This window comes from Heterocephalus glaber, unplaced genomic scaffold (assembly GCF_053883595.1).
Source record: "Heterocephalus glaber isolate CG9 unplaced genomic scaffold, H.glaber_assembly_v1.0 deba00001504, whole genome shotgun sequence".
Classification (NCBI taxonomy): Eukaryota; Metazoa; Chordata; class Mammalia; order Rodentia; family Bathyergidae; genus Heterocephalus; species Heterocephalus glaber.
Genome location: NW_028258324.1, coordinates 43,831,699 through 44,120,056, shown reverse-complemented (window position 1 = coordinate 44,120,056; position 288,358 = coordinate 43,831,699). Strand labels below are relative to the sequence as shown.

Sequence of the window (288,358 nt, the reverse complement as noted above, 5' to 3'; positions counted from 1 at the left end):
TTGCTGACTGTGTTAAAAATGCAAACATGGGAGGTGAAACTCATTGGTCTATTAACATCAGTATTAGGTAAAGGCTAAGCCAAGTTTTCAAAGACATGTCCCAGGCACAATGACTTTATAAGATTTGTAATTTCCTAGAAAATGTCTTCACCTTTGTTATTAAAACTGAGCAAAGGAAAAGAACAAATGCTGTTGGCTAGCAATTTTCTTTTAAAACCAATGAGGTATAAATTGTACTAATCAGTTCAACTCATGTTCCTGTAGTGATAACAAGTCATATCCCAGAGACAATGGCAAAGTAATGTAGACAATGTAGTCTCTTGCTGGATGGCTACATGCCCAGAAAACTTTATTATTATGGAAGAATAGGAATATGGATTTTGATAGCCAACTAGCAATCTCTATGATAGAATCATTTACAAATTCATGATTTTTACACAGTCCATCAGACAAAGTAGCTATTATTACAGTAAAATCTTGAAATTATGGACATAAAACAAGAATATTTTTAATGTGGCAAGGGTAGATAGGCACTCTACAGTATAGTTGTGCTTAATTGTGAGTTGCATGTGGAGATGAGACTACAATTTCCTACTCTGAGCTTGGAAGAGACTCTGTTAGTCAGCCAAAGGTAGATTTGAAGGTAGTGTGGAAGATCATCTAAGAGCACCAAGATCTTCTACTGCTCTGGTCATATAACAAAGGCTAGGTCATCTCAGAGCTTTCTATGAGCACATAAGTCATTATAATGCTCATGTATTCAGTTTTCACAAACAATAATATACCTATCCTTGGATCTCTAACTGGAAAAGTCATACAGTTATAGACATTGGTTTTGGGCATTTCCTCGTATGAAATATTTTAGCATTAGTAAAAGATAAAGTCTTTTTAAATCAATGTATTTATATTTGAAATACTACATAGATATTTTTACTTACTGGCATCTTTATTTGGATCTTGTTAGAGAAATTTAAAATATGGTGAGAATCATAAGCATGTTTATAGTTACTTGGTTGGCTTTTTAGAAATGCTTGATGCTTCTGGGATGCTACAGTATGTGATGATCTGGCGCCACCCAGCAGAGCAAGTGAATATCGGCTTTGTGGGCAGAAACAGCACAGGCTTTGCAGTGTTCAAAGTGGTTGCAAACAACAGTTTGTCCTGATTCTTGTGCTCGTAGGCAGTCAAGGCATTCAGAACTACTAGGAGAAAATTGACATTCTGAGTTAAATTGTTATTTTTCAAATCCATAACCTAACACATGAAACTTGAAAAATTTCCACCTTGCATTTCTTCCCTTGTTCACAGGAGCAGAGTTAGGATTAGGCTTTTTGCCTCTCCTCAGGGTCCTTCCCATGCGCTTCACTTTCATTTCTTGAGGTCACAATAGAGAACTGAGAGGGCTTGAAAATTTGCAGTGGAGTTTGAATTGTGAAAACACTCCCCTAGTTCATAGTGATCAAGTCAAGGACTACCATAAGGAGAAACATTTTACTTACAGGACTATGGTTTAGAATTCCCTACCATTTACATCTGTTGCAAACACCCTTGAATTTCATGAATTCCCTGGAAAAATGTCTCTAGTGGTCTAAATTGTGAAAAAAAAAAGTGGGTAAAACCTTCCTACTCTTTGTTGTGAAAAATATATGTGTGTTTTTGTCTAAATTGCTTTTTTGCACATTCTTCTTTTGAGATATGTGCCTCTACTAGACCATTTATACAGCCAATGATGCATAAAAATATATCATTCATTAAGGGCTAATTATCTCTGAAGATGTCATTTAATTTTAAAATGTACAAGACTACCAAAAAAAGGTATGATAATATCTGGAGTTGAAAAGAATTTATTGGTTCTTAAGGTTGAGGAAATATCCACCACATCTTTCTCAAAACTCAGATAGTAATAGACATAGCTGATAGGTGACACCAACTCATCAGAAATAATTTTAAATATTTTTAATTTTCAGCTCAGGAGTTCCTATCTAGCTTAAAAATAAAGGCCACTGTAAAAATAATCAATATCAATTTTTCCTTCACTTTCACCTATCATTAACTTTTCAGTACAGTGCTCTGATTTCTTCTGTCTTACAGCCTACATTTTGAAAATTCTGTTTTGAGTGGGGAGCAAACTTTCATTCACCAAATGCATTGGATGTCTTTCAGTCTTTGATTTCTCTGCAGTACTTAGCTTGCTTGAATATTACCTTCTTGAATTCCTATTTCTCTTTGGACACACTTTTTCTGCTTACCATTTCATTTTCTTAACCATCCTTTGTCTCCGTTACAATTCCTTCTTCTGTATTTGCTTTCTTTATGTCAGCATTCAAGGGTACTATGTTTTGACCTTTTTTGTTGTTCTTATTGGAGTATTTCATCCATTCCAATGACTTCACCCACTTGACCTCTTCTATCATGATCTCTTTCCTAACTCCATACAACATATATTCAGCTGCTCACTGGACATTTCCAACAATGTCTCACAGATAGCTCTTTCACATCGTTTTGATAAAAGGCATCCAGGGCCCAGGGATCTAGCTCAGTGGAGCCTCCGTCTGCCTCAAAAGTGCAAGGTCTGATCCCCAGTACCAAAAAAAAAAAAAAAAAAAAAAAAAATGGCTTCCAGCCAGTGTCCTAGCAAGAATCTCGAAGATTTTAGACGTTTTACTATTGATATCTCTCACCTGTATCAACTGTCCAAGAAGTGACCAGTTTCCACAAGTGTTAGATACAAAATATAACTTCAGTTCATTAACTTTAATCTATCCCCAGTTTCTGCATCAAGATCATCATATTCTCTTCCAGTAATAATTGGAAATAGTTTCTTTCTTTGCTTCACTCCCTTCTTTCCTCTCCAGATTGCCTTGACAATGCTACTACAGAGAAAAAAGTAAATCTGACCATATTAATTTTCATGTTAAAAGATTGTCCAAATAAATATTGACAGAAAGATGTTGAAATTTCAGTTACAACTACAAATATGTTGATTTCCTCTTGGAAGAATGTTAAAGTGTTTTTGAGGATTTGACTATATTTTGTTTTTATGAAGTTTTACTTTATTTACTTTTTTTACTTAAATTCTTTTATTGGTACATTTTAGGTATACAATACATTTACATTTATCTTTGGGTGCTTGTACCTGTACATGATGTATCTTGGTTCTTATGTTTTTCCCATTACCTGTGCGCCCTTCACCCCTAAATCCTTCCCTATTTAAATACTTTGTTTCCATTTTTTTTCTTTTCTCATAATTTTTCCTTTCCATTCTTTCCTTTCCCCTTCCCCTCCCACCACCCCTACACCTTTGGACCTTTTCCAATTTCAAAGTATCATTTACTAGTTATTAATCCTTTTAGTCCTTATTTACACTCTCAGTTTCTCACACTAGAGAAACTATTTGGTATTTACACATGTGTGTCCTATTTATTTTACTTAAGAGTATGGCCTCAATATGCATCCATTTAGCTATAAATGACTCTAGTTTCTCATTCTTTATGGCTGAGTAGTACTCCATTTTATAAAAAAATCCCCACATCTTCTTTATCCGGTTTCCAGTTGATGGGCACTTGGGCTGTTTCCAAGCTTTAGCTATTACAAATGGTGCCGCAATAAACATGGGTACACATATATCACTGTGGTATGATTCTTTTAATTCTTTTGGGAAAATACCCAGCAGGGAAATAGCTGGGTCAAATGGGACCTCCAGCCCAGTTCTCTGAGGTATTTCCACACTGATTTCCATACTGTTTGCACCAGTCTGCACTCCCACCAACAATGGAGAAGGGTTCCTTTCTCTCCACACCCCTGCCAGCATTTGTTATTGGTTGATTTCTTGATAGCAGCCATTCATTGTGGGGTGAGGTGGAATCTCAGTGTTGTTTTCATCTGCATCTCTTGAATGACCAGTGATGTCTAACATTTTTTCATATTTTTTTTGCTACTTTTACTTCTTTGCCTGAGTAACGCCTGTTCATTTCAGATGCCCATTTTTGAATTGGGTCTTTGAATTTGGGGGTCTGATTTTTTCCAGTTCTTTATATATTCTAGATAGTAGCCCTTTGTCTGAGTTACAGCTGCTAAAAATTTTTTCCCACATTGTAGGTTGTCTGTTAGCTCTGTTGGTGGTTTCTCTTGCAGTGCAGAGGCTTTTCAATAAGATGAAATCCCAGTTGTTGATTCTTTCTGCTAGTTCCCGTGCTACTGAGGTTTTGCATATAAAGTCTTTTCCTATGCCAATATCTTCAAGAGTTCTACCTAACTTATCTTCCAGCAAGTTTAGTGTTTCTGTCTTAATATTTAGATCTTTAATCCACTTAGATCTTAGTTTAGCACATTGTGATAGAAATGGGTCTAGTTTTAATCGCTGACAGGTTGAAATCCAGTTTTTCCAACACCATTTATTAAATAGGCTATCTTTTCTCCAATGGGGGTGGTTGGCTCCTTTGTCAAAGATGAGGTGGCTGAGTATGTCTGAAGTTGTTTCTGCATCTTCTAATCTATTCCACTGATCCTCAGGTCTGTTGCTTTGCCAGTACCATGCTGTTTTATCACAGTAGCTTTGTAGTATAGCTTCAAGTCGGGTATTGTGATATCCCCAGCCATGTCTCTGTTGTGCAGAAGTGCTTTTGCTATTCTAGGTCTCTTCTGGTTCCAAATGAATTTTTGGATTGTTTTTTCTACCTCTGTGAAGTAGTATATTTTTGGAATTTCAACCAGCATTGCATTAAATTTATATAGCAGTTTTGGAAGTATGGCCATTTTCACTATATTGATTCTTCCTACCCAGGAACAAGAGATGTCTTTCCATTTTCTTATACCCTCCTCGATCTCCTTTTTCAAGGTGATGTAATTTTCAGTGTAGAGGTCTTTTGCTTCCTTTGTTAGATTGATTCCTAGATATTTCATTTTTCTGGATGCTGTTGTAAAAGGAATTGTTTCCCTAATTTCTCTCTCAATGAGTCTGCTATTTGTGTATAAGAAGGCTATTGTTTTGTGAGCGTTGACCTTACATCCATCTACTCTACTGAATCTGTCAATTAAGTCTACAAGTCTTTTGGTAGAGTTTTCTGGGTCTTCTATGTAAAGTATCATATCATCAGCAAATAATGAGAGATTAACTTCTTCCTTTCCTATCTTTATCCCTTTTATTTCTTTCTCTTGTCTAATTGCTGTAGCTAATGTTTCCAGAACTATATTGAACAGGAGTGGTGATAGTGGGCATCCTTGTCTTGTTCCTGATTTTAGCGTGAAAGTTTTCAGGTTTTGACCATTTGGTATGATGTTGGCTGTTGGTTTTTCCTAGATAGCCTTAATCGGGTTGAGATAAAGACCTTCTATTCCAATTTTCTGTAGGGTTTTTATCATGAATGGGTGTTGGATTTTGTCAAATGTCTTTTCTGCATCTATTGAGATGATCATATGGTTTTTGTCCTTGACTCTGTTAATATAGTGTATTACATTTATTGATTTATGAATGTTGAACCATCCTTGCATCCCTGGGATAAATCTGTCTTGGTCAGGGTGTATGATCTTCTTGATGACCCTCTGTATTCTGTTTGCCAGTATCTTGTTGACGATTTTTGCATCTATGTTCATTAGGGAGATTGGTCTGTGGTTCTCTTTTTGGTTTGGGCCTTTCCCTGGTTTTGAAATCAAAGTCACACTTGCTTCCAGGAATGAGTTTGGAAAGCTTGCTTCCCTTTCAATTTCCCTGATGAGTTTAAAGAGTAATGGCATTAGTTCTTCTTTAAATGTCTTGTAGAATTCAGCAGTGAAGCCATCAGGATCTGGGCTTTTCTTTGTTGGTAAATTTTTTATTACATTTTCAATTTCATTCACTGTCATTGGGGTATTTAGAATTTCTATATCTTCTTCATTTAACTTTGGCAATTCATATGTATCTAGGAATCTGTCCATTTCTTCTGTGTTTTCCATTTTATTAGAGTACAGGTTTTCCAAGTAGGTATTCATGATCCTCTGGATTTCTGCTTGTTCTGTTGTGACTTCCCCTTTTATGTTCTTAATTGCATGGATTTGAGTCTTTTCTTTCCTTTTTAAGATAAAGTTGGCTAAAGTTTTATAGATTTTATTTATTCTTTCAAAAACTCTTTGATTCATTAACTTTTTGTATCATTCTCTTAGTCTCAGTTGCATTGATTTGTATTCTGATCTTTATAATTTCTTCTCTTGTGCTGGCTTTGGGTTTGTTAGTCTCATATTTTTCCAGGAGTTTGAAGTTCTGCATTAGGTTATTCATCTGAATTCTGTCTGTTTTCCTAATATGGGCATTCAGTGCTATGAATTTTCCACGTAGAACTGCTATCATTGTGTCCCATAGATTCCTAAATATTGTACTGGACTCATCATTTACTTGTTGAAACTGTTTAATTTCTCCTTCAATTTCCTCTGTGACCCTTTGGTTGTTCAGGAGGATGTTATTCAATTTCCAGGTGTTTGTAGGAGTTTTGCAGTTTCTCATGTTATTGATCTCCAATTTTATTGCACTGTGGTCTGATAATATACAGGGGGTAATTTCAATTCTTTTACCCTGACTTAGACAGGTCCTGTGAGCTAGCATATGGTCTATTTTGGAGAATGACCTGTGTGCAGCTGAAAAAAATGTGTATTCTGATTTTGTGGGGTGGAACACTCTGTAAATATCTATTAAGTCCATTTGTTCAATAGCTTGGTTTAGTTCTAGAACTTCATTGTTAATTTTTTGTCTAGATGATCTGTCTATTTGTGATAGTGGGGTAGTGGGGTATTGAGGTCCCCCACCACAACTGTATTAGTGCTTATTTGGTTTTCCATGTCCATTAATATTTGTTTTGTATAGTTGTGGGCATTCGTATTTGGTGCATATATATTTAGGATTGTCATGTCTTCCTCTTGGATTGTTCCCTTCACAAGGATGGAATGACCATCTTTGTCTCTCTTAATTAGTTTTGGTTTGAAATCTACTTTGTCTGCAAATAAGATTGCTACCCCTGCATTTTTCTGGGTTCCTGTCACATGGAGAGCCGTTTTCCATCCTTTTACTTTCAGTCTATGAATTTGTTTTTGAGTTAGGTGTGTTTCTTGTATGCAGCATGTTGCTGGATTTTGCTTCTTAATCCATTCTGTCAGTCTACTTCTTTTGATTGGTGAATTGAGGCCATTAACATTGATAGCTATAATTGAGAGATATTGACTCATCCTTGTCATGATGTTTTAATGTTGTTGGATCTTATTTCTTTTTCCCCCCTTCCCTTTAGTTTCTTACCTTGTCTGGTGGCTTCCCTCTGTTGAGCCTCATGGAGTTGTGACCTTTGTTGCCTTTTTCTAGGATATTGCTTAGGACTGTTTGGAGTGCTGGTTTGGTGTTCATGAAATTTCTCAGGTGTTCTTTGTCACGGAAGTATCTAATTTCCCCATCAATTTTGAAAGATAATTTTGCAGGATACAATAGTCTAGATTGGAAGTTATTTTCTTTTAGGGCTTGAAATACTTCACTCCAGGCTCTCCTTGATTTGAGGGTTTATGTTGAGAAGTCTGCCATGATTCTGATGGGGTTTCCTTTATATGTGATTTGTTTCTTTTCTCTAACTTCCTGTAGGATTTTGTTCTTCTGTTGGGTTTCTGGGATCTTGACAATTATATGCCTAGGTGTAGATTTTTTTTTTATCATGGCTGGGTGGAGTTCTCTATGCCTTGCCTATCTGTATGTCCAATTCCCCACCTCTGTCTGGGAAGTTTTCTACTATTATTTCTGTGAACAGATTTTTATGTCAATTGTACTTTCTCCTGTTTTTTCGTGGACTCCTATCAGTCTTATGTTATTCATCTTTGCATCATCTAGCAGCTGTTGAATTGATTTTTCACAATCCCTTACTATTTTGAATAAATCTCTGTTTTCATGATACTTCACTGCAATTCTGTCTTCTATAACTGATATTCTATCTTTATATTCTCTTAATCTGCTTTGCATGCTTTCAATGGAGTTTTTAATGTCCTGAATATCTGTTTGAATGTGTTTCATGGATTCCATTTCTTTCTTATGTTGGGTGATCATGATTTCCATTTATTTCTTATGCTGTGGATTCCTAGCTTCCAGCATGTTTCTGAGCTCATCTATTTCATTTTTTTTATCAGTTTCTGTTCTAGAGCCTCTAAACATGTCTTTCCCTCTGTTCAACATCTCCATAGTTATCTGTGAGATTATTTCTGCTTTGAATTTTTCTAGAACCTCATTTATCTGTTTTTTTACTTCTGTGCTATCAGTTCAGGGTTTCCAGGTGGTTGATTATCAGACTTTTGCTCCTCATTTCCCCCAGAAATTACCTTTTGTGGGGTGGAAGTCTGGGTTTGTGACTTGCTTAAATGCCTTCTCATTTTCTTTTTTCTGTCAAATTCTTTTATTGGTACATTTCAGGTGTACAAAACAATTACATTTCTCATTAGGAATTGTACCTTTACATAATGCATCTTGGTTCTTATTTTCCCCCATTCCTAGCCCTCCCTTCACCCCCTCTACCCTTCCCTATTTACAAAGACTTTATTTCCATTTTTTCCATTTCTCATCATTTTTACTTTCCCTTCTTTCCTTTCCCCTGCTCTTCCCCTACCCCTACTCCTTTAGACCTTTTCTTGCTATTTTGCTTTATCAATTATTCTTTCTAATCATTGGTACATTTTAGGTATACAATATAATGACATTCATCATTGGAAATTTGCACTTTACATAATCTCTCTTGGTTCTCATTTTTCACTCTTGCCCGGCCCTCCCTTCAACTCCTCCATTTCTCCCTATTTACAAAGATTTTGTTCCTATTTTTCCATTTTCTCATATTAATCCCATTCCCATATATTCTTTCCCCTATCCCTCCCACTTCCTTTGCATTTGACCCTTTTCTTCCTTTTTCACATTACCTATTATACATTTTATTCCTGGGCTGGGGCTTTAGCTCAGTGGTTTCACTGCCTGCTGCGCAAGCACAAGGACCCAAGTTTGATCCCCAGTACCAAAATAAATAAATAAAATTTAGGGCTGGGGATTTAGCTCACTGGATCCGGCACCTGCCTTGCAAGCGCAAGGTCATAAGTTCGATCCCTGGAACCAAAAATAAAAAAATACATTTTAGTCCTTAATTATACTTTCAGTTTCTCACACCAGAGAAAGTATTTGGTATTTATACATGTGTGTCCTATTTATTTCACTTAAGAGTATTGCCTCAATGTGCATCTACTTAGCTATAAATGTCTCTAATTTCTCATTTATTATGGCTGAATAGTGCTCCATTTTATAAAAAAACCCCACATTTTCTTTATCCAGTCTCCAGTTGATGGGCATTTGGGCTGTTTCCAAGTTTTAGCTATTACAAACTGTGCTGCTATGAACATGGGCACACATATATCACTGTGGTATGATTCTTTTAATTCTTTGGGGAAGATCCCCAGCAGTGGAATAGTGGGGTCAAATGGGACTTTCAGTCCTAGTTCTTTGAGGTATCTCCATACTGATTTCCACAGTGCTTGCACCAGTCTACACTCCCACCAGCAGTGGAGCAGGGTTTCTCTTTCCCCACAGCCCCACCAGCATTTGTTATTGGTTGATTTCATGAGAGCAGCCATTCTTTCTGGGGTGAGGTGGAATCTCAGTGTTGTTTTCATTTGCATCTCTCGAATGACCAGTGATGTTGAACATTTTTTCATGTATTTATTTGCTATTTCTACTTCTTTGTCTGAGAAATGTCTGTTCATTTCAGCTGCCCATTTTTCGATTGGGTCTTTAAATTTGAGAGGTCTGATATTTTTAAGTTCTTTATAGATTTGAGATAGTAGACCTTTGTCGGAGGAAATGCAGGTGAATATTTTTTCCCACATTGTGGATTGTCTCTTCACACTGCTGGTGGTTTCTCTTGCTGTGCAAAAGCATTTTAATAAGAAGAGATCCCACTTGTTGATTGTTTGTGCTAGTTCATGGGCAACTGAGGTTGTGTTCATAAAATCTTTTCCTACACCAATGTCTTCAAGGGTTCTACCTAACCTCTGTTCCAACTGGTTCAGAGTTTCTATTTTAATATTTAGATATTTAATCCATTTCTATTTTAGTTTAGTCCATGGAGAGAGATATAGGTCTAGTTTTAATCTTTGGCAAGTTGAAGCCCAATTTTTCCAGCACCATTTATTAAAGAGGCTATTTTTACTCCAGTGAGGGTGTTTGGCTCTTTTATCGAAGATGACATGGCTGAGTGTGTCTGGCATTGTTTCTGCATCTTCTAATCTGTTCCACTGGTCCTCAAGTCTGTTTCTTTGTCAGTACCATGCTGTTTTTATCACAGTAGGTTTGTAGTAGAGTTGCAGGTTGGAGATTGTGATACCCCCTGCCATGTCTCTGTTACCTAGAATTGCTTTTGCTATTCTGGGTCTCTCCTTGTTCCAAATGAATTTTTGGATTGTGTTCTCAAGGTCCATGAAGTATGCTGCTGGGATCTCAATTGGAATTGCATTGAATCTATGTAGCAGCTTTGGAAGTATGGCCATTTTCACTATATTAATCCTTCCTACCCAGGAGCAGGGGATGTCTGTCCATTTTCTGATATCATCTTCAATCTCTCTTTTCAGAGTGCCATAGTTTTCAGAGAAGAGGTCTTTGATTTCTTTCATTAGGTTGATTCCTAAGTATTTCAGTTTTTTGGATGTCATTGTGAAAGGAATTTTTTGTCCTATTTCTCTCTCAGTGAGTCTGTCATTGGTGTAGAGGAAAGCTATTGATATTTGTGTGTTGACCTTGTAACCAGCTACTTGACTGAATTTGGTTATTAAGTCTAGAAGACTTTTGGTGGAGTTCTTGGGGTCTTCTATGTAAAGTATCATGTCATCTGCAAATAATGACAATTTGACTCCTTCATTTCCTATCTTTATTCCTTTTATTTCTTTCTCTTGTCTAATTGCTGTGGCTAATGTCTCTAGAACTATATTGAACAAGAGTATTGAGAGTGGACATCCTTGTCTTATTCCTGATTTTAGTGTGAAGGATTTCAGTTTTTGACCATTTAGTATGATATTGGCTGTTGGGTTTTCATAGATGGCTTTTATCAGTTTGAGGTAGAGACCATCTATTCCAAATTTTTGTAAGGTTTTTATCATAAATGCATGTTGAATGTTGTCAAATTCTTTTTCTGCTGCTGTGGGGATAATCATATGGTTTTTGTCCTTGGCTCTATTGATATAGTGTATTACATTGATTGATTTGTGTATATTGAACCATCCCTGCATCCCTGGCATGAATCCCACTTGACCAGGGTGTATGATCTTCTTGATGATCTTCTGCATTCTGTTTGCCAGTATCTTATTAAAGATTTTTGCATCTATGTTCATTAGTGAGATTGGCCTATTCTTCTCCTTTTCAACTGGGTCTTTCTCTCCTTTGGGGATCAAGGCAATGCTTGCTTCCAGGAATGAATTTGGGAGTGTTGCTTTCCCTTCAATTTCATTGAAGAGTTTAAAGAGTAGTGGCAGCAGTTCCTCTCTAAATGTCTTGTAGAATCCAGCAGTGAAGCCATCAAGGACTGTGCTTTTCTTAGTTGATAAGTTTTTAATTACATTTTCAATTTCATTGGTTGATATTGGGTTGTTTAGAATTTTTAGGTCTTCTTTGTTCTACTTTGGTAATTCATATGTATCTAGGAATTTGTCCATTTCTTCTGTGTTTTTCATCTTCTTGGCATATAGGTTCTGGAAGTAGGTACTGATGATCCTCTGAATTTCTGCTGGGTCTGTTGTAATTTCACCCTTTTCATTCCTAATTGCATGGATTTGGGCATTTTCTTTCCTTTTTCTGATAAGGTTGGCTAAAGGTTTGTCAATTTTGTTGTTTCTTTAGAAGAACCAACTCTTGGCTTCCTTGATTTTTTCTATCATTCTCTTAGTCTCCATTGCATTGATTTCTCATCTGCTCTTTATAATTTCCTCCTTTGTATGAGGTTTGGGTTTGTCCTGTTCTTCTTTTTCTAGAAACTTGAGGTGCAGCATCAGGTTGTTTAATTGGGCTCCTTCAGTTTTCCTAATATGCATATTCACTGCTATGAATTTCCCTCATAAGACAGCTTTCATTGTGTCCCATAGATTCCGATATGTTGTATTGTCATTGTCATTTAATTGAAGGAACTGTCTGATTTCTTCTTTAATTTCCTCTGTGACCCATTGGTTATTCAGAAGTGTGTTGTTCAATTTCCATGTGTTTATGAAATTTTTTGAGTTTCTTTTGCTATGGATCTCCAATTTCATCGCACCATGGTCTGATAATATACCGGGGATACTTCAAGTCCTTTGATGGCCCAGAAGCTCCTTCCTCTGGGCCAGGAGCAGTGCAATAGTGGTGCAAAACCCCCTACCTCTGGGCTGGGAGCTTCACAATAGATGGCAGCCCAGAAGCCCCCTCCTCTGGGCCAGGAGTGGCAGGAGGGTTGTTGACCAGGAAGCCCCTTCCTCTGGACAAGGAGCAGTCTCATTTTTGTTTTTGGTACTGTACCTGGTTTAGTTTCTGTGTTGATATTATGAAGTCGATTATTGTAAATATCTTTGTTGATCTATTTAAAACCCTCATAGAATGATTGCTTCTCAGAGGTGTCTTCCAGATATAGGTGGTCTTTAGGTTTTGAGTCTCTAATGACTCTGAAGCTATCTCATTTTCATTATACCAGGAAGGAAAACTGTTTAGATCAATCACGACACCTTAGCCTAAATTATGCAATCAGCAACACCATAGCATCAAGTACCTCTTAAAGAATGACAATTTATGGTAGTTATTAATCTATCACCTTTACAAAATAAAGGACCTCCTTCAAGGTGTGTCTCTGCTGTCACAATAGACAATGTGGGCAGCAGTGTGCAGTTATTAGTCAATGAGTCTCAGTAAGCTAGTCCCAGACCCGTGAGATTCAGGCAGATTTCTGGTTGCAAATCCCAAGTTGAGCTCCTTGTCCTCCTGCAGGGTTGCACTCTGCAAGTTTCTACTGCAGGTTTCAGCTGCTTTTCCCCTAAAGAAAATCCAGTTTCTGATGGTAGCTGATGATCCCTCCAACTTACCAATCACGGTGGTCTGGTGTGCTTTATTGCAGAAATTCCCTTTACTTTTCCAGTGGGCTTGTTTTCATCAGGGAGCCTGAGACAGGCACTTTCTCTGTTCTTCACTTCTGGAGCTCAGGACAATAGCTTTTGTCCCCCTGTGCCTCTGCAGTGTGTAACCAAGTAGCTGCATAGCCAAAAGGCCAGAGGCCAGGGGGGTGGTTATTGTTGGAGGAACCCAGGAGGCCAAGCCATCAGCTGGTGGGCCTGCCTGGGGGGGTCCTCCTCACCCTGTCCTGGTGGCTGGTGGTAACCTGGTGGAGCCAGCTGGAGCAAGCAGCTCCCGGTCAGCCTGCAACTGCTTGGCCCCATTCGGCCCTGGCCCCGCCGGCTCTGTTCAGCCCAGCCATCAGCTGGTGGGCCTTGCTTTATCTACTTTTAAGAGGTTATATTAGGAGCATGCATGTATCCTTGATGAAGCAACCTATTTATGTTTCTCTCTAGTAATATTTTTCTTTTGATGTCTATTTTGTTAATATTAATATGGTCATATTGGTATCCTGTGAAAAAATATGTATAAGTCATATATATTGGTTTAGATGGAGAATGGTTCCCAAAGGTCTCATTGCTCAAAGGTGGGGCTTTTGAACAGTGATTGGGAGAACAGATCTTGGGGGCTCTATAGTTGAGTGTGATGTTCAAAGTTGAGGCCTGGTCAGAAGAGGTGGGCATATGACCTGTAAGGGCATATCTCCCTCCCTGCCCCACCCCCCACCTCTGTCTGTTTCATGGCTTCTTTTTTTCTTTCTCCCTTCCTTTTTTGGGGGGAGAGTTTTTTTGAGAATTTGAAACAACTCATAGATAAAATTTGTAACACCAGGCCTCTGTGGAATGGTGAAAGAGTGAAGGCTCTAGAGGACACCTCTTCAAAGGTTCCCAAACTTACTGATTTTTAGTGAGGGACTTGTGCCTCAAGTGAGGTCATAAACACACTGCATAGATGAGAAGGAGGAGACACAGACGTGGGACTTTCTGGCTAGGCCTCTCTGGCTCCGGTGGCTGCTCTGGAAGCTAATGCCACAAATATAAATTGAAAATCTTGGAGATCTATCAGGGCCAATTAGAGGCAGAGGTGCTCGAGGGAAGCTCAAAGGAGGTATTCAGGAAGCATATTATATGTATGGGGGTGTCTACGTATGTGAAAAGAAGGAAAAGAATCAACCAATGCTTTAACCTGAACGGTATCTTTCTCAGGCAAGTCAAGGTAACCCTTACCAAAATTGTATATAGAGGAGTCAAACACAGACTTGCCTTCAACATATTAACTTTCCCAATCTCACTCAGCCTCCAAGTACCCTTTCCTCTCTTTGTATCCCATCTCCCAATCACTCCCTTTCATTAATATGCTTTCTATTCTAATTTCCTATCCATTACCCTCTACTCCAGTTACAAAAATAATATCAACAAAGTTTGATCTTTTTCTCTTTCATTACCTCTTTTCCTCTTTCTCTTTTTTCTTATCTACTGCCTTCTGTGTCCTCTGTCTTCTTCCTTCCTGAAACCTCCACATCCTAGTCTACCTGTAAGTAGTAATATATCACAGTCTTTCTGGCCCATTGAAAAAGAGTGACATTGTTAAAACAAGCTTTAATATATATATAATTTATACCTGATTGGCTCAGTAGATGCTGATATAATTGGTAGGGGTTCTTTCCTTGAAACACAGTAGCCAGGTCTGATCTTATCATGCTGAGTACATCCAAGTAGTGTATGAATATCAAAACACAAAAAAGCCAAGATCACATCATTGGGAAGCTGACACTCACTAAAGAGTTCTCCATATTAGCAACAGAGTCTCTCTACTCTAATATATTCTCATACCTTGCATATTACAAAACAAGGCAAAAAGATGACTCCAAAAATCCTTAACTTGCTAAAAGCTAGCCCATAAGTACTGATGGGAAAGAAGTGAAATAACAAATAGTGAAAATTTATGAAGGGATAAAGGAAGAAAGCAGAAAAAAACTCAAGATTAATAAATGTTCAGTCAGCTCAAAGATAATGTAACTAAACAGACTAGGGACTTAATTGATAAAATGGTCAGTGAGCTTAAAGAAGACATGAACAAGAAGTTATGTGGAATAATCAAGATGATACAAGACATAAATGATCATTTTAGTGAAGAATGAAAGACCATGAAAATATATCAAACAGAAACCCAGGATAAAAAAGATCTTACTGAAAATATGGGCAGTGGAAATGACCAGTGTGAAGAGAGTGTCAGAATTAGGAGATAAGGTTAATGCAGGAGACCATATAATCAGATTCCTTGTAAACAATAACATTACTAGATGACTCAAAGAAAATTTACCTATGACAGTCACCTATAAGAGTTAAAGAAAGAAGCCAGCACAAAATGCTTACCAAACTCATAGTAAACAAAATTTCAAATTTAGAAAACAATTTAACTTTCAGGTAAAGGAAGCACATTGAATTCGAATATCTAACATCAGGAAATAACTTCTCCATTGCACCTTACAGTTAAAACTCCAGGAGGCCAACACAAATTTTGAAGCCTGTTAGACAAAAAGAACAAATAACATATAAGGGCAAACTTACCACAATATTAACAAATTTCCCAGAACATGGAGTGAAATTTTTCTTTTTCTTTTTCTTTTTTTTTTTGGTACCAGGACTGAACTTGGATCCTTGCACTTGTGAGGCAGGCGGTGGAACCACTGAGTTAAATCCCCGGCCCTTGGAGTGAAATTTTACAAGCCATAAGAAAACAATTTTCAATTCAGAATAATATAGGCTGAACATATAGAAAATAAATTTCAAAATTGATGGAGTAATAAGGACTTTCAATGACAAAGAGTACTATAAGACATTCATGAGAGTTGCATGGAACATGCTGAATCAGCCCGCTGCAGACAGGCAGGCAACTGGTTCTGCACTACAAAGACACAGAAGATACCAGACCACCAGACCACGGTACTGAGTGGCCCAGCTCCAAGCCCAGAGGTAGGGGCTTCTGAGCTGCTGTGCCACTGCTCCTGGTCCAGAGGAAGGGGCTTCCCAGCCACCATCCCTCCTGCTGCTCCCAGCCCACAGGAAAGGGCTTTTGGGCCGCCATCCCTACTGCTGCTCCCAGCCCCTGTCCGACCTCTCCCACCTCAGAGGAGGTAATCCCTGAAGGTGCCAACAGCCCCCACCCCCAATCCAAATGAGAAAACACATAAATAAGTCTCAAAACCACACTTCCAGATCACCTACAACCACCCCAAAGGAAAATGAGATGGAACACTCTGATACTCAACCACCTGGACCCACTGAACTGGAAACAAAAGGGGATATGGAAAAAATGAAATCAGAAATAATTTCTCAGATAACAGGAGAAATTGTGCTCCTAGTGCAAGACATGATTAATAAATCTAGAGAGGAGCTGGGGAACATGATGGAATCCCAACATAAGAAACAAATGGAATCCATAAAACAGATGCAAATAGATTTCCAGGATATGAAAAATTCCACTGAAAATCTACACAACAGAATGAGCCAATGTGAGGACAGAATTTCAGATATAGAAGATAAGATTGCAATTAATGACCAGGAAAAGAAAAATTGCTTCAAAATTATAAGGGAACATGAGAAATCAATCCAGCAGCTGCTAGATGATGCAAAGAAGAATAACATAAGACTGATTGGAGTCAATGAAGAAACAGGAGAGATTGCAGATGACATAAAAAATCTCTTCACAGAAATAATGGCAGAAAACTTCCCAAGCAGGGGAAAAGAGCTTGACATACAGATAAGTGAGGCATATAGGACTCCAAATAGCCTTGATCAAAAAAAAATCTACACATAGGCATATAATTGTTAATATTCCAGAAACTCAACAGAAGAACAAAGTTCTACAAGCAGTTAGAGAAAAGAAACAAATCACATACAAGGGAAAGTCCATCAGAATCACAGCAGACTTCTCAACACAAACCATCAAGGCAAGAAGAGCTTGGAGTGACATATTCCAAGCCCGCAAAGAAAATAGCCTCCAATCCAGATTTATGTACCCTGAAAAACTATCTTTCAAAATGGATGGAGAAATAAGATACTTTCATGACAAAGAGCGCCTTAGGAATTTTGTGAATACCAAACCAGAACTCCAAAGAATTTTACACAATACCTTAGGAACAGACATTGAGGATCACAACCCCAGGAAGCAAAGCAGAATGAACCCATCTGGCATGACAAGAAATTACATGAAAAGGAGGAGAACCCAACAAAAAGAAAAAGTCATGGAAATGACAAGTCAATACGTTTCAGTTATAACCATCAAAGTTAATGGTCTCAATTCACCAATCAAAAAAAATAGACTGGCGGAATGGATCAAGAAGCAAAATCCAACAATACGCTGCATACAAGAAACATACTTAATTCAAAAGGAAACTCATAGACTGAAAGTTAAAGGGTGGAAAACAATACTCCATGCTACGGGAACCCCCCCCAAAAAGGAGTAGCTATCCTCTTTGCAGATCAAGTAGATTTCAAACTAACACTGATTAAGAGAGATGAAGAAGGACACTACATTCTTGTAAAGGGAACAATCCAAGAGGAAGAGATGACAATCATAAATATCTATGCACCAAACACTAGTGTGCCCAATTATATAAAACAAATACTAATAGACATAAAAAGTCATGTATGCAATAATGCAATTGTAGTGGGGGACCTCAACATCCCACTGTCACAAATAGATAGATCAACTAGACAAAAAATAAGTAATGAAATACTAGAACTCAATCGAACTCTTGAACAAATGAACTTAACAGATGTTTACAGAGTCTTCCACCCCACAAAGTCAGAATACATATTCTTCTCAACTGCACATGGGTCATTCTCAAAAATAGACCACATACTTACACATAGAACATGTTTAAATAAGTGCAAAGGAACTGAAGTTATCCTCTGTATATTATCAGACCATAATGTGACGAAATAGATTCATAGCAAAAGAAACTCAAAAAATTTCATAAACATGTGGAAATTGAACAACACACTTCTGAATAACCAATGGGTCACAGAGGAAATTAAAGAAGAAATCAGACAGTTCCTTCAATTAAATGACAATGACAATACAACATATTGGAATCTATGGGACACAATGAAAGCTGTCTTATGACGGAAATTCATAGTAGTGAATACACATATTAGGAAAACAGAACGAACCCAATTAAACAACCTGATGCTGAACCTCAAGCTTCTAGAAAAAGAAGAACAGGACAACCCCAGAGCTCATACAAGGGAGGAAATTATAAAGAGCAGAGGAGAAATCAATGCAATGGAGACTAAGAAAATGATACAAAATATCAAGGAAGCCAAGAGTTGGTTCTTTGAAAGAATCAACAAAATCGACAAACCCTTAGCCAACCTTGTCAGAAAAAGGAAAGAAAAGGCCCAAATCCATGCAATTAGGAATGAAGAGGGTGAAATTACAACAGACCCAGCATAAATTCAGAGGATCATCAGTACCTACTTCCAGAACCTATATGCCAAGAAGATGGACAACACAGAAGAAATGGACAGATTCCTAGATACATATGAATAACCAAAGTTGAATGATGAAGACCTAAAAATTCTGAACAACCCAATATCAATGAATGAAATTGAAAATGTAATTAAAAACTTATCAACTAAGAAAAGCCTGGGCCCTGATGACTTCACTGCTGAATTCTACAAGACATTTAGAGAGGAACTGCTGCCACTACTGTTTAAACTCTTCAGTGAAATTGAAAGGGAAGCAGTACTCCCAAATTCATTCCTGGAAGCAAGCATCACCTTGATCCCCAAAGCAGAGAAAGACCGAGTCGAAAAGGAGAAGTATAGGCCAATCTCACTAATGAACATAGATGCAAAAATCTTTAATAAGATACTGGCAAACAGAATGCAGAAGATCATCAAGAAGATCATACACCCTGATCAAGTGGGATTCATCCCAGGGATGCAGGGATGGTTCAATATACACAAATCTTTCAATGTAATACACTATATCAATAGAGCCAAGGACAAAAACCATATGATTATCTCCATAGATGCAGAAAAAGCATTTGACAAAATCCAACATGCATTTATGATAAAAACCCTACAAAAATTGGAATAGATGGTCTCTACCTCAAACTGATAAAAGCCATCTATGAAAACCCAACAGCCAATATCATACTAAATGGTCAAAAACTGAAATCCTTCACACTAAAATCAGGAACAAGACAAGGATGTCCACTATCACCACTCTTGTTCAATATAGTTCTGGAAACATTAGCCATGGCAATTAGACAAGAGAAACAAATAAAATGAATAAAGATAGGAAATGAAGAAGTCAAGTTGTTGTTATTTGCAGATGACATGATACTCTATATAGAAGACCCCAAGAACTCCACCAAAAGTCTTCTAGACTTAATAACCAAATTCAGTCAAGTAGCTGGTTACAAGGTCAACACACAAAAATCAATAGCTTTCCTCTACACAAATGACAGACTGACTGAGAAAGAAATAGGGCAAATAATTCCTTTCACAATAGCATTCAAAAAACTGAAATACTTAGGAATCAACCTAACAAAAGAAATCAAAGACCTCTTCTCTAAGAACTGTGGCACTTTGAAAAGAGAGATTGAAGATGATATCAGAAAATGGACAGACATCCCCTGCTCCTGGGTAGGAAGGATTAATATAGTGAAAATGGCCATACTTCCAAAGCTGCTATATGGATTCAATGCAATTCCAATTAAGATCCCAGTGGCATACTTCATGGACCTTGAGAACACAATCCAAAAATTCATTTGGAACAAGGAGAGACCCAGAATAGCAAAAGCAATTCTAGGTAACAGAGACATGGCAGGGGGTATCACAATCCCCAACCTGCAACTCTACTACAAACCTACTGTGATAAAAACAGCATGGTACTGACAAAGAAACAGACCTGAGGACCAGTGGAACAGCTTAGAAGATGCAGAAACAATGCCAGCCACACTCAGCCTCTCATCTTTGATAAAGGAGCCAAACACCCTCACTGGAGGAAAGATAGCCTCTTTAATAAATGGTGCTGGAAAAATTGGGCTTCAACTTGCCAAAGATTAAAACTAGACCTGTATCTCTCACCATGCACTAAACTAAAATAGAAATGGATTAAATATCTAAATATTAAAATAGAAACTCTGAACCAGTTGGAACAGAGGTTAGGTAAAACCCTTGAAGACATTAGTGTAGGAAAAGATTTTATGAACAAAACCTCAGTTGTCCGTGAACTAGCACAAACAATCAAAAAGTGGGATCTCTTCTTATTAAAAGGCTTTTGCACAGCAAGAGAAACCACCAGCAGTGTGAAGAGACAATCAACAATGTGGGAAAAAATCTTCACCTGCATTTCCTCAAAGGTCTACTATCTCAAATCTATAAAGAACCTAAAAAGATCAGACCTCCCAAATTTAAAGACCCAATCCTAAAATGGGCATCTGAAATGAACAGATATTTCTCAGACAAAGAAGTAGAAATAGCAAATAAATACATGAAAAAATGTTCAACATCACTGGTCATTTGGGAGATGCAAATGAAAACAAGGCTGAGATTCCACCTCACCCCAGAAAGAATGGCTGCTATCATGAAATCAACCAATAACAAATGCTGGTGGGGCTGTGAGGAAAGAGGAACCCTGCTCCACTGCTGGTGGGAGTGTAGACTGGTGCAAGCACTGTGGAAATCAGTATGGAGATACCTCAGAGAACTAGGACTGGAAGTCCCATTTGACCCCACTATTCCACTGCTGGGGATCTTCCCCAAAGAATTAAAAGAATCATACCACAGTGATATATGTGCACCCACGTTCATAGCAGCACAGTTTGTGATAGCTACAACTTGGAAACAGCCCAAATGCCCATCAACTGGAGACTGGATAAAGAAAATGTGTGTGTGTGTGTGTTTTATAAAATGGAGTACTACTCAGCCATAAAAAATGAGAAATTAGAGACATTTATAGCTAAGTGGATGCACATTGAAGTGATACTCTTAAGTGAAATAAATAGGACACACATGTATAAATACCGAATAGTTTCTCTGGTGTTAGAAATTGAAAGTGTAAATAAGGACTAAATGTATAATAGACAATGTGAAATAGGAAGAAAAGGGTCAAAGGGGAAGGAAGTGGGAGGGCTAGGTGAAAGGATAGAAGGGAATGGGATTAATATAAGAAAATAGAAAAATGGGAACAAAATCTTTGTAAATAGGGAGGAATGGTGGGGTTGAAAGGAGGGCTGGGCAAGAGTGAAAAATCAGAACCAAGAGAGACTATGTAAAGGTGCAAATTTCCAATGATGAATGTCATTATATTGTATACTTAAAATGTACCAATGATTAGAATGAATAATCGCTACTGCAAAATAGGAAGAAAATGTCCAACAGGGTAGGGGTAGTGGGAGAGGCAGGGGAAAGGAAAGAAGGAAAAGGAAAAATGATGAGAAATGGAAAAAATGGAAATAAAGTCTTTGTAAATAGGGAAGGGTGGAGGGCATGAAGGGAGGGCTAGGAATGGGGAAAAAATAAGAACCAAGATGTATTATGTAAAGGTACAATTCCCAATGAGAAATGTAATTGTGTTGTATACCTACAATGTACCAATAAATGAATTTAATAAAGTGCAAAAAAAAAAAAAAAAGACATTCATGAGCCTGCTGGCCCACAGGAGGTGAGGTGTTCCCAGTACCCAAGAGGAGGCTTCTGGGCTGCCGCACCACCCTCACCAGCACACAGGAGGTGAGCCAAGCAGTCATCAGCAGCATCCCCCGCCCCTTGTCAAAATGAAAAGACACATAAACAAGTCTCAAAAACAGACTTCCAGATCACCTACAGCAACCCCAAAGGAAATGAGATAGAACACTCTGATACTCAACCACCTGGACTCCCTGAACTGGCAACAAAAGAGGATCTGGAAAAAATGAAATCAGAAATAATTTCTCACATAACAGTAGATATTGTGCTCATAGTGCAAGACATGATTAATAAATCTAGAGAGGACCTGAGGAACATGATGGAATCCCAACATGGGAAACAAATGGAATCCATAAAATAGATGCAAACAGGTTTCCAGGTGACTAAAAACCCCATTGAAAGTCTATGCAGCAGAATGAGCCAATGTGAGGACAGAATTTCAGATATAGAAGACAAGATTGCAATTACTGACCAGGAAAAGAAAAATTGCTTCAAAATAGTAAGGAACCATGAGAAATCAATCCAGCAGCTGATAGATGATGCAAAGAAGAATAACATAAGGCTGACTGGAGTCAAAGAAGAAAGAGGAGATTGTGGAGATGACATGAAAAAACTGTTCACAGAAGTGACGGCAGAAAACTTCCCAAGCAGGGGAAAAGAACTTGACATAAAGATAAGTGAGGCATGTAGAACTCCAACTAGCCTTGATTAAAAAAAAAATCTATACATAGGCATGTAAGTGTTAAGACTTCAGAAACCCAAAAGAAGAACAATGTCCTACAAGCAGTTAGAGAAAATAAACAATTCACATACAAAGGAAAGGCTCATCAGAATCACAGAAGACTTCTCAATGCAAACCCTCAAGGCAAGAAGAGCTTGGAGTGATGTACTTCAAGCTCTAAAAAAACCCAGCCTCCAACCCAGATTGATGTACCCTGCAAAACTATCTTTCAAAATTGATGGAGAAATAAGATACTTTCATGACAAGGAGCACCTTAGCAACTTTATGAATTCCAAACCAGCACTCCAAAAAATTTTAGACAATAACATAGGAAAAGACAATGAGGATCACAACCCCAGGAAGCCCAGCAGAATGAATCTGTTGGGTGCGACAAGAAATTAAATGCAAAGGGGGAGAATCCAACACAAAGAAAAAGTCATGACAATGAAAAGTCAATATGTAAGATTTATAACCCCAATGTTAATGGAGTCAATTCACCAATCAAAAGAAATAGACTAACAGAATGGGTCAAGAAGCAAGATCCAACAATATGCTACAGGCAAGAAACACATTTAATTTAAAAAGAAACACATATACTGAAAGTTAAATGGTGGAAAACAATACTCCATGTGACAGGAACCTTAAAAAAAGAGTAGGAGTAGCTATCCTCTTTGCAGATCAAGTGGATTTCAAATGAAAATCTGAAACACTCTGGTCCCAAGAATTTCAGATAAGGGATACTCAACTTGTATGTACAAATCTATTGTGAATGTGTGTTTTCATTCCTCTCAAGTAAAAACTTAAGAACAAGACAGTTGCTTCTTAACAGTAAAAAAAAGAAAAAAAAAAAAAGAAATTCATGACTACCAAACAGCACTACCAAAATTACTCAAAGAAATCCTATACAAGACAATGACATTAACAACATCAAAACAGTCTCTCTCTCTCTCTCTCTCTCTCTCTCTCTATATATATATATATATAAATATGTGTGTGTGCATATATATATACACACACACATATATATATATGTATGTATACCAAACAAGATGACCAGTTAAGAAAAACAAAAAAATAAATGAATCAGGAGAACATTGCAATCAATTAATAGCTAAGGTTGTTTGTGTTATAGTTAGAAGCAGAGCATGCCTAGTAAATTTTAAACATTTTTTGAGATGCAGTTGAAATGTTGCTGGACAGAATTCCTCATTGAACTTTGCATTTAAAAATAACTCTTTTGTTGTGGCTGCTGTATACAATTTTATAATATGAGCTACAATTCTTTAGAGTCCCAAGTTGTGTACAGAATTTATTCTGTAAGATCCCACAATTTATTTATCTATTTAGGTCCAATGATTAGTAGAGATTTTGTCCAACGGTAGATACATAATAAATCTGATCATTTCATTTTTCCATGATGTACTAGAATTTTCCTACCATTCCAAGACAGATTATTCCCCTCTTTTTTCCTGGGAAAGTCCAGCTTGTACTTCAGCATTTAGCTCAGTAAATCTTTTTCAGCTAGACTTTCTTGATACTCTTTCAGAGAATGTACCAAATTTTATTTAAATTTTAATTATGTCCCCACATTCAGCTCCAGAATTCAAGCTTTGGAAGACTGGAGAAAGGAAGCATCTTAATAGTTGTCAAAAGAGCACATGTTTAGTTTTAAATGGATTGATCCTGCAGTTAGTAGTTTAAAAATCTTTAGCAAGTTTCTTAATTTTTTGCATCTGCATAGATACAATCATTAAGACTTAGTTGGCACTCTATAACTGGCAGTTAATATTATTGTGTAGTAGTAAAAAAATAATTATTGTTATATATAACACCAAATGTCAGGGAATAAGTGTATGAGCAAGTAAATGAAAGGTAGTAATGATTTGGTCAAACTCTCCTCATCTTTAACTTTCATTTGGATCACTTCTGTAATATCCTCAAATTTTGCTAAAAGATTGCAGATATGGGGTAGCTAAGACTTTGCTTCATGTTCTGTCATAATTCTTTAAACAAAATAAATAGCAATAAAAATAAATGCTCATTAAATCTTTATGTATTAGATTTATGCATATTACATGGTAAAATTCACTATAAAGAGAAAATATTTTCTCAGTAATCGAACATACATTTTACAATTTATGGTCTGTAATTCTAAAGTTCATAAAAATACAAACCAAATATTTTTGTGAAGGATTGGGGATTTTTTATTTCCAACAGTAAAACCATATTATTGACTATGTTATATGACCATTTAGAAAATCTTACTGCTTTTTGTGTTTCTTGTAGGCAGACAATAATATATCTTACACTAAAGATAAAATAAATTTGAATTTCAGTTATAGTTATCATCTCTTTTTCCTATGATAAAATATTCAAAAGAAAAAAAAAACACTGAAGACAGCCTGACACATCTAAGCATTTCTGGAACATAAACAAAATGAAGAACTTGAGAGTCCACAAATCAATTTTCATTGTAGAGATTCATTATCTGTTATCTTGCTTGACTGAATAGTTCTCTGAATGAACAAGAATTAGAGCTCATTCATTTTTTTTTTCTTCTAGCACATTCATAAGACAAAGTGCCAGGGCAAAATAGGCACAGGACCAGCTACATGCATTTTTCTCTTGGATGTCAGGATGCTATCAGGCCAAATGTGCTTTGTTGCTGCTCTCATCTTCTCTGCTTGATTTCCCTCATTTGCAGTTTGCAATTTGCTGAGTTTAAACTCATTTTATAAACAAATACATGTAATCTATTTTTTTTGCCAGTGAGTTTGTTTAGTATTTTAAAAAATCACATAAGATTTTTTCCCCCTCCAAACACTGCTGATTCAGTAGGACATTTTTCCTTTTGAAAGCCAAAACTATTTCAAGTGAAAGTTCTCCTAAAGATGATTTGTTTTCTTCTTAGTCTTAAAACTTTTGTCGTCGTCTGCATTTCTCTCAGCATAAAAGGCTCCCTCCTGCCTTTTCATTTTATTTATTGGCTACTGTACTAACAATAGTTTTCTTGGAAGCAGAGATATTTCTCACCCTCTGACTTCTTGCTGGTCAACTCCACTCTCTACTTTGACATGTTACATTTGGAAATGAAATATGAATATATGAGACTAGGAATGTTTCCCAAAAGATGAAGTAAGGAAATAATACATATCTGATCTGATTTTGCAATGATATATGTTTAAGTATTGTAAAAATAGAGACAAATGGCAACTCCTCTTACTTTCTTTTGTAAAAGCACAAATGATCTCTGTTTTTTAGAGGATTTACATTAAATAAGATTTTAATTTTGCCAAATCTTAATCTTCATCACCCATTAGTCTTTTGCTCTTTGAAAGAAAAGCACAGGAAAACAAATCAATGGATTTTTTTCACTTAAAATTGTTCATTGGCAAAACCTGTCTTGACTGTGTCATCATTTTCATATTTGAAAAGACTTTGCTAATTCTATTAATCATAAACTATAGGCATGTATAACATACCAAAACATTCATACTTCATTTCAACAAAGCAAGGCAAAGCAAAATGAAGAGTTGTTTCTTAAAAATAGGTCAGCTCTGAGTAAAAAATGGATGCACATAGAGATCATAAGGTTAAGTGAAATAAATCATACACAGAGGCTTAAATACTACATGATTTATCTTATATGAGATGCCTAAAATATAAAGAACAAGATAAAAGATAGATAACAAGAAATGGATAGGTAGATCTTTCTCAAAAGCAAAAGGCATCAAGAGATAAAGGGAGGGGAAAGGAAGGAAGGAAAAGTGATGGAAAAGGAATGAAGATGTGTCATGTACATGTACCAACTCCACACAAGGAATGCAAACATTATGTATTGTAAACATGTACTAATAAAAACAAATAAATAAAATAACAAAAAACCTAGGCTTTTGAACCTCGATTTTACCCACTTCTTTAAATTATATATGTGTCAATTTGAATATTAATTTATAAATATTATAATATTTATTTACTATACAAATAAGATGTGTTTCAAATGTGGCTGAATTATGATTTTCATGAAACTTAATGGCATATATCTTCAAACTTTGGTTTATGGACCATCTGCTTCAGAATTATCTAGATTGTGGCCTCTAAAACTTTGTGTGATATGAGTTTTTTGTTTTTCATGTGTGGAGGACTAACTCTGTTCATTAGATGTTGCAACAATATCAGATTGCTGAGAAAATTTCTCATTCTTTTCTCTTTATCTGTACTTCCCTCCAGGCTTGACCATGGTAGTTTGCAAGCTCGATTCATCATCAAAGCACACTTTGAGTGGCAGTGAATTAGCAGTCTTGAGTCTTTGATTAGAATTTGAAAAAATGGCTGGCTGTAGGAATGGTGTTTTTAGTTTCTTCAGGTGATTTTTATGGTCTCTAGTTTAAGAACCATTCCCTTTTGATAAATATAAATGTTGCTATTTTTATCTTGCACAAATCTGTGGAACTTAACATCGAGTATAATACTTTGTTGAGCAAAAAGATTTATAGAAGAGAATGTGGGGCTGGGGATTTAGCTCAGTGGTGCCTCTGCCTGCCTCGCAAGCACAAGGTCCTGAGTTCAATCTGATCCCCGGTACCAAAACCCCCCAAAAACTATAAAAGAGAATGTGCTCCAGAGCCAAGCACACGATTATTTTCCCATTGCCATTCTACTTAATAGTCGCTATTGAGTTCAGAGGACCATAATATTGATTATGTCCAAGGCAGGCTATAAAGAGTTAACTCCACAATTGGCTTGTTTATAGAATTGAGTCGGGCTGAATGGAACCTACGTGCCAAGGTCAGGGTAACTCGCATCCAAATTCCATTCTGTCTCTTAGTATATTTTTTATCAGGACTGTATTGTATACTGGGTAGGTGAGGACTAGAGACTTACTGCAGGAGTCTCTGGAAATTGAGACATTGGTTTCATCCTGAATCAGCTGAAGCCTCCTGCTCCCTACATGTATTAGATACGTTTGGTCATTTTTTTTTCTTCCTTGATTCTTAAAGCATTTTTTCAGGTGATTCATCTGCTTTTCTGTCCCCCTCACCCCACTAATCTGGCATCAGCTTCACTCTACATATATACTTATCTACTCTATTCGTACTTCTTCTCTCAGTGATTTTATATATTGTGATGACTTTCCTCAATCATCTTTACAGTGACAATTCGAGCTTTTCCAATTTAATCTCATGCTTTTTCCATTGCTCTACTTGGCCTTTCTTCCTCCATTTCTATCCAGGCCAATGCTAATAGCTCCCTGCCTCATGCAATGAAAGTGGCTACACAGGCTACATTCTATACAGTTCTGATGCACTATTCATTGTACTTCAAAGTGAATGTAGGTCCCCAGAGCTGTGAGCCACAGAAATCCTGATTCTCTCAACCACCCAGGCTTACACCATGCAGACTTCATTTCCATTGCTATTCATTTACATATTCAACAACAGAATCCATGTGGGAGCTGCTGACATAAACCCAAGAAAATGCATCCAATAGCAGTCAGCTCCATGGCCAGACATTAGAGTGGGTGAAAAATAAGGATAAATCTGATGGTAACCAAACCCATGACAACCATCACTTAAATATACCTTGGAACTATAGTTTTTCATGGATTAGATTTGGCCCTATTATGGAGAGACTGTGCCAGGAGAAGGATGAATTCTGAAATTATGCCTTGACAACTATATTCTTCCTCAAATGATACCTGAATAAGAGACAAAAGAGGCAAAACAAAACAAAGTAATATGTTACATTAACTGAGATTTGGGCCTGATCTTAAAATAGAACCTCACAGAACTAATGTGAATCACACAGAAGTTTTCTAATATATCTGCTAAACCAAACCTTTAGACAAGATATGCCAGATGACTTTCTCTCCTAATTCTATAATTTTACATTAGCTCCTCCGAGTTTGTAACTCATAATGATTTTTGACAAAATACAAAAGGGACTAAAATCAAAGTACAAGGTAAAATGGAGGGGGGGGAGAGAGAAAGAGAGGAAGAGAGAGAGAGAGAGAGAGAGGAAGAGAGAGAGAGGGAGAGAGAGAGAGAGGGAGAGCACTGCCTTAAGCTGCCTAGTCAGTAAGCCCCAGGCCATGCCGGCATATCTAGACTTTGTGCTTATGTGAGAAGGGAAAGATGAAAAGAATGGTAGAGGCATTTTAAAGGCATGCATGCTGGCACTCTCCTTTGTACAGCCTGTACTGAGTGGAAGAGGAAGAAGAAAGTGGAACCACATAGAGCAAAATGTTGATTTTTTAGCCCTTTCAAAACATGACAAAGGCAGTCTTTTATAATCAAGAAGTAGGGGAAAGTGGTACAGAGAATGTCTTTATGCCAAAGCAAGTGGAATACAAAGAAAAACACACTATGGTGGCTGCATTGAGGATGCTCCAGGACACACGTAGATGGAGGAAACTGTCTTGCAATTGTTTCTGCTCTTTTATATGAGTGCAGTTTCAATATGGACACGGCATGCAATTTAAACAATGCTTTGTGTAGGTCAAATGTTTTCATAAATAAAAGTACAAAAATAAAAGATTTACTATTTGTTGATTTTTTAAATCATGGAAGCATATTAAAAATGTCACATGATCCAGTCTAAATAGTAACCAGGAATTTGATACTTATTTATATATTTCTGTAAACATTACTTTTAACAAAGGTGTCAAGCATATATCATCAGGGTATATTATTTAAAAATCACCAATTATAGTCCTTGATGCAATTTTATGTACTTAATCTTTTCATCTTCTTTATTGACTAACCTACCAAAAATAGAATATATTGACCTTTGGAAAAATGAGCTTCACTAATGTTAAAAGGTTTGTTTGAGCAATATTTAAATTTTTTAGGAATTTAGAATAAAGGAGCTAAAAAACTGTTTCTAAGTTTTTTGCTGATCATAACAATGACCTGGGCATCTGTTATAAAATACCAATTTTCAGAGATTCAGATCCAGTAAATATAACGTGGGGCTAGAAAATCAGAGTTTTTTAACAAATACTGGAAGGGAATCTTTCAACTTCACATTCTAAAATTCTACTGTCATCATTGTAATCATGTGGACCTCAAGGAGAGTCTTTAATGGCTGTTCAGGAAGTGGTATTGCACAGATAACCAAGAAGTTGTTCTACATTGATTTAACTGGTATGTGGTGAGGGTTTGGACCAACCCTCAAACTTCAACTTGCATGAACAGTTTTCAATGGGTGGGATTTTAATAGTGACTTGAGAAGTGAGAGTTTATAATCAGAAATGAGGTTATTTTCAATTTTGAAATGTCACACTTTACAAAGTATTTTTCTTAATATATTCTTTAGTGAACTTCAATCACAACCTGAAAAAGCTACAAATCACTTTTATTATTTATTAACTATGATAATTATTTATGTTATGAACCTGACTCTTGTTATGCTACTATATATGGTGTTAATATCCAAATTCAGATCTCGGAATTCTCTGATATTTCCATTGTATCAGGCTGCTTTTGTTGTTATCTGCCTGTTTTAATTACACATCCAGAAGAAGAAAATTCACTATCTCTTTCTTGCATTAGAAGACCAGTATTACAGGTGAATCCAGTGAGAATTGAAACTATTAATGTTATTTACAATACTTGAGTCTAAAACATAGGATACTCAAGAGAATCATTTTCTTCTAAGAAAGTTTCAACAATGCTTAAAGAGCCAAAGAAAAGACCAATTTAGTACAAATTATAAATCCCCATAGCTCATTTTTTCATGAACATCTTGGCCTTCATTCTTTCATATGGCATAAGTAACTGGTCCAATATTAAAATGGTTGGAGGATGAGCCCTAGGGAGTAAGGAAGAAAGTTTTAGATTTCTCCCAGAGGATGAATGAATTAGAAATTGAGGAATAATTTGACTATGTCTCTATTTCCTCCCATGTTTTGAGACTGACAGTTAACTAATGGCTGTAGGGGACCGGCCTATTTACTATGCCCAAAGCAGGCTGTAAGCAGTGTAGGCTATAAAGAGTTAACCCCTTGATTGGCTCATTTTAAGAAGCGAGTCTGACTGAAGCTTACATGACTCAGAAGCATCTCATAAGCACTAGCATAGCGCACAGCTTAACATGGCCTTCCTGCACAGCAGAGAGAAGTGGCCTGTGAAGCTGTGGGGCCCAGTATGAGATAACACAGTAGCTGAAGTCAGAGTAACTTGCAAGCAAATTCCATTCCTACAGCTAAAACCTTCTTAAGTAGAGGCAGAAGGTTCTAATTACAACCCTATGTTTTGTCTGTTCTGTTTCTAATTCGAGAATAATTTGTCTTTTCCTTTACAAGCCTTGCCTGAATTAGTATCCATAGCAACTGCACGACTGAATATTTTCACACATGGTTCCCCTTTAACTCAATTTGATTACCAATAAAAATCAGTGGCTTAGACTGACCAGGGCCTTTGCTGGTTGCTCAGCACTGGGTCTCCTGGTTCCCTACTTTTTTCTTTAATTTTGTCTTTGAGTATTTCTTAAACCCTACATTGTACACTGGGCAGGAGACCGGAACCTACTGCAGAGGTTACCAGTGATGATAAGATCTCCATCTTTGGCCTCTCATCAGGGTGGGTTTCCACAGGTTCCTTGGACCATTACAGATGCCTGTAAAATGTACTGCAACTTTAGGTACACTGCTGATTGACTAAGTCAGAATTTCCAAGATTGGGTCCTAGATATTTACACAGGCTTAACTCTGAAATGCCAAAATGGATTAATGTATTTCTGCATGTAGAAAAGAAAATTCCTCATGAGGAGATAATTCCCCATATATATGCCAGGCTTTTAGCAGCCTTCTATAGCAGAATGCCCCAACTTGTGGGCCATGGAAGGATAGTGGTCTATGGCCTGTTAGTAACTGGGCCACACAGTAGGAGATGAGCATGGGTGAGCAAGTGAAGCTTTATCTGTATTTTTAAACTGCTCTCCACCTCTCACATTACCGCATGAGTTCAGGCTCCTTTCAGGTCAGCACTGGCATTAGTTTCTTATAGGGTCGTGAATCCTACCATAAAAAGCACATGCAAGGAATCTAGGTCTTGCTCTCATTATGAGAATCTGGTGCCTGATGATCTGAGCTGGAGCTGAGGTGGTGATTCTGCAAACAGATGAACCTTAGCAGAGAAATTTAAATGCACGGAAACCATCGTAAACCAATTGTTTGCAGACTTGTATCAAAGCCCTATCAGTGAATAAGTGATAATTAAGCTGCAACTGGTGGCAGGCTTTAAGTTAGAATCTGACCTTTATTTTTGTCTATGTGTGGCCACCCATTATTTTATTTACCATGTCTGTCTACATCTCTTTCCCCACACTATATACCTGTCTCAGTCTTTTGGTAAGCCCACAGGCTAACTTTAGCCAAAATGAGTAAAAACAAATGTCACTGGAAAGGTTCCTTGAAAAAGGCAAAAGACTTAAATGAGGGGCTGGGGGTTTAGCTCAGTGGTTTTGCTGCCTGCTGTGCAAGTGCAAGGACCCAAGTTCAATGCCCGGTACCAAAAAAAAAAAAAAGAGAGACCTAAATGATGAGACAGGAGAAAACACTAAGACTGGCAAAAAAAGAAAACTGTGTTTAAAAGAAAATACTGTACCAAGAATATTACTTAAACTATGACTTCATTGCAACAGGTGATTCACATTTTGTGCTGTTATATGCACAAATAGAAGGGCTACCATGGCTAGAAAGCTTTCTGGTTTTACTACTTGGGTCAAAGAGATCACTTTTGAATGTGAGTCTACATGCTGTCACTTCCATAGAGAAATGCTGGCTACCTGAAAAATGTCACCTGGACTTAACAATAGTTTGCAGGATGTGATTAAAATTATCAATCACATTAAAGTATATTCCTTTAAATCTGATCTTTGCATACAGCTCTGAGAGGAGGTGAACACTGAGGGCATAGGCCTTCTTTTATACACAGAAGTGAGATGATGTTCTTAAGATAGATCACTGGCCAGAGCTTTTGAGTTACACAAGTTACTCCAGAGATTTCTTCCAGAAAAGCAGTCATCACTAGATGCACATTTCAATGACACAGAATGGGTTACAAAACTTGCTTACTCATGATACATATACTTGCCTAATGAACTCAGTGTGTCACTTTGAGGAAGGACAACTGTGTTCAAGCTGGCAGATAAAGTGGATGCATTCAAATCCAAATCATCTGTTTGCAGAATCACCACCTCAGCTCCAGCTCAGATCATCAGGCACCAGATTCTCATAATGAGGTCAACGAATGAACACTGGGACTTTTGAGATGTTTTAAACCTTAGCAGTGATTTTGAAAGAAACTGAGCATGACTTTCTCTCAGCTGGTACATGATCATCTATGTCAGCCTTTGAAAGAGCTTAGCAACCAAAAAAGACCCCCAAACTGGGGAGGAATGGATCCATGATGCATTTATGAATTAATCAGGTGAATTAACTTTGCCAGTGATAGAAGAGGTTCAAATGCTTGATATCAGAAGTGACAGTGGCCTTAAAAGTATGTTGGAGACAACTTCAAATCTCCATACATTCTAGATTAAAGTCAAGGTGGAATATTCTGACATTGACACCAAAGCACTGAAAAGCATGGTTGCATTTCCAAAATCCTATTTTTTGAAGCAGTATTTTCCGCAGTGAAAGCAACCAAAGTGAAATTATGTAGTAGATTGGATGTAAGTAACCCACATTGGATATCACTGTCTCCCATTACCCACAGATGGGACTTTCTGGTTGAAAGACAACAAGCTCAGGGCTCACATGGATTCTGCATTATGGCGAGTTGTATAATTATTTTATTGTATGTTATAATGTAATAATAATAGAAATAAAGTGATCATAAATGTAATATGTTTGAATCATCCACAAACACCCTCTCCCCCCAGTTTGTGGAAAAATTGTCCTCTATGAAACTAGTCTCTGATGTCATAAAGTTTGGGGACTGCAGTTCTATAGCACCTATCAAATAGATCAACTTTAATGACAACTGCTTCAGGTACATAGCATCTTGTTCTGGAGAAGCTGGAATATTGTCAAATGCTCACCTCACCTCTTGGTTGGAGAAAAATGAAAAAAACCAACGAACAAGAAATATGGGAGGAAAGGGCTTTGGGGCTGCCATCCATCCCACCATTCCTGGCCCAGAGGAAGGGGCTTCTGGGCCACCAACCATCCCACAGCTCCCAGCCCAGAGGTAGGGGCTTCTGAGCCTCCGACCCACTGCTCCTGGTCCAGAGGAAGGGGCTTCCCGGCCACCATCCCTCCCCACACTCTCAGCCCAGAGGAAAGGGCTTTTGGGCTGGCTTCTGTCCTGCAGCTCCAGGCCCAGAGGAAGGGGCTTCCAGGCCACCATCCCTACTGCTGCTCCCAGCCCCTGTTCCACCTCTCCCAGCTCAGAGGAGGTGAGCCACACAGGCACTAACAGTACCCCTCCTGCCCCCCAGTTAAAATGAGAAAACACATAAATAAGTCTCAAAACCACACTTCCAGATCACCTACAACAACCCCAAAGGAAAATGAGATGGAACACTGATACTCAACCACCTGGACCCACTGAACTGGAAACAAAAGGGGATCTGTAAAAAATGAAATCAGAAATAATTTCTCACATAACAGGAGAAATTGTGCTCCTAATGGAAGACATGATTAATAAATCTAGAGAGGAGCTCAGGAATATGATGGAATCCCAACATAAGAAACAAATGGAATTCATAAAACAGATGCAAACAGATTTCCAGGACATGAAAAACTCAATTGAAAGTCTACACAGCAGAATGAGCCAATGTGAGGACAGAATTTCAGATATAGAAGATAAGATTGCAATTAATGACCAGGAAAAGAAAAATTGCTTCAAAATTATAAGGGAACATGAGAAATCAATCCAGCAGCTGCTAGATGATGCAAAGAAGAATAGCATAAGACTGACTGGAGTCAATGAAGAAACAGGAGAGAGTGCAGATGACATAAAAAAACTGTTCACAGAAGGGATGGCAGAAAACTTCCTAAGCAGGGGAAAAGAACTTGACATACAGATAAGTGAGGCCTATAGGACTCCAAATAGCCTTGATCAAAAAAAATCTACACATAGGCATATAATTGTTAAGATTCCAGAACCTTAACAGAAGAACAAAGTTCTACAAGCAGTTAGAGAAGAGAAACAAATCACTTACAAAGGAAAGCCCATCAGAATCACAGCAGACTTCTCAACACAAACCATCAAGGCAAGAAGAGCTTGGAGTGACATATTCCAAGCCCTCAAAGAAAACAGCCTCCAACCCAGATTGATGTATCCTGCAAAACTATTTTTCAAAATGGATGGAGAAATAAGATACTTCCATGGCAAAGAGCACCTTAGGAACTTTGTGAATACCAAACCAGCACTCCAAAAAATTTTACACAATATCCTAGGAACAGACATGGAGGGTCACAATCCCAGGAAGCAAAGCAGAATGAACCCTTCCAGCATGACAAGAAATTAAATGTAAAGGGGGAGAACCCAACAAAAAGAAACAGTCATGGCAATAAGTCAATACGTTTCAGTTATAACCATCAATGTTAATGGTCTCAATTCACCAGTCAAAAGAAATAGACTGGCAGAATGGGTCAAGAAGCAAAATCCAACAATATGCTGCATACAAGAAGCACACTTAATTCAAAAGGAAACTCATAGACTGAAAGTTAAAGGGTGGAAAACAATACTCCATGTGACTGGAACCTGAAAAAAAGCAGGAGTAGCTATCCTCTTTGCAGATTAAGTAGATTTCAAATCAAACCTGATTAAGAGAGATGAAGAAGGACACTACATCCTTGTAAAGGGAACAATCCAGCAGGAAGAGATGATAATTATAAATATCTATGCACCAAACACTAGTGTGCCCAATTATATAAAACAAATACTAATAGACATAAAAAGTCATATATGTACTAATACAATTGCAGTGGGGGACCTCAACACCCCACTGTCACAAATAGATAGATCAACTAGACAAAAAATAAGTAATGAAATACTAGAACTAAATTGAACTCTTGAACAAATGAACTTAACCGATGTTTACATAGTCTTCCACCCCACAAAGTGAGAATACACATTCTTCTCAGGTGCACATGGGTCATTCTCCAAAATAGACCACCTACTCACACATAGAACATGTTTAAGTAAGTGCAAAGGAATTGAAGTTATCCTCTGTTTATTACCAGACCATAGTGCAATGAAATTGGAGATCCATAGCAAAAGAAACTGGAAAAATTTCATAAACACATGGAAATTGAACAACACACTTCTGAACAACCAATGGGTCACAGAGGAAATTAAAGAAGAAATCAGACAGTTCCTTCAATTAAATGACAATGAGAATACAACATATTGGAATCTATGGGACACAATGAAAACAGTCTTATGACGGAAATTCATAGCACTGAATACATATATTAGGAAAACAGAAAGAGTTCAATTAAACAACCTGATACTGAACCCCAAGCTTCTGGCAAAAGAAGAACAAGACAACCCCAAAGCTCATACAAGGGAGGAAATTATAAAGAGCAGAGGAGAAATCAATGCAATGGAGACTAAGAAAACGATACAAAAAATCAATGAAGCCAAGAGGTGGTTCTTCAAAAGAATCAACAAAATTGACAAACCCTTAGCCAACCTTATCAGAAAAAGGAAAGAAAAGGCTCCAATCCATGCAATTAGGAATGAAGAGGGTGAAATTACAACAGACCCAGCAGAAATCCAGAGGATCATCAATACCTACTTCCAGAAACTATATGCCAATAAGATGGAAAACACAGAAGAAATGGATAGATTCCTAGCTACGTATGAATTACCAAAGTTGAACAAAGAAGACCTAAAAATTCTAAACAACCCAATATCAACCAATGAAATTGAAAATGTAATTAAAAACTTATCAACTAAGAAAAGCCCAGGCCCTGATGGCTTCACTGCTGAATTCTACAAGACATTTAGAGAGAAACTACTGCCACTACTCTTTAAACTCTTCAATGAAATCGAAAGGAAAGCAATACTCCCAAATTCATTCCTGGAAGCAAGCATCACCTTGATCCCCAAAGCAGAGAAAGACCCAGTCGAAAAGGAGAAGTATAGGCCAATCTCACTAATGAACATAGATGCAAAAATCTTTAATAAGATACTCGCAAATAGAATGCAGAAGATCATCAAGAAGATGATACACCCTGGTCAAATGGGATTCATCCCAGGGATGGAGGGATGGTTCAACATATGCAAATCAATCAATGTAATACACAGTATCAATTGAGCCAAGGACAAAAACCATATGATTATCTCCATAAATGCAGAAAAAGCATTTGACAAAATCCAACATGCATTTATGATAAAAACCCTAGAAAAAATTGGAAGACATGGTCTCTACCTCAAACTGATAGAAGCCATCTATGAAAAACCAACAGCCAATATCATACTAAATGGTCAAAAACTGAAATCCTTCACAGTAAAATCAGGAACAAGACAAGGATGTCCACTATCACCACTCTTGTTCAATATAGTTCTGGAAACATTAGCCATGGCAATTAGACAAGAGAAACAAATAAAAGGAATAAAGATAGGAAATGAAGAAGTCAAGTTGTTGTTATTTGCAGATGACATGATACTCTATATAGAAGACCCCAAGAACTCCACCAAAAGTCTTCTAGACTTAATAACCAAATTCAGTCAAGCAGCTGGTTACAAGGTCAACACACAAAAATCAATGGCTTTCCTCTACACGAATGACAGACTCACTGAGAGAGAAATAGGGCAAATAATTCCTTTCACAATGGCATCCAAAAACTGAAATACCTAGGAATCAACCTAATGAAAGAAATCAAAGGCCTCTTCTCTGAAAACTATAGCACTCTGAAGAGAGAGATTGAATATGATATAAGAAAATGGACAGACATCCCCTGCTCCTGGGTAGGAAGGATTAATATAGTGAAAATGGCCAAACTTCCAAAACTGCTATATAGATTCAATGCAATTCCAATTGAGATCCCAGCAGCATAATTCATGGACCTTGAGAAAACAATCCAAAAATTCATTTGGAACAAGAAGAGCCCCATAAGAGCAAAAGCAATTCTAGGTAACAGAGACATGGCAGGGGGTATCACAATCCCCAACCTGCTGCTCTACTAAAAACCTACTGTGATAAAAACAGCATGATACAGGCAAAGAAACAGACCTGAGGACCAATGGAACAGATTAGAAGATGCAGAAACAATGCCAGACACACTCAGCCATCTCATCTTTGATAAAGGAGCCAAACACCCTCACTGGAGGAAAGATTGCCTCTTTAATAAATGGTGCTGGAAAAACTGGGCTTCAACTTGCCAAAGATTAAAACTAGACCTATATCTCTTGCCATGCACTAAACTAAAATCCAAATGGATGAAAGATCTAAATATTGAAATAGAAATTCAGAATCAGTTGGAACAGAGGTTAGGTAGAACCCTTGAAGACATCGGTGTAGGAAAAGATTTTATGAACAAAACCTCAGTTGCCTGTGGACTAGCACAAACAATCAACAAGTGGGATCTCTTCTTATTAAAAGGCTTCTGCACAGCAAGAGAAACCACCAGCAGTGTGAAGAGACAACCCATAATGTGGGAAAAATTCTTCACCTGCTTTTCCTCAGACAAAGGTCTACTATCTCAAATCTATAAAGAACTTAAAATGATCAGACCTCCCAAATTTAAAGACCCAATCCGAAAATGGGCATCTGAAATGAACAGATATTTCTCAGACAAAGAAGTAGAAATAGCAAATAAATACATGAAAAAATGTTCAACATCACTGTTCATTTGGGAGATGCAAATGAAAACAAGGCTGAGATTCCACCTCACTCCAGAAAGAATGGCTGCTATCATGAAATCAACCAATAACAAATGCTGGCAGGGCTGTGCGGAAAGAGGAACCCTGCTCCACTGCTGGTGGGAGTGTAGACTGGTGCAAGCACTGTGGAAATCAGTATGGAGATACCTCAAAGAACTAGGACTGGAAGCCCCATTTGACCCCGCTATTTCACTGCTGGGGATCTTCCCCAAAGAATTAAAAGAATCGTACCACAATGATACATGTGCACCCATGATCATAACAGCACAGTTTGTGATAGCTACAACCTGGAAACAGCCCAAATGCCCATCAACTGGAGACTGGATAAAGTACACGTGGTTTTTTTATAAAATGGAGTACTACTCAGCCATAAAAAATGAGAAATTAGAGACATTTATAGCTAAGTGCATGCACATTGAGACGATATTCTTAAGTGAAATAAATAGGACACACATGTATAAATACTGAATACTTTCTCTGGTGTGAGAAACTGAAAGTGCCAATAAGGACTAAAATGTATAATAGGTATTGTGAAATAGGAAGAAAAGGGGCAAAAGGGAAGGAAGTGAGAGGGGTAGGGGAAAGGAAAGAAGGGAATGGAATTAATATGAGAAAATGGAAAAAAAGGAACAAAATCTTTTAAATAGGGAGGACTGGAGGGGTTGAAGGGAGGGCTGGGCAAGGGTGAAAAATAAGAACCAAGAGAGACTATGTAAAGGTGCAAATTTCCAATGATGAATGTCATTATATTGTATACCTAAAATGTACCAATGAGTAGAATGAATAATCGCTAATGCAAAAGAGGACGAAAATTTCCAAAGGGGTAGGGGTAGTGGGAGGGGCAGGGGAAAAGAAAGAAGGGAAAGTAAAAATGAGAAATGGAAAAAATGGAAATAAAGTCTTTGTAAATAGGCAAAGGTGGAGGAGGTGAAGGAATGGCTAGGAATGAGGAAAAAATAAGAACCAAGTTGCATCATGTAAAGGTACAAGTTCCCAATGAGAAATGTAATTGTGTTGTATACCTAAAATGTACCAATAAAGAATTTAACAAAAAAAGAGAGAAAGAAATATGAGTTTGAAATGCGCGAGATCAGAATGTCATTATTTTTACCAAGTCAAATACTATTTTGTATCTCTTTAGCTTCCATACTTTGGGAAAATAAATAAAATATTGTTTGAGAGGATTATCAAATCCTAAACTATATGTGCACGAGACTCCTACTTGATGAAATCAGAAAGAAACTAACACCTAAGCCAATAAGTTCTAAACCATGTCAAGTGGGAATAAAATATTTTTAAAGTTTTCATGTAGAAATGGTACTTATCCACTAGCTGTGTAAAAATTGAGGGAAAATTAAGAATGGAAATATGAGAAACATTTTCAAATGTTAAATTATGGGACAACTCCCCTGAATGGATTTCTGTTGAATTTCACTTGCATTGGGAAGCCCTATTCTGTATAAATAAATGGCATCTGACCTTACACTTAACTAGTCATAATTATGTGAAAAGTAAACCCTTAGTGATATGGACAAAGAAAAATCTGGAAGAAAATACATTTGGATAGGAGTTGATTTTGATATGTGTGGAACGCTGACATAAATATAACTTTTCTTTTGAACATATCCTCCACGGTTTTTAATCTATGTCTATATTTATATATATAAACTTGATTAAAAAAGGCTCAATAAACATGATTTTATAAAAAACATTTGCAAAGTGCCAAAGGACAAGTTTTTTTCGGGGGGGGGGGGAGGGGCGGCGCTATGCCCACGATGATAAAATGTTATGCTGCTTTAGCTCTTGTATTGTGTTAATAATTGGTGGTGACTTGTAATCCAATAGTTCAATAAAACAAAAAGTGAGATAATTGCATTTTACTTCCACCTTTTCCATTATCTGGGTTTGTTATTATAGGCTAATAATTTAATATATCTACTTCAGTTTCCTCTTTAGTGAAATGCAGATAGCTCTATTACCTTTTTTCAACTCTAGTATCAAGAATTGGTTGAAGCAATGACTGGAAAGAATTGCAAATACATGAATAAAGCACTCATTAATATTCTAGAAGATGCATCATTATGTTATTTCTTGAAACAATTTAGAAATTCTAGCAACCTAACACTTTTTGAAAAAACAAATCCAAATAGTGCAATAAATAAACAAAACTGTAATAAAATAAAGTGAATAATATAAGTGGTAGTGGAGATTTGTTTAGTTGAACATAAGACATAATTGGATGTGCTTCATGAATCAGTTAAGGTAAGCCTTAGGTTGTGGTACAAAATAATTCCAAATATACTTTCTTAAATAAGGTAGAAGTTAAATTTTTCCTTTTAGTATAAGAATGTGTCTGTTGCGGGCATCTAAACAGGCAGGGGAACTGTGTCACATTCCAGTGTGAAAGACTTCTTCATAATAGCTATGCTTTGCTACGAGGTAGAAGGAGAAATGTAACATTTATTCACAGTAAGTAAAAACTGGACATAATTGCATATTAAAAAGTGATTACATAGCTAGGCATGGTGGTACATGCCTGTAATTCCAACCACTTTGGAGGCTGATGTAGGATTGAGAGTTCCCTGCCAGCCTAGACAACTCAATGAGACCCTGACTCAAAATAAGGTGAGAGAGAGACAGAGCAAGTGGAGGTAAGCTCAGTGGTAGAATCTTTGTCTAGAATGTATAAGGGCCCTGGATTCAACTCCAAGTACTTAAAAAAAGTAAGTACATAATAAAATTCAGTGTATCTACCCAATGAAATAGTCTTGTAACAAAGGAGAACAAAATACTAGTACACATATAATAGGTGACTCTCACGACCACTATGCTAAATGAAAGAAGAGTTATGCAGAAGAGTACAAACTCTAATATTTGATTTATAGTGAATTATACAACAGAAAAAAATATTCAATTGGAGTTTCTCATGTAAAGATATTTTTTGCAAAGGGTAGAGCAGAGATTTTTTGGAGGGTGTTATACATATATATCTCCTATATTGATATTAGCAGTGGTTATATTTATATATATACATATATATATATACACATTTGTAAAAATGTATTGAACTGTAAACTTAATATATGTAATTTATTATATGTAAATTATATACAACTTACTAAATTCAATTAAAAGAAAACATGGGCTTGCAGTAGAGACCAAACAGTAACAATGAAAAAGAATAAATCAGTTTGAAAATAGGTAATTCTCAAAACTAGAAATACAAATAATCATTATATCAATTATTTAAAAACCAAGGGCGTACCTTCACTTTTGTTTCTCTTGTTTCTTCAAATCACTTGGGTTTGAATTCTAGCAGGATGATAAGAGATGAATGAATCTTCTTAGACCAGTAAATACAAGTCAAGTATTGAGGAGGTCAGAGCAACACAATTGATGAAAATTAGGATCCTTCCATTCTGGAGAAAATTTCACTCTGGATTCCTTACAATTAAAAGAGAAGTCAGTGTTTATTTTGTCTAGTCTACTGTAATGTTGAGTTTTATTATAGTATCCATTCTGTATTAATGTAATGATTAAGTAATTAATGCATTCAATTTGTGATTATCTTGCCTGACTTTTACATTAGCCTTCTCTCTGGGCTTTCTTTTGGTTGGTGGTGCTCTATATCGAATATCCTACAGGTATCAATATGCTCTTATAAAAATATAAATCTTTTACTGCTACTCTGTTTAAAAATTGTTCATGACTTCTATGATTAGAATAAGATCCAAACCCTTCATTTTAGTTTCATCTCCTACATTATTCCTACTTCTCCAAAAGAATAGAATCTCTTAACTCTTTTTTTTTAATTTACCACATTTAAAACACATTATTATCCTTCCCACCCTAAGACACTGATGTGCCTCTTCCATGAACACCCTAGATTTTCCCACAGCAGCTCCAAATCATTCATGGACTCACTATAAATGGCACTTCCTCAGAGAGGTTTTTCTCTGACTGTACTACTTAAGACAACACCCAAGGGCAGGAAAGCATCTTTACGGTGGAACTGGTGGTTTACCCTCTTCATGGAATAAACCCAAATTAGTGTCTGAGTAAATCCTATTTTTCTTTTCAAAAAAATATAAACTCAATGAAGAAAAAGTTTGTCAACTTTCTTCAATGGAGCACTGCTTATAACAAGACCCGGTGGTATATACTAGGTAGGTACTAAATAATATATTTTAAATGAATCAAAGTTCTCAAATTCAGTGTAGTTTATACCATTTTAATCCTATTATCAGTTTAAAAAATACTGGGTCATCCTTGATTCCTTGTCCTTTCATCTAATTAACTAGAAACCCACTGGCCCTTTTTGCTTTCCTTCAGCCTTCCTCTCTAGCTTGGCCTACATAGCCCACTGGTATCTTCTACGCTATTACAATGACCTCCACTCTCTTCTTTTGATTTCCATCCATCTCTTCTCTTCCCTTCCTCTCCGCATTTCCTAACTATCTTCCATGATTTATTTGTGCTAGAAATTTTTAAAATCTCCAAAACTTACCGTATTTGTTGTTAAGTTGCTGGGGATCACACCAACACCTTGTACATATTAAATATATATTTACTACCAAGCTGCACCCCAATCAAAATTTATCATTTTCTAATTCACTTCAGGGAAGTTTGCATATGCTTTTTCTTTGCCTGTCTCATTCCCTACTTTCACCCTTACCACAATTGGTCTGATACTTTTCTTCAATGATGTGGCCCAAAATCACACAGGACATCATTTATGTCAAGAGGCCTTTCTTGAGCCTCAGGTCTTGAGTCATGCCCTCCCTCTGATTATGTCCTCACAGCTTTAGCAGTGAGTATTCTGAGTTGTTGCCTGAATCCTGTATCTTGACCATATTTCTCCTCAAGTACATGATATAAATCTCTCTTGCCCATCATTATTGGCATTACCTGTCAGAATACTTGGAACACAGTAAGGATTTGGTAAATGTTTGAATGAGCATCACCACTGTCACCAAAGTAAATATTATTAGATGCATTATAGTTTCTTGAATTAATAGGCAGATGGATACATGGATAATACTAGCTTATGGTGGTCATATGAATGGTAACTCAAGAGTGTTCTATAGTAGAAAGATGTGTGACAGCTTCTTTGAAAATTTTATGAGTAACTTCTGCAAAAGTAAGGCTGTTATTGTAAAATGTTGCACAAAATCTAATGAAAAATCTGCCCTTGGGGATCAGAACTGTAGGTGAATAAAGTTGATGAAAGAAAATTGCTGTTAGACATCTTATGTCAAACAAATCTTGTAACTCTTGTTTTGTGCCTCCCAGCTTGAGTGCATAAGAGAAAAAAATGCAAATTTTCCAAATGAAGTACAGCTAACAGTGCATAAATCTCAGGAAGACAGTAGGATACACTTATTAAAACTTGAGAAGGATCAGAAATGAGTAACTTTTCCTCTGAAATGCCAATTTTTTTTTCTTTTTAAGATTAGCTCTTCCTCAAAGCCACATCAATTATAAATAATTATCTACTAGCATAACCAGCACTGCTGCTAACCTTAAAGGAAATAAACTAAGAAATTAAACTGATTAAAAATAAACCAGAGATTTTAGCCCTTTTAAAGGAGATGACTTTAGAAAGATTCCAAAAGTCTTTCCTGTCTATGTCTAGGAATATTAATCTAAAAATTTGAGAGTCATACATTAATGCTCTTCTGTTGTTAAGAGAATTTTCTGGGAATCTGTACTTACAGTTGGTTTATAAAGAAAGTTACTTATTTTTTACTTTATGATTCTTATAATCATTTTTCTGAGGGTTCTTTGTTTTGCATAGCCAAAACTAACCCATGCTAGTTTCAGTAACAAAGGGGAGTTTATTTTAAGGATACAGGAATATATTAGATAAGATGTAGCTAGCACTCAGGAAATGAAAAATTTCCAGAAAATCAAGCTCTTCTCCTTGTTTTACTTCCTTCTTTATTTTTCTTAACTTTCTTTTATCCTTCTATTTCTTTTCTCTTTGTTGTCTACATGGAAGAATATTGCTATCCCAATAATTTTTCTCTCAGTCTCAGAAGAAAGAATCTGACTAGTACAGTTAGAGCTTGGGCCCAACCAGTCTTGGGCTGGATTATGCAACAGAACATAGCTTCTGAGATAGCACAGGTTGTTGCCAGCCAACAGAAGGCTATACAATTACTAGTGTTTATGATACGTATCTAGCAACACTTGGAACTAAGAATTCTAACCTTATATTAAATTAGAGGCTATAATGGAAAAGAAAAGAATTCTATTTATGTCCTTTTTTTTATTAAATTCTTTCATTGGTACATTGTAGGTATACAACACAATTACATATCTCACTGGGAATTGTACCTTTACATAATGCATCTTGGTTCTTATTTTTTCCCCATTCCTAGCTCTCCCTTCACCCACTCCACTCTTCCCTATTTACAAAGACTTTATTTCCATTTTTTCCATTTCTCATCATTTTTCCTTTCCCTTCTTTCCTTTCCCCTGCCCCTCCCACTACCCCTACCCCGTTGGACATTTTCTTCCTATTTTGCAGTAGCGATTATTCATTCTAATCATTGGTACATTTTAGGTATACAATATAATGACATTCATCATTGGAAATTTGCACCTTTACATAGTCTCTCTTGGTTCTTATTTTTCACCCTTGCCCAGCCCTCCCTTCAACCCCTCCAGTCCTCCCTATTTACAAAGATTTTGTTCCTATTTTTCCATTTTCTCCTATTAATCCCATTCCCTTCTATCCTTTCCCCTACCCCTCCCACTTCCTTCCCCTTTGCCCCTGTTCTTCCTATTTCACATTGCCTATTATACATTTAGTCCTTATTTACACTTTCAGTTTCTCACACCAGAGAAAGTATTCGGTATTTGTACATGTGGGTCCTATTTATTTCACTTAAGAGTATTCTCTCAATGTGCATGCACTTAGCTAAAAATGTCTCTAATTTCTCATTTTTTATGGCTCAGAAGTACTCCATTTTATTAAAAAACCACATTTTCTTTATCTAGTCACCAGTTGATGGGCATTTGGGCTGTTTCCAAGTTTTAGCTATTACAAACTGTGCTGCTATGAACATAGGTGCACATATATCACTGTGGTATGATTCTTTTAATTCTTTGGGGAAGATCCCCAGCAGTGGAATAGTGGGGTCAAATGGGACTTCCAGTCCTAGTTCTTTGAGGTATCTCCATACTGATTTCCACAGTGCTTGCACCAGTCTACACTCCCACCAGCAGTGGAGCAGGCTTCCTCTTTCCCCACAGCCCCGCCAGCATTTGTTATTGGTTGATTTCATGATAGCAGCCATTCTTTCTGGAGTGAGGTGGAATCTCAGCCTTGTTTTCATTTGCACCTCTCGAATGACTAGTGATGTTGAACATTTTTTCATGTATTTATTTGCTATTTGCACTTCTTTGTCTGAGAAATGTCTGTTCCTTTCAGATGCCCATTTTCGGATTGGGTCTTTAAATTTGAGAGGTCTGATCATTTTAAGTTCTTTATAGATTTGAGATAGTAGACCTTTGAGGAAATGCAAGTGAAGAATTTTTCCCACATTGTGGGTTGTCTCTTCACACTGCTGGTGGTTTCTCTTGCTGTGCAGAAGCCTTTTAATAAGAAGAGATCCCACTTGTTGATTGTTTGTGCTAGTTCATGGGCAACTGAGGTTTTGTTCATAAAATCTTTTCCTACACCAATGTCTTCAAGGGTTCTACCTAACCTCTGTTCCAGCTGGTTCAGAGTTTCTATTTTAATATTTAGATCTTTCATCCATTTTGATTTTAGTTTAGTGCATGGCAAGAGATTTAGGTCTAGTTTTAATCTTTGGCAAGTTGAAGCCCAGTTTTTCCAGCACCATTTATTAAAGAGGCAGTCTTTCCTCCAGTGAGGGTGTTTGGCTCCTTTATCGAAGATGAGATGGCTGAGTGTGTCTGGCATTGTTTCTGCATCTTCTAATCTGTTCCACTGGTCCTCAGGTCTGTTTCTTTGCCAGTACCATGCTGTTTTTTATCACAGTAGCTTTGTAGTATAGTTGCAGGTTGAGGGTTGTGATACCCTCTGCCATGTCTCTGTTACCTAGAATTGCTTTTGCTCTTCTGGGTCTGTTCTTGTTCCAAATGAATTTTTGGATTGTTTTCTCAAGGTCCATGAATTATGCTGCTGGGATCTCAATTGGAATTGCATTGAATCTATATAGCAGTTTTGGAAGTATGGCCATTTTCACTATATTAATCCTTCTTACCCAGGAGCAGGGGATGTCTGTCCATTTTCTGATATCATCTTCAATCTCTCTTTTCATAGTGCCATGGTTTTCAGAGAAGAGGTCTTTGATTTCTTTCATTAGGTTGATTCCTAGGTATTTCAGTTTTTTGGATGCTATTGTGAAAGGAATTACTTGCTCTATTTCTCTCTCAGTGAGTCTGTCATTTTTGTAGAGGAAAGCCATTGATTTTTGTGTGTTGACCTTGTAACCAGCTACTTGACTGAATTTGGTTATTAAGTCTAGAAGACTTTTGGTTGAGTTCTTGGGGTCTTCTATATAGAGTGTCATGTCATCTGCAAATAATGACAATTTGACTTCTTCATTTCCTATCTTTATTCATTTTATTTCTTTCTCTTGTCTAATTGCCATGGCTAATGTTTCCAGAACTATATTGAACAAGAGTGGTGATAGTGGACATCCTTGTCTTGTTCCTGATTTTAGTGTGAAGGACTTCAGTTTTTGACCATTTAGTATGATATTGGCTGTTGGTTTTTCATAGATGGCTTCTATCCATTTGAGGTAGAGACCATGTCTTCCAATTTTTTGTAGGGTTTTTATCATAAATGCATGTTGGATTTTGTCAAATGCTTTTTCTGCATTTATGGAGATAATCATATGGTTTTTGTCCTTGGCTCTATTGATATAGTGTATTACATTGATTGATTTGTGCATATTGAACCATCCCTGCATCCCTGGGATGAATCCCTCTTGATCAGGGTGTATGATCTTCTTGATGATCTTCTGCATTCTATTTGCCAGTATCTTATTAAAGATTTTTGCATCTATGTTCATTAGTGAGATTGGCCTATACTTCTCCTTTTCGACTCGGTCTTTCTCTCCTTTGGGGATCAAGGTTATGCTTGCTTTCAGGAATGAATTTGGGAGTATTGCTTCCCTTTCAATTTCACTGAAGTGTTTAAACACTAGTGGCAGCAGTTTCTCTCTAAATGTCTTGTAGAATTCAGCAGTGAAGCCATCAGGGCCTGGGCTTTTCTTAGTTGATAAGTTTTTAATTACATTTTCAATTTCATTAGTTGATATTGGGTTGTTTAGAATTTTTAGGTCTTCTTTCTTCAACTTTGGTAATTCATATGTATCTAGGAATCTGTCCATTTCTTCTGTGTTGTCCATCTTATTGGCGTATAGGTTCTGGAAGTAGGTACTGATGATCCTCTGGATTTCTGCTGGGTCTGTTGTGATTTCACCCTCTTCATTCCTAATTGCATGGATTTGGGCCTTTTCTTTCCTTTTTCTGACAAGGTTGGCTAAGGGTTTGTCAATTTTGTTGGTTCTTTTGAAGAACCACCTCTTGGCTTCATTGATTTTTTGTATCGTTTTCTTAGTCTCCATTGCATTGATTTCTCCTCTGCTCTTTATAATTTCCTCCCTTGTATGAGCTTTGGGTTTGTCCTGCTCTTCTTTTACTAGAAGCTTGAGGTTCAGCATCAGGTTGTTTAATTGGGCTCCTTCAGTTTTCCTAATATGCATATTCACTGCTATGAATTTCCCTCCTAAGCCTGCTTTCATTGTGTCCCATAGATTCTGATATGTTGTACTGTCATTCTCTTTTAATTGAAGGAACTGTCTGATTTCTTCTTTAATTTCCTCTGTGACCCATTGGTTATTCAGAAGTGTGTTGTTCAATTTCCGCGTGTTTATGAAATTTTTCCAGTTTCTTTTGCTATGGATCTCCAATTTCATCGCACTATGATCTGATAGTATATGGGGGATAACTTTAATTCCTTTACACTTACTTAAACATGTTCTATGTGTGAGTAGGTGGTCTATTTTGGAGAATGACCCATGTGCACCTGAGAAGAATGTGTATTCTCACTTTGTGGGGTGGAAGACTATGTAAACATCGGTTAAGTTCATTTGTTCAAGATTTCAATTGAGTTCTAGTATTTCATTACTTACTTTTTGTCTAGTTGATTTATCTATTTTTGACAGTGGGGTGTTGAGGTCCCCCAATACAAGTGTATTAGTGGATATATGACTTTTCATGTCCATTAGTATTTGTTTTATATAGTTGGACACACTAGTGTTTGGTGCATAGATATTTGTGATTATCATCTCTTCCTGTTGGATTGTTCCCTTTACAAGGAGGTAGTGTCCTTCTTTGTCTTTCTTAATCAGTGTTGGTTTGAAATCTACTTGATCTGCAAAAAGGATAGCTATTCCTGCTTTTTTTCAGGTTCCCGTCGCATGGAATATTGTTTTCCACCCTTTAACTTTCAGTCTATGAGTTTCCTTTTGAATTAAGTGTGCTTCTTGTATGCAGCATATTGTTGGATTTTGCTTCTTGACCCATTCTGCCAGTCTATTTCTTTTGATTGGTGAATTGAGACCATTAACATTGATGGTTATAACTGAAACGTATTGACTTATTGCCATGACTGTTTCTTTTTGTTGGGTTCTCCCCCTTTACATTTAATTTCTTGTCATGCTGGAAGGGTTCATTCTGCTTTGCTTCCTGGGGTTGTGATCCTCAATGTCTGTTCCTAGGATATTGTGTAAAATTCTTTGGAGTGCTGGTTTGGTATTCACGAAGTTCCCAAGGTGCTCTTTGTCATGAAAATTTCTTATTTCTCCATCAATTTTGAAAGATAGTTTTGCAGGGTACATCAATCTGGGTTGGAGGCTGTTTTCTTTGAGGGCTTGGAATATGTCACTCCAAGCTCTTCTTGCCTTGATGGTTTGTGTTGAGAAGTCTGCTGTGATTCTGATGGGCTTTCCTTTGTAAGTGATTTGTTTCTTTTCTCTAACTGCTTGCAGAACTTTGTTCTTCTGTTGAGTTTCTGGAATCTTAACAATTATATGCCTATGTGTAGTTTTTTTTTTTGATCAAGGCTATTTGGAGTCCTATATGCCTCACTTATCTGTATGTCAAGCTCTTTTCCCCTGCTTGGGAAGTTTTCTGCCATTATTTCTGTGAAGAGATTTTTTATGTCATCTACACTCTCTCCTGTTTCTTCATTGACTCCAATCAGTCTTATGCTATTCTTCTTTGCATCATCTAGCAGCTGCTGGATTGATTTCTCATGTTCCCTTATAATTTTGAAGCAATTTTTCTTTTCCTGGTCATTAATTGCAATCTTATCTTCTATATCTGAAATTCTGTCCTCACATTGACTCATTCTGCTGTGTAAACTTTCAATGGAGTTTTTCATGTCCTGGAAATCTATTTGCATCTGTTTTATGGATTCCATTTGTTTCTCATGTTGGGATTCCATCATGTTCCTGAGCTCCTCTCTGGATTTATTAATCATGTTTTGCACAAGAGCACAATTTCTCCTGTTATGTGAGAAATTATTTCTGATTTCATTTTTTCCAGATCCCCTTTTGTTGCCAGTTCAGTGGGTCCAGGTGGTTGAGTATCAGAGTGTTCCATCTTATTTCCCTTTGAGGTTTTTTTAGGTGATCTGGAAGTGTGGTCTTGAGACTTATTTACATGTTTTCTCATTTCGACTGGGGCAGGGGGCTGTTAGTGCCTGCACAGATTACCTCCTCTGAGCTGGGAGATGTGGGACAGAGGCTGGGATCAGCGGTAGGTATGGTGTCCCAAAGGCCCTTTCCTGTGGGCTGGGAGCATTGGGAATGATGATGGCTGGAAAGCCTTTTCCTCTGGACCAGGAGCAGTGGGATGGCAGGTCAGAAGCCCCTACCTCTGGGCTGGGAGCAATGGGACTTAGTACCTTGGGCTGGTGGTCTGGTGCCCTCTGCGTCTTTGTAGTGTGGAACCAGGTGGCTGCACAGAGGAGCAGGGAGGGGGGTGGCATCCAGTGGATTGTTGCCAGGATGTGGGCTTATTCATCATGTTCTGTGCTACTCGGGACCTCTCTAGGGCGTGGGCAGACCTGCCTGTCTGCAGTGGGCTGATTCGGTGTCTCCAGTGTGACTTGAGACCTCGGTAGGGCGTGCACAGACCTGCCTGTTTGCAGCAGGCTCTATTTATGTCCTTTTATTGCGATAGATTTCCTAAAGACCTTGTCATGTGAATTCTGTCTTCACTTCTTTCTTTGAACTCACATACATGAAAAATTTAAAGTAGCTTTGTTTATAGGAGGAATCATATTGGAACCACCAATAGTGCTAACCTCCATTCTGCCCTTCCTTCCTTCCTTCCTTCCTTCCTTCCTTCCTTCCATCCTTTCTTCTTTCCTTCTTTCCCCCTTCCTTCCTTCTTTTCTTTCTACCTTTCAGCTCTCTTCTTTTCCCACCACTCAGCGTAGTATGTACTTCTCTGTAGTAAAGAGTGAATGACACTGAGAAGAGCTGCAGATTACAGTAATAAATTCATTCAGTTGTTTATTCCTCTGTCAGGACCCGGATCGATAAACACTGATAGATAAAGAAGGCCAAGTATATTTTCATATGTGACTTGGAGTTCTGGATGAATGTGGTTCCCCCAAAACATCTCCATAGTTTATAGGCTTTTATGACAATTTCAAATCTTCATTAGGTTTGGTTTTTATCTATATGGTGATGATATCCTAACATATATGGACAGTTCCTATTATTCTCTTAATAACTCGAGCTATATTTTTTATCACTCCCCACAGTTATTACAAAACTAAAAACTTCAAAACACAACTCATTCTGCTCCACCTCCTCATTCCCATTTGCTACAAGTTTATCCTGTATTCCCTGGGTTGATTATAAGTACCATCTCCTCAGTTAGCAAATCTATCAAATTCAGAGATCAGTAACTTACTCCATGTTCCTGGTCAACCCTTACATTTCTCTTATTTCCAAGTCCTGCTGGAATTTTACGAAACTCCCTTAAATCTATTTTACATGACCTCATTGAGTATTCTGAACTCATCATTTCTGTCTTGGACTAATATAACCATCTGTTAAAAAGGTTCATTTTTTATATCTCCTTCTTTTGTCTCCATCTATCTTTGCATTGTCAACAGAATTGTATTAGAAATATGCTTCTATAAGCATATTGAGATGATTACTTATGTTTTAAAAAAATCATATAGGGGTCTCCATTGTAAACAGGGTGACATCTGAGATCCTTTTTGACACATATAGCTTTTTATTCATATATCTCTGCCAGGTATATTAACTTTAAATCACTCAGAAAATGTGTCCATGCCACAAATATGCAATGGTCTTATATTTTAAACAGTACTTGATATACTATGTACTCAGTGCTTATAACATCTCATTTAAGTTTCTCAAGGGCAGAGATGGCATCCTTGTTTACCTTTGTGTCCATTTAGGGCAGTTCCTGAAATAGAAAAAGTGTTGACTAAATGCTGATTAAATGAAGCTATGCCAATTCAATGTGCCTATACATTTATTTTTCAACTTGGAAGACATTGTTCATCACAGAATTGAGAATTATCACATGCCCTATGATTCTCCTTCACTTTGAAATATCAGTAATAATTGCCTTGTGGTATGGAAATTTACTTACCAAAGAATTTTGACAGGCAGAAACTATAATGCTGAGAAAAATTATAACAGAGTAAATCGCCTCCTAACATTTTTTCCTTATTAATTTTTTTCTTTTTCCTTCTTAAATTCAGATATTCAGTGAATTTAAATATAATTCTACAATACTAGGCTTTTGAGGCATTTTATTTATTATTTTATGTTTCCTCAAAGCTCAGTTACCCTTGACAAGTTTAAAACCTCCATACATATGTAATAGGATGTTATATTTAAAATCTTCCAAGAAATAAAGAAAGTGCTTGCTTCATGTCCAAGTAAGACCATATTGCAGGACTTATAAAAAAGGAGAGGGTAAAAGACTGATTTTGGAATCCTAAGCTGATCATCAGTGTATGTCTTATAAGAGCCTGACAGTCCAGGGAGTGGATGGAAATAGAGAACTTTTGGAAAGCTGTGGGTATTCTATGTGACTCACGTCTCTCCAAAAGGGGAAAGGCTTAGTGTTACCAAAATATAATTTCAATCGTTAAAACATGATGTTCTGTAACAAAGAGCATACGTGTGCCACACTTTAGTCATTCATTAAGGAATGAATAGCTGACTGATAAAACTGATTCAAAACAATTTTGATAGGCTGAAAATATATGGGGATTGAGAAAAAATATTCACATAAGAGTTTTAGGTTAGATTCAAAATTGATTAATATTTAACAGGTAAAGAAACCATTTTAAAAATTATTTTAAAGACAGATATTAGCATATCTAGATATAAAAGGTATGAAATATGTAGGTGAAAAAACTACAAATAAACATTATAGAATCAGAATCCTTATCAAGAGCAAATTATATCAAGTATCTTTTCTAAGAGAATAAGGTAACTTTTGGGTTATCATAGACAGTGTTCTAATATGACAATGTAAAGGCTTGTACTTCTCCCTTAACCTTACTGCCAAGCTTTGAATAATGTTTGTTGAGGGCCAGGGATTTAGCTCAGTGGTTCTGCCGCTTGCCTGGAAAACACAAGGTCCCGAGTTCAATCCCTGGCACACACACACACAATGTTTGTTGACAGTCACTGGTCCTTATTTCAAATTAGCAATCTGTGCATGCATCAATGAGTTCCTGCAGTGGGGTACACAAGGGTCTGTTTTGTTTTACTTCCATCAGAGTGATTGGAAATAAAGTGTTAGTTTGGTTGCCTGCTAGTATGTGAGTCAAAGAGAGGTAACTATCTTGGCTGTCCTAACTTCCACAACATGGAAAGGCAATGTATGCAAGATGATTTTTTTTGTAGGTCAGATATGGAACATGCAGGAATATGAGAGAAAGTGGGTCATTGTAAATTCTGCCTAGAACCACTGAGATCCTATGTGGAGAAGTGAGAACAGTCATTTGATGCTAAAGGCTCTGGAAGCAAAGGTCAAAGGAAAAGGCATCATTCTCATCTGGTAGAATGGAGACGAGAGTCCTGGTGGTTGGGCAAAAGCTTTAAACACCAGCCAGCTTCTATGCCAGCCTAACAAGGGCTTTTCAACTTATCCATCATTCCATTCTGTGATTGCAATGTAGACCGTTAATAAAAGAATGAAGCAAGAAGAGATGATGGAGAATAGAAACATAACTCTTTCTCAATAGTTCCCTGATTTGAGGCTTCTGAATTCTTTACTCCCCACCACAGCAAAAGAGAAAAGCCTTAATACTAAATCACGCGAAGTTTTGACAATTATGTTGGAAGACATTTTTATTATACATTTAAGAACTTTTATTACTTGTGACTGACCAGAAAGGTCCTAGGGCATGCTATAATTTTCTTCTAAGCTGTACTCTACCAAGTACTAGATAAAATTACTTAATGAGTTGGACTTGTTCCATGGAAGTGGGTGTATGTGTGTGTGTGTGTGTGTGTGTGTGCACACGCGTGCATGCCTGTGTGTGTTTGAGAGAGAGAGAGAAAGCAAACTTGTCTAAGCATGACCTTGTAGCTATCTTTTCACTTCAGTAAGTTTGTGCTCCTAATTTCTGCATTGGGGGTAATTTTTACATCTTTAAATTGAATAGCCCTGGTTCAGAAAACTGTGCTCAAATCTTGTCTTCACAGTGGCACAAGGCAGCATGATTTTGTAAAATCCTTAGAAATACTGTGCTCCTCGTACGAGACATGGTGAACTAGTTGCAGAATTCCTGGTGTGTCAGTTAAATGCACTCTGCTCCAGTAAAGAGAATACTGTCTCTCTATAGAAGAGTTATTGTTTCTATATATTTCATTTCATGTTGTCACTAAATGCAGTATTGAAAGACAAGCACTTTATACTTTTATTTTACTGTGTGGCTTGGCATGAGCTTACATTTCAGACTTGTTTTTGTTTTTCATACTTACACATAAACTATTTTTCTAAACACAAGTTAGATAATGTTCTTTTTTTTTTGGTAGTGGGGATCGTACTCTGGACTTTGCTTGCGAGGCAGGCGGTGGAACCACTGAGCTAAATCCCCGGCCCAGGATAATGTTCTTTTAATGTTTTTAGAAAGTGTCAGAATATTACTTTTAAGAAGCTAATTTTATTATTGTGCCAGTAAATGCATTGTAAGATTTTTTGAAGTAATAACATTCCTTTACTGATGTGATGAGAGGATTTATGCAAAATATTGATCTTTATGGAATAGAATCAAAGTTTGTTTATTCCCTTTCTCTGCAATGCTCTTTGCCATGATGCCCCATGACTTCCTTTTTCCCTACATTAAGACTTTCCTATCTTTGAATGTAAAATAGGACTGACTCTTTTTCAATTTCTTTATTTTGCTTTATTTTCCTTCTTTATTCCTGCTATATATTTACATTTATTAATTGCTTTTTTGACTTCATTAAATATATTTGACAATAAGAGGAGGTTGATTTTGTTCACAGTAATCATTTTGAGGTTTAGAACAATAGATTTTCACAATTATTGGTTGAATGGATGAATGAATGAATGAATGGATGAGAGAGTAAATAGATGGATGGGTTGATGGTTGGATGTATAAACAATGAAAATGTTTCTGTAATTTATTTTCTCTGCCCAGAAACAGTTGCTACAAGAAAACCAGTAATAGTGAAAGTTAATTTTGTAAAAACCTAAGTTCTTTGTCTCATTAAATTGAAGAGTAAAATCATGGACAAAAGGAGGAATTTAGGAGAGGGCATATTAGAATTAATAAGAAAAAAAAGGTCTTTTTGGATACTCACCAAGAGGGGATAGAATTCTACTTTGTTTTCTTTGTTTTGGCCTTATTAGGCAGAGCTTAGGGGATTTATTTTAAACAGATGGCTTTGTGGGTGTAGGGTTTAAAGGAAATCAGTTATTTAACTGGTTCATAGCAAACTGGTTACTTTGCATTTCTAAGCTTGGTAAGGACGAACTGCCTCCTTCTTTAGAGGAAGGTTCTCATTTCTCTAGTCCTGTCCTAACTTTTTATCTTTTGTTCTTGTGTTTTCCTTTACATTTCTAAACTTTGTTTAGCTGCTTGAATTAGCTCTTAACCTAGGTGGACTATTTTGTTCTATTCAATCCTGTCCTTAGGCTGCTCTTGATATAGGAAAATATAACTCTTAACCTGTTAGATGTCAGATGTGCTGATTCTGTGGTCTCAAATGAAGTTGGGAACAAATGAAGGAATTTAGGAGAGTTTTATTGGAAACAGGGAGAAGGATAACTCTTGGATTTCCAGGAGGGATCTCCACCTAGGTCTTTTGTCAGGGGTAATTTACATAGCAAAGTCACAAAGTGGGAACCACGTGGGTGAAACTAAAATCAACCTATAGGATCACAAGTATAGTCATTTAGCTAACATTGATCCAACAGGGCTATAGTTGGATATAGGGGAATAGAAAACTGGAAGTAGGGAAATTGGAAATAGGAACATTAGAAATAGGGAAACTGGAAATTGATCCAATAGGAAAATAGTCCTCTAGCAAGGGTACATGGAAAGATAAAAAAAAATTCTTAGAAAGGTAGGAGAGTGTGGGTTTAGATGTTCTGGTCACCTACTTATATGTCTGATGCCTACCTGGGTCTCATTTGTCCAGGTGACGGTAATACAGTATAATCTCACATTGTTTTTTCCGGTTTTCTTTGTTTTATTATTTTAATTCTATGTGATCATTAAAAAAAAGTGTTATGTTGTAAGACCAAGGGCCTTACCAAACGCTCTGAGGAGCTGACTATAGTGAAGCACACCCAGGGATCCCAGCGGTGCCTCCAGAATGTAAGACCAAGGCCTTACCAAATGCTCCAAGGAGCTGACTACAGCAAAGGCCACCCGGGAAGGAACACACCGGCCATGTTGGGAAAATAGACCTTTATTAGTCTGGCCAGACGGCACTCCAGAAGCAAAATAGCTCAGAGAGGCAACTGGCCCAGAGCCCGAGGCTGTTTTATAGGGGGTTGAGGGGAGGGGTTTAACATGTAGATTTACAGAAAGAAAAGAACAAAGGTTAGTGGCTCACTGTCACATGCTGATGGTCAGCAGACATCCTGACTAATAGTCACGACCACCCTGTGTGGATAGTCAGCACATTTACAGATTGTCCTATAGATACTGGGCCCAGGGACATTTGGTTTTAGGGCAAACAGATGGCTGAGTAATCTCGCCCTATTACTGATTGTCCATTGTCCCGAGGTAAACACACTCAAACCATCAAATTTACAACAGAACCTAGGGGACTAATTAACTTTTGAATCACACAGTCCCACATTGTGGGCCTGGGATTTAGCTCAGTGGTTTCGCCGCCTGCTGCGCAAGCGCAAGGACCCGAGTTCGATCTCCGGTACCAAAAAAAAAGTGTTAAGTGAAAATACCATTTCAGAAGCCAGGCCTGGTGGCAAACACTTGTAATACTGAATGTGGGAGGCTGAGTCAGGAGGGTCTCCTTGTGCTCAAGGGAGGTACATAGTGAGACCATTAGCGGACTCATTAGCCCCAGGAAGACATGCAAGCCTTAGTATTGCTTTTCCAACCTGAGGCCCAGTTCTCTTCAGATTGGCCCTCAGCCACAATTCTGGTATTTTTTTTATTTTGTGCTGACTTCTTAAAGGGTCAATCCCTCTCTGACTGTATATTAATTTCTAACTTAGCTGCCTATTATACTCTGACTGCCTATTCATAATAACTAAACTAAGCTAATACAATATTAGACATCCACTTGAAACATGCATTCTGTTAAAGGAAGGACCTGGTGAAGTTACCTCAGGAGTACTATGATAGCAAATATCCTAGCCATGTTACCATCACAATTCTCTATCAAGTACCTGTTATCAGCCTGACTTAGAACTAAACACTAACACACTCTGTGTCACTGTGCTGTGTGCACACTAAATGTATTGTTACCTCACTAAACCAATTAGACTGGTCTTTATAACTGGCTCAGTTCACATAGCAGGTGAGTATGGTAGGACTAGAACTTCTGGTTGGCCTGACTCCAAAACGCAGATTTATGCCCCAAAGGCTCATTGTCTTCATTTATTTATGGTGATTTTTACAATTATATAAAATTGAATCTCACAAGAGAAAATATTGCCAGACATATTGACATACAAAGTGATGCAAAGGCTTGTGTGTCAACTATTTATAATTGCAAAAAAATAGTTAATCCAGTACTGGGATGTGTATAATACAGTTAAGTGTAAAAGTTTATAAAGTGACTGATTGTAGAAACAACCACATATCTTACCTTCAGTGCATAAAAACTTGAACTGAAAAACAGAAACATATTTATGAAGCCAAAATAAAAGAGTTCATTACAAAGCCTTCTTTGTACAGAACAACAACAAAAAAGTTTGAGAAGTATGGGTTGATTGTGTGTACATCTTTTCTTTTTTTTGTTACACACACACACACACACACTCCATATTATACTCACATAGCACCATGGGTCATATAGTTGATATAAAGAAAAGAGTTCTAGGCTTGCCAAGAGGCTTAAATTCTTATCCTAAAGTTGTGTGTTGTAACCTTTGATCAACAAGAAAACATACAACATATATGGGGATTCTGAAGCTAAACTGGTTGGGTCTGTCCTTTGCTAGCTTTGTGATCGTGAGTCAAATTTTCAGGGCCTTAATTTTCTTAAGTATGAATTGGGTTATGAAATATTACATAAAGCTTTGGACTAGTGCTTGCCAAATGGTAGACAAGTGTTAGATCTGGCATCTCCAAGACCTCCCCTGGGTCCTGTTGAATTTCCTTGCCCTTTTCTTCCCTTGACCAATCTCTCCTTTCACATTTCGGGGAGCTAACATGCCCCCTCTGCTGGAGAACAGCTTCAGGACCAGCCAAACCGCTTGGTTGCTATGGGTACCGAGGTAACGCGGTCACCAAGGAGATCAAAGCGGAAACTGAGGAGCAGGCTGGCTGAGGGGACGCCAAAGGCTGTGGTCTCAGGTGAGTCGGCCGGCTGCGAATGGAGGTGGCAGGCGAAGGGTCTCAGGGTCTCAAAGCGAGCAATGAGCAGAGTCAGGGTGGTGCTAGGAGCAAGGCAACGCGAGAGGAAAGGAGATTGGAGGTGCAGTTGGGGGCGTTGACGCCGCTGGCCTGTGCGCCAGACCTGCGGGCAGCAAGACCTGGCCCTAGCCCGCAGGTTCAAAGCCTCCTCCGCTTTTTCCTCCTTTGAATACACAAAAGTCCTCTCAGCACAAGATGTTAATGAATGGAAGGTGCAACAGAAAATCCAAGGCCTTCCTCAATTGAATCCTTCTGCAGCCCCTTCTTAACAAATGCTCGCCTCTTTTATCCTCCGAAGTCATTGGTGCTCCAAGAAAAATTTGATTCCCGAGAAGCCTTCTCATATTCTCCCTTGAAGTCTTTTTTTTCTTTCTTCTTTCTGTCCACGTGTACCCACTTCATTCTTGAAATCCAGTTTTCAAGTAAAGGCTATAGTTGGGGGAGGGGGTCCTGAGAAATCTGAAGCCCTGTAAGGTTTTTTTTTTTTCTTCCCAAAATAATCATTAGAAGCATATGTGTGTATGTGTGTGTGTGTGTGTGTGTGTGTGTGTGTGTATGCTTGACTTTTTAATCTAAAGTGAGCAAGTCTTTTTTTTTTATTAAATTCTTTTATTGGTACATTGTAGGTATACAACACAATTACATTTCTCATTGGGAATTGTACCTTTACATGATGCATCTTGGTTCTTATTTTTTCCCCATTCCTAGCCCTCCCTTCACCCCCTCCACCCTTCCCTATTTACAAAGGCTTTATTTCCATTTTTTCCATTTCTCATCATTTTTCCTTTCCCTTCTTTCCTTTCCCCTGCCCCTCCCACTACCCCTACCCCTTTGGACCTTTTCTTCCTATTTTACATTATCGGTTATTCATTCTACTCATTGGTACATTTTAGGTGTACAATATAATGACATTCATCATTGGAAATTTGCACCTTTACATAGTCTCTCTTGGTTCTTATTTTTCACCCTTGCCCAGCCCCCCCTTCAACCCCTCCATTCCTCCCTATTTACAAAGATTTTGGTCCTATTTTCCATTTTCTCATATTAATCCCATTCTCTTCTATCCTTTCCCCTAGCCCTCCCACTTCCTTCCCCTTTGCCCCTTTTCTTCCTATTAAAAGTGAGCAAGTCTTTTAAAAAGTTTTGTAAAGTTGAAGCTACACAAGATTAAAGTTATACAAACTATATACTTATGGAAATCTAAAACCCTCCTCCATCTTTTTATTCATACTTAGTCTTATAGGCTACACAGAGGCCTATACTTATCTCTCATAGTATTACCTACCAGTTGTATTACAAGTGCATTACCTGAAAGTAGGTCTTTTGGTTACTTCCATGGGAGTCTTGCAATTATTTTATTTGCTTTTGTATATTTTCCTGTTTCTGCACCACAGTGTAAGTTCAATGACCATTGGCATCAGTACTTAACTTGATGCCTGGCACAAGTGAGGTGTTCAATGTGTATTTGTTAATTGCTCATGGAGGCTTTTCGTGGAAGACATGAAAAAAAGAAAAAATTTTTTCATGTGTGTGCAAAAAAGGGAAGGTGTGTTTCACTTTTTTCATGGGGTAGATTTGCAATAAGTTGAAAGCAGTAGAAAAATGCAAATGCTTAAAACCCAACACATTATCAGAATTGCACAATGTGTAGACATTTTGCTAATTGCTAGTGATTCAAAGATCGATGGATGGTGGAATCCTTCTGAAATATTTGAGCTACGTGGAAACAGCACTTAGGTAAGCATTGATGCAAAAAATAACATAAAGCAGCATAAAATAGCAAACAAGCTTAATACATGTGAGAATATATAAGGAGAAGCTCATTTTTGATACAGGAAAATTCAGGAGAGAGGTGATCTTTGAACTGAGTATTAAATAGAATAAAATTTACTGAGTGAGGAGGTAGAAAATAAAGCAGAAAACTTAGAAAAATTGTGCTGCATAAGGGAAGATCTTAAGTGCCAAGCAGAATAATTGGGTGTTATTTTTTCTATGAGTGTAAGGAATTACTTAGAGACAAAGTTTAGTAGCTTTATATTACTTGAAAGGAATTTGATAACCAAAAGTTTTTCAAAAATGTTTGGAAATAATGTTATAAAAAATTGAGAAAAGTTAACATCACATAATTTTTTCTCTAAATTTCCTTTGTATATATAAGAACATGAAAGAACATGGAAGAACATGAAAGAGGGAAAATATTTATCAACCAATCCCCTAAATGATATGAATTAATTGATTTAAGTACATAGAACCATATTTAGAGCTAACAGGACTGGGAAGAAAATAGTGATTTCTGGTCTTGTCACATTTCTTAGACCTATTCTTTAATTTTCTGAAACCTAAAATATCCATGAGAAAATACATGGGGTAATAGATTGTATGAGTATGGGTAATCCAGATAAAAATTTAAATGACTTTGGTTTCTGAAAGGTGTGATTAAGAAATGCAACACTGAGCTGGAGATTTAGCTTAGTGGTTCTGGCGCCTGCCTTGCAAGCGCAAGGTCCTGAGTTCAATCCCCGGTACCAAAAAAAAAAAGAAATGCCATACCTTCATGGTGGTGGTTTTTAATCATATAAAATTCTTAGTTGATGTGAGATTAATAATAATTATGTATTGTATTTCTTTACTATTATGCCATCCAATCCTTTTTTTGTACAATAGAAGAGTTTATATAATCTAGCCCTAAGGTTTTTTATGTAAAAGAGATGAAAGCAGAAGTGCTATGGGTAAAGCAGTCTGGACATTTCTCTCACTGCCTTCTGCAGGTACTTTCTTATGATGTCCCTTTCTCTGAGGATCTTTTAGGAGACCACTGCTTTATAGAACATAGATCAGAGAACTTGTGTTTGATGTGCTTCCCATTCAGTGACAGCAGGCCTTGATATTTGGGTTACTTTCACAAACTGGAAATATGTAAAGGAACATCAAGTCTTTAATGAACAATTTGGGATCATATTACATACATTATGTGTGGGGAAAAATAGGACTGGGGAAGGAAAAACAATACAATCTAATAAATGTGTCTAGAAAAGTTTCCAAATCACTTCTAAACTTTGGTATTTAATTGTAGAAAACAAAATTGAATGACTGAAGGACACAAGGAATTATGAGGCTTGTATAATACAGAGTTTATCTCCCTGGCTTCCAAAGGTAACTAAAGTTTTGTGCTTTGTTGTTCATGGTCCTACCATTGTTATAGCCTCACTGTCCCAAGACAGGTGACTAATTTTCTTTTTGCTTTAGGAAAGGAAACAGGCAGAACAGCATGCCTCACAATTATAATCTTTCTTTTTTTTTCCATACAGGAAAATTGGCTTACATGTGTGACTTGAGAAAAGATTTAATTGAAAAGAAGCCTTACTAATTGCATTCAGTGAAGTGAAATGCCCTTGAAAAAGACCATTTATTGATTAAATCACATTACCAGCAGAGCTATTAATCTGAATAATTTCATTCTAATGAGATTTGGAGAATATTCTTTCATGCTTTGTACAGGTGTCATCAATCATTGTGTATCAGCTTGGCTTTATGCATGTATACATACAAATAAAATTGTATATTCCAATGTGTAAATAAAAATTAGGGTAATTAAGATTATTTTCATTAATCAGAGCGATTAACTATGGGGGTTTAAAATATCTTTTCAATGATAATAATAACATGGGAATTTTTGAGAAGGCATCCAAGGGTAGCAGTTGGATTTCCTGAATATGATCAGAAAAGGTTGCGACTTCTTGTTATTCAGAAAGATTTTTCCGGGAGGTTTTTTAAAGGTGACTTTTGTAGCCTTTATTTTATAAAACTAAATAAGTAATTTCTATAATAATGATTGCTTAATTTGGAGGCAGTAGAAGAGAGTTGCACTTGAAAATGCTATCACTTCACTCCTCAAACACAAACCAAAGCTTAGTTTTTCATTCCTGGAGTGTTTTAACTCTCTGACATTTATTTTAGCTTTTATTGACAGGACTTCATGGTGAAAAATAAATCTGAGTTAAATGCATTTTTGGGATACTTCTGTCAGAATCATGAGATAATGTCATATTTGCCATTCTGGCCTCGCTACCTGTAGCAGAGGTCAAAAAAGAATAGGTAAATACATAATTTTTGATTGCAAGTCCAAATATATTTGCACTTAATTCCATGATGCAACCACTATGTTGCTTAAAATGCAAATTATTTTCTATAATTTCATTTTGAAATTATCTTCAGAGAATAATTCCTTCACAATTTCCTCTAAGATGGTAAACACATACTCTTTGAAGTTAGATTTGAATTTTAGAGGTAGTTTGAATAATTTGGAGCTAAATTTAAATGAATAAAATAGTTGATCTTGTTGCATAACATTTTCAGGTTTCTTTTTCTCTATTTTCCTTATCAGTTTGCATTAAATTGACACATACTTATACATATTTATAAAAATGGTATGATAGCTTCATACATGTATATCACATGTGATGATCAAATCAGGGTAATTAGCATTTCCACCACCTCAAACATGAATCATTTCTATGTGTTGGAAAGTTTTGAATTCTTTTATTATAGTTATCTTGAAATATTACATATAAAGTTTTTATTTTTCCATTTAGTTTATTGGTACATTTTAGGTATACAATACAGTTACATTCCTCATTGGGACCTTGTACCTTTACATGATGTATCTTGGTTCTTACTTTTTCCCCATTCCCCTGCCCTGCCTTCACCCCCTCCACCCTTCCCAATTTACAAAGACTTTGTTTCCATGTTTTACCTTTTCTCATATTTTTTCTTTTCCTTCTTTCCTTTCCCCTTTCCCTCCCATTTCCCCTATTCCTTTAGATATTTTCTTTGTATTTCACAATATCAATTATACATTTTGATTATTTACACTTTTAGTTTTTCACAACAGAGAAACTATTTGGTATTTACACAAGTGTGTCATATTTATTTCACTTAAGAATATAGCCTCAATGTGCATCTAATTAGCTATAAAAGTCTCTAGTTTCTCATTTTTTATGGCTGAGTAGTACTCCATTTTATAAAAAAACACATATTCTTCATCCAGTCTCCAGTTGATGGGCAATTGGTCTGTTTCCAAGTTTTAGATATTACAAACTGTGCCACTATAAACATGGGTGCTCATATATCACTGTGGTATGACTGTTTTAATTCTTTTGGGAAGATACCGAGTAGAGGAATAGCTGGGTCAAATGGGCCCCAGTTGTTTGAGGTATCTCCATATTAATTTCCACAGTGATTGCACCAATCTGCACTCCCACCAACAATGAAGAAGGGTTCCTTTTCCCCCACAACCCCACCAACATTTGTTATTGGTTGATTTCTTGATAGCAGCCATTCTTACTGGGTGAGGTGGAATTTCAGCATTGTTTTCATCTGCATCTCTCAAATGACCAGTGATGTTGAACATTTTTTCATATGTTTTTTTGCTGCTTTTACTCCTTTGTCTGAGAAATGTCTATTCATTTCAGATGCCCATTTTTGAATTGGGTCTTTATATTTGGGGGTCTGATTTATTTTTAGTTTTTTATATATTCTAGATAGAAGACCTTTGAAGAATGAGTGATAAAATTTTTTTTGCACATTGTAAGTTGTCTCTTAGCTCTGTTGGTGGCTTCTCTTGCAGTGCAGAAGCTTTTTAATAAGATGAGATTCAAGAGTTCTACCTAACTTGTCTTCCAGAATGTTTAGTTTTTCTGTTTTAATATTTAGATCTTTAATCCACTTTTATTTTAGTTTAGTGCATGCTGAAAGATAGGCGTCTAGTTTTAATCTTTGTCAAGTTGAACTCCATTTTTTCCAACACCATTTATTAAAGAGGTCTTTCTCCCAGTGAGGATGGTTGGCTTCTTTGTCAAAGATGAGGTAGCTGAGTTATGTCTAGACTTGTTTCTGCATCTTCTAATCTATTCCACTGATCCTCAAGTCTGTTTCTTTGCCAGTACCATGCTATTTTTAGCACAGGGGCTTTATAGGACAGTTTCAAGTTGGCAACTGTGATACCTTCTGTCATGTTTCTGTTACCTAGAATTGCTTTTGCTATTCTAGGTCTCTTCTGGTTCCAGATGAACTTTTGGATTGTTTTCTCTAGTTCTGTGAAATATGCTGTTGGGATTTCACTTGGGATTGCATTGAATCTGTATAGCAGTTTTGGAAGTATGGTCATTTTCACTATATTGTTTCTTCCTACCCAGGAACAGGGGATGTCTTTCCATTTTCTTGTTTGTTCTTCGATCTCTTTTTTAAGAGTGCTGTAGTTCTCAATGTGGAGGTCTCTTGCTTCCTTCGTTAGATTGATTCCTAGATATTTCATTTTTTCGGATGTTATTGTGAAAAGGATTGTATCCCTAATTTATCTTTCAATGAGTCTGTTATTTATGTACGAGAAGGTTATTGATTTTTGAGTGCTGACCTCGTATCCAGCTACCCTAACTGAATCTGTCAATAAAGTCTAGAAGTCTTTTGGCAGAGTTTTTTGGGTCTTCTATGTAGAGCACCATATCTGCAGCAAATAAGAACAGTTTCACTTCTTTCTTTCCTATCTTTATTTCTTTTATTTCTTTCTCATTTTTAATTGCTGTGGCTAATATTTCCAGAACTATATTGAACAGGAGTGGTGATAGTGGGCATCCTTGTCTTTTTCCTGATATTAGCGTAAAGGTTTTCAGTTTTTGACCACTTACTATGATGTTGGCTATTGGTTTTTCACAGATAGCCTTAATTAAGTTGATAGAAAGACCATCCATTCCAATTTTCTGCAGGGTTTTTTTATCATCAATGCATGTTGAATTTTGTCAAATATTTTTTCTGGATCTATTGAGATGATCATATGGTTTTTGTCCTTGACTCTGTTGATATAGTGTATTACATTTATTGATTTACGTATGTTGAACCATCATTGGATCCCTGGGATAAATCCAGTTTGGTCAGGGTATATGATCTTGACCCTGTGTATTTTGTTTGCCGGAATCTTATTGAGTATTTTTGCATCTATGTTCATTAGGGAGATTGGCCTGTACTTCTCTTTTTTGGTTGGATTTTTCCCTAGTTTTGGAATCAAAGTAATACTTGCTTCAGGAATCAGTTTGGAAGTATTGCTTCCCTTTCAATTTCATTGAAAAGTTTAAAGAGTAGTGGCAATAGTTCTTTTCTCTAAACATTTTGTAGAATTCAGCAATGAAGCCATCAGGACCTGGGCTTTTCTTTCTTGGTAAATTTTTTATTACATTTTCACTTTCACTGATTGTAATTAGGGTGCTTAGAATTTTCATATCTTCTTTGTTCAACTTCAGTAATTCATATGTATCTAGAAATCTGTCCATTTCTTCTGTACTTTCCATTTTATTAGAGTACAGGTTTTTGAAGTAGGTATTGATAATCCTCTGGATTTCTGCTGGATCCATTGTAATTTCATCATTTTCATTCCTAATTGCATGGATTTGAACCTTTCCTTTCTTTTATTTTTGATAAGGATGGCTAAGGGTTTATCAACTTTATTTATTCTTTCAAAAAACAAATCTTTAATTCGTTTTTTTTTTTTGTATTATTCTCTTAGTCTCCATTGCATTGATTTCTGCTTTGATCTGTATAATTTCATCCCTTGTATGAGCTTTGGGTTTGTCTTTTTCTTCTTTTTCTAGGCACTTATTATTCACCATTAGGTTATTTGAACTCGCTCTTTTTTCCTAGTGTGGGCATTCACTGCTATTAATTTCCCTTGTAAGACTGCTTTCATTGCGTCCCATAGATTCCTATATGTTGTATTGGCATTATCATTTATTTGTAAAAACTGTCTAATTTCTTCTTTAACTTCCTCTGTGACCCATTGGTTGTTCAGGAGAGTGTTATTCAATTTCCATGTGTTTGTGAAGTTCTTGCAATTTTTTATGCTATTGATCTCCAGTTTAATTGCGTTATGGTCTGATAATATACAGGGGATAACTTCAATTCCTTTGCACTTACTTAAACATGTTCTATGAGTGAGTATGTGGTCTATTTTGGAGAACAACACCTGTGCAGCTGAAAAGAATGTGTATTCTGATTTTGTGGGGTGGAAGACTCTGTAAACATCTGTTAAGTTCATTTGTTCAAGACTTTGATTGAATTCTAGTATTTCATTACTTATTTTTTGTCTAGTTGATCTATTTGTGACATTGGTGTATTGAGGTCCCCCACTACTATTTTATTAGTGCATATATGACTTTTCATGTCTGTTAGTATTTGTTTTATATAGTTGGGAACAGTAATGTTGGGTTCATATATATTTATGATTGTCATCTCTTCCTCTTGGATCGTTCCCTTTACAAGAATGTTGTGTCCTTCTTTGTTTCTCTTAATCAATGTTGGTTTGAAATCCACTTGATGTGCAAAGAGAATAGCTACTTCTGCTTTTTTTCAGGTTCCTGTCACATAGAGTATTGTTTTCCACTCTTTAACGTTCAGTCTATGAGTTCCTTTTTGAATTAAGTGTGTTTCTTGTATGCAGCATATTGTTGGATCTTGCTTCTTGACCCATTCTGCCAGTCTATTTCTTTGGACTGGTGAATTCAGACCATTAACATTGATGTTTATAACTGATACATATTGACTTATCATTCTCATGGCATTTTCTTTTTGTTGGATTCTCCTCCTTTGCTTTTAATTTCTTGTCATGCCCCATAGATTCATTCTGCTGTGCTTCCTGGGGTTGTGATCCTCATTGTCTTTTCCTAGGATTTTGTCTAAAATTTTTTGGAATGCTGATTTGGTATTCATGAAGTTCATAAGGTGCTCTTTGTCGTGAAACTATCTTATTTCTCCACCAATTTTGAAAGATAGTTTTGCAGGGTACATCAATCTGGGTTGGAGACAGTTTTTCCTTTAGGGATTGAAATATGTCAACCCAACCTCTTCTTGCCTTTAGGGTTGCATTGAGAAGTCTGCCGTGATTCTGATGGGCTTTCCTTTGTGTGTGATTTATTTCTTTTCTCTAACTGCTTGTAGAAACTTGTTCTTCTGTTGAGTTTCTGGAATCTTAACAATTATATTTCTATGTGTAGATTTTTTTTTAATCAAATCTAGTTGGAGTCCTATATGCCTCACTTATCTGTATGTCAAGTTCTTTTCCCCTGCTTGGGAAGTTTTCTGCCATCACCTCTGTGAACAGTTTTTTTATGTCATCTGTACTCTCTCCTGTTTCTTCATTGACTCAGATCAGTCTTATGTTATTCTTCTTTGCATCATCTAGCAGCTGCTGGATTGATTTCTCATTGTTCCTTACAATTTTAAAGCAATTTTTCTTCTCCTGGTCACTAATTGCAATTATCTTCTATATCTGAAATTCTGTCCTCACACTGGCTCATTCTGCTGTGTAGACTTTCAGTGGAGTTTTTTAATCTCCTGGAAATCTGTTTGCATCTGTTTAATGGATTCCATTTGTTTCCTGTGTTGGGATTCCATCATGTTCCTCAGCTCCTCTCTAGATTTATTAATCATGTCTTGCACTATGAACACAATCTCTGGTGTTATCTGAGAAATTATTTCTGATTTCATTTTTTCCAGATCCTCTTTTGTTGCCAGTTCAGGGAGTCCAGGTAGTTGAGTACCAAAATGTCCCATCTCATTTCCCTTTGGGATTGCTGTAGGTGATCTGGAAGTCTGTTTTTGAGACTTGTTTACATGTCTTCTCATTTTGACAGGGGGTGGGGGGAGGACGGTGCTTCTGGTGCCTGCATGGCTTACCTCCTCTGAGATGGGAGCAGTGGTACAGTGGCCCAGAACCCTCCTTCTCTGCACTGGGAGCAATGGTACAGTGTCCCAGAAGCCTCCTCCTCTGAACTGGGGGCGGTGGTATGGCAGCCTGGAAGCCTCCTCCTCTGTGCTGGAAGCAGAGGTACCAAAACTTTTTAATCTTTTAATATCTGATAGAACAGTTACCTGTAACTAGTGTTTCTTAAATTCTCCCAAAACTGGAGTTTCTTCCTTTGTTTCAAAGCCTCTTATTAGGGCCAGTCAGTCAGCCACTGGCAGTGGTTCCAAAGCTTTTTCTATTTTTAGATAAAACATTTTAATTGGGTTACATGACTCATTGTAGTTTAGTTTTACATTCCCTTGATCACTAGTAATATTGAGCATTTATTTGCTTTTAATTCACAAAAAGCTCTACATATTTATGAGGTACCATGCAATGTGATACATATATACATTTTATAATATTCAAACATTTACAATTTCTTTGTTGTAAAAACATTTAAAATCATTTCTTCCAGGTTCATTTGAAATATATAGTATATTAGCATTATTTGTAGTCACTCTGTTGTGCATTAGTTCACCAGAACTTATTTCTCCTATCTAACTGTAACTCAGACCCATTAATCAACCTGTCTCCATCTCTCTCTCCTTCCATCCTCCCTCCTTCTTCCTTCCATTCAAAAACTGAATTGCTTGGGGTTTTTTTCAGGTAACTTGTTTGACTTCCTTATATATTCTGGATATTAGTCTTGTCTCACATGAATCATTGGCCAATAATTTATCCCATTTCTATTTTTAAATGAAGCACACCAAAATAGATTCATATATTTGTTTAGTATTTGATGATCTCTCCCCACAGTTATAAAAGACCCATTCCAAAGTGTTTCCATCATTAGTTGCACTATTGAAATTATCAATGGTCTCCTAAGAGAACAAAATTGAACTACACATTTGGTTAGGTAGACTTCCATTTGTTCAATGCAATTTTTGTGCCATCCTACATAAGTCTTAGAGCAAAGTGTGTAGTCTTGGTTTCTGTTTTTCCCACTAGAACTTCACTGATTGTCACTACTTACAAAATAAATTCCAAATACTTGAACTTGTCATGTAAGCTAGTCATTATCGAGCCTCTGCTTCTATCTAAACTTATGCTTATTTTTTTCTTCCATGTGCCCTGTACACCAAACAAACTGAACTAATTATAAACACCCATTCAAGAGTTTTTTCCCCCATAGGACTGAATGTTCAGCCAAATTATACCTTCACCAAGAAGCTACCTATCCTCTTTCAAGACTCCACCTAAATGCTAGCCAGCTTGAATTCTCTCCTTTCTCTCACTTTCTATATTATTGCATCTATAAATTTTATGGCCTTTATAAGTTTTACCTTATTTTATGGTTTTATATACACGTCTTCTATGCGCTATTTGACTCTAAGCCATTTGAGTCCAGAAAACAAATCTCTTGAGGCTATGACTTCTCCATGCCTCTCAGCATGGTGCCTTGAAAGTAGCAGAACTTTAATGAATGTTATTGGGGTTCTGAGTGCTTAGGAACCCATATATACTCTAACAGCATCAAATGACTTGGGAATTTAAGAATATGACCTTTATCATATTTAAGAGATTTTGGAAGTTAGAAATTTTTATTCATATAAAAATCTAGGGGCTGTTCATATGACTTAGAAATTTAGCATTAGAGAGTAAATTATAGAACCATGAAGAATTGGGATACTCAGGAAACAGGGTTTTGAGTAATTCAATTTACTGGTTAGCTCAGAGTTAAAAAGAAAATCCTTTTTATTTCATTTTTCAATGAAAAATTCTTTGTGAAATATGATAATTTCAGATCTAAGCAAAGAGAACCATTGAAATTTTCTTGGATAAATGAGGATATTAGAATGCCTTTCAGTAATTATTGCATACCTAATTCTCATTTTATATTACCATATATGTAAAAAATGGTTCTTTTGGCTTTGGATTATATCTAAAAGGTTCTTCTCTTTTCAATATACAGCTTTGTATATGATTTTTGAATAAGAAAAAATACTTGATATATATTAATTCATTGTATGTTCTAAGAACAGACGTTGTTAGGTGATTTTTTTTCATTGGGGAAACATGGTAGAGTGTTTTTACTCAAACTAAGATGGGTATGATGTCAATAGATGAAATAATCTTAAAGGATCATGGGTGAATATGTGGCCTGCCATTTTCTGAAACATTTCAATGGAGCATATGACTGTAGATAGACTTTTATAAGCTTAATGATAGAAAGAACTAGAATGTGTGCTTTATCTTATCTTAATAAATACATTCTTTACCTTTATAGAATATTTCCCCAGTCTTTTGTTATATATAAATGTTCCTGAAATTTTGGTGTAATCAGATATATTATACTTATATAACTTATGTTTAATATATATGACATTTTTTTGCTATTTAACCTTTGATTCAGACTTCTTCCTCATAAAGATTTCTGTTTTTATAGTTTTTCTGAATTATGTGTAGTTTTGAATTTGTAACTCACACTTATCTACCTCTGGCATAATTCTTTTTCTTTGGTGCTTTTTCAGAAAAATTATTTTCACTAAGTGGAATATTTTTTTTACCAATATTAACAATAATCATGAACACCAAAGATTTTGTAGTTCTTCCATGGGGAAAAACTGGAAATTCTGTAAAACTAAAATATAAGTAAGTACATATATATTTATTTCTTAAGTAGGAATAGTTGCTAAAGTGTTATATATTGTATATTAAATTATCCTTTTTATATGAGATGCTTAAACTCAAATTTCATAAATTCTTATCTCCACTTTCTTCACATTGCTGTATTTTTATCTACAATAGAGTATGTTTTACATATTATTATCAGTAATAATTTTTATAATGAAGACAAAAAAAATTTTTCCATAAGAATCAGAGTGAAAATTTATAAATAAAGGTTAGATTAACTTACTGTCAAGGTAATACAAAAAAAATTAAAAAATATTTTTATGATCTTTATTCAAAGTTAAAAAGAATCACCCATAAATTTAGAGAGACACTGAAATTAGAGTAGGAAGTCTTTAAGTTACTGTCTTAGCCTTTTGCATAAAGAACACTATGCTGAATACATCATTCCAGGAAGAATATCTTCTGTACTCAGATTGACTGGGAGATGCATTCAGCCAAAGCCAGGCAATTTTGAGTATTCTGTGCCTTTCTTGAGAAGGTCCATGGGTACAGAAGGGATCAGCATGCTGTTCCCTTTGAGAATACCAAGAGTCACTGGAAATCTTTAGGGCCTTCCTCTCTGATACCACTTTGAGCCAGCCAGCATAGGTTGGGGACAGTGTCAATTTTTAGTGTTTTTTAATTCATTAAGTTTATTGGTACACTTATATGATATGATGACATTCATCATTGGGAATTTGTACCTGTACATGATATATCTTGGTTCTTATTTTTCCCCATTTCCCTGTCCTCCCTTCAACCTCTCCACCCTTCCCTGTTTACAAAGACTTTCTGTTTTGTTTCTGTTTCTCATATATTTTTCTTTCCCTTCTTTCCTTTCCCTTACCCTGCCCCTCACTTCCCCATGCACACCTATGTTTATAGCAGGGCAAGTTTGTAATAGCTAAATCTTGGAAACAGCCCCAAAGTCCATCAGTTGGTTACTGGATAAAGAAGATATATATATATATATATATATATATATAATGGAATATTACTCAGCCATAAAGAAAGATAAACTAGAGAATAGCTAAAAGGATACACATTGAGGTCACACTCTTAAGTGAAATAAATAGGACACACGTGTAAATACTGAATAGTTTCTCTGGTGTGAGAAACTGAAAGTGTAAATGAAGACCAAAATGTATAATCAATTTTAATTTTAGTTTTTAAGTTCCTTGATGCAGGTCAGTAGTCCTGATCAATAGTCATGTGTTCATTTAATGTCTTTGGTGTTTTCATAATGCTGTCTTCACTATTAAGCATAATTAAGTATAAAAGCATTGTTTAACTGGTTGTGGTTGTGACCATTTGTAATTCCAAAACTTAAGAGGCTGAAGCAGGGTTGCCTAGAGTTTGAGGCCATCCTGAACTACATAGTGAGATTCTCTCTCAAAGGTCAAAAAAAAAAAGGCATTTTGAGAATTGGAAAGTGTTAAGCAAATAGATGACATTGTCATTATTAGGTGTACCATTTTTTTTTTTTTGTCAAAAAGGGACCTATGTAAGTGCTAGCACTATCATTTTGTTTTTTACCAAAAGAGAATGGGACACGGGACATGCATTGTTTAATTCAATGATATGTCAAAACTCAATATATCTATACCTATAAATACACATTCAAAAACATTAAGTATACATGTTCTACACACTGCATTAGGGAGTAGTGGATATAATAGAAGGATGTCCAGTCTGCCTTCAGGAAAGTTGCAGAGTATGTGAAGAAGTTTAATTACACTGACAAGATAATTTGAAGCAAGGTGTGATGTGTAGACACATAGGTCTAAGACAACATATTTCAAACCACTTGGGCAAGAGTGATGATGTATCCAAGTTTTATCAGAGAAATGCAATTGGATAGTTCTTGGATGAAACTTTTGTAAAGGCACACATATTACATAGTTTGGGGACCTGTTAGACATATCCAGTTGGCTAACATTTATAGAACCAAGTTAGAGAGAAAGGCAAGATCTAACTTGGGGAGAGTGATACCAGCTCCTAGCCTAAAAATCTTCCTGGTCATCCATGATCCACAAGCCCACAGAAATCAAGATAGGAGCATCAGTGCTATTCTAATTTCTATGGAGTTCTGTTTGTCACCATTTTCATTTCCCAAGCTTTTTTCATTTGACATTGTCTTCAGAATTATCCACAGATTGTCCAACATTTTAATGTTTTCCCACTCCTTTCTACCTCTTTCCAGGCTCCAACTCATTTCAATCTTATTTTCAGCTCTTGTATTTGTTGTGCTGATGTGGTCTCTCCAGAATTAGCCTTAGCTTTCCTCACTGGCCTTGCCTGCCTTTCTAGCTCTTATGTTTAAAGATACGCTTTTCATGTCCCTTTGGCTGGCTCAGTCCTTTTATCCTTCAAGTCTCAGGTCAGACTTTGCTTACTCTAGGAATTGTTCCTGGAGTCTCAGGGCTGAAGCATGTGCCCTTTCTGTGTATCTGGGTAGCCTTGTTTCTCTCTAATGGTAGCACCATAATTCTGTGTTTCAATGGCTCCATGCTTGTCTGTATTCCTTTCTGTACTGGAAGATTTATCATGTCCCATCTCCTATCACATTCACAGTGGTTGTGGGTAGTAAGAGATGAATTTCTCTTTTTGAAGACTACATAATAAAAGTAATGACTCTCTCTTTGTATCATGGCCTGGTTATCTGAACCCTCTGGACCACCTTTGCCTCCTATCCCTTTTGAACTATCTCTGTTTTGTATAGATTTACAAACATAAACTTAGTTCACTTGGTGTTTTTGATGGCTTGCAACTTTTATAACTTAGTTCCCTTTTCTTATCCCCTTTGAGTGTGTGTGTGTGTGTGTGTGTGTGTGTGTGTGTATGTTAGTGTGTGTTACTCAAGATTGAATTTAGGATCTTCTTACAGAACTACAACCCAGACCCTTTTTATTTATTTTGTTTGTTTTGGGATGGACTATGATTGAACTTGTGATCTTTCTGCCTGAGCATTCAAGATTAGAGGTGCTTAGTTTGGTTCCATGTCACGGTGTTTATGGGTGTTCATGCTACACGGTTATGATAGAACACTAAGATAATAATGAAGAAAAATATTTAAACTAATGATAGGTAATAAAAGCTAAATAATTAAGTTAGCTTCTATCTGAGAAAGTCAATGCCAGACAGTACAGAAATTGGAAAATAATTTTCTAGTTTTTGTGTAATAGATATTTGCATATATAAAGATGTGGCTCATACATAAAATGAATTATGATTTTAAACCCATAGCAATGGAATAGGAAAAACAGTTTGTAAGATTTGAAGGGATACATGGATTGAAGGGAATATTAATAAAATGCAAATGCTAACTTTATAACCATATTTAAAGAAATACAAAGGAGTAGTTTAAACAGTTCATTATTTAGCTATTGATAATTTTAATCTAAGAGCAAAAAATTATGTGAAGTTATTTTGTTTTAGGCTCTATTTGTTTGTTTGCTTCTAATAAACACTCTACATTTAAATCTCACACATTCAGAAATGTTCAAGAACTGCGAATGGAAAAATTACAATTAGAATTGGAGAACCAAAAGATGGAAAAGAAATTACAAGAATTCCAGTCATCAAGGAATAGAGAAAAGGAGCAAATAAAGTGGGTAAATTTTTCAGAGAATTTCTGAAGAATAAACTAAATTATATAAAGAAGTATATATTAATTTTACGCCTAGGAAAATGTTTGGTATGTGATCATTTTCAGTTTTTCCTTTCGAACAAGGAATGGTAAATTCCATTTAATATGCTTCATTTTCTACCATTTATATTTGTCACATTGCTTTTTTTTGGTTTCTTCTGAAACTTTTTGTCTTATCATATTTATCTTCTTACATTATGCTTCTCAATGATTTATGAACTGGAAGCTTGTGGACAGCAATAAAAACTTTTTCTTTTGCTCACAGATGAATGCTTTCAACAGCACATAAAAGAAGTTAATGCTGAGGGCTATTTTACTTATTCAAAGGCTTTTGGGGGCAGACATGTATAATTACATGCATCAGAATCATTGAAACCAAGAAATAAGTTTGGGACACTTTTAGCAAATTCTAGCTAGCTTTTATTCATGAGAATCCACTGATATTATAATTGTATATCTGCACTAATTTAACTGAGACTACTGTTTTATTATAACAATAATAAAGATGATAATAGCTAAATAGAATTGATAGTTATGTGACAGAAATTGTATCCTAGCTCCAGGGTAACTCTCAGCTCATTTTCTAGTACCTGGTTGTGTGCTTTTTTTTTTTTTTTTTTTTTTTGGCTTAAATTCTTTTATTGGTACCTTTTAGGTATACAATACTTTTACATTTATCATTGGGTGCTTGTACCTGTACATGATGTATTTTGGTTCTTATTTTTTCCCCATTCCCTATGCACCCTTAATCCCCTCCACCCTTCCCTATTTACAAAGATTTTGTTTCCATTTTTTCCTTTTCTCATAATGTTTCCTTTCCCTTCTTTCCTTTCCCTTCCCCTCCCATTTCCCCTACCCTTTTGCACCTTTTCCTCCTATTTCAAATGATCAATTATTCATTTTAATCATTTTAGTCCTTATTTATGCTTTCAGTTTCTCACACTGGAGGAACTATTTGGTATTTACACATGTGTGTTCTATTTATTTCACTTAAGGGTATGCCTCAATATGCATTCATTTAGCTATAAATGTATTTAGTTTCTCATTCTTTATGGCGGAGTAGTACTCCATTTTATTAAAAAAACCCCCACCTTTTCTTTATTCACTCTCCAGTTGATGGACACTTGGGCTGTTTCCAAGCTTTATCTATTACAAACTGTGCCGCTATAAACATGGGTGCACATATATCGCTGTGGTATGATTCTTTTAATTCTTTGGTGAAGATACCCAGCAGGGGAATAGCTGGGTCAAATGGGACCTCTAGTCCTAGTTTTTTGAGGTATCTCCATACTCATTTCCACAGTGGGTGCACCAGTCCTCACTCCCACCAACAATGGAGAACGGTTCATTTCTCCCCACACCCCTGCCAGCATTTGTTATTGGTTGATATTTTGATAGCAGTCACTGTTTCTGGGGTGAGGTGAAATCTCAGTGTTGTTTTCATTTGCATCTCTCGAATGACCCATGATGTTGAACATTTTTTCATATGTTTATTTGCTGCTTTTACTTCTTAGTCTGAGAAATGTCTGTTCATTTCAGATGCCCGTTTTTGAATTGGGTCTTTGAATTTGGGGAATCTGATTTTTTTCAATTCTTTATAGATTCTAGATAGTAGTCCTTTGTCTGAGGAACAGCTGCTAAATTTTTTTTCGCACATTGTAGGTTGTCTGTTAGCTCTGTTGGTGGTTTCTCTTGCAGTGCAGAAGCTTTTTAATAAGGTGAGATCCCAGTTGTTGATTCTTTGTGCTAGTTCCTGTGCTACTGAGGTTTTGTTCAGAAAGTTGTTCCTATGCCAATGTCTTCAACAGTCTACCTAACTTATCTTCCAGCAAGTTCATTGTTTATGTTTTAATATTTAGATCTTTAATCCACTTCAATCTTAGTGCATGGTTTAGTGCATGGTGACAGATATGAGTTTAGTTTTAATCTTTGGCAGGTTGAAATCCAGTTTTTCCAACACCATTTATCAAATAGGCTATCTTTCCCCCAATGAGGGTGGTTGGCTCCTTTGTCAAAGATGAGGTGGCTGAGTATGTCTGGAGTATGTTTATGTATCTTCTAATCTATTCCACTGATCCTTGGGTCTGTTTCTTTGCCAGTACCATGCTGTTTTTATCACACTGGCTTTGTAGTATAGTTTCAAGTTGGGGATTGTGATACCCCCTGCCATGTCTCTATTGCCTAGAATTGCTTTTAGTATTCTGGGTCTCTTCTGGTTCCAAATGAATTTTTGGATTGTTTTCTCTAGTTCTGTGAAATATATTGTTGGAATTTCAATTGGCATTGCATTAAATCTATATAGCAGTTTTGGAAGTATGGCTATTTTCACTGTATTGATTCTTCCTATGCAAGAACAAGGATGTCTTTCCATTTTCTTATAAGCTCTTCGATCTCTTTTTTCAGAGTGCTGTAGTTTTCAGTGTAGAGGTCTTTTGCTTCCTATGTTATATTGATTCCTAGATATTTCATTGTTTTGGATGCTATTATAAGAGGTAGTTTTCCCTAATTTCTCTTCTCAGTGAGTCTGTTATTTGTGTATAGGAAGGCTATTGTTTTGTGAGTGTTGACCTTGTATCCAGCTTAATCTGTCAATTAAGTCTAGAATTCTTTTGGTGGATTTTTTTGGGTCTTCTATGTAAAGTATCATATCATCAGCAAATACTGACAGTTTAACTTCTTTCTCTCCTATCTTTATTCCTTTTATTTCTTTCTCTTGTTTAATTGCTGTGGCTAATATTTCCAGAACTATATTGAACAGGAGTGGTGATAGTGGGCATCCTTGTCTTATTCCTGATTTTAGTGTGAAAGTTTTCAGTTTTTAACCATTTAGTATGATATTGGCTGTTGGTTTTTCCTAGATAGCCTTAATCAGGTTGAGATAAAGACCTTCTATTCCAGTTTTCTGTAGGATTTTTATCATGAATGGGTGCTGGATTTTGCTGAATGCTTTTTCTGGATCTATTGAGATGATCATATGGTTTTTGTTCTTGGCTCTGTTAATATAGTGTATTACATTTATTGATTTATGCATGTTGAATCATCCTTGCATCCCTGGGATAAATCCGACTTGGTCAGGGTGTATGATCTTCTTGATGATCTTCTGTATTCTGTTTGCCAGTGTCTTGTTGAGGATTTTTGCATCTATGTTCATTAGGGAGATTGACTTGTACTTCTCTTTTTCGGTTGGGTCTTTCCCTGGTTTTGGAATCAAAGTAATACTTGCTCCCAGGAATGAATTTGGAAGTATTGCTTCCCTTCCAATTTCATTGATGAGTTTAAAGAATAATTGCAATAGTTCTTCTTTAAATGTCTTGTAGAATTCAGCAGTGAAGCCATCAGGATCTGGGCTTTTCTTTGTTGGTAAATTTTTTATTACATTTTCAATTTCACTCATTGTAATTTCTTGTACCTGTTTTAATGATTACAATATTTTTTCTCACAAAAGTTCTTTCTTTATATAAGTCTCTCTGTCTCTCTCTTTGCATATATATATATATATATATATATATATATATATATATGCCCATATATGCAGGAATGTGTGTGTTGTGTGTACATTTGTTACTTTTTCTTTTACAAGTGTGATATTATCTATAAAATTATGAAAATTATTTCATATATTACTAAATAATCTTAGTACTCTGGTCTCATCAGCACACAATGACCTATCTAAATCTCTTGAATATAATAGCATTTATTTTTATGTTTCTATTAGTTTTCCAGTATTTTGTAATTATAAATGCTTCCAGCGTCATACTGCACCATGCAGTTTTGCTTTTAGGCAAAGGCATTTGTGGACTAAATTCCTCCTATGTAATTTTATGTCAAGATGTAAGTGTGTTTTGTGTTATGATATATACTGAAAAATTGTCTTCCAAATAGGATTCCACAGTTCATAACCTTCTTCTAAAGAGTAAGATAGTGTTTGTTTCATGTATGTTTGCTATACTAAATATTACCAAGTTCTTTTGTGTATTAAGTTTATTTTTTTAGTTCTCAAAGTCATGAGCACCTATAAAGTACTTTCTGAAACATTAAAGAATTCTCAAATATATTTATTACTGGATCAGTAGTATTTATCCAGTGTTCATTTCATTAAAAATGTGCATGACCCACATAGATAGTCTTTCCATAAGTAGAATATTATTATAATCAAGCCATATCATATTGAATGTCACATCAATGAAATTTATTGTGTCCTACTGCTTTTCTCTTCATGATCCATTGGACAATTCTTTTCTTTCATTGATTTTTACTTTGCAAATCAGAGTTCCTCAAATCAGCTCTACAAGTGAATTTTCTTTAACTATAGAACCTTTTCTAGATTAAAAACAAACAAACACACAAACAAAAACATTCTAACTGACTGAGTTTTCATAATACTTAAGTCTTTTTTGAGGTTCACATGTAGTATTTCCATAAGCAGAATGAGAACTTACCATTCACTGGTCAAGAAGATAGAAGCCCACAGTTATAATTTTTGGCTTTGTTATCTGTGTGGTCTTGAACAAATTGTTGTCTCATTATTTTAAAGTGGGAATTGGACTTCCCATTTTTGTATCTTCAAACGATCTTTAAAAACAGTTCGTGAAGGACAACTATATGTACTTTGAAAACTGTAAAACTAAAATTTGCTTTCTTTGCAAGCTCTGTCACCTTACAATGTGGAGGTCATTTGAAATCTTACCAGGAAATTTACCATTTAGCAGATGTGATGAATATTTGTGTGTATGATTTTGCTTCCTTTTCCTGTTTACATTTGTGGATGCTCAGCTTTTAAAACTGCATGATGATCTGTAAAGTTTCCTGTAAATAAGTAAAACTACTTTTTTTTTCACTGTTTATGTTAAAAATTGGAATTTTTCAGATGGGTCTGGACATTTCATTTTTAATTTTCTTTCACAAAAGTCACAAATATGAGTGATATTTTAAAATTACTGATGATACCGGAGAATTATTAGTATTTCATTTTCATTTTGTCCTTGTTTGTTATATATGAATATCTGAATTTCTATTTCCTGAAACAGAGAAAATGTATTTGTTTTTATTAGAATGAGAAATGCTTTTAGTAATTACATTTTGTCCTATTTATGTATATTGAAGGTCAAGTGGATATCATTGGAAATCTGGAAAAGTGGCCAATTTGAGTAATAAGTCACATATGATTTCACAAAATAACGGTACTACTATTAAGGTAAGAAGATGCCATTTAATTCTCAGTCAATTTGCTATGCACAAAGATATAAATTATTTTAAAATATAAGATATATATTATTTTTCTTTTGCAAGGATATATAATTATTTTTATGTTTTACATTATCTTCCATATTAAGGCATCTACTAATTTAGATTTTACATAATATTACATTTCTTATTCAGTTTTGTAAGTTAATATGCAGCCTTCAGTGCTTATGTATATTTTTGCTTTCACCTATAATTTGATTTTTAAAAATTTACTTGATGCTGATTTTTTTCCATCCTGTATTTCATCAAATTCCAATTAGATATTTTTTATTTAGTTCAGTGCTGATTTAAAGTATATGAAATAAAACTACATAGTTCTATATTAAGGTAAAAACCAATGTTATTTGATATAACAAATGATAGACTTTATTTCTATTTTCATATAATTTCACATTAGCTTAATGCTCTATATTATGCTTCAGTAATAATAGTAATTATTCATATAACGTTGATTTCAAATATGAAGATACCTAAAACAATATAAAATAAAACATCAACAAAAAATACTTTTTTCCCAGGTATATATTTGCTTTTTCTTTTCTCAGCTTTGTAAAAATATAACATTGCATTTTGTTAAGATTAAAACCAGAAAAGTGCATTTATATAAAGAAAACTGTTCTATTTCTGGATCCATTAGCACAAAATTCGTGAATTTCTAAGTTTTAACTTACACAGCGCTTTGTTTTTATATACCTAATATTAAAGTTTCATGGTGTCGATTGGCATCTATAAACAGCTTACTCAGTGGTTCTAATTGGCGTCAGAAACACGTTTTTATTCTGTAGTATCATTCCTTTAGTAAGGTAGGTTTCTATAATAGGGGGTCAGGAGATTTATAATCTACTTTTAGTTTTTCATTTTTCTGCTGTCATGCTCAGATATTGCAAGTATAATACGCTGAGAATGTGATTATTGACTGTGTGACTGTTGGCTTACTTATTTAATACTCTTTATTGAAGGCTGTTTTGGTCTTATAGTGAGTTGTACTTAGTTTCAAGAAGGTCTTCATCTAATGTGAAAGATGTGCATCGAAACTATAGTAAAAATGTATTTTGTTATAATCACAGTATATGAACAATATGTGTTTTAAAATAGTAGCTTAGTTCTACAAATACAGTGTTTAAGAATATACTTGGTGTACTTGTAGGTAAAATGATTAATAAATCATAATCCTTGTCTGCCCAAACATCCTAATTAAGAAGGAGAGGGAAAGCATGGACCAGGGTTGCCGCAGAAGGTGGGTCTGAAACGTGAGACTGGGGAGGAGGTAGAAGGCCTTGTATACTAGTCTTAGGACTCTTGATGTGTTTTTCTTGGTGGATGGAATTTCCTGTTCCATGTCAGATTTTGAGCAGGGAGATAGGAAGAATAAGGTAAAGATTTACAATGGTTGATCTTGTTCAAATATGTAGTGTGTTTTTAGTGAATAGACTATAGCACAAGTTGTCTCCAAAATGTCTTGATCATATAGCAAACACAAAAGACTATATTTTGAGTATGGGATTCCTACCCTTGCACTTCTATTTATTTATATACATAAAAATGTTCTAACATCATGTAGATTATAAAACAAAATATGAAAATTAATCAAGGATGAGGTAAACATAATTAGAAATACAAGTTTATAGACTCAGATTAGCTGTATTTCCTTGTCTTTCACTAAACACTTGTATGCTTAAGAGGCAGTTTATTATTCCATTTGCACAGATGAAGCAACTCAACATCTTGTCAGGGCCAATGCCCAGGTTTTGTAATGGAAGTTCTTAAGCTTGTTCTAAGATAATTTGCCAACTTTCCAGAGAAGACAGACTGAGGAGAAAAAGAATGGCAGGAGCAAAATCAAAGTAGTATGGCTTCATAGAAGATGGAAGTAAAAGAGGACATTTTTAGAAAATATGGAGATGTCATATTGTCCAATAAATCCTGTAGTGAAAAAGCACTGAGTATTGGTTTAGACTACTGTTTCTCAAGGGGGCAATTTTGTGTTCTAGGAGACAGTTGGCAATGACCAATGGTATTTTCAGATCTTATAACCGAGAGTGTTTGTTTGTTTTTGCTAAAAGTATATAGTGAATACAGGCCAGGGGTACTGGTAAATATCCTACCATGCACTGGACAGCCCAACAAGAATTATTTGGCCCGAGATATTGATGGTGCTGAGGTTGGGAAACCTTGTTTTAGACTCCATAGATTAAAATTCTAACTCAAACAATTAACCCTATAATATTAGGTAGGACACTTAAAATTTCTGAACCTCTGTTACTGCATTTGTAAATTTATCACATTTTTAATTACTTCACATGATACACATGAAAATACTTTGATAAATTATCTGAAAAATCACTTTAAAATATATAGGGAAATGAGAATTTAAAAAATCTAAATTTAATAATTGGGTCATTATTAGAAGTGGAAATGGATTGCAAGTAGTTTAAGAGGAAAGAGTGTCAGGGAATAAATAAGATCAATTTTTGCAGTGAACATAAGAGCAGAGGATGACATGTTAAAAGCCCTACAGGCTCAAGAAAAGACTTTATTATATTGTATTTTAGAATTGCAGAAATTACGCGAGCAAGTTTATAGCCTGAGGGATGGATATGCAAGCAAAAGAGAGACTGAAGATGTATATGAGAGATGTATCTGTTGTTAGGATGTGGTCCTTGAAGAGGTCATTCATTAAAGGAGCCTTCTCTAGAGAAGAAATACATTTTCTCTGACACAAGAAAGATAGAGGGAAAAACACATGGCAACAAAAGTAAATTTTAGTGGTTGTATTTGACAAGCAATGAGGTAGGATGTTACAGAAAATGGTAATAGGAAGATATCAAATATTTTTAGTAACATTGAAGCCAATATCATCTGGTCAGCTGAAAGAAAAAAATGGGATAACACTGAGTTCTTGGGATTGGAGAAGTTTTGGAGTAGCCCTTGTGGGAGTTTATCAGCAACATGAGTGGAATATACCAGCAACAAAAGAATGGATTGCTGAAAAGCCATAAAGGCCCACTTGGGTTATTCAGCATGGAGTTTTAGAAAACTCCTTTGTTTTATTTCATCACAATAGTAGGTGATCTAAGAGGGGAGAGAAAAGGTGATTAAAGCTAGTACTGAGAAACTCTGAGTTTGGGAGTATGAAGGTATAGTCATTCAGAATTCTGCTTACATGCAAGGTTTGCTCATAATGGTGGGGTGGCTGAAGATGTATATTCATAGTAGCCATTGTGTTGGAGGATCTTCAGTACAAGAATAGCAGGTAAAAATGGATATTGAAGTGTCCAGTATTATCAGCTAGAAATGTGGCAAATATTGAGCAGATTGATGATATTCAGGGTGAAGAGGATTCTAAATATTTGTAAAGGAAATAAGTAGAGAGTAGGGACATTTAGTAGGGGACTTTGCTGTATGATGGTAGTGGAACAATATTCTGAAACCATCACACAGGAGCAAATAGGAAGAAATTTTTCCTCTTTTCTTGGTGAGTGAAAAGGAGTGCAAAAGAACCTACTTTCTTTGGAAAGTGATTTGGAGAAAGGTGTGTCTAAGGAAAGGTGAGTTTCAGTTAATGTGAACATGTGGCAGAAATTTTTTAGAAAAGATTTAATGCACAAGGTAGTTTAATGACTATTTAATAGATGTTCCATGAAATAATCGGGGATTCTGGATGGAAAGATAATTAGTAGATAATTACAAAAGGTTTAGTAGTAATTGAATTGAGAGTGAGACTATCTAAAAAGGTGGTTTGTGGGAGGATTTGGGCCCAGTGTGGTAGATTAAAGCATCGGTGGGAGTTTGGAGGCATTGTAAATGGGAGAGAGACATAAGATGACAGCATGGTGTGATTCCAGTTATTAAGATGATATGTCTGCCTGATTGAAAATTAAGTTGACCTGGCCCCTGAAAGCATTCCTTCAGCACTTATTGGGAGAAACATAAATGAGTTAATAAGACATGGATTTCATCATGTTAAACCCCTGTATTTAGAATATATCTATATATCTCCACATATATGTATGTGTGTGCACATATATATTCTTATGTATATTCTTGATCTAGCCTACTCCTCTACCAGCCTGTTCCTGAACAGATATACACCAGATTTATGAGAAAATGTCATTTACCTAAAGGTTGCAGGTATCAGCTTTTTCAGTGAAATATTTTTATGCAATTTGAATGATTTAAAATATTACTACATTCATAGAACAAAAATATTATTCATAATGAAAATAAATGATAAAATTTTTCCAGTACATATTTCATTTTGCTTTGGAATATTGATCTATTCTACCCAAGTAACCTATAAGCACACTGATCATATTGCAACTCAAATATATCATTAAGGTAATCATACTGGACAATTTGGTTATGAAAAATGAGATTAAATTATCTGTAACTTGTGTAACATTACCAATTTAAAATAAAAGTGTGACACTGATAAAATTGATTATTTCAATCCTATTTTCCTCTCCACTGTGTTGGATACAGAAAACATCTGAGCAGCTATTTCAAACAATATGAACAATAAGTGCCACTTTGAAGCAAAGCCATGGAGAATAATTAGGCTTAAATTTTCAAAGATGACTGCATTTGGTACAGTCATAGAGATAGAGGCAGCCATTGTTCTTATATCCTCATGTGCAAATTGGGCAATTGAGCATGCCAGCTGCAAATTGAAAACTGGAAATGAATTGACAGTGTCTATACAAATGCACCCTATCCTCCATGATCATCTATGTACTTTAAAAGTTATTTTTAATAAGACCGAAGTAAATACTTTCAATTAGCAAATCTGCTTTGTTTCTTAGATCCAAGAATTTTACGTGATTATTTATTTAAAATATCCAGTAGTAAGTCTCATTTACTCAATTTTTTTGGTCACTATTTAGGAAAGTCATGGATCACAAATAATATATTTGAGGGTTAAGACTGTGATACTTAAACATACTTATGATACTTAAACATTTGGTTCTCCAAATGGGCAAACAAGATAATAATATTAGCTTTTAAATTATGTAAACATTGACACCTCACAATTCAGTTTAGATTCAGTCTATACAAACATTAGATTTTGTGTGTTTCAAAAAGAGCAAAACTAAAAGGTATAATGAATCATTTCAGTATTTAAATACTAGCACTTAAAATCATTTCATGATGATATATATTTTTGTTTAAAAGATATCCACCAGAAATGTATCCACACTTCAGGAAAAGAAAAACTTGTAGAAGTATTTTAATACTAAATTTATTGAGATATCATGAGATTAATACAAGTTACCTTCGGCTTCTACAATTACAAGAGGTGCTCAAAATGGTAGCCATTAGCTTCCAGACATTTATTATTTTGCTTTGCCTGAAGTGTGTATGCATTTTTGGTGGCCTCTGATTACAGTCCAGATTGTATACATAGTATATTTTTTCCCAAAATTCACTTTCCTTCTATGAATTTTTTTGTAAAGTTAAAAGGGCTACATATGTTTTAACGATTATTGATTTTATATTATTTTTTCATGATAAATTCTTGTAAAAGATGTATCAAAATGGGGTAATCACAGTATTTGCACATGGTTGGGGGTTGTCGCTGTGGCCCTGTGGAATTGTGGGGGTTCCTGTGTGGAACTGTGTCTGCTCCTCAGCTGCATTGAAGGAAGGTGAAGAGCGCCAAGAAGGTGAGCCTCGTGGGCAACAGCACCCTCCACTCCAGCTGTGCTGAGCCATTACCTGGATCCACAATGCAGAGTTGCAGGGGTGATAAAGGGAATTGTTCTGAGCTTGAGAAGATAGAGTAGAAGTGAACACCAGGAAGAGGGCTTCTCTGAGCCCCATTGATGGAAATTAAAGCTCACTAGAAAAGTGAAGAAAATCTGTGCAATAAAGGCACACCAGACCATCTTAATTGGGGGAGCAGCAGTGTGGACCAGAGCAGTGCAGCTGCAAGCAGATCCCAGCCAGGGCTCTGCCCCAACTTCAGAGACTGAGGCACCCTGGCTCAAGCCAAGGGGCTACCTGGAAAAGAGCTACACAGGCACACAGGCAACAGCCAGAGGTTCACCCCAATACCATCAGTAAGTGTGAGAGACCCTAGCCAGAAGTTTGCTCACACAACAGGAACTGGGGTGCACAGCCCCCAGCCAAAGGCCCTCCCAGACAACAGCTACATAGGAGCTCTAGCCAGTGGCACACCTAGATACCATCCCAAGTGTGCACGGGCCCAATCCAGAAGCCCAACTAGACAAAAGGTCAGCTCAGGGATCCAGAAGGCCACCTTTCTGAACCCAGGAATTAGTATAGTGGTGAGCAGCAGAGAAAAGGCATCGCTGTGGCTTGCTGAGAATTCTTCAATTCTCAGCTCACCATTGGGTGAGCAAAAAGTTGCCTCAACAAAGGCACAGCAAGCTGCATCTGTTGAAATGAGAAGACACGTAAACAAGTGTCAAAAGCAGACTTCCAGATCACCTAAGGCAACGCCAAAGGGAAACAAGATGGAACAATCTGATACTTAACCACCTGGACTCCCTGAACTGGCAACAAAAGAGGATCTGGAAAAAATGACATAAATAATTTCTCAGATAACAGCAGAGATTGTGTCCATAGTGCAAGACATAATTAATAAACCTAGAGCAGACATAGATAAAAAAAAAATGGAGGAGCTGAGGAACATGATGGAATCCCAACATAGGAAACAAATGGAATCCATGAAAGAGATACAAACAGATTTCCAGGAGAATAAAAACTCCATTGAAAGTTTATACAGCAGAATGAGCCAATGCAAGGACAGAATTTCAGATATAGAAGATAAGATTGCAATTAATGACCAGGAAAAGAAAAATTTCTTTAAAATAGTAAGGGACCACGAGAAATCAATCTAACAGCTGCTAGATGATGCTAAGAAGAATAACTTAAGACTGATTGGAGTCAATGAAGAAAGAGAAGAGTGTGCAGATGACATGAAAAAACTGTTCAGAGAAGGGATGGCAGAAAACTTCCCAAACTGGAAAAGAACTTGACATAAAGATAAGTGAGGCATATAGGACTTTTCTAGCCTTGATAAAAGAAAAAATCTACACATAGGCATATAATTATTAAGATTCCAGAAACCCAACAGAAGAACAAAGTTCTACAAGCAGTTAGAGAAAAGAAACAAATCACATACAAAGGAAAGCCCATCAGAATTACAGCAGACTTCTCAATGCAAACCCCCAAGGCAAGAAGCGCTTGGAGTGATGTATTTCAAGCCCTAAAGGAAAACAGCCTCCGACCCAGATTGATGTACCCTGCAAAACTATCTTTCAAAATTGATGGAGAAATAAGACACTTTCATGACAAATAGCACTTCAGGAACTTCATGAATACAAAAATAGCACTCGAAAAATTTTATACAATATCCTAGGAAAAGACAATGAGGATCATAACCTCAGGAAGCAAAGCAGAATGAAACCATTGGGCATGACAAGAAATTAAACACAAAGGAGGAGAATCCAACAAAAAGAAAAAGTCATACAATGATAAGTCAGTATGTATCAGTTATAACCATCAATGTTAATGGTCTGAATTAACCAATCAAAAGAAATAGACTGGCAGAATGGGTCAAGAACCAAGATCCAACAATATGCTGCATACAAGAAAAACGCTTAATTTAAAAAGAAACGTGTAGACTGAAAGTTAAAGTTAAATACTCCATGCAACAAGAATCGGAAAAAAAGCAGGAGTAGCTATCCTCATTGCAGATCAAGTGGATTTCAAACCAAAAATCTGAAACACTTCTGGCCCCAAGAATTTCAGATAAGGGACAATAAACCTGTACGAACAAATCTATTGTGAGCATGTGTTTTCATTTCTCTTAAGTAAAAATTTAAGAACAGAACTATAGGTTCTTAACGGTAATACAAGAAATTCCTATATTGTTTTCAAAAATGGTTTTATCATTTTACATTCACATTAGCAGTATTAGAAAGTTCTAACTGGTTCACACCTAAGCTATTTGTTCTTTTAAAACTTTTAACTTCATCTCCCTAATGAGTGTATAGTATGATCTTGTTATTGTACTGATTAGTATTTTTCTGATCTAGTGTTGCACACCTTTCCTTGTGCTATACTGGCCATTTATCATCTTCTTGTCTACTTTTTAATTAAGTTGTCTATTAATGAGCTGTAAGAGTTCTTTATATATTCTGGTCATAGGTTATATGTAGTATAAATATGTTCTGGTTAAGGACTACTTTTCATTTTCTTTTTTTTTTTTGGTACCAGGAATCGAACTCAGGTCCTTGTGCTTGTGCAGCAGGCGGCGAACTCACTGAGCTAAATCCCCGGCCCTACTTTTCATTTTTTTAATGATGTCTTTTAAAGTTCTAAATTTTGATGACACCTCATTAATTTTTTTCTTTTATACATCATGTTTTTTGTATCCTAGAAAATCCTTGCCTACCTTAAATTCATGAACATTTTCCCTCAAAATTTCTTGTTAAAGTTTTATAGTTTTAGTCTTTCATATTTAGGTTCATAGATCCCTTCAAGTTATTTTTTTGTATGGAAATAAAGGGTTGAGGTTAATTTTTTACATACAGATACCAGGTGTTCTAATACCATTTGTTAAAAACATCTTTTCCTCTGCTCTTGAGTTGAGTTTATGTTCTATAAAATGTTAATGTTAAATAATCTTTCAAAAATCAGTGGACCATATATGTGTGGTTCTATTTCTAGATTCTCTTTTATTCCATTGATCTATATGTCTTTCCTTATGCAAACATTGCCTTGATTACTGTAGCTTTAGAGGAAGTCTAAAAATTAGATAATAAGTGTCTTCCAACACTATTATTATTTTTTCTTTTTACTTTTCCAGGTCCTTTCTATTCCTACATAACTTTTAAATTTCAATATCCAATTCTTCATTTATAGCAAATATACATAGACTTGAATTTTATATATACCCTGCTAAATTCAAATACAAGTTCTAGGGGCTCCTAGAGATTTCTTTCTTTTTCTTTTTTCTTTTTTTTTTTTTTGGTACCGGGGATCAAACTCGGGACCTTGCACTTGCGATGCAGGCACTGGAACCATTGAGCTAAATCCCTGGCCCTGAGATTTCTTAGTATTTTCTCTGTAGATGATCCTTTCATCTGCACATAAAGATTTTACTTCTACCTTGCCAATTCTATGCTATTTGTTTCTTTTTATTGCCAGACTATTTTGGTTTGGGCCTATGTTTCAAAGTTTAGTGGACAGATGAAGAGTAGGCATATCTGCACTTGTTCCCCCCCTTAGGGAGAAAGCATTGTATCTTTTCCATTCATATAAAGCATTTTTGCTGGAAGTATGGAGTATATGTCTTTGATCTGTTGAGAAGCTTCTGTTCTACTTCTAGTTTCCTGATAGCTTTTACCATGAACAGCTGTAGAATTTAGTCCAATACTTTTTCTGCAACTACTGATGGGATCATATGGCTTTTTCCTTTCCTCTGTTAAAATGATGACTTATGGGGGTGGATCTTCCAATGCTGAACCAGCACTGCCATCCCTATAATAAAACCACTTACTACATACTACCAGATTTGACTTTTAATAGTTTGTTTTGTTAAACAAAATTTTTATCTATGTTCATGCTTTTCTATTATCTTTATCCAGTTTTAGTATTAGCACAATGTTTGATTTCCTAAAATGAGGGGAGAAGTGTTCTTTCTTTTTCTGCTTTAAATGTTTGATATAATTTATCAATTAAAATGTATATGAGCCTGCTATTGTCATAAAGGTAGGTTTTCAAGTTAGGAATATACTTTCTTTAGTAGGTGCTATTTAAATTTTATATTTCTTCCAGAGTCAGTTTCACTAATTTGTCTTCCAAGGTACTTCGTAGAAGTTGTCAAATTTATTTCTAAAATATTTTTGTAATATGCTTTCTATATCCATTGAAATTCTGTAAAATCTGTGATAATGTCCTCTAAATCTTGATATTGTAATTTTAAAAAATGTATAATTGATATTGTGTTGTGGGAAAAAGGGTCTAAAGGAGTAGGGGAAGTGGGAGGGGTAGGGGAAAGGAAAGAAGGGAAAAGAAAAAGTATGAGAAAAGGAAAAAAATGGAAACAAGTCTTTGTAAATAGGGAAAGGTGGAGGGGGTGAAAGGAGGGCAGGGGAATGGGTAAAAAATAAAAACCAAGAAACGTCAGGTATAGGTACAAGATCCCAAAGATGAATGTAGCTGTATTTTATACCTAAAATGTATCAATAAACTTAATGGAAACAAAAGATGTATTAAAATGGTACAGCTTTCTAATATTTTTTGTTAATAACTTAATTAAACTTTCTTTGGATAAGAGAATATACACCTAATAAATGGTTATCTATTTCATTAATACAGCTTTCTCCAGGAAAAGTGAAATTAAAATTACTGAAGCAGCAACTTCAAGGTAAACAGTTTATCACTATCATTAGATGCTAAACACACAGTTTCACATTTGAATTACATATAAAATTAAAGTGCTAGAATCGTTCAGACAATATAAAGATTCTTGCCTTTGTTGAGATCCAAAATATTCCCTACATGCTTGTGTGGAAGGCTTGGTTGCTTATTGGGTTTGGGGACTTGTTTGAGTCTTGAGGGGTCTAACTTCTTAATTTGATGGTGTAATGGGAGTTGATGGAAACATGAGATGAAGGGGGTATGACTTGGGGACTATCAGCTCCCTGGCCCCTCCTCTCTGACTCCTCCTGGCCCCGCCTCCTGTCTGCCATGAGTGGAGCCACTTTGCTCCAGCATCTGCTGTGCTCCATGTTTCACTTCCCATGGGCAACAGAGCCAAGTGACATGGACTGAAACCTCTGGTAATGTGAGTGGAAATAAACCTTCTCTCCTTTTTCTCAGGTATTTGGTCACAATAATGAATGCTAACACAATTGTAAACCCCCAAATGATGACATTTTGATTTTCATATACATTTTATTCAGATTTTTCTTGGGGGCTTATTTTTATGTTAAAAATGTCAATTTAGTATATGATTATAACTATAACACTTCAAAAGTGAGGACTTTCATCACACTGGTTTAAAAAATTTATTGATAATATAAACACAAAGAAATTTATCCGTATACAATTATAAACAGAAATATCACTCTGGAAAATAAAAGCATATTGCTTTATATTTTAATAAATTATTTAAAAACAGGAATTTTTTTTTTTAAAGATAATCTGGCCCCAGAGGCCTGTTTATTACTTTGCCACAAAGGTGTGCTTGGGGTGTCCTGTCATGGGACTGTCCTTGTCCCTGGACAAAGTCTGTGGCCCAGCCACAGACTTGGTTCACACAGATACTACAGTCAGCAAAAATAAATGTTGAACTATAATCACTCAAAAAGAAGATGTATTTCTGGAGGATAAACAAATTTAATTTTGAATGGTTACCATAATTTGGTAGAGCAATATTTTTTAGATATGTTTACTTCATATGTTTATAAGTTGTCCTGTGTGGATTTTATTTTGTTATAAAATTTGACAAATACCATAGGAATTCTATCAACAGCATGATGTTTTTACTGTTTGATTTTTTTTCAGCTCCAGTGTTTTAGGCAGAGCAGACATGGGTGGATGTGTGTGGCCCTGTGGTCACAGGTACTGGCAGGGTCTGGTCTGAACTCTACTATCAACTGGCAAATTAGATTTGACTATACACCATTTTTATGGACAACTAATATTTAAATACTGTTTGAGAATTTAGAAATATACAGTTTCATTATTTTACTAATCAGAAAATTAAGCATCATTTTGTAAATTGAAAATTACTAAAATGGTCTGACTTTTTTTCTTCCAGAGCCAGTGAAACAACCCATTAATTACAAAATGGCAAATTTTTCTAGGAATGAAAAATCCAAGAAAAAAGGAAAGGTTTGTGGACAGTGTGAGAACAACGCTGCTCTACTAGTATGTATATTATAGTAAACATTTTCCATAGAGCCTCTATGTGACCTTATACACCCCCTCCCAAGATAACCTGCTTTCATAGCCATATGCTTTTCTTTCATCCCTGTCTCTGAGAGTGATATGCATGTGCTGCTGGATAAGGTCACTATCTTGCCTTACTGAATCTCATCTCTCATTCTTGTTGAAGGATATCACTATATAGCTAGCTTTTCATTTCTCCTTCTGTTTGCTTTTTGTTGTTTAAGGGTGCCATAGACATTTACATGCAAGTCTTTTTTTTTCAAATTATGTACATTATATTCTTTCTTCTCAAAAGCAAAGCAAATGATAAAAAGTACAGATCATAATGCTTTTTGACAGCTCTCTAGCTCTTCATTGGTGCCAATTTCTTGAACATTTTTAAAAATTACGTTGAAGAACACATAACCTAAAATTTGCCATCGTAAGTAGGTTAGTGATGTTAAGTATGTTCGCAGTGTTATAGCATTATCACCACCAGCTATCCACAGAGCAGTTTTCACCTTTCAAAACTGAAACTTTTTACCTACTGGACAAAAATTCCCCATTGTCCCTACTTTAGCCCCTAGCAAACAGCATTTTATTTTCTATCTCTGGAATTTGTCTACACTACCAACCTCATAAAAATCACCTAATATTTTTGCTTTTGAAACTGGCTCATTTAACTTAGCATAATTTCTTGAAGGTTCAGTTATGTTGGAGCATGTCACAATTTCCTTCCTTATTAAGACTGAATAATACATTTATCAAATTTTACCTATCTATCTATCCATTGATGGATACTTTGGTTGTATCCACTTTGGGCTATAGTGAATAATGCTGCTGTAAATGTGAGTGTAAAAATATTTCTTTTTTTTCCTTAAATGATTTAATTGGTACATTTTAGGTATACAGTGCATTTACATTTGCCATTGGGAACTTGTACCTTTACATGATGTATCTTGGTTCTTATTTTTTCCCCATTCCCCTGCCCTCCCTTCGACTCCTCCACCCCTCCCTATTTACAAAGACTTTGTTTCCATTTTTTCCTTTTCTCATATTTTTTCAAAAAATATTTCTTCAAAACCCCGCTTTCATTTCTTTTGGATGTACATCCAAAAATGTAACTGCTGGATTCCTGTTCTCTCTTGACTTCTCTTCACTTAGTTTTGTGGCTACACTGCTGTCAAGGTCATCAATGACATCTACATTCTTTAAATATAATAGTAAATTTTCAGTTTTATTTTAATTTGTTAAACCTATTTGATACAGCATCCCTCTCCACATCTGATTTTCTTCACCTGCTTCCTCGGAGGTGTTTATCTTATCTATAATCATATTAGTGTGCAAAAGCATACCAATCCCATCTAACTACAGTTCCTACAACTCCTAGATAGTTGTTCCTAACTATAACTTAGTACTTGGGGATCATATTTCCTTATTCTTTCCATCCTCTCACTTTGCTATCTACCATTCTCCTCTCAGCTTACAGGAGGTCAGTCTTATATATATTCCAATATGAGTGAGATCATGATGTATTTGCCTTTCTGTTCCTGGGTTATTTCACATAACATAATGATCTCCAAATCCACTCTATTTTATTACTGCATAACAGTCCATTTTGCATACATACCACATTTTATTATCCACTCATTTGTTGAGGAGTACTTAGGTTGTTCCCATTTCCTGTCTAATGTGAGCAGTGCTGCAGTGAACATGGGTGCGTAGATGTCTTTTTCTTTCCTTTGTACTGATACCAATTCATTTCCTTTGTACATATACCCGGTAGTGGGATTGCTGGCTTACATGGTAGTTCTTTTTAAATTTTTTTTAGGAACCTCTATGCTGTATCCAAAATGGCTGTACTAATTTATATTCCCACCAACAGAATTAAGGTTCCCTTGTCTCCATATCATAGTCCTGTGGCCAATGCCTTTGGAATTTTGAAAGGGATTGCATTGAATCTGTGGATTTCTTTTGGTATGAAGGACATTTTAAACTCCTGATTCTTCTAATTAATGAGCAAAAGATGTCTTTCTACATTTTTGTGTCCTCCTCATTTTCATCATTGTTTTATATTTTATTGTAAAGATTTTTCACTTCTTGGATAAGTTTATTACTAGGTGGGTATTTTTTTGGTAGCAATGGCAAATGAGATTCTTTTCTTGGTTTCAATTTCAGATAACTGGTTATTGGAATATAGCAGCACTACTGAGTTTGTATGTTGATTTTATATCCTGCAATTTTGCTGAATTCATTTATGAGTTTTAAAAGTATATTTATGGGATCCTTGGCTCTTTTACATATAAGATTATGACAACAGCAAAGAGTGGAAATTTGAATTTTCATTTTCCAGTTTGAATTCCTGCTTTCCAATTTGAGTGCCTTTATTTCTTTGTCTTGCCTAAACACTGTGGCTAAGTCTTCCAGTGCTATGTTGAATAAAATTGATGAAAGTGGGCATCTTTGTCTCATTTCACATCTTGGAAATCTTTTAGTTTGCCTGTATTCACTATAATGTGAAGTTTGCTTTTTACTTATTATATATGATCTTTGCTGGGTTGAGTGCATTCCTTCTATACTTAATTTATTTAGCACCTTTATCATGATGGAATGTTGAATTTTATCAAATGCTTTTTCTGCATCTATTGAGGCAGTCGCATATTTTTCTTCCTTCTGTTGATGTATTGTATCATGTTATTGATTTATATCTGCTAAACAATTCTTGCATCTCTAGCATGAACCCCACTTAATTATAGAGAATAATCTTTGTAATGTGTTGTATTGTTTGCTGGTATTTTCTTGATGATTTTGCATCTATGTTCACCAAAGATACTGGTTTGTACCTCTGTTGTTTGTTTGTAGGTTGATAATTGTTATGTCCTTGTCTAGTTTTGTTATCAGGGTAAAGTTTACCTCATAGAATATGGTTATAAGAACCCCTTTATTTTCAATTTTTTGAAATTATTTAAGAGTAGAAGTATTAAGTCTTTAACTGAAAACTTTGAGAGTTAAGTTTTTGGTCATGGGCTTTTCTTTGATAGTAGATGTTCTTACTAATTGAATCTCATTACTTTTCATTGATCTGTCCAAATTTTTTATTCCTTCTTGATTCAATCTTAATAAAGTGTAAATGTCCAGAAATTTGTCCATTTTTTCTTGGTTATCAAATTTGTTGGTGCATGGTTGTTCATAATAACGTCTAATGATTCCTTATATTTCTTTGGTATCAGTTGTAATGTCTCTGTTTTCATACTGATTTTATTGACTGCTATAGGATAGGGCTTGACCTCAAAGCAAAAGATCTATTTTTTAAAGTGAAAGAAGTAACAAAAGAAGGCAATTCCAGATGGGATAAGTGAGAGGGCTGGAAAGCAGATGAGAATGACAATGTGTGCAGTGATTAAAGAACTAATTTGTCTGAAAACTCTTGATGTAGTATTCAGGATTTAAGCTTCATACTTTTGAAGAATTTCATTAAGCTTTTAAAAAAGAATTCTCTTTGATTTAAAATAAAACAATAACACATGATATTTGTTGAAATACAATAAACTATTTGTTAGAATCATGTGCTGATCTAATGAAATAGAACAGTGTTAGTAAATTCTGAGGTTTCTCATATTCTTAGCATTTATTACATATACCTAACTATGCTGACTAGATACACACACAAACACACACACAAGCACACACATGATGCTTTTCATCAGGGAACATTTTGTATTGGAGGAAGGGAGGTAGGTGTTAAGGGCTTGCAATTGGGTGGTTATATCACAATTTCCCTTATTATTTATGTGACCTTAAATAGTGACTTAATCCTTCTAGAACTATTTTCTCATTTACTGAATGAAATAATGGAATAACTATATTTTATACCACAAAGTAACTTATAATGATGAACTAATGCATGTGAAATATTTAGCTTTGTGTGTTACAACTAGACAGGAGATAATGATTTGTGTTTTCATTGTTGACATATCTTTTATGATCTGATATAGTCATCAAGGAAACAAACCAAAACCTCCAAATTTCTTATTTTGAAAGGGACTTCCAGTGGTTTTAGGTTGTTTCTATACACCAAGAGTAAATTCGATAGCTAAAAATTACATATTAACAAGGCATATCTGGATAACTTAATTAAACTCAAATGGATTCTGAATGCTTGATGCAACTGACTTGGCATTCATCAAACTAGCAAGATATTTTGTTAAAACTGTTCTTGGGTAGTCTATCCATAAAAGTATCTGTGGTGGAATGGAATACTCATCCGTGTTTTTAGCGTGTTTCTGCCAGTTATACAAAATGCCTAAAAATATTTTTCTAGTTGGCAGTCATTTTAACCCAGTTTAAATACAAATATGTTTGTATAACAAAGTATATGAGCTTATTCTGCAACTCTAGCTTTGATCTTCCAGTCTACAAATATCTATTTGACTACATTCATTAAAAATCTGTTAACAATTATTTGGCTTAGAAGTATAAGCTCCCTATATAATACATTATAAAAACTGCCAAGTATTTATGATAAATTTATTAAAATATTAGCATGTATATTAAATAAAATTATGAAGAATACATATTGAAAGCTATATTCATTTAATAATACCAGTGTATATATATATGAAATTAGATTTTAAATTAAAATTCATTTTGCATTTACAATTATGGAATTAACATGTTTTCATCATTATTTCCCTAAGAAGCAAGAAGCAAGAGTGCAGTGGATAAGACTGGTTCTCATGCTACAGAGTATTTATTTTTCTTCTGCTTAAATAAAAAAATCCAGTTCTCAACAGCTAATTACATTTGAAAAAATGCACTAAGACTTTGATAAATACCAGTCCATGCAGTCATTTGAAATAGTAAATTTCATTTTATTGTAAATTTTATCAAGGTTTTTCAGTAAATGATTAATCTGCAATTAATGACCAGTGATTGGTTTAATGATTATGAATGTGTGTCACAGGTAAGAGCTGGAGCTTTTGGACAGGCAGTAGGTTAAAGTCCTGGCCCCACCACCGTTAGTATATAGGAATACTATGGGCCAGTTCTCACTCATTGAGCTCCTGTGTTACTTTGTCTTCCCAAAAGCCATAGAGTGATTGTTCTAACCTCATAGGACAGTTGTGAGGGTTGAGATTGCACAGGTGAAGCCCCTAGAAGAGTGCTCATTAAATGTTGTGAATATTGTTATTATTATTTCAATTGTGACCCCATTTTAAGTTTCATTTTAGTTATATACATTTTCTTACACCTTTAAACATTTTATTGTTTTTGTAATTTTATATTTAATAAAACTGACTGTATCAGTCCCATATCATCCCATAGGACATTTAGTATAACCTTGAAAACTTAATTAAGCTTTCAAGTCTCTTACTGCGTGTATAATAAGAGTTCAGTTTACTTTCCTGTATTACATAGATTCTAGTGATTTGTTCCTTGCTGTGGCATCTGCATAGCAGGAGTGTTGCCTGGAGTTTGTTAGAATGTCGGGTCTCTGGTTCCACTGCAGACCTAGTGAACAAGAGAGTCTATTGCAACAAATCCCAGGTGATTGGTAGGCACACTACCCTGCCGTTGGAGAAGCACAGAGGTACAACTCAGTCTACCACTGAGCAGTATTAGGCAGAAGAATTTCGTTGACTTCTTGCTAACCTAACCCAGCTGTTTACACAGCATTGCCTGATACAAAGAAGCAAGTAGGTTAGAGAACAGTGGCAAGTGCCCTGAGAGGAAGTGAAAGATGCTCGGCATATTTACTGTGAGCTTCTTGAGGTGGGCCTTCAGGTACCTTCTCATCAAGTTCTCATGCTTTCTTTACCATACTACTGTTGCATACAATTCTGCTCAATCTGGGCCAAAATGAAGAAAGAAGGGTTTTAGCCATTTGTACGGCCATTTATCATATCTTGGAGGGCAATGAACAATGGTACAGCTGGAGAGTAATAATTTCAGTTGTAGAAAAAATTTATTTTCTTTTCTCTTTCAGTCTTGGTTGGCACCACCATAGATATAGGTATATTGCATTGTTGAACTTATCTGTACATTTTAAGATTATAGTTTTTCATCCTACAGAAATTAGAAGATCAATATAAACTTGACCATAATCATTTTGTCAGTAATAAACATTGCTGACCTTGTGATAATTTGTCTATTTTTTTCATCTATTTTCTTTCCTTTGGGTACATTTGTAAGACTTTCAGAACTGTAATTTGAGACTGACCAGTGACGGGATATCTACCATGAACATAAATGAGGATTTTTGAACAAAATAGTACATACATTGTTTGAAAGTAATTGTATCATGTGAATCTGTGCATAAAGTTAAAAGAAGTCATAAAAATGACAAAGTTTTGACCCAGAGAAATAGTTGTTTAATTTTTAACAGGTCAAGAAGTTTGATTTGAGGTTGCTAGTTGTATTATTATCAGAAATTTTACATATATGAATTTATGTAATACATAAACATAATGCTATATTATAATATTACATTTATTTTGATAGAAGAGTAATTAGTGTTAAAAAGCTAGTTTTTCTCAGTTAAATCTTAGTTTCATTTTTTTTTCAATTTTGATATTTAGGTATGTAATGAAATGAATAAACACAAATAAAATGTTATCTCTGTGCAATAATTTTCTCAAACTCATAGTATCAAAAGATTGTATGATTCTAAAAATATAGATATTTACATTTTTAAAGGTATGCCTTGAATGTGGTGAAGATTATTGTTCAGGCTGCTTTGCTCAAATCCACCAGAAGGGGGCACTAAAACTCCACAGAACAACTCTTTTGCAGGTATGATTTCCTGAAATGCTTTACTTGCTCTGTATTTATAAAACGTTTCAACAAAAAGACACTTAAAATATGTTTAGTTACCTAGAATTCAGGGTAATTTACATTAATTTCTCAAGTTCTATTATGTATAATCTTGACATATATTTTAAAATTATTTATTGAACAATAATTGAGGTTCTATTTTGCAATTTAAACTGTTTTAATGTAGTTCCTGAAGCACTTTGGTTGTTAAGTCTTTAGATTAGGCAGTCTATCCATGAATGTGGCACTTCAAATTAGGAAATATTTATCTATTGTGGTTTAAAATGAACACATAGCTTATTTTAGGTATTATTTTTATCTAGTTTACTAGTAGGAATCTTAAATTTTTTATGTACCTTTAAAAAAATTTTATTTATACTTGCCCATTATCATTTAAGTAAGTTCATCTTAAAGTTTCTACTTTTAATTCCACATGCTAGAAATTTTTATTCATTCTTCTATAGTCATTTCTCTCATCTCTTTTTTTAAATCATTGCTCCTTAAAATGCTTCAACTCAAGCCTTGTCAAATAGTTTTAAAATTCTAGTACTTAATAAATATGGTTAGAGTCAGATATGACATTATACTGGTTACATGTAATGATATATTTGTCATACATTTAATTTGTTTTACAGTAATATAGTCAACAAGTATTTACTGAGCAGCTTCTAAGTAGCAGGATCAATCCTAGGCAATGACCTTATAGACGTTAATATTGCCAGGATCCTGCTTCTAAGGACCTGCAGATAAAACTGGCAACCAAGGACGTTATGTAGTGGGTTAAGGATATCAGTATCTTGTAGGCAAAGGAAAAGAGGTGATAGCATCTGTATTTACAAAGATCACTGAAAAATTTCACTATTTACATATTATCTCCATATAAATAATTGATAGCTCATAAAGATACTAATGATTCAATTTATGATAATCAAATAGATCTAACTCACATTTTCCAGAGCTACTTCTGAGTGAGCACTGAATGATAGAGGCTTTAGTCAGAAATGACGGAAGGAGTGTGAAAATAACCTGGGCCTTCCCTCCCTCAGTACATTGTAATTGGACAATCATGAGGAATGGAAGTTAGTCTGCAGAGAAGCAAGTCAGTCAAGTTGTTATCCTATAAATAGTACAGAATTTAACTAAACGCATTCCACTTGGAAAGTAAATGACACAACTATTTCACTGTAGGTTCATTTGAGGAATTTATCCTTCAAAAGTTTGTTTCTTGAGCACATTTTTTCAGTTAGCAATCAGTGAATTTAAGCATCGATTTGGATTTCAGAAGATGTGAAAGAAACAAGAAATGAGACATGTCTCCTTCCCTTAACTTCAGTATCTGAGCTTCAGGATTCATCTGAGTTTGATTCTTTTCCTCTGCCTTTTTTCTCTTCCCCTCAGCTCCTCCCCTCTCCTCCTTCCCGTTTCCTTTCCTCTCCTCTCCTCCTCTCTTTCTCCCTCTGTCTCTCTCTCTCATTGAACTTTGCTGCGATATAGCTTACAAATGTAAATGAATTAATTTTTCATTCCCTAATACTATCAAATTATAGTATTTCAGGTATAGATATAATATGAGTTAAATCATGCTTACTAAGGCAATATAACATACAGGGTAATTTCTAAACAATCAATTGTTTTCTATTCCATATTTGCATCATTAAAATGAATAATTTATCTTAAAACAATGTGGTCATTTTAGATCCCAAATATAAACTTGATTGGAGAAATGAGAAAATGTTTACTGATATATATTTACTGTCACATAGCCTGTAATTAAAAATAAACTTTTTCAATGTAAATTTTCTTCAGTTTAGGTAGTACCTTTGGACAGAAAATTTATTGAAACAACCAATGAACTATTTTCCATCATTTTTGAGATGTAATTGATAGATACTAATTGTATAAATTTAAATCATACAAATTGACATTATCATATATATATATATACACGGTGAAATATTCTTCTATATTACACTAATGAACAAATGAATGCCTTCACATTACCATTTTTTTCTTTTTCTTCTCTTTTCATTCTGTGTGTGTGTGTGTGTGTGTAATATGAGGCAAGAATACATATGATGGTCCCAAGATTACATTTTATAGTTTTAGTTGCAGAAAAGGAAAAGTTGGTAATCCATAAATAGCAAAATGATATTTAAGTTTCAAGTGAATCTCAAATTGGAGTAGAAACATTCATCTCTAAATGTTAGGATGAACAAATTTCAGATGTATACAAATCAAAGAGCATGTCAGAACCCGTGAATCTTAGACAGGTTTCTTCAAATACAGGGGTCTTTTATTCATTTAAAATAAATATTAAGTTCTGATAACAGACCATGTTTCTTTTGTGTTCATATTACTCCTTAGCATTTTGCCCTTGTCTATGGATACTGAAGTTGATTCTTGATGATGTCTTGGGGAAAGTTCTGGAAAGTGAATTTTCTATGAGTGAAGTTGAACTGTGGTGTTGGTACTTAGCAGAATACCCACAGGCCACGTGTACTGGAAACTAAACCTATACTGCTTTTCCTCTGTTTTTTTATAACCTCACTTCAACTACTGAGGTAGCTATGGTATGGAGGACTTTGAAAGAGACAGTATTTTCCAGATAATTCAAATGAATTTGTCCATTTAGTTATAATACAAAACATGTAAAATTAAGAGTTTTCTTTTAAATTCCACATGCAAGTAAAATATATTTTTCTTTCTGTGCCTGGCTTATTTAATTTAGCATAATGTCCTCCAGTTTGGTCCATGTTTTTGAAAATTACATTAGCTCCTTCTTTCTAAAGGCTGAATTATATTCCATTGTGTGTATATAAGTGCTCTTACTACAAGAACAAAGAAAAGGAACTATATGAGGGGCTTTGGGGTTGATGGCCACATGGTTAGTAATGAGTAGATACCTCTTTCTGCATACCCCTCATTTACCTGTCATACTATATTCTTAGTTTTTTACCATTTTGGTAACTACTAAAGTCATGAGGTTTAGTTGACTGCTTAATTCATATTTATCCTGAGAAGTTAAGAAGACATCTGATATGTGAATATTGATCGTTAGTATATAAAATGGATGCATTTCCTAATGACTCTTATGTTTTATATTCTTTAATCTATAATGTCACTTCTGGTTATTATAAATCATAGCTAAATTTGATAATTATGAACCATTTTAGCCCCTATTCTACAGGCCATTTAGTCCTATGATTCAGTCACTGTGGACCATTTTGTTCCAGCATATTTTGTTTTACTTAAAAGATAAATACCTGAATAACCGGAGGGAAACAATTACTATTTTCGTGTTGACCAACATTATAATTTCAAAGAATGTTTCTTTTGATTTATGATTGATTTATACTTGGCAGTGATTCAAAACATTTCAAGTTTCTTTGCTTTCTTCAAGCTCTGTTAAATAGTTAATTATCTGAAAAACAAAGCATAAATGCATGAGATGAATTACTAAGTAGAAAAATTCTAATTCTATATTTAGAAAGATTGTTAACAGAGAAGGTTGAAATGAAGGGTTTTTTTTTTTCAGGTGAAAAATAAGATGTTAATGTATCAGGCATTTCTAGTTCCTTTTAACAATGTATGATCAGACAAAGGAGTCAAGGTTCATCAAGGTGAATGGAAGATTGGAGAAAACAAACAAAATGCATTTTGTTGTGTGGTATGACATGCACAAGGAAGGTTATGTGAATAATTACTGGATTATTGTATCTTTTCTTATTTGGAATGAAGATTTTTTTTAACTTGAAAGAAGAAATCTTGGGAATGTGCACAATTAGTAAGAAAGGATGAGAAAATCAAGGTTGAATTTCCATGGTTTATTGTATAAGGCTCTTTTTCTCCAAAGAGAGGAATATTTATGTAAATATTGATATAACTGGGAATATATGTTTGCCTAAACATCCCGGCAGGAAAAGATACTGGAGTAAAGCTTAGTTAATGTTAGAGTCCTACTTATGCTTGGTAACTTTATGGTAGATAATATTTTTTAATTGACAATACTCAATCTCAGCTTTTAGGTGCACAATGTCACTGTCACTATGCTGTTAATATTGAGAACAATGTTCCATTTTCAGATGACAGTTACTCATATTGGATAATATATTCTTGATGATCCTATTTAGATCATTTTAAAGTGTTTATTGTTCGTATGCACATTGTAGTTGTGACTGTGTGCCCCCACACCCTCCTGTTTAACCCTGAAATACTCACTTTCCTAGCTGCCTTGCCCACTGATGGTCATAATAAGGCTGTCTCTAGGAACTGTCTTCTCTCACAGGAAGTGTTACTTAAGTTACTTTCCTCCCCGAGATAGCCTGTCATTTTTGGTTTTGTTTTTGTAGTCAAATACTGCAGACTGGGTAATTTGTAAAGAATTAAGGTTTATTCAGCTCCGCTTATTTGGACTCTTCAGAGCTCAGAGCTGGAAGGGCTACTTCTGGTGAGGTCTTCTTGCTGGTAGGGACTCTATGCAGTCTGATAGGATGCAGGGCACCATGGTGGGGTGGGGCAGTCAGTCCATATGAGATACAGTAAAATCAAACCTGCCCTCATGACCTAATCATCTTTTAAAGATTTCACCTGGTCTCACGATGGGAATTCAATTTCCACATGAGCTTTGGTGGCAAGATCAGAATCTTAGTATAACCCATCCAGATCCCAGCTACCCATGTAAGTCATTGGAGCTCTTCTCCTGTGGTTGGCTTTGAAGTTCAATTTTTCTTTTGCTCAATCTTCCTTCCTTCACCTGCCCACAGGTGTGGCCAGAGCACTATCCGGCCAGACCCAGGGAGGCAGATCTCAGCAGTTATTTCCTAGGGAACATGTCTCATGACAATATGGAGTTTAGAGTATAATTAAAGATAATTATTGGGCTAATTTTAGAGTATGCTGCAATTTTTGAAGGTCAGTACACAGTTACATTCCAAATTTGGAACTACCTGGAGAAACAGATATTAGAGTCAGAAGATAGAAATGAAAGCATCAGCTTTATTACTGATGCACCCAGAATTGATGGTTGTTGCATGGGAGTTAAGACAAATTCAGTTTTCTAATGCATCCTTGAAACGAATTGCTTTCCTCTGAATTGTAGACATTTTCCTTTAGTAGGGCAGAGTCTACACAAAGGACTAATGATGACTAGATTGCAATTCATCTCATTCTGGACAAGTAGCCCTTAAGAGAGTCCTTAGAGCAGTGATGAGCACAATCCCAGTGATTAATAAAACAGAAATATGTTGATGGTAACTAAATATTCACACAAATTATTCTAAATTCACATGATTTTAGATTCCATGTTATAAAAATATGAACAACGTATAAACTTACTATGCATAAATATTAGTTAATATCATACTTAAAGATAAAATGAAATATTTAAAATTCACAATTGAGCATTATCTTTTTACCTTAGTTTTTAAATATGGATAATGTTTATTCTCTGCACTACAGACCTTTGTTCATTGCCCTCTAATATGATTAGTAAAGCTTTATATGCCATCAAAAGTTTTCTTCGACTATTTTTCTAAAAACTATTCACTCTTTTGTATCATCTGAAAAATTTCAAACCCTGTGATAAGGACTATTTCTGCCTTGCTCATGACTCTCTGTATCTGTACCTGGCTTGTATAAGTCAAGTTTTGAATGAATGAAAATGTTAATGAACTCCTAATGATAGAGTAAAGCTCCTCAAATAAAACTACATTTTAGGTAGCACGGTTTATTTTACTTTCAATTCTAAAAGCTAAAGATTTATTAACCAAATAGGACAATTAAAATATTTTATGATATGTTAATGTGCTGTGTTGGTGAAAGCTTATCAAAAGCCTTTCCTCTTAAGGGTCAGGATTTGACCTTTAGTTAAGTTTCAGGCTTTTTTTTATGAGAAACAGAAAAAGATCTTAGATGGAATACTCACAGCAAATAAAATATATGCCCTGTAAAGTGCATCTAAACAGGGAACACTATACATACTCAGAGTGAACCAGAGCTCTAGCATGTGAGGCATTTTGTAAGTGGAACATCTACTGTGGATTTCTGGAAGACTAGGATGAGGATTGGCTCTGGTGAATAAAGATTCAAAACTAGTTTCTTCTTTCACCTGTCTGAGTTATACTTCTACCTACAAGACTCCCCACCAAAAAGGAACAACTGATGCTGTCCTGCTAGAAAACTGGCATGGTGTGACATTTATATGCCAATGCTCGCTCAGAATAGCTCAGGAAAGGGAAACAAAGACAATTAAAAGTGGCAGGGAGAGGATAGGGCTTCTATTATACTATCAGTAGAAGTTGGAAGGATGTAAATGGTTCAGGGAGTGTATTACAGAGGAGTACATTACAGACACAAGTGACAGACAGAGAGGGTAGCTGGAGGATTCAGCAGAAATGGCCTGAATCAGTCTCAAAGGGAGAGAAGGGTGTTTCTGTGATAGTTAGGTTAAGGGGAATTTTAAAGATAAAACACATATATGAAGCTCAGAAACTTGCTGGGCTATTATAAGCTTCATATTAAGTGACAACTGATATTAAAGCATTCTGCTTTTAGTGGGTGCTATATACATTAGGTTTTATTAGTTAGGATAAATTATTAGTAGAAATTCAACTCTGTTCTTATATCATTTCATTTAACTCCTATAAAAAAGTAACATTAATAACAATGAATTCAAAGAATTATTCAAAAGGTTACTTTTGTGTGCAGGGATTTTTTTCACAGATATATTGAAATATGATTGAAATGCAAAAAAAGCCCACATACATAATGTGTGCAATGCGATAGATTCTGACACATCCCCATGATATATACTATCACTACAGTTATGGCAATCACCGTAGCCATTATCTCCAAAAATTTGAAGCTTGATTCATGTGTGTGGTAAGAGTCCTTAGGACAGACTAGAAGATCTACTATCCGCAATAAGTGAGGCATGGAAGGACAAATATTGCCTAATTCTACTCCCACAAGGAATCTAAAATAGTTGATCTTTTAGAAGCAGAGCTAGAATAAGTGGTTGCTCATGGAGAGAAAGAAAGGGCCAACAAGGAATTACCTTTCAGTGGGTATGAAGTTAAACTCAACAAGATGAATTTTAGCAATCTAACTTTCAACATCATACCTATCATTAATAATATGGAATTGTCCATTTAGGACAGCAGTACAGTAATAGATGTTTTGGAAGTATTTGTGGAAAAAAGCAGTGAATTAAAGTTTCAGGTCTCAATTTATCAGAGTATATTTAAAATATATACTTCCTTATTCAAATACAGGACAATATAGAATATCAATTTTGGTGGGAACTATTATTTTTTTCTTGATAAAATTATTTCAAGGCATGAAGACATTTTATTTTTTAAATTTTATTTTATTTGTAATTTATTGAATTTTTTTCATTTGGATTAATTATTTTCTGCATGCTAGTTAAGTGAAAATGTTATTTGGTATTGAAATTTTTTTGTTGTTTATATCAATTCTTACTGATTATTTCTGAAATTGCAAGTTTATTTTTATGGTAATATTTGTACCTAATCCAATTGCCTAGGTCAAATTATTCATACAAAACTTGAATTGGATTCTTCTGTTAATTTTTAGTTAATAATTAATTTTTTTACATATACCAATTTAAGAAGATCACTAATTTATAAACGTCTGATCTTTTTCTCAATCAAATTGATGCTGGATATTAGAGTCTAATAATTTGCAGGTGATACCTATGTCGCCTCATGATTTTTTCCCACAGAGTTTGACAAGGTTTACAAGGTTTATGAGAGTTTGACAAGTTTTGATTCTTTTATTTTATATTCATTGGTATTTGGAGTATAAAAATTTCTAATTTTGATGCAAGAGCAATACTTCATTTAAAAAGCAAATATGAAAAATTTTGATTGCTATTTGTTAGGCTTTCTTTGGCTAAGTCTAAAAATTTGTTATTCAAATGATTGCATATAAAATCATCTTTTCCTCATGTAGCTCAAATATGCGTAATTGCTGAAAGCAACTAAGGCAGCTGGATACATTGTCCAAGTAATATTAGTTGAAAACAATAGTTCTTGGTAAGATGATTAATATAGTGCATAATTGTATGGCATCAAAAATTGCAAATAGAAAGTAAGTTTGCAGGTGTGGATTTCTTGTAGTGCTTTTTTGTTGTTATCCTGGCTCACTTAAGATTGCCCTCTAATTAGAATTTTTTTAAGTTGTAATAAAATTTTGAAAGACACAATTATTAGATCTAAATCTCATAGACATTTTTCTAGGAATTAGATAATTTAATCTATACATTTGTGAAAATGTTAATTTTTGAATAGTTGCATTTATATTCTCATTTTATTTAAAAATATTTAAAATGTTTAATAAAATGTGTTTTATTTCATTATTTTCATGTTATTTTATGATAGTACTGATCATTGAGTCTAGATTAGTTTTATTTGACATCATCTATCAAATTATAAATTACATTTATAATATATTGCATATGTTCAGATTCATATGCATTTCAATCTCTTTATATGTCAAGGCAAATAAGAATATATAAATCTTTGGTAATAAAACCTAATAAAGATCAAATCTTTACAGGAAAGGTAAGTTTAAAGGTCTTTTAAGTTCTACTTAAAGTGATGTGTTGCTGGAATAAGTAAGAAACTACAACCAAGTGAATTTAAAATTTCCAGTGTTTGATTCCTATCTACCTTGCAATAAGTACAGTAACTTTTTATATCATTGATGGTGTTGTTTTGCTTTTGTTACTGACACATCTGTTTTTAGAAATATGATGAGCAGAACTAGATTTAAAAAAAAACGATTCTGCTGTGAATTTTCCCATTGTAATTTTCATGCACTCTGTAAATATTTAGTTTTCTCTTTTTTATTTAGGTATTTTTATATGGACTTTTTCTCAGTTTATTTTTCTATTCCACTTGTCTTCTATATGGAAATTTCTTCCCTTGCGTTCTCAAACTTTTATTTCTTTTTTTCTCCCAAATTTAATTTTTTTTTCCTCCTTTTGGTCTTAACCATACATGAAGCCTTTGACTAAATCATTTATGGCTATATTTTTCTTAAACTTTCACAGAGAATTTAGGGTTGACTATGGTAAAACCTGTTTTTAGGGAATATATTTGTACTAAGATTGTTTGTAAAGCTAGGTTTATCAAAACTATAACTGCTCTAAGAATAGAACATATACATATTTAATAATTTAGAAAAAATAAGAACTAATGCTTATCTCTTTCATACTTGTTTAATGAATTAGGATGTTCAAAATTATGTATTTTAATAAGTATATTACCTCTACTATGGAAAGATGTTTCTATTAAATGGAAGATTAATGAGCTTATTAGATCTTGTTATAAATCCATGGCAATTTGAAAAATTTATCTGCCCGATGTTGCTCAGTTTTCTTCCTTTTCCATGAAGCATCAATTTAGGTAGATTTGGCCTGATTTGTTGCTGTTGATTTTGGAAAGCAAGATTCTTATAATATCATGAAGCACAGTACCCAGTGCATTGTGTAAATAAAATATGGTGGCAAATATTTTGTTGAGGTTTCTTTGGATAAATAAATCTTGGACAAATGTTTTGATGACTTTTAATTTTAAAAAGTTACTTTAGGGCTAGGGATTTAGCTCAGTGGTTCCACTGCCTGCCTCGCAAATTCAAGGTCCTGAGTTCGATCCCTGGTACCAAAAAAAAAAAAAGTTTACTTTAAAAGTAAAGCATACTTCTTCAGTACACATGTGCTTCCTCTTAACACAACATATAGCTCTGAAAACAATCTTCCCATTCTGGCAAATATCTCAAATAAGAAGGTTTGAGAGAAAATTAAGTCTAAGGGGAGGCCATTCAAATGATATAGCTCTCTGTAATGGAGCCCTAAAAGAGAGAGGGATGGGTGGGAGGAGCAATTCCAGTTAGACACTAGAACATACACCTGGAGGACTTGTGCCACCTTTTCTGGGAGGTGGGTCCTGTAGGAATTTCCTTCTAACAGAGATCATTGTCATATAAAAACAGCAAGAATCAAGATGTCTCCTTTGTTAATCCATTATTTAAATTTTGTTGTGTCTTTACAGTTCCTTCATCTACACTCATAGTTTTTCTAGATAAGCTTAATTTAGTGGAATGAATGATTGTTTAAGCCATTAAAAGAGAATTTGTACTATGAAGAGGCATTTGTATAGATTTTAAACTTTTTTCTTATGATTTTCATATATTAAGATTTTGGCTATATTCATAAGAAAGCTTGTGTCCAATCACTGAAAAACAGTAATGTGTTGAGGGAAAAAAACCTTAAGACTAATACAACTCCAGATTTATGCACTTATTGTTTATTTCCTTATTTACCAATTACTTGTGAGTGAATTATCATAAAAGAAAACAACAAACTAAATTTGAGAGAATATTTCCAACAAGGAGGAAGTGTTTTCTTAAAAACTATGTTTTTAAGAAAGAGAAAATAATTCTTATATATGTAATTAACATTTTTAAATAAATTATTTTATTTCTTTCAAGTTATTGAATTTAAATTTATTTTTATCAGACACATAAAAACATTATGTTACTTAGTAAATTTAGTACATAATTTGATCCTCCTGAACAATGTTATGAAGTTTTCTAAGTCCCAACCATATTCAGTATCACTACCAGAGATTTATAAAATGTCTCAAATTATTCCAGGATTCATTTTCTCTCTTTCTCTGCATACTTGTATATCTTTATCTTTACTTCTATTTCTATTTGCCTAGAAAATTCAAATGCAATAACTCTTCTGTATACATTAAAATATTCAGTTTTTAGTAAATCAATGAAAGTTAACACTATGAAAGATGTTTTCACTTTTTTTTCAAACTTGCAGTGTAATAAGGAAGTAAACTAGTGAACTCTCTTTAAGTGGAACTGGGTGGTTCACAGAAAGAAGCATGGTTATGTCAACATGATCATTAATATTTATTATGAATAGTCAGAGATGATGATGATGGTAATCAGAATTCTGAAGTACTGACACTATCATAAGGTATATCTTCTTTTCCTAACTAAACTAAAACTTTTACTCTTGGACCTTAACTTTTACAAGGTGTCATCTATTCTAAAATGCTATAAAATAGCAACACTTTTTACTTTGATTAATGACACATTGTCAGAATGATGAATTCTTCTAGAGTGTAATTTGAAAGATAATATCATTCTAAGGGGGAAAAATGTTCAGGTAAGAATTTAGAACAGTTACCAGATGAAATCCTACCACCATACAGTGTACCACCATACAGATGAAGGAGAATCTGGAAATGCTGCCAGTAAATCACATTGTTTGACTCTACTTTAAGCTTTCATCCTGCAGTGAAATACATGATTTATGTGACCTGAAGGCTATTTTGGTTTGGTTTTAAAATAATTTTTACATGTAGAACAGTTTTGCAGGTAATTTTATAGATTTCCAGTCCTCTTCTCCTCTTGTTAGTGCCTATTGGTACTGCTATATATACATTTTCATATTTAGAAGATGAAAATTCTTTGAGCTGAGCTTTAAAATTCAAGAATGTTTCATTAATATGTAATTAAATATGTATTTTAAATATTGTAACACAATTTCGTTTATTGATTATTACTCAAAGTGATAGTTCAGATTAAGTGAAAGGTTGAGTGTGTGTGTTTGTGTGTTGCAAATCTAGATGTTTTCTTTTAAATCCACAAAAGTTATCAGGGATATGTTCTCAACTATTAATGGCTGTTACCTCTAGGGATTTCTATATATGAATTAGAAGGAACCTCCATTTCTTATATTTTAATACTATGTGGCTGCAATCTAGTGTTACTTACTTGATGAAATTTAAAAATGAATAGAATGAAAAACTCAACCACTTAATTCTTGGATAGGCAAAGGTGTACAGAATTATAGTTTTGTGGGGTTTTATTTAAAGGAAAGAACAATATTCAGATCTATTAGATATAAGTTTTAGTATGTTCAGTTTCAAGAAACCACAGATAAAGATCACATTTTATATAGTGAAAGCTAATGTGACCTTATCAAGGAAAAAGAGTTCGACTAGAAGAACTTTTGGGGCTTGAATTTAATTCAAGCCCCAATAATTTACAGCCATTTGACTTTGACCTATGTATTTTGAATTTTGGATTCATTGTCCATATAATGGGAATCATAAATATCTGACCTTTTGTATCATTGATTTGAAGTTAAGAGAAATAAAATATAAATTCACAGTCTTACAATGAAAAAAATAACATATAAGTGCATTATATCCTAGAAAACATATATATTCATTTATTGGCATTTTATTTATTTCAGTTATCTACTAAATAAACAGGGTTTAAGATACACAGATATAAAATTTAATTGTATGAATTATCCATAAAGTTTATCATATTTTTAGCTGTAAATTTCAATTTTTTGCCATTTCTGAGTTGTTTGAATTGGGCCACCAAGAAGTGTTATAAATTTGTTGGAACCCTATAGCAGGGCTAATTTTAGGAAAAGAATAATCTCTGTTTTGTGTTATTTAAACAAACATACATTTGATAATTCTTATCTTACTAATTCTACATAAAATTAATACTATTGATTTTGATATTTTATAAATATAAAATTAAAACCAAACATAGTAAGTACATTTGAAATTAATAGACTTTTGTTGTGGGCAATTTGAAATCAGGCTTATGTTGAATTACTATGCTTTAAAATTGGAAAATTTCAGATCAGATATCACAGGTCTGTACACAGCATGGACAGCAATATATGCACATAGGTCATGTTTATCATATTTTCATAGATATTTTATTAACTCAGTGTCATACTTGAACATCACTAGTTAGTTACATTGATGTTCACTGATTTTTTTTCCAGAAATAGACTCCAGTGAATTTTAATAGATTTTCAAAAGGTCATAACTGGAAAGCTTCAATGTAATTGTAGCTACCTAAATTGGTACCTAGATGAAAACTTTCAAGTAGGAGTACATACATAAGAGTACAAAATAATTACTCCTGATCATTGCTGTACTTTTTCTGTCTTGAAGACATTTGCTAAGAGAAAGATCTGCCTATTTCTTATCTTCCTAATGCCAGGTTCTCACAGAGTCTCTGGAGTTCCTGGCTCTTCCCCTCAGATTTTAGTTCAAGCTCAGATGGGATCCTTGGGCAGACCAGAGATGTTGCTGTGAGGAGACCTTTCAGAGAATAGTGTCTTTCCAAGATTTACCTGTTCCTCAGCAATCCCTTTGAAACATGTCCAAAATAATTTTTTAAATTCTCTTTCTCAATTATGTATTTTAACTATGCAACACTTCTCTTTCTTCTTACACTTTATTTTTACTATATACTCTTTGTCAGGCAGTGTAGTAGCTATGCAAAAGTTTTTTAAAAAATGGGTTTTTCTTTTGTGAGCTTATGTAGTGTGATGGGATAGAAAGAAGCCAAAAAATGATGCAAAATTCACGTAGTGAATTTGGTGAGGTGCTTCTCAGCAGGTTACACCTTACAAAGGTTGGATGATTCATAAAGTTGGGAGGAGAAAGGTGCAGAGAATAGTTTCTAGACCTGTGAGAATAACTTGGCATGATTCAAGAAGGAGAAATTGGCATCTGCCAGACAAAAATAACGGAAAAAGGGAGGCCATCCGGCAAGTGAACCTTCTGAGCAAATGCATACAATGAGGAGCAGCTTGCAGTTGACTGGGGTACTCTGAATGTAGGCACTTCCTGATGTACACATTTGCATAGTGTGTATTTTCTAAAGATGTCTTATCACCAAGCAATATTATTACTGCTTATTCATGTTCTCAGTAGAAGCAACAGTGGCCACAAAAAAACACATCAACCTATTTGGGGTTCCCATAGTGGAAAGGCTATGAGTCATTAGAATTATAGATACCTGAGGTCATTTTCCAGCTCTGTCACCCACTCATTATGATATTAAAACTCTCCAAGCTTTAGTTTCATTATTCCTGATAAAGAAATGAAAATTTATGTTTTAGAGTTAACCCAAGGATGAAGTGATACAATATTTTGAAAATGTTTAACATAGCATTAGCATGAGCCCAATTTAGTGCCTTCATTTGATGGCATCTGTCGCCATTATAATGGTTGATAAAAATGTCAATTTGACTTTTTAGAAATTAATTAGAATTCACTGAATTTTATGAATCATGGAATGCCAAATATTTGACTTAAAGTTTATAAATTGCTTAGGCTGACTCTAATGTTCGTCTGCCAGGAACTTTAGTCATACTTTTCCTTTCTTAATAGGCAAGATCTCAAGTATTATCCAGAGTTTTGGACATTGCCCATGGATTTATAAAGGAGGTTAATCCAGATGAAACCACAGGAGGGAACAATTCTATGAAAGAGACCAGTGGCATTCAACATGTGCCCAAAGTTCTGTCTCCCAAAGGAAGCCACTCTGAGGTAAGCTGAGTACAATGGAATAGGACATTTTCTATCTTACATGGCCACGCATACTTTTATCTAGGCATGTAGAGCTTTAGAGATTATTTTATCACTTTGTTAGTTAATATGGACTTTTTTACTAATCAAATATATCTTGACTACAGAAATATTTTCAAAGAAATTGCTTTGATTCCACTGAAAACTGATCATTTTGATGAATGATTTTGGCCGTATGACTTTCTGAGCATTTCTACCATGTTAGGAATTGAAAGAATATTTAAAAGAAATATTAAAACAAAAAAACAGAACACAATATGACTATTTGTATTAGTTAGTATACAGACTAATGTAAAAATACAAAAATTTGCCAATCACTTTAGGTGGCAGGCAATTTTGCAGTTATTTAAAACCAGATTCTGGTAGTTATTCAGACTGACTAGTAATCCTAGAAAATGCTAGATAAGCTTTTAGCTGCACACATCTGTGTGTTTAAAATAGACTAGTACTGATTCTTGAGCACGAAACATACTGCAAATTGGATCGTTGTAATCCTCATTATTTTGGAAACCATTTACCTTATTCCTGCACTTCAGAAACTGCAAGTCCCTGAGACAATCACACAGCTTTTTATTTGGTGACCAAGTCTGTGTTGCACTTAAGTCTGTTAATTTTCAAACTCACGCTTACAGAATTTAAGAACAAATATATTCTGTGTCACCGGGACTATTTTTTCAGCTGAGGAATTTTGAGGTGTGATCGAAAAATACAGTGTGTGTTTAAATTTTAAGAAGATTATTAGTGTAGAAAACATTTTGTTATTAGTTCCTCTCAATGTAATCTCCCTTTCATTGAACATTCTCATCCAAATATTTCTGAAAGCAGTTCTGGAGCATTCCTGGAAGTCCTTTTCATGGTTTTAGCTGTACTGTCGTGGCTGCCTCAGTGTTCTGAACTGATTTGAAACCTTTCATGATCATGACTTTTAGGAAGAGCCAGAAGTCTCATGGTGCCACATCAGGTGAACAATGTAGATGAGGACACACCATAATGTCTTTGTGAGCCTCCTTCATTTAGATGACACTCACTGTATTTTTTATCACATCTTGTAAAGACATGAAAGAGGACATTCAGAACTACCTCAGAAAGTGGCACTAAGTGTGTTTGGAATGAGAGGAGGTATTTTGAGGGGGTTAATGCCCATGTCTTTTATTAGAATTCATTTATAAATACTTAATCATTTACTGCATGCTTCAATCATCACTTCTATGTTTGAGTGTTCCAAGAAAGTCAGCATGTTTTCACGGATTTCACTTTTTAATAGATCTGGTGTTCTGTGAAGAATTGCTGAATGAGTTACAGCCTCATAACTATAATAATATTCTATTGAGAACAAAGCACTATCGTAAATATTTTACACATATCATATCATTTTGTCTTTTCTTAAAGTGTACTTTTTGTCAGATGGCAGAATAGTGGCAAAGAAGACTTGTAATAATTTGCCCCAGGTATCACTAATAGCAGAACTTAGATTTAAAGTTGATCTTCTGGCATGCCCTGCCGAGGTCTCGAGTTGCACGGAACACACTGAATCAGCCCGCGCCCCGGCAGCAATCCACTGAACACTGCCCCACCCCGCTCCTCTGTGCAGCCACCTGGCTCCACACTACAAAGACGCACAAAGACACTGGGCCACCAGACCATGGTACTGAGTCCTGCTGCTCCCGGACCACAAGCAAGGGCTCCTGACCTGCCGTCCCACAGCTCCTGGTCCGGAGGAAGGGGCTTCCCAGCCTCCATCCCTCCCGTTGCACCCAGCCCAGAGGAAAGGACTTTTGGGCCACCTTCTGTCCCGCAGCTCTTGGCCCAGAGGAAGGGGCTTCCAGGCCACCATCCCTCCCACTGCTCCCAGCCCACAGGAAAAGGCTTTTGGGCCACCAACCCTACCGCTGTTCCTGGCCCCTGTCCCACCTCACCCAGCTCAGAGGAGGTAATCTATACAGGCACCAACAGCCCCCCCCAAGTCGAAATGAGAAAACACATAAATAAGTCTCAAAACCAGACTTCCAGATCACCTACAGCAACCCCAAAGGGAAATGAGATGGAACACTCTGATACTCAACCACCTGGACCCACTGAACTGGCAACAAAAGGGGATCTGGAAAAAATGAAATCAGAAATAATTTCTCAGATAACAGGAGAAATTGTGCCCCTAGTGCAAGACATGATTAATAAATCTAGAGAGGAGCTCAGGAACATGATGGAATCCCAACATAGGAAACAAATGGAATCCATAAAACAGATGCAAATAGATTTCCAGGACACGAAAAACTCCATTGAAAGTCTACACAGCAGAATGAGCCAATGTGAGGACAGAATTTCAGATATAGAAGATAAGATTGCAATTAGTGACCAGGAAAAGAAAAATTGCTTCAAAATTATAAGGGAACATGAGAAATCAATCCAGCAGCTGCTAGATGATGGAAAGAAGAGTAACATAAAACTGATTGGAGTCAATGAAGAAACAAGAGAGAGTGCAGATGACATAAAAAAATCTCTTCACAGAAATAATGGCAGAAAACTTCCCAAGCAGGGGAAAAGAGCTTAACATACAGATAAGTGAGACATATAGGACTCCAAATAGCCTTGATCAAAAAAAATTTACACATAGGCATATAATTGTTAAGATTCCAGAAACTCAACAGAAGAACAAAGTTCTACAAGCAGTTAGGGAAAAGAAACAAATCACATACAAAGGCAAGCCCATCAGAATCACAGCATACTTCTCAACACAAACCATCAAGGCAAGAAGAGCTTGGAGTGATGTATTCCAAGCCCTCAAAGAAAACTTCCTCCAACCCAGATTGATGTACCCTGCAAAACTATCTTTCAAAATTGATGGAGAAATAAGATACTTTCATGACAAAGAGCACCTTAGGAACTTCATGAATACCAAACCAGCACTCCAAAGAATTTGACACAATATCCTAGGAACAGACATGGAGGATCACACACCAAGAAGCAAAGAAGAATGAACCCATCTGGCATGACAAGAAATTAAATGTAAAGGGGGAGAACCCAACAAAAAGAAACAGTCATGGCAATGACAAGTCAATATGTTTCAGTTATAACCATCAAAGTTATTGGTCTCAATTCACCAATCAAAAGAAACAGACTGGCAGAATGGGTCAAGAAGCAAAATCCAACAATATGCTGCATACAAGAAACACACTTAATTCAAAATGAAACTCATAGACTGAAAGTTAAAGGGTGGAAAACAATACTTCATGCGACGGGAACCTGAAAAAAAGCAGGACTAGCTATCCTCTTTGCAGATCAAGTAGATTTCAAACCAACACTGATTAAGAGAGATGAAGAAGGACACTACATCCTTGTAAAGGGAACAATCCAAGAGGAAGAGATGACAATCATAAATATCTATGCACCAAACACTAGTGCACCAAACACTAGTGCACCCAACTATATAAACCAAATACTAATGGACGTGAAAATTCATATATGCACTAATACAATTGCAGTGGGGGACCTCAACACCCCACTGTCACAAATAGATAGATCAACTAGACTAAAAATAAGTAATGAAATACTAGAACTCAGTTGAACTCTTGAACAAATGAACTTAACAGATGTTTACAGAATGTTCCATCCCACAAAATCAGAATACACATTCTTCTCAGCTGCACATGGGTCATTCTCAAAAATAGACCACATACTCACGCATAGAACATGTTTAAGTAAGTGCAAAGGAATTGAAGTTATTCCCTGTACATTATCAGACCATAGTGTGATGAAATTGGAGATTCATAGCAAAAGAAACTCAAAAAATTTCATAAACATGTGGAAATTGAACAACACACTTCTAAATAACCAATGGGTCACAGAGGAAATTAAAGAAGAAATCAGACAGTTCCTTCAATTAAATGACAATGACAATACAACATATCAGAATCTGTGGGACATAATAAAAGCAGTCTTACGAGGGAAACTCATAGCAGTGAATACGCATATTAGGAAAACAGAATGAGCCCAATTAAACAACCTGATGCTGCACCTGAGGCTTCTAGAAGAAGATCAGGACAACCCCAGAGCTCATACAAGGGAGGAAATTATAAAGATCAGAGGAGAAATCAATGCAATGGAGATGAAGAGAACGATACAAAAAAATCAATGAAGCCAAGAGTTGGTTCTTCGAAAGAATCAACAAAATTGACAAACCCTTAGCCAAACTTATCAGAAAAAAGAAAGAAAAGGCGCAAATCCATGCAATTAGGAATGAAAAGGGTGAAATTACAACAGACCCAGCAGAAATCCAGAGGATCATCAATACCTACTTCCAGAACCTATACGCCAATAAGATGGGCAACACAGAAGAAATGGACAGATTCCTAAATACATATGAATTAACAAAATTGAACGAAGAAGACCTAAAATTTCTGAGCAACCCAATATCAACCAATAAAATTGAAAACATAATTAAAACTTATCAACTAAGAAAAGCCCGGTCCCTGATGGCTTCACTGATGAATTCTACAAGACATTTAGAGAGGAACTGCTGCCGCTACTGTTTAAACTCTTCAGTGAAATTGAAAGGGAAGCAATACTCCCAAATTCATTCCTGAAAGCAAGCATCACCTTGATCCCCAAAGCAGAGAAAGACCCAACTGAAAAAGGGAACTATAGGCCAATTCACTAATGAACATAGATGCAAAAATCCTTAATAAGATACTGACAAACAGAATGCAGAAGATCATCAAGAAGATCGTACACCCTGATCAAGTGGGATTCATCCCAGGGATGCAGGGATGGTTCAATATACACAAATCAATCAATGTAATACACTATATCAATAGAGCCAAGGACAAAAACCATATGATTATCTCCATAGATGCAGAAAAAGCATTTGACAAAATCCAACATGCATTTATGATAAAAACCCTACCAAAAATTGGAATAGATGGTCTCTGCCTCAAAGTGATAGAAGCCATCTATGAAAACCCAACAGCCAATATCATACTAAATGGTCAAAAACTGAAATCCTTCACACTAAAATCAGGAACAAGACAAGGATGTCCACTATCACCACTCTTGTTCAATATAGTTCTTGAAACATTAGCCATGGAAATTAGACAAGAGAAAGAAATAAAAGAAATAAAGATAGGAAATGAAGAAGTCAAATTGTCATTATTTGCAGATGACATGATACTGTACATAGAAGAGTCCAATAACCACACCAAAAGTCTTCTAGACTTAATAACCAAATTCAGTCAAGTAGCTGGTTACAAGGTCAACACACAAAAATCAACAGCTTTCCTCTACACCAATGACAGACTCACTGAGAGAGAAATAGGGAAAAGAATTCCTTTCACAATACCATCCAAAAAACTGAAATGCCTAGGAATCAACCTAACGAAAGAAATCAAAGACCTCTTCTCTGAAAACTATGGCACTCTGAAAAGAGAGATTAAAGATGATATCAGAAAATGGACAGACATCCCCTGCTCCTGGGTAGGAAGGATTAATATAGTGAAAATGGCCATACTTCCAAAACTGCTATATAGATTTAATGCAATTCCAATTGAGATCCCAGCAGCGTACTTCATGGTCCTTGAGAAAATAATCCAAAAATTCATTTGGAACAAGAAGAGACCCAGAATATCAAAAGCAATTCTAGGTAACAGAGACATGGCAGGGGGTATCACAATCCCCAACCTGCAACCGTACTACAAAGCTACTGTGATAAAAACAGCATGGTACTGGCAAAGAAACAGACCTGAGGACCATTGGTACAGATTAGAAGATGCAGAAACAATGCCAGGCACACTCAGCCATCTCATCTTCGATAAAGGAGCCAAACACCCTCACTGGAGAAAAGATTGCCTCTTTAATAAACGGTGCTGGAAAAATTGGGCTTCAACTTGCCAAAGATTAAAACTAGACCTGTATCTCTCACTATGCACTAAACTAAAATCAAAATGGATGAAAGATCTAAATATTAAAATAGAAACTCTGAACCAGTTGGAACAGAGGTTAGGTAGAACCCTTGAAGATATTGGTGCAGGAAAAGATTTTATGAACAAAACCTCAGTTGCCTGTGGACTAGCACAAACAATCAACAAGTGGGATCTCTTCTTATTAAAGGGCTTCTGCACAGCAAGATAAACCAACAGCAGTGTGAAGAGACAACTCACAATGTGGGAAAAAATCTTCACCTGCTCTTCCTCAGACAAAGGTCTACTATCTCAAATCTATAAAGAACTTAAAAAGATCAGACCTCCCAAATTTAAAGACCCAATCCGAAAATGGGCATGTGAAATGAACAGACATTTCTCAGACAAAGAAGTAGAAATAGCAAATAAATACATGAAAAAATGTTCAACATCACTGGTCATTAGAGAGATGCAAATGAAAAAAACTCTGTGATTCCACTTCACTCGAGGAAGAATGGCTGCTCTCATGAAATCAACCAATAGCAAATGCTGGCGGGGCTGTGGGGAAAGAGGAACACTGCTCCACTGCTGGTGGGAGTGTAGACTGGTGTAACCACTGTGGAAATCAGTATGGAGATACCTGAAAGAACTAGGACTGGAAGTCCCATTTGACCCTGCTATTCCACTGCTGGGGATCTTCCCCAAAGAATTAAAAGTATCGTACCACAGTGATATATGTGCATCCATGTTCATAGCAGCACAGTTTGTAATAGCTAAAACTTGGAAACAGCCCAAATGCCCATCAACTGGAGACTGGATAAAGAAAATGTGGTTTTTTAATAAAATGGAGTACTTCTGAACCATAAAAAATGAGAAATTAGAGACATTTATAGCTAAGTGGATGCACACTGAGGCAATACTCTTAAGTGAAATAAATAGGACACACATGTATAAATACCAAATAGTTTCTCTGGTATGAGAAACTGAATGTGTAAATAAGGACTAAAATGTATAATAGGTAATGTGAAATAGGAAGAAAAGGGGCAAAGAGGAAGGAAGTGGAGGGCTAGGGGAAAGGATAGAAGGGGATGGGATTAATATGAGAAAATGGAAAATAGGACCAAAATCTTTGTAAATAGGGAGGACTGGAGGGGTTGAAGGGGGGGCTGGGCAAGGGTGGAAAATAAGAACCAAGAGAGACTATGTAAAGGTGCAAATTTCCAATGATGAATGTCATTATATTGTATACCTAAAATGTACCAATGATTAGAATGAATAATCGATAATGCAAAATAGGAAGAAAAGGTCCACAGGGGTAGGGGTAGTCCGAGGAGCAGGGGAAAGGAAAGAAGGGAAAGGAAAAATGATGAGAAATGGAAAAAACAGACATAAAGTCTTGGTAAATAGGGAAGGGTAGAGTGGGTGAAGGGAGGGCTAGGAATGGGAAAAAATAAGAATCAAGATGCATTATGTAAAGGTACAATTCCCAATGAGAAATGTAATTGTGTTGTATACCTTCAATGTACCAATAAAAGAATTTAATAAAGTGCAAAAAAAAAAGTTGATCTTCTGACTTCAAATTACCTGCTGTATAAAAAGCAATTATTAGTATGTGTTTGCAATTCATAATATTTACATTCATTTTAGGGAGTAGTTACATGTACTTACAGTATTTTCTTTTTATTTCCATTCTTCTCCCAATCTTTTCCTCTCCATCTGTCCCTAGATTTCCTTATCTCCTTCCTTTTTGCTAATGATCTTTTAAAGACTATGCAGAAGTATGGTTTTAAAGGTTTCTGTCTCATTTCTTCCATTTTATCTAACATATCCTGCAAGAATAATAGTAATAATTCAACAGCTAACACTTATCAAACACTTTATTGTAGACATTGTGTTTAATGCTTTACTTATCTTATATAATAATCACAATCGTTGTGTAAGTTTTGTACTGCTATTACCTTTATTTAATAGATGAAAAAGATAAAGAAAAGTAAAGTAAATAGCCAAACTCAAAAGCTGTGGGATGGCAGAATCCTTTGAGTTTCATTTTTAAAATGTTTTTTTAAATTCCTTAAGTTTATTGGTACATTTTAGATATGCAATATGATGACAATCATCATTGGGGATTTGTAGCTGTGCATGCATGATACACCTTGGTGCTTATTTTTTCCCCTTCCCCTGCCCTCCCTTCCACCTCCCACCCCTCCTTATTTACAAATACTTCATTTCCATTTTTTCCTTTTCTCATATTTATTCCTTTCCCTTTCCCTACCCCTCCCACTTCCCCTTCCCCTTTGGGCCTCATCTTCCTATTTCAAATTATCTATTCTACATTTTGATCCTTATTTATACTTTCAGTAATACCAAATAGAGTTCTTTGAGCTTTTAATTTTTTTTTTTGCTTAAATTCTTTTATTGGTACATTTTAGGTATACAATACATTTACATTTATCATTGGGTGCTTGTACCTGTACATGATGTATCTTGGTTCTTATTTTTTGCCCATTACCTGTGAGCCCTTCACCCCCTCCACCCTTCCCTATTTACAAAGACTTTGTTTCCATTTTTTTCTTTTCTCATAATTTTTCCTTTCCCTTCTTTCCTTTCCCCTTCCCCTCCCACTTCCTCTACCCCTTTGGACCTTTTCTTCCTATTTCAAATGATCAATTATTCATTTTAATCATTTTAATCCTTATTTACACTTTCAGTTTCTCACACTAGAGAAACTATTCGGTATTTACACGTTTGTCCTATTTACTTCACTTAAGAGTATGGCCTCAATGTGCATCCATTTAGCTATAAATGTCTCTAGTTTCTCATTCTTTATAGCTGAGTAGTACTCCATCTTATAAAAAACACACATCTTCTTTATCCAGTTTCCAGTTGATGGGCACTTGGGCTGTTTCCAAGCTTTAGCTATTATGAACTGTGCTGCTATAAACATGGGTACACATACATCGCTGTGGTATGATTCTTTTAATTCTTTTGGGAAGATACCAGCAGGGCAATAGCTGGGTCAAATGGGACCTCTCTCCATTTTTGGTGGGAGTGCAGATTGGTGCAACCACTGTGGAAATCAGTATGGAGATACCTCAACGAACTAGGTCTAGAGGTCCCATTTGAGCTTTTAATTTTTAAAAATGTTTTTGTGAAATCAATTTTTGTTTATCTTTTTAATAGCATATATATGTGATACATGATTATTTCATTCATTTTAGAGCACTAGTACCTATACATGCTGCATATTAATTATTTTTACTTCCCCTTTTCTTCCCCTCTCTCCTATTTCCTCCATCCTCAGATCTCTTTCCCATCTTCACAAAGTCTGCCTCCTTGTTTCTTCTCCTGTTCTGTATCTTTGATTTTGCTCTTATCAATTTTTTGGTTTGTCATATAAGAAAAAACATTTGATACCCAAAGGTAATTGTATATACCCTACAAGCTCTCTATCTCATGTCTTAACTTGTAAACCATTAATTCAATGGTTTCATCCAGGGGTTTATATTGAAATCAACTGGAAAAAAACATTAAAGAAATACACCTGACTGATTTCAGGATGTCTTCCTTGGGGGAAGGATGATGTAACATCTAGACTCATGTGGTTTTACCAACTCCTCAAGTGCTCAGGTGACCTTCAGTGTGTACAGGTATACACTGGAAAGGTAACCCTCTTGTAGGCTTGGCACTCCTCTGTGCTAAGTAGCAGTACTTCTGAAATTGAAGTAAGCATCAAAAGTACTCAATGAGTTTATTAAAAAAATATTCCTTAGTCTGCCACCCAAACTTTTAATTTAGCTATACCTTCTGGGTTAGGGCTCAGGAATCTGATTCTTAATTAGCACATTCAAACAATTCTTGTGGCTGGAAGAGTCACAATAATGCCTAGGTCTGACATCTATCTCACTTTTTATTGTTGTTTGTTTGTTTTTTGTTACTGGGGATCAAACTCAGTGTCTCACTTTTTAAAATGGATTCAAACCAATGGTATATCCTTGGAGAAAGATGATATTCATGAAAGAGCTTACCTTTAGAGATTGAAACCTGGCTTTGGGATACTAAAATATTTGCACAATCATTGGCCTTTCTGATCCTTTGCTTTTTCCTCTTCTACTTGGGGACATCCCTTACAGAGATGTGGTATTTTTGTATGTTAGTGATCACAAGATTGGATACCCATTGCATCTTCCAATTTTCTACCCCTTGGAATTGGGCAGGGTCATGGGCTCTGAGTGGAAGCAATGTATGGCAATTCTAAGATGAAACATTTTGAAAGCTTTTTTGTTACCCTTTTACAGACATGGAGAAACCAGGTATTCCAAAAGTATAGCTACAACTACAAAAATGTTACGTCTCTGATTCATTTTTGTAACAGAACTGCTCTGAAAAGCTGCTGGACTCAGTGTGTACTTAAATCATTTTGTATTAAGGCACACAGTTTTCTGTGCCTCTTCATAATCTGCACCATACATACCAGATACACTGAGAGGTTGTGTACTAGATACCTGTAAGTATCTTCCCAATTTTCCTAAAACTCAGTATCTTCACACTATGTTCTTTCCCTCTCTTCCAAAATCTATAGATGTTACTGTTGGCGGTACCCTATGCAGCTTTCAAAGCAGATTTTTCTATAATCCTGTCTTCCTTTTTGAACTTCCAATCAATATGCACATCCAATGAGTCTACTCAGGCTGCTGTTAACAAAATAACCACATGGCTTAAAGAACAAATTTATTGTATGTAGCCTACAAGTTCCAGATCAAGGATTCAGCAAACTTGGGTTCTACTGAGGGTTTTCTTTGGCCTATAGATGCTACCTTTTTCCTGTGTCTTTATGTGCTCTTTTCTCTGTGCAACATCAAGGTGGACATGGTGGGAGAGGAGGAGGAGGGGGGGAGGGGGAGAGAGGGAGGGAGAGGGGAGAGAGGAGAGGGGAGGAGAGAAAGGACAGGGGGAGGGGAGAGAGGAGAGAGGAGGAGAGAAAGGACAGGGGGAGGGGAGAGAGGAGGGGGGAGAGGGAAGGGGGGGAAGACAGATAAAAATGTTCTCTTCATCCTCTTCTGAAGATACCAGTTCTCCTAGATTAAGGCTTCGCTGTTAACCTCATTTAAGCCTAATTACCTCTCTATAGGCCCTGTCTTCAAATAAAGTTACACTGATGGGGAGGGTTAGAGCTTCAACGTATGAATTTTGGATGGGGGCACAATTTAATATATGTTAATTACCACATCCCATGCAATCTACCGCCTGAAATATTTCTTGGAATATTTGATCACTTATTCTGTCCTTATTGCCATTCCAAATACCTCAACTAGCTTTTTTTCTAAAAGGGACAAAATGTTGATATAGTGAAAAGTGCATTTAATTCTCACCCTTTCTAGAGTCAGTCAACATTTCCAGTTTTGTATGTATGTGTTTCTTTGTAAAATGTTAATCTACTTTGCATATTGGTCTGAAAACATGCTTTTTATATTTGAAAATATAGTGGGTTTTTTTAACCCCAAGAAACTTTTTTTCCCAGTATCAGGATGGAACTCAGGGCCTTGCACTTGCCAGACAGTCACTGTACCGCTGAGCTACATCCCAGGCCCACTGAAAATACAGTTTTTGCATCTATATCAATACATTCTACAGCCTTCTCTTTCCAAGGTTTTTTCCCAGTACAACCTTAATATAAAGTACAAATTTGAAAAAATATCTATATGGTAAAATCCTGAAATTCCTAAAGAAGCTTAGGCATTTGTAATGTTGGTCAATGTGGCCAAGTGTCTGTAACATCTTAAGTGGTTTCTTTGCATCCTACCTCACTATCCACCAATATCTCTCTCCCTCGCTACTGTGTGGGACTTTCCAGTAGTTTTACAGTTCCAACAGTTTTAAGCCAATTCCTTTGTCTGGCAGCCAGGGACCTTCATGATTTGGGCCTCCTTGCTTTTTTACTGTAGGTTTTTCTCATCTTCTACTTTTTTATGCCAACACAAACTACTTGCAGTTCCATGCACAATGCTGTTTGATTCCATGTGGCAGCATAGATATCATTACCCCCTCTATGGAATATGATTATAGTCTCTCGTTCTTTTGTTAATGGGCTTATTGCCTCTTTCTTATAAAACCCAGTTCAGGCATCACTTCATATGAGTTATTTATGACCTTTGGACTTGCTTTTATTGTGCAATTATTAAAGGAGAAGAATAACTGTGTGAAGATGTGGAGAAAGATCTATCCAGGCCTTGGACATAAGTAGTGCAAAGCCCTGAAAACAATGTGTTCTATGGGTTCCCTGAACTGGGGGAATGTAAGTTAAGCTGGAGCAGGGTAAATGGAGGGGAGAACAGGAGGTGATAAAATAAATACAGGGCATCAAAGTATAAGGTGCCATATGGCCTTGTGGATCCTTGTAGAACACTGGCACTTCAGAGTGAACAGTTTTGAGAAGGGAATGGTATAACCACATTAACCTATAAGAAAACTACTTGTTCTAGCATGGACAGGTTATAGGTAGTAGGAGTTTAGGGAAGTAGAAGGAAATGGATACAGACCATTGCAGTTTCATAGGGAAAACAATAGTTAACAGCACAATGACAAGTCACCTATCTGCAAGCTATTGCTTTGATAATTTCTGAAGATACTAATTATGACTGCTTATAGGGTTTTAAACAAAACAGTAAAGTATTTCAGTAAGTACACCTTAAAACCATTGGATTTCAAGGTGAAACATGTCTGATTTATAATGACTAATAATTAGTCTCATTGCATTTTACAGAAAATTTAATAAAGTTCAACTAGATCCATTTATAACTGGTTTAGGTAGAAATTACAACAGCAAAAAGAGCTGAATGTACAAAGCCAGGAGAGAGGCTCTTGTGTGAAGGGTCATTTGATGAAGAAGCTTCTTCCCAGTCCTTTCAGGAAGAGTTAAGTCAATGGAGAACTGAGAACTGTGAGGACCAGGAGAAATGGAATTTACGTTCAGCAATACCAGGTATGGCAATTATTATTGCTTGTGTCTTATAACATAGGGTGACTTTATTTTGTCTCAATTTTCTGTGGATATAAATGTGGTGTTAAAAAAACTTTACACACAACAGTTTGTTACAACTTGTCCAGGAATTATACATTCTATGTAACCATTGGTGAGTGGTTTCATATTCAGACTCTGAATTGGGCACTGGTCAGCCAATTTGTGGATTCTTTCAGCTTTTCTTCTCTGACCATCAGTCGGACAATCATTCCATTTTAGGATTATAATGGCAACATGTGAAATGGAAGACTCTGTCAAGTAGAAAAATAAAAGTTTGTTACACATCTACTGTAAAGTGTGATTTCAAGATCATTGTGAATTTTAGGTGGAAAATTAATGTTTGAATTAATTTCTCGTTTTTGAAGAACTATTTTTATTCTCTACTTTTTCCTTGACAACTTTCACTCCTATATTCTAGTCATTGAAGATCTCTGGATAACTGAATGCACAGTATCTTTGCTTTAAGTTTTCCAAAATATTTCTTAAAGAAAATCCTATTTTTGCAGTATCTAATTTATTAGTTTGTAAACTGAATCTTAGATTACCTTTCAGCTTATTCTCATTGAATAAAAAATGTAGGCTAATAAATTTCAATTGTATGCCTTTCTTGACAGAGGTACTCAATTTTACTAGGTTTACTTAGTTTTTTTCTGGAAAAAAAATGTTGGATTACATTTCTTTTACAATATAGTGTAATTCTTAATGCCAGTGTATAACACACCATCTTCCCAATTATAATGAGAATGTTTTTACTAAATAATATTCTCTCCTTTAAACAATTTTCCTACATCTGTTCATGATACATTATTTGTAATCTCTTATTTTTATTTTTTACTTTTCTACTGAAATTCTGTCAACAGCTTTCATATAAATATACTATACATTATCTTTTGTAATATTGTGTAATGTTTTATATAAAGTGATTTATTGCTAGATATTTTGTTTTTAATTCTCAGCAGTGTAAAAATTATCATGGCCATCTCAGACACTTGTACACAGTGTATCCAAAGATAATTGTGTAGGTGCTCAAATAGCATAGATATGTTATATTTTACTGATTTTTAAAATATAATTTTGATGAATGTTTTCAAATTATCCTACAATATATTGCTGTTTCAGGTCAGTTATACTGTCACTGGTAGTGTATGAGGTGGCAATTTCTCCATATTTTCAAATTTCTTAGCCTGATTCATTATGATAAACAATGAATATTTTTTTGTCATTTTAACTGTCACCTTTGTTTTAAAAATAATTGTTATTTTTTTCAATACCTTGCTTTTTCTTTTGCCAGTATTTAAAAAAATTAGAGTTATATAACATGTTTTAGAGTTTTGTCACTTTCCTCTTATAACAATCGGGTCACTACACATTATGTGCTGAGGGGAATGTAATATGCAAATGCAGTCAAATCCTGTTCTGGAACTTACTGGTAGATGAGGTCAAAGCATCGATTCAGAGATTAGCATAACTTGAAGGGAGAAGTGCAAAGTCAATGCCCACACCAGGTGCAAAGAAGACACACTAAAAAAGTTGTAGAACCTTGTTAGTTGTTTCACATAAGGATAGAAAGCAAGTAAAGGAAGAGGTTTTAAGAGTGATAAATTAATGAAGATAAAATCTATGATGAGTTCAAATCAGATTTATCAATATGTGTGCACACACAGGATTTGTGTCTCACTGTCTTGGCTCAAGCACCTTGGGAGTGGCATTAGCAATCTACCCATCTGGTTAAATAATGTCTGGAAGTGATTTTACAATTAAGGAGTTTCAAAAGCAAGACCTTCCCTGAATTTTTGCAGGGGAAGAAGTTTGGTTCTGAGAGATGAGAATGCTGCAATTGAAAATGTGCCTCATACTCAGCTGTCCTACAACTATAATCTGTGAGTGCCCTATTGACCCTCTCATTATCAAGTCATTAAGCACCACAATTCTTACAAAAGGATTGAGTTGTGGCTCTCTTCTGAATGCGAAGGATGATTGGTAGGGGGTGTTTTGGGGGAATTGATTTGCCCGATTTCAAAGGAATAATGGGAACCTGGAATGGTAGAGATCAAGTGTTCGCAGATAAGCATCAAAATGGTGGGAGGAAAATTATCAAATATGGGACAAAGAAGAGTAGTAATTGAATATTTCAATTTGCAGATATCTGATACTACTTGGGATAACTGGGAATGAAAAATTTAAACAGCCTAATGGTTTATGTCTAAGGTTTAAAGTTTCTGTCTAACAGAAACCTGACTTGGGCTGCTACACTGGGGATTCAGTTTTATGGTGTTGCCAGACCTAAGCCTGTCCACAGATCTGGAACCCCTTAATTGAGGAAGAAGCTGGTCCATTAAGGGATGCTGCATTGCGGCCACAGGTGTTCACTATGTACCTTACTCTAAACCTTCACTAGCAGAACTAGTCTGCTAGGATAACTATGCATGAAGAAAGGCAACACACAGAGCTTCAGAGGCATTTTTAGATTCTAACTTTGAATCAACACTTTTCCCTGGGTATCTTAAATACTACTGTAGTCTGTAAGTTAGTGTTAAAAGTTGATGGAAGTGAGGTGATGATGGAGTCTTACCTTCAGTCTGACTCATACTGGATGCGCTGGCAGTGTGGGTGCATTATGTGGTTATTTTCCCAGATCAGAATATATACTGAGAATAGATCATAAGGGGAAGATTCCCTACATTAGTAGTCTTACCCATGGCATGAAGATTGTTACAGTAGTGGACAAGTTAAAGATTTTAGAAGTGCCCTCACCCTGTATTATGCACTAAAATAAATTCTTGAAGCAATATTTCATTTTTGGGGGAATTGTAGAAATTAATGCTATTATCAAATACTTGAAGATTGGAGTATTGAGTTTTTGAAAAATTACATTTAACTTGCTTATTTGGGGCAAAATTCCCAAACTACAGGAGAGTCATTGGGTTATAATAAACCTCATCAGATGAAAGTGATACTAATCACAGTTGATATTTTGGATGCTCTGTCTTTGCTGGAGAGAAAAAACATGCCACTGAAAAAAGATGCTCTGCCACCAGAGAGGGTAATGTTTTCTGTAAGGAGCCCACTCGGAATTACTCAGCTAGCTAGCCTTGCTATTGCAACAGGAAACTAGTAATAGGCAGTACATGAATCAATAATTATGTCTGTGACAAAATGAAATTTTACTTATGAACACAGAAATACAGCCATATGAAAACAATCAGCCAGATTTAGCAGATGATCTGTACTTTGGTGATCCTAATCCATAAAATGCCTTTTTTTCTATTTCTATCAAGAAAAATTATCAGAAAGGTTTTTTATGTGGCAGGAGTAAGTGTATAACTTCACAATATCATTCCAGAGCTGTGCTAATTCTCCTGCCTCCTAGCATTATGTAGTCTGAAAGGACCTCGATCATTTTGAATTGCCCAGAGACAATGCTTGGCCATTAGATGGATGACATCATGCTAAGTGGATTTGGTGATCAGGGACCATATATTACAGGGTGATTATATTCAACTCTTTCCATAATTGAGGGGGGCAGTGATTTGTCCTCATGGGGACAGCTACATATTTTAGAGATGGATTTTCTATCTCTGTTTACAATGTGTCTGCCATGAGGGAGCCTTATTTATCACCATGGTATCCTCTTAAATACTGCCTCAGACCAAGACACTCATTTTATTATGACAGAGCTCCAGCTAATGCCCACAGAGCTCACTGATCTCACCATGTGCTACATTATCTAGAAGCAGCTGGCATGATACTTTCATGGATTGACCTACTGAAGACTCAGTGTGGTTCTGGCAGGGAGACAGCACCTCATGGGATTGGTGTATTTTCCATGAAATTCCAGTCATCCTTCCACTAAATAGACCGTGAGATGACACTCTGGTCTTCTGTAGCTTATTATTACTGAATTAACTGTCAGAAAGAGGGTCACTGTACTGCTTTTGTTGATTGAACACTATTACCAAATAAATTATGCTGCTGCTACACAACCAATTAAAGATTGCCTCTGGGACCCAGAGATTTACTGGGATACATATTGAAACTCTTGTGCCTAGAAATAATGCTCAATGGGAAACTGGCAAGCCAATAGAGAGAGGACCTGTTTTGTTATACATCCTTTGAGAATGAATATTTGGGGAAAATCTGCCAAAGTGCTAGAAGAGGGTAAAATGAATATGGAATGATGGTGGAGGAAGGAAGCTTTGATAAATCAGTTGCGCCTTCAAATTTACCTACAAAATTGGAGACTGTACAAGATACATTTTATGCTAAGTATTTTTTTTTTTTGCCCTTCTTCGTGTTACCTTTTATGATCGGAATTCATGGTGGGAAACATAATTTAGTAGCCAACTGGAAGTGTCACCAGGTTGAAATCTTGTGATACATAGTAGCTGGAGAACTTTCTTTTCCCTGTGTTTCAAATAGGGGTGATGCTTAGAGAGAAAATAGTCGATTATGCTGGCCATTTGCAGTTTGTCCTTCCACGTCCATTTACTGCTTGTCTTACTTTGTTCTGTGAATCAAGCAGTTCATCTCTAGAAACTTGGTATCTGGTTTATGACTGGTTTATGTCAATGGGTGAAACTGACAGGACAATGGAGTGTGAGAAAAGAGCACCTTTTGATGGGCTGACATTTTACAGTGATTATGTCCTCTCCATGTTGTCAACTCTTCTCACATGGGCTTTTCCATTCCATTGCTTTCAATATTTTTGTTTGTTTCCATAAAGTTCTCCTTCTGTGTCTCTTCAAGCCTAGATCTGAAACCAACTCTCCATTAGTGTCAGTCTCTGGGAGCTTCAACATCAATTATTCCCTTAACCTTACTACATAATTGTAAGTTGGACCATTATTTGATCTCTTCAAAATACTCTTTAGGCATTTTTCATGCCAGACACCTGACTGATAGAGATGGTCTTAAGAAGACTTCCTAAGAAACCAAGCTTTGATTTAAGATCTAAAAAATGAGATGCAGAATGATGAGAGAAAATAGTATGTGCAAAGGCTCATGGAGGGAGTATATGACGTTTACGGAACTGCAGGGAAATGTGGGCACCTAAACTTTAAACAGGAAGGCAGAGTATAAAAACACAAGAGGCTAGAGAGGTAGGCGATATTGGATTCACTGGCCTGGAGTGGTTAAACAAGTCTGCAAAGCAGAATGGGGTAGATATAGGTGGAAAGTTGACAATATGCATTATCATAAAAATCGCTGGAGAATATTGTTTTTATTTTATTTATTTATTTATTTTGGTACCAGGGATCGAACTTGGGTCCTTGCACAGCAGGTGGCAGAACCACTGAGCTAAAATCCCCGGCCCTATTGTTTTTAATAAGGAAGTAAGATTGGCAATATGGTTGCTGTGGGAAATCATTAAGATAAGAGCTATCATTGATAACAATACTTAATATTTTGGCTCCAGGGTATGATGTGTGATTGGCTTTGTGTATATGTTTGATATTATACATATATATTATTTTGTGATTTGGGAAATTATTTAATCAGTGAGAGAGAAAACGTGCAAATAAAAATGAAAGTCGTATGGTACAAGTCAATTTCAGACTGAAATAATGTAAATTCTGTATACAATTTGACTTTGCTATAAACATTAACAATATAAGTCAGGGGCCAGAGATTTAGCTCAGTGGTTCTGTCGCCTGCCTTGCAAGCGCAAGGACCTGAGTTCGATCCCTGGTACCAAAATACCCCCCAAAACCAAAAAAAACAGTATAAGTCAAAGCCACATCTTTAGATTTATATAACACTGTGGCATCATTTTTCAATAATATGTTAATATAAATTTCAGAAAATGAGATAAAGAAGATGTGGTTTTTAAATAAAATGGAATATGACTCAGCCATAAAGAATAAGAAACTGAAGACATTTATAGCTAAATGGATGCATATTGAGGCCATACTCTTAAGTGAAATAAATATGACACACATGTGTGACTACCGAATAGTTTCTCTGGTGTGAGAAACTGAAAGTGTAAATAATGATTAAAATGAATAATTGATAATTTGAAATAGGAAGAAAAGGTCCAAAGGGGTAGGAGAAGTGGGAAGGGAAGGGGAAAGGAAAGAAGGGAAAGGAAAAATTATGAGAAAAGAAAAAAATGGAAACAGAGTCTTTGTAAATAGGGAAGGGTGGAGGGGGTGAAGGGCACACCGGTAATAGGGAAAAAATAAGAACCAAGATACATCATGTACATGTACAAGATCCCAATGATAAATGTAAATGTATTATCTACCTAAAATGTACCAATAAAAGAATTTAAGCAAAAACAAAAATTAGCCTCCATGTATAAAACTATACCAGAATGAAACCTGAAAAAAAAATCTACAAGTTTATGTTTTCTTTCAGTTAAGCTTATTGTATATTTACATTTTATGTATGGATTTTATATTTAAATTACATATGCAAAAATAAAAGCTAACACTTAGGTGTTCATCATCACTTGTTGAGCCTGTTAAGTGCTTTATTTACTTTTTATATTTATGAATATCTTATAAAGTAGGCACTATAATTTTAATATAAATTTTATTTTTTCTGGGTTTTTTTTGCTTAAATTCTTTTATTGGTACATTTTAGGTATACAATACATTTACATTTATCATTGGGTGCTTGTACCTGTAGGGTGGAGGGGGTGAAAAGAGCATAGGGAATGGGTATTTTTTCTGTTTTTAAAATTAATTTTATTGGTACACTTTTGATTTATGTAATACCACATTCATCATAGGGAATGCTTACTTATACATGATAAATCTTGATTCTTCTTTTCCCCTCACCTCCCACCTCTCCCTTCAACCCTTCTCCTCTATATTTACAAAAGTTTGTTTCCATTTTTTCTTTCTATTCTCTTGTTTTTCCTTTTCCCTTCCTTTTCTTCCCTCTCCCTGCTCCCTTGTTCCCCTTCTCATTTGCACGTTTTCTTCCCACTTCCCAATATCTTGAATTCATTTTGGTCCTTATTTACCTTTTTGGTTTCTCATACAAGAGGAACAATGTGATATATAAATGTGTGTGTCTGATTTATTTCATTTAAAAGTATGGTCTCAAAGTGCATCCATTTACCTAAAAATTTCTCAATGATATTATATATATTATTGATGATAAGTTTGTATGTTTTTGTTCATATTTTTCAAGTGTTTTTCTTTTCATAATAGGTTCTATATAACATGATAAATGTATACAAAAGAAACTTTATAAAAATTTTATGGCTTACAGAAAAAAAAATAAGGACGTGTGAATCTGCCACTAGGTTATAAAATAGAATCCAACCAACATTCTGTAATCACACTTTACTTTCCCTTCATTTTCCTTTCTTTCTAAGGTTATTATTAACTTAGACTTTGTGTCTTTTTACTCCCTTAATTTCCTTTAAGTTCACTCAATAATACATCAATTTTTCATGTATTTGAACATTCAGTGGAATCATGTATTCTTCTGTGAGCTATTTCATTCAACATTATGATACTGAGATTCACATGTCCATAGCTGTATTTATTTTCATTATTTAATTATCTCTCAACCTATTAACATGGTACATATCTACCCATTTAAGTGCTGATGATTATTTGGGGGTATTTCCTGTTTTCACCATGACAAAAAAATACTGTTTTGAATTTTCTTGTACAGGTCTCCTGGTACACTTCCGTGCACATTGATAGGGATATCTATACCCAAGAGTAGAATAGAGGGGTAATTGAGTGTGCATGGTTTCAACTATACAAAGGTTGAGTTATTTAACAAAATAATCGTACCCTTTTATGCTCCCACTTGAAGAGTATAACAATTTGATCACTTTCCATTATCATCACATTTCAAAAAACTTTCTGGTCTGATAGGAAAGGTATCTTCAATTTCTGTACTTTCTATTGCAAATTACATTGAGCATCACTGTATTTTTTCACAGTTTAGTTTAATATTGTGCTTTAAATTTCCAAGCTTTTTAGTTATTTATTTATAACTTTATTTCATTTTATATGCCAAAGGTTTGTTTCCTTCAATGTGAAACTTAGGCACTATCGATGGCCTAGAAAGCATAATACGATCCAAAGTCAGTTTCTGTATGCTCTTGTCTCTTGTTACTCCTCCTCTGGCTTGTTTAATTTTATCCACCGTGTTCTCAATACTTTTCCTCAAACACTTAAGCATTCTGTCACTTATGAAATTAGTTTTCTGCCATAAGAAAATATCTGCGGTACTATAAATATGAGTAATAGAAAATTTCACACAAATTTTCATAAAAGATAGCCAGTCAACTGTAAAACAAGGGAGGAAACCAAGCCCCAAGTTGTAAAGCTCAAGTGCCATTTTCCATAAAACCATGCCTCATAAATCCGTATGCTCTAGAGATGTTTACTGTAAGCACTTCTAAACAAGGGCTGTTTTCTAAATTATGTAATAAATGATTCTCTGCCAATAAAATGTAATTAATCTATTTGACAGACAGTACAGTTTTAAAATATACTTACAAACAAATTAATGCAGGTCACGTTCCATATTTATTTTGGGGGATTGTGCATTGGTTATTGGAGAAAAGTGAATCACAGCCCAGGTGCTTTAATTCTTTCCTTCCAATCACTTTCTAGGTTTGGATGTTATCTATCAATGGGTCTCTCTATAATCTGGACAGAAAAAAAGTATGAGTTGTTCTTTCACTTCCTCTGTCCCTTTTTCCCTTCCTTTTTCTTCTCTTCCCTTTCCTGCCCAGCCCTTCCCTTCCCTTCCAGTCTCCTTCCCTCCGTTTTTCTCTCTGTCTTTCTTTCCTTTCTCTTTTCTTTCAACTCTCTTTCCAAGAAATCTTTTGTTTTTCCTTAGGCATCTCCTTTTTTCCTATGACTTGCTCATATTCTTACTATTGCCCATTCAGTGTCATAGATTCTAGTTGGTATTCCAACTTCCTTCAATCACTTTCTTCACTGCTTCTCTATGCTTTCAAAGAAGAAGTTGAGTAACTTCCACTCCTTTGGTTTATTTTTATTGATAGTTTGTGACTATTTATAAATGCTGTCTTAGTTACTTTTCTCTCATTGCTGAGAGAAAATACCCCCACCCAAAGTTAAAGGAGGAAAGTTTATTTCATTCACATTTTGTAGAGGTTTCAGACCATAATCAAATGGTTCCAAGGCAGAGTGTCATGGCAGACAGGCATTGCAGAGGAGAAACAGTTCATGGTGGGCAGAAAGTAGCAAAGCAACAAGGGACTACCATAGCTCTTTCCATCCATTATATCTTATCCAGACTACTTAAGGTGGGTAGCACTCACAGCCTTAATTCTGCTGCCCTTGATCTTAGCATTGTACTATGAATCAATTCCAGTGTCACACAGTCTAGATCCAGCCATCTTTAAAAAAGCCCCACTTGTAACTGCGTGAGGATATCTAGACACAAGCCATAACGATGCTAATCAGTAAAATCTACATTATTAGGTGAGACTGTCTTCTAGTTTTAGAGTTCCTAAAAATATTTTTTCCATTTTTCCTATTTCTTTTTCTTCTCCTACATTATTTACCTTATGATGTACCAGATTGGAGAGCCAGACAATATCTGGGAGTGTGGAGTGACTAGTCATCTTGCATTTACACTACTTCCATTCCCAGAATCCTTCATTTGTTTGGAACAGTTCTGGAGAGTGATTTTTACTGTAGTAGAACTTCTGAATAACCTAAGTACAGAGAGATTAATTATTGTGTAGTTTAAATTCATTAGTGACAATGTTGCCTCCAGATGCCATTTTGCTTTATTTTCAGTTTCTCATAATGTGTAAATATTATTGACAGTGGCTATAGCACACATGTGTGTGTGTCTCTATGTTTGTGTAGGCTACCATGAATTGGCTTGTACAGTATTTATCTTTCTCATTTAAAAGAATTAGTTGTCTAAAAAATTTTTGGGAATCATGGGATCCTTTTATAGCAAGATGTTTTTGAACAAAACTGTAAAGTCATTTAATAAATCAATAATATTGACTTCTAAAGATTTATTTAAACATAAACCTATTGTTTTTATATGTAAAATCAAAGCTCATGTGCTTCCACAGTGATGAATTCTATATCTTGAGAGAAGATAAGGTAAGTTTTATACTTGGTAACTAATTATGCACATTCTGTTTTTTTTAGACTCATTGGAAGACTGTGAAGTACAAACTAATTTGAAAATTTGGAGAGAACCACTGAATGTTGAATTTAAAGAGGACAGCCTCTCCTACATGGAAAAATTATGGCTTAAAAAACACAGAAGGTATATTCTGAATTTCTACTATTATTGTGAAGAATATAAATCTTATTATATTCTTTGCTTGTTTGACGTGTCTTCCTGCAACAATTTTATATGTATGTTTTTTATTTGCTTAAATAATTTAAAAATAATATTAAATCTCTCTGAAGCTTCTACTATTGCAATAAGAATTTTAATTATATTTGTTAATATGATGCTTCAGTAACTTAGAATTGTCTTGAGAAATGGAATTGTGGTTTTTAGAATAAGGCACAAATATAGTATAGAATTTAAGAATAATAGCAAATAGTACATTAAATAAAAGATTACTTTGAACATATAATAGTGTTAGTTTTTTTACATTATCATAAACTTTTAAAAATTTTATTTTTATTAATACATGTTTGCAGTAGATAATAATTACATTCACTATGGGAGGATTGTTGCATGTACATAATGATGCATCATGATTCTTTTTATGTTTCCTCCCCCCTTTCCATCTATTTTTTTATCTCCTTAAATCCTTTTATTGGTACATTTTAGGTATACAATTCATTTACATTTATCATTGGGAACTTATACCTTTACATAATGTATCTTGGCTCTTATTTTTTCCCCATTCCCTGCCCTCCCTTAACCCTCTCCATCCTTCCCTATTTACAAAGACTTTGTTTCCATTTTTTCCTTTTCTCATCATTTTTCCTTTCCCTTCTTTCTTTTTCCCTACCCCTCCCACTTCTCCTACCCCTTTGGACCTTTTCTTCCTGTATCACATTATCAATTATTCATTTTAATCCTTATTTGCAGTTTCAGTTTCTCACACCAGAAAAACTATTTGGTATTTACACATGTGTGTCATATTTATTTCACTTAAGAGTATGGCCTCAATATGCATCCATTTAGGTATAAATGTCTCTAGTTTCTCATTCTTTATGGCTGAATAGTACTCCATTTTATAAAAAAAAAAAACAACAAAAAACTCATTTTCTTTATCCAGTCTTCAGTTGATGGACTCTTGGGCTATTTCAAAGCTTTAGTTATTACAAACTGTATCACTATAAACATGGGTGCACATATATTGCTATGGTATAATTCTTTTAATTCTTTTGGGAAGATACCCAGCAGGGGAATAGCTGGGTCAAATGGGATGTCTAGCCCTAATTTTTTGAGGTATCTCCATATTTATTTCCACCCTGGTTGCACCAGTCTGCACTCTGACCAACCATGGAGAAGGGTAATTTCTCCTGACAACCTGGCCAACATTTGTTATTGGTTGATTTCTTGATAGGAGCCATTCTTTCTGGGGTGAGGTGAAATCTCAGTGTCATTTTTATCTGCATGTCTGGAATGACCAGTGATGTTGAGCATTTTTTCATATGTTTATTTGCTGCATTTACTTCTTTGTCTGAGAAATGTCTGTTTATTTCAGATGCCCATTTTTGAATTGGGTCTATATATTTGGGGGATCTGATTTTTTTCAGTACTTTATGTATTCTAGATAGTAGTTCTTTGTCTGAGGAACAGCTGCTAAAATTTTTTTGCATGTTGTGGGTTGTCTTTGAGCTCTGTTGGTGGTTTCTCTTGCAGTGAAGAAGCTTTTTAATAAGATGAGATCCCAGTTGTTAATACTTTGTACTGTTTTCTGTGCAACTGACGTTTTATTCATAAAGTCTTTTCCTATGCCAATGTCTTCAAGAGTTCTACCTAACTTATCTTCCAGCAAGTCCAGTTTTGTTATGTTTTCTTCTGAGCTTTTACTTTTGGTTCTAGCATTGGTGAGTAGATTTTGGACACAGCAGTTATTTCTCTCCTGCTCCAGTGATGATTTTCTAGCTCCTTAATTTTCTCTATTTACTAGAGTCTTCAAAGAAGACATTTGTACTGGTTTATTATTTGGTTTAGTTAAGTGGATTCATGGATATTTGTTTTGGGGGTTAATATCTAATACTTTTCTTATTATGTGATGCAAATTGTCTCCTTTGGCCACTAAGGGCTCTATGAGGTTCACTCCTCTGTCCTTTGACAGATCCTCATTCTTTTGTGTCTGCTTTTGATTAGCTTGCTTTGAATATATCTTCATATTTCTGACACTTGATTTCCTTGTCCCAGCCCAGGAATCACTTCTCCAAATATTTCTGATTCCATCGATTGGAGAATGGGATTCAGAAAACAAGATCTGGGCACTATGTGTGTTCATTTGTGTTCAGTGTCGTACATCTGAGGGCTTGTTACAGAACTGGGCTCAATCCCTATCAGAATACACACATATCTAAACTTACTTTTCTACCTATCAATTTGGGCATCTGTTAAATTAATGTGAGTTTCCACTGATACCTCTGACTTCAAACCAACATCACATGGTTCCTTTAGCATATTCCCTGTGCTCACTTGAATTTCCTTTCACCTGTGAGAAACATGTCTTTAATTATCTAGATGTGTTCATCAATTTGTTGACTAAGATAAGGATAGATAGGTAGATAAATAAATAGATAGATGTTCATAGATAAAATGGCTTCAGAATTAATATCACTGTGCAAAACAAATTTACCCATGGCAGTGTTTATGCACAGTACTTTTCATCTTTGGCTCGTAATTTCCAACCATGATCTTGTTTATCAGTACAGCTCATAGCACTCATTTCTTTTGAACCTCCTTTGGAGTGCATATGCTTTTCCTTCATCTCTGCTCATATTATGATTTTAAAAATTTGAATAAAATTAAGATGTACAGTTCTCTATGTTTTTACCAGTACATAAAGTCATGTGTCTGTCACAGTACCAAACTACACAGGATCATCCCCTCCTAAAGTCTCATGTCTTTTTCCTTTGCAGTCAACTTTCCTTCTTCCCCAACCAATAGCAAGCATTAATCTCCCTTCCATCCTTAATGAATTTGTCTTTTTCTGAAGGTCACATAAATAAAATTCCGTGATATGTAGCATTTTGTGTCCTTCAGTTAGCAAAATGCTCTCAAGCTTCATATATGTTCTTGTCTGAATCACTATCCATTCATTTTCTTGCGTGGTAATTTTTTTTTCCTTTTTATTAGTACATGTTGTAGTACATAATGATTACATTAACTGTAGCAATTCAGTACATGTACATAACACATTTTAATTCTTTTTTCCCCTTCCTTCTCACCCCTATTATTTTTCCAGCATCAGATTTATAAGACCTTATAGAGTTAATTTATGTATATATATAAATTGCAAACCAGACTAATAGGCCAAAGAACCTATAAAACATGGAAGACAATTTAATTGTGGGCAATATATCTAAAAGGGTACCTCGATGTCCATTAGTGCTTTAGCTTAACCTTGTGATTTAGCTTAGTTTATCTCTTCTTGTCTTGAAGCACATCTTGGTGGTTTCCAGTTTGGAATAATTATAACTAGGTTTCATATTTGTTTTTACATAAAGATTTTGGTTTCAATACGTGGTTCTAATTCGGCAAATAACCAGGACTGGAATGGCTAGGTTGCATGGTGGCATGCTTATCTTTATAAGAAGGTATGGAACTGTTTTCTAATGACTGTTCCATGTCTGTGTCCTTTAGCAATATACAAGACTTCCAAATGCTCCCAATCCTTCCTATGACATGGCATTGTCAATTTTTTTGCCTTTTGTTGCCAATTTAATAAGTGTATGTAGTTATATTTCATTATTATTTATGTGGTAGTATTTTAAGTTCATTCAGTTACTACTTTAGTTATTCCTATGTAACTAACATTCAGGTTTTCTATTTTGTTTGTTTGTTTGTTTGTCATATATGGCCTTTATTATGTTGAGATACATTTTTCAGTACATGTAATTCTGGAAAGTTTTTTATTTTTAATCTTGAACAGATGTTAACTTTTGTTTGTTAGTTATTGTAGTACCTGGGATTGAATCCAGGACATCACATTGAGAAATATTCTCATTCACTTTTTTTTCCCATTAAGTTTATTGGTAAATTTTAGGCATACAATACAGTTACATTCATCATTGGGAACTTGTACCTTTACATGACGTATCTTGGTTCTTATTTTTCCCCATTCCCCTGCCCTCCTTTCACCCCCTCAAAACTAGGATTAGAAGTCCCATTTGACTCAGCTATTCCCCTCCTGGGTATCTTCTCCAAAGAATTGAAAGAGTCATACCACAGTGATATTGGTGCACCCATGTTTATAGCAGCACAGTTTTTAATAACTAAAGCTAGGGAAGGGTGGAGGGCATGAAGGTAGGGCTAGGAATGGGGAAAAAATAAGAACCAAGATGCATTATATAAAGGTACAATTCCCAGTGAGAAATGTAATTGTGTTGTATACCTACAATGTACCAATAAGAGAATTAAAAAAATAACACTAAAGCTTGGAAACAGCCCAATTGTCCCTCAACTGGAGACTGGATAAAGAAGATGTGGGGTATTTTTTATAAAATGCAGTACTTCTCAGCCATAAAGAATGAGAAATTAGAGACATTTACAGCTAAATGGATGTACATTAAGGCCATAAGTGAAATAAATAGGACATACATATGTAAATACCGAATAGTTTTTCTGGTGTGAGAAACTAAAAGTGTAAATAAGTCTCGTTCAGTTTTGATTTTGAGACAGGTCTCACTAAGTTGCTCAGGCTGCACTAGAATTCTGAATCCTCCTGACTCAACCTCCCAGAGTATTAGTATTACAGGCATGAAACACCATACCCAGCTAGGATGTTGAATTTTTGTCTATATATGTTTTAAACTATGATGTCCATAGCAGCTTTGAGGATCTCAAACTCAGTAGTGTACAGTTGTTAATTGGCTTTTTCTAGTTTAGCATTTAATACATACATGTAATTCCAAAGTCCTCTGTTTCTGTTTTTTTTTTTTTTTTTGTGGCTACTTTTTCATACTGGGTCATATCGAGGCTCTTATACAATAAAGGAAACATTTTAAAATTAAACAGCTATGAACATTTATGGGTGGACATGTAAGAAGTTCTCATCACTAGCATATTGAGTCCTGAGTTATACTTAATATTTACTGGTCATGTTTCCTTCAGAAGAAGGAGCATTTAGTAAATCTTTTTATTGGGGCATTTATTTGTATGTATTTGTTTATTTTGAGCTGAGGTCTTACTGTATTGCCCAGGGTGGTCTCAACCTTTCAGGTTCGAGTGATGGTCCTGCCTAAGCCTCCTACGTACCTGGGATCTCAGGCTTGCATCATATGTGTTGCATCATATGCCTATGTGTTTATTTTTTAATGGCTTTTTTGAGTAACTACTTTTTATTTATATATATTAGCGTCATGCAACTCATGTACAATTCCAGAGTTTACAGTGCATTTCAGATGCTATGCTTCAGAAAAGTTTCCAATGTTGATATTCCATATCACGATTTCAACTTTACCTTTGCCTGTTGTCATGTTTTATAATAGGCTTGTAAATATATATCCTATTGCTTTTTTTTCTGATTTGGATCCTACTTTTTAAAAATTTTACCTGCAACAATATATGCATATTGATAGATCTTCCTCTTCTCATCCTTAGTGAGGTATAATTGGAAAAAACTATAAATTATATATATATGTGTGTGTGTGTATGTGTTTGTGTATAAAATCATAGCAGTTGAACCTCCTATCAAAGAGGCTGAAAGTTGCCAATACATGAACATGTAAGGCAAAGGCAAATGCAACTGTGAACAATCAGCTTGTATCTATGTGTGCTTTTCTTTCCTCCTGCTATAAATATAACCTGTAAAATTGGCAATAGTTGTGGTTAGAAGGTGCATCTGAATGATCTTTGGTCCAGAAAACTTCACAGTTGTAGAACTTTTTATCTCACTCAAGCTAATATTGTTAAATTTAACTGATCTTAGATTTTCTTTTAACAACGTAGAAATTTTTTTATGTCTGGCTTGTTTCACTTATCACAGTGATTTCCAAGCCAAGAAAATAAATAACTCCCATCTACAGGCTTAATGGATGAGGTAAACACACACACACACACACACACACACACACACACACACACACACACAGAGGAATATTATTCAGCCTTAAAATAGAGGGAAATCCAGCCATTTGTGACAGTATGAAAGTGTTTATCCATTTTAGTTCTATACTTCCAGGAATTTTTTTTTTCTTTTGGTACCATGGATTGAACTCGGGACCTTGTCCATGCAAGGCAGGCAGCAGAACGAACCACTGAGCTAAATCCCCAGTCCTTTTCAGGAATTTTGAAATCTGGAGAAGTTTCATGAAAGTATAGATTTGGATAGATAGTATTTTAAGGCAGTTAGCTGGTATCCTGGCCTCCTCTCTCTTTTTATGGCATATAAATCAGATCACAAAAACACCTGGGAAAAGCTTTTACACTGCGATTCCGGATTTAACACAAAATTGATTTCAAAAGTAATGTCTTTAAGAGCATGAAACTCGGTAATTTAACAAAATTTTCCTTGGCCAGACATTCTATGCAAGCAGCTTGACTAACACTGATTCACAAAACAGATTCAGTATCACTTAGTATATATTTAGCCAACTGAATTAATCAATGCCCAATAAATATTTTCTAAATTTTAAGAAGGGAAAACATGATGAGGTAAACAATTGTTTTTTATGTGGTATGATTTAAAAACTATGGTCCCCAAGTCCAAATATCCATAACCTAGATTAAGTTCACTGACTGTCTGTTTGTTTATGAGCAAATTGCTTGAAGTTTTGTAGTCCAAGTTTTCTTATTTGCAAAAATATTGAGTGTAGAATACATAATTTATAGGACCTTCTAATCTCCAATACTCTAGGAAATAGGTTCTGTAAACCTTTGGTTCAGGTACTTTACTCCAAGTGAGAGAAGTACAGATTTCATAAAGAAAAGTTGTCTGAAATATAGGACATTTATTCATATGTATGTTGAGTTATTAAAATAGTAGTGGAAATCAGTATGGAGATACCTCAAAGAACTAGGACTGGAAGTCCCATTTGACCCCACTATTCCACTGCTGGGGATCTTCCCCAAAGAATTAAAAGAATCATACCACAGTGATATATGTGCACCCATGTTCATAGCAGCACAGTTTGTAATAGCTAAAACTTGGAAACAGCCCAAATGTCCATCAACTGGAGACTGGATAAAGAAAATGTGGTTTTTAAAAAATAAAATGGAGTACTACTCAGCCATACAAAATGAGAAATTAGAGACATTTATAGCTAAGTGGATGCACATTGAGGCAATACTCTTAAGTGAAATAAATAGGACATACATGTATAAATAATGAATAGTTTCTCTCATGTGAGAAACTCAAAGTGTAAATAAGGACTAAAATGTATAATAGGTAATGTGAAATAGGAAGAAAAGGGGCAAAGGGGAAGGAAGTGGGAGGGCTAGGGGAAAGGACAGAAGGGAATTTGATTAATATGAGAAAATGGAAAAATAGGAACAAAATCTTTGTAAATAGGGAGGAATGGAGGGGTTGAAGGGAGGGCTGGGCAAGGGTGAAAAATAAGAACCAAGAGAGACTGTGTAAAGGTGCAAATTTCCAATGATGAATGTCATTATATTGTATACCTAAAATGTACCAATGATTAGAATGAATAATTGATAATGCAAAATAGGAAGAAAAGGTGCAAAGGGGGAGGGGTAGTGGGAGGGGCAGGGGAAAGGAAAGAAGGGAAAGGAAAAATGCTGAGAAATGGAAATAAAGTCTTTGTAAATAGGGAGGGGTGGAGTGGGTGAAGGGAGGGCTAGGAATGGGGAAAAAATAAGAACCAAGATGCATTATGTAAAGGTACAATTCCCAATGAGAAATGTAATTGTGTTGTATACCTACAATGTACCAATAATAGAATTTAATAAAAAAAAAAGATATATGCCCTCCAAAACTGTGATCCAAATAAACCTCTTTTCTTTCTAAAGTCAAAAAATAAAAAATAAAATAGTAGACCCACGACAAACTAGACAGCTGTTTCTGGTGTCCAAATGGCACTTACCTTTAACATTATATTCTTAGATGTCACCCTCGCTAAGTTTGTTAAAGCATAAATCTAAGTCATAAATATAAGTAGTCTGTCCTTATCTGATGTATAGATTACATATATTAGGAAATGCACGTGACCAGAGACTGCCTAAACAGTACCACTTTTTTAGTGCTCCATGAGCTTGAGAAAGCAGATTGCTTATAGCCAAATCCCTTCTGTGCGTTTACTTCCTGAATGACTTTGAACAAGTGGTTTCACCTTTTTTTGTCTCAATTTCATTATCTGTAAAATTAAGATAATACTTGTGCTTACTTAATACAGTATCTATTAAAATTTAATGTACCAGAATTAAAACGGAGCCTGGTACATTTTAAGTTTTGTATTGATATTAACAATTAATATCATTAAGATGGAACGGCTTTTTACCTTGGGATGCTGTGAACTTGCTTGATCGAGACAGCATGTGCAGTTTTTTATATTTTTGATTAAATATGACTTCTTTCCCCGGGAATCTGGGAATGTCATCTAGAAGAAAACACGCACTTTGTGCTCTGACAATCCTTGGGATTCACCAACTTCTATCTAAAATGGGTTGTGGTAATCCTCATCATTAATTATGTACTGGAAACCACAGCCAGCACACCTTACAGTCATATCATGGCAGCCTATTTTATTACCCCAGTGCTGTGGTGGACGTTTTAACAAATGTCTTTAAGTTGCTTTAGAACTCATCAAGATAATGCAGAGGTTGTGAGATAAAACATGTACTCATAAACTAGCTTTTGAAACAGCACGTTATATCTAATGGACTCGGTGTGGCTTCTGAGAGAACACTGACTTCTATCATAACTTTGATTTTCATCTTCAACACAAAACAGTAGGATATGCAATTTAAAAGTCTTGTATGATGCCAAGTTGATTTACAAAGTTTTAAAATATATTAAGATTTTGTTAGAAAATCATAATTTTTTCCTGTGAATTAAATGTACAGTTATGGTTTTGTCATTAATTTTATATATTCACTTATACAACAAATAAATCAAGATTATGTCCAAAAGATTCAAATAATGTATTCGAACATTTTAATTATATCATTCTTGTTTTGTAGAACTCCACAGGAGCAACTTCTCAGCCTGCTACCAGATACATTCATGCATCCCTATGAAACTAGTAGTGAGGCACAGTGTGTTCAGAATAGAAATGATGAAGATAGTGATGGTTAGTTCAGCCTTGATTATATCTTTTAAATTTATTATTTAAAATTATGTGCAGTGAATCCTGCTTAGAACCTGCTTTTGGTACTCTTTATGGTTTTATTCTCAAGCTGAGTATGTAATTCTTTATATCCAAATCAAAATCATACACACTGTCTTCCTTTTCTCTAGATTTACTTTACCCTTAATTTAAATAGTTTTAATTAAAATGTTAATGCCAAGAAAACACGCATTTAACCTGATCTGGGAAAATGGACAATATTTTCTTGTATGGATAATATTGGTAATATTATTTCAAGAAAATAATCAGGTAAGATGTAGTCTCTACTGGTATTATTTTTTATTCTATTTCCTAGTCGAGGAGACCAAAGTACAATACCCAGCATTTTTTCTGCCAGTAGAAGAATTAAACACAGAGAGATCTGAAACATCTATAAAGATAATAGAATTGGATGATGTAAGTATATAATGACTATTCACATTTCTAAACTAAGAGAATACTCATAATACACAATTCCACATAAATGTTATTGTCAACAAGATTTCTTTCACACAGAACAATGTTTAAAAGAAAATTAGTAAGTGTTTGAATGTAAACATGGTGATAAAACCAAAACAGAGTATACCGTTTAATGTAGACAGTGAATTTGTGACCTAAATTTCTATTGTCCTGTTTTTGGAACTATGCAGTATGGGAGGTGAGAAAACATTTCACTATGTTAATTCACAGAATATACTTTGGTGTCTGGTTAGTGTAATTATTTTTTTATCAGGAACTTTTTGCCAAAAAAATGTCCGTTTTGTTTCAGAGGAGCTATTTAATAATATTTAAATTCTAATATAGTTTATTAAATGTCACTTAATATCATTTTCTATTTAAAGGAGGAAATCATATTTAAGATTTAAGGACTTAGTATAACTGGAGCCCAAACCCCTAGAATACATCACTGCAATTACCTAAAGCCAGAGGCAGTCAGAGATTTATAACTGCAGGCTGAGGGATGGCAAACCTCTTAGAGCTTTCAATGATAACAAACAGCCCACTGTGGCACGGTTTGCCACCAAAGTCTAGGGTCTAGCAAAATCACTATATTTGTGACTTTTCTAGTCCTCCAGCACCTGAATGTACCACTGTCTGAGATGTTTCTTTTACTTTGGTTGCCACAGAAAATGAAGAGAATGCAGAAACTATCCCTTAATAAAATACTGCTCTCTTCTGTAGGTCAGCACATTGTTCTGGTTCTTTTTTTCTACTTGGGAACATTTTTATTTTTACCCTGTATAGTTTTGAGGTATCAAATACACATTCATAGTCAAACACACACACACACAGACACACACACATGACCTATTTATTAAATTGTTTATGCATAGTAATGCCAGTCAGAGAACTAAAAACCACTTAGTCACTAATCCACTTGAGAAATAAAGAAACATCACTTGTTATTCTTGGTTCTTGGTGTGATAATTGTGATAAAGGGAGTGATGCAGCAAATGCCCTCAACAAGTCACAGTTGAGTTTGTTTAATTCTCCTAATGCTCATGTGTGGGGGATATAACTACAACTGTGATGCCATTATTTGTAGAGATAAAGTATTGTAAATATCACCTACTTTTACCTGTTTAATGTGTAATAAAATTATTGAGGATACTAATATTGTATAAAATACATTTAATAAGACTTATGAAGAGGAATTTGAAGAACCTGGAAACCTTGTGCCTTACAAGGTTGAATTAGCTAATGCAGACAGTCAACTAAGGTAAGATATTTCTAATTCACTTAGGATGCTTATTAAAACCCAGATACACAAAAATTATATGTCTGTTTAAATGGGAACTTCATGATTTTAAAAAATGTGGCTATAATATTAATTTATGTGTGCCATATTTAAATTTGTGTAGATATTGCTAATATTTATAAAATCATGTACAGCATTGTTTATAGTTTTGACTAATATATAAGTTAATATTCTTCTGAATTTAGAAACTCTTATTCAAATTGTTGACAAAGTCTGATAGCTTTTTTCTTTTCTTCAGAGATATTCTTTGAGTTTATGTTAGTTTTCTATGAACCCTAAATAAATGGCTATATGAATGACTATGCAGACACTGAAAGTGCTCCCTTACTGATTACTTCCTACCTAGAATTCAATATATGATAAATTGATGAAGTATGATGGTTTAATCTGTAATTGTTTTGTATAATTTTCTTATTTCCAAAATAAGAATAATATCTAGTTCTGCCTATTTGTAATGTTAATTATCATGAGACACCTTAGCTTTTGAAACTTTAGGTTTTTATGTGTTCTGACTATAAGGTATTAAACTTGAGTCTACAGTGGAATGAAGTTACTATTTAGTAGCTTCTGTACCAATCCTTTGTTCCAATCAAGTTAGGCCTCTTTTAGCATTTTACAATAGCTCTGGGCCTAAGTGATGCACTAGGGCCCTAAAAACTCTCCACGTTTGCACGCATACACTCAGGTATGTAGAAGTAAACATGGTTTTGCAGGATATAAGAGGAGATAATTTTCTGGGCAGCAGATAAGAGGTTTATATTTACTACTCTATGCCTAAGGAAATAAAAGATATTTTTGCACTGTAATTTAATTATTTAGTACATCTTATCACACGCCTTTACTTTGAACACTATGTATGATGTTAAGGAAGTCAGAGAAAGTTAGTGGTTACGGTTGGACAATAGTTTTACCACTTTGGTTTGAAAGTACCTGTAAGAATCCCTTAATTTTATCTTCCTTCAAGGGGTCATGAGTGATAAAAGAGAACCTTTTGGGTTAAGTATAATCTATGAATTTTACGATGGTATCATATATTGTTTGCATAAATATCAGGTACTATTAAATATATTATTCAATTTATGGTTAATTCATTCATTATAACTATGCTTATAGAATAGTATTTTTATTAATAATTGAAACTCAAATACCATATGCTACTTTCTACATAATTCTATTAAGTTATAATAATTTATATATAAATATAATGTGTTAAAACAAATATTAAATTCACATAAACAATCATTTATCTTTAAAGGTTTACTGCATTTTTATTTTTATTAATAATTGAAACTGAAATACCACATACTACTTTCTACATAATTCTATTTAGCTATTAGCTATTCTATTTAGCTATAATAATTTATATATAAATATAATATATATAAATATAAATATATAAATATATAATATATAAATATAAATACATATATAAATATAATATATAAATATAATATTTGTTTTTAATAAATTGGGACTTTTTAAATATCATTTGTTTCAACTCTACTTTTATGCTCATCCCTAATAATGAAAGGCATACATTTCATGATGATCAGAAGAACAGTTTTCCATGTGAAAAGGACAGCTATCAACATCATATTTTCAACAAAGTAAAAACAGACCTCTCAAAGTTTGATTTGCCACACAACTCTACATATTATAGAGATAACATAAAAGGTAACTTTTTCATATTGTTTATTATTATTAACAGTGGATGTTAATAGTACATTAAAACTAATAGATTTGGGGCCGGGGATTTAGCTCAGTGGTTCCTCAGCCTGCCTTGCAAACGGGAGGATCCGAGTTCGATCCCTGGTACCAAAAACCAAAAACCAAAAAACTAATAGATTTGAGAGTTTATAAATTGTACATATTTTTATTTTAAAACTGTACAATTTAATAGTTGGAAGAAAATTCATTGAAAATGTTTAATTTAATGTCTTTTTAGTCAGTGGAAAACAATGTTTATATTCATTAGAAAAAGAAGCCAAATAATGGGGGTATAGCTTTAGTGTAGACCCTAGATTCAAACCTGCCAACTACTGCAAAAAAAAAAAAAAATATTCTGGGCTGAATTAGCATTTTTAAACTGTATGAAATACCATTTAGAGATAAAAGTTTGATTGGCATTTACTGTCCTCACTTGCATGAAATTTTTCCCAATATTCATATTTGATGCAAAGTTTCATATAAGATATAACATAACACAGGCCATCTTATTTATATTTCTGTACTGTTATTACTAGCAGTTCCCTTGGATGCTATAGATTAGAATGCTGTGTGAAAATGTCTGGTTTCACATTCCAGATGGGGATATTATCATGTGGAATCACAGCAAAATATACTGGTCTAGGAGTCAAATTGTATTTTCATGGCTTTAAATTATCATGTCACATTCAACACATTGTTTATTTCCTTAGACCTCAGTTTACTAAGCTACAATGTAAGAATTAGACAATGCCCTAGATTTCTTTAAAATATTATATTTGATCTTTCGAGGATCTTAATAAAAGGCAATAAGTACACCTATGTGAAGAATGTGAGCGATACCTTAGGACATTATTTAAAATAGTTTTAAAATTGATGTCTACCTTCTCATTGAGCAGCAATACAGAAAAGAGATATAGATCTGTGTTAGTCCTGCTGTTTTTGCCATTTTTAAACTACTAAGCCTCTGAAACATTATGGCCAACTAGCAACTATACCAACATTTGAACTTAGAACTTTACAGCGTTGCGGATCAGGTCTGGAAGTAAATATTGTTTGATCAAAGTACAGCATGGTGTTTCAGTTGCCTTTGGGAACTTATGAACATAAATGCCCATATAATGTTACTTGAAAGACATTTAAAAAATATTCTTTAGAACCATTTTTTTTTGTATGCAGCAAAATTGAGCAGAAACTACAGAGAGTCCCTACATGCTCTTTGTCTCCACACGTGCACAATTTCCTATACTGTCAACATTTCACACCAAAATGACCATTTCTTTTTAGTGCTGAAGAGCATTCAATTGTATGGATATGCCACAGTTTGTTTAACCATTTACCTACTGGAGGACAACTCAGTTCCTTCCAAGCTTTGGTAATTGCTAACACTAATGTGTATATGAAAACTTGTTGGTTGTAAGTTTTCAACTCATTTGGGAGAATACCACAGAGAAAAATTACTGAATCCTATGCAAGAGTATGTTTAATTTTGTATAAAATTGTCAGTGTTTCTGTCAAGTTCACAATACCATTTTATCTTCCCACCAGCAGTGAATGAGTTCCTATTGCACTGCATCCTCCCTGAATGTTTTTCGGTGTTTTTTATTTTTCCCATTTCAATTATTGTGTAGTAATGTCTCATTGTTTTAGTGTACTATTCCTTAGTTGCATATGATGTTGAACATTTTAACATGTTTATTTTCAATAAGATATCTGTTCAGATTTTCTGTATATTTTTACATTGGATTGCTTATTTTGTTATTGTTGGATATTAAGATTTCTTTGTATATTTAGACATCTTTTATGATACTCTTTTTCAGTTATTATGTCAGCCTATAGATTGTCTTTTCATTCTCTTAAGTATATTTTTCACAGAGAGGAACTTTTTAATTAAAATTAAATTCATTTTATTATTTGGCTTTCTATCTCAAAGAGTTATACCATACCCAAGATCATCTAGGTGTTTTTCCTATTTTTCACATAGCTCTGAAATAGATACCTTTGGGTTAATTTTATGAAAGACATAAGGTCTGTGTCTAGATTCAGTATTTTTTAATGTGAATATCTAGTTCGTTTAGCTCCATTTGTTGAAAGGACTCTTCTTTCCATTGTATCACCTTTACTTCTTTTACAAAGATCATTTGATTATATCTAGTGTATGGGTCTATTCTGGCTTCTCTATTCTGCTTCACTAAATCATCTACTTTTTACAAATATACATTGTCTGATTTTTTTTTAGATATAAAGTACATCTTTAAGTAGGATGTTGTCAGCCCTCTGACTTTATTCTTGAACTTATGTTGGCTATTCTTGGTTGTTTACTTCACCATATAAATTTTAGGATCAATTTGCTAGTGGTCACAAAATAAGCAAGGATTTTGGTTTTAATTGCATTGAATCTATAGATCAGATGAGGAAGAATTGATATCTTGATAACATTGAATATTTCTATCCACAAACAATATTTCTCCATTTATTCAGTTATTTGACATCTTTCCCCAGAACTTTATAGTTTTCTTCATCTAGATTTTGTACATATTTTATTAGATTTTTTTCCTACATATTTCTGTCGAGGGGAATAATAAAAACAGCCTTGAGTTTTACATTTTAAGCCTCCTATTTCTTATCAGTTTATAAGACAAATGAATGACTTTGGTATATTATCCTTATATTCTGCAGCCTTGCTACAATTGCTTGTTCGTTTCAGGAGGATATTTGCTGAGGTTTTCAGATTTTTCTTCATAGATAATGATATCTTCTGGAAACAAAGACATATTTTATCCCTGTCATTATGTCTATGTTTTATTTCATTATCTTATTGTAATAGCTTAGAGCTCCAGTACATTGTTGAAAAGGAGGGAAGGAGAGGACAATTTTGCCTTGTTTCTGTCCTTAGTATGAAGGATCTAGTTTCTCGCTATTAAGTATGATGTTAATGTGAATTGGAGTTGTTCTTTATGAAATTAAGGAAGTTTCCTTTTCTTTCTAAATTGTTGAGAGTACTTTTTTTATCATGAATACATTTTGGATTTTGACATATGCTTTTTTTTGCATCTCTGGATATGGTCATATGATTTTTTTAGCCTTTGTGATGGATTTGAATGATTGATTATTGGATATTGCAACAAGACACACTATTATTAATGAATAAACAAGTCTTCCAATGACTAGAAGTTAAATACACCTACATTGGATTGCACTTTTAACATTATTAAATGACTAATTATTTCAATAATAATGCACATCAGTAGTAGAATTTTATAACCTTGCAAAAATATTGTTGAAGGTAGTTGTAGAAATTTCAACATAAGAAATAACATCTCTTTGTTCTAAATATTCATATAATTTCTATATTCAGAAAATTTTTATTAGGGAAGGTATAGCATTATTGAAGAAATTTCATTGTTTTTAGTAGCCTTCATGAAATCTTTCTTATGAAAGCATTTGTCTGACTTGTAAGTTATTTCTTTTTTCACAATATTTATAATATTTAAAACCTGCAGCAGTTGGAAGTGAAACTTTTACATATTATGCATAATAGCCAAGTTAAATAAACATTTAATCTCAACAAATAAGTCCTTTGGGGTATAAAGCAGAATTTACTTTAGTGGAGAGTATTTAGGTTTAAGTCTCTACTATTTTATGTAGTCTATTTATAGAGATATTTGTTTTGAAAGGAGAATAAGGGATGATCAGATAGATGAAGCTATATTCAGTTCAAATTATATATTATATAATTAAAGTATATCATATTATTTTAAAAGTATATATATTATATAATTTTCAAGGTGACACAAATATTCTTTTTTTTTTTTTGGTACCAGAGCTCGAACTGGGGTCTTTGCTCTTGCGCAGCAGGTGGCAAAACCACTGAGCTAAACCTCTGGCCCTAAATATTCTTAAAGAATTTTTATTCATCGGAAAATATGAAGCAGGATTGCAGTACCGTGGCTGCACATTATAATACCTTGTAGAAACTGTTTGGGGAAACTAAAAAATGGCTAGTGCCTAAGTTTCATTCCGTGTCTGATTTAATTGCTTAGGGGTCAGATCCATACACTGATAATTTTAAAGAGTATGTTCAGATGACTCCACTGTGTATTAGGCTAAAGTCCCATGATCTAAACTAAATGACTTATTTAAAGCAGATGTAAAGAGGTGGATGAGTAATATGATCTTGCTCACTCTGTAGCTTTCTGTAGGCAAATGTTGCAGTTACACGTTTTTTGCTGCTCTTCAGCCATTTGGTACATTTCCCTTTGCCCCCTCTGTAGTCTAGGCAGGTAAAACGTAGAAAAAGCTTTCCTCTCAATTACTCCTTATGAATTCCAGTTGTGATAGTCGAGTGAAAGAAGAGGTGGCAAAGTGAGAATTGTGCCACAGGCTGAAACAAAAACATGCATCAATTTCAAGACTTCATTGTGAAATAATATTTTGCTCCCTTTTAGTAGTCTGCCTAATTGACATTTGGTTGTATATAGTAATTGCCATTTGTGAATGTAGCATAGTAAAAATATTTTAACATTAAACCTTCCATTAAGAAATTTTTATAAGCTGGTTATGGTAGCCTACACCTGTAATCTCAGTACTCCTGAGACTGAGAATGAATTCAAGTCCAGCCTGAACTACATAGTGAGAAACTGTCTCAAATAGTAATCATTGTAATAATAATAACAATAATAAAATAAAAAGAAAAGAAATTTTAAAACATTAAGTTCATTGATAAAAATTTCCCCCAGAACTTTTAGTTCATTATCATCTTACTCTTTTTAAATCTATTCGCATTTTTAAAATATGTGTTTTTAACAGAAGGAACTTCAAATGGAGATTTTGAAAACATTGTGCATCCTGATTCATATTATCCTGACATGGAAAAAGTAGGGGAAAGCAGCACTTCTGAAACAAAATTGAAAGAGAAAAGTATAAATATAGGAAGTAACCGAAATTTTGATGATTCCAACGTATCACCTGAGAGCAAAAATTTCTTGCCAACTATAGATAAGTCTTTCTTTGAGGAGAAATTATCTCAAGAAACCAAAGAATCTTTGGAATTTAGTAATGTGTATGAGAAGCCAAATTTTGAAGATTCTACATCTAAAGAGTCATCACTGGTAAATTTTATTGTGCTGGTTAACATTTTGTGATGAATTTCATAAGAAAACATCATTTGACACAGTGCTCATAAATATTACGTTTTATTGTTGTTGAAATATACTATGTATTGCATTGTGTTGTAGCTGAAGAGTGACTCCTGTGGGGGAAAATATAAGGCACATTCTAATATGGTAAATGTCATTTTAAGAAAGAGTCTTCTCTGAGAAATAAAACTTTAAGAGTCAACTCAATACACCATAGTGAAAGGGCTGTTACTTTTCAAGTGAAATTCATTTTTATGAATATTATACTGTAGTAACTTCAATAGCTTTTCACTGTCATATGGCTACTGACAGGTCATAATGAAAAAAGTGCAGATATGTAGATAGAAATAGTTTTGTGGCATAAGTAAAGAAGTAACTTATTTTAGGAAAATAAGTGAAATAGCAGTGGATGTTTTTCTTTCTTCTCAGAAGAAATACAGGTATAGTAGCTCATTATTACATTGTTGTCAAATTTTGAAACTACATTTCAATCTCCAATCTATTCACTAGAAATCTTCAGTGATCATGATTACTAAAAATAAATGTTTTGTAAATGGGTCAAGCCAAATATTTTAATAATCCTTTAAAAGTTATTTTAAACTAATTTTCAGGAGCCTAAACTGAAAAGAAAATCAGAAAACAAAAGGAATACTTGAATTTCTGCTCATTTTGTTTGGAGAATTGTTTTTCTGTGCCCATTTTGTGACAGGTGTTGTGCCTTTGTGAGGTGAGAAATTGGAATGGAGGATTCTGCCAAATACCAGATGCCTAAAAGTGTGCTGTTACTGAAGAAATGCACTAGGATACTAGCTACAGATGCAGCAAGATGAAAGGAAACTGATTTATGTGGGAGATCCCAGTCAGGTCAATAAAACATCTGACATGAACAATGAAAATCTTGTACTTTCAGTTAGTGTAGGTGTGTAAATTGGTATCCAAATTTCCAGTTGAATGTCTATTTACTTCTTCAAATATCCAAGCCAAGCAATTATCATTATCATTATTGTATCTGGTAGAAGTAAATCTTAATCCCTCCTAGAAGGACATCCTCACAATTTACCCAATAATGTTTCTGCCAAATAAAGCCCCACTTCAGATGAGCTAATATTCCCTCTGCCCCAGTGGAGAAAACAGTTAATCACAGCACGAATTTCCGCAAACAAAACATGTAAGAACTATAGTTTCCTAACTTCCACAGGGCATCATGTAGACAGCCTGGTGGCATCTGTTTCTATAGCAGGCTGTGTTATAGCAGAATCCTGAGCTTCTGAAACCCACTCTTTAGGACGGGGCAGTAACACTAATTGACCTCATCTAGACCTCTTCAGGATTCTTTGTAGAAATTGGGCCCTGAGTATTGGTGCAAATGGTGATATGCTGTTAACTGATGTAGCTGCGAGCAGTAAAATGCTTTGTCTCTGACCAAGGAGTTCTGTGTCTTCTGCTAGCATTCATGAAACTACATATAACAGGCTTGGAGAAAAGGACAAACTTTGGAGCCTTCACAATTTTTGATGGCAAGTAGAAAGAATAAACTGACAGATAAATCCAAGCATATACATAATTAGAATAAGAGTGAGCAGATTAAATTAAATTATTTGTAGTTAAAAACAGATTGCAAGTTTGGACATAAAATCTATCTAGGTGATTTTTCACCAGGAACTCATGTAAACATGGGGGCGGGGTCTGAGAGTAGGCAAACTGATTATTTAAAAAACCCCTTTATGATAATGAAACATTACCATGACAAAGGAAATCACTGTATGTGATAAAATGAGTTATTAGGAAGAGTAAATAAAATTTCAGTTCATATGTAACTACAAATATACCCTCAGAAATATTGTAGCAAAAATGGGCAAAACTACATATTACTTACAGATCCATTAACCCAGTGGGAGTTTTGTAAGTGAAAATAGAGATTTAAACAACACAAATAAACTGAAAGGGCTTATTTTGAATAGTGTGTTCAATAATTAGATGGTGTGTGTCTTTGCAAGAACACACGAGACATTTACAAAATACACTTTTATAGTGCAAATAAAATTACAAAGGAAATTTCAACAAATCTTAAAGAGAAATCACACTGTGATATCTAACCACAGTACAATAACATAAATCGATAGCAAAATTATACCAAAATAAAAAAGACAACTCAAATAAGTTTAGCATATGGAATAAGTTATAAAATAATTTATAAATATCTTTAACTGAACCTTGACAAAAGGACTATTAGTAAAAATATGTATTATGAGTTTCAAATACCACTTACTAGGAAATTTATGCAGATGGTCCCTGACTGTCAGGGTTCAATTTATGAACTTTTTGCCGAATGGATGTGCAAAAGTAACATGCATTTAGTAGAAAGCATACTTAAAATTTTGAATTTTGATCTTTTCCTGATCTAGGAATATTTGATATACCTTCTCACAATACTGTGAAATGGCATTGAGTTACAATTCCTAGTTAGCCAATGATATTCTATAGTGTATTATGTTGCTAACCTATGATGTTTGGTATATTAGGTGTATTCAAGGTTTTTTAGCTTACAACATTTTCAATTTAATAATAAATTTATTGAGATGTAACCATATTGTAAGTCAGAGAGGATAACTAATCACAAATGCAATAAAACAGGAGTGAAAATTAATGAGCTGTGAACCTGGTTCAGAAGAAATAAAACAATAATAAATTAAACTCATAGCATACAGAAATAAACAGTGACGATAAGAACAGAAATTAGTAGGACATGAAAAGTAATAAATAGCATCAACAAAATTTTTATTTATTTTAAAAGGCTAAAAATTTAAGACAGAGTTGTGGACATTGTTACCAGGAAACTAAAGAAAGAAAATAAAAATAAGTAGTATAACTTGAAATAAAAGGGAGATGTAATATAATTTTAAATTGTTAGTGAATTTGTTGCAGGAAATATATACTAATCCACTCAAGGGGTATGAAAATGCATAGATTTCTATGAAAATGATTTATGAAAATTGACTGTGGTTGGATTAGAAAATTCGAAAAAACCTGTAAGTGTGTGCTACAGTTTGAATGTGTGCTCCAAGCATCGTGTGGGAAACCTGACCCCCAGAGTAACAGTGTTGAGCGTGGAGATGTAAGGAGTGCTGCGGTCATGAGGGCTTGACACTCAAGGATGGGTGAATGTTGTTACGGTGGAAGTGAGTTTGTCATCTTAGGAGTAGGCTTTATTAAAACAGTGAGTTTAGCCCTCTGTTTCTCTCTTCTTCTCTCTTGCCTTTAACCCTCCTTCACAGGGTAATTCAGCAAGAAGGCCCTCACCACACGGTAGATCTTTGATTTCATACATCTCAGCCTCTAGGACTGTTAGAAATAAATTTCCTTTTTTCACAGATTGGTCACTTTGTGATATTTTGTTATAGTAACATGAAAGGGACTAAGGCTACATTAAAGGACTTAAACTACTAGTTGAACATCTACTTTCTTCCAAATTCCTTTCCCTTCATAAAAAAAGACACAAACTAAAAACAGATATGCAAGTTTAATATACCATATAGAACCAATAGTTAATTATTCTACCCCATGGGGAATGGCAAACCATATCCATTAACTTATGTATAAAAAATAACTTAATTGGCTTTATCTCAAGAATCCAGCAGTTTGTTAGATGTGCTAATGCATTTGATAAATGAAAGACTTTCATTAAAACTATCTTTACAACTCTAATAAGGAGTACTTGCACAATCTCCAGGATACATAACCTGTGGTTATTAGTATAGTGCAAAACAATGTAGCAATTAAAATGAATGAAACCAAATCTATTTTTGTTGTTGTTGTTGGAGTACTGGGGGATTAAACCTAGAGCCTTGGCATGGAACTACATCCCCAGCTGTTTTTTATATTTTATTTTGAGACAGGGTCTCGCCAAACTTCTAAATTGGCCAGGATAGGCTGGAATTTACAGTCTTCCCTCCTTCACCTCCCAGAGTGTAAAGATTGTAGATATGGGCCATGGTGCCTGGCCCAGAGCTACTGTAGATAACATGGCTATATCTATAAAATATGATGTTGAAATTTGACTATGAAAAGATGTTAGAGTATAAAGGTAACACCATTTTGCAAATATTTAAGATAATTTTACCTTTTTATGGATATGGTCAGATATAATAATAAAAACAGGTATTGAACTACAGTTTCACGGTATCAACATAATAATACAATTAGCTTGGGCTGGAGATTTAGCTCAGTGGCACCACGCCTGCCTTGAAATGGCTTCTGAGTTCAATCCCTGGTACCAATAATAATAATAATAATAATAATAATAATAATACAATTAGCTCTATAAGGTCTACTAAAACAGTTTTAGTGTAGATATCTGGAGCAAATATTTTTAATTACTGATATTAATTTTTTGTGACAAAGTTTTCTGTTGAACATATCTATACTTTAAAAGTATTTCATAATTTAAAATATATTTTTAAAAAAGTTACTATTGTATTTTGATCCTTTAAGCTACTATTATAAAAAATTTTGCTTTTATTTAAAGTGGTAAATTTTTGAATATAGTGCTTTATACATAGTAATTACTCAGGAAATTATTACTGAATATTATACAAATATCCTAAACATACTTATTGGGAATCTGGTTGTTACATAGAATCTGAGAACCCCAATTATTTTGATTTTAGAATGGTATAATAGTTTCTGCTTAGCTACTTTTTAAGAAGGCAGCAGTTGCCCACAATTCTAAGTGAGGGTAACCTTAAATTCATGTCATCAGAGTTAAGTGCTTGTATTGTATTGTATTGTATTGTATTGTATTGTATTGTATTGTACTGTATTGCATTGTATTTTTGGAAAGGAGTACTTAACCACTTATTACTTCCAAGGGGAGCAGAGTATGCTTCATCTTCAGAAAGGTACCCAGTATTTGAGTGAATCTTGTGAGTCTCTCCTGTCCTTTATTCCATTCTCTCTATGGGAAAAGTAGTGACTTAATTGGTTAGGAATATTAGCATTTGATGTCTTGATCAGGCTTTATGTGCCAGGGTAGAGAAACTGCCTTGAAATATATTTTGCATATTATCTTCTTAAGTGCTTTGCTACTTCTATGCGTCTCTCTGTGTGAATTTCTGTCTCTGCCTCTCTGTCTCTGTGTCCCTTTGTCTGTCTCTCTGCGCCTCCCCCCCTTATATGTGTACTACTCTCCTTCTGCATCCTGTGTATGTGAGTCTGTATCTGATCTCTCTTTACCAGACCTTCTCAATGGAGTATTATCCTTTCTCTGCTTTTCTCCTCCAAGTCTTCCTGTGATAAACTCTCTGGGAAAAGTCTTTCCTGTCTTTCTCTTTTATTTTTTAAGAGAGAGGAAAGGAACCTCCCATTGCCCTCAGGCTCTCCCAGTTTTCCAAATCATTTCTGAGGGAACTAGGATAATTTAGACAATTAATCCAGTAACTTGTGTTCCATCTTAATTTCCTGGTTCTACTCAAAAGTGATCAGAGCCTGTCAAGCATGGATGTGACATAGGTAGCACCCTTTATTTCCCTCAGTTTCCATTACTTCTTTTGTAGGATACCATCCTATTCAATTAATGTGAAATGTTTTTTATCACTTAGTTCAGATGTTTATTAAAGGCAAGGTGTGTATATATGTTTAGTTAGTAGACATTCTGGTTTTATTCCATTTGACATAATAAATTGTTCATAATATATTCTGGCAATGCTAGTTCTCTTAACAATCTAAAAGAGTTGGGATACATAAAGTCCTCACCAGCTTAAACCTATCGAAATAATCAAGTGAAGTGACTGCTGTAAAATGACTTACATGATTATTGTTTTTTCAATTAGATGAGACAAAGTGTAGCTCGGAACAGTGGTAAATAGACAAAATTTTAATGTGCTATAATGTAATTGTAACTGAGGAATGAAGAAAGTGTTAATAGTTGCACAGAAACTGTCCACCACTTGTAATAAGATTCATAATGAGTGGCCAGGATTCTCCCTTGGGAGCTTCTTCCAGGAGATGGCTCATCTCTGGAAGGACTGAAGTGGGGTCACGGCCAGAGAGAAGGTGAGGAGCTGCCAAACAATGCAGCTGACAGGAGGACTGCAAAGGAAGGAGAACTATCTGAAGTGGCAACCAAAAGAACCGTTACTGCACAGTTGATAGACTGGATTTTTGCTTTTGAATAGTTAAATGGTAGAATCTATATTTATTCCTTCTTGACCAACCAGACTTGAACTATTTTTATTCTCCATTTGCCCTACTAGAAGTCATTCCATGAACAGAAATTATTTGGAAATCTATTGTGTTCCAGAAGAAAATTCATGTCCCTAGCAGCAGGGTCATTTTTTAGCCACGGAGTTTCCTGACACCTATATTAATTGCAAGGCCCTTCATTTTGCACTTCAGATTTCATAAAGTGGAACGACTTAAGGAACAACTATTAAGTACTACAACTATTAAGTTGTAGGCAGTACTTTAAAGAAACATGAACTTGGCAGTGTTCCTTGATTCTGGTTCTGCGATTATCAGTAGTTAACTTCATGAGTTTGCTCAAGACAAACCAAAACAAAATATACCGACTATCATTTTTTTATTTGTGCAACAAGACTTGTTAAAGCCCTTTTAGATTTGCAATTGCATAGTCCAAACACAAGCTTCAGTAAAGCTGGAGGAATTCTATTTTTGCCAATCAAATATCTAGGAAAGCTAAGAAAAGGTATCCTAAGAAAAGTGGACATGGAGTTGGCTTTGAATGATGTGTTTCATTGGTCCCTAGCTTTGACTTATAATATTTTCTCATTCATATGATTTATAAATATGTATAGAGTTTTGCTTTGTGTTGTTTAATCTTTTAGAGGGACTATATTTGGGCATGAATTATATATATTAGTGAATGGTAAAACACTGATAGCTACTCTGGTTGTATTTCAAGCCCATCCACAGCTCTTACTTCTGAATTATTAATATTTCTTTATAGGTTGATGTGAATTTTTAAATGTTATATTTTTATCCTAGAATAAATGCATATACAAAAGAATTAATAGGGTTGCAAAATAAGCCTGGGATTCAAATCTGAAAGACCTACATTCAAAGCCGAGGTCTGCTAGTTTCCAATAATATAAACTTCACAAATTACTTATTTTCTTCTTGCTTCAGTTTTTTGCATATTTGCTTCATGATGAGTTTTTTTGTTAACTTGGATTTTGTCTATGACCATTATCAGGTCAAATTGATTCCCACTGGTATTTTACTTTCATCTTTGAAATTATTTTATGTGTAGATAAAGAAACAAGTTCAAAAGCATTGCATATGAAAGAGACTCTGTATTCCTGGGTAATTTATGTGCAAAGATACTGAGGGAAGAAAATAAAGGAAAGAAGGCAGAAAAGGAAATTTTATTTCATGAACTTCTTTCCTCCTTGGGTTGATGGCAACTTTCAGATAATTACTATAATTGTGGTTCATACATTTTGAGAACTTATTATATATAAATGTGTTATTATTTATATCTCCACTATTAGAGACTAAAGTTCATGACAGTAGAATTTGTGCCAGGTACATAGTAGGTGTTTAATGAATTCATGTTTTGATGAGGTAGAAAATAAACTTGGCTTTGTTAATATTTCTTTTCCTAGTTGTTACAAGCAATAGCCATCAGAAGTAAACCTATAACTCAACAATTTCAAGGACTTGAAAGATTCTTTACTTTTGATACAAATGAAAGATGCAACTTACTGCCTTCTCATAGCTTACAGTACAGTTATTCCTATACTAGGATTGCACTTTCAGGTAAATTCAGACATTAAATCAGCTGACCTATGGATCAACTTAAAGGTCTTCCACATTCTTTTTTTTTATATAAATGGTCTATCATTATCATAGTCATAAAATTATTTTCTTCTTTCCTAGCTAAAATCATTAACCCTGTGTGAATTGATGTATTTTTATATTTAAAGCTACTTCAGAATATGAAAAAACATTATAATGAAATTGGGGAAAGAATATTTTAGAATTTAGAGCTATAGCCATTATCATATTATAAAAGTACTGACTTTGAATCATTTTATTAGCTATTATATGATAATCTTTAAATTTCCTCTTTTAAAAAATAAAATCTTAGCATCTGTGAAATTCATGAGATATGATTGTAATTTCCTTTTCCCTCAAATGTTTCTTATTGTGGTATAATACACATAATCGAACATTTATTAGCTTAATAATTTTTATCTATACAGTTCTGAGGTAGTAATTATGTTCATAGTACTCTGCAACTATCATCACCATTCATCTTCAGAACTCTTTTGATCTTTAGAACTTAGCTCTATACTCATTAAACAATAACATCATTCTCTCCTCCCCCAATCCCTAGCAAGCATCTGGTTTCATTGTTTTAAGCATTATAAGTAATAAGTGGAATCATATGTATTGTTTCGTGACTGGTTGATTTCAGTCAGCATTGTCTTTAAGTACTTTCATTCATGTTATAACATGCATAAGAATTTTCTTTCTTCTTTAATACAAAGTACAGAAATACTGAGGATAGAATGTTGAAGCTCTGTCTGCCCCGCTTCTCCTTTATGCATCAGCACAAACCTCTTTAAGACTCCATGAGATATAATTTGAAAGTCACTATTAAAGGAGAACGATGTTTAAAAAATAAAAAAATAATTTATTTCTTTTAAAAGTAGGACAATATTCAATTTTATGGAGTCACCACATTTTTCTTATTCATTAATCCTTCAGTGAACACTTGGGTTGCTCCAGTTATTGTGAATAATGCTGTTGCTGTTATGAACATGAGTTCAAACAAATTTGTCTTCAGTACCCTGCTGTTAATTCTTTTGTGCATATACACAAGAATAGAACAGCTGAATCATTTAGCAATTCCATTTTTAAGTTTTTCCACAACTCCCATACTGTTTCCCACAATCACTATACCATTTTACGTTCTAACTAGTAGTGCACACGAGTTCCTTTCAGTTGATCTATATCCTTGACATTTTTGATTTTCTGTTTTCTCTTGTTTGAGTGGTATATCATTGGAGTTTAGATTTGTACTTCTCTAATGGTTAGTGATGTTGAGCATCTTTGAATGTGCTTATTAGAAATTTGTATATGTTCTTTGCAATGATGTTTATTCAAGGTTTTGGTTCATATTAATGAGTTTTTGTTGTTTTACTTGAGATTTATTGTATGCTGGATAGTAATCCCTTATATATGATCTAAAATATTTTTCTCTTATTCTATGAATTGCTTTTTAGGTGTCATGCTAGTCTTATTTGATGGGGAATTAGTTTTTGACCTCTCATAAAGTTTAATTTTTCTGTTTTCTATTTTGTTCCCTCTGCCTTTTAAAAAAGATATGTGAAGTCATTTCTAAATCCAGTGTTCTAAAATATTTACCCTATATTTTCTTCTAAAAGTTTTATATTACAGGTCTTATATTACATGGATGAATTTTTAGTTAAGTTTTATACATAGTATTAGATGAAGTTCCACATTCATTAATTTTCTTATGTATATCAAGTTTTTTAGCACCATTTATTGAAAAGACTGCCCTTTGTCCATTGAATGATCTGGTACTCTTGTCAAAAATAATTTGACTAAGAGTGAAGATTTTAAATATTCTCATACACACACATGAACGTTTGTGAAGTAAAACATATGTTAGCTTGCTTTAGTCATTATACAATATATAAATATTTAAAACTGTCATGTTATCCATAAATATATTCAATTTTTATAACTAAACAAAAAAAATTTATCATGTGGATTTAGGCTTATTTCTGGGATCTGTATTCTCTTTCATTAGGCAGTACTATACTCTTTTGATGACTGTATCTGTGTAGTTAAATTATAAGTTCAGAAAGTGTATTACTCCTTCAAATATGTTTTCATTTTTTTCAAGTTTGTTTTGATTCTTTAGGGTGACTCATGATTTCATATTAGTATGGCTTTTTCTATTTCTGCAAAAAAATACGACAGGCTTTTAATAGTGATTGCATTGAATTTGCAAATTGTTTTGGGTCCTATTCACATCCTAACAGTAAGATCTTGCAACCCATGACCATAAGCTGTATTTCTGTTCATTTATGTCTTTTTAAGATTTTTTTCAACAATGGTTTCTTTTTTTATTGTTTATATCTTTTATATCCTTGGTTAATTCTTAAATATGTTGCTCATTTTATGGTAATATAAATGGAATTTTTCCTTAATTTACATTTTGGAGCATTCATTTCTAGTATAAATAAATACAGCTGATTTTTTCCTAGTGACTTTCTGTCCTGCTATTTTGCTGTGTTCATTTATTGGTTCTATTTTTAATGGAGTTTTTAGGGATTTCCTCATATTAAATTATATCATTTTCAAAGAGATGATTTATGTGTTCCTTTCAGATTTGGCTTTCTTTTCCTTTTCCTTGTCTAAATTTTTTGGCTAGAACTTCTAGTACTATTTTCAGTAGAAGTGGTGAAAGTAAGCATCTCTCCTTGCTCTAGGAAAATTTTCAGTAATTTACCATTGTGTATATTTGTTGTGGCATTTCATATGTGACTTATATTTTATGCAGGTGGTTTTCTTCTATACTTAGTTGTTGGGAATTCTTATCATATTGAATTTTGTTGAATGCTTTTTCTGCATAATTTGAGATTTTCATATTTTTTATTCAATTCCTATATTATATTGAACTGATGGATTATTGTAGGTTAAGTCATCCTTGCATTCCAGGAATAAATCCCACTTGGTCATGATGTAATTGCTGCAATATACTGCTGATTTTGTTTGGTAGTATTTTGTTGAGGAGTTCTTCACTACTTATATAAAACATTACTCTATAGTTTTCTTGTAACTTGGACTTTGTTTGGCTTTGATATCATGGTAATTTTGGCATCATAGAATGAATTACAAAATGTTCTCCAATTAAAAAACAATTGAGAAGGATTGGCTTTAGTTAGTTCTTTAATTGTTGACAGAACTCACTAGTGAAGCCATTAGGTCCAGGACTTTTATTTTGAAGGGAGATTTATTTATGGTTCTGAGAGCTTGTTCACTTAGGTACATCCCTAGCCCACCTTTTCCTTCCTTTCTTTCTTTCTCTTCCTTTTCTTCCCCCTTCTTCTCTCTCTCTCTCTGTCTCTGTCTCTGTCTCCCCTCTCCCCAGGCTAGGCTCCAACTTGCAATTCCTGACTCAGCTTTCCAGAGTTCTGGGATTATAGATCTAAGCCACCATTCTCGGCCCTTGATATTCTTATAAATTATATGTATATTCAAATTTCCTATTTCTTGTTGATATTGAAGTTTCAGTTTTAAACCTGGGTCTTGGTTTCATCTATATTACTTAGCATTCTTTATGTGTATTCATGTATGAACTATTATACTATTTATTACATTGTTATATACCTTTAAAATATTTATGCCTACACATACACATGTGCTATCTTTACAATTTACAGTTTTTCTTTTTTAATCAATATAGAAAATCAATGTTTTTTATTTAATAACCATGAGATTCTGTATTTTATATCTCACTGTTATACATATTACTTAATTCAGTTAAGTATTGTTCAGTGAGGTAATAAATATAATAAACAAACCATGAATTTACCCTATTTTATACTTAATATTATTTTATCTTTTTCCACTTCAGGAGACCAAGAATGGAGCCCAGATAGTAGCCTGAGTACACATGCTGATGACACAGTTGCCTTGGGGGTTCTGCAGAGTGTCCAGCACATATCACCACGTATAGAGCAACAGAAAGGTAAGGTGGTCTACAGGGTAACTATGACATATTGCTGCTTCACTAGTTTTTTAAAAAAATTAATTTTATTGGTACATTTTAGGTATACAATATAATGACATTCTTTATTGGAAATTTGCATTTTTACATAATCTCTCTTGGTTTTTATTTTTTCCTCCTTCCCCTGCCCTCCCTTCAACTCCTCCATCCCTCCCTATTTACAAAGTTTTTGTTTCCATTTTTTCATTTTCTCATATTAATTCCATTCCCTTCTCTCTTTCCCCTACCCCTGCAAATTCCCCTTCCCCTTTGCCCCTTTTCTTCCTATTTCACATTACCTATTCTACTTTTTAGTCCTTATTTACACTTTCAGTTTCTCACACTAGAGAAACTATTCAGTATTTACACATGTGTGTCCTATTTATTTCACTTAAAAGTATGGCCTCAATGTGCATCCATTTAGCTATAAATGTCTCTAATTTCTCATTTTTTATGGCTGAGTAGTACTCCATTTTATAAAAAAAAATTCTTTATCCAGTCTGCGCTTGATGGGCAATTGGGCTGCTTTCAAGTTTTAGCTATTATAAATTGTGCTGCTATGAACATGGGTGCACATATATCACTGTGGTATGATTCTTTTAATTCTTTGGGGAAGATATCCAGCAGTGGAATAGCTGGTTCAAATGGGACTTCTAGTCCTAGTTCATTGAGGTATCTCCATACTGATTTCCACAGTGGTTGCACCAGTCTACACTCCCACCAGCAATGGAGCAGTCTTCCTCTTTCCCCACAGCCCCGCCAACATTTGTTATTGGTTGATTTCATGATAGCAGCCATTCTTTCTGGGGTGAAGTAGAATCTCAGCATTGTGTTCATTTGCATCTCGAATGACCAGTGATGTTGAACACTTTTTCATATGTTTGTTTCCTATTTCTATTTCTTTGTCTGAGAAATATCTGTTCATTTCAGGTGCCCACTTTTGAATTGGGTCTTCAAATTTGGGAGGTCTGATTTTTTTTAAGTTCTTTATAGATTCTAGATAGTAGACCTTTGTCTGAGGAACAGCAAGTGAAAATTTTTTCCCACATTGTGGGTTGTCTCTTCACACTATTGGTGGTTTCTCTTGCTGTCCAGAAGCTTTTTAATAAGAAGAGATCCCACTTGTTGATTGTTTGCGCTAGTTCATGGGCAACTGAGGTTTTGTTCATAAAATCTTTTCCTACACCAGTGTCTTTAAGAGTTCTACCTAAACTCTCTTCCAGCCAGTTCAGTGTTTCTGTTTTAATATTTAGATGTTTAATCCATTTCAATTTTAGTTTAGTGTGTGGTGTGAAATATAGGTCCAGTTTTTCTTTGGAGTGTGGAAACTCAATTTCTCCAGCACCATTTATTAAAGAGGCTCTCTTTCCACCAGTGAGGGTGTTTGGGTCCTTTGTTGAAGATGAAGTGGCTGAGTGTATCTGGAGTTGTTTTTGCATCTTCTAATCTGTTCCACTGGTCCTCAAGTCTGTTTCTTTGTCAGTACCTTGCTGTTTTTATCACAGTAGCTTTGTAGTATAGTTTCAATTTGGGGATTGTGATACCCCCTGCCATGTCTCTGATGCCTAGAATTGCTTTGCTGCTTTGCTAGGTTTATAAGGGTTTTTTTTCATAGAGAAGGGTGGAGGGCTGAAGGGTGCACAGGCAATGGGGGAAAAAATAAGAACTAAGATACATCATGTTCAGGTACAAGCACCCCATGATTAATGTAAATGTATTGTATATGTAAAATGTACCAATAAAAGAATAAATTTTTAAAAAATTTGTTTTTAGATGTTAGTTTACTAGACACCGGAAAGTTAACTTATTTTAACTAAATGTTTCTGATTTTTTTTTCTATATCCAAAAATCCAAAACACCAATATATTTATTATGCCACTCAAAAAACATGAATTATAATCTTATTTATTTTTATAATGATGTGTTAAAGTACAATAGTCTTAAAACGTGGTTTAGGATATGTATGGTATGATTTGAGCAGTTCTCATAGAATACACAGTTCATTTCACTACATACTGCGGAAGTAATGTATTTATATCAGATTTCATATTCTTTTACTTGATTCATATATCTATTGGGTATAACCATATATAAAATGAATGACTGAGATTAAAATTGCTACTTGGAAATATGATGAGGTAGTTCACCTCTAAACTTAATACCATATGCGTTAACCCTAGATTCTTGATTTCAGTTCATTAACTCCACTCTACAAGCAAAGTAATTGCAGGATTTTCTGTAAGGTAACTTTTCAAGGATGTTGAATATCCACTGCAGTATTTTCCTAATGTGTATATCACTAGTATTATTAAGTCATTACTCTTATCCCATTCTACCTGCTTAAGTACATTTGGTTTTTTTGTTTCATTTTGTATATAAAGTTGCAGTAGGTAGCTTAATTAAGGCAATTCAGCATATAAGTTGAGTCTGTTAGCATTACACTAGTCCCTGGTAAGAAGGGATGAGGAAGTTTCATTCCCTGGGGACTGAATTTAGTAGGAATACTTGACAAAAATGAGTTACTCACCTTGGTTTAAAGCCTCTCTTTAAGCCAGTAATTCAATTACAAATGATTTGTTTATATATATATATATATATATATATATATATATATATATATATATGATTTATGTGTCTCTTTTTCCCTAAACACCATGATTAAATTTCCTTGGCTAGCTGAGATCCTTTCTATATGCACTTATGTTGAGAATCTGTCAGATATAATTTTTTTTCAGTAGAAAAAACACCCATTTATAATAAATGTTTTTTAGCTCTATAATTAGATGTCTATTCTCACATAAAATTCTACAGCAGCTTCAAAAATTCTGGCTGCTTCTTTTGGAGGCAGTCAGAAAAAATGTTCTAAGTCTTTGTATATTGTTGAAAATAAACTTATGCTATGAGAAATTTGTCACTGAGACAAATCTTTATAAATAAGTAGTCAATTGCTTTAAGTATAATTTCGGACAGATAAATCAAACACAGTAATTACTATGGATAACATTTGTTGGAGCACTTGCTCTAGGCCATACACTGCCTGACACTAATGATACAAAGTGTGGCCAAAAACTTCAGTACAGAGGTTCTTAAACATCAGTGTGAGCATACTCAGCTGTGAGGCCTGTTATAATGCAGATTTCTGGATTAAACTCATATAGGATTGGGTAAGTCCTGAGAATTTACATTTTTTAACAATTCTCTGTATCATGATATAAACAGTTAACATATTTTGAGAAATTGCCATATGGATAGGCAAATACATAAGTTATACCATACATATTACAATATGCTTTGTTAAGTGGTGCATAAATAACATACTTTTGAAAATTGATAAGTAATTAGTGATGGTATATCCTACCATAGGTATAATACAACAGATGGACATACAGTGTTTTAGGAAGAGAGAGACGATAAAATAATGACTTTGCCATTGAAAAGTGTAGATATGCAAGATGTTAGAGACTGTGAGATATTTTAGTCGAGTCTTTAAAGAGTAATAATAGTTATCAGTTAGGGGAGTTGGGAAATGGCTTCCAGGATGGAGGTAGTGGCCTGAACTAAAAGAAAGTGTTCTTGGATCTGGCACAAATTATAGAAATCTTATGTTCTGAGCTTATGCCAGTATATAAAAGAATTCTAATTTTTGTAATATTTTAATGTTTGTCACTCTTAAAAAGCAATATCGATTAAATCATGAGGTGTTTAACAGCAAGTCCATTGAGTCTCTCCATCCCTCCCCGGGAAAAGCATACCTAATTCCACACTTGATCTTCCTCTTTCTGTAAATGGCACCACCATCCATTAATTAGGCCAAAAACCTGGGGGTCAGCTTGATTCACATTCAGCACAACCCACTCATTTTTAAGTCCCAATGATTTCAGCTCCAAAATTCAGGCCAAATCTAATAACTACTTTTATGTTTACTATTTAAGATGAACCCAAGCCAGTTGTCCTGTCTCTCACTTGTCTTCCAATTTTAATTTTCTTCCTCCCCCAAAATGTTGCTATGATTAATTTCTATCAAATTCTACTGTTCATAGTCTTTGAGTAAATTATTTATATTTATTTATAGTCATACTATTATTTATATTTATAGTTTATAGGGAGTGAATTATGCTTTTCATATATTTAAACCATGAATAGTATCATGTCATTCTGCTGCCTGAAGACCTCACCTAACTTTCCATAAAAGGTAGAAAAAACATAGATATATAATCTTGCCCATGCATCATACAGAAATAGCTGAGCTGGTTACTCATCTTTCTTACCGCTTCTTCCGGTAATGCAGTTATACTGACTGCTATCTGGTTTTGGCTACTCTCAATTCTTCCCCTTAGAATATGCTCTTTCCTGGCATACAAGGTGCTCTGCAACCTCCGATTTTATTCTCAGACCTTTTTTTATGTGACTGGTTCTTTCCCATTACCCTCACTCCAAATGTTATCTCCTTAGAGAGCTTTTTAGACCACCCCAGTTAATACTACTCTCTTGAGTCACTCTTTCTCACTGTCTGACAGTATCTTGTTTCTTTTTTACTGTTACTTTTTACTTTTTTACTGTAGAAAGAAAGTACCTGTCTTTTTCATTGGTGTATTGTTAGTGATAGAACAGGGGCCTCTATATGATAAATGCTCAGTAAGTATTTCTAAATGAATGAAATAGAATAGAGAGAGCGTGTGTGTTATTTTGGAGAGTCACTAGAGGGTAGGGGCAATGTTTCATTCACTTTTGAATATCCTAATCATGACACAGTACTTGGCAGTTTTAGGAGCTAACAAATGATTTTTATAATTGAATCGGACTGAGTATTAAATCACAAGTTTCCAAAGTTGGAGGATGTTTCAGGCATTATACTGTTCAGTTACTTAATCTTACAGGGGAGATATGAATAATCATGCCAGGTCATGAGTTGATTTCTAATTCACTGAAATAAGGCAACAATAGACCTATTTACTTAGTTTTTTTTTTTTTCTTTTCACTCAGCCATGCTGCTCTATAAAGTTTTCTTCTATGTTTCCAAAACACTAATAAAGTACATTTATAGCACTTTACACAATGGAACAAGTATGTCAATATACAATAATATCATGCAGTTTCTTCAGGATCAAAATACAGGGTCCTTTCATAATAATATTATTTGTTACTAAAATACAACCCCAAAGGGATGTTACTATATTTCTTTAAATTTTGTCAGTATTTTATGCCCTAAATATCACTGTATTTTATCTTCTCAGTGTTGGAATGGTTTAATTAGTAACCACAGAACATATATTCTTAGCAAACACTAAGTAAAACTCATTTTGTTATATTTAGAGTGTAACTGGGATCAGTTTAAATCATTTTAACGATTACACTACCAATGAAGGGACAGGTTATTCCAAAAGTAATTTCTTATGTTTATAATCTACAGACTAGGCTGTTTTTATTACAGAATTATCACCTCAGGAGTGTCATTTTTCATCTGTGCTATTCTTTTTTTTTTTTTTTTTTTTTTTCCACTGCCTGCCTGAGTTCGATCCCCGGTACCAGAAAAAAAAAAAAAAAAAAAAAGAATGGTTTTATGTTTTATATAGTCAATATTTATGTATATTTTCCTAAAAGTTTTAGACTTTCTTTGCTCATTTTTTTCATCTCCAAATTTTCACTTTCTTCTGCCTAAAGTAAGTCCTTTAGGATTTCCATTAAGGTGGGGGTCTATTGGTGGAAAATAGGTTTGTCTTTATTTTGCTACTAATTCAACAAGATATTTGTGAAGAGGACAATAGAAACTGATGATATGTATGTTTGTGCCTGCTTTTTTTCCTTTATAAGCAAACTCCTCAAACTCTTGGTGTGTTCAACTGATGAACTCAGATCTGTGCTATTCTTAATGTTGTGTCAGAACTGCACTTTAGCAAAAATAAGCTTTCTGATTATGAGAGAGAATGATATACCTGCCTAAATGAACAACAAATAAATAAGATCTGGGACCAAATTGGGGTTTCCTTTATCTCCTTCTATGTTTTGGTTACATTAAATTATACTTGAGCATATTCTGAGGGAGAAAGATGGTGTGTCTGTTTGCTGTATACTAAGCATAAGTCTGACCCATTCCCTGTGTATTCTTTCTCTCAATTGGGATCAATTAGCTTCAAATACTGTGGCAACCAGATGTTGTTGTAAGAGTTCATCAAGAGTTGTACTCTCTTGAGTTTTCTGAAGGGCATCTAAGTTATTTTAAATTTCTCTCACTTTATATTTTCTGCAGTGGCAGAAGTCCAGTTCTTACTAATAACAGTCCTCACTAATAACATTCTTCTTTTGTTTGTTTTATTTTAATTAGTGTTTTAAGTCCCTTTTAATTTTACCCTGGGTGAGATGTATCATAATATAGTGTTATGGCTTGTATCTAGATATTCCCCTAAAGGCTCATCAGGTCATAGGTGGGGCATTTTGGAGGTCGCTGGATCTAGAGTGTGTGATGCTTGCATTCAAGATGTGATGCTGGGATTGATTCCTGGTATGATGCTAGGATTAAGACTGCCCCACCCTCGGCATGAGTGCTCCCTGCCCTAAGGGTGGGTAGCCTGGATAAAACATAAGGGACGGAAGGAGGATTGCTGTCATCACTTGCTGCTTGCCACTTTCCTACTTTGCTGCTTTGCTGCCTTCCCACCTTCTGCCTACCATGAACTGTTTCTTCTCTACAATGCCTCTCTGCCATGCCACCCTGCCTTGGAGCCACCAAACTATAAACTGAAACCTCTACAAACTGTGAGCTGAAATAAATCTTTCTTCCTTTAATTTTAGGTGTCAGGTATTTTGGCTCAGAAATGAGGAAAAGTAAGTAAGACACAGAAACAAGAGTGTGGTGTCCCCTGCAGATCCAGCGCCTTTGAGTTTTACCCACTGACTGGTCATTCTGTTGCTCTTCCACTGCAGCTCCATTTTGGAGGAGGGGCAGACTTGCTTTCCTTGTTGGCTACAAATAAAATATTGATCCTTTGAATACTATAGATAAAAGAGGAAACCACTTCCAAGTTCTAGTTATCAAAATAATTCTTGAGGATATATGGATAATAACATATAGACATACTTTTCTCTGTTATTTTTCTTCAGAATTGTTTCAAAGCTTAAATGAACACAGAAAGTGAATTTAATTTTATTTATAATTTCATTCCAACAAAAATATTTCAAAATTTGATTTATGGAAAATTCATTTAAATTGTGCCCCTTGGGACTTAACTTGCTTAAATAATTTTATGTTGCTTCTTGGTATGTTAATTACATTTGAAGTAGACATTTTAAAAAAAGAAAATACAAATTCAATGGTCAATGAATATTTCATATAGGACAACTGCTTATATCCACTGCTTTGCATTTCACATTTTCCTCTGAGTCAATAGAGTGGCTATAATATTATATATGAGCATATCATGTCTAGTAAAATCATAATTTTATGATAATGACAATTGCACCTCTTTAAAGAATCCAATATTCTATACAAAGCCAGTTTATGTTAAAAAACAAAATTAAACATTATATGTTTAAATATTTTATATAAATTCTAATGACTTGCTACATTTAAAAGTATACCTGTGACCTGAAAGTTTACATTTGTTCCTTCAAACTTCCATTGGTCTTTAATAAATAATCTTCTATAAGAAATTCAAAATTATAAATTAGTTTTGTGCAAGATTTGAAAAATTATTTTTCTTATTGTGAAAAAAAACCACAACATGTTGAAGAGACCAATTTTCCTGAGTTTTGAAACAGATCAAAATAATGTAGTGACTGAGCTAGTACCATGTAATAACCTGTAGCAATGTAAGAACAACATAATAACCTGACAGAGCTGAGCTCCTGCAACTTTTATACTAATGTACCCTGTAAAGCAATAGAGAATGAACTCAGATTTAGGAAAATTATAGATGTGATCTCAATCTCTTTAGAGCTTGAATTTTTCTAAAAATGCACACAGATTTTGCATACTAGCCTAATTCATCTTCATATTTATAAGTTATAAAATAAATTACATATCACCAAGTAAATTGGTTCACTGGAAAGTGGTACAATGTTTATTCTTTGGCTTTTTTTTTTCTTCTTGGAAGGCATGGTGTGGTATTCTTCTAGAATTTAGGAAACATCATGGCATTTGGCCTTGGGATAGACTGTAAGAGAGTGTACTGTGTTTGGCTTGTTTTACAGATTTTTTATTTAGTGAATATTAAAATTAATTTGCCTTTTTATGAATGCAAACAAATAGGGGAAAATTATTCAGAAATATTTTTTATGTCATTGGAAAAGGAATTTGAGATTAACAAATTATGGTTAGATAGAAAAGATGACAGTCAAATTGATTTTTCCATAAACATTTTTGCATGAACTTCAACCCCTCTATGTTCAGGAGTTTGGAATTTTGAGTTGTCAAATGATCACTCAGGATTTTAATATGGTTTATTTGATTTTTTTCTTTTTGTTTTAGACCAGAAATCACAGAGACCTTCAACAGCAAATTTACCACTTTCCAACCTTATTAAAAAGAGCTCCAGATGCCTTTCATACTCTCCTCCTCAATCAAGAAGTGCAGCTGCTCTTTCATTATCCAGAGCTGCTTCAGAAATTTCAGAAAGTGACTGTATTGATATGTCCAGCCAAAATGTGCCTTTTTTAGGTAACATTGCTCACCAACAATCCTTAGACAGTTCGGAGAAAGAATTAAATATGCTTAGAAATCTTGAAGGTAATGCTATTTTCTTCATTGTAGATAATGTTAACTCTTCCCTCTCCCTTGTTCTTTATAATCTTACTTTAAAAGACAAACACTCCACTAAAGCCATCAACTTTTGTGTCTGTTTCCTTGGCCATCCCCTAGTATTACCCTAAAAAGTTTATAAATGGCTGTCCATCCACACCAGAGATGGCCCAGAGTAGCCTCCACAATACACATCAGAACTGTGGCATAAGGAGTTTCAAGTGGGCATACAAACAACACACAAACAAAAACAACAACATCACCCTTCCTTTTCCTTTGTACAAAACTAGTGAATCTCTGTAGCTTTTGAAAGCTAAGGCTTATCATCCTTGTTGGAAAATTAAGCTGGTAGATCTTGTAAAGCAGTGCTGCTCAGGTTTTTTGTACATGCACAGATTCCATGCGGAGCTTGTTAAAATGAAGATTGTGATTCAGTGTGTCCAGGGTGGGGTCTGAGATTGTGCAGATCTACACAGGTATACAGATGTACCAGTGGTGCTATTTAGTACAGTTTGAGGAGAAATTATAATTGTGCATTCAATTTCCTACCTCAGAGAATGTATTTTGCCAGTGACCATATCCTTGAACACACAAAGATCTGGTTCAATAACAAATTATGAAGAGACATACTCTTATTGTCATCAGCAAGTCATGCACTTTATCTTTGAAAGAAACCAACTGCAGATCTGAGAGGCAGGCTAGAAAATTCTCTGGTTCTATGTATTTCAAACTTAACCTCTTATTTTTGCTCTTAGTGGTCTCCTCAGTGTCTTCAGTCATTTTCAAAAAAAGTTTCATCTTCATTTTGAAAAATTTAAGCAATAAAAATACAAAAGAGCCACCCCCAATCTTACTACTACCCTTAAAACAAACTTTATTAACTTCAGTGAGGTTCATTTTAAATGTCTGTTTGTATTGTAAGTAACAAAATAAAAATAACTTTGGAAGGATGAGTAGATTGAAGGAAAAGGCAATAATTTTGCAAAATAGACTTATACTTCTCTAAATGGTACTTTTAAATTTATATATATAGGTATCCTGAATTTAACAAAAACTGAAATGAAACTACATTGCATGTTTTTGATAAATTTTTTTCACCATAAAAGTATGAAATCATGCTTTTGTAGACCAAAACAGTGTACACTTTGCTGCTTTTTATGGTTCAACCTGATTTGTACCGGGGATCGAACTGGGGACTTTGAGCTTGCGAGGCAGGCACTGGAAACACTGAGTGAAATCTCCAGCCCAGTTTGACCTGACTTTTACCAATATTTCCTTAAAAATTAAGGAAAAACATGAAAAAAACCAGTAAGTAACTGAAATCATTTGTAACTATGCCTTTTAGTTTTCCACAGTAACAAATCTAAATTAGAAAAGATGAAAAATCATTTGATTATATTTTTAAACCATGTGCCAATCTAGATATTATTGACGACATCCTGTGCTAGGGTTTATTATTTTGTCAATATTTCTTTCATTTCATGTGTGTTTGTGTGTGCATGTGTGTGTGTGTGTGTGTTAAAATTCATATGGAATTAATGCTCAGTATCAGCATTTTCCCTATGAATTCCTTATCTCGAGCCTTGTGTTTTGATTCCTCTATAGAAAGTTTCATTATATAATTCTTGATAATGTCTGCCATTTATCTATATAATTAATTGACACATTAGCTAGATTTATTTAATGTATCACAATTTCCTTTCCTTCATACTTAGTTTACATTTCTTTTCTGACCCTGAATATGGTGCAAGCTACTCCTTCTTCACAGTTGTTCTATTTAAATTTTGTTTGGTTGAAAATAATTGTCAAATAGTTTTCCCTGCAGGTAGTGTTTATGGTAGGTCTATTACCTGAGCTCTTTCGTGTTTGAAAGCGTCCAGTCCACTACCTTTGTATTTGAAATACAAGTGGGCTGAGAGTAATAGCTCTGGGTCATCTTAAACCTTGTCCATACTGATTTGCTATTTTCTAGCTCTGAATTCTGTTGTGAAGTAATGTAAAGCCATGCTAATTTTTTACCACACCTTCTGTCTTGCATATGACAGGTTTCTTTTTTCCTTTTCTTTTCTTTTTTTTTTTTTTTTTTGGTCCAAGGGGTCCGTGAGCTTGTGCAGCAGGAGGCAAAACCACTGAGCTAAATCCCTGGCCCAAGACAGGTTTCTTTCCTACTTGAATATTTGGAAAACTTTTTCTTAATCCTTGAAATTCAGTAACTGAATAAAGATTGGGTTTCAATGTCAATAATTCAGTATTTTTTAAAATGGTAGATTTCTTTATCTACATACAGAATAAATTCCTTTATATTTTCAGGAAAATACTTTGCTTTTGTATATTTTAGTTGTTCCATTGGGCTTTCTTTTGCTAAGAAATGCATTTTCTTTGTGTCCTCTTGAAACAATATATTATATTTTCCTTGACTGTTTTAACTAGTTTTTATTTACTTTTGAGTTTATTGTAATTAATTATCTTAAGATTGTCATAAAGGCAATGATTTTATTTTTCACCTGGTTATGGTTTACTCTCATTTGATTTTTTTTAAAAGTACTTTTTAAAAGCTGTTACTTTAACTTTCTCTTTGACATCTTTGGGAAGCTTTTTATTTTAATGTCAAACTTTTGGGAAATTTGCACAATGCCAGAAGAGCATAAGACACTCCTGTGTACATGATACACTTTATTACTTTAACACAAGTATGGAGAACTTTTTCTTCTGAATGATTTGCAAGGAAGAATAAACATTGTGACTAATATGTACTTCTGTGTGCATTTACCCAAACAAGAACGTCTCTTACATAACATAATAAAACCATCAAACTCAGGAAAATTAACATTGATACAACATGAGGCATGTTTAACCTCTTCAAATTTTTCCTGATGTTTGCTTTTTTTTCTCTTTCAAGATCTAATTCAGAAATAGATGACCATCTAATAATTTCCCTTCAATATTTGACATGTTACTCCTTGATTTTTGAAATTAATTTTGCTCAATAAAAAGTTGATTTTCATAACTTCTTTTGTAGCCAAAGACTTTTGAGGAATTTTCTTACTGTCATAATCTATGTTTTAACCAGATTATTCTTTTATGTCACTATCTTTTGCATACTATGAATTCTTAGATTCGTTTGTTGGCATAACCAGCTGCTGTGTCATTCCTTTGTATCTTACTTTTCCATGCTTGTTGTGGATGGCTTTGTTGATATCCTCTGCCTTTTCTAGTAATACTAAGACACTCGCACCCCCAATCCTCTGCTCAGGTGCTGAGAGCAACCAGTTGTTTCTTTGGAGCTACCATTTGGACTTGGGTATTATATTCTTTCTGTTCTCTGGGATCTCAAAGGCAGGAGGAAGAACACAGAACTCAGGATATCAGTCTCTTCTTGAAATATTCAGGCTTGCTTTTCTTTTCCTAGATTTATTAAATATCAAGCCTCATTGACCTGAGTTCAAATGTGGTCTGTCCCTCAGGGATATCTGCAAATATGTAATTTTCTTGATTTTGTTAAGATCAAATTGGTGGGTGTTTAGAGGCTCTAAAAAGACTTCAAACATGTTCCTCTCATTCCCCTTCACATACTTTTCCTCCAAATAGGATAAACTCGGTGAGACTTGTCAGTTTTTTTTTTTTTTTTGTATGACTCCCCCTTTTCTATTTCTACCTAAGTGTTTGTGTATTGGTTTAGGAGGCAGGGTAGACAGGAATGGAACCTAGCCACATCTCACTAAATCTTATTTCTTTAGTTGTCCCCTGAAAATGTTTATTATGTGAGATTGTATCCTTTTCTATGGTTACTTTTATGATCTTATTTTATTTTAATTTTTTGCTTTTTCTATTTACTTCATTAGAGGCTGAAGTAGAAGAATCTATGATACCTTGTTACTTTTACATGTTTGCCTTAAGCTTAGGTACTAAGCAATCAACTAAATCTTTTTGCAGGTAATACATTAAATACCAATTCTGAAATGAAGCATATCAAGTTTGTACTGAATCTAAAAGGATAATCACACTGTTTTTAATCATAAAATAAAGGGCTTCTTATTCTGATAAAATTGATAAATTTCTTTATTTACAAATAAAATGCAGTTTACAAACAACAACTTTTCATTAGTCTTTCCCACTTTTCCATTGCCTTTTTCATTTTGGGTCTGTTGTGTTTCAATTCTTACCCTGGTCACTCTTTTTCCCACACTAACAAGGACATTTGCACTGGAACACAGCACTTGTCACTTTTGAGAAAAAGCACATACTAAGCAGCCTGCGCACTGCCAGTGCTTTTCCGTTGGTCCCATAGCAGAGGGCCACCGTGCACACATACTTACTCCAGGACTGACTTTTTTTCCATTGGGAAGATTGACTTCAAATCAGAGCGCATTATCTGAGGAAGTTTACCAGGTACGCCAAGGAAGAAAATGATGACACATCAACTGAACCAACCCCCGAGATCAGTGAGGTGACAGATGCTACCACGAAGTGAAACCTCCTTGTTGAGAACGGACTGATTCTGCACAGGGTCCTTGTATTGTTTTGCATCTGAGGGCTGAAAAATTTCACCCACATTTCACTATACATGCTGCAGTCTGGAAAATCTCTGTGAGGTTTGGCCTAACAGCCACAGCCACACATTTTGACTCTTACACAAATGTAAATTTGTTTGCATCCCTGTGAGCTTTGTTGTGATCAGCAACTCTGCTGACATGTTTTCTGCTACTTCTAGGTTACATTCACTTCCTTTTTCTAAGCTCTGTTTACACCAACTGTGCCAAGGAGCTGGGAGGGTAAAAGGCAGAAAATACATATTTAGTAAACTATTTCTCTGTTGGTTCTGATTGCTATGCAGTATCAAAACAACATTTTAGAAATAGCTGATGTAGGAGGTACGTGCACTTTTGTGTGTGTGTGTGTGTATGTGTGTGTGTGTGCGCAGTTTGCTATTGCAACCAGCTGATGAATCAGGAAATAGGAAACAATAAACCAGGAAAGTTGAAGGCCAGATTCAGGGTCAAGGAGTCTGTTTTGAAACTTAATACCACCACTTAATAGCTTCATGAGATTGGGCAAATTGCTTTCTTAATCTCTTTTTGTACTGTATCAGATGTTATATGTGAAAGGTGGGTGTTATGATAGGATCTATTTAATAAAATCCATGATTAAATGAAATTATATGTATGATATAATATTTCTGATAATCTCTACCCACATGAATTTAACAGTAGTTAGGACATAGTAAGCTTTCAAAAGAACTGTTGAGCTGGAGAGGAAATCTATAGGTGGTCATTCCTACATACAATAAAGTAGGCTGCTCTTTATAAACCCAAGTTTTAGTCAGTTCTAGGACTGGTTTCTATTCTAAGCTATTTCTCTGGACTGTTTTGAGGATTATTGCTAGCTATAGTTCATGTTATTTATTATTCTTTCAACAAATGTCTACATAAACAACATTATATTTACTTTCTTCATGAGTTCCACGTATCAGAATAATTTATTTACTAAGGTACCTTGTCCAGTTTTGGATAGTGTTAAAGACTGAAGAAATTGGAAAAATATCAGAAAATATGCATTATGAAAAACAATTAGTAATAAAGCACTTTTAAACATTTACTTCTTCAAGAGTTAAAAATGATTCTTTTATTGCAAAGTCATTCTGATTTGAGTGTCCTTTTGGACCTTAAGTTCCTATAACAGTCCTTTGTTTGTACAAGTACACAGATAGCTAAGGGAACAGAGTATTAAAGAGAGGAAAGTACTTTTCCTGAAACAATCTATCAGATACTAATAGATCCAGCACTCCTGTCTATGAAATAAAGCACACAGTGGCTTTCTGAGTAAGTAGAGTCTCTGAGTTTGAACATTAAGCAATACATTAAACCGTAGAAGCACTAATCTGATAAAGGTTTTAGCTACAAATTACCCAGATTACCCTTGTAAAGATAAGATTCATTTTTTTTTTTGCCATTGTCCCAGCATCTCCCCCTGTTCCTTTTTTAAATTATAAATTTTATTGGTACATTTTAAAGATACAATATAATGACATTCATCATGGGAAATATGCACCTTCATGTAATCTCTCTTGGTTCTTATTTTTTCCCCCTTCCCCTGCCCTCCCTCCAATCCCTCCATCCCTCCCTATTTACAAAGACTTTGTTTCCATTTTTTCGTTTTCTCATGTTAATTCCATTCCCTTCTTTCCTTTTCCCTACCCCTCCCACTTCTCCTTCCCCTTTGCCCCTTTTCTTCCTATTTCAAATTATCGATTAGACCTCTTAGTCCTTATTTACACTATCAGTTTCTCACACTAGAGAAACTATTCAGTATTTACACGTTTGTCCTATTTATTTCACTGAAGAGTATCGCCTCAATGTGCATCCATTTAGCTTTAAATATCTCTAATTTCTCATTTTTTATGGCTGAGTAGTACTCCATTTTATATAAAAAACAAACAAACCACATTTTCTTTATCCAATCTTCAGTTGGTGGGCAACTGAACTACTTCGAAGTTTTGGCTATTACAAATTGTGCTGCTATGAACATGAATGCACATATATCACTGTGGTATGATTCTTTTAATTTTGGGGGGAAGATATCCAGCAGGGGAATAGCTGGGTCAAATGGGACTCCTATTCCTAGTTCTTTGAGGTATCTCCACACTGATTTCCACAATGGTTGCACCACTCTACACTCCCACCAGCAGTGGAGCAGTATTCCTCTTTCTCCACAACCCGTCCAGTAGTAGTTATTGGTTGATTTCATGATAGCAGCCATTCTTTCTGGGATGAGGTGGAATCTCAGCATTGTTTTTATTTTCATCTCTTGAATGACCAGTGATGTTGAACATTTTTTCATATGTTTGTTTACTATTTCTACTTCTTTGTCTGAGAAATATCTGTTCATTTCAGATGCCCATTTTCGGATTGGGTCTTTAAATTTGGGAGGTCTGGTCTTTTTAAGTTCTTTATAGATTCGAGATAGTAGACCTTTGTCTGAGGAAGAGCAGGTGAAGATTTTTTCCCACAATGTGGGTTGTCTCTTCACACTGCTGTTGGTTTCTCTTGCTGTGCAGAAGCCTTTTAATAAGAAGAGATCCCACTTGTTGATTGTTTGTGCTAGTTCACAGGCAACTGAGGTTTTGTTCATAAAATCTTTTCCTACACCGATGTCTTCAAGGGTTCTATCTAACCTCTGTTCAAACTGGTTCAGAGTTTCTAATTTAATATTTAGATCTTTAATTCATTTTGATTTTAGTTTAGTTCATGGTGAGAGATATAGGTCTAGTTTTAATCTTTGGCAAGGTGAAGCCCAATTTTTCCAGTACCATTTATTAAAGAGGTAATCTTTCCTCCAGTAAGGGTGTTTGGCTCCTTTATCCAAGATGAGATGGCTGAGTGTGTCTGGAGTTGTTTCTGCATCTTCTAATCTGTTCCACTGGTCCTCAGGTCTGTGTCTTTGCCAGTACCATGCTATCTGTATCACAGTAGCTTTGTAGTATAGGTGCAGGTTGGGGATTGTGATACCCCCTGCCATGTCTCTGTTACCTAGAATTATTTTTGATATTCTGAGTCTCTTCTTGTTCCAAATGAATTTTTGGATTATTTTCTCAAGGTCTATGAAGTATGCTGCTGAGATCTCAATTGGAATTGCATTAAATCTATATAGCAGTATTGGAAGTATGGCCATTTTCACTATATTAATCCTTCCTACCCAGGAGCAGAGGATGTCTGTCCATTTTCTGATATCATCTTCAATCTCTCTTTTCAGAGTGCCATAGTTTTCAGAGAAGAGGTCTTTGATTTCTTTCGTTAGGTTGATTCCTAGGCATTTCAGTTTTTTGGATGGTATTGTGAAAGGAATTCTTTTCCCTATTTCTCTCTCAGTGAGTCTGTCATTGGTGTAGAGGAAAGCTGTTGATTTTTGTGTGTTGACCTTGTAACCAGCTACTTGACTGAATTTGGTTATTAAGTCTAGAAGACTTTTGGTGGAGTTCTTGGGGTCTTCTATATAGAGTATCATGTCACCTGCAAATAATGACAATTTGACTTCTTCATTTCCTATCTTTATTCCTTTTATTTCTTTCTCTTGTCTAATTGTCATGGCTAATATTTCCAGAACTATACTGACCAAGAGTGGTGGTAGTGGACATCCTTGTCTTGTTCCTGATTTTAGTGTGAAGGATTTCAGTTTTTGACCATTTAGTATGATATTGGCTGTTGGTTTTTCATAGATGGATTTATCAGTTTGAGGTAGAGACCATCTATTCCAATTTTTGGTAGGGTTTTTATCATAAATGCATGTTGGATTTTGTCAAATGCTTTTTCTGCATCTATGGAGATAATCATATGGTTTTTGTCCTTGGCTCTATTGATATAGTGTATTACATTGATTGATTTGTGTATATTGAACCATCCCTGCATCTCTGGGATGAATCCCACTTGATCAGGATGTGTGATCTTCTTGATGATCTTCTGCATTCTGTTTGTCAGTATCTTATTAAGGATTTTTGCATCTATGTTCATTAGTGAGATTGGCCTGTAGTTCTCCTTTTCGGTTGGATCTTTCTCTGCTTTGGGGATCAAGGTGATGCTTGCTTCCAGGAATGAATTTGGGAGTATTGCTTCCCTTTCGATTTCATTGAAGAGTTTAAACAGTAGTGGCAGCAGTTCCTCTCTAAATGTCTTGTAGAATTCAGCAGTGAAGGCATCAGGGCCCAGGCTTTGCTTAGTTGATAAGTTTTTAATTACATTTTCAATTTCATTGGTTGATATTGGGTTGTTCAGAATTTTCAGGTCTTCTTCGTTCAACTTTGGTAATTCATATATATCTAGGAATCTGTCCATTTCTTCTGTGTTTTCTGTCTTATTGTTATATACGTTCTGGAAGTAGGTATTGATGATCCTCTGGATTTCTGCTGGGTCTGTTGTAATTTCATCCTTTTCATTTCTAATTGCATGAATTTGAGGCATTTCTTTCCTTTTTAAAAAATTTTTATTTTATTGATACATTTTAGGTATACAATATAATGACATTTATCATTGGAAATTTTCACCTTTACATAATCTCTCTTGGTTCTTATTTTTTCCCCATTCCCCTGCCCTCCCTTCAACACCTCCATTCCTCCCTATTTACAAAGACTTTGTTTCCATTTTTTCATTTTTCTTTACTTTTTCTGATAAGGCTGGCTATGGGTTGTCAATTTTGTTTATTCTTTCGAAGAACCAACTCTTGGCTTCATTTTTTTTTTTTTTGTATCGTTCTCCTAGTCTCCATTGCTTTGATTTCTGCTCTGATCTTTATAATTTCCTCCCTTGTATGAGCTTTGGGTTTGTCCTGTTCTTCTTTTTCTAGAAGCTTGAGGTTCAGCATCAGGTTGTTTAATTGGGCTCACTCTGTTTGCCTGATAAGAGTTTTCACTGCTATGAATTTCCCTTCTAAGACTGCTTTCATTGTGTCCCATAGAATCTGATAAGTTGCATTGTCATTGTCATTTAATTGTAGGAACTGTCTGATTTCTTCTTTAATTTCCTCCATGACTCATTGATTATGCAGAAGTCTGTTGTTCAGTTTCCATGTGTTTATGAAATTCTTGCGGTTTCTTTTCCTATTGATCTCCAATTTCATCACGCTATGGTCTGATACAGGAAACAACTTCAGTTCCTTTGCATTTAATAAACATGTTCTATTAGTGAGTATGTGGTCTATTTTGGAGAAGGACCCATATGCAGCTGAAAAGGATGTGTATTCTGATTTTGTGGGGTGAAACACTCTGTAAACATCTGTTAAGTTCATTTGTTCAAGAGTTTGATTGAGTTCTAGTATTTCATCACTTATTTTTTGTCTAGTTGATGTATCTATTTGTGTCAATGAGGTATTGAGGTCCCCCACTGCAATGCTATTAGGGTATATATGACTTCTCATATATTTGTTTTATATAGTTGGGAGTGCTAGTGTTTGGTGCATAGATATTTATGATTGTCGTCTCTTCCTGTTGGATTCTTCCCTTTACAAAGATGTAGTGTTCTTCTTTGCCTCTCTTAATCAGTATTGGTTTGAAATCCACTTGATCTGCAAAGTGGATAGCTACTCCTGCTTTTTTTCAGGTTCCTGTTCTCATGGAGTATTGTTTTTTATCCTTTAACTTTCAGTCTGTGAGTTTCTTTTTGAATTAAGTATGTTTCTTGTATGCAGCATATTGTTGGATATTGCTTTTTGACCCATTCTGCTTGTCTATTTCTTTTAATTGGTGAATTGAAACCATTAACATTTTTGTTTATAACTGATACGTATTGACTTATTATTGTCATGACTTTTTCCTTTTGCTGTATTCTCCCCTTTTGCATTCAATTTCTTGTCATGCCCAGTGGATTCATTCTGCTGGGCTTCCTGGGGTTGTGATCTTCATTGTCTTTTCCTAGGATATTGTCTATAATATTTTGGAGTGCTGATTTGGTATTCATGAATTTTCTAAGATGCTCTTTGTCATAAAAGTACCTTATTTCTCCATCAATTTTGAAAGATCGTTTTGCAGGGCACATCAATCTGGGTTGGAGGCTGTTTTTCTTTAGGGCTTGAAATATGTCACTCCAAGCTCTTCTTGCCTTGAGGGTTTGCATTGAGAAGTCTGCTGTGACTCTGATGGGCTTGCCTTTGTATGTGATTTGTTTCTTTTCTCTAACTGCTTGTAGAAATTTTTTCTTATGTTGGGTTTCTGGAATCTTAATTATTATATGTGTAGGGTTTTTTTTTTTATCAAGGCTATCTGGAGTCCTATATGCCTCACTTATCTGTGTGTCAAGTTCTTTTCCCCTGCTTGGGAAGTTTTCTGCCACCACTTCTGTCAACAGGTTTTTTATGTCATCTGCACTCTCTATTGTTTCTTCATTGACTCTTATCAGTCTTATGTTATTCATCTTTGCATTATCTAGCAGCTGCTGGATTGATTTCTTGTGGTCCCTTACTATTTTAAAGAAATTTTCCTTTTCCTGTTCACTAATTGCAATTTTATCTTCTATATCTGAAATTCTGTCCTCACATTGGCTCATTCTGCTGTGTAAACTTTCAATGGAGTTTTTAATCTCCTGGAAATCTGTTTTATGGATTCCATTTGTTTCCTATGTTGGGATTTCATCATGTTCTTCAACTCCTCTATTTTTTATCTGTATCCACTCTAGATTTATTAATCAGTCTTGCACTTTGGGTACAATCTCTGCTGTTATCTGAGAAATTATTTCTGATTTCTTTTTTTCTAGATCCTCTTTTGTCGCTAGTTCAGGGAGTCCAGGTGGTTGAGTATCAGATTGTTCCATTTCATTTCCCTTTGGGGTTGCTTTAGATGCTCTGGAAGTCTCATTCTGAGACCTGTTTATGTGTCTTCTCATTTCAAGGGAGTGGGGCGTATGTGCTGCTGGTAGCTCACCTCCTCACCTCTGGGGTGGGGTGCCTTTGCCCTTCAGGGCTCGGTGCAGTGGTGTGGTGACCCAAAAGGCTCACCTCCTTGGCGCTGGGGGGGGGCTCTGCTTCTTGGTGCTCAGTTAGGTGGTATGGTGGCCCTGAAAGGCTCAGTTCCTTGCTGCTGGGGGGCACTTTGCTCCTCAGCACTTGGGGCAGTGGTACAGCCCCTGTGTTCTGTTTTGTAGCTGCAGCTTGTGATGATATCTCCACCAAGTTCAGTAAGTTGTCCTAGGAAGACTCTGTAGAGGGCTAACCAGCCAAATTCTGATAGACTACAATGGCTGTCTTTTTGTTTTAGTATGACTTTGAATTAAAGAAAAATTGTATGTACATACCAGTGAAAAATCAAGTTAAAATAGATATAAGTAATAGGAAACCAGTCAGTGAGTAATAATAATTACGAGTTGTTTTAAGTGTAATATTGCTTTATTTTGTATCAGTAGTGACTCCATGAGGCAGCTGAGGCAGGTACTCTTGTTAATTCTTTCTTTTCAGGCTCAATAATGTAGGCGCTGAGCAATGCAGAATTGCCTCTGGTTTCCCATGGGTGTATGTAAGCAGAGTCAATCCAGGGACAGACAAATCTGCCTCTGCCACTGAATTAGCTCAAATTCTCACTTCAAATCAATACTGTGACCACTTCAGAGGGAGAGGGGGTGATCAGAGTCAAGGTTAAGGGATGAAAAGCCTAGAAAGCAAATGAAGAGGAGAGATAAACAAGACAAGACATGGTGGAAAAAGGGAAGAGATATGGAGGGGATGGAGAATAAGGAGGCTGAAGAAGGAGGAATGGGGCTCACATGTTATAGGATGCATTCTCTTGTTTTCACATTGTAAATGTTGCTATGTAGACATGTAACTATGTTAGATAGTATCTAAGGAGGTTTCTTGTTGTTGTTGTTGTTTCTTATTGTGAAATAGTCAATTTGATTGGTTCTGATTCATTTAAATTTTAACTTATTGTTTGGTTCTTTTTCTCTTTCTTACCTCTGTTTTATTTAAATAGATATGTTTTCTGTGTGGAATACAATTCTATGTGTGTGTTTTTAATAAGTTTAGTTTATGAAATGTACCTTGAAATTCTATAGTCAAATATTCTCCCTGTGTCTAGTTTCTTTTTATTGTGTTTAAAGATTTGCCAATGATTAGAGAACATAAACTCTTACTCCAGGGACAGAAATGGTTTAATTTCAATTCATTCTTTTATAATCAGCTGATTTCCCAGTTATAGATTACATTGCAATATAAATGTCAGTTGAGCCTGTATTAGAAAAATCAGAACAATTAAAATTTTATGTTTTGGGTATTTAGGTTTAATTCTAGCTCACAGTATGGTTTTCTTAACAGTTTTATTTTTCTCTGTCTTAGTTTTGGCATTACCTAAAATGAAATGATGTCATTTTTACTCCTGTTAACTGTACAGAGTACACTGAAATATAATTTTGAGAATTAATAATTCTACAAAATAGGCTCATTCTATTTGTACTATCTGTACTCAGTGAGAAATCAAACATATAATGGAATTTGAATATCTCTCCTGGTGGAATTTTTTAGATCTAAGCATTACTGATAAGTTTTAGCAATGCAATTTTGCCCATTACAAACCCTGACTAGGTTGTTTTCCTATGGGAGCATTCCTTTTCTTTGACCGTGTATATGTCCCTTGAGTACATGTCTTCTCTCATCTTGTGCAAAATAGGAGAGGAGATAATAGTTTGAACCTGAAGATTTACACTATTGGTAAGCTAAAGAAAGCGAGGCTAGCTCTAGTTTTTCCACAATATTGATGAGTGATTTTCCACAAGTTACCATTTCTCTTTGGCTCCCAATTTTCTAATGTTTAACAAGTTGAAGTGGGAATAATTAAGTGGTTTAAAAGTTTTTTTTAATCTCATGAATCTTTATATTTTATCTTAAAATTAGTCTTGTATAGAGTTCCCAAATTTAAACTAGTTTAGGTAAAGCTATCCTGATTGCTATGGGGATGGCGAGGGTAGAAAAACTTTATCCAAAACCTGCTGAATTTATCCATGTGTCATAATGTGACAGTCATTGAACTAAATAATTTAAGGACACTTTGATTTGTACATGTACTGAGGTCTGTCTTTCTGTAGGAATAATGTAGTTTTACTCAATAGGGGAGTTTCTGCTTGCTCAAAAATGTCAAGTTACTGCTAATGACTCTACCCCCTAAATACATTCACTACGGTGTAGAATATTTGCACCATGGTGTATGGACATCTGACCAGGAAGATGAATACTTGAAATTATTGTACGAGTGAAGAGAAGAACAGCATTGAGTAATTTTGACAGCCTTTAAAGTCATCCCACTAAACCTCTATGCATGAGTTAGATTTTACAATTTTGTCGATGTCAAAAATGACACTATCATCTTTTTAAGATAGTAACATTTATTTTTATACTTGGATTTATAGTAGTTTGCCTAAAAATTTTTTCCCAAAATATTTCATTTATTTAACTTGTGCTATTTGCTCATTTCCAGACTGAATCACATACCAGCTTGATGTAAAGGGGAAAGATTTAAGGCTATCCTCCCTTCAAATACAAATGATTATTTACCCAAACAGAAGAAGGAAGCCAAAAAAAGAGAGAGCAGCTTTGCCAAGTCTAACCTTTTCTTTAGAGTGTGAGGGGTAAAGCTTTTATTTTTTAAAAGAAAAGAACAGAAAATAAAGTGGCTCATATGTAGACAAACTGAAGAATTGTGCAATATTCTAGCTTTAAGGAGGTTCATTTGATTTTCTTTGAAATGTTATGAATTATCAGGATATTAACACATTTCATAAGTATAATATATATTTAAAAATCAATATCATTAAGGTGCTCTGATACCCTTATTTATTTAGTTAGCTATGTGTTTGTTTGTTTACTTTATTTTTGGTGCTGTGGTTAGAACCTGGGTCCTCCTTCATTTTAAGAAACAGCTCTACCACTTATCTATACCCATGACCATCCACCCCTTAATTTGGAATCTCAGATCAAGCATACCTCAAACTCCACCGTTGAACAAAAGCTAGAAAATTAAGGAATAGTTAAAAATCTCTTCTGACCGTCTGTATTTCTTCTAGTTTATTCTGAGTAAACTTCTAGCACCATAGGCTGTGCATTTTTTTTCTTAAATTTATGTGTTGACAATGCATGCAATAAAATATTTCAGATCCTTCAGAAAAACTTTACGACCTAACCTCAGAAGAATTATCAGCTTTCAACAACCATTCCCTGAAGAGAAGTCGGAGTTCTTCAGATTTTTACAATACTTCACATGTGAATGGCCCCTGTGGATCTGAGTTAAGGTAAGTTAGGCCTGCGTCTATACATAAAAATAGTGCATAGTAAAATTTGGACAAATCTCAATTAGTTATTTTACTATATAAAAAATAATTGCCCTCATGTGTGTAATTTAACTGACCATTCTTTGTAAAATGTTTTGGTTTTTTGTAGACCTATTACCAAGATTTAGTAAACGGCTTAAAAAGTTGTTATTTTAATGTGGCAAGATAGCTCTCTGCTGAATAATATATGTCATAAAAATGAAAATACACATGGAATTTAATAATCCTTCTACATTTTTATGTCAAGAAACAATTGTATTGCTTGAATTAATTAATGCAATAAATTTCAATATTTTGCAATAACAAAATTTTATCTAATGTATATAAAGTTTTTAGAAAAGAATATTGAGATTTCTTTTCCTTAAAATGAAACCTAAATTATTAACAATATTTGTTTGTTTGTTTGTTTTTGGTACCGGGGATCGAACTCAGGTCCTTGCGCTTGCACAGCAAGCGGCAAAACCACTGAGCTAAATCCCCGGCCCAATTAACGATATTTTAATATGTATCATTTCATTATTTCCTCACGTACAATAATATGATAGATGGTGATCAGTCTATAAGGAATGCAGGCTATATTAATAACTGCTTCAGAAATGTAATATATCATGTTTGTCTGTTATTGACATACCAGATGTTTGGAGAAGGAAGATATATCTTTTTAGAGTGACAAAGATAGCTATAAATATAAGCCCTGTGAATTATAAGTTTCTTTGATTTTTTTCAAGCCTAATATTGCAATAAAAGGGAATCAAGAGTGTTACTTTGTCTTTTTGAAGGAGGAAATCATTTAGCTATGGTTCTTAGACTTTTGAATTTCTAACACCATATACAGTTTTTTGAAAAGGGACAGCTGCCTTTCTAGAAAAGTAGAAAGCAGGATAAGACCATTAGTGACTGTGTGTTAAACACCCAAGTTTTCTGTTTCCTTGGGACAGAAAATTCCATGCGAGGTGCTATAATCAAATTTTGATGACCCATTTCAATTACACAGTAAAACCAGTTGACACAGTGAAATTCCCCCAAAAGGAAATAAAACTCAAATGTCTTTAGCATTGTGTAAACAAACCTGAATGTGTTTTTTAAAAAAGGATCAATGAGGATAGTATTTTTTCCTTAAAAATGTTATTAAAAGCAAACTAAACCTAGATGTACTTCCACTGTCATGTCACACAAGAAAAGGTATTCAAAAATTCAAAAGGTTATGCTAAAAATGTAAGAAGAACATACTAACAGAATAAAATGTAACATATTACAAAAAGTCGCTGTCTTTTCCTTCTCTTCTTTTCTTGGTTGAGTGAAAACTGTAACAGTTATACATGCACTAGTCCACAGGCTAGAGTGTATTAGCTGCTGAGTTAGCCTGTTTTGGACTTCAAAAAACAATCCTAATAGAGTTATATTCATCACAAGGTGAAGTATTTCAAATTCAGTTGCATACATGGGCTGAAAATCTAGATAACTTTGCACCAAAAACTGAATGACATGGGTGCCTCCCTCTTGCGCCACAGTACCTGTGCTCCTAGAGCCCAGACACCTGTGTGCTAGAGTGTCTGCCAGTCCTGCCCCTCGCAATTAAATGCAACAGAATATAATCACAAATAATTGCTGTCATTAATTTTAGTTTGGGCATGTCTTGCCTGGCTATCCTCATAGTCCTAATTTACTGTACACAAAAGAGATGATTCACTTGGCAGTCTATTCATTGGGATTCTATTGAACAGCCAATCTGATGATGAATGCCCTTCATGATGACCCTGAGGTTCTGAGATTTGCTGAAGTGCCTTCTGAATCATCAGGGAAAAGAACAGTCAGAGACCACAAAATCCTCTCTCCTAGCATTAATTGTGGCCTTATTCCTTGGGAGAAGGAGAACGTTGAGAAATTCTCATTAAAAGGAAGCTTGGTACACTGGGCACATTGAAAATTATGGCCCTAATCTGATACAGCCCATTCACATCTGCCTGCTTCCATTGACTTCAACATATGTAGTATTGATCAGAAGACAAATGAAAGTTGAAACTTGGTTCTGTATTTTGTGTATTGATCTCTTAATGTATTTCTAGCTCTTCTGGAGAAGATACCAAAATGCAGCCTTCGCTGTCGCTTTCTGAGAGCAGTACAGATGAGAAAGAAGATTTGCTTGATAAGCAACTTGTCATCACAGCATCACGGTCAAAGAGTATTTAATGATCACCCATTCATTACTTTCCATTTTGTACTCAGAGTAAAGCAAACAACATAAAAAAGTAACTGACTACCTGACCAGGTGTTGGAGATTTTGATTATTAATGTCTCTAATGTTTCAAGGCTTGTGGTGAAACTAAAACGTAGTAAAACTAGAAGTTAAGGGCTTTTCTCTCAAATGATACATTGTATTTCAAACACTGACTTATATTTCATATTAGCAAAATTTTGAAAATTCTAAGGAATAATATTTATAATTATCTCTATAAATCCTACTGCAAGGAAAAACATGATTATATTTAAAGTAATACTTCATTGTTTAATTACATTTCAAGAAAAATCTGTCATTAAGAATAATATATGTTTGATGACCATGTCAGAGTACTCACAATCATGAATTGAGCCTGTAATCTCAGTGTTTTTTTTTCCATTAGGGGTTCTGTAATATTTATGGCAGTTCTATAAGCTTCAAAACCTGATTCTAGGAGAAAAAAGAAGATCCAAAGTAATTTGGACATAAGACCTGTTATGTTCTGTTCTAGGAGTGACAGAAAAGCATTCCAAAACATCTTATTTTGGGCAGATCAGTGTAATGGTTGTTTCTCTCCCTCCCTCTCCACATGCACACACTCAGACACACATCCTGTTAATCCTGTTTCTCAGGAGAACCCCAATAATGACAGTTTGAAGGACTCTTGGTGCTTCTCAAAGGCAATAATCCTGTGGAATGTTTCAGTGCTGTTGCTACATAGGAGATCCTGGGTTTCAATCAAGTTTTTGTATAATGACATAATCCAAGAGTTTAAGCAAGGGCAGACATAAGGGATAGTTTTGTGGTTGTCACTTTGAGGCATTTTAGCATAGTTTTATTTAAAGAGTTTGATGATGTATCAGAAAAAGTATTTCTGAAGATTGGCTATACTTTCACTACATGATAGCCATGGCTCAGGGTTCAAACTCTTGTTTTCTCTGTGCCTAAGTAGTAAGCCCCTAATACAAGACTGATGGCCATTCAGTATAAATTTATCTTTAATAATTTTACATGTCATCAGTAAATTGTCCTGTAATTCTCACAGGTCTGATAGGCTATAAAATGATGAAGAAACTTACAGCCATTTCTGTGTCTTTCAATATAAAAATGTCCTTTGTTGAAAATGAATAATGTATAGAGACAAAAACGATAAAAAGCCAGTCACATTATCAGAACAAAATATGCAAAAAAAATTGAAACAGAGTGTGACTCCATAATAAATTTTACTTTGCTCTTAGCACTTGCTCCCTTCCAACACTATATATTCATACAACAATGAGTCATTTTTAAGTTTTCATTATTTGTGTCAAAAGCCCTGTGGCATCTTGTACTGACATCGTCAGCTACCTGAATTCCAGTATCCATAGTTAAAAAGGGGATTGCTTGTTTCTTTATTAACATAGGAACATCTTTTTAGTATGTCTTCTCAGTTTCAAAATTCCTTAGTTCTCCTTTGCTCTGAGACATCTTATTCCTTTCTGGTGAAGAAGCAAATTATTCCTTTGGATGTGATGCATAAAACTTAGATGCTTTTCTCAAAGCTAGAAGGAAGTTTTGTCTTATTCTTATTAGAGAAGGATTGGACCACTACTAACCCTTCTATGTATTCAGACACAACTTCATTCTTCTTCTTCTTCTTTTTTTTTTGGTACTGGGGATTGAACTCAGGTCCTTGCCCTTGCGAGGCAGGCAGCGGAACCACTGAGCTAAATCCCGGCCCACAACTTCATTCTTATACGAACCGTCTCAGATGATTTTTTATGATGCCACTATTTTTTACAATATAAAATTTTGTGATAGACATTATGTTGATAATTGTCATCAGTGCATCACTGTCCAAAATTTGCTGAAAGGGATGTGACACACAGACTTTGTCATTTGACTTCCAGTACGATATTGAAATTGAATGCAAAGAGGGTCCTCTGTGGCCGAGCAGAACCAACTTCCTTTTGCCCTTGTTTGCGCTTCATAAACACACATTTAGAAAAGTTTCTTAAGTCCATCACTATTAGCATAATGAATTAAAAGCTAAGTAAGTTTACAGCCTTTGCCTGAAGCAGCTTCAAAGTGCGCTCTCATTTTGAGGCTCTAGCTTAAAATTACTACTTAAGACTTGCATCATGTTACATCCATGGAACTGATAGAATTACACATTTTTCAGAAGAATCTCAACCACATTAGTTTACTGAGGTTAGTGCATATTCCTGTAGCAACTATTGGGTAAGTGATCGCATGGATTTCCATGCATGTTAACCTTGACTGTTCATATTCAGATTTGTGGAATTCTGTGATAGCCATGTGAATTTTTCTAATTTTGTAGCCTTGGACATTTACATGATAGAAACAAAGTGATATTAAATTTACTTTATGGCTTTAATATGTTATTTGATATCCACTGAAGCTATTCATTTCTACTATACGATAGTGCACACAACACAGGCCAGTAATATCTGATGCCTGTAAGATCACTGAAAGCTATGCTGTATATTTTATGGGCACAGAAAACATTTCTTGAACAAATGAAAGTTTCAAAATGGCTTAGCTTCTGTTTTATGGTACTCAGAAAATTTAAATAATGGATTGATTCAGAAAAAGCTAACCTCTCTGTCTCTATAGTTCAATTTTTGGAAATATCTTAAGCAATGCTCATCTCATACAAGTTTTAAGCACATGCTTTTTCTCATCTCATGTCTCAAAATATACCTTCTCAAAGAGACTTCTCTCATTTCTATCTAAATTAATCTCCCTTATCTGTTTCCTTTATTTTTTCTCGTGATACCCTGTCCTTTTCCTCCATAACCTAATGACTGATGTATTTGTATGCTTTTGGAGATATGTTTTGCAACTAGGCTTTAAATTTCAACTGAGCATTTTGTCCACTTTGTTTACCACTATACTACACAACCCCAGTGGATGCTAAGCTAACAGGGGAGGTCATTAGTGAAAGAATATTGTGCAGTATCCAATTGGTAAGTCTTGTCAGTCCCTAATTTCCCAAAAGGGCCATAATATAATACAGGTAGTGAAATAAGTGCAGGGTCTATCATCAGATATGTTATGAGAATCAAATTGATGAATGCGAAAATAACTTTTGAACCTAGAAAGGCCTCTGACATGCTTTTTATATTTTTTCTTGAATTTATGCCATGTTAATTGAATATATGGACAAATTAATCATAAACCATTCAGTGAATTTAGGGCCACGTTGACATAAATTATCCTCTAAAATCATTCAGATTCATAGGTGGGGCATGCTTTCAGTAATTACAAAATTAGGTTGAATGATACATAATGGTAGTATTTATGTTAAAAGTTAAATATCTAAATTTATTTTATTAAAATGTTTCTAAAAATAGTTTCCTGCGCCTGTAGCTTTCTTCTACCGAATTTAAATATTTAAAATAATAAGATTCACCAGCACTATCTAAAGACCCTCTACATCATTCTTCCACAAAGGAAAAAATTTTAAAACATACTATTTATACCTCCCCAAACCTGTTTTTATAGGATCTGTTTCATTATAATTTTCATTCCTGGTTATTTATTACTAGCCACATTTGCATGAAAACAATGTTTATTTCCTCAGAGTTCATCTGTGCCTGTAGTTTATCCACTACCTAAAGTCATAATTCTTTGTTAGTGACACCCTGATTGTGCGCTGGGTAAATGATTATGATGTTGCCAACAGATTATTACTTTAGCTGGGGAATAACCAGCAGGCAAAGATGAACTCTAAGGAAATAAAGAGCCTCCTTTTTTAGCACAAATGTCTTCTGTAGTTAATGAAAAAAAGAGGACATTTTTGTTGTTCTCCATAAGGTGACAGGTATATTTTAGCTGAAAAGAATTAATTGATTGATAGGAGTTTTAAAAAATGCATATAATACACAATAATAGTTATGGAAACATAAGTCTGAAAGGAATTTCTGTACTTTTACTTTTGCCAGAAGGAGGTGATATGTATATTTCTGTCTAGAAAAAAAAACACATTTTTTTGGATGCAAATGTTTTTAAAGATTTCTGAAAGGGGGTGGAGGGAATGAACTTCAATTCTATGTTGTAATTTATTAAGCTTTATATATTTAATATAACTGCAAAAGAAATGTTTTAAAGGTATTTTTATGTATTTTCACATTTTCCATATAGTTGTCATATTTTTTAAAAGATAACATTTGTTGTTCATTTAAATGATGACAGTGTTCCTAAATAGCTCTGTACTTTAAAAGTGAGAACTGAAAATACAGTCAGAAGGTGATTAAATGTATATTTTACTGTTTTTAAAATATTCATCACATTTACTTTCTCCTCTGACCTCCTAAACCAGAACCCTAAAAGAATTTCTTGTAGATTAAGCTATTGAATCAGTTAAGCTTGGTTTAAATTTTCTTAAAAAAACAAGAAACAGTATAAGAAAATTGAAGTTTATTTCTTTTGTATGGAAATGAAGTCTGATAATAGGCAGTCAAGAGCTGCTAAAGCAGCTTATGTCCTGCTATGCTATTTCATTCCCAAAATCACCTCATCATCTAAAATTCTGTTAGATTTCTAGCCATCACTCTCTGAGATTTGTGTTCAGAAAGGGGGAAATGAGAAGAACAAATCAGGGAGCTCCTAATTACTTCTTTCTGGAAGCCAACCCAAACAGTTCTGCTTGTATCTTATTGGCCATATTTAGATGCATTGAAAATGTGATTGATTGAAATTTGGAACTATAGGGCCAGGGATTTAGCTCAGTGGTTCTGCCACTTGCCTTGCAAGTGCAAGGTCCTGAGTTCGATCTCAAAAAAAAAAAAAAAACCCAACTAAAATTTGGGATTATATTATATACAATATTCAGAGAAGACAACTAGCATCTGTCCTACAGCTCCTAAGGCTATCATCATTACTGATCTGCAGCTGATTGTTTTCATGATATATAGATTTTGAAGTCATTGTGATTTGAAATATGTGGTATTACCCAATCTTTTGAGGTCTAAATAAGCCACATTTAAATGCACTATTATACTTAAAATCACTCAATTTCTTATGTAATCCATACCTTTACTTCAGTCTTTTTATGCCTTTACAAAGACATATTGTACACAGAGAGATCATCATTATTCATCTTCAAGTTTCACCTTAATACTTCCTGAAACACATTCCACCTCTCTTTAAAGTTCAGACTTTTGACTGATGACCAAATACAATCTGCTTTGGCAAAACTTCCAATACACTATCTTAAAATTGCTGTGATACGAAATATTTGTTTCAAAGAAACATTCCAATATTAGGATATTTTGGAACCTATGATACTGGAAATTATCACAAGAGTACCAAGAGAACAAATATAAAATAATATCTAAAAGAGTTGTTGGATATTAGTACAGTAGAGCCAGACTACAGATGGTCCCAGAGATAAAACTTTACTATCATGTTCTTGTGAAACAATGCAAATCATTTACACTGCATGTAAAAAATGAGATTGTGTTCAAACTGAGTCCTAGGGTGACTTAAGGTTGCTGGATTCAGGGAGGAGCATGGAGGGCAACTGAGTTGCTTAACAAATGTATACATGCCTATAAAATTAAAGAAAATCATTGTAAAACTGAAGAAAGATTGTTAAGCCCTAAATTTGAGATCCATGGCTAGAGTCCCAGAATATTTCTAGGCACTGTTCTCATACAAATATTCTGAGATTTATGTTGTCACAGAAGACTTGACCTAAGTGGCTTGATTCCTGTTATTTTGCTGTAATAGCAGACTGCAGAGAACTGTGCATACCTTCCCAATTCAAGGAGGCCCATCTAAGTATGACCCAACTTCGGCAAGTGTCTACATTGCTAAATAATTTATAGTTACATTTTTTTCTTGAAGTGTGGAAATCTACACAAGATATTAAGAGTAAAGGCAATTTGTTGTGGTGATGAATTGTATGGAAATATAAGAACGAGAACTATAAACCTGAGGGTGGTGGTACACCTGCAACCTGGCACTTGAGAGGCTGAAGCAGGAGGATAGAGCTAAGTAACCTGCTATACATAGTTTAGGACCAGCCTAGACTAGCATGGATATAAAGACCCTGTTTCCAAAACAAAACACACAAACAAAAAATTATAGAGAAGCTGGTTTCAAGGAGGAATTAAGAGATCCTGGGACCTAAAGCAGCTCTACTTTAGGGTGGCATTCCTATTTTTGGGTTTTTTCCTAGGCTTGCCAGTTCCATTTTTTTCTCTAATAATTGGCTTCTTCTGATCACTCCTACTTTCTTCTTATGCCAGAGAACTTAAATTCATTTGAGTTCATTCAGTTCTCTCACTCTACCTCATTGCCATCCTTTAAGCTCTACCTGAACATCTCTTTTAGTCTTCCAAATTCATTTTTCAATTCTAAATCAAAAGAGTGAAGTTTATGTCTAGTTTATGGTCTAGTTTATGTTTTAACACCAAGCAACATGGTAGCCTATGAAGGGCCTATAGCTGGGCCAGACTTAAGTAATGGTTGTCAGACCGCAGAGAGAGGTAGAGGGAAGAAAGAACAATTTGTTACAAAGCTTGACCACTGCATTTCAGCATGCCTGGAGATAACGTTTAAGGCCATTTTAAGAAAGTGAAGTGGAGTGCCAGGGATCTCGCAAGCGCAAGGCCCTGAGTTTGATCCCTGGTACCAAAAAACAGTGAAGTGGATCTAATTACCATTGGCTTTCCTGAAGGACTCTTAGAAAATGTGCTGAACATCAAAGGAGAAGGTTTGTGGGGCAGAGTGCAGAGCATTAGGGTGAGTGTAAAGAGGGGGAGTAAGGGAAAAGGGCACTAAATGTTAGTAGTGAGTCAGGATCACACTCTGTGGTAACAGTGCACTAGTCCCTCTTATCTCAAAACAGCATCAGACTGAGAGGGTACTGTTAACATATCCCCTCAAGTCCATCCTCCCACATGGGATTTGTGTTAATTTCACTGAATTCTCAAAGAGCTATTGCTGGAATTCAGTAACTTGGAGCTTCATTTTAATTTTGTTTTCTAAATCCTCATCACAGACACCTCTTCATTTTTGCAACTGATCTCCTCGACAGGCTATGAAGTGAAACCTCACACCAAAATCATCTCTGGGAAGAGTATTCTATGGAGGTTGGAAAAGACTTTCAAAAGCTACATTACAAATATAGCAGGTGCTATCTCAAAAATTATCTGATATCCAGGGCCAGATGACTATGGTGGGGGCACAGGCCTGTCTCACACAGATTCCCCTTTATTGATTCTTGAAATGGCCCCATTCTCTTTATGGAGGAGGAACTAAACCCCAAGCAGATGCTTGTGATTAAAATAAGAGATAGTGATAACAGAAGTTTTACCAAGGATGTCTTCTGCTATCAGATAAATGTCAAGGTGAAAACAAGTTGTTTATCTGCAAATAAATTTGTGGGGGGGGGAGGTGTCATTTTTCAAGTTTGAAATCATTAACATCACTCCTCTCAAGATTTTAGGTTTATTATAACATCATTAAAAACACATTTAGTTTGTTTGTATTAGTGAAACACAGTTCATTGCACTGTTATGTAAAAGACAATTTTGACATAAAACTAGTAAATAAACTACCTCAATTTAATGTTCAATATTTCTAAAAATATATCCTACTTTTTCATGAACAAAAGTATACTATTCAATAAGACTTCTTTGAATAAATGAAATTTTATTTTCTTATTCTATCAGCAAGAATAACAGATTGTCATCATTCCAAGTGACAATTTTTTTCAATGTAAAAATAAAAATGCCTCATTTTTAAAATTAGATTTATAGTGGTTCCACTGTACTCAATGAAACCCATCAACATAAATGCTATGTCAGGAGAGAAAAGTATTTTGTTATTTTTTAATGAAATTTGAACGGTACACAACTTAAATCCAGGTTATACATAATTTCTTGGAAGGACTATTTTTTGGAAGACCTATCACATATTTGAGATAATTCATTCATACAAGAAGCAGAATTCCTGCATAGTGCTCAATCTAAGGTTTTAGAAGAAAGACATCACATACTGCATAGTAAAGGAGCTATAATGAGTACATTTCTTTTTTTATCTGCTACACTCACAATTGTTTTTGCTCCTTTCATTTTTTTATTGTATAAAGGATGAAATTTCATAACAAAATAATAAGAGGATAGCAATACTTAATACACTATATATCATTATCTTCAAAGTAGTTACTCAGAATACAAGACTTAGACAAATAAGATGCTTTTTGTTGTTGTTAAATTCTTTTATTGGTACATTTTAGGTATACAACACAATTACATTTCTCATTGGGAATTGTACCTTTACATAATGCATCTTGGTTCTTATTTTTTCCCCATTCCTAGCCCTCCCTTCACCCCCTCCACCCTTCCCTATTTGCAAAGACTTTATTTCCATTTTTTCCATTTCTCATCATTTTTCCTTTCCCTTCTTTCCTTTCTCCTGCCCCTCCCACTACCCCTACCCCTTTGGACCTTTTCTCCATATTTTGCATTACCAATTATTCATTCTAATCATTGGTACATTTTAGGTATACAATATAATGACATTCATCATTGGAAATTTGTACCTTTACATAATCTCTCTTGGTTCTTATTTTTCACCCTTGTCCACCCCTCCCTTCAACCCCTCCATTCCTCCCTATTTACAAAGATTTTGTTCCTATTTTTCCATTTTCTCATATTAATCCCATTCCCTTTTATCCTTTCCCCTAGCCCTCCCACTTCTTTCCCCTTTGCCCATTTTCTTCCTATTTCGCATTACCTATTATACATTTTAGTCCTTATTTACACTTTCAGTTTCTCATACCAGAGAAACTATTTGGTATTTATACATGTGTGTCCTATTTATTTCACTTAAGAGTATCGCCTCAATGTGCATCCATTTAGCTATAAATGTCTCTAATTTCTCATTTTTTATGGCTCAGAAGTACTCCATTTTATAAAAAAAACCCACATTTTCTTCATCCAGTCTCCAGTTGATGGGCATTTGGGCTGTTTCCAAGTTTTAGCTATCACAAACTGTGCTGGTATGAACATGGGTGCACATATATCACTGTGGTATGATTCTTTTAATTCTTTGGGGAAGATCCCCAGCAGTGGAATAGCAGGGTCAAATGGGCCTTCCAGTCCTAGTTCTTTGAGGTATCTCCATACTGATTTCCACAGTGCTTGCACCAGTCTACACTCCCACCAGCAGTGGAGCAGGGTTCCTCTTTCCCCACAGCCCTGCCAGCATTTGTTATTGGTTGATTTCATGATAGCAGCCATTCTTTCTGGAGTGAAGTGGAATCTCAGCATTGTTTTCATTTACATCTCTCAAATGACCAGTGATGTTGAATATTTTTTCATGTATTTATTTGCTATTTCTACTTCTTTGTCTGAGAAATGTCTGTTCATTTCACATGCCCATTTTCGGATTGGGTCTTTAAATTTGGGAGGTCTGATCTTTTTAAGTTCTTTATAGATTCGAGATAGTAGACCTTTGTCTGAGGAAGAGCAGGTGAAGATTTTTTCCCACATTGTGAGTTGTCTCTTCACACTGCTGTTGGTTTCTCTTGCTGTGCAGAAGCCCTTTAATAAGAAGAGATCCCACTTGTTGATTGTTTGTGCTAGTCCACAGGCAACTGAGGTTTTGTTCATAAAATCTTTTCCTGCACCAATATCTTCAAGGGTTCTACCTAACCTCTGTTCCAACTGGTTCAGAGTTTCTATTTTAATATTTAGATCTTTAATCCATTTTGATTTTAGTTTAGTGCATAGTGAGAGATACAGGTCTAGTTTTAATCTTTGGCAAGTTGAAGCCCAATTTTTCCAGCACCATTTATTAAAGAGGCTATCTTTCCTCCAGTGAGGGTGTTTGGCTCCTTTATCGAAGATGAGATGGCTGACTGTGTCTGGCTTTGTTTCTGCATCTTCTAATCTGTTCCACTGGTCCTCAGGTCTGTGTCTTTGCCAGTACCATGCTATCTGTATCACAGTAGCTTTGTAGTATAGGTGCAGGTTGGGGATTGTGATACCCCCTGCCATGTCTCTGTTACCTAGAATTATTTTTGATATTCTGAGTCTCTTCTTGTTCCAAATGAATTTTTGGATTATTTTCTCAAGGTCTATGAAGTATGCTGCTGAGATCTCAATTGGAATTGCATTAAATCTATATAGCAGTTTTGGAAGTATGGCCATTTTCACTATATTAATCCTTCCTACCCAGGAGCAGAGGATGTCTGTCCATTTTCTGATATCATCTTCAATCTCTCTTTTCAGAGTGCCATAGTTTTCAGAGAAGAGGTCTTTGATTTCTTTCGTTAGGTTGATTCCTAGGCATTTCAGTTTTTTGGATGGTATTGTGAAAGGAATTCTTTTCCCTATTTCTCTCTCAGTGAGTCTGTCATTGGTGTAGAGGAAAGCTGTTGATTTTTGTGTGTTGACCTTGTAACCAGCTACTTGACTGAATTTGGTTATTAAGTCTAGAAGACTTTTGGTGGAGTTCTTGGGGTCTTCTATATAGAGTATCATGTCACCTGCAAATAATGACAATTTGACTTCTTCATTTCCTATCTTCATTCCTTTTATTTCTTTCTCTTGTCTAATTGTCATGGCTAATATTTCCAGAACTATACTGACCAAGAGTGGTGGTAGTGGACATCCTTGTCTTGTTCCTGATTTTAGTGTGAAGGATTTCAGTTTTTGACCATTTAGTATGATATTGGCTGTTGGGTTTTCATAGATGGCTTTTATCAGTTTGAGGTAGAGACCATCTATTCCAATTTTTGGTAGGGTTTTTATCATAAATGCATGTTGGATTTTGTCAAATGCTTTTTCTGCATCTATGGAGATAATCATATGGTTTTTGTCCTTGGCTCTATTGATATAGTGTATTACATTGATTGATTTGTGTATATTGAACCATCCCTGCATCTCTGGGATGAATCCCACTTGATCAGGATGTGTGATCTTCTTGATGATCTTCTGCATTCTGTTTGTCAGTATCTTATTAAGGATTTTTGCATCTATGTTCATTAGTGAGATTGGCCTGTAGTTCTCCTTTTCGGTTGGATCTTTCTCTGCTTTGGGGATCAAGGTGATGCTTGCTTCCAGGAATGAATTTGGGAGTATTGCTTCCCTTTCAATTTCACTGAAGAGTTTAAACAGTAGTGGCAGCAGTTCCTCTCTAAATGTCTTGTAGTATTCAGCAGTGAAGCCATCAGGGCCCAGGCTTTGCTTAGTTGATAAGTTTTTAATTACATTTTCAATTTCATTGGTTGATATTGGGTTGTTCAGAATTTTCAGGTCTTCTTCGTTCAACTTTGGTAATTCTTATGTATCTAGGAATCTGTCCATTTCTTCGGTGTTGTCCGTCTTATTGGCGTATAGGTTCTGGAAGTAGGTATTGATGATCCTCTGGATTTCTGCTGGGTCTGTTATAATTTCACCCTTTTCATTCCTAATTGCATGGATTTGGGCCTTTTCTTTCCTTTTTCTGATAAGGTTGGCTAAGGGTTTGTCAATTTTGTTGATTCTTTTGAAGAACCAACTCTTGGCTTCATTAATTTTTTGTATTGCTCTCTTCGTCTCCATTGCATTGATTTCTCCTCTGATCTTTATTATTTCCTCCCTTGTATGAGCTCTGGGGTTGTCCTGTTCTTCTTTTTCTAGAAGCTTGAGGTGCAGCATCAGGTTGTTTAATTGGGCTCGTTCTGTTTTCCTAATATGCGTATTCAGTGCTATGAATTTCCCTCATAAGGCTGCTTTCATTGTGTCCCATAGATTCTGGTATGTTGTATTGTCAGTGTCATTTAATTGAAGGAACTGTCTGATTTCTTCTGTAATTTCCTCTCTGACCCATTTGTTATTCCAAAGTGTGTTGTTCAATTTCCACATGTTTATGAAATTTTTTGATTTTGTTTTGCTATGGATCTCAAATTTCATCATACTATGGTCTGATAATATACAGGGGATAACTTTAATTCATTGGCATTTACTTAAACATGTGCTATGTGTGAGTATGTGGTCTATTTCCGAGAATGTCCCATGTGCAGCTGAGAAGAATGTGTATTCTGACTTTGTGGGGTGGAAGACTCTGTAAACATCTGTTAAGCTCATTTGTTCAAGAGTTTGATTGAGTTCTAGTATTTCATTACTTATTTTTAGTCTAGTTGATCTATCTATTTGTGACAGTGGAGTGTTGAGGTCCTCCACTACAATTGTATTAGTGCATGTATGACTTTTTATGTCCGTTAGTATTTGTTTTATATAGTTGGGTGCACTAGTGTTTGGTGCATAGATATTTATATTTGTCATCTCTTCCCCTTGGATTGTTCCCTTTACAAGGATGTAGTGTCCTTCTTCATCGCTCTTAATCGGTGTTGGTTTGAAATCTACTTGATCTGCAAAGAGGATAGGTACTCCTGCTTTTTTTTCGGGTTCCTGTCATGAGGAGTTTTGTTTTCCACCCTTTAACTTTCAGTCTATGAGTTTCCTTTTGAATGAAGTGTGTTTCTTGTATGCAGCATATTGTTGGATTTTGCTTCTTGACCCATTCTGCTTGTCTACTTCTTTTGATTGGTGAATTGAGACCATTAACATTGATGGTTATAACTGAAATGTATTGACCTGTCATTGCCATGACTTTTTCTTTTTGTTGGGTTCTCCCCCTTTACATTTAATTTCTTGTCATGACAGATGGGTTCATTCTGCTTTGCTTCCTGGGGTTGTGATCCTCAATGTCTGTTCCTAGGATATTGTGTCAAATTCTTTGGAGTGCTGTTTTGGTATTCACGAAGTTCCTAAGGTGCTCTTTGTCAAGGAAGTATCTCATTTCTCCATCCATTTTGAAAGATACTTTTGCAGGGTACATCAATCTGGGTTGGAGGGTGTTTTCTTTGAGGGCTTGGAACATGTCACTCCAAGCTCTTCTTGCCTTGATGGTTTGTGTTGAGAAGTCTGCTGTGATTCTGATGGGCTTCCTTTGTATGTGATTTGCTTCTTTTCTCTAACTGCTTGGAGAACTTTTTTCTTCTGTTGACTTTCTGGAATTTTAACAATTATATGCCTATGTGTAGATTTTTTTTGATCAAGGCTATTTGGAGTCCTATATGCCTCACTTATCTGTATGTCAAGCTCTTTTCCCTTGCTTGGGAAGTTTTCTGCCATTATTTCTGTGAAGAGATTTTTTTATGTCATCTGCACTCTCTCTTGTTTCTTCATTGACTCCAATCAGTCTTATGTTATTCTTCTTTGTATCATCTAGCAGCTGCTGGATTGGTTTCTCATGTTCCCTTATAATTTTGAAGCAATTTTTCCTTTCCTGGTCATTAATTCCAATCTTATCATCTATATCTGAAATTCTGTCCTCACATTGGCTCATTCTGCTGTGTAGACTTTCAATGGAGTTTTTCATGTCCTGGAAATCTATTTGCATCTGTTTTATGGATTCCATTTGCTTCCTACGTTGGGATTCCATCATGTTCCTCAGCTCCTCTCTAGATTTATTAATCATGTCTTGCACTAGGGGCACAATTTCTCCTGTTATCTGAGAAATTATTTCTGATTTCATTTTTTCCAGATCCCCTTTTGTTGCCAGTTCAGTGGGTCCAGGTGGTTGAGTATCAGAGTGTTCCATCTCATTTCCCTTTGGGATTGCTGTAGGTTTTCTGGAAGTCTAGTTTTGAGACTTATTTAAGTGTGTTCTCATTTCAACGGGGGGGGGGGCTGTTGGCGCCTGCAAGGATTACCTCCTCTGAGCTGGGAGAGGTGGGACAGGGGCCAGGAGCAGCGGTAGTGATGGTGGCCCAAAAGCCCTTTCCTCTGGGCTGGGAGCAGCTGGAGGGATGGTTGCCGGGAAGCCCCTTCCTTTGGACCAGGAGCAGTGGGATGGCGTCTCAGAGGCCCCTACCTCTGAGCCGGGAGCGGCGAGACTCAGTACAGTGGTCTGGTGGTCTGGTGTCCTCTGCATCTTTGTAGTGTGGAACCAGGTGGCTGTATAGAGAAGCAGGGATGGGGGGTGTCCATTGGATTGTTGGCAGGGCGCGGGCTGATTCGGAGTGTTCTGCATGACTTGTGTCCTTGGTAGGGCATCCAAAGAAGATTCTTATAGAGAAGAGCTGTCTACATATTTGTGTTTTCTCACCCACTGTTTTCCCTTTGACCCATTAAAGTGGCTCTTATACCTTGATTATAATGTTCCTGTCAATAGTGACTTCCACATTTCTCAGAGGTCATTTTAGCCTCTGAGGGTTAACTGGTGTGACTGACCATTCTGTTATTCTTGAAATTGCACTTCACTGCACATATCTTTGGGGACAGCAAATACCTCTCTTTTGCCTCACTTGATTGCTCTTTTACAGTTTTATCTGAAATTCTTTTCCTTTTCCCAGGCCCTAAATGGTGATATACTCAGGTCACAGTTTTTGCTTATTTTATATCTACACTCACCCTAGGTGATACTACCTAATCCCAAATGCATATTTGCACCTTAGATGTCATTGCTTAACTCCACATTAATGTGCTGACATACCTAAAAGAGAACTTTGGATTTATATTCTCAAACTGGGTCCTCCTTAAATTCTCAGTTTATAAATGACAATGCTGTACATGCTCTGTCCTAAAGTATAACCTGAAAATTTCCTCCTCCACTCCCATTTAAACCAGGTAATTCCTTATTCCACCAAACAGCCAGAGTTATCATTTAGGAAAGATTACCTCACATCCCTCCCTGGGATGAACTCCTCCAGAATCCTTGCATTTCAGTTAGAAGTGAAGTTAGCCTTTGCCACTGGCCTTCACAATCCTCACCTGTGGCCCCAGGGCCACATTCTCCTCCTTCTGCCCCAAACTCTTCCTGCCCTGAACACAATGGCTTACTTGCTGTTGTTTGAACTCAAGATACTCCTAGACTCATGACCTTTATAGTAACTCTTCTTTTTTCTTTTTAACCATCTAAAATGTCATGCATGTTTTATTAGTGTATGTTTGCAATAGATCATATTTACATTCATTTTGGAGAACTATCACATGTATGCAGAATATCTTGATCCTTTCTGAATCCCTTGATCCCCTCTCACCACCTTTCCCCCTCCATCTGATCCCCTTCCTTATCTCTGATATCTGCCATTTGGTTTCATACCATCATCCCTTTATTGTACTCTTTTTATTTATGTTTTAGGTTTTATTCTTCTTCAACATTCTCTCCCTAGAACCTTTTGTGGCTCTCCCCTCACATTGTTTAGGTCTCCCCTTCAGTATTTCTCAAAGATGTCTCCACTGGCTACCAGGTGTAAAAAAGTCACATACTTTTCACTCTACGCACATTCATATATTTTTTTTTTTACAATATGACCATAGAAAACACTTTCTGTAGGAATAGTGTTGTACTCTAGAAAATAACATTTTTAATGGCACAGTTGGTTGCTAGTTATGTCACCAGTATGTAGCACAAAGATTTTTAATGAATATTGGGTGAATAATAATTTTTCTTTACAAAGATCTACAGAAAGGAAAATTAATAGAAGCTTTCCTTAATAACTTCATAACTAACAAGCATACTGAGCGCCTGTGATGTGATGTAAACATTTACACTGTTATCAATCCCTGAATGCATATAAGGAATTTGAGGCATCAAGTAGTTAATAATGTTCCAGTGCTACCAGGCCAGTAAGTGGAGATGGTGGATTCGAATATAGGCATTCTAATTCTAGGGTGTATACTTGTCAACATGTGTAATTACATATATCCCACTCTGATGAACCTCTAAAAGTAGTTTTCTAGAGATTTATGAGAAAAGATTTCAACTTTAGGTGATACAATTAAACTTAGAGTTTTCTTAGTAAAATATTTGAATAGGGATTAATAAATGTGAGCAACAGTTTAATTCTTTAAAATGATTAAAATATGCTTTCTTAAAAATGTTTTAAAATCCTTTTTCTTGCCTCGAGTCTCCTATGCATTCAGTGAATTTTCACTGAATAAAATATCATTCTTTTATTCTTAGCATTATTATATATTACGTTCTTAGTGGTTTTTGCCCAAAGGTAGAATAAGTAGTTTTGTTGATAGACAAGAGGTGTCTAATGAGAAGACTGAAGCCTTCTCATGGTCTTTGTGTCCTTGACTGTAGACTCAGGTAACCCTTGATCATCAGATTTTCTTACTATGCCTAATTCTATGAGCCACAGAATTTATAACCATATTCATTGTTGTCTACCTAATGAACATTTTGACAATCCATTATGTACTAGGTCCTGAACTAGGCTGTAGGGCATAAATGAATAAAATATGAATCCTGCTTCAAGGACTTCATGATCTGATAGGTAGGGTAGACAAATACTTGAATTAATGAACAGAGATTGACCTAATCTGTCATATTGGGGTTAAGAAAGATTTTAAAGAAGTGATGTTCAATAGGGTCTTACAAATTAAGTAGATTTTGTCTTTTCTATTGAGATAGCATGGTGGGAGGTGAAAAACATTCTTTATAGAAAGGTATGGCAGCAATACCCCAGATGTGGAGGGAAACAGTTGTCTTTTGGGGTTTTTCTTTGGTAAGTTCATTAATGATTATTCACTTTTGTATTCAGGCCATTTATACCCTGAAGATTACATTCAAAATTCCTGTGTGCTAAGGTTATCTTAAAATTTGTCATCATGAATCAGTAGTATATCATTCTAGACTCTAGAGATTTGGCATTCTATCCTAAAGGGCAAGGAAGCAACAGGAAATGTTTTTCAAGTTACACTTTAAATAATGATGATAGGATGTGGAAAGAGAAAAGGATACCTCTAGCATTTATGGGGAAACGTGAAAGCCAGTCATACATAACAGGAATATGTAATTCTGCCTAACAATGAGCTTATTTGTGAAATTCCTGGAAAACAAGAATTACTAGGAACCTGTAGCAAAATGAATGATGGGGTCATGGGGCATCCTACTCTTTGTTTTGTAAATGATAAGAAATATTATCTAAACAGCATCTGAGATATTTATTTACTACATTACAGTATGCAGCTTAGAATTCAATATAGAGAAAAATGTTTTATGTCAATGGTCTCAGATTATGCGCCACAGATCACTAGTCCTTGGAAGACACCTTAGAGTGGAGGACATCAGGACACAGAGTTCTCAACTTCTATCTAGGCTTTAGTCAGAAACTTTGTTTCCATCCCTTTCCCCATTACTCTTCTGTGTCACATTTTTCTCCACTAAAGATTTGTCATCTAAAAGTTTTAAATAGCACTTTTTAAAGTACACTATAAAGTGAGTGTTGTAACTGTTGTTTTAATTGAGTGGAATAGTACTGTGCACATGCATAATGCAGCATAATGTACAAATGCTTAAGACAGATAGCAGAGCATACCTTCTTCGAAAAACTCAGCTTAACTCAGAGCTGAGTCATTGTTCTGATGATGCACTTTTATCAATTTAAGAGGTACTTTAACTCTTCAGTTTCTGCTGAAAAGGAATTTAAGCAGAAACACTTAAATATTTGAAGTGACTCTACAACCTATTTTCATTCAAGTTTATAAAAAGCTGACCAAAAAGATTTTTAAAGTCTTTTTATTAAAAAAATCTCTGAGAGCATTTTTCTATTTTTAGAGTATGTGTTTGAGAATATTTTGGAGTGCAAGTGTAGGAAATTGAAAGGGCCCAAGATGTAGACCTAAGATACATTCTTGTGTGTGGAAGAGTCACTAGGGCTTTGGGATGGAACCATAGCTCAGTTAAAGGAAAGGAAAGTGGCCTAGCCTTACAGGTAACACACTGATGCTGATTTAAAGAGCAATGGGCTAAGTGCTGCCAGATGTTCAGGACAGTAAACAGAACATAGTCCAGGCAGGGCCACATAGATACTGGATCGGGGCTCAAGAATGATGGGATACATGAAGGTTCAGACAGAGAATTAGATTGAAATCCATTTCTTAGCTTGAAGTCTTTAAAATATTGTGAAATAAGTCCCTAAATAAACTTCAAGGGGCTTTGCATCCCATTCCATTCTAAACTTGCATGATTTTGTACTTGGGTATGGCTTTCTTCAGAGTTTTAAAGGAATACACATAAGAAAATGTTTCAGGAGTGGAGACCTAAGGTTGATTGTTTTAAGACTGAGATGGACCCTATGCTGAGATATCTGAATAGCAAACTGCTTCCTAAGGAATGACGGGAAGGACTCAGAGTACGTGCAAGAGTCACCCCAGCAATAGGGTTCAGTGCCCTCCAGAACTTGGGGAGAGGTAGGAAAATATCAGGCAAAATGAGACCCTATTCCCTTTCTGAAGGGTTTTCTCTCTCTAGCCAGAGTTGCAATAATGAACAAAAGTACCACTGTTAGCCTCATGAGTGGGAATTTGCATGCCTCCTTTCCATTGAACAGCATCCATAGTAGTGGATGAGTAGAACAGCCCTTCATATGGAATTGGACAACTATGGGTTAACTGTGTTATTGGACAACTATAGATTAATTGAGTAACTATGTTCTTTGTAGAGTGTACCTGAGTAACCATGACAATTTTTGTAATCTATCACCAAAGGAGCGTGAGGGACTCAGAAAGTATTGCCAGAACTCTACTTTTCCCCTCCCTCTACTGCACTGCTTCCTTTATTTCCAGGGGAACTCCAATGGAATTAAGCTTCATAGATATAAAAAAAGGTATATAAAGAAGCACAAACTTCTATTTGAGGATCTTGAGACTGACAAGAGTCACTTGTTGAGTTGCCAGCATTAAAAGTTGCTTTGTGCTTCTATCTTTATGTTAAGAGTAGTGTGTCTGGGGTCCTCGGTTTTCTGCTTCAGTTTAGGACATGGATTCATTCACATATTCATCAAATGCTTCTTTGGTGCCTACAGTGTACTAGGCCCTATGTAGCCACATAGTGCACTGGTTTCTCACTCTCATGAAATATTCTAATATGACACTCTGACTATGAAAAAATGTAATTAAAATTATAACTATAATTGAGATATAAAATAAATTAGCAAGGTTCAACAACTGCATTAATTAGGAATGATTTGGTTATGCTACAGTAACAAGCATCTCCCTAGAATTCATAGATTCATAGAATTCATTCCATAGTTACATTTCTGGGGCTTTGCTTCACATCATCATCACTCAAGGTTGTAGGCTGAGGAATTCTGTAAGCACTAATAGTTTCCAAAGCACAAAGACAATAAAGCCAATCAAATACCCTGTCCTTAAACCATCACTTCTGTTCACATTTTTTTCAATAAATAATAAAGTATGCCTGGGAACTACTTTAGATTAGGTGGTCAAAACAGTCCTTCATAAAAAGGTTGACATTGGAGATTTGAAGGATGAGAAAAAGCTGGCCATTTGCTTATGGAAATGATATAACTAAGAAAAGAAGATTCTGGTCAGAGAGAATAGCATTCCTGGTCAATAATGAGTTTGGAATTTTCTAGGACTCAAAGAATTTGGATATCTTCTGGAAACAGTAGGTAAAGAAGAGAATGGATGAAAACAAGGCTGAAAAGGTAGCCTGATGTTTGCTCTTGAAGTGCAGTAGGAAGCTTTTGAAGATTTAAAGGAGTTAAGTGACATGATCAGATTTAGAATTCAACAGCTTCTTCTTGTGGAGATTATCATGGGACATGATGGTAAGTAGAATGAGTGGTCTGGAGTTTAGGAGTCTACTATAATCCAGCAAAAATATGATAGTGGCTTGTCTAGATCTAGCTTAAAATATATTTGGGTTGCTTTAATTTTTTAAAGACAATATGATATTTGATTAAACACAAAAGTTACAGTGATTTCTTTAAATAATAATTTCTGAATCCTTGTAGGCCTGCAGCTCATACAACTATTTTTTTTTAATTGACATGTAAAAGTTGTTCAGTATTCAATACAGGTATAAGGGGTAATCAAAATTATAGTGAATGTTTAAATTTAAATAAAGCCAAATTACAGTAAAAGACATAACAAAAACAATGGGATAAACATAAAGTGAGGGGGAATATTCTGAGTACTTTGTGGGGCATTAATAGTAATGTGTCTTTTGCTGTAATACATTTTTAAATTTAAACATTTGCTGTATTTTTTTATTATTCAGCATTGATCAACTGTTTACAGAAATTTCTGTCTCATAAACACATTACAGTGTGTCTTCATCCACCTTATTCACTGAATCTGGCACTGTGTGACTTCTAGTCATTCCCCAAGGTCAAAATGACCACAAAAGGTAAAAATTTTGAATCGATTCAGGACATCAAGATAGCCACAAAAATGCAATTAAAGATACTCACAATAAAGGACTTCCAGAACTAGTTCAGGAAGTCTGAAGAACAATGGAACAAGTTTAATAATGAGGAGTATTTTGAGGAAGATAATGCCAATGTGTCCTTTATTGTTTTTATATATATATATATATATATATATATATATATATATATATATGATAGCAGGGATCAAATGTAATATTTTTAAAATTTTAAACATTCACCATATATTTTGATCTGATGGCATATGCAATGTGTAATGATCAAGTCGAAGTAAGTAGCATTTCTGTCTCTGTGAATAATAATCCTTTCTTTGTATTGGGAAATTTTAAACTTCTGCTTTCTAGTTCTTTATAAAATATACAATAAATTATTTTAAAGTATAATCACTTTACTGTCACAGTTGCCTTTTTATTTTTGTTTGAGATGGGGTCTTGGTATGTAGTCCAGGCTAATCTTGAACTCACTGTGGTGCTCAGGTTGGCCTCAAACTTGTGATCTTCCTGCCTCTGCCTCCCAAGTGCTGGGACTATAGGTGTGCACCACCACTTCCACTTTATGCCTATGTCAGATTGCACTGAGTAGCTTCCACTACAGTTGTATCTGGAATTTCTTCATGTTTTTGAGAGTTAATTGCCAATGTAAAAGCAGGAGGAATGAAGGGATTCTTTCCATGGTATTTTAAATGGATGGACTAAGACATCCTACAATATCTGTTCTTTCTTTACTTTACAAAAAAATATTAAATGACATCATGGCCCTCATTCAGCTATTTTTTCAATCACTTTCTAATTTTCCCACTAGATTCTAAGGTCTAGGATGTCTGAGGTGCTATACTGGACAAAGATTAAGAAAATACTTCCTCCAAGGATCTTGTAAGTGTGTGTGTTAGAGATAGAAAGAGAGAGAGACACACACAGAGAGACAGAGAGACAGAGAGAGAGACATATAACAAAGAAACAAATATTTCATTTGAGTGTCATTGTTCTCAGAAGATTTTCAAATGGTTTCACAAGAGACTATGGTGGTAAATACTAAGTCTGCCAAATTATCTTCACCTGTAAGTTGTAGCAACATTCCATTTGAGCCTTCTTTGGGTCTCATAGGACTCTGGAGATGAGTTTTATAATATACAGATTAAGGGCTCGTTACCTCTTAATCAGAAAAGGCTATCATGTCATTAGTTGCTTATTACTAAGAGTCCATAAAGCTACATTATGATATTTTACTAGTTCATAAAATGAAATGTTAATTTTGTTGTTAACATGAAAGTATACATACTTATTTATATATCCAGACTTGATCTAGGTCATATTGGTCTTGCACAAAGGTACCTTACATTGAAAATCCAGGAAGACTTTAGAAATATGACATTATTATTACTGCTATCATAATTAACATCTCACAGGGCTCAGACCTTCCTGAGCCCATGATAGTTTTTCATCATGTTCACCATCTGGGCTCCTACTTATGTTTGAGCAATTTGTGATGAACTGAGAAAATGACTATTGACTAAAATGTATCTTGTACTGTACTCAGATAAGCCACATCTTCTAAGGGATTTGCATCTGCCTGGATTTTTTAAAAGTGATTGAAGACCTTTTCATCTGAATTCAGACAAGAACACTTGGCATAGGTAATAAAACAGCTGAAAAACGTTGTTGTCCTTTGAAATTCCTGCTGTGCTCTCTGGATCTTCAATCATCAGAAGAAAATCCTAGCTGATAGGGTACCATGTAGCATGGAGAGTGACTCATTATGCATGGTTTCCACGCCTTAAAGTGTACTTAATTCTTTGATGACTTCAGTTTTAACTGAGGCAGTTGTTTAAACAGAAGATACATGGTATAAAGAGAAAAGAATGACATTCTACGTCACCTTGATAATCAAATCAGTCTTTGTGATTGATTTAGTGACTCTAGTTCTTAATTTTCTATTAACAATTTCTCCTCTGTCAGAAGTACAACTAATGAATAAGCAACTTTTGTAATCCATTAGTCAACTTATAAATCCAGATAAAATTTCTTCCATAAAATCACCATTTTATGTTTTTGTTGGCTCAAGTTCAAACATTTGCAGTTCTTGGGAATTTATAGCTTCCCTGTTGTACTCTTGCTAAATGTAGTATCAGCCAAACTTAAAATCAAACTTGTATGTTTTTATTGCACCACATATAAAGTGTATAGCATTAAAAAAAGAATGATTTCTTTTTCTCAGTGAATTGTTCCAACTTCACTCTTTTGAAGTATTCTTAAAAGTAGCTGTAAATGAAAATGGAAGGACTGGATATCTTAGTGCCTCAAGCACTTTAACCTTATCTATCAGGTCAGTTTGATCTGTTTGACAGACACATCAACGAGAGGGAACATAGTTGGTGGGAAACAAGATATTAGCAGGCTCAAATGCATGGTGAGTAGCAGTCTGTTATTCCCTTATCAGGGCTACATTGTTTTCTCAATAAGCCTCTGAATTAAACAGCCATCACATTCCAATGCATATCAGTTAAAGACATTTCAATGAATTATTTTCAGACTTCTCATAAGTAAATTGATTAATGTTTGCTTAATTCCATGTATTCTTATTAAATTGGTATGATACAGCCTTATTGCTCTCTGAACATGATAAATTATATAAAATCATCAAAGAAAACGGTATGAAATTAATCTAATTTCATAGTTAATTATAACATATGCTAAAATGATGGGAGTAGGTAGTTTTAACCCTGCTAAAAATATTGATGAAATACTATGTTATAAATTAAATGTATATCATCTATTATACATAATATATAGTTATATATATAACAATATAAAACACTTCTTTTGAAGTTTATCTCTTTTCCCATTCTTGAAAATGGCAGCACCATTTCCTAAACTTCAAACTTGAGTGTTATCTTCCATTGCTCTCTCCTCTCTCTCTCAATAGACTGATAGATAAATAGATAGATAGATAGATAGATGGATAGATATCTTTCTGTCTTGTTGCCAACTCAGCCTAATATTTCCTTCTTTCCTTCACCATAGACATGACATTCTCCACAAACTTACATCTCACCACTATTCTCCCAATCTTCAGCAAAATGGCAGCTTTCACAATGTGTCCTTTTTCAAGATGATCACATTTAGAAAACAGTGTGGTTTTTCTAAAATTACAGCTGAGCAAGAAAAAACAGAAGTAATGTGTTGATATGAAATTGACACAGAAAGAAGAGACAATAATTTCTAGGACACTAGAGTCACTGTAGAATCTCATAAAGATAAGGAATTAAGGTTTAAGTCAAGTTTAACCTGGTACATTATTTAGAGCTTTTAGAGGCAGAATCAATGGAAAATATATGCATAATTATGCAAAGGAGGTCATTACTTTGGCTTACAGGATCAGAGGTGGAATAGTCCACTAGGGTGGTCTACAAGAATCCACATGCTAGTTTCTGCACTGGAGAGATAGAGGATCCAGTAGGTGCTCAGCCAAAGAAGATATAAGCTACAGAAAAAGGGGGATCAAAGATTCAATAGCAGTTCAAGGTTGAAGGCCTGGAAGCTCACTGTAGAATTTCACATGTGAGTCTCCACCGGAAGGCTGAAGAAACTGAAGACTGATGTCCAAAGCCATTGCAAAGACTGGAGCTCTTTCAGGTATGATTTTTTCTTTCAACCAGGCTACAAGCATTTTGGTAGATGCCTCCAAAATCTGGGGGCCATGAAGGTGTCTTCTTTCCTGTTTTCTGGCCTACATGTTAATCATGCACAGGCACGCCTAGAACTTTGCTTTACTAATCTGCTGAGCTTTTCCTATTCCATACAATTTTACATACCCTGATTAATAGTCATGCCAGATATCAGAAGAAAAGGAAATCCCAGCTGATAGTTGAGTTCAATGTTGAGATATGATTATTACTGACTTTATTATAGCTTCTTTTTCTCTAGACCACTACTACTATCATCATTTCTAAATTTTTTAATGCCTGCTACATATAAAGCGATTTGCAAAACACTATGAAAATAGTGTCTCTTGTTCTTATCATCCTCACAAATTGGAAGAATCTCAATTCCTATATTATACAAGGCATAATAGTGTAGAAGAGAACACAGTATAGCACATTCCCTACCTCCAGCTTATACTTAGGCCCTGAGGTCCCTATTTGCTGGTAGTCTCTTGTTTGTTTTTTAATTGTTGAAAACCACACTGATTAAATCCTCACTGTCTGGCACACTACAGATTAATCTGACTCAGACCAAAATAATTCCACTTTATAAAAATAATTCCATTTTATAAAATCAATGATTTTATAAAAGAAATTTGAGGGTCAAGGAATGAAGTTAGTGGCCCACAGACATAGAGCTAGAGTCAGAGCTGAAACTCAATTTTAACTCTCAGAATCTTTACTGGGATGCTTAGCTTATGGCTTCCTAGAATGTCTCTCCCAAGAACAATATATTTGGATCTTTATTCCTTTATGTAAACAAAATAAAAATATTTCTTGAAGACTTCCTAACACTGTGCTGGCTATTTTATCCTTAAGAACATATAAGCCTTGGCTTTTAAGGGGCATACATAAAAGAGGGTTGAGAAAGTTGCACTGTTTAAGGATTAACTCCAGCAGGATACTAGGAATGGGTACGGGCTGAGGAGTCTAAGGAGAAGAGCTGGCTGGTGGGTGGGCAGGAAAATTAAGCAGTCTTTCACAATTAGGTGAATGTCTGCTCAGGAAGGAAGGAAGGAAGGAAAGAAAGGAAGAGAACAAAAGAAAGAAGAAAAGAAAGCAAGCAAGCTAGCTCCAGATCCATTTCTGAGCTAAAGATTTTTCATAAGTATGCTTTTATAGTAGGTGCCCCTTTGAGTAGTTACAGCCATATTAGCCCATAGCTTAGCTGGATGTCAGTGTGAATCATTTCTGAATTCTTGTTCAAGGGAAAAGTTCTATAAACTTGTAATAGAATGTTCCAAATGAAGAGACCATACTCTGAATGATCCCCATTTTTGTGGTCATTATTAATTTTAAAAATGTGTAAAACTGATTACACAGATCCCTTGTTTTGTTTTTAAATTTGGTTATACATTTTTGTTTTCTGTTGATTTGTGTGTGTTCCTCACATATTTTGCATATTAACCTCTTGTCAGTTATAGTTTGCAAGTATTTTCTCACAAACCATAAGCTTCCTGGTCATTTTATTGTTTCCTCTACTGTGAAGAAACTTTTTCTTTGACATAGGTCCAATTATTTTTCCTTTCATTGCTTGAGGTTTTCATATGATATCAAAAAAATCAATGGTTAGGATCAAGGAGGTTTTCTCTTATGATCTTTTAGGATATTAATGTATGTTAATAAAGCATATTGCATGCCATATATATACACACAATATCATAAATGTATATGTATTTATATATACCTCTAATAATTACTGTATGTATTTATAAATGACATGTTTCAATTTACACAGATTATTATTTCATTCTGGAGGTAATAGGTAACTACTGTAGGTTTTGACCCCTTGCTCATAGATTACTCAAAATCCTGTGAACAAGGGCAAATTACTTCTCCAGGTTTCTGTTTCTTCACCTGTAAAATGCAGAGTGAATATATGGCAGGAGCCTCAAAGCATTTTTGTGAGGGCTAAAAGAATAAAAAACAGGTAAGGTGCTTGGCATGGAGAAAGTCCTCTATGAATTTTAGCTGTTACTATCTGATTTGATTTTTTTATAGTAACACTGTAGACTCAGTAGCAGTATATAATTATTCTATTTAATATATCATCCAACTGTCACTTGGGCTTTGAAACCATTTAAGATCTTTATAAGATTGGTCGTGGATTGTGAAAGCCTAAGGCTCTTTGCTTTTTCAAGTTCTTCGTAGATTGCATTTTCAGGTCCTTTTCTCCACTCCTGAGAAAGATGATCTCTTTTTTATTGAGAACCCTCTCTTCATATCACCCTTCTTTATCATCAAACGTCAATACAAATATACCTTAGCATATAAAGCTCTTCAGTGTAATAGAACTATTTAAAAAACTCCAGGTATTGGATAAGGGGTGAAGTTGTACTCTACACAGAAAACAACTTAAAATTTTATATCAGGACATTCTCCTACTGTTTTAGAAATTTTTAAGATTGAGTTCATCTAATGTTATTCCTGTATATGTTTATCATCTTGCTGTCTTTTATCTCTTTGCCTGTCATTTTTATTACTTTTTCCTTCTTATTTCACCTTCCCTACATACTCCATAGTGAGAATCAAATTTATCTCATTCTTTCTAGCTCATGTATGCAAAGAAATTAATCTTCCTTTTTTTGTTGTTTGGTCTTGGCTCTTGTCCTCTCAGGATCTTATGCATCTTATTATGTTATTATGGACTTTCTTTTCTTCTTGGTACCAGGGATGGAATTCTGGACCTTGCTCTTGGGAGGCAGGCAGGGGCACCACTGAGCTAAATTCCCGGCCCTATCACAGACTTTCTTTAACAAAGATAATTCTCTTCTGTACATGAACCAATTGCTAAGAATATTGATTTTTTTCCTGCATTATAAACACATAATTAAACCAAAGCAGAGAGAATTTATGTGAATTGTTTATATTTGCTTTTGTGATATTTAGCAGAACATGGGCTTGAACTGAATTGCTTGGACTCAAATCAAGAACACTGTCTTATTTAAGGAATACTTAAGAGATAGTTTAGTGTTTTGTCTTTTAGCATATTTACTGAATATGTATTCTGTTAGCATTATGTTAGAGATTAAAAGTTTCAAAGATGATTCAGACTTACTCAATCTACACTCCCCAAATAACTTAAAAATTTACAATAGGCACATGAATTATTAGCAAGTCACAAGGCAAATGACCCTGTGTCAACTACAGTAGTTCTGTTCTTTCAAATACTATGTTTTGGGCTATGGGCTAAGACATTTGTTGAATAATTAGTTTATAGTTAAAGAGAAAAGGAAATTAATGAAAGGAAAAAAGGAGTAAGATAATCATTACTATAGATAATTACAGCGTCCTTTGATTCACCATTATATAGTTCCTTAACATTTTTTCTCTGAGTTTTCATAGCTTGTAATTTTATTCCTTCTTGCTTAAGTAAGATAAAATTAACCAAACTCAATCTATTCACCTGTTTTTATTAACATTTGGTCATATTTTCTTTTAATGTTTTCATAACATAGACAGATACTTTCACAGAAAAATCTTTCTGCTGATAATTGGTATTGTGAGCTAACCTACGTTTCCTCAAAATTCATATGTTGATATTCTAATTCTCAGTAACCTAGAATATAACCATATTTGGAAAGAAGGTTTTCAAGGAGTAATTAAACAAAGACTGTTAAAGCAGGGCCCATTAAATACAGCAATTGTCCTTATAAAAAGACACAGAGACACCAGAGGTGAGCATACACTCATGAAAGGCCATAAGAGGAAATATGGCCATCTGTAAGCCAAGCAGAAATGTCTCAGGAGAAACCAGATCTGCTGATACCTTGATTTTGGTTTTCATAGCCTGCAAATTATAAGGAAATAGATTTATGTTGTTGAACAATGCAATCTGTACTTTGTTCTATGGCAACCCAACTAAACTCGTGCAATTGGTATTAAGATTTTTCCACATTTCATTTTTAGATCATGAGCATTTTTCCACATCAATAAAAATCTTTCAGCAGATAATATGCCACTATAAGAAAACATCATAATTGAATTATCTATTTCCTATTATAAAACATTCAGCTTTTGTTTTTATTTACTGAAAGAATCTTCAAAGTTAAGAATTAATTAAATCATGGAAAACACCTTACCTGTTTTTTATTCTTTTAGCCTTCACAAGAATGCTTTTAGGTTCCTGTCACATATTTACTCTGCATTTTACAGGAAAGCTACTAAGTTAATTATCTGTGGTATAATTATGCTGACAGCGTGTTTCACCCAAGAGTGGTAATATAGGCATTGTATTTTCCACTGGAAACAGTGCTGTTTACTGCAGTGGTGCTTCTTTACTGTTAGGACAGGTAGGACAGGTAAGGCCTGTCAGCAAGTCCATTATAAACCTCCATTTTTAGGGCTTTAAAACTCTGCTGTTAAGACTTGATTTGAAATTAAACTCTCCAGAATCAATTTTCCCATTTTCTGTTTTAAACCTTTTAACTTTCATTGTGACTTGGTTTGAATTTCATTACAATGATAAAGGGGGTTACTAGCTGGAGCTTACTATTTTCTGATTTTGTTTTTTGATTCTTTAAATCCAATGCTTTGTTTTGAAATAGAATTTCATAGACCATTACTTGATCATATTGATTAGTTCAGCTTTCTAAGTTACTTTAATACAAAGCTACAGATATTAAATCTCAATAAAAGAATGCATATCTCTAATGAATGTTTCACAGTTAGTTAGCCCACATCCTGATAATACTTCTCACAATTCTGAAGCAAAGACGACAACTGCCAAACACTTTGCTCTGGTACATTATTTTATGAGAATAAATTTTTCTTGAGACAAATAAAGTCAATGACATGGTAGGAAGACCATCCTGTAATCAGGAATTTGGGGTCCAAGCCCTGCCTGGCTCAATGAAGCACTATAACCTTGAATATCTGCAGTGACATTGTTAAATGTTGTCAGACTGATTACTTGTGTGAAGAAGCTAATGCAGCCCTACTTCCCCATCCACCACTGCTGCTGGGGGCTAAGGAAAGAGGAAAGAAGCACATGTGCTGTGTAACTTGTAAATGGTAGTCATTGTTATTAATTGGTATGCAGATATGCAGATGAGAACTATGTTGACCTTTTCAAGCAGATAATGATATGTTAGTACTCTCTTTAGATGAAGATAGTACACTACATGAAAATGCTGTGAGATTTTACTAAAATAAGGAGAAGGAGAAATCCTGTTTGTAGATTTTAAGCATTTTCTATTATGTCATGGAATATCTCTCTGAAAGTTCACATTCCTATTTTGTCTGTTTTGAGAAATAGTTTTTTTAAAACATTATTTGAAATGCAGAGACACAAGCAGCAAGCTATATTTCTTGGAGTTTGACTCACACTGCTATTTTTAGTTATTTAAATTGTTATCTTTAGACACTTTTTGTTGATTTACATGAAAATCGTTTTAATGTACTTTACCTCATGTGCACCTAATTCATTTATATCAGGAACCTAAACTAAACACTTAGTGTAGATTTGGTCACATCTTAGAACAGAGAACACTCAGTATTCTTTACTTTAGTTTGCTAATTGGAAAACATCAGTAATGGAAAATGTACAAATCAGTTTGGACAAGGGAACTATTTCTTGACTTTTTAATTGTTAAATGAGGAATAATTAGCAAGAAAGACATTCTAGTTTTTGTAGAAGAAGTATAGAAGAGTCATGTATTAATGAAAAACAAACTTGACTATAAAATTTTCAGATACTAAATAGATAGAAAAGTAACTTGTATTATGGAGATGCAAAATATATTTCTTCCCTAAATCTACTCCTACCTAACTGGGGCCTTATCTAACATATCGACCTTGGTCATTATATGAATAACTTCTAAAGTTGTGTGCGAGACATTGTACACTTGGATCTATACATTACAATACCTGCGACTTTTCTCTAAAAGCTAACCTTTCTGAATTATTGAGAAACATAATTCTTATGAGCTACAAGAATTTAACACTCAGGGTATTCTAAAGAAGAGTGGAGTTGGGAGCAACTGAATTAGAGATCTCACTTATACTTAAATAGGCTTATGATTCCTACCTTAGGTCAAATCATTCACTACATAGTCTCCACCTCCGTTTCAAAATTCTATCATATTCATCTTCCATAGCTCCATTCCAGAGCTGCCTCCCCATGGAATCAGACCTGAATCTTCCATGACGAGTGGGATAACAATTTGTTGAGATTCTTTCCACTTTTATAGCACACTTTAGTTGCATATATTCAGTGTGAGAGCAATTTTTCATGAGTTATTTTCCTCATTCCTAGAAGTAACTTGTAGGCTCTCTAGCAATAGGGAGCATATTAAATTTTCTTTCCCCATCCTCTGGCTTAGTACACATCATTCACATACACTTCATATGTTGTCAATAATATTTATCAAGTGGAATTCAAATCGTGATTTCAGACTTAAAGAAGAAAGGGGACAAAGATGGAAGAAGATGGTTCCAGGTGCTCCTGCAATGATTTAGAGAGGGTATATCAGATTTGAGGCCCCAGGACAATTTGAGTGTTTTTGACACTTTAATTTCAGGCTTCAATTTCAGAATTTAAGTCTCTTCCTAAAGAATGTAGAAAAGTGATTAAGCTGAAACTCAAATACCCTCTAGAAATAGGCCTTCTCAGGATATGTAAATTTTAATTCCAAGTAAAAACATTTAGTATGATTATATCTCATGTAATAAATGGTGCAATAAGAATTGTGGTCAAAATATGCAGTGAATATTTAAATTACAAATTTATTACAGTAAAAGACACATTGCCATTAATTCCTATCAAGCTACTCCTTTGCAAACACTGGCCCCATCATTTTTGCTACTTTGTGAAGTGGTTCTGAAAGTCTTCTTTAACAGTGATACGTGAATGCCTAAGATTAGAGCGGCACAATTCATAATAGTTATATCTTGGAAGTGGCCTATATATGAGTGTCTTTGTGAGTTGTGATTTAAAAATGTATGATGAATGTTCCCCCTGAGTGTCATCCAATGGAAAGGCAGGCTTGTAAAAACATGATGGTGTGTCCTCATCACCTTATTCAGTGAATCTGGCCCTATGCAATTTCTGGCTTTTCTACAGAGTTAAGATGACTATGAAAGCTAAATATTTTGAATCATTTTAGGACACTGAGGCAGCTATGACAGGGCAACTGTAGGCACTCATGAAAGAGGACAGGAGTTTCCAAATGTAATCAGGTTAAAATGAAGTAAAACTGGATAAAAGTAGGCAATAAATCCAATCCACAATTTCTTAGAAGTGATACAGACATATAGAAAAAAAGGAAATGTGAAGACAGTGGACCGACCATAATGATGCATCTCTAAACCAAGAAGACCAAAGATTGCCAGCAACCACTAGAAGCTAGAAGAATCTAGGAAAGACTTTGTCCAGAACATTCAGAGACAGCATATTCTTGATGATGTATTGACTTCAATTTTTAATCTCTGCTGCTGTGAGATAAAAATTTATGTTAGTTTACACCATCCAGTTTGTAATAGTTTTTAATGGCAATCTTTGAAAACTGATATACTGGATATCCTATATTTTTATTTGCCATATTTAGAAGTCCTATTGAGGATTATTTTGTTCTCTTAAGAATTCTCAGGCATCTAATAGTAACAGGATGCATTGTAGCTATAACTTTAAAAATCAAATAATTTAAAAGATGAGGATTCCATAGATCTTTGAATTGATTGTTAGAGGCAATAGCTGTTTGGTAAAATCCAACATCATCCAAAAACTCAGTGGAATTGTACATAACTATGTGCATATGTTTTTTAAAAAATTACCCTGCTAGCTATCTTCTACTCTATTAAAAGCATGATCAGAAATAAATTTCTACAAGTTATGAGCACATAACTGCATATACTCATGGACATTTGAATGCCCCTGTGTATAATTTCCGGGAGGAAGGTTACCTGCATACAATTCCCATGCAACTTGATGCTTCCTTGCCTGATGGTCTTTCTGCCTGAGAATGCTCTATTGATGCTGTTGCTGGAATAGTTGGCATCACAGGGCCAGAAGAACCAGAAAGTTCACATTTTTGAAGTGATCCTCAACTAAGAACAAAAGACAGTTGATACATATGTCAACTCTGCAAGTTTGCCTGTTTGTCTGTCTAATTGTGGTGTTGGAGGTGAAACCCATAGTCATGCATGATAGACAATTGCTCTACTAATGAGCTACATTTCCACATTTCTAGCTCTTCTCTGAGCTCTTAGAGTTACAATTGTGTGGTTCATTTCACATTCTCATAGATGTCTTCAATAGGATCCAGCTCTGTTTGCTCACAGATATGACTTGTTCAATTCATTTTTATTGGCTTCCTCTGTTTCTTGGTCATCTCACTTGCTGACGTATCTGCTTCCTGAAATCACTTTCCAAATAAAATATTTATTACTAAACCTTTGTCTCAGTGACCTTTTTCTAGTTTGTTCTTTTTTTCTCTCGCTGCCTCTACCCTTCTTACTTTTAGAAGAACCCAAATAAAAACAAAGTGAATGCACATTTTAAAATAAATACCATTAATTACTTTCCAGAAGTGATAATTCTGCATGCATTCATTCCAAATGGCTGTTACTTTCATTTTTACAAAACTGAATCAAAGATTTGCCAAAATTTCTGAATTCTGTGTGACAAAGATAACCCTTGGAGGCCTGATGGGAGCAGAACACTTCTGACGGTAGATTACATCATTTACAAATGCAGTGGTTGAGGTTTTAATGGAATTCTCAAATGCCTAACTATAAAACCAATTGTACTTTTACCTAGTGACTTCTAGAGCTTTTTATTTCTATCTTTATCTGATAAGTATGTTCACCTCTTTCATCTGGCTTGAAACCTGGAAAATTCTCAAAATGGAACATTTAGACAAAATTTTTTTCCATTTAGTCTTTCAATTCCTAAAACATAACCATTTCTAATATATAACTGCCTTTTTCTTGAAATTCCTCTTTGGAAAAAGTCACAGGACCTATGCTAACAAATTCTAATTGACTTTTAAAAGTGATAGGCCATTTTGAAATCTAATAGGTGAAAGTACTACTAGTTTTCTTGTCTCTACCCCATTATTTATGTTTCAAGAATGTGACAAGTAATGTTTTAACATTACCATAATAGGCTATCTGTATGTCTGTTACAATAAAGCATTTAAGGAAAATGAGGCCTCTTTAGGTTTAGTAAAAGGCACTTCTACCAACTCTATCCAAACTCATTTAAGCATATACAAATACAAAGCATAGACAATTCTTAGACACTGCTTCCATCAAACTAAATAAATTACTACTATACCACTCTTTAAATAACTGAGATGCCTGGAGAAAGGTACTTTTTTTGTTTTGTTTTGTTTTTGCCAATTCTTAAATCAATGCTGAATCCTCTAAGAGATCCTTCAAGTGACCTTGTTTTAATTAAATTCTGAATCCTAATAATAGAAAATAATATACCACATGATTTTATTTATACATGGAATCTAAACATGTTTGTCTTATTAAAGCAGAGTAGATGGCAGCCACTAGACAATGGGTTGATTGGGGCAAAGGTTGAGGATACATTAGTCAAAGGATACAAAGTTTTGCTTATTAAAATAAATAAGTTTAAGACATCTAGTGTGTGGCATGATGATCGATACATAGGATGTACTGTATTTTGAAAAATGCCAAGAGTGGAGGTAAAATTTTTTTTTCCACAGATGATAGTTATATAAGTTAATGTACATGTTAATTAGCTATAATCATGTAAAAATACTTCAAAATATATATGTACTCTAAAACATGTACATGGTAAATGCACACATATTGATCTGTCAATTTTAAAAAATTAACAAGGAATGAATTTGAGAAAATTTTCTTTATGATTAATTAACTAGTTTTTTTCTTTATAAAATAGGCCACAAGCACAATGGTATGTGTAGAGTACTTAAGGTCAGACAACAAAGGCTTGTATCATGGACACAGCCATTTATCCTGAGCTTGTTCAGTCCTATAGCACTGGAAAACATTAATTCTGTGGTGAAAATCATAATAAAAAGTAATAACATAATAACAAGATAAAGACAAACATCATGTATTTGTGTGTGCACGTGTGTGTGTGTGTGTGTGGGGGTGTATCTTTGAAAGCCAGCAGATCGTAGGGAAAGATCATAGAGGGAAATGTTGAAGTTTTACTCAATGAGTAATTGAGTAAATCTGATTAGGATAATTGAGAGATGAATATGTTGAGAGAAGAGAAAATATTAATTTTTGATTACTTAATTCATCCAAAAATGTGTCTTTTCATCGTACTCTGCTTTATGCAAATGAAACTTGCTATGAATAGTCCAGGTAAGATTTCATATCCTTATTTTCATTTTGCAGAAAACAATGCTATGAGAATAAATTATTATACAATATACAGTATTGTATATATATATATATAGTATTGTACAATAATATACAATATATAATACACAATATAAATTATATTATACAATTTCAGTAAAGCTATAGAATACTTAAAAGCCTGAAAATGTTTATTTTGATAATGGTTATCTAAAATTAACACCAATACTTGACCAAGGTCTCTTATTGATTTCCAATGTACAGACAGGAACTGTACAACTTGCCATATCGATATCTGGACTCGTACTATATCTCTTATATGTCAGTATTATTTCATACAATTTTATGAAAACAATATTATAATGGACATAATTGTTTCTGTTGGGTAAAAACATGTTAATATTTAATGACTATTATCTATAGTAATAAATTTTTAAATAAAATATTTTGAAATATGATTTGTAGACAGATTGTGAATTTCATACTAGAAATAAACATAAGAAAAGGATAAAATGGAAACAAAATCTTTGTAAATAGGGAGGGGTGCAGGGATTGAAGGGAGGTTAGGGGAATGGGGAAAAAATAAGAACCAAGATATATCATGTAAAGGTACAAATCCCCAATGATGAATGTCATCATATTGTATACCTAAAATGTATCAATAAACTTAATGAATAAAAAAATCTTACTGCATATACGCTAAAAGATGCAGTTAACTATGTAATTTAATAGACTGATTTAATGAATTGAGAAGGTCTAAAAGGAGTTTACACAACAGAATATGGAAACAACCATGGTAGAACTTTGATTCAAAAGTTGAGACTGTTATTCCAGGTCTGGAGAAAATTACATAGTGTAGCAGTGAATGGGCAGTGAAATAATTAAAAGATTAGAAAATAATTCAACAAGAAGGCTGCATTCCCAGATAATCACAAAGGCTGAGTTATGGATCTCAATGTTCTAAAAAAGTAAAGGGAACTGTTGTCAATTTTTGTACAATTCTATTCTATAGATATTTTTCTTGAGGGTATGTATCTGCTATCATCAGACAGTATTTTATAAAATGTTTCTCTTGCATCACTGGAAAACATTACCAGTAGGAACTAGCACGACGCACTCATTTCACCGTAACTGCAGTTTCTTGCCTCATGCTATATGTTAATAACAGCTTGACATTTGCTATTTTTCTGAAAATGTGTATAATCTGTGAATACAGATTGGCTATGGTTGTCCTGGAAGAAAATCATGGCAGAAATTTTGTAACCTTAAAGAGCTTGGAATTGCTATACTCATTTTGTTGATTTCATTAGAGATTATTTTCATTGAATAGCATCTGTGTATATCTTTAGATAGACACACTAAAAGGTATAATTATCCATTTAAAAGGCTCGAATACCCAACCACAGCTTCTTCATGTTTTTAATGTTTGCCTTCTTTTCAGCATGTAATTAAATATTTTAGCATATACCTGTTATCCTGATACTCTTGGAACTTCATTTATCAATAGAATTACCAAATAGATGGCATTGAAATTGAAATATTACTGAATGAGTGAGTCATTTTTATCATCTATGGTTTTGTTAGTGTAGTAATTACTAATTGTTGATAAGCTTGAGCTGCAGATAAGGGGCCACTTAAATTAAATAATTAGTAATTGTTGATAAGCTTGAGCTGCAGATAAGGGGCCACTTAAATTAAATTTCCCTTAGAATCGTCTTAAATAAGAAGCATAGATGATATAAATACTAAGCATCTATTTTATTAAAAGCTTCATACAACACTATTTTAAAATACCTAGGATAGAAATATATTTAAATGTTGTCTCAAACATCAGAAAACTGCTGTTTTACTATTTAAGTAGTGAAATGACTTTTAGCAAGATGATTAGACTTATTTTAAATTTTCCTTTTGCTCTAGAAGTCACATTTATGGCTTTCCCAATCAGTGTGATATCTGAACCTGTCTGGAATATAGTTCTCATGTAAGTTCCTAGTTTCTTGTCTAAAATCTTGGTAAACTAGTCCTCATTTTGTTTTAATGAACTATTTTTCCAGATTATGCCACTAACACTCAGAAACTTGTTTCAGTTAGCAATGACTAATAAAGGAGTGTCTGCCATGGCTAATAAAACTAGCAGAGGAAAGGCACCAGTCATTGGCTCTTTCAGCAACATAACTTCAATGTCACGCAGAAGACTCTAAGCCAGTTATAGTAATGTTAATAATTAATGGAGTAAGAAAATATTTGTAACTAGCTTTAGTGCTTGCATACATATCCCAAATGATGCAGTGTGTATGATTTTTTTTTTTTTTTTTTTTTTTTTTTTTTAGTATTGGCTACACCATAAAATCCAAGGATGATTTAATATAAAATGCATAAAACTCCAGAACTTCAGTGTCAGGTGAAGACAGGGTCAGTGTGATGCCAGATGGTATAAACTCTTGTGACAGTGCTTGATTAATTTATATTAGGAATCACTGCTTTAGAGTGTTTGACATGTTTGGAGATGGCTTGGGGCTTTCTTTAGGCTATTATAGACATCAGATTTGATGCACTTAAGTGTACCGTTGGCTTCAATTTTAACAGCATATATGATGATTTTGTAAAAATGTTCTCTAAGAAATTCTAAAAATGTTAATGTCACAACAGATGGTGTGACTCTGCAATATAAGAATTACTACAACTACTAGGAAGAAAAATTGTTTTATTATACATTTCAATCTGATAAGAACTCAGGCCGATTAAATGTATGCTTTTAACAGAGCTACATGTGTTGAATTTCTATGTACAAATTTTTCTTGGAAGTGTTATTTTGAAATGTCTTCCTTGATTATTAAGAATATTTTTGTTGTTTTTAAAGATTATTCCTATTATTTTATCTTACATAAGGGGAAGATTTTCAATTCATAATCACACTAAAATAACATGAGTTTCTATTTGCAATAGTTCACATCAATTTGGATGATTAACCTTAGAGTTGACAAAGTATTTACATTCAATATCACTAATAAAACTTTGTTTTTAACAGATTTCTCACTAGAAAAATAATACGTAGTTTCATAGAATAAATGGACAGTATGACAATAAGAAATCACCAAGTTGTTCTTTAACATGAGGAACTCTACTGTGATTTGATCTATCCCAAGGTTATTCAATTTCTGGCAAAACCCGAAGACAAATGGATGAGAAAAGAAAGACTAATTAAAGAGACATTACTACATAACACAAGTGGTATCTGGAGCTTTCACAGTAAATTTTCAGATTTGGCTATTATATATCCTTGACTACTACATTCTCATAAATAGTTACAATGTTTTTCATGAATGCATTCAGGAGACTTGACTTCTCCCTCCTTTGGTTATAGAGTGACCTATGAATGTTTACCAATAGAATATGGCAGAAGCTGTATACCTAAAATGTACCAATGATTAGAATGAATAATTGATAATGCAAAATAGGAAGAAAATGTTCAAAGGGGTAGGGGTAGTGGGAGGGGCAGGGGAAAGGAAGGAAGGGAAAGGAAAAATGATGAGAAATGGAAAAATGGAAATAAAGTCTTTGTAAATAGGGAAAGGTGGAGGGGATGAAGGAAGGGCTAGAAAAAAATAAGAATATGGCAGAAGCAATGCTAATGCCACTCTTAAGTCTACACTTTATGTGAACTAGCTGCTTTTCTTTTTCCCAATTTGGAATAATCATGCTTGGGAAACTCTTTAGACTCTGGAGACCCAAAGCACATGGGGAAACCATGTGAAGGTGCCCAGGTCAGTAGGCCAGATGGACTCCTAGTTGATAGTCAACTTTATCTGGTAGCCTTCTTATGAGACATTGCAGGTGGTCCCTCAGATGGGTGAAGGCCAGTCCATATTGTCTGTTACCTGAGTATAGTAAACCCTCCAAAAAGGTGGAAGATAAAATCATTGAGGTGGTTTGTTAAATAGTAATAGACAACCAACATACTCTTTTATGTTGTAGAAGAATTTGTGGTAAATGTGTATAAACAAAGTACAGGGAATGAGATTGGAAATTAGTTTTATACTTAGGATGAGTCAAACACAGCAAGAGCTGAGAGTAAGTCCAGTGGGCTAGCCAGAGCCAAATATCTAAAGCACATGCTATAGCAATGTAAGAATGTTTAACAGGAAAGGGCCGGGGATTTAGCTCAGTGGTTTTGCTGCCTGCTGCACAAGCATAAGGACCCAAGTTCGATCCCTGGTACCAAAAAAAAAACACAAATGTTTAACAGGAAAGAGCAGATTTCCCAATAATTGCTTACATTTACATTTATATTTATATAAAATGTTTCCCATAGATAGTTATATGCCAAGGCTCACAAGGATAGTATTCAAAAGAAATTTTCAATTTTCCATGAAGATATAAGGAAAAAATAACAAAAGCAGATTCCCAAGACAGAAAGCATCTAGCAACAGAGATGGCTTCATGCTTAATCCTGAACAAAGGTAGGTATAGATTTTATAAGAGTAAAAGGTTCATGCAACTTTTAGAGCACTCCTTTAAAATTCAAACCAGGCATGGTGGCATATGCCTTTAATCCCAGCACTCAGAAGGCTGATGCAGGAGGATCACTGACAGTCCAAGGTCAGCCTGGGCTACATAATGAGTTCAGGGACAGTCTGAAATACAAAGGGAGACCCTGCCTCAAAAAAACAAACAAACAAACAAAATCCAAATTTATGAACATAGATTTTGTTTGGAATGAAAATTTACTAGAATGAGAGAAGAAATCAAGGCAAACTGCAGATTCTGAAATGTAAATAAATATTACTCTGCCACAATTCCAGGGAAAGGACACTTATTAACTGGTTGATACACATCTACTATACTTTTAAAAATCATTTCCTCTATAATTGCCTTTTATATGATAACAAAGATTTAAAATATTTTCAATAGATAAAATAGGAAGAGAATTTATTATAGTCAATAATTCATTATAATAAAATGTTTATTATTATCATTTTCACATCTCATAATCAGCAATCTGATATCTGTAACTTCTGAAGTTTGTTGCAATTAGGCTTCTGGTGCAGGAAAGCCCTCAGAGCACTCAAGACCTTTACTTTCCCTTGGAATGAACTTTAATGCTCACAGCTGGTCCAGCTCAACCAAGTCTTTGTTGTTACTGGTTACCCTCCCAATAGCACCTCTTCATCATCTTGGGCCCCTCAAAGACAGGAGTGCTCCATGTTCTGGTGGTTGGCTGAGGTCATTATTTCCTTTCTGGGAAGAAAATGAATTGAGCACTGGAAAGTTCTTGTGCAAGAAGGGACTGGAAGCTTGAGCTTTAGTAATTTATTGGTGAACTAGCCTTTAGGCCTTTGGGCTAGCCACATGTTCCATTAAACCCTTCCTGAGGGAAGAATAGGTCTTTCTGGTTCTAAGAATCACAAGCTAAAGTTGAGATAGTAAAATATATCCCCTTGAAAGATATAATGACCAGCGACTAGAATAGAAACCAGGAAAGTCTTACAATGAAGTCATTTCTCTTCAACTTCAAGTCTAAAACAAATTTTGGTCATTGACAACTCTTTGGTTGGCCATTGCCACTTCGTATTTGTTCAGTTTTGCATGCATATAATGCCCAAATTCTGAGATACACATAGGAATTCAAAATCAAAATAATTTATTTGGCTTCACTGTATACCTCCCAAGTCAGATGAGATTCTAGACCAAACACACTTCTGAGAAAAGGCACTCTCAAGCATCTTATTGTTTCCCAATTGTAATAATTTTCCAAGCCCATTTGCACTTTTTTGCTACACCTGTCAATCCCCAAACTAAGAAATTCACTTCTATAAGATTGAAAAAGTTTGAAAATGATCCATAGCCTCTATTTGGAAGATTCTTACTTTGTTCATGAAGATCTCAAGGGGTTGCTCAATAATCTTTTAGTTCTTTTTTCAAAATATCACCAATATTACGTGTGTCTGATTATATATCACAGTGATAAATAATTTAAATTACATTGTGGAAATTGTTCTTATCTCATGTCACATATACGTAAGATAAGCATGGTGATTGCACATATATTAACATGCAATAACGTTATGACATGTTTTAATGTGACCATGACTAATCACACTCATATCTTTTCATCTTTAAGGTTTAGTTCACATCATAGTATACCAGAAATGTTTAGTAGCACTCTTAAAGCAGTGTGTGTGTGTGTGTGTGTGTGTGTGTGTGTGTGTGTGTGGTGCTGGGGACCAAACTCAGGGCCTTCATACTGAGGTACATCCCCAATTGTTCTTTAAATTTTTATTTTTACTTTAAGACAGTGTCTCACATAGTCACTAATTGCACTGGCTGGGCTGAAAATTATGACCCTTCTGCCTCAGTATCCCAGCGTGATGGATTCAAGTGTTATAAATGTTCTTTTGTGCACAATTCTGTTACAAGGCTTTCACATTGTTTTTCACCCTCCTTCTCTATGTTGCCTTTCCTACTGAGTTGTGAGATCCTTTAAAAATGCATATACTACATTTTTTTCAATTTCAAGAGCATTCCAAAAGGCTCAGACATAGTAGATAATCAATAAATATTTTGGGAATTGAATCTGTTAATAAACAAATACACTAAAATTTGTTTCTTTTACTTTCTTTTGTCAAAATATTTTCTTCTCTCTTTCTCCATGTCTTTTGTTTAAATAACTGATTTTATGATAATTCTACTGTTCCCACAGGGATTACATTGCTTTTTGTCTTACTCAGACTTTTCTTCTTATGTGATTTCCCACAATCCCAAATTACTTTCTTTGTTTTTGACTTTGAAATAAGTATTATTCTGGGGATTCCCTAGAATAGCAGTCTTTGCTATTTTAAGTTATCCTACTCATTACTATAATAATAAACTGTATTGGCCATATTAATGAGTTTATATGGTAAGTTACTGTATGGCATATATAGTATGGAAATAGAAACCATATACAGGATATCACAAATCATTTATAAGCTTTCATAAATATTGATTAATCAAATATTGGACAATTTTATGCTCTACTCCAACATGCATTGATATTCTCTACCATTTTGTGTAGGAATATCCTGAAGAATATATTTTTCACTATTAGTTGCTTTTGGCCTGCTATTTGCTGGGGTTCTTTCAATTTATTATTCAAATGATGACTGGAATTGACAAATTTTGCATAACTTATGGCTAATCTTCCAAATAATGCTTGTTTTCATTTTACTAGGTGACCACACAAAGAATTAGTGTGACAATGAAATGCAGAGCTCTGTCACTGATAGTGAAAGGAAAGATGTTGTTTGAGTCTGGTCTTTCTGAAAACCTTCAATGTCAGTAACCAGTCACCACTTTCCAACTTGTTTGGAGGATTCCAGGTTTGCTCTGATGAACTTACTGTCAAGTGGCATTGACAGAATTGGCTCTGAGGACTCCAGATGGGCCACTGACATCCCACGAGTGATTCTTTTTGGGTAGGATGGGGAAAAAGATTTTGCATTGCAAAATTCTCACATAGAACCACCAATCTGTGATTTTGCTACTCCTTGTCAGGGATGGATTTCTCACGATTCCCACGATGGTGCCAGAAATGTACTTGTTAGTTTTGACATATCATCTGACAAACAAAAAATGCTTCATCTGAATAAGATTAGTGTCTTATGCAATACAATGACAAGAGAGGTTAAAACACTAAATTAAAAAAAAAATCTGAACATTTTGACTTTAATAGAAAATCTTCCCCACTTTTGTACTTTTTCTTCTCTGTAAAATAAACAATCCAAACCCCCAAAGCCAAATACCTTCAGATATGTCATTTTTTTGTTAAATAGAAATAGTTACAAAGAATATTTCATTCTCTTCTTAAAAAATGAAAGTCCATTTCAAAATTGCATAGGTAAATTATAATACTAGCACTAGCATCCAAATATTTTTAACAAAAATTAGCAACATAAATGCTAATAGAAGTTTTGTGACCAAGGTAACATATTCAATGTAACTTCAACTCTATTTGTACCAGCAATATATTTGAAGATGGGTGCTTGATTGTTCAGTTCATAGCATCTTCTTTATTTATCAATATTGGCTGAAGAAACCTTTTCTATATATATTTGAGTGTTAGGATGTTGATTTGCTGAGTTCTATGCCTTACTTTGAATCCATGCTCCTCTTTGTCATTGCCTTTTGAAGCAATAGGATGGAGGTGTATAGCTGTAGCTGCATGAAAAGTATGTCTGATTCAAACCAAAAGTATCCAGAAAAGAATAAAGACCAAAAAACTTACAGAGAAGTTATCTCAGGCAGATTTCTCCTTCATCTGTTAAGATTCCCATTCTTCATTTAAAACTGCTTTTCCCATAGGCAATTAGCTGTCTCCTCCCTTCCTGCCTCCCTCCCTCCCCCCATTCCTTCCTTCCTTCCTTCCTTCTTTTTCCATCAAATATTTTTGAGGGCCTGTTATACTATATGGTAGCCAGTATTATAATTTAGTAATGCAATATATATACTATGATTGCTGATAGATAATACATAGTCCCTAAGTGTATTTTACCCAGTAAAATTTCCCAGTGCAATTTTTTATAAAGTTAGAAGGAACCATTTAGTGAAAGAATATACATGCATGAAAAGTTGCTGTGCTTATACAGTAAAATAGTCTATGAACAAAAGACCTGGGTAGACCATATCTCCAGTGAAAAAGAAATGGGAAACAAATTTTGAAATAATGTAATCACTAATACACAAGAAAAATGGAAACATAGAAATGGACTCTATTTCTGATATTAGGTTAAAATTCTCTATACAGAATAACATTTATATATACTAGGAATATGTGAGAGTTTACTTTTAAAATTTACATTTTGGGCAGAAATAAAAGAAAAAATTTTGAGGGAAAATGTGAGTAATATTTAGGAAGAAAAATTAAGTATTTATTTCTTTTGCCATATTTCCATATAATGTTGTTCACTCAAAGGGGCACAAAAGTAATCTTGACTATATGTATCAAGATGACCAATGGAAGGAAGCTCCCCCGCCACCATCCCATGCTTCTAGGGCAGAGAAGTTAAGCCGGTCCCAGCACCCGGAAGGAACATCACCCATCAACATCCCACTCTATTAGGGGAGAGAAGGTGAGCTTCACAAGTGCCAGAAGCACCGCCCCACCCCAGAAAATGAGAAGACATGTAAACAAGCCTCAAAAACAGACTTCTGGATTGCCTACAGCAACCCCAAAGGGAAACGAGATGGAACATCTGATACTCAAACACTCTCTGAACTGGCAACAAAAGACAATCTGGGGAAAATGAAATCAGAAATAATTATTCAGATAACAGCAGAGACTGTGCTCATGGTGCAAGACATGATTAATAAATATAGAGAGGACACAGATAAAAAAATAGAGGATCTGAGGAACATGATGGAATCCCAACATAGGAAACAAATGGAATCCATAAAACAGATGCAAACAGATTTCTAAGAGATTAAAATCTCCATCGAACGTCTGTGCAGCAGAATGAACCAATGTGAGGATAGCATTTCAAATATAGAAGATAAAATTTCAATTAGTGACCAAGAAAAGAAAAATTGCTTTAAAATTGTAAAGGAACATGAGAAATCAATCCAGCAGCTGCTAGATGATGCAAAGAAGAATAATGTAAGACTGATTGGAGTCAATGAAGAAAGAGGAGAGAGTACAGATGATATAAAAAAAACTGTTCACAGAAGTGATGGCAGAAAACTTCCCAAGGAGGGGAAAAGAACTTGACATATACATAAGTGAGGCATATAGGACTCCAGCTAGCCTTAATAAAAAAAAATCTACACATAGGCATGTAATAGTTAGGATTCCAGAAATGTAACAGAAGAACGAAATTCTACAAGCAGTCAGAGAAAATAAACAAATCACATACAAAGGAAAGCCCATCAGAATCACAGCAGACTTCTCAAGGCAAACCCTCAAGTCAAGAAAAGCTTGGAGTAATGTATTTTAAGCCCTAAAGAAAAACAGCCTCCAACCCAGATTGATGTACTCTGAAAAATTATCTTTCAAAATTTATGGAGAAGTAAGACACTTTCATGATAAAGACCACCTCAGGAACTTCATGAATAACAAACTGGCACTCCAAAAAATTTTAGACAATACCCTAGGAAAAGGCAATGAGGATCACAACCCCAGGAAACCCAGCAGAATGAATCCACTGGGCGTAACAAATTAAATGCAAAGGGGAAGAATCCAACAAAAAGAAAAAGTCATGACAAGGCTTTTAAAATTTTTAACTTCATCTCCCTAATGAGTGTATAATTCAATCTTGTTATTGTACTGATTAGTATTTTTCTGATTCTAGAGTTGCACACCTTTCCTTGTGCTATACTGGCTATTTATCATCTTCTTATGTCTACTTTTTAATTGGGTTGTCTATTAATGAGCTCTAAGAATTCTTTATATATTCTGGTCATAGGTTATATGAATTGTAAATATGGTCTGTTTAAGGACTACTTTTCATTTTAATGATGTCACTTAAATTTCTAAATATCAATGGAACCTCATTTATCAATTTTTTCTTTTATACATCATGTCTTTTGTATCCTAAGTAGTTCTTGCCTACACTGAATTCATAAATATTTCCCCTTATAATTTCTTCTTAAAGTTTTATACTTTTAGGCTTTCTTATTTAGGTTCATAGATCCCTTCAAGTTATTTTCATGTATGGAAATAAAGGGTTGAGGTTAATTTTTTATATACAGATACCAGGTGTTCTAGTGCCGTTTGCTGAAAACACTCTCTTCCTCGGTTCTTGAATTGAGTTTACATTCTATAAAATTCTAATGTTAAATAATCTTTCAAGACTCACTGGACCATATATGTGTGGTTCTATTTCTAGATTCTCTGTTTTATTCAAATGATCTATATATCTTTCCTTAAACCAACACTGCCTTGATTACTATAGCTTTAGAAGAAGTCTTAAAATTAGGTACTAAACGTCTTCCAACACTGTTTTTTTTTTTTAACTTTTCTAGATCCATTATATTCCTACATAACTTTTAAATGTCAATATCCAATTCTTCATTTAGAGCAAGTATACATAGACCTGAATTTTTATATATACCTTGTGTTTTCCAATCCTGCTAAATTCAAATACAAGTTCTAGGGGCTCCTAGAGATTTCTTAGTATTTTCTCTGCAGATGATCATTTCATCTACATATAAAGATTTTGCTTCTATCTTGCCAATCCTATCCTAATTGTGTCATTTTATTGCCAGACTATTTTGGTGGGGCCTAGGTTTCAAAGTTTAATGGACAGATGAAGAGTAAGCATATCTGCCCTTGTTCCCCACCTTAAGGAGAAAGCATTGTATCTTCTCCATTCATATAAGGCATTCTCGCTGGAAGTATGGAGTATATGTCTTTAATCTATCGAGAAGGTTTTGTTCTACTTCTAGTGTCCTGATAGCTTTTATCATGAACAACTGTAGAATTTAGTCCAATACTTTTTCTCCAACTAGTGACAGGATCATATGGCTTTTTCCTTTCCTCTGTTAAAATGATGACTTTTGGGGGTGGATCTTCCAATGCTGAACCAAAACTGCCATCCCTATAACAAAACCACTTTCTACATACTGCCAGATCTGACTCCTAACAGTTTGTTTTGTTAAACAAATTTCTATCTATGTTCATACTTTTTTCTTCTACTATCTTTATCCAATTTTAGGATTAGCACAATGTTGAGTTCCTAAAATGAGGGGAGATGTGTTCCTTCTTTTTTCTGCTCTAATTTTTTGATATAATTTATCAGTTAAAATGTATATGAGCCTGCTGTTGTCATATAGGTAGGTTTTCAAGCTAGGAATATACTTTCTTTAATAGGTGCTATTCAAATTTTATATTTCCTCCAGAGTTAGTTTCATTAGTGTTCCAAGGTACTTCTTAGAAGTTGTCAAATTTATTTCAAAAAAGATTTTCGTAATATGCTTTCTATATCTGTTTAAATTGTGTAAAATCTGTGGTAATATCTCTCAGATATTGTTATTGTAATTTTAAAAATGTATAATTGATATTGTGTAACCGGAAGAAAAGTTCTAAAGGAGCAGGGGAAGTGGGAGGGGTAGGGGAAAGGAAAAAAGGGAAAATAAAAAATATGAGAAAAGGAAAAAAATGGAAACAAAGTCTTTGCAAATAGGGAAGGGTGGAGGGGGTGAAGGGAGGGCAAGTGAAGGGGAAACAAAATAAGAACCAAGATACTCATGTAATGGTACAAGATCCCAATGATGAATGTAATTGTATTTTATACCTAAAATGTAACAATAAACTTAATGGGGAAAAAAAAGATATCCAATGGAGTACTGCTTATAATACTAAAACTTATAGCCCCAAAGTCCACTAATGGGTATCAGTTAAGTCAATTATACCATAACCAGATAGAACAACATATAGATGGAAGATTGCTATTATGACTGTTTCCATTAAAAATATTTACCTCTTAGAGGAAAAAATACGTGTACACTTCAGTTATAAAGTGTGTTATATATGGATAGCACATGGAAAAGTGAAAAATATGTAATACTTCAGGATGGTGGGGTTGTAAGGGATATTAAACAATGATGTAACTGCTGATTTAATGTTTTTATGAGCTACAAAGTAGAGAAACATAATTTTTATGATCATAATGGATAAGTATTTAGGAAGCAAACTAATATGACTTCTTTTTTTCCAATTATCTTTAAGATAAAATTTACATATAGCAAATTTCATCCTTCTTACTGTATATTTATAAAAAAATTATAAAGTTGTATAAACATACCACAATCAAAATATAGAATTATATACAGTGAAAGTTCCATTCTCCCAAATTGTAGTATAACTCTAGTAGGTTAACCACTTTCTCCATCCTAGTATAAGCTCTTTATTTTTGTTTTTGCTTTTTGGTACCAGAGATTGAACATGGGACTTTTCACTTGTGAGGCAGGCGGTGTAACTACTGAGCTAAATCCCTGGCCCTCCTGGTCTAAGTTTTTATATCCTTATAACTTTGCCTTTAAAAGATGTCACCATGACTGGAATTATGGAATTTCAAAATACTTTAGAATGAATTAGTCATTCTTTCCTTTTTATTGCTGATTGTTTTCCCATTATGCATATGTACCAAAACTTATTTATCCATTCTGCAGAGCAGGGATATTTGGGTTGATCCAAGTTTGAAGTAATTACAAATAGATTTCTTTATACTCATGTATGTATAAAGATGTTGTTTTTGCTTTTTAATTGACAGTTTCATAGATACATGTTAGATTAATCTACATTTGTAGGAAACTGGCTGGAGATAATATATACAGTCCTTGTATGGTATTCACCTAATTTCCTCTAGTTGTAACATCTTACAAACTATAGGATGATATCACAGCCAGCATAGTGACAATGATTCTGGATTGTATTTAAACAATTTACTTTAGCAGTCAGTTATTCTGTTTAGGTTTAACATGATATATTTTTGTGGGTGGTATTGTCAAGACAATTTATCTGTTATTTTGGTCTGCTTTCTTTATCACCACTGGATTTTCCACTCCTTCCTAGTGGTTCTGCTTCTTACATTGGAAGGAATATCCCATGTTACATTACTGGGTGTCACTGGATTCCAGAGGAACCTTGGACCTACATGGGATTATGAAGGCCTCTGCATCTATTTGTTGCTTAACTCTTTCTTCCTCCTCCCCATTATCCATTATGTCATGTGTGTGTGTGTGTATAAATGTATTTTCATTTCCTGTGAGTAAATGCCAAGAAGTAAATTATTGCTAGGCCACATGGTGAGGTTACGTGTAATTTCATAAGGAAATGCAAAAATAGTTTCCAAAATCATGTTGTGTTAGTGAGCTTTCCATTATTGTAACAAGGTATCTTAGATAATTAGATTAAAAAGTGAAAAGTTATACTTTAGCTCACAATTTGAGAAGTTTCAGTCTATGGTTGTTTGACAGTATTGTTTTGGGGCCTATAATGAGTCAGCACATCATGGTGGGAGCTCAGCCCGGACCCAGATCATCATCTCCTGGTGACTTGGAAGGGAAAAACAGAAGAGGAGATGTGAAAGTCTCAATATGCCCTTCCAAGGCATTCTGATCAGAATACTGCCAATGAAGCACCACCATTTAAAGGAATCACCACTGCCAATAGTGCTGGGAAACACTTACCCAATTATTAGCGGGCAGACAATTTTGCATCAATTCCTATCAAAAATGTTTGGGATTTCTAGTGGTCCTTAATCTTCACCAACACTTTATGTCCATTTAAATTTAGGTGATATAGTAACAATGTAGTGCCAACTCACCTTGGGTTTAATTAGCATTTCCTTGCATTAAAAATATTTTGAGTATTGTATAAAGTAGATTGTCTCATCTCTATTTCTGCTATGGTGAAATTGCTATTCAAATTCTTTATCAATTTTGTTTTCATATTTTTTTTAACTTTGGGGAGTTCTGAGTATATTTTGAACTAAGCTCTTCATAAGACCTGTAGTTCACAATTGTTTAACTTTATCCTTTGAGGACTAGATGTTTTCAATTTTGAAGTCTAATTTATCAATCTATTCTTCAACAGCTTATGTATATGATCTATTTTAACTTAATTTTTTTTTTTTTTTTTTGGTTCCAGGGATAGAACTCTGATCCTTGTGCTTGCGAGGCAGGTGGTAGAACCACTGAGCTAAATCTCCAGCCCTTAACTTAATTTTTATATAGGACAAAATGCATGCATGAAAGTTCTATATTATTTTTCATACATCTATCTAACCTTTTTAGTACTGTACATCAAAGAGAATATATCACTGAATTTTCTCACATGTTTTTTAAAAACTGAAATTATATTTCAGAACTCACCACTGAATTCAATCAGTCTTTAGGGGTAAGAACTGTCTTGAATACTGAAGATGAATAAATCTGAAAATCAGTGTTACTCTTCAAACTTTATTTTTCTTTTTCAAAAATATTTTAAATAGTTTAGTTAATTTGTCTTCATATAGATGTGTGTTTATATACATATATTAAGTTAACTTGTCAATTTCTACCAATAAAAAGGTAAGAAAAAGAAAAAAAAAAGGAAACTTGAGGATATATCTAATGGCCCAAAGATATAGATAGCTTCAGGAATAGAGGGATTTTTTTTGTTACTTTTCTCTAACTGTAGTGGGCATGCCTCAATGCCATAAAAGCAATAGATATTGCTACTCTAACTCCAGTTGCTTAACTTTATTTTGGTCTCAGTCTTTCACATGGGAGATAGGGAGAAAAGTCTGGGCAAGACTTTGGGCCCTTTCCATAACACTACTAGTTTCTTTCCTTCCAGTAGGGATTATTTTCTTTGGCTAAATTCTGTGATTTATTAAGCAACCATAATATCTTATGTATTTTTATGTACAAATCTGTCATCAGATTTACTGTACTCTTTTTCTAAAATCAAGAAAGTAAAATAGAGTCCAATGAAGCAAAAAGACCCCTGAATTAAAAAAATACGCTATTATTATATTACGTGCTACCAATAGGTCTGTGATGAATGAGTGTAATCATTGTCAAAAGAGCATGCATGAGAGGGCTGCAGCTTTGATTTTACCCAAAGACATATGACTATTTGTAGAACTGAATTTATTCCAAGAATTAGATAAATAAGACTACTTTATTATCCAAAATAACATTATAAATGGTATTGACTAGTGAGTATAAGATGGCAAATTAGGAATCATACCAATGTATTTCCATTTGTCCTATGTGTGTGTGTGTGTGTGTGTGTGTGTGTGTGTGTGTGTGTATGTATGTATGATGTATCTCACAGTTACTAGGAGTCTTTGTTTTGCTGCCTCTCTCAAGATTTGAGTTTCAGTTTTGGAGAAGAAACATGCAGATTTGTCAGTTACTCCCTTCAGTGAGCCCAGGTACCAATCAAAAAGTCAGTTTAACATATTTTATTATGTTTCAATCTTATTTTGGTGGCTTAATGTTGGAGTTGTATAAAACTCTGTTTTCTTTGGTTGACTTCAAAATATTGATATTCCAATGAAAAAGCAGATAAATTATTTGTGATTCCTTTTTCTTTTTTTTTTTCTTGGTACCAGGGATCGAACTTGGGACCTTGCACTTGCAAGGCAGGCAGCAGCACCACTGAGCTAAATCCCTGGCCTTCCTTTGTCTTTCTTGTCCCTAGAATTAAAGAATGTAAGATGCTTTTCACTCACCCAGTTTATCAAGAGCACTTGTCTAAATAAACTAATCTCTAAGGTTTTCAATATGCAGGCCATATCCTTACTAAAGCTCTTTACAAAATGTGGGATGTAGTTTTAGGGTATGGCATATGGCATGCAAAAGATACAGCTTCATATTTCTGAAAAAAAGGACATAAGTATAATTTCATATAATTATGTAATTTCTATATGAAAAATATTTTTTGCAGCTTTTTTGGAAGTACTCTGCCTGTAGAAAGAGATCATTATGTATAGCACAGACATGTTTCAAATATTTTCAAAAATTAAATAGCAAATACATTGAATAAAAACCAGTGTTAAGAAGTCTATTGATATATTCTACATATTAGTTTTCTGAGGAATATATGGCAAAAATTTTTCCCCACACTGTTGGTTGTCTCTTCACTCTGTTGGCAGTTTCTTTTGCTGTGCAAAAGCTTTTTAATAAGATGAGAATCCAACTTGTTGATTCTTTGTGATATTTCCTATGTAATCCAGGTTTTGTTCCTAAAGTCTTTGCCTACATCTTCAAGAGTTCTACCTCATTTTTCTTCCAGAAGATTTAGTGTTTATGCTTTGATATTTAGATCTTTGATCCATCTCAATTTTAGTTTAGTGCATGGTAAAAGATATGGGTCTAGTTTTAATCTTCAGCAAGTTGAAACCGAGTTTTTCCAACACCATTTATTAAAGAGGTCATCTTTCTTCCAGTGCAGGTGTTTGGCCCCTTGTGAAAGACAAAGTGACTGAGTGTGTTTGGAGTTGTTTCTGTATCTGCTCCATTGATCCCTGAATCTGTTTTTTCCTCTATTACCACACTGTTTTTATCACAGTAGTTTTGTAGTATCATTTCAAGTCAGGGATTGTGATACCCCTGCCTTGCCTTTATTGTTCAGAATTGCTTTTGCTATTCTAGGTCTCTTCTGGTTCTCAATGAATTTTAAGATTGTTTTCTCTTTCAGTGAGATATGCTGTTGGGATTTTGATTGGGATTGCATTGAATCTGTATAACAATTTTGGAAGTATTGCCATTTTCATTATATTGGTTCCTCCTATCCAAGAACAAAAGATCTCTTTCCATTTTTTGACACCCTCTTGGCTCTCCATTTTCAGTATACTACAGTTTTCTATGTAAAGGTCTTCTACTTTCTTCTTTAAATTGACTCCTAGGTGTTTCATTTTTTTTATGCTGTTCTGAAAGTTGTTGTCCCTAACTTCTCTCACATTGAGTTTGTTATTAGTGTACAGGAAGGCTGTTGATTTCTGAGTTTTGACATTGTATCCAGCTATGCTACTAAATTTGGTTATTAAATCTAGAAGTCTTTTGGTGGAGTTTTTGCGATTTTCAATGTACAGTATCATATCACCCACAAATAATGGTAATTTAAATTCTTCCTTTTCTATCCTTACTCTATTTATTTCTTTCTCTTGTCTAATATCTCTGGCTAATGTTTCCAGAACTCTATTGAATAATAGTGGTGATAGTGGACATCTTTGTCATATTCCTAATTTTAGAATGAAAGCTTTCAGTTTTTGTCCATTTGATAGGGAAAAGTTTTAGATAACTTAGTAGATTAACTATTAAGGTAGTTGTAGAAGCAAAATAAGTAATGTGTTCCTTTAAGATTTACTTTTCTCCCTTTCTCCTGTAACTCTCATTGTTTAAGGTGATGGTAATCTGACTCTTTAACCAGTAACTTCATTAACCTAACAAAGTTACAATGCCTGGGTAAATTTACAATGTATATGTGCCTATCTTGTGTCTGTGACTTGTAAATAGCAATTGGAATTGTATTTACACATCAAAGACCACTAGGGATGAGATAATGGCTAAAAAGCATATAAAAGGGAAACCCTGAACAAAGAGGCATGGATACTAACCAGACCAGTTTCTGGTGATCCGACCAGATTGCAAGTAGAACTTTTATTATTTTACCCAAATTCTGTGTCTCCATGTTTTTCTTTCTGAGATTTCTGGAACATTTGGTTCCCTGACTGGGAATAGGGAATGAAATAGCCCTTTTGGGCATTGGCCCAAACCCCACTGGAGGGAGTGGCTCTCCATCTCCTGGAGAGGAAATGTGCACCCCTGGGACTAATTTCCTAGGCTAACCTACTGGATATGGAGACCCACTCACCAGCTGAGGATTGACAGAACCCAAGACAGAGGAAGACAGAAGGAGGGCTGCTGCTGTTGGTGTCTCATCTGTCTCTTTCCTTTGCTGGGTGAGAAACCCCGGGAAACCCCCTAGTCATTAATTTTTGGTTTTGCTTTGGTTTCACTTTGTAAATTTGTATTTTGTAACTTTGGGCAAATACAGTGCAGGGGCCTGATCACCCCTTGTGCTTTGCCATTTGAGGAGGTAGCTTCTTTCCTTTGTTTTGGTTACAGTTAGGGGGTCCCCAGGAGGGAATGTGTTAACTTCTGAATAATTGTGTGAGTGAAAAAGTTCTGGATAGAAGAGTGTGTGGAATGAGCTACAGAATAAGATAGAGGGAGGAAGTGCTTGTGCTTAAAGAGACCTCCACAGTCATGGAAGGTGTGTGTGGTCTGTCTTTCAGTTCTGTGGTCATGTTTAACAAAGGCACAATGGTGAGCTTATGTGACAGCCCACCTTAGCCTGAATGGATCTTAAAGTGGCTGAGAGGCCCACAGCCAGGCAGATGAGTGAGTGATTCCCCACCTTTGTTTGTCTTGTGTCTCCGTACAAGGGTACCCATACACACACCAACACTACAGAAACATCTTGTCCTACTATTTTGGAATGCATGCTTAAGAATTTTAAGAAAGGTTTTACTGGAAATTATGGTATTAAGATGAAACCCCAAAACTTAGAGCCTTTTCTGAGTTAGAATGGCCCAAGCTTTGCCTAGCTTGGCCAACTGAGAGATCCCTAGATGAAGGCCTGATCTGGTCCATCTGGCTAACAGTCACCACCCCTGGATGGGAATAACATTCAGATCAATTTCCCTATATTGATTTATGGCTCAAATTGTGTCATAGAATGCTTCCTTGGCTTCATATGTGCACCCAGAAGCAAAAAGCAATATCCTGGTCCTCTGTCAGAAAGGAGACAATGTTGAAAAGAAACCAGTCCTTTCAGATCCAGACCAAGAGAATATAGACTTTCCCCCTCCTTTTGAGTTGCTAAATTCACAAGTTTGAAGGAGGTGGGTACGAAAGCATGAGAACTACTTGGCTCTAGAACACCAGAGGGTACATGCTGTGGTCAGACTAAGAGAGGATCAAATAGGGCTTACACTCAAATTTTTAAAAAATTGAAAAGAGAAAATAAGTAATGGATTAAAAACAGCTAAAAAAGCTCTGAAGGGCATAAAACAAAGCCAGAGAAAGTAAAAACTTTTACAAGAAAAATTAAGTTACGAATTTTAGCCAATTGATAAATGTATCTGTGTTTCAGTTTGAGTTAATGTTTAATTGGTGTGCTTAAAATATTTCTTGTACATTGCAAATTCTTCAATTGTAATTATAGGGTTAACTTGCTCTTTTCTGTACTTTGTTGATAAAAAAAATTCAAGGTTACTACTGTTCTATTGGTAGCCAGCCAAATATAAGTGTAACAATCTGAAAACAAAAAAGGGACACTTTAAAATTTCAACAGCTAAAGACAAGTTTGTGAAAAAAAAGGTTTACAGTGAGATAAAAAAATATTAAAAAGCTATAAGTAAAAGAGATACAATTTTGATATAAAATTTTTTGGCATGTTTGTCTTGTTAAAAAGATAAAAGAAAAATACAAGACCAGAAGACCGAGGTATGTCAAAAGATGTGCAAAAGTGATTTATCAAAAAATATGTTTGTTTGTTGGTTGGTTTCAAGTTTGTTATAAAGAGTTTAAACATGTTTACATTGGTTGTCATCAAAGGGTTAAATTTTAAATACGTTACTATAATATGTGTACATTGGTCATCTTCAAAGGGTTTAAGAGCCAACAGGTTACAATATGATCTCCTCCTTTATGGTGAGTTAAAAAAAGACTATTTCAAAAAGGTGCAAATATGTCAGACCAAGGTGCAGTATTTGAGATTTGACTTAAAAAAAGGAAAAAGAGGCTAGGTCCAGAGAAAAAGAAAGTCATTTATTCTCTGCCAAAATGCTTCAGTTATTTGATTCCATCTTTGCTACCCATTGTCCTAATTGGGAGGACTTTAAAGAACTTTGTAGAACTTTGTTAACCTCTAAAGAAATGCAGAGAGTTTTAGGAAAAATTAAAAAGATCAATTCTCCAAGAATGCCACAGACACACAATATTCAGTGCTTGACATGAACAACAATTTCCAGTAAATGAGTGGCCCAATTGGAACCCCAACACCCCAGGAGGCCAGGACAGCTTAAGCAATTATCAGACGGCCCTCTTGGCAGGGATACGGGCCTTGAGTAAAAGACCTACAAATATGATTAAAGTACTAAAAACAAGGCAGAAGCCTGATGAGAGCCCTGAGAGATTTTATGAGTGGTTCTGTAAAGTTTACAGAATGTATACACCATTTGATCGTGGTGTTCCTGATGACCATTAGTTAATCAATATGACTTTGTGACCCAGTCAGCTCAAGTTATTAGAAGAAAAATTCAAAAACAAGAAACTTGGGAGGGTATGAATATAACACAGTTGCTACAATTGGCTAGGAAAGTGTATGTAGATAGAGAGTCAATGAGAGAGAAGGAATGGGCTAAGAGGAAAGATAAACAAGATAAGAGACAGCTGAGGGAGTTTCTTGGGGTGACAGGCTTCTGTAGAATTTGGATTCCTTGTTTTACAGAGATCACTAAACCTCTTTATAAAGCCCTAAAGGAAAAAGAAAAAAAATCATTTTCTTTGGAACTCTAGAACAACAACAAAAAAAGCTTTTAAAAAAACTAAAACTGACCTTAGCAGCCACCCCTGCTTTAGGTGTACTGGATGTAAAGCGGCCTTTTGTTCTATATGTGACTGAGAAGAACCATGTGGCCCTTGGAGTACTAACCCAAGAAGTAGGCACATGGAACCAAGTGGTGGCATACTTGTCTAAAAATTTAGATCCAGTAACAAAAGGGTGGCCTTCTTGCCTTCGGGCCTTGGTGGCCTCAGTTTTATTAATCCAAGGAGCAGACAAGCTAACTCTAGGTCAGGAGCTGACTGTGCAGGTTCCACATATGATCTTGGAACTGTTGAACACAAGAGGGCATCGGTGGCTCTCAAATAATTGGGTTACTCAGTACCAAGCCCTTCCCTGTGAGAGCCCGTGCTTACAGTTTATTCCAGTAAAAGCTTTAAATACTGCTATGTTCTTGCCCATGGAGACAGGCCCTCCAAATCATGACTGCTTGAGTGTCACTGATGAGCTCTTTTCCAGCCAGCCTGACCTACAAATGACACCCTTGTCTGATGGTGACCTTATTCTGTTCACGGATGGGAGCAGCTTTGTGGAAGATGGGGTTTATCATGCTGGATACATGGTAACCACAAAAGATGAGGTGATCCTAGCTATGGCTACTTACTAGTCGGCACAGCGTGCTGAGCTCTGGACATGCATACAGGCACTCTGATGGGCAAAGGGTAAAAGGGTAAATATATATATGGACTTTTGCTATGCATTTGGTACTTTGCACATCATTGGCATGATTTACCAAGAGCAAGGTCTCCTCATGGCAGAAGGGAAGCAAATTAAAAATAAACAGGAAATTATACAGTTGCTAGAGGCAGTGTGAGAACCTAGCAAAGTCACAGTAATACACTGTTCAGGACATCAGAAAGGCAACGACTTCATTGCACAAGGTAACAATAAAGCTGACACCGAAAGCTGAGAAAGACAACACACTCAAAGTCCTGCTGTCACCATTCTGGAGGCTGGTGAATCAATGCATGGCTGAAAACTGGGAGCAACAACAAGGATGACATGGATTGTTGTTTTGTGCCAGATCACCACTGCCTTAAATTTCTTTGTTTTCAAACTGAGGGTGTTTAGGCCTAGGAATGAAAAGTTTGATGAACAATATGTGACTTTTAAAATGGTAAAATGGAAACTGGAAAGCTATCTGTTTACAATGTTCTCTGATGCCTGCCCAAAAGAACATTATGGGGGATCTGGGGTAGCTTCTGACTGTGGGGGCTATTCTAATTAGAAATTATATTACAAAGAGAAAACACAAGTTTGGATCAATGGCTCCCTTGTTGGATGAGCCACTGGTAATTGTTACAATTGTAAACAAGGTCAATGTAATCCTATATCTATGTATATGCCAGCTCCATGGGATCCTATTTGGCTACAAGGAGAAATATATTTCATTAGGACAAGAAATTAAAGAAGATCTTGAGGAAATTCGAGATGCATCTCAGGCTTTAGAAACCCCACTAGATTCACTGGCCAATGTCATATTACATAATAGGCATGCTCTCAATTTGCTAACAGCCCAGAAAGGAGGGACTTGCTTATTTCTTGGTGAAGAGTGTCATTATTATGCTAATAAATCTAGTGTAGTACAAGAATCACTAGACAAACTAAAAGATCAGATCAAGGCTCTTGATGAGGAATTTGGTATAAGAGAGCTGTCCTATGGTATTAATTTTACTTGGCCAGGATAAAAAAAATTGGATAGGACCTCTTCTGAGTCCCCTTCTTATTATAATATTAATATTAATGTTTTGTCCTGTGTCATCCAGTGGATTTCAAAATTTATACAACAGCCCATTGCTGCAGCTCAACACTACCAAATGCTAGTGTTAAAAAATGTAGATTAAATAGAACTAATAATGGATAAAAAAATTATCCTGAAGTAAACAGAGGAATGATGGAGCAAAGTTTTAGATAACTTAGTAGATTAACTATTAAGGTAGTTGTAGAAGCAAAATAAGTAATGTGTTCCTTTAAGATTTACTTTTCCCCCTTTCTCCCATAACTCTCATTGTTTAAGGTGATGGTAATCTGACTCTTTAACCAGTAACTTCATTAACCTAACAAAGTTACAATGCCTGGGTAAATTTACAATGTATATGTGCCTATCTTGTGTCTGTGACTTGTAAATAGAAACTGGAATTGTATTTACACATCAAAAACCACTAGGGATGAGATAATGGCTAAAAAGCATATAAAAGGGAAACCCTGAACAAAGAGGCATGGATACTAACCAGACCAGTTTCTGGTGATCCGACCAGATTGCAAGTAGAACTTTTATTATTTTACCCAAATTCTGTGTCTCCATGTATTTCTTTCTGAGATTTCTGGAACACATTTAGTACAATGTTGTCTGTTGGTTGGTCATAGATGGCTTTTATCAGATTGAGATAAAGACCATCTATTCCAATTTTCTGTAGGATATTTTTTAATCATGAATGGGTGTTGGATTTTGTTAAATGTTTTTTATGCAACTATTGAGAAAATCATATGGTTTTTTTCCTTGCTTCTGTCAATATAGTGTATTACATTTATTTATTTTAGTATATTGAACTATCCTTGCATCTCTGGTATAAATCCCACTTGGTCATAGTGTATAATCTTTATGATTTGTTGCATTCTGTTTGCCACTATCTCTCTGAGGATTTTTCCACCTATGTTTATTAGGGAAATTGGCCTGTAGTTCTTTTTTTTGGTTGGATCTTTCTCTGGGTTTGGTATCAGGGTAATGTTTGCTTCCAGGAATGAATTTGGGTGCATCACTTACTTTTCAATTTCATTAAAGAGTTTAACTCAGCCACCTCATCTTTGATAAATGAGCCAACCATCCTCATTGGAGGAAAGATAACCTATTTAATAAATGATGTTGGAAAAACTGGATTTCAACATGCCAAAGATTAAAACTAGACCCATACCTATCACCATGCATTAAATTAAGATCGAAGTGGATTAAAGATTTAAATATTAGTACCAAAACACTACATTTGCTGGAAGAAAAGTTAGGTAGAACTCTTAAAGATATTGGTATAGGAAAAGACTTTATGAACAAAACCTCGTTAGCACTGGAACTTGTACAATCAACAACTGGGATCTTATCTTATTAAAATGCTTCTGCCCTGTAAGAGAAACCACCAATAGAGCTAAGAGACAACCTACAATGTGGGAAAAAATTTTCAGCAACTATACCTTAGACAAAGGACTACTATCTAGAATATATAAAGAACTGAAAAAACTCAGACCCCCCAAATTCAAAGACCTAATTCAAAAATGGGCATCTGAAATGAACAGACATTTCTCAGACAAAGAAGTAAAAACAGCAAATAAATATATGAAAAATGTTCAACATCACTGCTCATTCAAGAGATGCAGATGAAAATAACACTGCAATTCCACCTCACACCAGAAAGAATGGCTGCTATTAGGAAATCATCTAATAACAAATGCTGGTGGGGGTGTGGGGAGAAAGGAACTCTTCTCCATTGTTGGTAGGAGTGCAGACTGGTGCAACCACTGTGGAAATCAGTATGGAGATACCTCAAAGAACTAGGCTTAGAGATCCCACTTGACCCAGCAATTCTTCCTGGGTATCTTCCCAAAAGAATTAAAAGAATCTTACTACAGCAATATATGTGCACCCATGTTTATAGCAGCATGGTTCATAATAACGAAAGGTTGGAAACAGCCCAAGTGCCCATCAACTGCAAACTGGATAAAGAAAATTTTTTTTTTTATAAAATGGAGTACTACTCAGCCATAAAGAATGAGAAACTAGAGACATTTATAGCTAAATGGATGCATATTGAGGCCATCCTCTTAAGTGAAATAAATAGGACACATATGTGTAAATACCAAATAGTTTCTCTAGTGTGAGAAACTGAAAGTGTAATTAAGGATACACATAGATGAAATGGCCTAATAACATATTTCTCAGATTGTGTTTCCATTGTGTGTCATATGATTGTATCAAAATTGAAATTAGGGAGTTTGGCTTATGTGGAGTCTGCTAACTAACTGGAGTATTTTTTCCAGATCATTATTTGTTCAATGTTGGTTTTGGGGATTTTTCTGAAACAAATCACATCCTCTGGTGTCTTGTTGGTGCTTGAGATGCTTTTTTAAATTATATGAAAAAATGTTTAATTGCTTTTCAGTTTTGTTTTGGTTGAGTTCTACTGTATTTGAATATTATTGTAGTTTTTTTCCGCTTGCATTTTTCTTCTTTGAATGGTTTTAATATTTTGTATGTGTGTGTGTGTTTGATAATAAAGTTATTTTTAAAAAAGAGTTTAAATATAAAACAGTGCTGTTATCTGTAAGTTCTTTCTAATTGCTAATTATTGAAAGCATTTTAATGGTAAATATTTTCATAGCTTTTCCAATAATTTTAACTAATTAAATGAGATTTGTAATGAAGATGTGTGTTTGGTAGTTAACTTCTTTATTAAATTATGATATTGAAAAATTACATGGTCACTACCCCACATGTTTTAAATAAAATGTTACACAGTCAAATATAGATTAACTTTTTGAGTGATAAAAGTATTTTAGTCTTCATTTTTATCTTTGTCATTTAAGTCATGTGAAACTAACAGTTATAATTAAAAAATGCCAAATATGTAAAATTGTCTTATGATTTAGTCTCATAATTTTAATACGTCAGTTTTAACGTGGGAAATATAAGCAATATGTAAGTGTACATAAAACAGGAAAACAATACAAAAGAATATTAATAAAGCTTTATATTGTAAAAAATTTTTTAGAAGTTTAAGAAGCAGTGGCATTAAGTCTTCTCTAAATTTCTTGTAGAATTTAACAGTGAATCTGTCAGGGCCTAGGCTTTTCTCTGTTGGTAGGTTTTTAATTACATCTTCACTTTCATTGACTGATATTGGTTTATTTAGAATTTTTATATCTCCTTGATTCATCTTTGGTAATTCATATGTATCTAGGAATCTGTCAATTTCTTCTGTGTTCTCCAAAGAATCAACAGCTGGGTCATATCAAATTAGAATGCTTTTACACAGCAAAAGAAACCACCAACAGAGTAAAGAAACCACCCACAGAATGGCAAAAAAATCTTGCCAGCTACTTCTCAGACAAAGGCCTAATTTGTAGAATATATAAAGAATTCAAAAAAATCAGACCTCCAAAATTTAAAGACCAAATCCAAAAATGGGTATCTGAAATAAATACACATTTCTCAGATGAAGAACTAGAAATAGCAAATAAATATATAAAAAATGTTCAACATCATTGGTCATTCAAGAGACACAAATTAAAACAATTCTGAGATTCCATCTCCAGAAAGAATGGCTATTATGAATAAATCAACCAGTAATAAATGTTGGTGGGGCTGTGGGGAAAAGGGAACCATTCTCCACTGTTGGTGGAAGTGTAGACAGCAACAACCACTGTGGCAATCAAAAAACTCAAACTAGAGGTTCCATTTGTCCCAGCTATTCCCCTTCTTGGTATCTTCCCAAAAGAAGTAAAAGCATTATATTATAGAGATATTTGCACATCCATGTTTAAAGTGGCACAATTTGTAATAGCTAAATCTTAGAAATAGCCCCATTGCCATCAACTGATGAATGGATAAAGAAGGTGTGGGTTTTTTTAATGGAGTACTACTGTGATATAAAGAAGAATAAGCTTGAGAGATTTCTAGCTAAATGGTTGCACTTTGAGACCATACTCTTAAGTGAAATGAATCAGACACACATGTGTAAATACCGCATTGGACCACCACCCTCAACACCAAGGAGTAGAGCTTCCCCAGTGCAGAGGAGGTGAACCTTCCAGGCTGCCATACCACCACCCCCAGCCCCAAGGAGCAGAGGTGATACTTTCATGACAAAGAGCACCTTAGGAACTTCATGAATACCAAACTAGCACTCCAAAAAATTTTAGACAATATCCTAGGAAAAGACAATGAGGATCACAACCCCAGGAAGCCCAGTAGAATGAATCCATCAGGCATGACAAGAATTAAATGCAAAAGGGGAGAATCCAATAAAAGGAAAAAGTCATGACAATGATGTCATTACCTAGGAGTTATAACCATCAATGTTAATGGTCTCAATTAACCAATCAAAAGAAATAGACTGGCAGAATGAGTCAAGAAGCAAGGTCTAACAATATGCTGCATACAAGATACACACTTAATTCAAAAAGAAACTCATAGACTGAAAGTTACAGGGTGGAAAAAAATATTCCATGTGACAGGAACAACAACAAAAAGCAGGAGTAGCTATCCTCTTTGCAGATCAAGTGGATTTCAAACCAACAATGATTAAGAGAGACAAAGAGGACGCTACACCCTTGTAAAGGGAACAATCAAAGCAAAGAGGTGATGATCATAAACATATAAGGACCAAACACTAGTGCACCCAACTATATAAAACAAATACTAACGCAGATGAAAAATCAAATAAGCACTAACACAATAGTAGTGGGGCACCTCAATACCCCACTGTCACAAATGGATAGATCAACTAGAAAAACAATAAGCAATGAAATACTAAAACTCAATCAAACTCTTGAAACAATGAACTTAACATGTTTACAGAGTGTTCCACCCCACAAAATCAGAATACACATTCTTTTCAGCTGCACACTGGTCCTTCTCCACAATAAACCACATACTTGTTCCTAGAACATGTTTAAGTAAGTGCAAGAAAACTGAAGTTATCCCCTGTATATTATCAGACTGTAGTGTGATGAAATTGGAGATCAATAGCAAAAGAAATTGCAAGAATTTCATAAACATATGGAAACAGAACAACACATAAGAATGAGAAATTAGAGACATTTATAGCTAAATGGATGCATGTTGAGGCAATACTCTTAAGTGAAATAAATAAGACACACGTGTAAATACTGAATAGTTTCTCTAATATGAAAAACTGAAAGTATAAATAAAGACTAAAAGGTATAACAGATAATTTAAAATAGGAAGAGGCCAAGGGGAAGGGGAAATGGGAAGGGTAGGGAAAAGGAAAGAAGGGAATGTATTTAATATGAGAAAATGAAAAAATGGATACTAAGTCTTTGTAAATAGGGAGGGATGGAAGGGTTGTAGGGAAGGCATGTGAATGGGAAAAAAAATAAGAACCAAGAGAGATTATGTAAAGGTGCAAATTTCCAAAGATGAATGTCATTATATTGTATCCCTAAAATGTACCAATAAAATTAATTTAAAAAATACTGCATTATTTCTTTGTCATGAGAAACTGAAAGTGTAGATAAGGACCAAAATATGTAATGGATATTGGGAAATGAGAAGAAAATGTTCAAATAAGAAAGGAACAAGGTAGGGGAGACTGGGTAAGGAAGGAAGGGACAAGAAAAAAGAGAATAGAAGGAAAAAAATAGAAACAAAGTTCTTGTAAATAAGGAGGGGAAGAAAGGTCAAGGGAGGAGAAGGTAATGGGAAAAAAGAAGCAGCAAGATATATCATATACAGGTACAAATTCCCTATGACACATGTTATTATTATGTTAATGTAAAATGTACCAATAAAAACAGTTGAATAAAAACTATTGATAATCATAGCAAGAAAATTCTTCATAGTTTATCAGAGCACAAGTCCTGCAAAGAACCAGAGAAAAGGTAACTCTTAGTTGCAGGCTTGCTTATAGAAGAGCACTACTCTGCCCTACTTGTCTTCTAACTAATGGATGGCATTGCATTTGGGCTTCAGTTTCCTTTAACTTCCCATCTTCTTCCAATTGAGCTATCTGACTTTGGAGTATTGATGATATAAGAAGAAAATGTAATCACTGTTGAACATCAGGTACATTTTAATACTTTCTTTGTACTATGTTGATTGTTTCATCTATGGGCCTAAGAAATCTTAAATTTGGTATGAAATATTTAAATATGTGTATAATAAAATTACTATTTGTCTTTTTTAAAAAAATTCATTATTGGTAACAAAATTTTTGTCTGGCTCATGTTTCTTCTTCCTAGGACTTAATATCCAAACACTTGGCATAAACAATTTTGCTGAGCTTTGTCTTCAGTTCCTGAAATGTAGTTTCTAAATCCATGAAATAGCCTTACTGATAGGAGTGTCATTGTTATTCCTGGTAAGCTCATGGCCCACATTTAATAATTTAGTCAATGAAGTGACTCTTATTGGGGCCCTACCGAGTCTATGATAATGAGATGACTCAGGATGAGAGGTTCTACTGCAGAAAGACAGGCCACAGGATGAGAGAGTTGAGAGTTTGGGCCACATTTCATCAGCCCATTCTCCATGAGGTTGGTGATTGAATTCAACCAGATGGTCAGAGATTCAATCAATTTTTCCTGTATGATGAAACCACAATAAAATGTCTAGATACAAAGTTTAAATGAACTTCTTTGTTGGGCAAATAACTTGTATTTGTCACACATCCATGTACTAGGAGAGCAATGCATCTCTGCAGATGGTGAAATTTTCATGTTTAAGAGTTTTTCAGACTTTAGTCTATGAATATTTCTCTCTAGTTGGTTCTGATGTCTATCTTTTTGCAATTATAAAAGCATATTTTAAGAATAGTGTTCTGTTATGTTCTGTGAGTCCTACTGAATTAGGGAAACTGGGATGGCAGTGGGAGCCTCTGAATGTATAGCCAGTAGATCAGAAGAAAGGATGGTCTGAAGAACTGAAAACTGTGTCTGATGTTTGATAAAAGGGTGGTCTTGTGGAGGGCTTTTCCTCAACAGTGAAATTTGGTTTACTTCTGTGTAATTGATATAAGTCACTGCATACCCTCAACACAATCTTAGTAGATGTTATGGCTTATACCTAGATGTTCCCCCAAAGTTTTTTGGATGTGCCTGGATCTACAGTGTGTGATTCTGTGATGTGACACTGGGATCGATTCAAGGTGCGAGGCTAGGATTAAGGCTACACCACCCTGGGTGTGAGTGCTGTCCACTCTAAGAGTGGGTAGCCTGGATAGGATATGTGGGATAGAAAGAAGGTCACTGCTTGTCACTTGTCACCTGCTGCTTTCTACTTTTGGTGCTTCCTGCCTTCCACACCATGACTTGCCTTTTGCCATCCATGATACCCCTCTGCCATATAACCCTGCCTTAGAGCCAGTTGATTATGGACTGAAACCTCTATAAGCTAAGGGCCAAAATAAACTTCTCCTCCTTAAATTTTAGGTTTTGGGTATTTTGTCTCAGCGATGAGAAAAGTAACTAAGATAGTACAGAAAAGTCAAAGAAAATTGTATATTTACCAATATATAGTTATGGGTGAAGTTTATAATAGTATTGAATAAAGTCCATTTGATTTTTTAAAAATAGTTAAATTATGACACAAATCATATCTGTTTAGCAGGATTTAAATTCAATATCAAAGAAATGCTTTTTTTTCCTCAAAATCTCCTCCAAATACCATTCAGACACTACATTTAAGTCAAGCCAGTTAGCTTAGATCACAACTTGATTATTGTTAATGTCTGAAGGACAAATGTGGCCTTTATTTGCCTTTTTTAAACAGAAAGCTAGTCAAACTTCATAAAGAATATATAAGGAGTGGCACAGCAATTTGAAGCTGATACATAAAGCATGTGTCAAGAGAATACAAAGAAATAAACATAGGATTTTAGATTGAAGAAATGGTGATAGTACAAAATCAATCTAGTGATTAGGTTTAAAGTTAATAATCAAATAGCACAGTAACTATATGGAAGGTTTAGTTAAATGAAGTATAGTGAGTCAATATAATGGTCAGTACTTATTACTTTGCAGATAAATTAGATAAGATTTTACAAATAAATATTTCCGTCTGTCTCTCTACTGTCATTATAGCTAAAGCCCCTGTGAAGCATCTCTGTAAGTTTAGTAATAGTGGGTAATGTAAAACTCAGTGGGCCAGTCATTAACACATGTAGAATGGACCAGTTCTAAGAAGACCTTTATAAATTACTATGGTGTAATCACTAGCTCCTAAATCCATCTTCTCAGTGGATATGAATTGGAAATAATAATGAACTCCATGTACTGAAGAGACTCAGTAGATAATGGTGACAGATAGGAATTGGCTGAGCACATAGAGAAAGAGCAGAATCTGTGAATATGGTACTAAATTTTCAAGATGAGAATCTAAAATAATAACAAGATAAATGTGCTCCAGAGATGTATCGTACAACGTTGTGACTATGATTAGTAATATTGTGTTGTGCAGTTAAAAATTCGGGAAAAGGATAGATCTCATGCTAAGTGCTCTCACTACAACAATTTTTTTATGAGGATGAACTTTATATCCGAGTATAATAACAGTACATTTAGATTAATTTTTAAAAATGACCTAGGAAGTCTTTAGAAGCAACTATGTATCACCTACTTTTTTATTCTTGTTAGATATATTGACTTTAAGTTTTGAATTTCAGTTTTTTTAAAAGTAATCCTGTATTTCACTCCTCTAACAGTAAAGGGTCATTGTTTCCCTGTGGAATTAGGTTCAATTTTGCAAGTAGTTGGTGAATGTAGCATTGAAATGGCTTTTAGAAGTTATTAGTTCAGGTAGGGTCAACATGTGGTCATTTTCTCTCACCAGTGTCTGCCATGTAGATAGGTGGAGCTTAAGCTTGATGAAATGTAACCAGTGATGAAGGAAAATGACCCCTCCCTCTCTTCATGCCAAACTTTAATGTTTCCATGAAGGCATATGATACTTGGGGTCATTTTGCAACTATGAGGGAAAAACAAAAAAATCAGAGAGCTAGCTGAGTTAACCCATTCTGAGAGTGCCTTCTATGGCGATCTTGTATAAGTTTGTTTAAGTAATTCTTCTGCTGCTTTCATGCTAACATCTTCCTAAATGATATAGCCTTTTATTGTTAACTGTGGGTGTTCTCAATGTTAAAATGTTTGATAACACATATGTTCTATATCTTGGATTATTGTACTCCTGATTCACAATGGTTAATTTTCCTTATGAAAAGTAGTACCCCTAATTGAAGACTATTCCTCATGCAGGCCACTGGCTAACACTACTAGAGGATGAAAAAGTTTAGCAAACATAAACAGTAACAAATTAGGTCCTCACGGGTGCAATCCACTGTGAGGTTCCTAAGTGGACATGTGGACATATTCTCTCTGGAAGAATGTAAACAATGCAAAATCAAAGTGAATAGAAACAAAAGATTTCTTTATCTAGATTTGCACAAACACACGTGCTTCTCAAGAAGTAACATTGGTATGGCAATTATTCCAGAGTCTTTTCAATGCATTGGTTTCTATTAAGTGCTATATTACATTGTATGTGCATTTTGTAATTTACTATTTTTCATTTACAACATATATTGACACTTTTATCATTGACAGAGATAAACATATATTTGATTGTTGCTAGTATCCAATAATGTTCAAAATATATTTAGTACTGAATTATTGATCAATATTTCTTTTCTTGATTTTTGCTATTGCAGTGAAATATTGAGTAATGTCCATTTTTTATGTAAGTAGATGATTTTTTTCAATAATCAATAATTTTAAAAAGGAATAATAGGTCAAAAAATATCCAAAGAATAAATTTTTGGATATTGTATCAATCATAGTCAGGAATACAAAGCTGCCACAATTCATGATTATAGCCTATGTGAATGTGAGTTGGAATTTGTTTTTATAGCCAGTCAGGATTTGTCTTTCATGAAGGTGGATTTTACTAAGAGAATGTAGCATTTGTTTGATGGAGAATATATATGAGAGCTAATTCAAGGTATTTGAAAAACAGAACTAGGAGTTGTTACATTTAACTGTGGAATTATGAAGGTAAGTCATGTATTTCACAATGAATAATAGCTAAAATATTTATTTTGAACAATGGATTACTTTTAAAATGTGTAAGAAGAACAGATCATGAACAGAGGCATAGAGCCTAGAATTCACTGGTTATAACCAGGAAATAAAAAGTATTTCAGTTTTAATGGGACATTGACCATGTAGGGAAATTAATAGACTATAAATCTGATGATGAGTTTCTGTGAAGGATGAGGTAGGCTACTTCCGTTTTTCAGGCAAAAATAATAGATCTAGAGGAAGGGTAGTAGCAAGGGAAATGAAAAGACAAGCTGATATAAAATTACAGAGATGAACTATTCAGAGTTTAGCATGTGAAAGGTGTTAGAGTGAAGGACAAGTCATATGTGCAGCTACTGAGGCAAATTTACCAAAAGTGTTAAGCCCATAAATGAACATCTTAAAACACAATAAACCATTGCCTCCTGTTTATACATCTGCAAGGCAATATTAAAATAGTTCAAAATATTAAAATAGTTCAGCAGAAACCAAATGAGAAATAAGGGTAAAGAACTTTATCTCTTGTCCAGGCATCTGTACCTCAGCAAGTTGTCAAAAGAAATGCTGCTTCTGAAGCCAAAGTCACCCAAGGGACTAATCAGCTTAAACACATGACAAAAGCCATAGACAATTCCAAAGTGCTAACAATGTTAACTAACAGTTCTTCCTGCCAAGAATCTGCACAGCACTGCCAAAACAAAAAGGATGGTTCCCTCTACTGAGCTTCTAGAATTTTTTTCTTTAATGCCCTCCTCCCTTTCAACTATACTTGGAGAAGATAGTAGTAGAGAGGAACTTGAGAATACTCTTATCTGGCGAGAGGCAAGTTCACAAAGTATGGCTATTCGGTGCCAAGGAAATGTAGTTAAAAGTAAGTTTATGAATGGTCAGGAGGGCAAAGCTTCTTCAAAAATATTTTTCAATCCTAGTTCTCTCTCTCTTTTTTTTTTTTTCTTTTTTGGTTGTCTTCCATTTCTGGTAGTGTAAGGAATTAATGGCTGCTCAAAATTATTTAAAGATCTCTCTTCTTTCTGACTTTTGATATCTCTGGTGTTCATGTTAAAAGCTCATAAAGGTCTTGTGTGACTATTTAACTGCCTTATCTTTCCCTATCAGGTTTTAATGTAAACCTGGTACAGAGTGAGCATGAATTAAACTGTGTATGAATCATTACTGTGAAGCTATTATTCTCCTGTCTTCTTGTCACTCTGTTCATCCATGTCACTAGTTAAGTTTTATTTCATTTCCTGCACTTCCCATTTGACAGGAACAATGAAGCCGTAAGACTGTAATCTTGATTTTTCTCAACATGACATTTTGTGTTAGTAACTTTATTAGCTACTCTATTTGTAGCACTTCATATTTGAGGTATCTGGAGGTTGATCTTTTATCTTTGCTCTTCTGTAAACTTTCAATCTGTCCTATTAATTATTTGAAAATATGGCCTTATGAGATATTCCTGTCTTTTTTCTATTAAAAATTACCTTGAGATTACCCTGCGTTTTTGCACAGATTTGTAGATCATATTTCCAATTTCCAGATTAAACATACATATTTCTCAGTTTGTTCAGAGAATGTAGTCAATAATGATATTGTGATTTACTTTTTGTTCTTATTAGCATCATTCATTCATTTATTTATTGTCCTTCATTTTAATATTCATTTAGCACCTACTACATGCTGTATATTGTTTTAGGCACAAGAATTCTACAGAATAAAAAAATAGATAAAGATTAATCCCTTCTCTCTTGGTCTGCGTTCTGATGGAGAGAGAGGCAGTAAAAAATCCGGTAAGTTAGATGGTTACAAGGGCTATGGAGGAGAGAAGAGAGTGTGAGAAAAGTCAGAGGTGGGTTGTAATGTAATTTAAACAAGAGGTCAAGGAAGGTCTCATTGAGAAAATCATATTTGATCAGAGCCTTCAAGGAGTTGAAAGATCAAGTTATGAGCTCTTGAGGTCAGAACAATAAAATCCAAGGCCTTGAGACTGTCTTCAAGGGAGATCCAGGAGGCCAGTGTGGCTCTGTAGAGTATATGAGGGAGAAGTGGCAAGATGAGATCAGAAAGAGACGAAAGAGTGGAGCCAGATAGAAGACTGTGTACATCATTGTGAAGCATTGTAAGGACTTCAGTTTTTGTTCTGAAGAAGGTAGTGGAAGTATCTGAGCCAGAGGAATGACATGAGTGAACTTACATGTGTAGAAATCATTATGGTTGCCAAGTTGACAATAACTATAGATTTACAGTGGAGAAGCCAAAAGGATCAATTAGGAGAATCTCTTTTCTCACTTTGCAGTGTGATCTCTGAATTAATGGCTCTAATAGTTTTTAAAATGTTTCAAAATTTAAATGTATATTTTATTTGAAAAGAGGGTATAGCATAGCAACTTAATTCTTCAGATATGGAATCTGAGAGCCAGTGATTGATTGTGCTCCCATTTAAGAGCTGTATTTTTCATTTTGGGTATGTTACCTAACTTCCCTTATCCTGGAATGTCCAACTTGAAAACCCGAGTACCAAATGCTTACCTTGACTACATTAGGGTGATTTAGAGACAACATATATGAACTTCTTTGATTGTACCTGCCAAACAACATATTCACATTAAATGTTAGCTAGTATGAATTTCTAGTTACTTTTTCTGTTACATTTTAACATCCTGACTTATTGAACAATGCTAGATTATTAATTTCTAAATTATTAATTATTGAAAAGGAAATCATGGGCCCTAATTTTAGGCAATTTTATTAACAGAGTGTGATGGACAATCTTGCTTGTCAACTGAATTGATTTGAGAGATGCTCATTAGTAAAGCACATTTCTGGGTATGTCTAGAGGGGTTGTGGACTTACTACCTTGTGGACTTCTCTTAGGCCAGGACTTTCCTCTTGGGGTCATTCACTGCTCTCTGCTTCCTGGTTGCCACGGATTGAGCAGCTATTCTTCATTGTGCACCTTCACCATCATGTTTCTGCCTTGTAGCTAGCCCACCATAGACTGAAACTGTGAGCCAAAACAAACGTTTCCTCTATAGCAAGGACTGTTGAAAGACACAAAGGAATCTCTAGCAGGAAGTTTTAAGAGTAGGATAGACTGTTATCTGGCAAGTGGTAACTATTTAACATTCTTAATGCTCTGATTCTGATTCTGCTTAAAAAGAGACAAAGAATCCAGATTAGCAATGCAAAGCAATTTTCCATTCTTTTGAGATGGCTGACAATCTGAGACAAGTGGCACTAAATGTTAATCTTACTCATATAGCATTTTACCTCACCACAATAAGCATATTCAAATACACAATTAAGCAGGAAATATTTTTGTGTTTATTAACATGATGGTCTTTGTCCACTGGGATGCTATAATAGCAAAAACTAGGCAGTGTAAAAACAACAGAATATTATTTTTCACAGTTCTGAAGTCTGGGAAGTCCAAGATTACAGTAAAGGCAGATCCTGTATCTGGTGAGGCTGTTTTCTGGTTCACAGAAGGTGCCTTCTCAAGGTATTCTCATAGATTAAAAGAGGGCGTGGCCACTTTTAGGCCTCTTTGTAAGAATACTAATCCCATTAACCAGGGCTCTATCCCATGATATCATGACCTTCCAAAGCTTTAGCATATGAACTTTGGAGAGCACACACATTCAGACCATAACAGTGGTTTAAAGATGAGAATTTAGGATCTTTTCCACCCTAATCACATTTGATTCAAATTCTGCTTTCTAAGCAAGAGAACAAGGAGAAATACAGTATGTCTATCTGAATAATACAAACAAAATTTTTAAAATGTGAGTGTATGTGTTAGTTACTTTTCTCTTGTTGCTGAGACAAAATATCTGACACCCAAAGTTAGAAGGGAAGGGGAGTTTATTTCACTTACAGTTCATAGAGATTTCAGTCCATAATTGGGTGGCTCTGAGTCTGGGATGACAAAGAAGCATCACAGAGGAGAAACAACATGGTCCACACAAGGTAGCAAAGGTAACAAGGGGTGTTATCAGCATTTTTCTGCCCCTTTTATCTTATTTAGGCTACTTAGGGTGGGTAGCACTTAATCCTAGAGCCCTTGAGCCTAGCACTGCATCATGAATCAATTCAGGCTTCACACAATCTAGATCAAGCCTATGACCACATGAGGAGGGACATCTAGACCCAAGCCATAACAGTGTATAATGAAAACTAAGCAGTATTATTGTTCTTTCAATTTGTGAGTATGCAGAAAGTCTAGAGGCAATGTGAAGCTTTTAGGGAAAAAAAAGAAGTTATGCTATTTAGATTTAGTGCATGGTACTAGCAGAAAATATCTGCATTCAAAAGTAACCTACTAGAGTGAACCCAGATTTTTTTTCCTGAATTTAAGAGTTATTGTCTTGTGTTCTTATGAGCTCCTTGAATTGAGAACAGCAAGTTGTGGAATCCTAATTTTAGGATGTAATTTTTTCATTGTTCAGTTTGACACTTTGCTAAGTCAATAAAGAGGCTAAAAGTAATAGCCAGAAATCATCTATCTACTACTTGTCTTTTTCTATAATGTTATTGTCTACGTTTATCCCCTCAAACTCATATCTTAGAAACTTAATCCTCAATGCAACACTGTTGAGTGGTGGGACCTATTAGTAAATGATTGGGTTATATAAACTCGTAAATTAGTAACATTTCAAAAGGACAGGTTAGAGGGTATTTGGTCTTGTTATACCCTACTACCTTTGCCTTCTGAGGTCAAAGTATTCCTTCCCTTGGGAGGGTACAGTGCTCATTGTGCCACTTTGGAAACAGAGACAAGACCTCATCAGATGCTAGTGCATTGATCTTGAACTTTGCATCCTAAAGAATGATGGGGAATAAATTTCTGTTCTTTGAAAATTATCTAGTTTGTGGTAGTCTGCTATAGCAAAAGAAGATTAAGACACAAAGCTTGCCTGGCTCAGAGGCTTAGAGGGATAGATTAGAAAATAAAATTGCTATCTTACTTTCTTATGGAAAGTTATAATTTCATATTTCACATCATGTGCTGAAATTGCTAATTAAATGTAAGTGGTAGATCAGAAGGAAAGAGCATACGTGGGCTGAAGTGGTGCTTGGATCTGTGTGGGGCAGTGGTGATAAGGTCATTGGTTTTCATGTCAAACACTCTGGGCGCTGGATGCTACTCATTCCTTGACCAGCAATTGTCTTTACTTTTCTAAGCTGCAGGGGTAAAGTACAGCAAGAAACCACTTCATGATTTTAGTAGGAATTAAGTGAGATAATACATTTTATATGGTTAGAACAATGCTCAGCACATGGACGTGTTAAATAAATGTTGAGTTGTGGTGTCATTATCATTATTATTGCGAGTGAGTAGTGTTTCATAAATCATGCAAGAATAATGCTACTGTACTGGGAGATTTCTGAGAAGAAAGAAATCTGATCTCTTAACAATATGAAATCTAATAAGTATTTGGGTGTTTCTGTAGGAATATTTCACAGGGAGATCCATCTTTTGGAAAAGGGAAAAGGACCAAGAAATAGAAAGAGAGGGAGGGAAAGAGAAAGGGGGTTAAAAAAAAGAGAATTAAAATGTGTTATGTACATGTATCGACTCCCCTTGGTGAAGGTGATCATTGTGCACTGCAAAAATGTACTAATCAAAATAAAAATTAAAAAGAAGCTTTTTTTTAGCCATTTAGTTCCTCAAATAGTATTTACTTTCTCAATGGATTGATTGAACAATATATGTTCTTATTTTCAAATTTGGTGAAAAGTTCCCTAAAATGTTTGAACTTCACACATAATTTCCAAAATATATGTTATGATAATGGTTATATTGTATTGATTAGATAAATAATATTTTCCAAATTTATTGTTTTTTTTTTTCCTTTGGGAATGCAAAAATTAAATTATTTGTAGCCTTTCTAATCACAAGAACTTGCTAGATGAGAGACAGATATAAACAAGAATCCACTTCAGTGCATTAAGTGCTAAAATAAACGTGCAAGCAAAACACTTTGGGATCATGTAGAGCAATATACCAAGTGACTTTGCTTGGGCAAGTCAGAAGATAAATTTAAAAATTATTACACTTTGCTCCTCTATGAATTTGCACACCATTCCTTAGGTGAAGAGAGCCAAGGTAGGAGCTTTCTGAAATGTAACAACAATGTTATTTTCCTTTTTAAAAATATTGAACTAGAACCATATGACAGTAGTCAGCAAGGGATTCTAACAAAATTTTAGTAGAGACAAGTGAAACAGAAGTTGGTTTTGAAATCAAATGTCCTAAATGTGTGTAGGATTTTTATATGATTCACTTTGTCACCTTGAAAACAATAATATCTAATACTGATTATCTAACATCATTCCTAAAATCTATGAATCTATTTTCTTATATATATTTTGAATAGCTTCTTGCCTAATTTAAAGACACTTGCTATGAGTGTCAAATTGAGTATGACTCATATACCCAGCCCAGGTAAGTGGAGGCTCTGCTCCACTTGGTCATTCAGGAATCAAGCACCCAGTGGCTATTTTGTCTCATAGATAAGATTTTTGGGTGGTGTGGCAGACAGCTTCTAAAATGGCCCACTAGAATATCTATTTCCTGGTATTCATGGCCTTATGTATTCCTTACCATTGGTTACCTTGCCTTCTTTCCATTGACTATAATAATATCAAGAGAAGTCACATTTGTCATTGGGTTACAGAAAGTTGTGATTTCTGTACTACTAGCAGACTCTGTCTTTGTGTCTGTGATAAAGCCAGCTATCATGTAGAGATAACCACATGACAAGGAACTGGATGGTCTCTAGCTAATGACCAGCAAGGACTGAGACTCTATGCAATAGCCCTTAAGACAGTGAATCTAGTCAACAGTGGTGAAAGTGGATTAGAAACAGTTGAACTTTGACAGAAAATCCAGAGGCCCACAGATACCTATAATGCATCCTTATGAAAGACTCTGCAACAGGGGGATTCATTACTTCCAGAGTCAGGCAGATACCAAATGTGTACTCTTTCAGTTGTTAAATTTTGTTTCATAGCAGTAGGTAACTAATATAGCAAAGTAAAAGATTGTTGGAACATTGATAAATGTCTACAATGCTCCTATCCATAAATGTCAAAGACAATAGCTGTTGCAAGTCCTTTTTCATAAACTAATCACAAAGACCCATGTAACTGCAAGAAAGGTAGGAAATGTAGGAGAGCCTAGAATGCTCACATTGGTATAGATCAATAAGAAAGCAATATAATGAGTAAATCCTGGGTTCAACATTAATTCCATATGTAACCACCTAAGCATGAACTTGATGAAAACACTTAGCCAATGATATTTACCTCCTCTGTTTCATCAGCATCATGAAGTTACAGTACATGAAGTCTAGTACAGTTATTATCTACATATGACAAAGTATTTTCATGTCAAGTAGCATATGGCCATGTAAATTTTATTCTCTCATAATACTATTTTGATTTATGATCTACAGTACTATCTTTACCTATTTTACTGTTGTTGAGTAAGGGTGAAGGACCTCAAGGTGCTGATCCAATCACACAGCAAAGTGGTGGCAGAACTGGGTCTTACCGTAGGCCATCTTCCTCAACATTCTTTGCTTTCTGCTTTGTGGGTGGATCATTTCACTGGTCCATTTTTTTCAGTGGTAGATTACATAGTGTGGTCTTCCAAACAGGATGTAAGCTTAACAAAGAAAATCATGCTGCTGAATATTAAAACTGCTAACTTGGATATGTGTTTGGACAGATGCTCTAAAATGATGGCTATTATGACTACAATCTTTAAGCAAATGTACAATTTTAACAAGGGCAGTGCTGAAATTATCCATGCTTTAAAATAGAATTAATAAAATAATATAGATTTATAAAGAAGGATTACAGTATAGTGCTCTCAAAGATAACTCTTGCACATTATTCTTGGACCATTTACTCATCTTGCTGTGAGTCTTTTGGCTGCACACTTGATTGACTTGTACCTCAGTCAATCCAGATGGAAAAATGGGGGAAAAGCCAGAACTCAGTGAAAACCGGATGCTGCATCTGAGCTGTGATATCCCAAGTAAATGAATAACAAAACATGGTTCAAGAGAGTGTGCATCTGAAATGCCCTGGAAACTCATAGTATTTTACCACATTAAAAGAAAAAAGAAATAGAGGTCATTATTTCCACATTCCAATGATTTAAGTAAATCATAACCTAATTTCTGAAATAACTTTTGTGCATTGGACTTCCTAGTGACATAATTATTGCTTAACATTTTTTTAGATGGGAACAATTTTTTGCTGCTAGAAACTATGTGGTAATATTTGGCATGTGTCAATAGATACAGGAAAATGACTAATAACTAATACTTAAAGTGATTATGTGATAAAAATCATTAAGAAATATATTTCCTAACAAAAACAATAGAAGCAAAGGAATTCACAGAAAAGAGTAGTATTTTCAATAATACACAAAATAATTTTGCACTTATATGTCAATGACAATGAGGACAGATACATTATCAATGTAGAAAAACTATAAAACCTAATTGCTCTTTTAAAAAAAATTACACTGGAAACACTAGAATATCTTATAAATGGAATTAGAGACAAATAATTGATGACACCATAAATTCAATTTACCTACACTTCAATATGGTTTTTGCCTAGGTCAGCCAACATGCTGGCTTCCTGGGTGGCATATCTGGGACCCTTCATTCGGTGTGATGCACTTTTCATATACAGAGACAACAGTCTAATGATGGTACAGTTGGTCCCTGGCTTTATAAAGCCAGAGATCCAAACAGAGAACCAGACAGTGAGGAGAAAGGCTAGAACTTGCAGATATTCCAGGTCCAACTAGCCCTGCAAAGACAGTCTCACTAGTTTTAACAAATAACACTACTCTTTTCTCCTTTTCATTTTTTTTCCCATGAAAAGAAATCCAGTAACAGACACCTTAAGAAGAAAATTTGGATTGGGCCTTGAGCATTTTTAAATTTACAGTTTACCTTAGGAGAAAATTAGGCTAGAACAGCAATTCTTATACATTTAAACTTTAGAAAAAAAAAACCCAACAGATTTCAATAAAGGGGACTGTCAAAGAGCTGACTGTATTTTATTTTGCAATAAAGTAATATTTTAAAACAACCCATAACAAACCAATTACTCTTTTATCATCTTACTTTTATGCCATTATCTATTATCCTTATTTTCTTTCATTTTTCTTTAGATTGCTTAAAACTTTCCCAGTAATGTATATTAATATGCACAGCAGTATTTGGCAACTAGTAAAAAGTAGATTTAGTGTTTATTTAAGGCATATTCCCATATTGGTTTGTATGCAAGAATGAATCAACTTCAGGTTTCTTGAACAATTATGTCTACTTAATGGGCAAAGGCTGAGAGATGCTGTGAAATCACAAGGTTGACAGTAGTAGTCACAGTACCCAGGGTTTGTAGTGCATCATTCCAGCTGAGAATGTCTTAGAGGAATAGCTGGAGATGGCTTGTCCTGAGAGCCATTACCACTTTGGGCTGAGAGTTTCGACATGTGCTGTTGTGGAAATAGGAAACTAGTGGTGGCTGGGAAAAACTCCTGAAGTGTTCTGAGAGATCACTATTTAATGTTGACAATAACATAATACAGAAAATCTTAAATCAGTAAAGCAGAGATCTCTTAATTTCTATTCTTTTACCATGTGAAGAACCATTGTAGTCCAAGCTACAGTTGTTCTCCTTGCATCCTTTCTGCCTTGCATGTAATTTCTACTCTACATACAAATGTGTCAAGTTTTGAATATGCAAATAAAATTGGCATCTGTCTGCTTCCCATGGGTTGAATTTAATCTTGTTAATTTGGTCAGTGCTCCTCATGTCATCTAACCCATTCTCATCTGTGACTAGACATCCCTGCCTCTTGCCTTTCCCCTTTCCTTTTCAAACATTCTGATTTCTCAGTCCTTGGTAATTTTCTTTAGCCTTCCCTTCTTAGGGTGCTCCTACTGGCTGTTTTCTTTGCGAGAAATATTCTGTCTTCTGCTTTTGCCCAGCACAAGCTGAAGCCTTTTTCTCTCCTCATCAAGAAAGTCAACAATTTTCTCTGAAAATTTCTTATTTAAATGCTGGAAAATTCTTGGCTAAGATGTGGCTTGCTACTTAAGTGTATGATTATTTAATTAATTTAACGGATATCTCTAATCCTCTTCTAGATTCTAAGCTCAATAAGAACTCTGTCTCTACTGCCTACTCAATATTACTCAAATAGAATGGTTAAAAATGAAAGAAAAGAACCATTTATAGTGTGGTATGTTTGGAAAGAATGCTGACAGAATCATAGGATAGCAATTATACTGGTGATTTAGCAAGCATAACATTTAAAAAAATATAAAGCTTTTTAAATATATAAAGCTTTATAAAACATTTTAAAAGTATAAAACATTTTAAAAATAAATATTTTCCAGGAGATCTATGGTCAGTTAACACAGAAAAAGAAACTAAGTTTTTTACTTATCAGCTAAAATCTAGAGATAGTATCATGGAATATATACTTTAAAAAAATTTCCCCTTCAAATGCTTCCTATATGTATAGTGACAAGATTACAACTCATTTTCTTCTTCTCTCCAGAGTGTGTCATATAATGAAAACAGAATATGCTTCATGTTTTGTGGTCTGTTTTGTGGGAAACATAGTGCTGATCATATCTAAGACACACATGACAATTCAGATACACACCTGTGCAATACATGTAAAACACTTTTCCTCAGTGTAACATGTGTTTTCTTCCTTTAATAAATTTAACTTTCCCTTCTTAGGTTAAGTGGAAGGTGACTAAACCTTGTTATAGAGACTAGATGACATTAATTTCCTTCTTACCACTGTATTACATACAAAGAAAAAAGTCATCACAAAAAATAGGTAGGTTATATTCTATTTTATTTTAGGTTTTTGAGACAGGCTCTTGCTATGTAGTTCAGACTGGCCTTGAACTCACTATGAAACCCAGGCTGGCCTCAAACTCATAGTGATCCTCCTGCCTCAGCCTCCCAAGTGCTGGGATTATAGATGTGCACCTAACAAATATTTTAATAAGCTCAATTCAACAATGTTAATATAACAGTGCATCATATTGTATTCTATAAATATATATAGTTACTATTTGTCAACTAACAATAAAAAATTATAAATATCCACTGGTATTAATCAGAGATTTGATCTCTTTGGAGAGAGGAGTTATTTCTTCTAAATGCTTGAAGTCAACCTACCCTAAAGCATGTGCAGATGCTTAAATTTGTTGAATAAATAAATTCAAAATGTTTTTTATCCCTCATAAAAGGAATATATTTCTTGGAAAACCTCTTGAGATTATGACAAATGTAGTGCAGGTCAATTTTATTTTTCAAATCATGAATTTTCTTTGTCTTAGAATATCTCTGATCAGTAGTCCTAATCAAAGAACCCTAAAACCTGCTGCCCTACTTTCTTCCTGGTAATCATTTCATGTAGTAAGTCCTGTTCTTGTGGACTTCTTCTTTATACCTGAAATTCATGCAAGTCAGTACTGAACAAATGCTTAGGTCTGATAGACGTTTCCTGTTCTACTGAATACTAAGGGTTCATGTCATGGTGGTTCATAGTGGACACTGGATTGCAGTGCGTTTGTAAGAGCACTTAATGAACCATCACAAAGCCTGGGTATTGGTTCTGGGCTTGGAAATGTCGCTTACACAACCTCCTTGTCATAATCCTGACACAAAGCAGGCAATGAATTATCTTTAGCATTATATTTGGGTCACTCGACATATCTGTAAAATGACAAATTTCTTTTCATTTATTAAAATGCTGTACATCTTGCCAATAAATTGAAGGGCCCATGGTGAAAGGAACAAGTGAACAGTCCTGGGTACTGACAACCAGAGAACGTGCAACTTATTATCAAGTGGTAAACAGTGACACAGTCTACAGGCATTTCAAGGTGATTTTGAAAATCAATAAAGGTGCAAGAAAAGAAAATGATTTTGCTCATAGATAAAGTAAGTTAAGTAATATAATTTGACCTGGAGAATAGCTAAATGTCATAATAAAAGTGATACAAAAATCTCAGATAATCACCAGTTATACACAGACAGTGCTTCTTTGATTGATCAATCATTTTGGCCCACCTGGACTGGGAATTTGTAGCCATCCTGAGGTGCCTCCATTACCTGTGTGTTCCAGCCACAGCAGTATTCTTTATTTCTCAAAGGATGACTGTTCCTTCAGTGTCTTTGTGTGGAGTGATCTCACCTGCCAGGAACATCTCTTGCCCATACTTATTCTATCAAATTAAATCCCACTCACTTCTTACATCTCAGTAAAAATGCCATTTTTCCTTAAATGGTTTTTCAGGTGACCTCAAACCAAATCAGGTCCCTATATGCTGATCTCAAAGCTCCTTATAATTTTCCTTCATACCGTCATTATCTTTATTTTAAGTTATACATCTAAGGATCCATTTATCACAGACTAGTTTCTGTTCCTCAGCTGAGACAGAAAATGGCAAGAGGATACCATATCTGCTGGCTTCTCTGCACCAGTTATAGCAGATGCCTGAACACAGTGCCCGGCAGGTCAGCAGCTTGGATAAGTATTTTTGGATGAACTGTAGGAATGGATTCCAGAATCCATGATATTTGTGTACCTTAATATGCTAGTCTTTTGTTCAAACTGTACATTGTCGCATTGCACTTCTATAAACCTCAAGCTCGGGAATGCCAAGCAGAAACTCTTTAGCAGTTCATCTGTGGCTTTCTATAAAATGTTTACCGTGGGTATCAAGCACCTGATTTTATGACTTTCAAAGCTCTTTTCTTATGTTTTAAATATGTATGAAGTAGCAGTGAATTATTTTGAGGGGATGCAAATGGAGGCCTGATGTTTGTAGAGTGAAGGTTTGCTGATTTTGCCAGGCATAGACAGCAACACTATGCAGGGGCCGATGACCACTCTGAGGTCACACTTCTGACACATGCAGCCCTCAGCGGAGGGGAGACCACTTGTCAGAGCCTCACCACTGTGGTCTGAGCCACGGTTGGGGTGACCAGAACACAGGGTCCTTCCACAGAGAAATGGCAGAAAAGACAGTTCAGAGTTCAGGGAAGGAGGCTAATGGAACCACGGTGGAAGCGCAAGTTAAAGGCGCAGGGTCAGACTCTACACTAGCAATGAAATAGGAGGTTCCAATGTCAGAATAACTGATCAGCTAGTGACAAACAGGTATGTTTGGGCAAGAAGAGATAAAAGTGAGGAAATAGGATGTCTTTATACAGCCAATCAGGAAAAGGAATAACATGTTTGTGAGTGTTTTTTAGTATAAAATAGGGTTTGTTTAATTCCTGGGGCTCATGCTCCATGCCTCCCACCTACATGCTAGAGTTCATTTTCAGGATTATATATGTTAATTATTGCAAAAAATATTTCATACATAGATAATTCTTAATTTCTGTATGATTTACAAATTTTTTCTTCACAAGTTAAGTTCTGCCATGGAATTACATGTTGAATATATCCAGTAATCTTAGAAATAATAATACAAATAAATTGCAAATGGTTTGTAATGTTTGTAGAGAAGAATGAAGTAGATCAAGTAGCCATAGATTTGGCAACTTTGTAACTTTAATAAAGACAATATTCATTTAATAGTACAATGTATAGTATAATATGATGGACCCTTCATATATGCACATTCAACTTCAGTACTTACATACATTCTGCCATTCCTGCTCCACTTAATATTTTCATTAGTATTTTCTTTCAAGCCTTGGAATCTTTGTTGTGACCAATGCTAAATGTGCAGTGGAGATGCACTGTGAATGACACACTTCTTTTCATGTTGCATAGGTTGCTCCAGAGGGGTTTACTGGAACAAGCACATTACCTTTTAGATGAAGGCAGGATTAAGGGATTTTCTTCAGAAGAAAGATGCTTTGACATATTGAATCATGTCCTTTTGAAATGTGCAAGGCCAGGGGCAAAAAGGCAAGGACATTGCTTTGGTGAAGCAATATCCTCCCTAAAAAATATCAATTCTGTGAATTTAAGATAATGAAATATTATGAAGCATACCCATTTCTATGAGTTAAATATGCCCCTGCGATGCTTAACACTACATACAGAGAAGAAAAGTAATGCTTTGGTATAGGAAAAATGCTCTATTACCTATCTTTATGATAAATATGTACTGAATCTTTTAGGATATCACTACGCCCTAGAATATGATAATGATTTTAAATCATATTTCCACTTTTGTTGGGGCCTTTGTCAGTGAACACAGTGCTTAATACATTCAGGCATTTTCTAAGTGTCTGTTAAATTAATTTAATTTGTTTCTTTGCACCAAAATGCTTTCTTTCCTCAATTGATTCTTCCTACACTTGCTGCTGTCTTTCTCACTACCCCATGCAGCCTTTACCTGAAGTTGCATTTGTCCCCAGACAGTCCAGCAGAACAAGGATGTTAGTGATGCTGGCATGATTATTCTTCCCCTCGATTTGCTGTGTGAATGAAATACTGTCAATGGGAAGGGATCTATGGCATGAGATCTGTCAGTGATTCCTTTGCACTAACAGGACTTTGTCAAAGTCCTTTGCATAACTTTATTGCCTTTTAGAAGTCACACTGGGGTCTGTCACTGTGCAACATGTTAAAGCTTTGTAGAAAAGGGAAATATTTCAAGAAGCTCTTCTCAAAGTGAGATTTTTTTTCTCTTAAAAGTCTCCATTATGGTATTGACCCTGAGAAAAAAGGATTATTTCTGTCTTTGTTGCTTTTAATGGAAGTATAATAATTTATGCACATTACAATATTAGAATTAAGATTAGATCATTTTTTTGTAGTCAGAGAGGAGTCAGAGATTTGGTTAATTAGAAATGAAAGGTTTCATTTACAATTAATTTGATACAAAGACTGGCATACTTCACTCAAAAGTTATATTGTGACCCTCCTAAGAACAAAGTTTACTTGTTTAAATTACATCAAAATGGATAGGAAAATTAAAAGAAAAATCTATAGTAATATATATGAATGTGTTGCGAGATGCATGATGCAACATTTTAAAAGAAACTTATAAGATGAGCCATTTCTTATACGTGACCACAAGTGTTGATCCTTTAATATTACAGGTATGCACTGATCATCGTGAAGGGAATAATTACTTCTTTTTGGAATTATTTTCACTAACCTTGCTTAGAGAGTTGCTATCAGCAAGATTTTTAGGAAGAACAAATTATAAAGTTCTATAAATTAGGCCCACTGAGATTTAGAAAAGATTCTGTGTTGGAAAAATACTTACAACCTATATTTTAAAGCCAGGATTTAGAATGTACTTTATGTTATAGTATTTTAAAAAAAACAAAGAAAGCAGGAAAGATTTTTCCTCTCAATGTTTCTTCATTCCTTTCTGTAGATGTCACTGTAGCACAGGACAAAGAAAGATCTTTTCTTCTGGAAATATATGACTTCTACATGCAAATGAAAGAAAGTGGTGATTTGATTTATTATGCCAGGGTTGTCATATCAACAATAAGGTTTCCAAGCAACTAGCAGAATAAATTATTTTATAGATTTACTTGCTTAGCCTCATAAAATGGACCAAATGGAAGACACTTTTTTTCCACCCATGATTATGTGGTAATTAAAAAAAGTCATTATGCAGAAATTATGCATTAAATTCACATTACTAAGAAGAGTTCAAAATGAATCATATGAATATAATCAATGCCAAAAGACTTAATGAAGATTTGCTGCTTACAAGGAGGCACTGTTGCTTTATGTTTATACGTTTTCAATAATTGGTTTCCAGGATCTATATTGATGATTTGCTTAGAGTTGTTCCAATTTTACTCTTCAAAGAGGCGAACATATGCAGCCTTCACTGCTGTGCCCTTTAAACACTCTTCAAAATGACCTCCTTACAGAAACCTGGTGTTCATTCTATTAGACATAGTGCTTAGAATCCTGTACTTATGCAAATGGCTTGTGCCAGTTCTTAAAAAGACTTTCAAAGAGTTACTGAACATATTAGAAAATGAAGCAGATTTTTTTTTTAGGCAAGTGCCCTGAGGAATGTTAGAGACTCATTAGACATTCACAGTTCATATTCCCAAAACATCCTTGTGTAGTTTAAACATTTCCATTTCTGTGTGTGAGGTGCTGCTTGTTTCTGGTTGGGAGAAGCCTGACCTGAATGCAGCACAGCTTATATTTTCCCCCTTTACATTTATTATAACTTTCTCTGAGGCTTTAGATTTGCTAAGATCACTGATGATATGAAAAACATGATTTGCTCAGATTCTTTTGATATATCAAACATCTCTGTTTAGACAAAAAAAAAAAAAAGCAAAAATCTGCATGCCATTCTGTGACAGGTTATTTTGTATCCATCTGCCACAGACACATCTTTCAGTGGAGAAAGTTATTATTTCTTACAGAAAGCACATTCGTTTCTTTCACTTTACCAAGGATGCTTTTTCCTTTCACTATGATTGCTTCTAGAAATACTTCTTTCAGAAGTCCATACACTGTACATAGCTAAAGAATGAGAAACAGCACTTACATTAAAGAATTACTAAGCAAACTGCAGAGTTCAACTGAACTTTCCTATTTGAAAATTTATCAAAATATAGTTGTAATTTTCCAAGCTTTCTTTGGTGGGATATTTTCTCTGCCTAATTCAGACAAATCTTATCCACTGCTACGAACATAGTATGCATCCTATAAACATTTGAGGTCAGCAAGAGCAAAGAAATATACTTCTCCCTTCAAATGACATGTTTGCAACACAATTGTGAAGTAGTTCTACTTCCTTAGTCCAACTTTAGACTGGAGGTATTGTCTTTCTTTTTATTTGTTTTTTTTTCCAAGCCACCATTGCTTCAGAAGAAAGGAAAATAAATTTTGAGATTCAAGATATTGCTTCACAGTCCTAGGCATTACAAAAAGCATCCCTATACTATATATATCCATCCTATCCTATACTGTATATAAAGTCCACATTCCTAGACTGTGTTTGTTCTTGTTTTCTTGTTACCTGTCTATGCTATACTTCATTGCTTCTATATCTTATTTTCAATAGCATGCTCTTAGGCAAATTTTCCCTATTATCTTTCTGGAGAAGTCAATCTATTTTCATTTTTCCTTGTCATGCAAATAAATAGACAAATTTTCAAATAACCTTATTCTGTGTAGTTTTTTTTCTTCATTTTCATATAAGAAATTTTAAAACCATATCTTTGATTTCATAATTGAAGTCGCAAGTTATCTCATGTGCTTTCCTACAATCAGACAAAGAGGTGAGGTCTGTAATTATTTTGGAATAATAGATGGGAGACTTACAAATTCAGAAGAGTTTTTGCCTCCTCTCCCTCTCCTGTCATTAATTCACTTATGTCCCAGAAAACCATCTTGACCAGTAGTTGAATATCTGTACAAATAATCTTTCAGTATTATGAGATATTTTTTGATACTGTGGGTTTTGGAAAGTTTGGACCCTCAAGTACCCTACTTCTAACTAGCAGGTATTGTCCATGGTACTAATTTGCATACTACCTCTTGTGAAGAAAGGCTCCAGAACTAGTGTATCCAACCTGTGGTTCCTGGACATCAGCCCCACAATATTGTAAACTTTTAACATTATTGTGTGATTCTGAGCCATACTTTTCATGAATGGATTGCCTTGTACAGGAGTGCAAGTGTTGTAGGTGACAACTGAAGGCTGTATGGGGAGGACACAGTGCACTGTTCACTCTGTCTCCTGAATTGGTCACACACAGTACAATCCAAATTTGTGTGTACTTGATGTCAGGTGCACTTGTGTGACTTGGAAAGTAAAATTACTTGTCATTATGTTTCATCCTACCAACCATGTGTGTGTACCTATGAAGACAGGTGTTTATGGTTAATAAGCAGACATTTAAATTTTCTTATTTAATTACTAAACTTGGGCTTGTGTTATTTAATAAAATAATTTAGTAAGTTAAAATATTTAAAAATGAAATTTTGTTCCTTAAATACAGTAACTTTGTTATATATTTTCTATGTAGCCCAATATAATTATACTGCAAGCCAAAAGGTTGGAGACCTATGCCTTAGAACATTTTTATCTTGAAGTCGAAGAAATTGAATCTTAGAGTGGGGGATGAGAGTATCAAATGCTTTCTGCCAGTTTATTACTTAACCTAGAACTTCTAGGTTCCACATATAAGAGACAACATGCATTTCTCTCTGCAGGTTGTATGAAGAGATGGGTGATGCTAATTTTCAACTATTTGGAAGTAGTTTCTTTCTTTTTATTCTCCATATAAGTAGATTATGATTTTTTATCATCATAAGAATTCTCATGTTTATTTTTCAGCCGTATTGACATTGATTAAACTGAAATATAAGTATAATATTTTTGAAGACCAAGTTTATTATTTTTCTTTAATCTCAAAGAAGTTTAGAAAAAATAAGCAAATTAATCTTTGAGTAATCACAAACTGAGGGCAAAAAGAATGAATATTCTAACACTTAAAATTCATTGTTACATTTAATCAGAAGGTATTTAAAATGTGATTTTTTTTCTAATAGTAAAATAATTGCAATAAAACAAATAAGATTATGTATTGGTGATGGAGAAATCAATTTTTCTTTTTTGGCAGACAAAAACTTGTCATTTAAAACCATGGATGTTCTCAGTGACACTGAATCCTTTACTGTTGATTAGTTCACTGACTCCTCCTCAAACCTTTAGGTTGTTTGTTGTTGTTGTTCTTCTAGTGGTTAGGCAAAAGCCTCCTTACACCTTTATTTTTCAATTTGTATCACTTTTAGCACATTTTGACTCATTAATGGGGATAATTTCATCAGATGAAGTAGTAATGCCCGCTGGTTATGCTACATGTGATTCCTTAAGACTCTGGGAAATTTGGTAGCTGGCATTTGTCCATTCAATAGTAACTGACACATAATCTTACTTCTAAAACATGAAGGTTAATAAGCAATTGACATTTCTTAGATGGACAATTCATTTGTCATGGTATATGGAAATGTCATGCACTTTGGTTATGTGGTACCATGAGTGATGTTGGAAAGAAGAAAGGATTTTGGTAAATGGGAACCAAGACATTGAGGTAAATACTACAAATGAGGTTCAGTTCAAAGTGGAGAAGGGAGCCTTGAAGCAATAGTAAACTAGGGCTATCCAGATGGAAACATGAAGCAAAGCAAAGAAAATCTTCAAAATAGGATCAAGTTTAGGCCCAGTTTGAGCTCCTTATTTAGCAACTACAAATAAATCACTTCCAAAAGGATGACTAATTCTCACATTAGAAAAATCAAAATATGCCCCTAATTATATCACAACTTGTGTATTTAGGTGGATTTTACCATGAAGAAAACCTACAAATTTTAATGGATTCTTGTTTTTGGGGCAAGGGGTTCTCCTTGTTTCTGAAGCTGGTCTCCAGATCTTGATCTCAAGAGATCCTACCACCTCAGCCTCCTGAGTGTGTAGCAGGGTCTACAGTTATGCACCACACAATTGGCTTTTAATACATTCTGAAAGGGACTCATGACTACAAAAAATCAAGGTGCAATGCTTTACAGTAAAATTCAGTAACTCAGGAGCTTTGATGAAGAAATTTCTATTGGTCTCATATACATTTTGGTTCAATGTTCAAGATTATTCTACTGTGCTAAAAGTGTTCAAGAAATTCCACTATGTCTTTTATAAAGACAAGATTTGCTTTATGCCTAAGATCTTGGGGATTTCATATTTAACTTACAGGAAACCAATCTTTTCTTATGACTCTTTGCATGAAAGTGTTTTCTGTGAGTATGGGGCAAGTGTGAATTTCAGAAATGTGGAGAGGATTAATCATTATCAAGTTCCATAAATATGAAGCATTTATATATAGTCTCCATTTATTTGTTTCAGTCAAGATACAACTTTTAGTTGTATAGCATTGTTATGGAAAATTAAAATGCAAAGTAAAATATGTTTTTCAGTTTATAGGTTTTACTGTCTAATTATAGTTATTTAGCTTAAATTATTTTAATAATTTAATAGCAAGGAAATACAATTTTTTTTCTCATTTTTAAAAGGTTTTCTGGCCACTCTGTTTGTTTTTTGGCCAGGCTCCAACCACTGCAGTGTATTTATTAATATATTTATCTAAAAACTATTTCTTGAAAACAAACTCCAAATTTAGCATGCTTTAAACTCTTGTTGGTTGGGAAGGTAATGTTTTATTAAATAAAATTCACCACGTCTCCCATGAATCAGGTTAAAGTTTATTTGTGGAGAGTAAACAATTATTGGCCCGAAACCAAGCACAATAGATTTTTATTGAAGATTGGAACTCTCCGTAAAAGTTCCTTAAAGTAGAAAATGTTACGCTGTCTTTTGAAGAATGAGTTGTATTTGATTGCCATGTAAAATGTGTGCTTCATTTCTGTTTGTTGATTGTGTCTCCCTCATACATTAATAAACTTTCATATTTCTTTCTCTGAATCTTTAAAAGGAGAAACAAGTTTATCTTAAGGTTATGAGTGATGGTTAGTGTTACGGTTTAGATCTGAAATATCTCCCAAATGGCTCAAGTTCAGAGGATAGGACTGATCAGAAGGGTCAGGTGCCTGGAGATGTTACTTTGGAGGGTGTATTCTTGTCCTTCATTCTTCCCTTCTGTCTGTCTGTTTCCTGACTGCAATGGCCTGAATGGCTTTTCTCAGCTATGCTTTCTGTCCTGCCTTATCTGCCTTGGAGCCAAATTATCATGGACTGAAGCCTTTGAAACCACAAGCCAAAGTAAACCTCTTTTCATTTAGTTTGTGGGTGTTGAGAATTTTATCCCAGTGAAGGGAAAGTGACTAATACAGATAATAAGGTACCTGCACATAGATCTTTAAAGGAATTGGCACCAAGAAGCTGTCATCTTCCCAACATGGATTAGAATTAACCGCACAAGGTTTTTCTTCATCTTTAAAATGTCATTTTTAATTGAATACAAGCACACACATATTTATAACTATAGCAACTCTATAGTAAAAGTCCATATTATTAAATCATCAACACAGTCATAATCAATGGATACGTTTGTCATTTTGTTTATTCATCATTAGCTCAATTAACAACTAAGATTTAAATACATACACAGTTGGGCACTGGGAAAATAAGTGGCTAAGCTGTACATATCTCTACTGCCATTAACTTTAGGTTTCAGTTTTAAAAGACTTGATAAAAATAACTTCTATAGATGGAAAAAAGAGGGTAGAGAGCTGGATGTGGGGATTAATTTGAGTGAATGGTCTAGATTTTGTTTTTAAAGTGTGTCACTGAAGTTGTACTGTCTTCAGGTAGAATATGGCGCCTATATTTTATTGGTAAATCTCTCAATTATACAGATAAGATATTGAAGCTCTGTAAGACTTAAAATTTGTTTAATAATCTGGTTAAAATAGCAGGTTCCTGAACTTTCTCCTGGTAAACTTTATTTTGTTTCTATTTGTTTGTGGAGTGTTGAGCACATGCTAGGCAACTGTTCTACCACTGAGCTACTTTCCCAGCTTTTGACAAATTGTAAATTTCTAGCAACAAAGCCTTAGACCTTGCATTGCAAAAAAGGAACACTGAGTGATTCTTATGCAAGCGGTTCATGGATCATAGTTTTAAAAACACTAGTTTGTAAACTTCATAAATATTGTTTCTCTTGTTATTTGTTTTATCTTTCCACAAACCAGTGAACATTTGAGTAATTGAGGCAGGCTGCAGCCAAACTAATTAATGCTTTTGGACACATTTTTTTGCATAATTCATGAAGTTAAAAATTGTTCTAGGAGTAGGGGTTGTAGCATTCAGTGGTAGAGCACTTGCTTAGCATGTACAAGGCCCTGGGTTTAATCCCCAGTGCAAAAATTTTTAAAAAGTATTCATTTAAGTGTAATTTCCATTTCATTTTATCTTGAGGGCATGTGCACAATGCTGTGCCTTTCTGCTTCCTCTGAATGCCACAGTATTATATTTTCAGGCAGTATATATTTAGTCTTGATATCTGTCTATGGCAATAGTGTAATGCATTCAGGGTGTATTAAGAAACAAGAATTTGAGAATGATTGATCTCACATGATATACAGTTTGTTAAAACCAATACTTATATAGTGAAAAGTTTAAATGGAGCACATTAAAGTGGTACCTAGTGAGGTTCTTTCCATTAAGTTTATTGTTGCATTTTAGGTACACAAGACAGTTACATTTATCATTGGGATCTTGTACCTTTACATGAGGTACCTTGGTTCTTAGTTTTTCCCCGTTCTCCTGCCCTCCCTTCACCCCCTCCATGCTTCCCTATTCACGAAGACTTTGTTTCCATTTTTTTCCTTTTCTCATATTTTTTCCTTTCCTTCCTAGTGAGGTTCTTTTTCCTTAACAGACTGTTAAATATTTATAGTCTTGGCTAAGTGACTAGTGATATCAGTGATATCACTAAATCTGTAAGTAGTTTTTTCTTCTCACCCTCTATTCTTTTTTTCCTTAGTAATATAGTCTCATTCATTCTGTAAAATCTTTAATTTTCTAATAGACATTATTTCCACCCAGGATAAAAGAATGTAACTTTATATAGTTGGATGAAGAACATTTATGGGAAATGTGAGGGATCACTGATTTAAGCTTCCAATAGTTGAAACATGGGTGAGGGGCACAAGTCTTCTTACCTGAAATATTTCTTACTCTAAATATCAGAAGATTCTTTTTCCTTCCAAACCATTGTTTATTGGGAAGGTCACTCCTTTCTTCCTCCAAAATATCTTTCTTTCTCACCCCTCATTAATGACTTAGGGATTGTCAGATTCCAAGAAACCGAAGAGTAACAAAGAAGTTTATTGTGTTTATCAATAATCTCATAGAGGCCAGGGATGTAGCTCAGTGGCACTGTGCCTGCCTTGCAAGCATAAGGTCCTGAGTTCTATCCCCAGTACAAAAAAAAAAAAAAACAACCTCATAGGTATAAACCAATAGCAACAATAACAACATCAACAAAGCAGAAGGAAAAATGTGTAGAGTCTGAGGAAACTTGACCTGATAGGCATTGAATGTCCTTAGGAATAAGGGCTATGCATTTTCACAACTGTATTTGAATAAATCTTTTTATATATTAAACAGAGTTTTAATTCAGAAGTTTGCTACATTGGTATGGTATATAAATGCTGGAGAATAATCTAAGAAAAGAGAAAAAATTATAATCTGATCTCGACTTATATATTAATTCAGTGTAGAGTATTTTAAGAAAAGACTAAGATACTAAATCTGGCATCCAGCCTAAGAAACTCCTTTACTGTGCTTGTAAAACTATGTCAATATAAAGTATATTTAGTCTTTCTAAAGCTATCAGTGCATATTAGTAACTTCATAATCATTAAGCTCTGTCTCATTTGCCAACCACATTGCCTTTAAGCTCTGATATCAGTAGTCAGGTGAGATATTTGGCTACTAATTTGACAAAGCTGGTAGTGTACATTGTTTTATTGGTTAAGTATATAGTAAATAATTGACAAAACAAATTTTAGCAGGTGTAACTGGGCAGTCTATTTTAAAACGAATTTTGACTATTTTCCTTTTTTACTATATCAGACAGTTTCTTGTTGTAGAACCTGGGCTGCAAGAAAAAGACTGGGTTTTATTTTAAGTAACTTGGTTTTCTATTTCTTGGAAACAAAAGAGCAAATAGTGATTATGCGTGATAACTTTATCTCTGTTCACTCCACTAGGGCATTAAATACTAGCCAGTGTAAGAATTATTATTCAGGAATGTGAATACACTATTAGGAAAATGAAACTTACTAATCTTCCTAATATTTTACTGAACATTAACACATTTAGTTACTTTAACTTCTTAAGATATGATTTCAATTATAATTGACCATTCAGTTTCTTAGTTTTTCTAGACAGAACCTGCAGATATTTTGGATAGAGACCATTTGCCAAGCACAGAAAACCACTTGCTAGCCTTTTCTAAACTGATACTTATTCTGCTTTGTTCCTCGAAGTTTGTAAGTGAAGAACCTATGTGACTTACCCTATCAAAGCAGTGCTCATGATTTGGTCCTTAGAAACGCTGGAGACATTTCACATTGTTTTTGTTGACAATCTGGTTGAAGAATTCATTGACATATTTGTTAGGGAATGCACAGACGGCGGGTTGATGCATTGGTTCAGCAGAATCTGGCTTGCTTTGTGCAAACACCCCATACAGAATGTCATCATTCACACTGACTCTGATTTGCTTAGCAAGATGGGCCCCAGGCTTACCAATATACGCAGCTTGAAGGATATTAAACACTTCCTGCCTCGTGGACCCCTTTCTTCTCTTTTCTGTGAGAATACTCTCCAGAGGCATTTCCATGTAAGAATGCAATCCAGAGTCTATGGAACAGATCCTGATTATTCTCGTGTGAAAAGTCTGAGCATCTAGAGTTTCCTTTTGGACAGTCAGAAAGTAAATGAAATGGCTGCTTTCAAAGGCATGGACATACTTAATGGGGTAAGAATCTCAGAACTCGGGTAAAACATCAATATAAGACTGGTCTCTCAAAAACTTAAAACCATCTTATGTTTCCTTTAGCCTTCTCACCGATATTGAATGCAATGAGTGATCTGGCAAGTATGAAGAATCTAGGGTATTGCCCACAAAGAAGTTTATGAAACAATCCTTTTCCAACAGGAGGACTTTGGCTCCTATTGCGCTCACCACACAGGACACTGGCTGGGCTCTACCTCTGCCTATGGGGAGAACATACAATGAACCCCTGACTGTATGTCAGCAGGATTGCTGGGTGAAAGGATGTGTGGCAGGCAGGTCCCTCTGTTGACACTGCCACACCTAATGAGCTGGTCATCATAGTACGTGTCAACAAGCAGAGCCATGTTGATGTTATCTTTCCAAATGCTTTCTGATAAATTGGCTTTGCTGCTGCAGTCCTCACATGGAAGACAATCTGGGTGTTCCAGCACAGGTCGTCTTACACACATGTAGTGTTTATTAAATACTTTTCCAAATGTGACCAAATAAAATACTGTAATTACTAATAGCTTCCAAGAATCACATGAAATAGCATTAGATACAAAGTTTAGGTGTTTGTTTAAAAGATTATCTGCCTGTATCGGATCAATATGGTTAAAATTTCTCAGTTTTCACAGATAAAAATGGATGGGAATAAAACTATTAACAATGACATAAATGAAAAGATGCCTTCATGATATAACTACTATGTTTGGTCAAATAAAACACTGAATCATACATTTTAATTGTGATTGCTATGGAATGGATAAATACAGCCACAGGAACAGAAGTATTTAATCATTTCAGTAAGTTTTTTTTTTTTTATTTTAGAGGCAGAGAGAACAGGACATCTTTAACTAAACATTTCCTGGGGGAAAGAGTGTTTGTCATTGCTCTATGAATTCTCTCTAGATTAGAATATTATATAAAATTCTGCTATATAAAAGAGTGTCTCTGATTTGTCATTTAACCCCTTTATGATCCAGGTTATTTACCCTAATTTCACATGAGAAAGTTAAAACAATGTGACCTTTTGGGTACGTTACTGTCAAAAAAATATTATGTAAACTATGGATATCTATTAAAAAAAGTTTGCTAAATATATTTATGTGTGCATGTGCATGTGTGCAAGTTTTCTGGTTAGCACTGAGATTTTTAGATCGTTGCCACAGAGAATTTCTAAATATTTAAAAGTATGCATGTATCCACTACATAAGTTTTGAAGGAAGTAAAACAAAATTAAGAGAAATTATAGTCTTTTTTAAAGGAAAGGATTTTCAAATAGCATTTCCTATTATTTATTTCTTAAATAATTTAATATTTTTATAAATTTTTATGAAAATGATTCTATATGCAATTTTTAAAAAATATTTTTAATTTTAATTGATCAGGGTACTTGGTATATACATCACCTCATTCATAGTCGTTCAAATTTGTTGAGACTTGTTTAATGACTAAACATACCCATCCTGTGTAACTGAATGTTTGTGTCCTTTGATCAACATCTTCCCATTCCCCCACTGTCTGCCCCAGCAACCTCCATTCTGCTCTCTGCTTTTTTGAGTTTGGCTTTCTTAGATTCCCCATTGTTGAGGGTGAGGTCAAGAAGTATTATTTGTTCTGTGTCTCACTTAATTTAATTGGTATAATGGCCTCCATGTTCACTCATGTTGTCACAAATGACGGAAGTTTCTTTTATTCTTACCGGGGATCGAACTCGAGACCTCAAGCTTTCGAAGCAGGCGGCAGCACCACTGAGCTAAATCCCTGGCCCAGAATTTCCTTTTTTTAAAGGCTGAATAAGGCTAAACCATTGAGTATATATAACACATTTTCTTTATCTGTTCATCCATTGAAAAACACTTAGGATCTCTTTCTTGACTTCCACATTATTGTGTATTTCTTTTTTTTTTCCCCTATTAAGTTTATTGGTACATTTTCAGTATAAAATACAGTTACATTCATCATTGGGATCTTGTACCATTACATGAGTCTTTTGGTTCTTATTTTTTTTCCCCTTCCCTTGCCCTCCCTTCACCCCCTCCATCCTTCCCTATTTGCAAAGACCTTGTTTCCATTTTTTTCCTCTTCTCATATTTTTTCTTTTCCCTTTTTTCCTTTCCCCTACCCCTCCCACTTCCCCTGCTCCTTTAGACCTTTTCTTCCTATTACACAATATCAGTTAAACATTTTTTAAATTACATTATTAAGATCTAGGAAACATTACCACAGATTTTACGGAATTTAAAAGGATATAGAAAGCATATTACAAAAATCTTTTTTGAAATAAATTTGACAACTTCTAAGAAGTACATTGGAAGACAAATTAATGAAACTAACTCTGGAGGAAATATAAAATTTGAATAGCATCTATTAAAGAAAGTATATTCCTAGCTTGAAAACCTATCTATATGACAATAGCAGGCTCATAAACATTTTAACTGATAAATTGTGTCAAACAAAGCAGAAAAAAGGAGGAACACTTCTCCCCTCATTTTAGGAACTCAATATTGTGCTAATCCTAAAATTGGATAAAGATAATAGAAGAAAAAAGTATGAACATAGATAGAAATTTGTTTAACAAAACAAACTATCAGAAGTCAGATCTGGCAGAATGTAGAAAGTGGTTTTGTTATAGGGATGGGAGTGTTGGTTCAGAATTGGAAGATCCACCCCCAAAAGTCATCATTTAAACAGAGGAAAGGAAAAAGCCATATGATTCTGTCACTAGTTGGAGAAAAAGCATTGGACTAAATTCCACAGCTGTTCATGGTAAAAGCTATCAGGGAACTAGAAGTAGAACAGAAACTTAACAGATTAAAGACATGTGCTCCATACTTCCAGTGAGAATGCCTTATATAAATGGAGAAGATACAATGCTTTCTCCTTAAGGTGGAGAACAAGGGCAAATATGCTTACTCTTTATCTGTCCATTAAACTTTGAAACCTAGGCCCCACCAAAATAGTCTGGCAATAAAATGACACAACTAGAATAAGATTGTCATGGCAGAAGCAAAATCTTTATATGTAGATGAAATGATCATCTACAGAGAAAATACTAAGAAATCTCTAGGAGCCCCTAGAACTTGTACTTGAATTTAGCAGAATTAGAAAACACAAGGTATATATAAAAATTCAGGTCTGTGTATACTTGCTATAAATGAAGAATTGGATATTGAAATTTAAAAGTTATGTAGGAGTACAAAGGACCTAGAAAAGTTAAAAACAAAAACAAAAACAGTGTTGGAAGATGTTTAGTACCTAACTTTAAGACTTCTTCTAAAGCTACAGTAATCAAGGCAGTGTTGGTGTAAGGAAAGACATATAGATCATTGGAATAAAACAGAGAATCTAGAAATTGAACCACACATATATGGTCCACTGAGTTTTGAAAGATTATTTAACATTAGCATTTTATAGAATATAAACTCAATTCAAGAACTGAGGAAGAGATACGGTTTTCAGCAAACGGCACTTAGAACACCTGGTATCCCTACATAAAAAACCTCCACCCTTTATTTCCATACATGAAATTAACTTGAAGGGATCTATGAACTTAAATATGAAAGACTAAAACTATAAAACTTTAAGAAGCAATTATAAGGGAAAATATTTAAGAATTCAGGGTGGGCAAGAACTATCTAGGATACAAAAGACATGATCTATAAAAGAAAAAAATTGATAAATGAAATTCCATCAAAATTTAGAACTTTAAATGACATTATTAAAATGAAAAGTAGTCCTTAAACAGACCAAATTTACAATGGATATAACCTATGACCAGAATATATAAAGAATTCTTACAGCTCATTAATAGATAACCCAATTAAAAAGTAGACATAAGAAGATGATAAATAGCCAGTATAGCACAAGGAAAGGTGTGCAACTCTAGAATCAGAAAAATACTAATCAGTACAATAATAAGATTGAATTATACACTCATTAGGGAGATGAAGTTCAAAGTTTTAAAAGCCTTGTCATGACTTTTTCTTTTTGTTGGATTCTCCCCCTTTGCTTTTAATTTGTCACACCCAATGGATTCATTCTGCTGGGTTTCCTGGGGTTGTGATCTTCATTGTCTTTTTCTAGGATATTGTCTAAAATTTTTTGGAGTGCCAGTTTGGTATTCATGAAGTTCCTGAGGTGGTCTTTATCATGAAAGTATCTTGTTTCTCCATCAGTTTTGAAAGATAGCTTTGCAGGGTACATCAATCTGGGTTGGAGGCTGTTTTCCTTTAGGGCTTGAAATACATCACTCCAAGCTCTTTTTGCCTTGAGGGTTTTCACTGAGAAGTCTGCTGTGGTTCTGATGGGCTTTCCTTTGTATGTGATTTGTTTCTTTTCTCTCATTCCTTGTAGAATTTTGTTCTTCCTTTGGATTTCTGGAATCCTAACTATTATATGCCTATGTGTAGATTTTTTTTTCATTAAGGCTAGCTGGAGTCCTATATGCCTCACTTATGTGTATGTCAAGTTCTTTTCCCCTCCTTGGGAAGTTTTCTGCCATCACTTCTGTAAACAGATTTTTTACATCATCTATACTCTCTCCTCTTTCTTCATTGACTCCAATCAGTCTTATGTTATTCTTCTTTACATCATCTAGCAGCTGCTGGGTTGATTTCTCATGTTCCCTTACAATTTTAAAGCAATTTTTCTTTTCTTGGTCACTAATTTCAATCTTATCTTCTATATGTGAAATTCTATCCTCACATTGGTTCATTCTGCTGCACAGCCTTTCGATGGAGTTTTTAATCTCTTGGAAATCTGTTTGCATCTGTTTTATGGATTCCATTTGTTTCCTATGTTGGGATTCCAACATGTTCTTCAGATCCTCTATTTTTTTTATCTGTGTCCTCCCTAGATTTATTAATCATGTCTTGCACCATGAGCAAAATCTTTGCTGTTATCTGAGTAATTATTTCTGATTTCATTTTTCCCAGATCCTCTTTTGTTGCCAGTTCAGAGAGTCCAGGTGGTTGAATATCAGATTGTTCCATCTCGTTTCCCTTTGGGGTTGCTGTAGGTGATCTGGAACTCTGTTTTTGAGGCTTGTTTATGTGTTTTACCATTTCCCAGGGTGGGGGAATGCTTCTGGCACCTACGCGGCTCACCTTCTCTGCCCTAAGAGCTTGGGATGGTGGGGAGGGGGCTTCCTTCTGGGTGCTGGGGCCAGCTGAGCTTCTCTGCCCTAGGAGCCTGGGATGGAGGCAGGGAGTTTCCTTCCAGGTTCTGGGACCCGCTGAGCTTCTCTGCCCTAGGA

General features: G+C 34.9%; 1 protein-coding gene and 1 pseudogene across 11 annotated transcripts; one reads left to right on the top strand and one right to left on the bottom strand.

Annotated features, from left to right (window-relative positions):
- The first annotated feature begins 58,296 nt into the window (after positions 1 to 58,296).
- Positions 58,297 to 194,490, top strand: Zbbx (zinc finger B-box domain containing). Of its 11 annotated transcripts, none has more exons than XM_087186467.1 (22): positions 58,297 to 58,444; positions 61,578 to 61,657; positions 61,813 to 62,002; positions 70,808 to 70,928; positions 74,446 to 74,559; positions 79,702 to 79,792; positions 90,193 to 90,241; positions 91,640 to 91,749; positions 98,446 to 98,541; positions 112,818 to 112,976; positions 125,708 to 125,882; positions 136,040 to 136,160; positions 145,188 to 145,297; positions 145,650 to 145,750; positions 146,974 to 147,053; positions 148,624 to 148,766; positions 153,606 to 153,907; positions 161,557 to 161,710; positions 165,567 to 165,680; positions 174,163 to 174,420; positions 189,047 to 189,182; positions 191,288 to 194,490. In XM_087186467.1, exons 3-22 carry the CDS (start codon positions 61,966 to 61,968, stop codon positions 191,409 to 191,411), a joined length of 2,595 nt encoding a protein of 864 aa, XP_087042593.1. In that variant the 5' UTR covers positions 58,297 to 58,444; positions 61,578 to 61,657; positions 61,813 to 61,965; the 3' UTR covers positions 191,412 to 194,490. The 11 variants fall into 11 exon arrangements, 10 of the variants coding, with proteins under 10 accessions (XP_087042593.1, XP_087042594.1, XP_087042595.1 ...); XM_087186468.1 differs by having other exon boundaries at positions 61,813 to 62,599; XM_087186469.1 differs by lacking the exon at positions 61,813 to 62,002.
- An 87,990-nt stretch (positions 194,491 to 282,480) lies between these two features.
- On the bottom strand, positions 282,481 to 283,568 carry LOC147825325 (hepatocyte growth factor receptor pseudogene; annotated as a pseudogene).
- Between the last annotated feature and the right edge of the window lie 4,790 nt (positions 283,569 to 288,358).

Excerpts from the sequence above, each read along its gene's own strand:
- Zbbx (XM_087186467.1), top strand. The coding sequence starts at position 61,966 with ATGAGATTTGGAGAATATTCTTTCATGCTTTGTACAG. Across the intron at positions 147,054-148,623 it reads AATGCAGACAGTCAACTAAG|GCATACATTTCATGATGATC; the intron begins GTAAGATATTTC and ends TAATAATGAAAG. Across the intron at positions 161,711-165,566 it reads TACTAGGATTGCACTTTCAG|GAGACCAAGAATGGAGCCCA; the intron begins GTAAATTCAGAC and ends TTTCCACTTCAG.